Source organism: Durio zibethinus, chromosome 3, assembly GCF_047325235.1.
Source record: "Durio zibethinus cultivar Kanyao isolate XHJ-2024 chromosome 3, ASM4732523v1, whole genome shotgun sequence".
Taxonomy (NCBI): Eukaryota; Viridiplantae; Streptophyta; class Magnoliopsida; order Malvales; family Malvaceae; genus Durio; species Durio zibethinus.
Window position 1 is genome coordinate 34319314 of NC_143164.1, and position 256058 is coordinate 34575371.

The following is a 256058-nucleotide window of genomic DNA, read 5'->3' on the forward strand; positions in this document are numbered from 1 at the left end:
TGTGTCAAAAAGAAGCCTGTTAAGGTTTTACATTATTTTTCATTAATACCAAGACTTCAACAACTCTACATATCTTTCAAAACTGTAGATTTAATAAGTGACAATATGAGAAGCGGACGGAAGATGGATTATTGAGACCTCCTGCAGATTCTTTGGCATAGAATTCATTTTATTCTAGGTTTCCAGACTTTGCATCTGATCCTCAAAATGTTATGCTTGGACTGACATCAGATGGATTCAACCCGTTTCAAATGATGAGTACTTCTTATAGTACTTGACCAGTTGTATTGATTCTTTACAATTTACCATCATGGATTGTTATGAAGCAACAATCATTTATATTGTCTATGATAATTTTCATGAAAAAAAGTTCGGGTAATGATATAGACATCTACTTACAACCTCTTATTAAAGAGTTAAAGTAATTATGAGAAGGAGTTGAGACCTATGATGCATCAAAAGTAGAAAACTTTAATATGAGTGCTACTTTGTTATGGACTATCAATGATTTTCTTACATATGCGAGTTTATCTGGTTAGAGTACAAAAGGTCATTATGCTTGTCCATGTTGTGCTGCATAAGAATGTTCAACGTAGTTATGTAATGGTAAAAAGTTTTGTTATATGGGATATCATCGATGGTTAGATGATAATCATCGATTTAGATTCAAAAAATATCTCTTTGATGGAGCTGAAGAGTTAAGGAGATTGCATTTACCCATTAGTGGGTCTAATATCTTGTCAATGTTAAAAGATATCAATTTCACATATGAAAAAATGATTTCATCAAGGAAAAGAGTGAGAAACATCTTTAAAGGTGTCTGACCTTATATTATGCAAGTTGGTGATAGTCATATAGAAGTTGGTGATCTTGATGTTCAAAGTGATGAAAAGGATGATAAAGTAGCTAACCTCAACAAGTATGAGTTGTGAGAAAAAAGAAGTATATTTTTTGAGTTACCTTATTGGAAATATAATTTATTACGCCATAACCTTGATTTGATGCACGTAGAGAAGAATGTTTACAAAAATTTTATCGAGATAATTCTCAATGTGAATAGAAGATCCAATGATAACTTAAAGAGTCAGCTTGACCTAGTTGATATGGGGATTCACCCAGACCTTCATCCGATGTTACTTTCTAATGGTAAATATCGATTGTCTGCTGCTTGTTTTAAGATTTCTAAAGTCGAAAAAGATGTGTTTTGCAAGGTTTTGAAAAATGTCAAAGTTTTGAATGGCTATGCGTCAAATATATCAAGATGTGTGAATATGAAAGAGCGAAAACTTTTTTCATTGAAGTCACATGATTATCATATTTTGATGCAAGACTTACTTCCAATTGCTTTACGCTCATCAATGTCAAAACAAGTGACTTTTATGGTAATTGAATTGAATAACATATTTAAATCTCTATGTCAGAAATGTATGAATGTGGAAGAGTTTGATAAAGTTTAAGATCAAGCCACGATTACTTTATGCCATTTAAAGAAGATTTTTCCTCTAAACTTCTTCATTATTATGATGCATTTGGCTATCCACCTTCCATATGAAGCAAAGGTCGGTGGGTCAGTTTATTATCAATGGATGTATCCTATTGAAATGTATTATTTGTTAATAGACTGATTACGTTTTTTTTTATTATCAAGCCAATCTACTTAAAATAGCATATGACTAATACTTTATGCTATAGGTTTTTAAAGACGCTAAAGTCTTATTATCGCAACAAACGCTATCCGAAAGGTTCTATTACTGAAGAATATTTAGTAAAAGAGTGTATGACATTTTGTTCTCGTTATTTGAAAGATGTTGAAACGAGATTTAATAGACCTTCGAGAAATGTTGGTATACAGCATACAGACTCGACCTACAATTATCTTTTTCAAAGTTTTGGACAACTCATAGGCAAAGCTGAATTGGTGGAGTTATATGATAATTCTTGGGCACAAGCACATCGATATGTTCTTTTTCATCATAACTCAATTGAATCGTTTCACACGTAAGTTGTTTAGCAAGGAAATTATTCATTACATTAGGCAAAATTAATTAAATAAATTTTTTTAGTGTTAATACTTTGTCATGATGCTTTATATTGAGTATAGAAATAATTTGAGAGATCTTACACGTTATCGACTATCAAACCCTCGAGAGGTTGATAAGTTGTTCATTGAAAACTTTCACGAATGGTTAGGAGCAACTGTAAGTAATGCCATACTTCCCATTATTTTTTATCTACATAGAATGCTTATGGTAAAAATAACATTAATAACATATATATATTTATTCCACTTTTATAGGTTTGGAGTAGAAGGCTTGTTAGTGAAGAGGTGAAGTGTCTTTCACATGGTCCGAACCAAATTGTGAAACAATACAAAGGTTTCACCATCAATGGATTTAGATTTCACATAAAATCTCATGAGAGATTTAAAAGTACACAAAATTCAAGAGTTGTTGTGACTTCATCCACTACTTGCTATGCTAGTGCTAGGGACATAAATCCTTTAGAGGGAAATGTTAACTATTATGACATGATTAATGACATCATTGAATTGGATTATTATGGCAAGTGAAAAGTTTTCTTATTTCAGTGTGACTGGGCAGATGCAAATAGTACGAAAAGTCTTAAGAAAGATCAGTACGGATTTACACTTGTAAAATTTTCTCGATTAATTTCTACTGGACAACAACTCATCAATGAATCTTATGTATTTTCATCTCAAGTCAAACAAGTATTTTACTCTAAAAATCCGAAAGAATTGAGTTGGTTTGTTGTTCTACGAAATGTACCTAAAGACTTATTTGATATGTAGTTAGATACCAAAGATGATGTTGAACATGAAACTGAATGTTATCCTTTTACTGAACAAAGCTTGGATGAGAATATCTCCAGTACCTATGCTCAGTAGGTCCGCAAAGATGTTATTGAAGACATTTACAAACCATGATTCTGTGCACCTATAATTTGAGTGTTTAAGACATAATGTAGTAAATAATAGTATGTAAATAATGTCACATTCGCTATTGTATAATTATTGTCTTCTAAATCATACATTATATTTTGATTTAATTAAATTGAAATGTTATTTATATATCGTAGGTTATGATTTCTTAAATTGTTTATGTCTTTATATATCTTCTGAACTAACATTTTTTCTATATTCGCTTTATAATGTAGGTAAGCAACAATGCGGAGAAGTTGGTTGAAAGGAAAACATACCAGAGATATTAGTTCAGAACTGTCTGCGGCACCTGTAGATATTGGCTATGGACTAAATCTTTTTTAGGTAAATGAACGTACTATCAAATCTAACTCTGTCACTTTTAACCCTTCAACTGATATTGGATTTGGCAATACAGAAGGTCTAGGTTTAGATAGTACCCCATCAATTGATTATGCTTTAAATTTAAATGCAGGTATGATATACTCCAATTTTAGAATTCGAGTATAATAATAAAAGTATTACGATTTTACAAATATATTTTATATTTGTTGCAGTTGATAACAATGGTCAATGGATGACCAGAGGCCAAACAACTTTGAAGGAATTGTTTGCACTACCTCCTAACGAGCATATTGTAGTGCCTGCAAACTCTGATAGGCAACCAATTGGTGAATATGCTTAACTATTGGCTGGACTTTTGGGCATGCTAGCTCGTAATGGAATGAAATTGCATATTCATTATGAAACATGGCATAATATTCCAAAAAAAGTTAAGGCCAATGCATTAAACTTTATTGAGGTATTAGTATAATTAATTAGATATATTCAAAATTTTTATTTTACATTTTGTTTACTTATTGAAACTTTTTTGATTATATTATTACAATCAAGATTTGTACTTGAAATACCAACCTCATTTGTGCTTAAGTCATTGGGAAAGAAATGAAAAGATTATAAGCATAGTTTGAAGAATAAGTATTTCGATCGAAATACTATTGTAGAGGCGATGATGCAAAATCTACCTCGTAATGTGATTAGGTGGTAATATTAACAACTTGTTAGATTTTGGTTCTCAAGAAAATGAGAGGTACTAGTTTATAACTTTGTATAATAAAATTAAATGATGAAAGTGTTTGATGGTTTCAGTCTGTAATATTTGTATTTCTATCATATAAGCAAATTATTTTTTATGACAGAAAAGAGAACATATTGGGATTGGTAGCAGAAAGTAATAGAAATATAGCCACACAAGTTGATCAAAAAATTTTTGTAAGAAAGCAAAAAGAAATCATAAGTTTATGATAATTAACTTAATCCAATGAATGAACTTTTTCTGTCATTTAAAGATAAATATGGAAATTAACATTTATTGTTCTGTTTTAATAGATTTGATAGTTTTTATACATGATATTAAACTTATCGAAAGTTTTAAACTTAGTTACACAGATGATATATATGAAAAGTTAATGTTTACGTATATTTATGCCTTTATTATTTGGTTGTTGTTAGTATTGTATTTTAACACTTTCGATAGCTTCAATACTTGATATTAAGCTTATCCGATTGATTGAACTTGGTTTCTATAGTTGATATGGGAGAAAAAGTTGTCAGTTATGTCTGTTTGAGAATATTTTTGCATATTAAAACTAAATATACAAATAAATTTTGAATGCCTTTCAACATATTGAATGGCTTCAATCCTTCATATTAAACCGAGAGAAAATAATTGAATTTGATTTTCATGATCGATATGTGTGAAAGCCCAAAATATTTTTATTCTTTACGTATATTTAAAACTATTGTGTTGTTACAGAGTCAAAATATAAATAAAGTAGATTAAAGTTATTCAAAATTTTAATACTTGATTGGCAGGATTGATATGCATAAATAAGTTACAGTTGATATGTATCCTATCAAATAACGTATATTTTTGTATAGGAGAATAAGATGGGAGGTACAATTAGACATGTGAAACTTTTTCGTGTAACACACACAAAAAAAGATAGATCTTACATAAATGTCGAAACATAAGAAATTATGGTAATTTGTATCATCTATTTTAACATAAAGTAAAAATTAACTCTTTTTAACATATAATCAATTAATCATTAAACTTAATAGTTGTATATGACAAATTCATAGGAAAAAATGAAAGAGAAAATGACAGCTGAGATTGAAGTAGCATCTGAAGGTTCTCTCAACATGCAAGAAATGAAAAATCGGATATTCATAGAAGTTGCTGAAAAATAAAGGCATGGATGGGTCCGAGGCCTTGGATTAGGTCCAACACCATCTGTCTATTATGGACATAACTCTCCGTAATTTACACTCTCAGTAAGTCGGTCTTCGTGAGACATTTCAATATTGAGAAGGAAGTTGCAAACTATGCAATAAATTTTTAAGCAAATGGGAGAAGAAAGAGAAGATGAGTGTGCCAAAATTGAAGAAGAATGTGTTAGAATGAAGGTAAAGCGTGCAAAATTTCAGCAATTGCATGATCGATTCGATCATCTTATGAATTTTGTGTAACAATAATTTTCAAGAAATGATCTTGGTGCTCCATCTACTCAGGTATTATATTTAGTAAATATTAAAATTTTTAAATAAAAAATAAGCATACAATGAAGTGTTAAAAATTGTATGGTATTATTCAATAGGTTGTTGAGCACGCTAGTGACCAAGGTGAAAATTTTTTTCATCAATTGGTAGCCAGCAGAATGTATGTAGTCATCCATTTTATACATTTTAATTTTTTATTTGGTTAATGTATTTATCATATTTGAATGTTATTATACTAATTATTAAACTTTGTATTAATTAGATGTATATTTAAACATGAATGAAGTTAATATTAATTTCAATTTCTGAATTTAAGCTCTTTACTGAAAATAAAATTTATTATAAGAACTTAAAAAAATACATTTTTACATAATGACGACGTTTGCATTGGGCAATGCCGCTAAATAAATAATTTAATGACGTTTGTAGCATAAAACATCACTATAAGTAGCGGTGCTATTTCCAGCAAATGCCGCTAGTTAGGTGGTATTTTTTATAGAAACGTCATTAAAGCAACTGCGTTTTTCTCATAACAATGCAATTGAATTAGTGGCGTCCAAAAGATACAAACGTCGTAAATATTGAAGCATTTTCAAATTTAAATACCTCTAAAGTAACGGCATTTTCTATTATAAACGCCGTCAATGCAACGATATTTTTCTCGTAAAAATGTAACTGAAACAGAGGCGACTAAAAGATACAAAAGCCGCTAATATTGAGCCGTTTTCATATTCAAACGCCTCTAAAGTAGCGACGTCTCAAATATATAAAAGCTGCTAAAATGACGTCACTTCTGATATAAACGCATATAATATTGTGGCATTTTTTTGAAAACGCTGCTACCTTATAGTGACGTTAATAAACACCGCTAAATGGTAAAAAAAATGTTGCTAAAAATCAAAATCCCTATAATGTTTCGATGATGAATTCTAAAAGGTTCAAGTAATAATTTTGAAGAATATCTAAATGAAAAGATTTTTTAATGTTACCAACGTATTGGGGTATTAAGAATAATTTTTAATAAAAATTTTTGTTTATCTTTTAATTAATAAAAAAGATAATGAATTTTTATAGAAAGAAAGTATATTTGGGTTAAATTATAAGTATTATTTTTTTATATGTATTATAAATATTGATCTTGAAGATAAATGTGAACCATTAAGGATGAGATCCTTAAGAAGTTCAAACAGTAATTTTTAAGAGATCCCTAAGTAAGAAAATCCCTGTAAATATTGCCAAAGTATTGGGATATTTTTTAAAATTTCTCAGGTTTTTATTTATTTTTCAAGCAAAAAATTAAAAAAAAAAAAAAGAGATTTTGTTGCAATAAGAAAAATCAAGAAAATTATCTTTAAATATCCAAATTAAGATCTTTCTTGTCAAAATCAAAGGATAACCCATAGTTAATTAATTAGGGATACAATCATTCCTTACGGGTAATTGTACTCCCGAACTCATCTCTATTTTTTTTTTATAGACAAAAAATTATCTTATAATAAAATTTTAATTAATTTTAAGATTTTATTAAAAAAATAAATTTTAATAGGTGGACAATCACACCTAATTAAAAAAAATTGGTGGTGACTCATTTTATTTTGAGTTTTTTAAAATTTTCATCTAGTAGTCTCCAAAATTGTTATGACACCATTTAGCTATTTCATCATCAAGTTAAAAGTAAATATTATATATATATATATATAGATAGATACATGATTACTGCCATAAAAAACATTAAAAGAACTAGTAGTTTTTTAAAATAAAATCAATAAATGGAAATGAGATTGTTAAGAATAAATTTTGTTTTCTCAGAGATAGCTCCACTAAACATATTAATCTAAGATGTCGGCACTTCTTTATTGCTTTTAAAAAGATCAACAACAGCCAAACATATAACCAAGACTGACATGCATAGTCCAACCAAAAAATAAGAAAGAAAAAAAATGACTGAGAAAGAGATCCCGATGAATTAATGCTGATGATCCCTAAAAGTTCCAACTGAGAACGCCTTAATGTTTTTCCCCAAAAGTTCTAGCTCAAAAAGCAGATGTTTTTGCCGTTTTTGTTGGTTTGTCACCATTATAACTACTTGAAATGCTTTTCACATCACATGCACCAACAATGATTTCCATTATCTTGGGAACTTTAAAATTAAAGTTTTCAGGTATGTCTTTGTATTTTGGATTTTCTTGTAAGAAGCTACTACTTCCTTGAATGTTTTCAATTTATTTCTTTTTAGAGTCACGTAATAAGCATCCACTTTAGAGCAGTTAAATCTAAGTATCAAGTTTCGACTAAAACCTTTTGAGGTAATAGGAATACCAGGCTTATCAATGGTCCAAGTATGATTTGCATAATAATTAATATCAGTAGGATCATTGCAAGACACGCCAGATATTCTCTCACAATGGCTTCTCATTGCATTTGCTTATGATTTCCTCATACTCATTTTGTTTATGAATTACTCTCCAGCGATAGCAGATATCACATTAGACTGCAAATGTATCAATTAACCTATTCCTTGATTTCTGTCACAAAACTCAAAAGTTATTAATCAATCTTTCAAAAAAACCATACATATTTCTTAATCAAAGTTAAATCAGTTAATCAATAAAAAAAAAAAAAGTAAAGAGAGAGGCTGAGTAATGGTTTAATTGGAAACTTTCTAGTTTTGTCTTTATTTTACTAATCAATAAAAGGATTTTATACTGTAAACACAAGATAAAATAAATGAAAAATTTTTGTTTTTAATTTGACAAAATAAGTTATGAATCATTCTAAATGATAACATAACTTTTTATGCATAAATAATGGTTAATGATGGTTGCACTATTTTATATGTAAGATATAATGTCAAAAGTTGGATGGCTTAATAGGTTATACATTTCCATGTATGGATTGGTGGACAGATAATTGTCAAAATACCTTTAAATTTTTATCTAACTTTTTCATTTATGCTCTTTCCATATAAAGGGAGCAATGTTTGTTTTGAATTTTTATTTTGTAGGGTTTACTTATACAATATGACTCATATACACTACACGTGTTTGAGATATAATTTCACAAAAAAAAGAAGAAGACTAATTTGTAGTTATTTTTGTTATATTTAATGCGAGTATATTCAAATTGAAAAATTACTACTTAGTCGTATGGCCTGGAGTACTTTCAAGCCACTATAGGGGAAAAATTACTACTTAGTATTAAGGCAATGGAGCACTTTCAAAACCATAGCAGGGGAAACATGACTACTTAGTAGTATGGACATAGAGCAATTTCAAAGCAATTGGGAGTTGAAAATCTTAATAAACAAGAGTAATAAAAAAGCAAATTTTCAACGAATCTTGAGTCCTGATATGCAAAAGGATGTAACTTTTTATCACCATGGTTTAAACTTTAAAAAGCATACCACTTGTAAAAATATTCAAAATAATAAAACAATATTAAATAATAATAATTTTTGACAAAAAAATAATTCACCATGCAGAACGGGGGTGGCTAATAGTAGTAAATATAATTGCTTGGTTCCTAAAACAACCAATCCAATTTCCATTTCCCCCTATCTTTACTTTGTTTAGAATTGTTTTAATTAATTAGCCCAAATATCCCATGTGCAATATTCTATTTTGACAGAAAGAGATTCAACTAAGTGCTCGGAACCTGAGACTCTGCAATTATTAGCGTTGAAGTTCCATTTTGTGCATTGACCATTGTTGGATGATTATTTCACTCTAATTTATCTAGAAAATCAGGAAACTTTGCTAGTGTTTTAATCAAAGACATGATCTTCTCCTTGTGACTAATTTCAAACAACTGATAAAAAAACACAACGCTTGATTTTTTATTTCCAAAAAGAAAAAACATGCTTTTGGTTTTGGGCCAAATTAAGGGACTACAAAGCTTGCTTCAAGGTGAGAACAAATATGATAACATAGTAAGCACGCCATCTGGGCCACCATTTTCTGCAATGATGGTTTAGGTCTTTACAAAGTTCATAATAATAGAATTCCTGGACAAAAGCATCATTGTAAAGCTTATTGAAAGACTGGGTTGCATCCTCTGGACTCGACCAGTTATCAAAAATTTCCCTCTTGCACAATATTTCAATGTCGTTCGGGGTGTCGATCAGGTTATCCAAGAGCTTGGCATAGCAAGTGAAAATTGGTGAACAATGTGGCAAACATTGCTCGTAACCGATCAGGTTCCTCAAGAATGTTTCTGTCTCCTCGTGAATTAGCAGGGATGGAATTTCGAGACAACCGTCTCTAAATTTTATATCCAAGATGCTATCTGCAAGTTCATCTTTCACGACTTTTACACCTGCCTCTTTGAGTCTAGTGACAGAACGAACTGGTCGCCATTCATACCTGAAGCCGTTTCTAATTTCTTTCGATGGTAAAACCATGGATAACCTTAACAAATCAAGAATATGATTGATATCTCGGCCCTCGAAAAGTTGTGGTTTTATAGGACGTGGATGAAATGAGAAACTTGAACCAAGGTAACTAAGGGCAAGTTCAATTAAGGACTCGGTTTCAGAAAGCTTTGTTTTATCAAACAGGGTTTGAAGTACGAGCCAGGGTATTTGATTTTCTAGCAAAATCAAGTCATGACACAGAAATTGCTGCATACAGGACGTCGAGAAAATTGGGTCATTCCGCTCTTTGTTCTCATTAGCGTGCTTTCGGAGTACCTCAATAATGAAGACACCATCAAGCACCATTATTTCTACGAATTTGTCGCCTAATTCTGCTGCATAATCATGTCCTGCATAGCAATCACTGGCCGGTTGCTCAATCAACTTAACAGCTTTAACCCAATCAGTTAAAACTTTCCGTTGCTCAATCTCCGTGTCTTGTTCGGATAATGATGTTGTCTCTGGCTGATCTGTAATTACTCTGGACAGGAGACCTTTCAAGTACTCGACTTTGATTTTCTCTGAGGGCACCAAATTTTTTTTGCCATGGTGCATTGGTCCAATGGAGAAGCAGTTGGGGAGAAATGAGTTTTCTTTGTGCCTGGAGAGTATGCTTGGGGTTTTGAAGATGCAATTGCTTGGTTGCATGTATGGATGAGCATGCTTCAGAGAAGATACAAGTGATCCAACATCAATTACAACATTATTATCAGATCTTCCACTTTCTGCAGCCATTTTTCTAGTCTTCCTGTTTTCTCTTCAATTGTTTTTTTTTTTTTTCTCCAATTGGGCAAAGTTATTGAGAAATGTGCATTGAATCGAGACTGTGTTGTATTATATAATCGAAGGGACCAGTTAGTATTGCTTTCACTCCATGTAAATGCTCACGAAAAAGGTTAAAAAAAATACAAATAAAGAAACGCCAGCGTATTGTTGTTCCGTATCCTCCATAATTAATACTCCATCAATCGCATTTGACAAATTAAATCTTTATTTTATTTTCAATTCCATCATGATTGCCTTGTACTGTCCTTGCAAGAAGAAATAAGAACTAGGGTAGGCGGTTGGTTCACGTGCATGTTGTTGAATTTTGATGTCACAAACCCATCGAAAATTAAAAATCATTAGTGTCAGGGGACCCTTATTAATGCTTGTCCGAACTAATTCAATCTTAAACCAATAATTAATTGTTTGCATTAATCTTCAATCTTCAGTTCCATTCATGATTACCTTGTTATTGTCCTTGCAAGAAGAAATAAGAATTGGATTAGTGGTTGGTTCACGTGCATGTAGTTGAATTTTGGTGCTACAAACCCATTGGAAATTAAAAATCATCGGTATCAGGGGACCCCTTATTAATACTTAATTAAAAATCATCAATATCAGGGGACCCCTTACTAATGCTTGTCCGAATTGATTTAATCTTCAACCAATAATTAATTGTTTGCATTAATATTTGACCTTGCTACACAAATTTCCATGCTGTATCCAAAATTAGGTGGAACTGAAGATATTAAGGGCCTAAGGGGCTGATAAATGATAAGAACATGTGAGAAATGATATGTTCTCTTCTCAGCTTGAATTCGGAGGTCATAGCGGCGGCACATCATCATTTCAAGTTACGAGAGTCAGAATAAAATATAATTTATAATTTATAATTTTTATTTAGTATATAATATATTGTTATTTTATCAAAAATTATAAAAACGTGTGAAATATTACATTTGTCATTACAAACAACATACGTAAAAAAATTAAAGTATTAAAATAAAAAAATATAATTACTAAAAATGAAAGAAATTCAAAATTTTTTATGTAAAAATATGTATGACCATGTTTCATAAAAACTTATTTGAGACGAAAGATTCATTAAATTTTTTAATATATAAAATAAGATAATCCCCAAAGAACTCTTTTCAAATTTTGTTACAAAATTTTGTTTCAACAATTTTTATCATTGAAAAATATTTTTAAGCAATTTAGTAAATATAAAAATTATCCAAAAGATCGATTAACATAAAACAAAAAAATACACCTTAATTTAATAATTTTTCACAAGTCAATATAAAATAACAAACAAAACTTGAATTTTATTAATTAATTATTTATTTTAAATTTTAAGTAATATTTTGTACAATAATATTTATTTAAAGTATAAGACAACAATCAAATAAAATTAAGATATTTTTATAAGGCTGTAATAATCAAATAAATGTTTAACTAGTTTTTTTAATATATGTCTTAACACAAAATTTAAATCAACAATATATATAAAATAAGATTTTGTGTTAGTAGAAGCAGAATCATTGAGATTCGGAAATTCTCGAAGTTAACGAGTTTCATCTAAATTTTTTTATATTTAAAATTATGAAGAATTAAATTCTAATTATAAAATTTTAAAAATTAAGACTCTAACAAACTACATACTTTTGATATTAAGGTTTTTTTTTTTTTTATTACTTCAAAATAAATTAAGGAGAAAAAATTTATTACCTGAGTGGCTAGCTAGTCGTTACTAAATTACAAGAACTCACCAGACGTATGACTAAGGATGAAGGCTTTTTTTTTTTCCATAAAACTGAGGATGAAGTTTAAGATGGTACGCCTCAACTAGTAACAGTAAATTTTTTAAAAAATAATGTGATAAATGATTTTTAAATTAAATATTTAATATGATATTTAAAATTTTAAAATAATTAATATAATATTTAAATTATAAATTTATTAATTAATATAATATTTGTAAACATCGGTTTTGTCCGTGTCTACTGTCATTATTGCCAGTTTAATATTAATAATAATTTTAATAATAATATTAATAATAATAATAATAATTAAAAAAGGAAGAAGAAGAAAAAGATAAAAAAAAAGCAGAGGACTGGAAAATGGTAGCACCGTCGGCTCCAACAGCCCCATTTAGCCACTAGACCAGTCCCATCAGACCAGTCATGCTTATGACCTTCGCCACCCCTACAATCACATGCTATAGATACCTACAGACTCCTAGACCACCTTTCCGAACATACGTCCGATTTTATAAAGACCCTAATTTCCTCCTTTTTCGAGAAGAAGATCTATACATAAAAACCCCAACTTATTTCATAAAAAAAAGAAACCTCTCAGACACAGAAGCTAAAAAACGCAAACAATCCCAACACCAAAACAAAAAAACCAAACCAAACCCAAAAAAAAAAAAAAAAACACAATCCTCCCTGTAGGGAGAAACCCAGCGCCAAAGAAGGTACCGGCAACAAGAAAAAATAATATTAGTTTTGATTTTACAAAAAAAGAAAAGAAAAGAGAAGATCGAAAGCTTTGAGCCCCGATCTATGCCTATCGGGGCAGTTTTTGGCAAAACAGGCACCATATCTGAAAAGATCATGAGGAGGTGAACGTTTGGAAAAGTTTTGTGTTTTTTGACCACCGGTGGACGGATCTGAAAAGATTACGAGGAGGTGAACGTTTGGAAAAGTTATGTTTTTTGACTGTCGACGGTGGCCCACCGGTGGTGGTAGGTGTGGCGGATGGCTCGGCAGCACGGACGCGGAGGTCGAACGTCGACTGGGCCTCAGAGCTTCCTCTATAATTTTTTTTGGCAAAAAAAGGTAGAATGAATTACAAAAAAAATTCGGTCTTATATAGAGGGCTGAGACTCAAAACGACGTTGTTTAAGGAAAGACCCAAAACGATGCCATTTTAGCCAAGGAGGATCCGCACGTAGACTCGGATTCGACTCGAGATTCGTGCAAACCGACCCGTCAATCCGTTTCAACCAACCCTGATCAGTTCATCTGAGCCGGATCAGACCGAACTGGATCACGATTAAATCGTTAAACTATCAGACCGAACCGAACCGTCGATCCGACCGGACCTGCTTTGACAGAATCGTTGATCGGTCTGGTTCAGGTAAAAAAAAATTTTTTTTGATTTTTTTTGATATATTATTTTTGCATGTAAAAATGTTTAAATTTACCAAAATAAATTTTTATTGTTTTATAATATTAATTAATAATATAAAATTGATAAAAATATGAAAAAGAAATTTTATCCGACGATGAGATTCAAAGGTATTCTGAGTAGTGATGCCTACGAAATCTCTAGGTGAAAAGATTTTTTTAAAAATACTACCAGTGTATTGGAGTATTTATAAAAAAAATTTCAATACATAAAATTTTTTTTTTTTTTAAAGTAATAAATAAAAATTGATTAATAAATTAAAAATATAAGTAATAAAAATGAGAAGAAAAGAAATTTTATCCAATGATGAGATTCTAAAAGTATTCCGAGCATATATGCTTTAAGAAATCTCTATGTGAGAAGTTTTTTTAATATTACTAGCGTATTGAAATATTTATAAAAAATCTTCAATATAATAAAATTTTTTTTCTTCCAAATTAAAAAAATAAAAAATAATAATAAAACAATTAATAAAAAAAATTTTAAAAAAAAGAGAATAAAATGTGTGCATCAACATGTTATTATTTGCATTGCATACATGACATTTTTTTTACGAAAAAATAAATTTGAACGTCCAAATACGAGATTCTAAGGTATTCCGAGAAGTGATGCTTAAGAAATCTTTAGGTGAGAAAGAGTTCTTCTAGTGTTACCAACGTACTGAAATATTTTAAAAATAATTTTAATAAAAAAGTTCTAATTTATTTTTCTTGAATAATATTTGAATATAAAAACAATAAATCAAAAATAAAAAAAATTAATTTTCAAATACAAAAAATAAGACTGTTTTTATCAAAATCAAAGGATAACATGTAGTTAATTGGTACTGTCTTAGACAGGCGCTGTAGGGGTGCTAATCCTTCCCCACGCGTAACCAACTCCCGAACCCAGACTGTTTCATAGACCATGAAATTATTTTTTTAATAAATTTTAATTAATTTTAAAATCTTATTAGAATGATAAATTTTAATAGGTGGCTAATCGCACCTAGCCAAAAAAAGATTAGTGGCGACTCCGTTTTTCATTTTTTTTATTTCGTTTTCAAATTCATCGGACGGACATAAAACCGTTATGACAACTTGGCAACTCCACTGAGGATACATTTGTTTTTAAGAGTCAGGCCAAAATTAACTATGCGTTATCCTAAAATTTTGATTTAAATAGTCCTAATTGATTTCTTAGATTTTTATTTTTCATTTTTAACCAAAAAAATCAAAAAAATAAAAAAGTTCACACACATTTCTTTTACTATGTTTTTTTTATACTTTATTTTTCTGTATATATTACTATCAATAAATTAGGATATATTTGCACACACAATGACATGCTACATCTCATGTATAAGCTATATACCCGGGCTTCGTCCTTTATAGGAGGAAGTAAAGTACTTATGCCCTCGTGAGGTGATAACCTTCGCAATGACAAGCAAAATACTTTCACTAAAATTGAACACTTTTCGTTCATAACTTGTAATGGGTGAGGATTGGGGTCCCTTACTAGTCCAGCATGGATGACAGTGAGGAATAATTTGGGAACCTTTAGACACATGTTAACCCAAACCCAGCATGTAATAAGCCTAGGAAACCAACCTTAGGTACAACCTCATCAACCTTCTTGTAAAAAATACCTAAGAATAAAAATTGTGTGTAGTACAAAACAAAATAAAAAATCTCAAAAAAAAATTTTTCAAACCACATCCTCACACTAACTCAATTTTGTCTTTTTTTTTTTACATAAATCATATCATACAGTTCTGCATCGAGATATTTGCTCTAGCACATATTTCTCCCCAAGAAGTTTTCATGGATCTCGTAAAACTTCAGATTTGCTCATCTTCAGTCAGTGTCCTATGTGTGCCGTATAATAAAGTATGTGTTTGGTCAAAAAAAACCCAATAAAATAATGAAGATTGTTTGCCTATTGACTATGTGTCAAAGTTAACCGAGAAGGTGCATTTAGATCTCACACAGAATGATTTAGAAGATTTAGCTGCTATCTGAGAACAATTAAATGAAGAAAGAAAAGAAAGCTTTGTAAGAAGTATGGGCAGATTGCATCCATCATTTCAGTAGTGATCGATGAGCAATTGATAAGGACAGCTATACAATTTTGGGATCCATCATATAGATACTTCACTTTTAATCTAAAAGATTTGATGCCAACTATTGAAGAGTATTCGATTTTACTCGGGATAAAACTACAGTGTCCAGATAAAGTATTCACTCGAAAGCCAAAATCAGGTTATCGTAAAAAGTTAGCTAAGCTTATGGGGGTTAAAGTGGAAACCATTGATTCTTTTACGAAGCCTAAAGGTGAACATCTTGGCATTCGTTGGGACTTTCTCTGAAACTTCATTCAGGAGCATTTAAATAATGACAAAAGTATGGTTGTGTTTACTTTATCATTGTATGGCATGATAATCTTTTCAAAGACTTTGGGTTACATTGAGATAACTGTGGTGGATTTTTTTGAGCAAATTGAAACCCAAGCAATTAATCTCGCATCAATAATCTTAACAGAAATCATTCGATCATTGAATTTCTATCTACGAAATGAAAAGGGACAGTTTATAAGATGTGCACCGCTTTTATATGTGTAGATTAGAAGTCATTTTAAATGTAGGAAGAATGCATTTTCAAAGTCATATCTGTGAAACAAAGCACTAATTGAAGAGTTCTGTAATAGTCAATAGCCAACATTGAAGAGTAAGGAATAGTGGATCCTTTTCTTACGAAAGATTACCGATGATGAAATTGAATGGATGGCACCTTGGATGCCTCAAGTGCCTTTATTGTATCGTGGAGGAAATGAACTGTAGATACCATTGTTCGGGTTATGGGGTATTGTAAGTTACGCTCTGTTGATGGTGCTTAGGCAATTCGGTGTAAAACAATTTGTTCCTGCCACTCATGGCTTAGCTCAAGTGGAGTTTATTTATAGAGAACTAAATTCACTAAGAACCTCGAAGCAGTTAATCCAAGCATGAAAGAAAACACAAAGAATGAGATTAGGGCTTTTTATCGACAAAGTCACTCATTATTACCAAATTTAGAAAGTAAAGTAGCCTAAAGACATAGTACTCTCTTCTGATGATAGCTCATACCAATCAGCTAATCTTTCAACAAAAATACAATTATCAAAAATTGAGCTTGTGAAAAAAATTAAAAGTTGAAAAAAAATAAAAAGAGAAAAATTTAAGACTTCGTAAGAAGGTGGGACAAACTAAAGTATGAAGCAGAGATACAAGAGAGTAGATTAAAAAAAATCATAAAAGAACGAGATGTGACTAATAGTGATTTGAAAGATCTACACCAGAAAAATAAGAGGTTACGAATCCAATTCAAAACTGAAAAAGTCACTAAGTCTTACCTTAGTCGGCAACATGAAGTAGATGGCCTTCAAGAAGAAATAAACCAATGGAAAGGCAAAGCTTAAGAAAAGTAAGAGGAGACCACTATAATTTCTCAAGAATGTCAAAATTGGAAGGGGTTATACTCTATAACTTCAGCAAGATTGGTGGAATTCTAAAAAAAAAATGAAAGGTTGAAAGTTATGCTTGCAAAAGAGAAAAGAAAGCACTTTGAAGTACTAAATGAGAAAAAATCACTTCATCGGATAATTTGAGAGTTGGAGCTACAATTGCAAGATCATAAGAACGATATTTCAGTAATGATAAATAAGTGACACAAAAAAAAAAAGATTGAATCTTCACATGTCTTTCAAAAAGAGATGCTTGCATGATGTGGAAAGTAAAAAGTTTAAGGAGGCAACAGTACATAAAGCATGTAACCAATCAAGTTTATAAAGCAGTAAAAAAGGTATGAGAGATGGTTAAAAAGGTAGAAGCATTAAGGCAAGAAGTCAATCCTGTAAGAGAATATAAGCAGCACCTAGTCAACTTTCTAGACGAGGTAAAAGACCATTATGAGCAAGTCAAACGCTTTTATGGATATAATTCTAGGATGATAAATCTCATGTAATCAAAGTTATATGAAATCAATGAAAATTTCTAGTATTGAAATTTGTCCAAGAGCAAATATTTTTTACTTACATTCATGCATCATTTGCACCATTTTTGTTTTTGTTTTTTAAAAATTTAAAAATAAAATAAAATTTTTAACACATGGCATTCTGATTTTTCTAAAAAAATTTTATGGTAATAAAGGTTCAAGAATAGCTCGTCTTTTAAAAATTTTGACTCAACCCACTCGCCATTCATACAACACTAAGACTCAAACAAGAATTATGAAATAAGAACAGATCAGTTAATTTAAGAGAATCGAGAAAGCTCAAGAAGAATTAAAAGAGGATCTCAGTACAATAATGGATATACTCAGGAAACTTGATAAAGAAAAAATGATAGAAGAAAATCTCAGCTTTCAAGAGCAACCTCCAGACATGGTGGATCCTATTTACCCTCTAGGGTTTGAGCCACAATCAACTCAACTTTCTCAAGGAACTAGAGTACAAATTCTTATTCTCGGTGGATATCTCAATCTTTATCCAGGAATGACATCTACACCTGCTCTGGGACAATTTTAAAATTTTGTTAATCCTGTTATGATGGAAAAATCACTCGAGCCAATCCTAGTTCCTGATTTGGATGATCTCAAAGAAAAAAAAAACTAGGGATAAAGATATCTGAGAAAGTGAAAGATAATAGTGCCTAGGAAAAGATGAAGTTATTAGAAGAAAGGCTTAGAGCAGTGGAAGGAATAAATTTTTATGGTTCTATAGATGCAATCGAGCTTTGTTTAGTTTCTAATGTGGTCATTCTACCTAAAGTCAAGGTCTCTGAATTTGAAAAATATGATGGCATAAAATGCCCGATAGCCCATATCACGATATATTATCGAAAGATGGTAGCACATGCTCCTGATAAAAAGTTGTTAATGTACATATTTCAAGATAGTCTTACGAGTTCTATAGCTAAATGGTATGTTCAATTAGATAAGACTCGTATTCGTTCTTGGTAAGAGCTTACAAAGGCATTTCTTACACAATATAGACATGTCACAGATCTGGTTTCAGATCGTCTATCTTTACAAAGTATGAAAAAGAAAGCAACTAAAAATTTCAAGAAGTATGCACAAAGATGAAGAGATGTGACTGCATAAGTCCAACCTCCTCTTACCGAGAAAGAGATAATTATTTTATTTGTGAATACTCTAAAAGCACCATATTATGAGAGATTGATAGGTAATGCAACTAAAAATTTTACAGATATGATGATATCGGGTGAGATTATTGAAAGTGCCATAAAGAATGGTAAGCTCGATACAAGAAAGATAAGTGGAGTAAAAAAAAATGAAGCTCTTAAAAAAAAGAAAATGAAGCCCAAGCAGTAAACTATGTGGGGCAACAGTTTAGAGGTTTCACGTTTTACTCTGTACCAGTCTACCAAACCCATTACCTTTCTGTAAATAATGTTACATCCATCCTTCATCCATATCAACCATACCAACCACTACAACCATCAGCTTATCCATCCCATTTTTAGCCATTTTTTTGGACACCCACCTATTCCTATAACCGTTCTACTGTACCTATAAGATTAGAATGAAGACCTAATAGTGGTCTAAGAGCCCCAAGAAATACCCAAGAAAAACTCACTTTTGATCTCATTCCCATGACATACACAAATTTGTATCCCCAACTTTTTGAGAAACATTTACTTGCTCCTGTAATTGTTGAACCTTTGAAACCTCTATTTTTCAAATGGTATGACCTAAATTCATATTATGATTATCATTATAGGAATTCAGGTCATTCTATTGAGAACTGTACTACTTTGAAGCGTAAAGTGCATGGGTTAATCAATGAAGAGGTGTTAAACTTTGATATCAACCAACAAAGGACTCTGAATGTTAATAAAAATCCTCTACCGAATCATACTAGGCCATCAATAAATGCTTTGATTGATGGGGAAACAAGCTATGTGAAAAGAAGAATAGAAGAGGTCAAAACTCCTATGATTAAAGTATTTGAAGCCTTGGTCAAAGCTAACATGTTGAAGCCAATAGAACCTTAAAATTACTTTGAAACAATTAACTCAACTGAAAGCTGTAATTATCACAAAGGTGCTTTGAGGCATTCTATCAAGAATTGTCACCAATTTCGTCAAGAGGTGTAGAAGTTGATGGATATGGGTCGAATAGAGTTTTACCAAGAGAGAGAAGAGTTAGTGAAAGCTGAAGTATCTATCATTGATTCAAAGAATAAGTTTATACGTAGATCGATAACTATCTATTATGATGAGAAGCCAACATTGAAGCTAGAAAAGCCTGTCTCTCGACCAGTGCTTATAATTAAAGTTTTTAGTTTTTTTTTCATATCAGAATGATAAAACAGTACCGTGAAAGTATGATTGTGATGTCATAATCAATCTAGATACTGTAAACATAACGAACGTAAGAGGCATGACCCGAAATGGAAGATGTTATACTCCAAAAGATTTAGAGAAAGCCAAAAAAAAAAAGCAAAGGTAAAAGAAAAAGAAAAAAGTTAAAATAATCCTATCATAGCCTCAAGAAAAAAATTTTAGAAATCAGTCTCTGAGAGTGAAGCTTGTGAATTTTTAAAGCTAATAAAATATAGTGAGTATAGTATTGTAGAACTATTGAACAAGATGCCAGCTAGAATTTTGTTATTGTCATTATTGCTCGGCTCAAAGTCACATTGTAATGCTTTATTGAAAGTGCTAAAATCAGGCATATGTGTCTCACAATGCTTCTGTTGAATATGTGGAACAGCTTGTTGGTAATCTAACAATTATAAACTATAACTCTTTTAGTGATGAAGATATTCCTCTTGAAGGTCGTGAAAATACCAAAGTTTTTCACATTACTATTAAATGTAAGAGTCATATAATGGCTAAAGTTTTGATTGATAATGGTTCATCCATCAATGTTATACCTATGACTACTCTAGCAAAACTCCATGTTGATGAATCTTATATGAAACCTAGTCATATGATAGTTCGAGCTTTCGACGAGACCCGAAGAGAGGTATTGAGAGACATAGAAATACCATTACAGATTGGCCCATGCACTTTCAATGTGAAATTCCAAGTATGAATATTTCTCCTTCATACAGTTACTTATTGGGTAGACCATGGATCCATATGATAGGTGCTATTCCATCCTCATTACATTAAAAGTCAAATTCATTGTTGATGGAAAATTGATATATGTAGTAGGAGAAGAAAATTTATTGGTCATCCAACCAATAAATACTTCTTATGTAGAAGCAGTGAATGAAGCCCTAAAATGCTCATATAGATCTTTCGAGATTGCTAATATAGCATATGTGGCTGAGAGATCTAAACTATATTCGTTACACTTGTCTATGATAACTGAAATGATTGTCAAATAGCTTACCAAAATAGGATGGTAACCTGGAGCTGGACTTGAAAAGAATCTGTAAGGAATCATGAAGCCATCGATCATACATGACAAGAAAGACAGATTTGGCTTAGGGTATAAGCCAACAAGAGAGGACAAAGTGAGAATGGTGAATGAAAAAAAAAAAGAAGATGGCCAATCTTAAGGGATATGAGCCGAAATCAGAACCTATGGTCATTCCATATCTTTATGATTCTTTTCGTTCGGGAGGATATATTTATCCAGATCTACCTACAACCCTAAATGCAGGATTCGTGGAAGAGTTTTTTGAGATAGCCATTTAAATGGTGAATGACGAAAAAAAGAAGAGTCGAGATGAAGAGTTGCTTGTGCACCATTGTCCTATAAATTTTGAGCTAAATAACTGGAGAGTAGTAGAACTGCTTGTTATCTTTAAAACTTCTGAAAAGTAATGTGAAACTTTAAATCTTTAATTACTTTTATAAGCATTGGGTGATCTTTTGTGATGTGTTTATGTTTGTCGTTTTAATAAAAAACTTAAAAGATGCATCCGTATTTCTTCTATTGTTTTCATTTTCATTGTGCTTTTCATCTTTTTTTTTCATTTCATTTTTATGTGCCAATATTCTCTTCATCTTACCCTTTTACAGGGTCTCAAATAATGAACATGAAGATAATCATGGCAATAATCTTGGATTTGATTTTGAAAACTTAATTCATGTTAATGAACTTGATAATGAGGAAGATTCAGATAATTACACACTGCCTCTTGATTTGTTAAAATTAATGGAACATGAAGATAAGCTAATTGAACCCCACCAAGAAACTATCGAATCAATAAATTTGAGAGATGGTGAAAATAAAAGAGAGGTCAAAGTTGATACATCCTTTTTACCAGCTGAAAGGCAGAAGCTAGAAAAGCTTCTCCGAGAATATATGGATATATTCGCATGATCTTATCAGGATATGCTAGGACTCAGTACTGATATTATAGAACATAAGTTACCTTTGAAACCATAATTTAAACCAGTACAGCAAAAGCTAAGGTGCATAAAATAAAAAATGCTACTGAAAATTAAAAAGAAAGTGAAAAAATAATTTGATGCAAAATTTTTGGATGTGGTAAAATATCCTGAATAGGTAGCCAACATAGTACCAGTTCTCAAAAAAAATAAAAAAGTGAGAATGTGTGTCGATTATCGAAACCCAAATAAGGCAAGTCCAAAGGATAACTTTCTTTTACCCTATATCGATACTCTAGTAGATAATACTGCTAGGCACTCCACATTTTCCTTTATAGATGGTTTCTTATGCTATAATCAGATCAAGATGGCTCAAGATGATATGAAAAAAATCACATTTGTGATCATATGAGGAACATTATGTTACAAAGTCGTGCTTTTTAGGTTAAAAATATTGGTGTTACTTATCAAAAAGCAATGGTGACTCTCTTTTAGAACATGATGCATAAAGAGATAGAAATGTATGTGGATGATATGATCGTAAAATCTTATGAATGAGAGGATCATGTAGTCAATCTTAAAAAGTTATTCGACAGGTTGAGAAGATTTCAGTTGAAGTTGAATCCTGTTAAATGTACATTTGAAGCCAAATCAGGAAAACTATTGGGCTTTGTAGTCAGTGAAAAAGAAATTGAAGTTGATCCAGATAAGATACAAGCCATCCAAAACTTATCTCCTCCTCATACCTCAAAAGAAGTGCAAGGTTTCTTAGGGAGATTAAACTATATTGCTTGTTTCATCTTTCAACTCACTTATAAGTGTGATCCTATTTTCAAGCTTCTTAAAAAACATGATCCTGGAGAATGAAATGACAAATGCCAATAAGCTTTTGATAAGATCAAAGAATACTTATCAAATCCACCTATGTTGGTGCCACCAATGTCAGAAAAACTTTTGATTTTGTAATTGAAAGTGCCTGAAAATTCAATGAGATTGTGCAGGGACAAAGAGATGAAACTGATAAAAAAAACGAGCAATTTACTACTTGAGTAAAAAATTCACTGATTATGAGTCCAATTATTCACCATTAGATAAGATGTGTTGTGTATTAATCTGGACAGCTCAAAAGCTTAGATAATGCATGATTTATCACACTACTTGGCTCATAACAAAGCTGGATCCTATTAAGTATATATTCGAAAAACCTTCATTGACAGAAAGAATAGCACAGTGGCAAGTTATGCTTTCAGAATATGACATCATTTATGTGACTCAAAAGGCTATTAAAAGGAGTGCAATAGCTGAATTCTTTACTGATTGTGCAGTTGAAGATTATGAGCCAATGAAATTAGATTTTCTTGATGAGGATGTGATGACCATTGAAGAAAATGAACCTATTGAAAAATCATGGAGGATGTATTTTGATGGAGCTGCTAATGCTTTCGGTTATGGTATTGGGGTAATTTTGATATCTCCTGATGGGCATTATTACCCCATCACAGCCAGGTTAAATTTCAATTGCACAAATAATATGGCTGAATATGAGGCCTGTGTTATGAGTCTACAAGCATCAATTGAAAAGAAGATCAAAGTGTTAGATGTGTTTGGAGATTCAGCTTTAGTTATTTATCAGTTACGAGGTGAATGGGAGATAAGAGATTTTAAGTTAATTCGGTACCATAAATACATCTCTGAGTTGGTCAAGCAATTTAAAGAAGTTCAGTTTGAGCATCTACCGAGAGAGAAAAACCAAATTATTGATGCACTGGCTACTCTAACTATAATGATTAAAATAGATACAAATACTAAAATTCAACACATCAAGCTGGATATGAAGGATGTACTAGCACATTGCTTAGGTATCGAAAAAGAAGTTAATGGAAGGTCATAGTATCATGATATCATGCAATACATTAAAAGCCAGCAATACCCAGAACATACAACAAAAAATGATAAAAGGACTATCAGAAGATTGACTATGAGTTTCTTTATTGATAGAGATATCTTTTACAAAAGAGGTCGAGATCAAGTGCTCTTAAGATGTGTAAATGTAGCTGAAGCAAAAAAAATTATTGAAGAAGTGCATGATGAAATTTATGGGGCACATGCAAATGATCATATGATGGCTAGACAAATTATGAGGCTGGCTATTATTGGTTGACAATAGAAGATGACTGTATTGATTATGGTAAGAGATGTCATAAATGTCAGATTTATCCTGATAAGATTCATGCTCTGTCATTAACATTACACGTTCTGGCTCTTCCGTGGCCATTCTCTATATGAGGTATGGATGTCATTGGTCTCATCACTCCAAAAGCTTCGAATGGGCATAGATTTATTTTTGTGATGATTGATTACTTCACCAAATGGGTAGAAGCTGCATCATATGCTAGCGTAACCCGATCTGTGGTATGTAAGTTCATAAAAAGAGAGATAATATATAGATATGAGCTTCCAAAGACAATTATTTTTTATAATGCCAAAAATTTAAACAACAAAATGATGAATGAAGTATGCACTCAGTTCAAGATCTGTCATCATAATTTAACACCGTATCATTCGAAAATGAATGGGGCAGTGGAGGCTGCGAATAAGAATATCAAAAGTATCATAGAGAAAATGACTGATACTTACAAAGATTGGCATGAGAAGTTACCTTTTGCTTTGCATGCTTATAAAACATCAGTCCGAACATCTACTGAAACCATCCCGTTCTCTTTGGTATATGGAATGGAAGCTGTGCTACCGGTCGAAGTGAAAATTCTCTCACTGAGAGTCCTAATGGAGGTAGAGTTAGAGGAAGCAGAATGGGTTCAGAATCGCTACGAGCAGTTAAACCTCATTGAAGAAAAAAGACTGTCAGCACTTTGTCATAGTCAATTATATCAAAAGAGGATAATGAGAGCACATGACAAGAAAATTCATCCATGTTGCTTTAGAGAAAGAGACTTAGTGCTAAAAAGAATCCTTTCAAATCAACATGATAATTGAAAGAAATGGACACCAAATTGGGAAGGCCCGTATATGGTGAAAAAGACATTTTCTGGTGGGGCATTGATCTTGGTAGAGATGGATGGAGGTGATTTACCTACTCCAATAAATTTAAATGCTATAAAAAAATATTTTGCTTAAAAAAAATGTTAACTTATCTAAGTTGAAAACCTGAAGAGGTGGCTTGGATGTAAAGTAGAAGCATCATCAAAAGAAGATCCCATAACATAGGGGCAAGTATAGTTTGACGAACTCTGAAAAATCAAGAAAGTCATCTGATTTAGTTTTAGAGAAAGAATCTAAGAATATTTTGTTCATGATTATCTTATGATCATTCTTTGAACACCTTTGTTTCAACTCAAACACTTTGCCATCTAATAAAATATGCTATCTTTTCTTTGAAGACGATGCCTGTCCATTATTTTATTCTCATTTGATATTTTTATTCATCGTACAAATAGGTGAAATGTGTGATTGCATTTTGTTTGTCTTGAATTTAAAATGATGAAAAGGAAAACAAACATGAAAGATCTCAGCATTACTGTTTAAAGTTGACAAAGGCAAATGAAAAAGGATGAGAAAAGCATGATAAGACATTGATGTTGTAGACTTTAGAAGAAGAAAAATGAAGAATAAAATGGTCAGAAATTAAGAACAGATTGGTTATATAGCAATTGTTGAGAATTCAGATAAAAGAAGCAAAAACTAAGAGATTTCGATGACCTTTTTACTACAATGCATAATTTTGATTGCATTACATGCATTACATTTAGAGCAATCAGTACATGCATCCATGAAAAGTTGTAACAAAGATAAAAATTTTCCATTTCTTAATGAAAAACAAGATTTTGATAAAGACAATTATCAAACAAAAGAATTTAAAAGAGAAAATTTTACTTGTTCAAATATGAGAACTCAAATTTGAAAACAGATGAAAATTTTTTAAAATTGTTAAGCCTCTGCTGAGAGGAGCTTTTTTTAAGATAAAAATTTTAAAGTTGTTGAGCTTCTGCTGAGAAGAGCTTTTCCAGATGAGATTTTAAAGTTGATAAGCCTCTGTTGAGAGGAGCTTTTCCAAGATGAAATTTTAAAGTTATGGAGCCTCTACTAAGATGAGTTTTTTCAAAATGAGATTTTTTAAAAGTTGTTGAGCCTCTGCTGAGAGGAGCTTTTTCAAGAGAATTTTAAAGTTGTTGAGCGAGCCTCTACTGAGATGAGTTTTTTTAAGAGAATTTTAAAGTTGTTAAGCCTCTGCTGAGAGGAGCTTTTTCAAGAGAATTTTAAAGTTGTTGAGCCTCTACTGAGAGAAGCTTTTCTAAAAAAAAATAATAAATAAAAAAATAAAAAAACAACAAAGCAAAAAATAATAATAATAAAAAAAAAAACTTTTGAGAAATCCACGATATTGCTTCCCGGACAAAATCATTGTATTTGTCTTTACTTTATTCCTGATTCTCAGAAATAGGCAAAGAGGGGCAGCTATAGATATTGATTTTGTCGGAGTCTACTGTCTTCATTGCCAGTTTAATATTAATAATAATTTTAATAATAATATTAATAATAATAACAATTAAAAAAAAAGAAAGAGAAAGATAAAAAAAAATAGAGGGCTGGAAAATGGTGGCATCGTTGGCCCCAATAACCCCATTTAGCTACCAGACCAATCCCATCAGACCAGCCACGTTATGACCTTCGCCACCCTTACAACCACGCGCTACAGACACCTACAGTCACACCTACAGACTCCTAGATCACCTTTTCGAACATACGTTCGGTTCTATAAAAACCCTAGCTTCTTTCCTTTTCAGAAGAGGATCCATACACAAAAACCTTAGCTCATTTCGTAAAAAAGAGAAACCTCTCAGACACAGAAGCTAAAAAATGCAAACAACCTCAACATTAAAACAGAAAAACCAAACCAAACCAAAAAAAAAAAAAACACAGTCCTCCCCGTATGGAGGAACCCAGCGCTAAAGAAAGTACCTACAACAAGAAAAAATAACATCAGTTTTGATTTGACAAAAAAAAAGAGAAGAAAAGACCTAAAGCTTTGAACCTTGATCTACGTAGATCGGACAATTTCTAGCAAAACGAGCACCAAATTTGAAAAGATCACGAGGAGGTGAACGTTTGGAAAAGTTTTGTATTTTTTGACCACTAGCGGCGATAGGTGTGATGGACAGCACGGTGGCACGGACGTCGGAGGTTGAACGTCGATCGAGCCTTAGAGCTTTCTTTGTAATTTTTTTTTGGCAAACAAAGGCAGAATGAATTGAAAAAAAAAATTTCGGTCTTATATAGAAGGCTGAGACTCAAAACGACATCGTTTAAGGAAAGACCCAAAATGACATCGTTTTAGCCAAGGAAGATCCGCGCGTAGACCCGGATCTGACTCGAGAGTCTCCTAAACCGACCCGCCAACCCGCTTTAACCAACCCTGATCAGTCCATCTGAACCGGACCAGACCGAATCGGATCGCGATTGAACTGCTGAACCACTAGACCGAACCGAACCGCCCATCCGATCGAACCCGCGTTGATTGGACCGTTAACCGATCCAATTCAGGTAAAAAAAAATTTTTTTTGAATTTTTTATATATTATTTTTGCATATAAAAATGTTTAAATTTACCAAAATAAATTTTTATTGTTTTATAATATTAATTAATAATATAAAATTGATAAAAAATAAGAAAAAAAAATTTTATCCGACGATGAGATTCAAAGGTATTTCGAGTAGTAATGCCTACGAAATCTCTAAGTGAGAAGATTTCTTTAAAAATACTACTAGTGTATTGGAGTATTTATAAAAAAATTTTCAATACAATAAAAATTTTCTTTTTTTTAAAGTAATAAATAAAAATTGATTAATAAATTAAAAATATAAGTAATAAAAATGAGAAGAAAAAAATTTTTATCTAATGATGGGATTCTAAAAGTATTCCGAGTAGAGATGCTTTAAGAAATCTCTAGGTGAGAACATTTTTTTAATATTACCAGCGTATTGAAATATTTATAAAAAATCTTCAATATAATAAAATTTTTTTTCTTCAAAATTAAAAAAATTAAAAAAAAAATAAAAAAAAATTTTAAAAGGAGAATAAAATGTGTGCATTAATATGTTATTATTTGCATTGCATACATGATATTTTTTTTCGAAAAGTGAATTCGGACCTCCAAAGACGGGATTCTAAGGTAATCCGAGAAGTGATGCCTAAGAAATTTTTAAGTGAGAAAGAGTTCTTCTAATGTTACAAATGTACTAGAACATTTTAAGAATAATTTCAATAAAAAGGTTCTAATTTATTTTTCTCGAATAATATTTGAATATAAAAACAATAAATAAATAAAATTAATTTTCAAATACCAAAAATAAGACTGTTTTTATCAAAATCGAAGGATAACATATAGTTAACTGGTACCATCTTAGATGGGCGTTGTAGGGGTGCTAATCATTTCCCACATATAATCGACTTTTGAACTCAGACTGTTTTGTAGACCGTAAAATTATCTTTTTAATAAATTTTAATTAATTTTAAAATCTTATTAGAAGGATAAATTTTAATAGGTGACCAATCGCACCTAATCAAAAAAAATATTGGTGACGACTCTATTTTTCGTTATTTTTTATTTCGTTTTTAAATTCTTCGGGTGAACATAAAATCATTGCAATAATATTTTAAAAATTATTGATCGATCACATCTTATTGTTTAAAATTAATCTTTTAAAAATAATATTATATTAATTAATAAATTTATAATTTAAATATTATATTAAAAAATTTTAAATTTAAATATTACATCAAATATTTTATTATAACTTTAAAAATCATTCGTTATATTGACATTTTCTTATTAAAACAGTAACTTTGTTGCTTGTCGGGGAGTTTGACAGGTCTACATAGTTCCAACCAGGTAGTAACATTGTTTGTTTGTCTGGTTTAGACTTGCGAGTCCTAGGCTCCGACCACTCCGTACTATTTTAGATGGTTCCAAAATTATACGTTTGGTTGGTAGGACTCTTGACTATAACTAGCTCTTGACAAAAAATTATATGAAATAAGAGGCTGGCTCAATTAATAAAGAAATTATATATATATATATATATATAATATCGTTATAAACGATTTTGGGTATAATTTTATTGATGATTTTTTACGCTAATTTTTGAATGAACTGTTTTTATGAGCTACAATACATTTTTTTTTTTTACTTGAAAGATGACGATGGGGTGCCCATCAAATTTAAGAAGTTTGATAGATCACACCCTCTTCTGTTATTTTTTAGTTGTAAGCTCACAACTAAAAGCAGAATATATCAAACCATCCTTTTTCGAAAATAATCTTTTTATTATCCTTAATTCTTAAAGAGGTTTTAGGGGGAAAAATTATATTTTAAAGAAAGATTCGATTTCAAATTTTATAAGTAAAAATATATATATTAAAAAATATTTGTTTTTCATATAAAATTTAATTTAATCCGATTTTAAAAATTTAAAATAATTAACGAAAAATCTTAAATATATATATATATTAATTAATGGTCGCTGAATTTCACTTTTCTTGGTTTAATTTTGCATCTATTATTAGTATTATTATTATAATATTATTTAAGGCAATATTGTTACAGAATTTTCTGCTTCATTATGCCTACATGTGCTTTCACGTTGTTGGATTTGGGCGTTCCAAACCCATGGAAATTAAAAATCAGCAGTACCAGGGACCTTTTATTAATGCTTGTCCGAACTGATCCAATCTTCGACCAATAATTAAGATAGTGATTAGTTTCAAATAATAGAGTTATTTTTTATTTTTATTTTCTTTAAAATTAAAATCTATGAGTGAAAATATGTTTTCTAATTAAAAATAACAACAAAAATAAAAATAGATTGAAATATAAAAACAAAAAATATATATTTTTAATTGTGAAAACAAGGTATGTACATTACTCTTTTTTTTTTCTTGTGTTTTACAAATTACTATATTTGAGCACTTTTTAATATTATTAAGTAATAAATATATATTATATTTATAATTAGATGCTATTAATAATAATATCACTGAATATTTTATTTTTATTAATTTTTGCATTTTTAGAAAACAAAAAATAAAAATAAAAAATATTTTTTCAAACCCAATAGAGCCTTGTTTGCATTAATATTGACCTTTCTACACTTAAATTTCTAGGCTGCATCCAAAATTTAGGTAGAACCGAAGATATCTATGGCCAAAGGTCTGAAAACCGATAAGAACATGTGAAAAACGACAAGAAAAAATAGTGACGAGTTTATATTTTTTATCTAATAAGCAAGTTTCGAATTTAAACATTACGACATTTAATTTATTAAATTTTTTAAAAAATTTTTATTTACTTTTGATATATAAACCAATCGAAGAAATTTTATTTATATGTATTATTGGATATTAGATAAATGATATATATATATATATATATGTGTGTGTATTTTTTAAAATATTAATATTGTAATTTTAATATTTTTATTTAATGGATTTAATTATCCATTTTTGTAGATATAGATATTTTATTAAATCACGTAAATTATGTCTTTTTTATATTATAATAACAAGAATGCTCTTCCTATCAAATTAATCAAAATTATTATGATACTTTTATTAAATTACGTATTAAATTTTAACACGTTATAAAATTAATTACATATTAAATTATTAAAATATCTTCACTATTGTTTTACAAAAATGTAATATGTAGTATTTTATGAAAACTATTATAATACTCTTATTAAATTATATATTAAATTAATTACATAAGACTTAAAGTACATATTCAATTATTATAATAAAATAAATAATATAATGTCATAAATATCCATACAATATATTGGAAATTGTTTCTAATTAAAATTACTATAATGCCCCACTAATTATTTGGTCTAAGGTTGATTCGTGTCTAAAATGATTATAATACCCCTCATATCATAATTAATCAAAATTACTTAATGCTTTCTTAACCATCATAATTGATTAAAATTACTCTAATATCCTTCTATCGTAATTAAAAAAAATCTCTCATAATTGGTCAAATTACTATAAGATCTTCCAATTATAAGTACGGGAATGTCCTAATACCATTATTGATCAAAATTATTAAAATATTCTTTTTATCATAATTACAAAAATGCTTCTCTCACTTTAATTGATCAAAATTATTTTAATACCCTTATTAAATTATATATCATTTTTATATTAAAATTATTATAAATATATTCAAAATAATTTAAAAATATTAAATAATAATTTTTGACAAAAAAATAATTCACCATGCATGACGGGGGTGGCTATTTGTAGTAAATATAATTGCTTGGTTCCTAAAACAACCAATCCAATTTCCATTTCCCCCTATCTTTACATGTTTAGAATTGTTTTAATTAATTAGCCCAAACATCCCATGTGCAATATGTTCTTTTGACAAAGAGAGATTCAACTAAAGTGCTCGGAACCTGAGACTTCGCAATTATTAGCGTTGAAGTTCCATTTTGAGCATTGACCATTGTTGGATGATTATTTTGCTTTAATTTATCTAGAAAATTAGGAAACTTTGCTAGTGTTTTAATCAAAGACATGATCTTCTCATTGTGACTAATTTCAAACAACTGATAAAAAAACACAACGCTTGATTTTTTATTTCTAAAATGAAAAAACATGCTTTTGGTTTTGGGCCAAATGAAGGGACTACAAAGCTTGCTTGAAGGTGAGAACAAGTATATGATAACAGCATAAATTTGAGCAGCAATAGCCCAGGGCTTGGTAAAATAATTTTGCACATAGGAAGCACGCCATCTGGGCCAGCATTTTTTGCAATGATGGTCTAGGTCTTTACAAAGTTCATAATAATAGAATTGCTGGACAAAAGCGTCATTGTAAAGCTTATTGAAAGACTGGGTTGCATCCTCTGGACTCAACCAGTATTAAAAAATTTCCCTCTTTCATAGTATTTCCATGTCGTTCGAGGTGTCGATCAGGTTATCCAAGAGCTTGGCATAGCAAGTGAATTAGCAGGGATGGAATTTTGAGACAACTGTCAGTAAATTTTATATCCAGGATGCTATCTGCAAGTTCATCTTTCACGAATTTTACACCAGCCTCTTTGAGTCTAGTGACAGAACGAACTGCTCGCCATTCATCACTCAAGGTGTTTGTAATTTCTTTCGATGGTAAAATCATGGATAACCTTAACAAATCAAGAATATGATTGATATCTTGGCCCGCGAAAAGTTGTGGTTTTATATTAGGTGGATGAAATGAGAAAATTGAACCAAGGAAAAGAAGGGCTAGCTCAATTAATGACTTGGTTTCAGAAGGAAGCTTTGTTTTTTCAAACAGGATTTGAAGTACGAACCAGGGTATTTGATTTTCTAGCAAAATGAAGTCATGATACAGAAAATGCTGCATGTAGGAAACCGAGAAAATTGGGTCATCCCACTCCCACCCTGTAGCTTTCTTTCGGAAGAGCTCAATTATGAAGACACCATCAAGCACCATTATGTCTATGAATTTGTCGCCTAATTCTGCTGCATAATCATGTCCTGCGTAGCAAGCACTGGCCTGTTTCTCATTCAACTTAACAGCATTAAACCAATCAGTTAAAACTCTCTGTTGCTCAATCTTCTTATCTTCTTCGGATAATAATATTGTGTCTGGCCGACTTCTAATTACGCTGGACAGGACACCCTTCAAGTACTTGATTTGTTTTTCTTTGACGGTGCCAAATTTTCTTTACGTGGATTGGTCCAATGGAGAAGCAATTGGGGAGAAATGAGGCTTTTTTGTGTCTGAAGAGTACGCTTGGGGTTTTGAAGATGCAATTGCTAGGTTGCATGTATGGATGAGCATCCTCCAGAGAAGATACCTGTGATGATCCAACATTGATTACAACATTATTATCTAATCTTCCACTTTCTGCAGCCATTTTTCTAGTCTTCTTGTTTTCTCCTAAATTGTTTTTTTTTTTTTTCCAATTGGGCAAAGTTATTGAGACATGTACATTGAACTGAGATTGTTGTTGTATTATATAATCTAAGGGACCAGTTTGTAATGCTTTCACACCATGTAAAAAGCTCATTAAAAGCTTAAAAAAAAAATACAAATAAAGAAATGCTAGCGTATTGTTGTTCCATATCCTCCATAATTAATACTCCATCAATTGTACTTGTCAAACAAATTAAATCTTTATTTTATTTTCAATTCCATCATGATTGCCTTGTTATTGTCCTTGTAAGAAGAAATAAGAACTAGGGTAGGAGGTTGGTTCACGTGCATGTTGTTGAATTTTGGTGTTACAAATTCATCGAAAATTAAAAATCATCAGTATTAGGGGACCCCTTATTAATGTTTGTCCGAACTGATTCAATCTTAAACCAATAATTCATTGTTTGCATTACTCTTCAATCTTCAGTTCCATTCATGATTGCCTTGTTATTGTCTGGTTCACGTGCATGTTGTTGAATTTTGCTGTTACAAACCCATCGGAAATTAAAAATCATCAATATCAGGGTACCCCTTATTAATGCTTGTCAATCTTATTAAACCAATAATTAATTGTTTACATTACTCTTCAATCTTCAGTTCCATTCATGCTTGCCTTGTTATTTTCCGGTTCACGTGCATATTGTTGAATTTTGCTGTTACAAATCCATCGGATTAAAAATTATCAGTATCAGGAGACCCCTTATTAATGGTTGTCCAAACTGATTCAATCTTAAACCAATAATTAATTGTTTGCATTAATCTTCAATCTTCAGTTCCATTCATGATTGCCTTGTTATTGTCCTTGTAAGAAGAAATAAGAATTAGGCTAGTGGTTGGCTCTAGTGCATGTAGTTGAACTCCTTATTAATGCTCGTCCGAACTGATTTAATCTTCAACCAATGATTAATTGTTTGCATTAGTATTTGACCTTTCCACACAAATTTCCAGGCTGTATCCAAACTTTAGGTGGAACTGAAGATATCAAGGGCCAGAGTTGCTGATAACTGATAAGAACATGAGAAAAATGATACGTTTTCTTATCAGCTTGAATTCCGAGGGTCATACAAAGGCTGACAGGCCATGGTTTGGGCAGAAACAGACTTTTGCAAGTTTCACAACTTTGAATAAAAATAGAATTAATACACGTTTTGCAAAAACAAATGGTTGGAATATCTATGTTTGAAGCCTCTTGGAAAAACAAGTTGTCGGAATCATTATTGATTAATGCCTAAGGCAAACAATATAAAGATATTTATATGATCAGCTCAGGAATCTTTTCCTATAGGAAGCATTTTTGCTTGAATATTCTCCATAAAAGAACTGGAATCAGATTCTACCCTTCCCTTAAACATGCGGAAAGAAAGGCTGCTATATGTTCTACAGAATTTGGGTGGGGGACATGCAACAACTACCCCTCTGTGTATCCACCAACTCATTTCAGCTTCTAACATTAACTGCTTGAAACAATAAAATGTTAGTATTCCAGCCTTCTATTTGTATTTTGTGACCTTTGGGCCATTTTAGTGTTGTAGCACTTGGCATGAAACCATTTTTTCTCTGTTTGAAGAAATTAACGAGAATATATGCCGTCAATTTCCAGGATTGCAGTCACCATCCAATCTATAAAACTGCCCCGCTTCTCAGTTAAGGCAGAATTTTGATTATTACATGCATGTTTCTTTTAAGGGTTAATAATGATTCCTCCCATTGAAGTTCATAGTCTCCTGATAAGTGATTCCTTTGCACTGAGGCCAGGTTTCTGAATATGCTGTGAAGGAAATTTCCAGTTTATGGAAATATTGGGAGTGATTTCCTATGTGTCGATTATGGAGTCATACAGAATTATACCGTAGCTTCTAGTTATCTTCAAAATGAGAATCGGAATTGAGGACCCTTTTCATTTTTATGGAATTTTAGGTGTCTACAGACCTACAACTTCATGGTTGAGGTTGATCCAACACCCACCAAAATATCAGCAATTTTGGATGTTCTGTGTTCTGACTCGATTGATGGTGACCGCATAGAACAGTTGATAATGACAGATGTCATGACTCGATGCTGTTATAATCGAGGGGTGGAGGTGGAATGGTGGGAGTCAGGGAGGGGCTTATGAAAAGGGTAGAAGTTTTTAACTGATAAGAGAGAAAGCTCTGGGTTTGGTGGCTGACTTTAAGAAAGTTGATGTGAAGAAGATATATAGATAAAAAAATTTATTAGCAGATTTTTTGTCTAACTTGGCTTAAAAAATAACAATGGAAAGCATAGATCAAGTTTTGGTAGAAGAATTAATACATAATACTATAGAGGTTTTGGTTTTTAGCGACTTTTTTTTTACTGTTTAGTGACATTTATTAACGTTACTATAAGGTTGCAATGTTGGCAAAAAAATATCACGCAGAGTACCGTCTATTCACGCATCGCGATAAATAACGACGTTTTTAATAAAACACTGTTATTTTAACGATGTTTTTAAGTACAAATGTTATTGAATTTAGTGACGTTTGTACTTTAAAATACCGTTAAATTATGAATTTAGTGGCATTTGCATAAAAAACACCGCTAAATTTAGTGACGTTAGTGTTTAAAAACGTCACTATATTTAATGACTTTTTTTATGCAAACGTCACTAAATTCAGCATTTAATGACATTTTTAAATACAAACGTTGCTAAATAAAAAATTTTACTTTTTTTAATTTTTTAATATTTATTATTACAATTAAATAAAATTTATTAAAAGAAATAAAAATGAATTTAAATTCATAAACTAAATATTATAAATATTTAAATATCTAAATACATAATTTGTTTCAATATGCATGTAACACAGTTTAATATATGTAATAACATTCTACGTTGCATTTATTTTCCTCTTGCCCATCAACGAACTCCATAGAAGGAGTCGCATTTGCTTTGAGTAGAGCCTACAACACCTATTCCTCTTTTTGGCTTCCATTGCTAAAGAGAACATTTCTCCAAGAACCTCAAAATGTGTTGTTAGAATTGCATCATAGTACATTTCATTTATCTTCTCCACAACTTCATGTTCCATCCTGATTGAAAATGTCATTGGGTAAGCTATAAAATGTAGCATAAAATTTGTAATGCAAGATAAAATCAAGGAAGATATACAAGATCTCATTGATCTACACCTAATTGATGCTAAAACAAGTGATCATAAATTGGAATTGAAAAGATCAATTAAGGAACCAAAAGGAAAATTGATTTGAAGAACAAAAAGTGCAAGAAAATACAAGAATTAACTAGAAACAACTAAAATATAAAGTGAAATTCAACCGAAACTCATTGAGTTGATGAAAGAAAAAATTAGGTCTAAAAGCTTATAATGAAAATGAACTTGAAATGAGCTAACAAACAATTCATCAATTAAGTTTGCTACAAAATTCAATAAGAATATGGCAGCAAAATAGAGGAAAACCAACTTAATGAACTAGCAACTCAAGTGATATTGAAAATAAAGAAAAATAGAGCATTAACAATTAACTCTATCCAAACACCAAATGAATTCATGAAAATAAATGCAATAAATTAAAAAATAACAAGCAAACATGTAAAACTAAGAATGTAAAATATGAGAGAATCAAATCGAACACCTAGAAGGAGAGAGGATCATCATTCATCAAGTTCTCATGCATGGATTGTTTCTGTTTTTTGAATTCACCCTTAACTTTGAAGAATTAACTGTACTTGTACAAATGGAATTTGAGGCTGAATTTTTACTAGATTATAGCCTTATGAACTATGAATCTAGGAAAAAAATTTGAAGTAAATCAAGCCAGAATTCACTGAGTTTTGATCAAAAGGTTGAAGATAGGTCAAGTGCGCAGTTTTGAAACCAGATTTGAGTTCAATGTGAATTTTACAGAATTTGAAAAGGAAATCATGAGAATTTGTAAATTTCATTATGAAAACCTTAAAGAACATTCAAAAAGAGTGTAGAAAACCTAAAATTGTAACAAGATTCAATTAAGAAAATTGAAAATGACAGCAAATCAGGTTTTGAAAAGAAAAATGAAAGGTAAAATATCAATGTTGTGTTCTAAGTTGCACTAGCAAAGATATATGGAAAGCATAAACCTTTTATAAGACAGCAGATTAGTCATAAAATATGGTTTAAACAAGGTTCAGAAAAGTATGAACAAGCATCAACAAATATCATACAGACATTCATGTGAAACCATGGCCTCTCACCTCAAAACTCCTCAACTTTTGACAAATTATTAAAAGAAGTTCTTTTTGTAATAGAATACAAAATTCAAGTACATTATCATGAATTTATACTTTTATACAGTTCTGTTGATTCAAAAGATCTTCTTTCAAAATAATTATGTTTCTCGCTTCCTCTCACACTCACCCAAGCATATTTAACACATTAAATCAAACAGCAAGCAAAGATTTCTATATTAAACCAGTAGAGATAAAGTAAGAGTCAAGGCAAAGCATTCACATATAGATATGAGATAAGTGAGAGCAACATCAAAGAGCTTTCTAGAAGCTGAAAAGACTAGAAGAGCTATCTTAGCATCGCAAAGAGTGAAAAGCTCATGAGCTTTCTTGAAAAGTTCTTATATCCTTTTTGAGAAAGTCACATGCCTCATTGCTACGTTGTCACTCTTCTTGATTTGAATTTTTTTTCTCACCATTCTCTTCTAAGAAAAAAGTTGAGGAAAGAAAGGAAATTATAGATAAGAAAAATGGGGTTTCAATTTTGAAAAAAAATTTTAGCCGCGTTATTTCGTCATGATAGTAGCGTTTACTTAAAAAAAAATATCACTACTTGCAAAGAGAATTATTGAAGGTATTTTTTGAAAAAAAAAAAGGGCCTTCAATAATCCCTGTCAATTTTTTTGAGGGGACTATTGAAGATATTTTTTGACCAAAAATATTTTTAATAATTTCTTTCATTTTATATGAGAAGATTATTGAAGGTATTTTTTACCAAAAAACACCTTCAATAATCCTCTCTAATTTTTTGGAGGGGATTATTGGAGGTATTTTTTGTAAAAAAAAAAAGCATTTAATAATCTCTTTCAATTTTTTATAAGAAATTATTGAAGGCGTTTCAGGCAAAAAACGCCTTGGATAATCTGCTCATAAAAAATAGAGACAATTATTGAAGGGTTTTTTTTGCCAAAAACCCCTTCAATAATTTCGTTAAAAAATTATAGAGGATTATTAAAGGCGTTTTGGAACAAAAACTCCTTCAATAAACTTTCTTATCAATAAATTTGTTAAAAATAGAGTAGTGTTGTTGGTTAGAGCATATGATTGTCATTCATAAGGTTGTAGGTTCGATTCCTCATTTCAACATCTTTTAGTTTTTTTTTAGGGATTATTGAAGGCATTTCTAGCCCAGAAACGCCTTCGATAATCCTTTGAAAAATTCAAAAAATGCTAAAGAGAAAGATCAAACTTATGACCTTATGATTAACAACCGTATGCTTTAACCGTCAATGCTACTCCATTTTTCACAAATTTATTGATGAAAATATTTATTGAAGGCATTTTTCATAAAAAAAAACGCCTTCAATAATCTCTTAAAATTTTAAAAGAGATTATTGATGACGTTTTTTTGTCAAAAACACTTTCAGTAATCCATTTCAATTTTTGATAAGGGATTATTGAATGCGTTTTAGGCAAAAAAACGCATTGAATCATCTGCTTATAAAAAATAAAGACAATTATTGAAGGTGTTTTCTACTAGAAATGCTTTCAATAATTTCGTTAAAAAATTGTATAGGATTATTAAAGGCATTTTTGGTCAAAAACGCCTTCAATAAATTTTCTTGTCAATAAATTTATCAAAAATGAAGTAGTATTGTCGATTAGAGCATATGATTGTTAATCATAAGGTTGTAAGTTCGATATCTTCGTTCAACATTTTTTACATTTTTGAAGAATTATTGAAGGCATTTCTGGCTAGAAATGCCTTTAATAATCAGAAACGCCTTCAATAATACTCCTAAAAAATTAAAGTCGAATATTGAAGGCGTTTCTGGCCAGAAACGCCTTTAATAATCTCTTAAAAATTTTAAAAAATACTAAAAGAAAGGATCAAACTTATGACCTTATAATTAACAACTGTATACTCTAACTATCAATGCTATTCTATTTTTCACAAATTAATTGACAAGGAGATTTATTGAAGGCATTTTTTAGAAAAAAACGCCTTCAATAATCCTCTACAATTTTTTAGAGGAATTATTGAAGGCGTTTCTGATAGAAAACGCCTTCAATAATCACTTTTATTTTTTATGAGCAGATTATTCAAAGCGTTTTTTACCTGAGACGCCTTCAATAATCACTTCAATTTTAGCAGATCGGATTATTAAAGGTGTTTTAATTGATAAACGCCGTTAATTTTTGTCTTTAATGGCGTTTATATGTATAAACGTCGCTATTTAAATATTTAGTGGCGTTTGGATAATAAACACCTGAAGTTTTATAAAAACATGAAAACTAGCAACGTTTGTAAGTGAAATACTACTACAAAACTGCCGTTAATTCACCATTTTACTGTAGTGTAAAAGCAATGAATATAAGCTCGTAAGATAGATCACAAAGAAAGAAACTTCGATGATACCAATCAAAGTGTACTTGACCATGAGAGCACTACCAAAGGAATGTATTCGAGTTAAAGCATTGATGAAAGGCCTTTCGATACATAATGATTGAAGGGAAATTATGCAAAAGATCTTTTAGTTTGCCCTATTTAGGGAGAGGCCGATTAAGTTTTGTGAGAAATCCATGAAAAAATAAATGTAAGTCACCTTAGACATTGGCCATTGGCCTACAAAGTGCTTAGGCAAGGCTATTATTGGCCCACTATCAAGAGGGACACAACCAAACTGGTAAAGAAATACTACAAGTTTTAGAGATTTGCTCATATAAAACATCTTCTATTGATTAAGCTTACTCATATCACAATCCGTGGCCCTTCATGTAATGGGGAATGTATGTCCTTGGACTGTTCACCCTAGCCACAAGTCAAAGGAGATTTGTTTTAGTAGCAATATATTACTTCACAAAATGGCTTGAAACTGAGGTCTTGGCTACTACCATAGAGGCCTAAGTTGATAAATTTGTGTGGAAAAACATAGTTCGTAGATTCGACTTACCTTAGTCGATAATAACAGAAAATGGCAAACAATTTGAAAACTTGAGGTTTAAGAAATGATGTTCTAACCTTCACATCAACCTCAAGTTTATGTCAATTACCCATCCTCAATCTAACAGACAGATCGAAGCTACGAACAAAATAATATTAGAAGCTTTGAAGAAAAGACTCGATACATTAAAAAGAAAATGGGTCGATGAGCTAACAATAGTGCTATGGGCTGTGGTACTTGTTGAGATCGACTTTCTGAGCTTAAGAGTTGAATTGGGGTCAGAAGAGAGAAATGAAAAAGCATTTAAGGTCGACCTCAAACTCGTCAAAGAACAAAATGATATAACTTACACACGGATAGCAGTTTATCATCAAAAAGTGGTTAATTATTATAACAAAAGGGTCTGATGTAAGCATATCATAAATGGCAACTTGATATTTAAGAAAGTATAAGTTTTAAAAGTAGAGGACCGAGGTGACAAATTAGCGTCGATGTGAGAATGACCATATGTTGTTAAAGAGATCGTTCATGATGTAACTTACAAATTATAAAACCTGAATGGTGACATCATCCTAAGGATGTAGAACACAGATAATTTAAATATCTATTATTAGTAGCTTAGTCTAAATCGAGCTCATACTTGTATTTTGTAATTGAATACAAAAATCAAATTATATTTAATGAGCTCACATTGTCATAATATATAGATCTGTGGACTTATCACTAAACATGGATTAGAGGAGTTGCCATCAATATTTTTTGTTTAGATGTGATTGGTCACCTGATCAAATTTGTCCCACTTAAAAAGGAGTTTTCAAAATTAATTTAGGTATATTTAAATAGTAGATTATAATCTACGAACTAGACTTTAGATTCGAGAGTACGGTTACTTGTGAGGAAGGTTATAGCACCCCTACAATATCTATTCAAGGGATGGTACCAGTTTGATTTCAAATTATCCGAGCCTTAAATATGTTTATATTTTACTAAAATATTTAATATTAAAAATTAACCTTAAAATTATCCCAATAATTTGGTACCAATTTAAGATAATTCTCTCAATTCAGGAATATTCATGGAGACTAATATCTCACCCTAAAGAGGCTAAATCGTTAGATTTATTAATGTATTTTATTCAAAAAAGTTAGTCAAATCCTCCAATAGTTTAGTAAGATTTATATTGAGGCAGATCTCCCAATAGTTTAGTGATATTTTATTTGAAAGATATTTATAAAATTTTATTTTTTTGAGAAAATTCATTAAATTTTTGAATAGTTTGTTAAGATTTAACCTAAGATGTAATTCTCTAAAAGTTTGGTTAGATAAAAATTATTTTTCATTTTTTGAAATTTATTTATGAAATTTTTCAATAGTTTGATAGATTTCATAAAATTTAAATCCATGAAAATTCTCTAATAGTTTAGCAAGATTTATGAATTTATTGGAAAAGATTGTTTATTTTATTTTTTTATTATTTTTCAAAAATAAAAAGAATTTTTATAAAATATTTAATAAATAATAAATTGTTCAATAAAAAAGTTAGCCAAATAAAATAAATAATAAAAATAAAATAAAAAACTTAAAATATAAAATGATAAAATAAAAAAAAAATCAAAAAAGAAAAACTTGCAATCGGGTTAGGTCGAACCATTGGTGGCACGTGGATCTTATTTGGGTTCATGCAAATCCTAGGTACGTAAAAATAATGTCGTTTTGGACTTCTATAAAAGCCAAACCTTTTGTTTTTGCTTCAAAAACTTCAATCCTCTCTTTCTCTAGCTTCAAAAATGTTTGCCTTCTTTTTAAAAGGACCAAAGATCACCTACCAAAAATTGAAAAAATTCATCGATTTCTAAAAAACTGATTGGAATCTTGTCAAAAAATTCAAACCTCATTGAAAAACTCCTAAAAAAATTCAAACATTCAACCTCAAAACCCAAATTTTTTCAAAAATTTTTTAAAATCTAACCTTGATCCTAGAAATCTAAAACCTCAATCGCAACACTCCAAAACAAAAACCAGAAACCTAAACCCTTCTTAAGTATTGAAACTTCGAATCCAAAAACTCCAAAACCAAAATTTCAGAAACCCAGTACCCGAAAGAATTCTCCAGAATTTTAAACACAAAGCCCCTTTTCTCAAAAAATTAACCATCAACTGTTCTACCTTATTGTGTCCAATTTATAAGCTATCCTCAGTAGAAATTTTAGGGATCAGATAAAACCAATCCAGGCTTGAATCTTGAGATTGGATTTTGCCCAAACATGACTTTAGGCTAAGTCCTTACTGATTTGTCTGGATTGAATTAAAATTCCTAATTTGATTCTAAATACATATTGGATTTTTCTAATTTAGCTAATTCTAGATTTTGATTTCCTTGTTCAAACATAAATTAGGAAGAAAAAGAAAGAAAATAAAGATCATGATGATGATGATGATGATGATAATAATAATAATATGCCATACTATACTATACTAGTAATAATAATAATAAAATAATAATAACAAATAATACTAATACTAATAATAAAAATAATAACAGCAATAGTAATAATAAAATCAACGCTGATTGACTTCAAACACAAATGGTTGTCTACACACATCCACTGATCGAACAAAATTTGACCTACGATTTTGATGGATTCTCAGTATAATTTAATCCAAGTGATTACTTAAATCCTCAGCTTAACTAATCAAGCTCAAATTTTTTTCGATTAACTGTGCTTAAACTTGTGTAAATAAATAAAAAGTCATAATAGAATTGAGCTAAAACTTGAACTAAACTGAACAAAAAATTGTCTTTATTTCATTTCTGTTAAGTACATAAGTTGTTAGGCAAATCTTCTCTACCTAAGGTTGTTACAAAAAATTGATGTCATACATTAACAAAAATTTACAAAAAATCAAAAACAAAAAGTCAAAAATTATTCTTCAACATTGTTGACAACAACAGTGCTAAGGGCAACATCTTCATCAGTAGGAGCAATAACGATGACCTCACTCTTCCCGACCTCTTCCACTTCATGCTTGAGGCCCAAAGCTGCTTTCAGCTCAGCCTTCATGGCCTCATCCTCATCCTTCTTGAGTTAATTAAGATAAGTCCTTGATCTGATATTGTTGATATCAATATCAAAGAGGTTGAGGTTAAGAGAAAAAAATTTAAATTATACCTTGTCCTTAGCCAACTGAAAGAAACTAAGCATGTTCTTCCTAGAGAACTCCACCTTCATCTTGGAAGCCTTGAACTCCTTCACCACCTTCTTTTTTAGGTCTTCTTCTCCTTTTTTTATGGCCTTAAGCTTGAACCTAACCTTGATTATCTCAGCCTAAGCGTCATTGAGTTTGAGCTCAACTTACTTTTTCATTAAGTCAGTTGAGGCTTTGTCAATTAGAATAGCCTCTAGCTTCGCTATCAGCTTGTTAATTCTTTTCTTTTACTCAATTTTTTTTTGTGGGATGCACTGAGACTAGATCAAACATTACCCAATGCATCCAAGTTTTTCTTATATTCTTCGACCAAGGTAGCCATGTCCTTCTCGATCGTAAGTAGGTAAGTATGGTAGAGGACTTAACCAGTTTTTTTCAAGGGATGAAGGGAAATTTTTATTAGAGTACATGGAATAACCTTAAACTTAGCAAAATAAAGAATACTTATAAAATTGAGCTGAAGTCAATCAATACTTACCAAGAAAAAGGATTGCGACTTTGCTGAATCTTTTTGCCACAGCCAGATTGGTGATGGGATCATTAACATGAGTTTACTTGAAACTAGTGGAGATCCTCTCCAATTTGAGCTTTAATACCTTAGCCTCGGGTTCTTCAAGGTGGAAAAAAAAGCCTCCACACATGGTTTATTGGTAAGAAGAGGAGATAGTGTTGGTGTCAAGGTTAAGGACAAGTATTAAGCAACCTTGGCTTTTGTTTTTCCATTTGCGGAAGAGTGGTGCAGTAAGGTGTTGCCCACTTTATCTCTTTTATAAGACGGGGCCCTAGGTGAATTTTTTTTTGCCTCTCTTAGGTATAGGGGGTGCTGGTGTAACCTAAAGTTACAGTCCTCTTCACTAGTCATTTTTGCAAAATTGAGCTAATAGTTAGATAAAAATCAAATTAAAAAAAACCCTACGAGATTCCCTTAAACCTACTATAATACTTCATTTTGTTTATTACTTTTGGGGAGGTTAGCTAATAGGCATCAATGACGACCTTCTCTTACAGGTATATTTTAAAATTTTATCCCAATCTGATAAATTTAAGACATAGAGGGCTACTGGTGTATGTACAAAAAAGCTAGGTATATTTCTTATTCCCCATACCTTAACCTCAGGAGTAGACTCGACCTCAGGCTCACCATTTTTATTTATTTTTTCTTTTTGAGGCAAAAAAAGAATAGCTTGGAATTTTTTATTAAGCTTAGGCAATCAATAAGAAATTTCTTATTAAGTCGAGCTATTATGTAGTACCACCTACTATCGTTGTAGTGTTTTTTGAGAGAAAAAAATTTCTTGAATAGAAAGAAAAAAGGAAGAATGTTTAAGTGTTGGTAAAGAATAACGAAGGTAACTATGTACCATATAGAATTAAGAGTGAGCTAAGTGATAGTTAAATTGTAAGAATTAAAAATTGAAACAAATAAGGGATAAAGTGGGAACCTCAAATTGGCTACCAAGGAATCTCAATACAAGTAGAGCCAAAGTGGCCCTAATCTATCAGTGACCCAGTTTGAGGAGTTCAACATTATTATACTATACTTCTCTATGAGAAAAAAAAAAAGTTATACCTAGAGCATAAACATGATGAGTTGAACACATGTTAAGACAATTTTTAATATTTGTCCTGCCTTTTAGTTCGTTCATTATATCCTTTAAGATCATGTCAAGGTCATAAGAAGTATATATAGGGAGCTCGATGAGTTTATCCTGCGTAAGGCCTTCCTCCACATTATCACTTTCCCCAGTCAAAGTATTCCCTTAACCGCTAGAAAACTTTAACTCCTGAGTAAGTGTAAGATTTCAAAGTGGAGTAATGGTTGAGAGCAGCTCAATCTTAAAAGTAGAAAGATGAAGTGGAGACCCCACAGAAGAGGAAGAAATAGAAATAAAAATTGACTAAAGGGGAATAGAAGTGATAATGGGAGAATTGATAAAGGGGAGAGAAGAAGAAGAAGAAAGTTAATGAGATTGAACCTTAAAAAGGGGAACAACTGATGATTAAAGAAGGTTGACCATAGAAGATGGACCAACCTTAAAGATAAAAAAATATGGTGAATTTTATAGGTCAAAGTCAATTTGAGCACACAGCTCTTTTTTGCTAAAAACTCGTTCCCTTTTTGCTCGAACATTCTTTTCATTTTGTCGCTACCCCTCTTTGGATATCGAATTAAACTAGTAGGTCATCCTCTCATAATTACAGCCTCTAATAATTGGTGGGATCAGATCATCATTTTGCTACCCATGTTGACGTCACCTAGGTTCTACCCGATAATTCTCAGCCTTTCCAAAACTCATACTAGAAAACATGGTTAAGAATACATACCGAAAAAAGTATAAAAAAATTTTAAAAGATGAAAAGTTTAGGTTAGATTGAGAGCAAAGAATTAAAGCTTCAATGGCTCTTTATATAGATGTATCGCAGATCAAATAGACGAGATAGGTAACACCACGTGTTAAAGCATAGGTGAGAAAACATCTTTTTGTCTTCATGTTTCAAATTTTTTCTTTCAGACTACCTCTCTTCTCATTTAATGTTGTCAAGCCAGCCTAATTGAACAAATCCCAAGTCAGACCAACTAAATTGGATGACTTTCTGGCGAAACCGAGAGCCTGGTTCACCATCAGAGTCCAAAATAGAGGCTCAAATCTAAGTTTTTGAAATAAAATGCAAGTTTCACCATAGGCAAATGAACTATAGCACTAACTTCGAATCATTTCGAGTAATTGTCACCTCAGCAACCTTTAAGTTAGCAATGCACTCAACCCAATACACGTGCTTAAGATTAGATGACCATAAGGTTAGACCGTGGTTCAAGGCCAATCATCCCCTAAGACTGACCTCCTCTTATAATGTTGGCATCAAAGAATTGAACTTTTAGGTTATCTTCTTTTGCCAACTTATCCTACATTGGAAGTGTCGATCATACATTTTACAATCTGATACTCAGATCGCTTAGTAAAGGGATAGAGTGTTAGGTGTATTTAATGGTTAAAAAGGTATAGTGATCTTTTTCCCTCTATAAAGCCTTCAATAAACAACCATGGATATTTTCGTCAGTTATGCTCACCTGACATGTCAGGTCGGTCTGACATGCTCAGTGCTACATCAACTCGATATTATCTTTATTGTCTTTTTATCATCCCTCATAGCTTACCTATAAATATGAAAGTCTAGGCACCATGAAGATAGGTCCATTCTACTTTCATTATCTCTTTCCTACTTCCTTTTCAACTTGAATCTTTTTTACTTACATATTGGAATACAAACACAAGAAATACACCCTACCTTTGCCTCTAACCACCATTCTCTTCTACCTTTCCAAGAACATTCCCAAATCAAAGCTTGGCACAAACACTGATCATCAATAAAAAGTACCATTAATGGTCCAAATAGATAACAGTAAAAATAATTTATCGTAAAGATTCCCCTAGCAAGACAGTGGCCTTATCTTATAAAACTTTTCATGCTGCATTCAAATGCTTCTCTTCAGTCAATGGAGAACCTATGGTAAATCGTAGTATGTATTTGCCTAATAAAACCTACAATCATTGTAACTGATACTCTTAGATAATATGCTGCCACACTCACTAAGAAATAAATCCCACATTTTTTTTTATTTCTTTAATTTTTCTTTGAGAAAGAAAAAGACATAAGGCACACCACCAACACATATATCACCACTTCAAAATGGAATAAATAATGTAGACAGCAAGTTTACTGTGTGAGATGGGAAGACATTCCCTGTTGAGTTTGCAACATCTAATAGTTCATGGTTCAATTCGTTACCACGATATTCATTGTTAGGAGGCAAAAGGTGAAAACAGACTAATGAAAATAATCGAGGGGTGACAACTTGCTTAAATGAGTTATAACAAGTGAATTTATTCACATAAATTGACCATGGATATTGACTTTTAGCATGGGGAAAAAAAAACAAGGACAATAACTTTCTTGTAATAGAAAGTCTTAAGAATTATTACTTTTCTTAAGGACAAGACCCTTTTCAATCTTTTGTGTTACATTAAGCATAAAATTAGATGTTATGAAAGAGTTTCATTAAAGGCTAAACCTAAAAAAAAAAAAGCCAGCAGGGTATCATCCCAAAATTGACTCTACACTAGATCTTATTTTAGCATTTTATAGATAGTTTACAGATGACTAGATTGGCAGAGTCCGATCTTTTACATAAGGGATTGAGAAAATAGTTTGTTAGTCAGATCAACAGCATATTTAGATAGCTGATCTTACATTACTAAACCTAATAGTCATGAAATTAGTGTCTAATGAAGAGGCACTAATTTGCACCCCTCGACAAATATGAACAAAGCCATTTGTACATCCACTGCTTTAGAGTGAGTGTGACTGTGTGACATTCTAGCGTGCAACCAGATTAGCATGCAATACAGCTATACCTTAGGTTTCCATTTATCACATATTATGTCTAAGGCTAAAAAGATTAGACATCAAGAAAGATTTGCTTATTTTTTAACTAAACAGCTTAAACATACCTGCTTAACATTACTATCATGAAGATCAACTTAAAAATCAACTAGTGCACATATGAAATAGAGTCATGCTACAAGCAAACACTCTGACACTTAGGTTTAAGAAAGGCACAGCAATCAAGGGAATGTGGTTAGACTAAAAACTTTTATCCAATCAAGTTAGCAAAAGTATAATCAAACAATTAATTAATCACACAAGAGATAATAATTTAACGTGGTTCGATCTAATTGACTTACATCCATGGATGAGAAATAAGATCCACTAGTTGTAGAAAATTACAAACATATATAAAAACATATCAATCACTCAATAATCAATACCGATAGACCTTTTCAATCTCCTCTAGTCCTATAGAGTATTCTTAACCTAAACAAATACATACTCATATGCATCCTTTCAACATAACTGAATACATACTCATATGCATCCATATATTATACTTATATGGACCATCTCAATCTCTTTTAGTCCACTCATAAACAAATATATACACTAATAAGATATAAATCTTTAGTAATCTTATGGGGTATCTACCCATAAAATCCTATAACTCTCTTACATTTTTTTCTCATATGTAACTTTGTAAAGACTTTACCTATTTATAATCATACAAATTTGCCTATTAAGAATCCCTCTTCTTTTAGAATTTTTTTTTTGCAAGTTAAACTTGTCTATTAAGAATCCCTTTCCTTTTAAAATTTTTCTTCTGCAAGTCTTTTTATCCATCAAGTAATATCTAACAAATCCCAAACAAATCTCTTATGGGATTTGAGTTATTGTTCCTAACAATTTTTACCTTAACTCAAATTTCATCAATCATCTGTCTTCATGCTAGACATACTTGGCTCCACCTGTAATAGAAATCTCACAATCATCTTCTCTTATAGGTCTTCATGCTTCACGCAAACTAATCCTCAATCCTTAAAACTTAAATTAGAACTTTTCTCTTGAATTAAGCTCCTCTTGACTTACCTCTTCTCATGTCTTGAACCATACCTGATACCACTTGTTTGGTAAAAAGCCTTTATCTAATTAAGCCAGCAGAAGTATAATTAAACAATCAATCAATCAATCACATAAGAAACAATAATTTAACGTAGTTTGATCCAATTGATTTACATCCACGGATGAAAAATAGGACCCACTAGTTGTAAAAAATTACAAACATACATTAAAATATATCAACCACTCAACAATCAATACCCATAAACCATCTCAATCTCCTCTAGTCCTATGGAGTATTCTCAACTTAAACAAACATATACCTATGTGCACCCTTTTAACACAACCGAACACATACGCATATGCACCCATACATTATACTTATATGGACCCTCTCAATCTCCTCTAGTCTACTCATAAACAAGCATACACATTCATAATATGTAAATCTTCAGTAGTCTTATTGAATGTCTACCTATAAAATCCAACAACTCTCTTACATCTTTTTCTCATACCTAACCTTACAGAGACTTGATCTATTTATAACAATACAAACTTGTCTATTAAGAATCACTCTCCGTTTAGAATTTTTCTTCTGCAAGTTAAACTTACCTATTAAGAATTTTTTTCATTTTAGAATTCTTCTTCTGTAAGTCTTTTTGTCCATCAAATAATATCTAACAAATTCCAAACAAATCTCTTATGAGATTTGAGTCATTATTCCTAACAAATGTTTCATATTTTAAAATTATGTTGGATGATTCATCTAAAAGGGATATAAATGGTCAACAGTTTGATCATTTCATCTAAAATTTGCCCATCGGCTTTTTGTTTCCAGTCACAGTGACTATTTTCATGTATGCATCCCCAAGGGGTTGTGAAGATCTACATGGATACAAAACTCAATAAGTAATAACTAGTCTCGTACAGAAATTTCTTAATGGAAACACACTCATATGTTTATCAATTATTAAAAGAAAATAGAAAATTCAAGAAGTTTTAATGACTCCTATTTGTATGGAAGGACGGTAACAAAAAGCTTTCATGACATACAAGAGCTTTTATGGCCAATCAATCAACTTTGTGAAGAGCATGACTACCTCAAATCTTGCGTCTTGAGCAACCAGGTCCTCAAAATGCATGGCCGACTTGATATGGCTTCTTACATAGCACTGCAGGTTTTCCAAGCCATAAAGTCGTAACACCATCCATAGTTTCAATGATCTGGAGGCAAGAAAGGGATTTGTAAGGGAAAATTGCTAGTTGATTATAAATAAAGTTATTCTTCTGCTTTTTTATGTTAATTCAATTGATTTTATTGAGAAAAAGAAAATATAATTTGTTAACAGTTTAGAGAACTCACAGCAGAAAATATTGTCAGTTTTACATTCATCATGAAAAAAAATTACAATCTATATGACATAACTATTTCCTTCAAGTAATTTTGCACTGACACACACAAATGCTCATTTTAGAGGGCAATATAAAGGCATTCGCATGTTCAGTGCATAATGTGGAAAAGCATACCTAAATTGACGTCCAAGAGGAATTTGCCAATCTTTGTAATCTACAACCATCTTTGCTTCAGAAGCCTGAAATTAGTTACATTGTGAAACACGTAAGGAACTCAGTAGCTACATTTAATATTGATTATTATTATAATAGTCTCCTAACTTCTTAAGGTTTGATCCATTGCTCAAATAACAAGAGGAAAAACCACCAGTTTGGTTAAAGTTCTTGATACTATTATAAAAGGCTTCAAACTACTCATTTTAAAGTTTTCAGACTCCATCCATTTCTATCGTCATTGGCAGGTTGTACAGATAATGTTGCCAGCAGACTAGTTGTCCCTAAGTTGGCAGATTGAAGAGTGTACATAAGAAACCAGGTCCGGCTGGTTAGGAGTTGACCATTTTCTGAAACCTAAAACATCTATGTATCTGAAAATACAAAAATCTATATGCAAAAGGTAATTAAAAGCTTATCCAGATTTGGGTAAATCAAAATTTCCCTCAATGTAGAAGAAAACATTATTATTCAGAAACTCCGGATTTGTAGAGAGGGCCTGAGCCAATGCACCTCTATCCTGTCACAGTCAGTAATAACATAAAATGAGCATTTAACAGAAATGGAATTTGCTACAGCATGTTTATGAAATTGAGAATTACTATCACATATAGTTCACGCATTCTACATGCCCATCTGTTATTTTGTTGGTCAATGAGAAACCTCCAATTATCCTAAACCAGTAACCTATTAGGTAAACCGCATATGAGTCTTACCACTCACAAACCACACACATCAGGCAAGTTCAGATTTCAAAGTAGCAAACTCAAGCAAGCAGGTATTTGGCCTGGCAAATAAATCACTCATATTGATGTCTCCAGTTTCATGGAATTGAGATAAAATTTTGCAGTAATTTATCTTTAAGAAACTTAAAAAGCAGCAATCAAATTGATAATGTACATAAATCAGATCTTTCATCTATATGGTAGCAGAGTGCATAGAGTAATGAAGATGGACTTTATTGTTGTTGCTAGTTGCTACATGCAAACAAGTAGTGATGGCATACCTTTACCCAGAGTGCTGAAAAATCAAAATTAGTTAGAAACCACTTATGAGCATTCATGTTGAAAGAATCAGCCTCTTCAACTCCATCAATGTAATGACGAAATTCTGGACAAACGCAAGCACTTCCAGCATATGCAGCATCCATATGGAACCACATTTCATTACTCTGTCCGGAGGCAAAGCATAAAAGCATAGCTAAATTGTATTGCCTTCAAGGCTTACTGAAAAATGACACGTATCATACAATACAAACTTCATGGATAGTGTTGTGGGGTTCATTTTATAAAATTTCTGTAAACAACCTAAAATTACATTTTCCAGAAAATCATTTTTGTTAATTTTAAATGGTTGGAGTATATTTTTCAGTCCACATAGGTGGGTTTATCAAACATTCATGAATATGATTTCCATGTTACCTCTGTTGAGAGAATATCATGCATAAAAGTTAAACAATATGTGAAGGTGCTTAACGTTTATCTTTGTGCATCAACCAGTCAACTACAGAAATTTATATAGGTCCAGACTCCAGAGCATATTTCCTCATATTTCTAGATAGTTTCATTGAATACAGTACCTTAGCAATCTTTCCTAGTGCAAGCAAAGGATCAACAGTAGTTGATGAAGTAGTGCCAACCTGCAAATATAAATGCCACTCGACGATAAAAAATTTAGAACTATATATAAGACATAAAAGAAATCAATTACGTGCTGACTTATTAATATGGAGCCCAAACTTATACAAAGGGCACATGATCTAACCAGCTTCTATGCTCCATGAAGTCAAGGAAATATCCTACAAAGACAAGTATCTCACAATATCCCTATCAATTTTTATTTTGGGAAAAGTGAAAAGGAAAAGTACTTAATATGATAGAGCAAAATGTGGAAAGAAACTAACATCAAAAGCTTTTTGCTTCTTACAATGGCACATAAAAAGAAAGGAATCACCCCAGTAGCAAGGTCCTGTGAAATTGTTTCACTCAGCAACTCTGGAGAGAGTGCATGGTTAATAGAAGAGTTTGCTTTTAGCAGCCTACAATTCTCAGGTCGGATTCCTGCTATCTGTCTTTGAATGATAAATATATAATTCAATTAGCATACAAAGGTAATAGTAACATGTGCTTTAATATAGTAGCTAAGTAATATGCAAAGATCAAGTAATCAGACACAAACTTCTTTTAAGAATGATGTCAATGTTGTAAGAGACCAAATAAAAAGAAATAAACAAATAATACTAGATATGAACTCCAATATCCAAGGATACCAGGCAGGCCTTTTGCAAGGCAGAATGTGTTTTATGAGAAGCATAAACTAAAATTTTTTTGTTTATACACACACACACACACACACACACACACACACACATATATATATATATATATATATATATATTAGCTTTAGGCACGTGTGTGACGTAGTCTTATCTTTAAAAATTCATCTTAATAAATCATTTTTTTATGCTATGATAATAATAATTATAAATACTAACAATTTAATTTTCATTTTAGAGTAATATAAGTAAAATTTGATAACTTTTTATATGCTTTTGAAAATAATGATAAATAAAAAATTTTAATATATATTTTTGTATAATATAAGTAAAATTTGATAATTTTTTATATAATTTTAATTTTGATAACTTTTAATAAAATTTTGATAACATTTTATATTAGTTTGATAAGTTATGGTATAATTTTGATAACAATTGATACAATTTTGATAGTCTTTGATAAAATTTTGGTAATCTCTTAATGTAATTTTAGTAATTTTTTGATAACTTATGATATCATTTTGATAATTATTAATAAAATTTATGTCATTATATATTTAACAATAGATTTCTCACAAGAAAGCGAGAGTTCATTTCTAATATAAGACAATTTTTTTTTTGTATCATAACATTATTTTTTCATTCAAATTTAGAATTGTTTCACTAAATATTTTTATTGAATAGGTTCATGATAGATTTATCATAACTTCCCAAGATGAAATTTATAGCTTTGTTTTTGCTAATAACTAAGGTTCAAATTCCAACAACTTCAAGTATAAAAAATTTATAAATAATTAACAATTAAGTTATTATTGATTTAGTTCTATTTTATAATTAATTTACTACTAAGCTATTTATGATATACTACTAAATTAGCATTAAAATACTATTAATTTATTAATAATTTATTATTAAGTTATGATAATTTATTAATAAATTATTAATGATTTACTACTGAATTACTAATGATTTATTATAAAGTTATAACTGATTTATTATTAATTTATTAATAAAATTATCAATGATTAACTAATTTACTACAAAACATTGATTTACAATTAAATTAGTATTGATTTGCAACTAAATTATTTATTATTTACTACTAAGTTATCAATAATTTACATCTAAATTACCAACAATTTACTATTACGTTATTAGGCATTTATTACTATGCTATCATTAATTTACTACTTAATTTTTTATTATTTTTTGTAAAATCATCATAGATTTATTACTAAATTAACTATGATTCATTACCAAGTTATCACCAATTTATATTAAATTATCCATGATTTATTATTAAATAATTACTAATTAACTATTAAGTTATGGATGATTTACTAATACTAAATTATATTAATTTACTTTTAAGTTGCCAAAGATTAACTATTAAATTATCATTCGTTTACTACTAAGGTATTCATGATTTACTACGAAGTTTATCAATTATTTACTATTAAATTGAAATTGATTTATTATTTAGTTATCATTAATTTATTATTAAATTATCAATAATTAACTATTAAGTTATCACTTATTTTTTTATTAATCTATCATTGATTTACTAATATGTTGTTATGCATTTACAACTATAAAACATGAAAATTTAAAAGTCCACTAATAATATATGAGATAATTTTCCTTTATATAATAAAATTATTGTTTTATTTAGATTTAAAGTTTTTTATTTATTTTTTTATTGAATACGTTTATGGTAAGTTTATCCTAACTCCAAAATAAAAGTTTTGACTTCATTTCTACTAGTAATCAGGGTTTAGTCCCTAACAACTTTGATATTAAAAAAAGTTATTAATGATTAATAATTAAGTTATTAGTGATTTACTATTAAATTATTAATGATTTACTATTAAATTATCAATAATATACTACTAATTTATGAATAATTAGCCCTTAAGTTATGAATGATTTACTATTAAATTGTTGTTGATTTATCACTAAATTATTGATGATTTATTATAAATTTATAACTAATTTACTATTAATTTATCGATGATTTACTAAAAAGTTATTAATAATTAACTAATTTACTACTAAATTATCATTGATTTATAATTAAATTATTAGTAATTTTGCTATAAGTTATTAGTGATTTATTACTAACTTATCAATTTATTGTCAAATTATCAGTAATTTATTATTTTGTTTTTATAAATTTATTTATTTACTACTTAATTTTTTATTATTTACTATAAAATTATCATTGATTTATCGTTAAATAATCTATGGTTCGCTATCAAATTATTATTGATGTAAATACCTAATTTTGTCTGAAACAATTTGACGTCATTTTAATTTTACTTTGATTCGGGCTCGTTTTTACACATAGTCTGAATTTTTTATTTTTTGAGCCCATTATATTATTCATTTTTATGAAACCCTAAAATGAAACCTAAAATGGGTAATTTAAAATGGCCCAATTAAAAACCCAATCTGACCATCAAATTTGGCCCAAAATCACATGATAAGGCTCATAACTAATAAAAAAGAAAAGGCCTAATTAGGGATCCATTTACAAAGTGAAAGAAAACACAATTCCAAGCTTAATTCACAATCCAATTATGGTCCATTTAAAGCCTAATGGATACCTTATCTTAAGGGCCCATCTAAAACGCAACTTGGTCTAAAAACAAAATTGGTGGAAGCCCAAACCATACAAATAATAGATCAAATACAAAATGAAAAATGGGCCATTCGATTTTGAAAGGATTTTGCATGAGATTTTTTTCATGGGATTTTTGCATGGATAAGAGAAAAAAGAGGGGTTCATGTGATGATAAAAAATAATAATAATAATAATAAAATGAAAGGAAATAAGATTTTTGTAGCAAAAACAAAAAGAAGTAAAGAAAGGAAGAGCTCAGAATGCAATTTTGATCTTTCACACTGTAATGTAAGAGATAGGGAGACTCTTGGCATGAAACAAATTGAGGGTTTTGGCACCAATAACCTATAGAGAAGGAAAACATGATTTAGTGGCCAGCAATGGGCAAGAGAATGAAAACAACAAGAAATTTAGAGAGCAAACAGCCTAGGTAGTTTAAAAGGGGCTTTAGAGGGCTTCTGGTTAGGAGTTTAGAAGAAAAGGCTGCCCAGAGGAAGAAAAGAAATGAACCAAAAAAAAAAAAAAAAACCAAAAGCAAAAGAATGAGCACTGGGAATACCAAAATAAAAAAGAAAAGAAAATGATAAGAGTTTCGGGTAGCTTGAAATAGGTTTTTCTATAAGCAAACCTAAAGCAACCAAAAAGAAGGCATTCAGGCGAAGAACGACATAAAAGAGAAAGAAAGCTAATAAGCAAAAATAAAAAACAATGAAAAAAGAAGGGTTCTGGAAAGAACAGCCGAAAGCCAAGGGAAAAAATGGTTAGAAGTCAAGAGAAAAAAGGAAGGTGGGAAGCTTATTGAAAGGAGGAAGACAACCTTGTTGAAACCTAAAAAGAGGTAATGCCTTTACCTTTCTTAATTAGCCAATATGCTTTTTCCATGTTTGTTTATTCCTATACTTATTTTCTAGACCATAGTTCTCAGATTTAACATGAAAAATTGAAGAGGAAAGCAAGTTTTTCTTTGGCCAAAAATAGTATCTTAAAATAAGTGGTGATAGGTTGTGAAAGGAAAAAATATAAAGTTCAATTTTTTTTCTTTTTCTTGTTTGGTGTTTTAACGAGCTGGTGATTTACATAAGCCCTAAAATTCCTATCTTTTCATGTTGTTTTCATATATTTCTTAAGTATAAGATGTGTTGGCTAGAGCTTGAAGCTCCATTTTGTGCGGTTTTGTTGAAGAGTCTCGAAGCTCCACTAGATGAGCCTAAAATTTAGTAATTTAAAGTGAAATCTATAAATCATTACTCCTCATGTTAATCAATAAAACCAAAATCAAAACAATGCAATAACTTTTTTTTTTGTGTAATTTAAGGCTATCAAGTTTTGAACTCGAAGCACATTTCATCAGATAAGCCCAAAAATAACTCATTTTGCTAAAAACCAAGAATTGTTTCTACTTAAGTTTTGTCAAAAGAAAATTGTCTGCGGAATCTCATTTTTTTTCTTCTTTGCTTGCTCGAACAAAAGACATGACTGAACCAAACTAAAACACAATATTATTTTGTCTTAGACTTAATTACATGAAATTCATTTTTATTTTCTTTCAGCAATTTTTGGGCAACTAAACACGAATTTATATTAGATAAATTCTATTTAAAAAAAACAACCACCACAGTGTCAATAACTTATAATATTATTACATCAAAGAAAATTCTAAATTTTACACAACTTTTTTCAAAAATAAAATAAAATCTAGGTTGGTTTCTTACCTTCTGCTTCGATGCCGTTTTAGGGGTCTTTTGACTCGCAATGTTCTTCGAGTCCTCCATTCTCTCTATCTGTCTTTCTATCTCTCTCTCTTTTTCTCTGCTGAAACATCTAATTTATGGGAAATTAAAAGAAGTCTTTAATTCAAGTCTGATCGTTTGTAAAGCATAAAATGTAAGGCTCTGATTGGTTGGGTACTTTGATGAGTCAGCAATTACAAAAGTTCCACATGTGGGACATATATTGAAGATGCTCGTGCATGAATCTTACTTGTCATAGATTTTCAGATAAAGACAAATATAGATTGGGGGTAGGTGAGGCCACGCCGTATTAGGATAGTGATGTGACTTCATATTGTTTATTGAGAGCATTCAACTTTAACGTATTTTAGTTGATGGGCTTCAACTTTTTTAATTTTATAGAAAACTTATGTTACTTTTTTTTTTTTTATATATAAATGTTTTACTCTTTATTTCTATTTTAGAATTATTTTTTTTCTAATAGTTTATATAAAGGGTATATTTTAAGTATTGAATCATTGAGAAATTAATTAAATAGTTATGAAACATGTTTTCGTTCAAAATAAAATTACATTTCATTGTGAATTCATATTAAGCAAATATTTTTGTATTTTAGTATTAACATGAAAAATAAATTTTATAATTTTATTGTGTCCTTTGTATTAATTAGATATATAATATTGTATTAATATAAAATAATTAAGAGTAAAATCTCATGCATCAATTACATTATATTACATCATCTATAAAAACTCCCTTTTGTGTATATAAGATCACTCACATTCTTTTAAGAAACGCAATTCACTCTTTTTATTTGTTTGTAATTATAATTCAAAACTATGGAATCACACTTTATAAATTTTGAATCTACGACGTTAGGTTTTGAATTTCCATGTCTTACATGACTAAGAGCACTTTCTTCTCATAATATTTTTGAAATTGATTGGTGCTTTACAATTTACAATCTTTTGATATTTTCTTCTTTAACTTTGTCTCTTTTTCTTATTAAAAAAATTTACAAGCAATCTCTTAGTCTTAATTGATGTTAAATATTTTGATAAAAAATTTGATGTTAAATATCTTGTTTATTTTAATTTTTTATACCATTATTTTTAAAAATTAAAATAATATTACTAAATGTTATTTATACTAGTAATATTATTAACATACACTTTCCTCTACCAATCCTTTTGTGTAGCCACCAAAAAGAATTGTGGTTTTTCTTTTCTTTTTTTTTTTTAATTTATTTACAACACCTATCATAAATTACTCAAAATAGATTTTTTGATTATCAATAATTAATGATTAATTATTTATTTCAAATTATTTTATCTTTCAAGAAAATAAGATGGTCTTGCAAAAATATTTTTAACTTTAACTCCTTTAAAGGAATGCTAAAATAACTAGTATAAATTTCTTTCTTCACTTTTAATTTCATTATTATTATAATAATTTTTTATTCAAAATTATCAAGTCTTAACGGTCAAATTTTTATTTTTTCTCTCTTTAGAACTTCATTTATAATTAATCCAAATAGAATGTATTTCTTAATAGATTTTATTTTTTTATAAAGATAATGATTTTATCAACAAATTTCATTCAAACCCATTTTTAGATTTTTTTTTTTGGCAACTCTATCTCTTGGAATCCAGTGGTATTTTCATTTTTTGGTAAGTTCTTGTGGTTTTACCTTAATGGGGCATTCTAAATTTCCAACTATATATTTATAAATTTCCTTTTTTGCAATTCTTGTCACCAATTACGTTATTTTCAAGCCGTAATTTTGAATTTTCTTAGATTTTTTGTCTATTTTTTTGTGGGAATAGAGGGGTTTCTGACAATTTCATTTTTTGTAACTGACAGGAATCTACTTTTGTTTTTTAGTATTGATGCATCAATTATTATTCTTTTGGTCTAAAAAAATATTATTGCAAATTCACCCCTATTGAGCCTGCTATTATTGACACATTTCAAATCAATCCCTTTTCCTATATTTGAACCCTATTAAACTTGTTTAGATAATGAATATGCAATAATATTCTTCTTTTTCAAGCCAAAAAAATAATAATAGATATCACAATATCAAAAAAAAATAAAAGTCAAATTCTGATAGTTACCAAAAAAATTCTATAAAAAAACCTTTTTGTTCTCACTAAAAAAGAAAGAAAAACTAATTTAAGAAAATTCAAAATTACAGCTTGAAAACACCAGATTTGGTAATAAGAATTTAAAATAAATGAAATTTATTATATAAAATAGGAAACTTAAATTACCCCATTAAGTTAAAACCATTAGAACTTACTAAAAAATGAAAATATCACTGGATTCTAAGAGATAGAGTTGCCAAAAAAATTATAGAAATGGGTTTGAATAAAATTCATTGATAACAATCATTATCTTTATAAAAAAAAAAATATTGAAATACATTCTCTTCGGATTATTTATAAATGAAGTTCTAAAGTGAAAAAATAATGAAACTTTGAATGTTAAGACTTGATTATTTTGAATCAAAAGTTCTTTTAATAATAATGAAATTAAAAGTGAAGAAAGAAATTTTTTTTAAGGAGTTAACATGTTTAAAATACTTAAGGACCGATTCTTTTTATTTTATTTTGAAAACTTATTATTTTGTTGATATTTCGAGTATTTTTTCCTAATTATTAACATTCTTAGTTCTTTTTGTTTTTTATATGAAAAAAGTCATAATTTTGAAATAGAAAAAGAGATTATAGGTGCAATTTGAATTTAAACCGACTAAATACTATTTTTAAGAATGACTATATAAATAAACCAAATAAAATTTTAAATTCAATCTTCTTAGTTCTTACCATATAATAATTCAAACAAAATCATATTCTTATCATATAATAATTTACTCCCTATATAATTCATTCATCACATAAATTAACTAAATCACTTTGAAATCACTTTGTCCGATTGCATGTATGTATAAGGAGGAATTTTATATGTACCAAAAAGAAGGATGAACATTAATAAGCCACTTTTCTCTCGTACTAACAAAAAACAAAAACAAGTTCAACAGAAAGTACTAGAAATTTTTTTAAAGTGTTAATGGTGGGAGATGCGCTTTAGATTTCCTACATAAATTTTATAAAAGATGACTATATGCAAACTTTTCAATACTTCATAAAAGTGGTCATGGTAGCAAATGTACAGATACATTTTCATGTTTTTTTTTTTTTTTGGGATAAGATACATGTCCATATTTAAGATAATCCATGAATCATGACTTTTTTTTTTTTTTTTTGAAACCTATAAGTGGTAATTAAATATGAAATTTAAAAGGGTGTAATTTGATAAGGTTCAATGAATCCAGAAGGTTGATTGTGTTGAAAATTGCCATAATAATCAATTTCTAAAGTAAAGAGCAAAAAATTTGAGTCAAGTAATTGGTAAATGACCTCCTATATTAAAATCTCATCACCCATAGTTTATTTATAGTAAGGTCACAATTTATCAACTTTATTCTAAGGTTATGAGAAATTATGATATCTCATAAGAAGTTAAAATAATTATAAAAATAAAAAATAAAAATGACAAAACAAGTTAACTGGTCAACTAAAAAATATAAAAATAATTTTCTTTCTTTTATTCATATGACAAAAATAAATATTACAGATTTCATTATACTTGTTTTCATCTATTTTTATAAACAATAACATTAAAAAAAATTCAACTATTGTTATTTCATATTTTATTTTAATAAATAATATTTTTTTATTTATTCATTATTAACAAATAATAATAATAATAAAACAATAATTAATACAAATTTTAGTATTCATCTTAATAATTTTTATTTTTTAGTTATAAAATATCAATTATTTTATGTTGTCTTTTTTAATTTTAACATTATTTTTTTAGTTATTTGTGTTATATATTTTACTATTTTATTTGTATGAATTTTCTTTATAGTCTTAGAAATTTACTAGCATAAATCATAAAAATGAAAGCTACCATTGTACCATTTTATTTGTATGATTTTTTCATAGATACTTTGATTGCAAATATTGGTGTCTTTTAATAAAAAAAAATTCAACATATTAGAATGCCTCTTGGTTAAGATGTGACATTTTTTACTACTACTACTACATAAATATTTTTGTTATGCAGTATAAAATAAAATTACTACATAAATATTTACGTTAATAAATTTTTAAGATTAAAGATGGTATGATAATAGCTTTCAAATATGAGATAAATTTTACTATTCCTCTCACTTGTTTATGTTAATAAATTTTTTATTATTTATTACTTATTTTTCTTTTATATTTATAAAAATATAATTAATTAAAATTTTATATTATTGACTTAATTATTTACATTACAATAATATGTTCTTATAGTTGTTCTTCTTTTTTATTACGTTTAAAATTGTTATAACTTTTTCTTATTATAATTAATTAAAATTTTGCGTTACAAACTTAATTATTTATGTTATAATAATATTTTCATATGATTGTTTTATATTTTAATAAATTTAGAATTATTATAACTCTTTTTTAACATATTATGACACTCCTTATTTTTTGTCACATGATATGAATTTTACACTATTCTCACTTATTCACGTTACTTATGTATTTTTAAAGTTATCTATTTTTCTTATATATTTACAAAAATAATAATTAATTAAAATTTTACATTGCTTAATTATTTACATTGTAATAATGTCTTCTTATGGTTGTTCTTACATTCTATTAAGTTTAGAATTACTATAGCTTTTTCTTAGTGTGTGTTATGACACTTTTCACTCATTTTCCATCAAATGATACAAATTTTATGATTCTTCTCACTTATTTACATCACCTATTTGTTTTCTAATTTTTAACTATTTTGTTTATATATTTACAAAATAATAATTAATTAAAATTTTATGTTACCTACGTAATTATTTACATTACAATAATATTTTTTTTACAATTATTCTTACTTTTCAATACGTTTATAATTGTTATAGTTTTTTTATAGTGTGTTACAACAATTTTTATATATTTTATGCAAAATATTACTAATTTTACATTTTTCTCATTTGTTTACAATGCCAATTTATTTTTTAATTTTTAACTATTTTTCTTATATATATACAAAAATAATAATTAATTAAAATTTTACATTGCCACAATAATTTTTATATTATTATAATATATTTTTATAATTATTCTTGCTTTCTATTATATGTAAAATTATCATAACTTTTTTTTTTAATATTGTATGACACTTCTTAGTCATTTTACACTAAATAATGCTAATTTTAAGTTTTTCACTTGTTTATATTATCAATTTATTTTTTAATTTCTTTATATTTTCCTTAAATATTTACAAAATAATAATTAATTAAAATTTTACATTACCATTTTAATTATTTGCATTTCAATAATATCTTTTTATGGTTGTTCTTACATTTCATTAAGTTTAAAATTATCATAAGTTTTGCGACACTTCTAACATATTTTATGCTAAATAATACAAATTTCTCGATTCCTCTCACATGCTTACATTAATAAATTTTTTATTAATTTTTTTATAAAATATCATTTCTTTTACATTAATTTTTAGCCTTGAATATATTTTTAATTATTTTTTATATATTAATAAGAAAAATAATTAATTTAAATTTTACATTGTTAACTTAATTATTTACATTAAAATAATTCTTCCAACACTTTTTCTTACATTCAATTATATTTAAAAGTTTTATAACTCATTTTTTCGTGTGTTGAGATGCTTTTATCATTTTTTATATAAATTGATATAAATTTATTATTTTTCTTATTTGATTATATTAATAATTTTTTATTTTTATTTTAAAATATAAATTCTTTTAAGTTAATTTTTTCTTTCGAAGAATTTTTATGTTAATATTTTTTAATATCTTTGGAATTATTTTTATAATTTTTTTTTGCTATTTTGGAAGATACCAATTGCATTAAAATTTTTTTAAAAATGAATAATTTTAATTATTATTTTTTGTTTTTAAGTAGTTTTATAAACATGTAATAAAGTGGAAAATGAAAAACTATTACATAAATTGGAAATTATTTAAACTATGTATTGAATTTTATAAATTTTGTTTTGCAATCTTATTACCTGATAAGCAGGTTTTGCCTTTCTCTACTTTAAAATTTAATTAATGATTGATACTTAATTATATAAAACTAATGATTATTATTTACTAACCTTGTTTTATGGCTAAAAAGCTTAAACTTATTGTAGAAGCTTATTATTGCCTAACCCCAACAACAAGGGACATTAAGAAAAAACAAAGCAAAATATATAGCATTGAATCAACTAGTTTAGTGCAACCACAACAAGAGAATGGAGATAATTCCCTCCATTAACACCCTTCTTCCCCCTAAAAAATGGCTTTTCTTTTTATCCATTCATTAAAAGACAAAACTACTCATCTTGTTTTTACCTAACCCATTTTTAGGTATGAGAAACTTGTCATTTTGCTCCTTTTTTAGGTGTTGTTCTTAAACCTTTCTAATGAAAAGAATGAAAGTTTCATTTTTAGTGAATGTTAAAGGTGGTTTCTTTTTTTAGTTAAAGTTAACATTTTTACGAGTTAGTATGTTGTTTAACTATATGGGTATATGTGAAAATGGCTCTTTATAGTAGTGAGAGATTGTCTTGGAACAAGCAGAGTTTGCTTGTGTAGCTAAGTGTGTTTGTTACATTTTTTATTATGGGTTTTGATAACTATATAGCTTTATTTTTTTATTCATTTTAATCTTTTTTTTTGGTGCTATGATTCATTTTAATCTTTTTTTTTTGGGTGTTATGATTCATTTTAATCTTTTGCTTATAGGATAAAGGGCTTTTTTTTTTTTTTTGCTCATTTTCCATTTCTTATTGATACAAGTATGGCTTTTTATTGTTACTATTTGCCTATTGTAATGTAGACTGTAGGTAACTTTGTTAGTTAATGGTTTTTCATTAGAGTATTGTATGATTCAATTTTCATTGTAGTTACATTGAGTTATCAATCTATTGTTCATTTCCCTTTGTAATTATTTTGTCAAATTCAAAGTTTTTATTATGTTCTCCCATGTTTATTTATTTTCTACTTGCTTGCTTTGTTATATAAGGTTTGTTAAGAAAAAGTCGACTTGTGAGGAAATTGGAGGATTTTTTATTCTCGTTCTTACAACGAACGAAAAGACTAATAATGATATTGGTGCTAGCAAACTAGGGCCTTTTTCTATCTTACTTTAAAACAAAAGAAGTAAGAATAAGAGAAAATTATGTGATCCTTCTATAAAGAATCTAGTTAATATTCCCTTATCCATGAATGAATTCCCTTGTTATGAATTACCTCTAGAGGTATTCTGAATCCTTATGCTTAGACCATTAGAGGCGAGATTCTCTAAAGCATCTCTTAAAGAAGATTTTAAACCTATTAATTGGGATAATCTAGTTGCATGTCAATTTAAGGAATTATTGTTATTTAATTTGCACATAATTTTTTAAAATGTAATTAAAAAGATTGTAAAATATGGAAATGAAAAAGATATTGCTGAAAAGGCCATTTCAAGGTGTGACCTCTATCAAGGTGATAAAGATCTTATGTCAAATGTTGTAATTAATGCTCTGACTTTCTTAAAGAAAGGGAAAAAAAACGTGATATTTCACCTGTTTGACAATTTGCAACAATTAGTGGAGTATACAATGTTAGAGATTATTAGTGTGCTTCAAAAGGTTAAACTATCTCTTACTATCATAGAAGCAATGTGGTGTTTGTTAATGTTTGACCTGAACATTTTCAATGGCATAGAAAGTAAAAGGAGATATATTCCAAAATTTTGGTTGTAAAAAAGTTTCAAAAGAGAACTTTTCTTATTATATACCCTAGTTGAGATTAGAAACTCAAAATACTGACATCAATTTTCCAAGCCCGAAAAAGCCCAATGTTTCAAAACTTTCATTCTCTAATTCCCAAAATCATCTACCTAAAACACTTAAATTTGGAAGTTTCGCTAATTTAACTAACCCCCAAAACCCTTTTGCTTATAAAAGGTTAACACCAAAGAAAGAGTGTTTGATTTCTACAGGTGCTTCTAGGGATTATGTTCTGGTTGCTTTAATTTTTGAAGAAAAATCAAGGACTAGTTGAAAGGGGCACTCCAACAAGGAACTAGCTGCATTTCGACAAATGTCCTTCAATATAAAAAAATACAAGGCTTATGGGAAAAGTACTTTTAGAGCTGGTAAACTAGCTACAATTGGAGGTTTTGTTGTCAGAAAGAGAATAAAGTCTCCATAAATTTGAAAACATATTTGGAAAGTAAAATCTTTGACAACATATTGAAAAAGTAAAATCTTGAAAAATGACATAATATGATCAAGCTTCCTAAGCTTTTGGATTAATGGATGATTTCGGTCGACCATATTTGGGTAAGAGGTTATTACTATTGAAATTTGTATTTGGTGTAGGATTTGTAATGATGTTTTTTTAGGTTTTGCAATTGTTGAAATAGTGGTTAAGATGGTGTTAAAGAAAAAAAAATAAAAAACATTTAGGATCATTTTTTTATGTGATTTCATGTGTGTTTTTTTTTTTTTTTTTTTGGGTTTAAATTGTATTGATGTTGTTAGGTTTTAAACTAGGTAATATTTGATGGGGTTGATTTAAGTTCAATTTTGAGCTATGTCATAATGAAAGTATTTTAAGTAAAATTGTTTTTTTGTTAAATTAAGCTTAAATTACTTTTACATCATCAGTATTTATCTTTTTTAGAAAAGTGTTTTACACAAATATTTACCATTTTTAAAACCTGAAAAATTACAAATGAAAAATTAAAAATTAATTATAGATATATGTTTTGAATGATAAAATGTTAAACACGATTCTCAATATAATTTGATAATTTGATAATGGATATTTTTTATAATAGTATATAAATGTTTTGGACTTTCTTTTTTATGAGCGAGGATATTATATTTTATATCAATTATCAATATAAATGTGTAGAATGTTATATATTATGAAATATAAATGGTTTGAATTGTAAATACTAACTCAAATATTAATATTAATACAATTATATCAATAATATATGCTTTGAATCATAAAATTTGGTGATGAATCTATAAACGTGATAATGAATCATAGATTCAAAAATAAATATATTAATATAATTTTCCTATTAAATTAAATATATCTTAGCAAAGGAACAGGAAAGTATTCAAATAATAGTGTAATAATGTCATAGAGAATGAAACATTATATACATGTAAGATGCAAATGGGAAGAAAAGTATTAAAATGGTGAGAATAGAAAAAAAAAAATCAAGATTTTTATAAATGATCAGAATTAGCACATTGTTTCCCCAAAAAGGTTAATTACATGATGATAGGATTCTAATCATAGCATTTGTAACTATCCACCAAGGCTGATATTCTGTGGATCCAAACTATAGTTTATATTTTATACATCATGAGGATCAACACATGAATATATCTTTGCCTTGTTGCTAAATCAGCAATTCCACATTTTTATATCATTATTAACTAATCCGATGTAATCTGAAAAGAAAACAAAAAGAAGTGGATATCATGATGATATACCAAACAAATTAGTAGTGTGATTTTTTGGCATTCCTCAAAACACATAACCAAAAAAGTCAAAAAAAAAAAATCTAAAATGGATATGGAGTCATATTTGGATTTAAGGAATTAGTTTGGTCAACCTTTAAAAAGGAATCAATCTTTCCTTTTTTCTTTTCCCTTGCAAGTGTCAAATAACAACAAATAAATGATATTGCATCAAGATACATTATTTATCAATTAAAATAAGTTTTAAAAATATGGGTATAATAACAATTTAATATTTAAATCCTAGAATGTAGCTACTTTGATTTAAGTTTCTTCAATGGTGGATCATCACTTACAGAACCTTTTTCAGTAGATATAACAACACTTGTTTATAGTTGTTCATGTTGACTACATACCTTATTTAAAAAAAAAAAAAAAAAGAGGAATTAAGTGTGGAATTTGAAGGCCACAAAAAAATATTAACAATTAAATCACAAAAATGGTAAAAAGACAATCCATTTCAAATTGACTATACATGAGATATAGATCTAAAAGTAACTATTTTAGCAGATGCATTTTTCATTATGGCTTGGTCTAAACGTAATGTAGACACCCCAATTTGTGTAGGGTTGTAATGGTTTGGTTTCTTTCTTTCTTTTTTTTTTTTGTTATATGTTAAAAAAATGAAAAACAAATTAAGAAAGTTTGAGGGTGGTTGAATTTGTCTAAGACTGTTTTTTTGGATTATATAATTTAGGTTCAAATCAAATAGTGAAGCTTGAAGTAAAAAAATTGAAATTCTTTTTAGTCTAGGGTTATCATAATTTAAACTCTATAAATACCTTATCAGATTCAACATAAAGAAAAAATGAGCAAAGATATACATAGAGAAAAAAAAAGGCAAAGAGAAAGCATAAGAATAAAAAGAAAAAATTTCTAGTAAAACAAAAAATATTTTAGATTTAAAGTTGCTAGAGTATTTTGAAGATAGAGAGGATTGTTGGGAATTTTTATAAATTTTTTAGTTTCTAGGAATTTTCTAGAAATTTCAGAAATCATTTAAATTTCCAAGCAAAGTTTGCATTTTTTCTATAAGTTTCCGGTGAAGTTTCCTAGGTTTTGGCATTAATTCCAAAAATCGGTAAAAAAAATTATGACCGAAAATCACCTAGAGAAAGAAGTTGTCAGAAGAGAGAAAGAGGAAAAGAAATCTAAGGAAAAAAGAAAAAATTTAGGTTTTTATAAAGGCATGAAATAACATTGTTTTAACTATTTAAAAAAAAGGATCCGCATATTTTCAACTAGGTAGTTCGACCCATGCTGAGCTCGACTTGAGTACTTAAAACTGGTTTCCTACTGAGCCGATTGAGCCACCAAGTTGTGGAGCTGCGCCTTTTGTGTTTTGAGTCGCATCCTCTAAGCCAAGCCTTTTTTTTATGTTATTTTTTTTATAATAATTGATTTATTTTATTTTTAATTTGTTTTTTTATTTCTTTATTTCTTTTTTTTTTTATTTGTTTGATATGTATATATTTTATTTGTTGGTATTTCTAAAAATATTTTTTTAAAAAAATAAATTTATGAATCCTACCAAACCATTGAAAAATTTACATGGGTTTAAAAATTTTGAATTACGAATTCTACCAAATGATTAAAGAATTTCATATTAATTTTTTTTTAAAATAAATAAAATATTTTTTAATCCTACAAAATGATTGGAGGATTTTTTTTTCTAAAACTATGAATTCTACCAAACAATTAGAGAATTTTATAATAAATTTTTTTAGAATAAATAAAATATTTTGTTTTTAAATCCTATCAAACGATTGGAAGATTCTAATTTCTATTAAATTTAACCAAACTATTGGAGAATTTAATAACTTTGTTTTTTAAAAAAATGTCATAAAATGATTTTTAACAAAAATCCCACCAAATGATTGGGGGATATACATCGATATAAAATGTTACCAAATGATTGAAGGATTTTATAAGTTGATTTGAAAAAAAAATTTTCTTAGAAAATATGTTAATAAATCTAATGACAGAGTCTCTTCAAAGTAGAAGATGAGTCTTCATGAATACTTTTAAGGTGAAAAAATTATCTTAAATTGCTACCAAATAATTGAAATAGTTTTAAGCTAATTTTCAATATTAAATTTACTAGGTAAATTATAAACACATTTTAAGGCTTGGATATTATGAAATCAAATTGGTACCATCATTTGATGGGCATTGTGAAGGTACTATAACCTTCCTTATACGTAACCATACTCCCGGGTCTAGTCTTGATTTTATAGGCATAAAATATATCTTTTAAAGATATCTAAGTTAAGCTTAGAATTTCTCTTTAAAAAGGGACATATTCAATTAGATGGCTAATCGTACCTAAAAAAAAAATTAGTGATGAGTTCTTAAGTTAGGTCTAGCGATAGCTTTATGAATCTATACATTATGACAGTTTGGTGACTCCACTAGTATAAGGACAGTCAGGCCAGAAAATGACTTCGTATTATCCAAGCCTACTTTAATAAATTTACAAGCTTTTGTTTTCTTCTTTGTGTTTTATTTTCATATTATATGTTATCATTCATATAAATGTATATAGCATGAGCTTTATACCCGAGTTTCATCCTTTAGAAGAGAGTAAAATACTTATATTTTTATGAAATTTTATGTCTCTACATGGGCTAGTAAAATACTCTCACTCAGATTGAATCCTTTCTATTTATAGTCTATAATAGGTGAGGATCAGGGTGCTTTACTAGTCTGTGATAGACAATGATGTAAGAAACAATTAGAAACCTCTAGAATTAACTTTAAACATATATAGTTAACTTTATCAACTTAACCCATAGATAGAGCCATGTCTCACTTACTTTTTAGAATTGACCTGAAGTTTTGGATTATATTATTATATTATGTGCTACCATGTTTTTTTCTTATATTGCGTTAATTAACTAGTTTCTTTCTTTATTTTTTTATTTTTGCATATTCTTAAAACATATATACAGATTGCATAACATATTTGCCTCGAAGATATTTCCAATAAAAAGCTTTCATGGAACTTACAGAACGTCTAGTTTTTGCTTCATCCATGTTTGCCAAATGAGTCATCTAATAAGTTGAAAATTGAATCAGAGAATATCCAACAAAAGGAAGGAGATTGTCTACCACTTGGCTATGTTTTTACACTACCTAAAGAAGTTTGACTACTTCTTAAACAAAATGATCTGCAAGATTTGATAAACGTATGGAAAAACATGAGCTTGTCAAGACAACAAGCTTTCTGTAAAAAATTTGGCCATATTGCACACTTTTTGTCAATAAAAGTAGAGAGTTCAATTATAAAGTCAATGTTACAGTTCTAAGACCCTTCATATTGTTATTTTATTTTTAATAAAATGGATACGATGCCAACCATAGAAGAGTATTTGGTTTTGGTAGATATGTTTATCCAATATCCAAACAAAGTTTAAGTGAAGAAACAGAAGTCTGGGTATTGCAAGAAGTTAGCTCAAATCTTAGGAGTCAACAAGGAGGTTATAGATTCGTATATCTAAAAAAAAGTTGCACATAAGGGCATTCTTTAAGAGTTTCTTTATGACTTCATTACAAAACATCTAGATGATGATCGGGGATTGAATGTATTTGCATTAGCCATATATGGTATGGTGATTTTTTCTAAAGTTTTGGGTGATGTTGAGATAAAGGTGGTAGATTTATTTGAGCAAATAGAAAAAGGATGCAATCCTTCACTAGCAATCTTCATAGAAACCATTAAATCATTGAATCATTGTCGATGAAATGATAAAAAGTAATTTTTTTGTTGCACACCATTGTTGTATCTATGGATGAAGAGTCATTTCGAATGCAAAAAGAGTGTTTTCTCCAAACTTTATTTTCACAGTCAAAATCTTGTTAAGAAATTCTATGAAAGCAAATGGCCACAAACAAAGACCAAGAAGGAATGAAAGTGTTTTCCACAAAGGCTCACAAGTAGTCAAGTGAAGTGGTTAGTCCCATAAATGAGTCAAGAGCCTATATTGTATCAATGTAGAGATGAAACTAGGGTTCCACTATTATGATTGTAGAGATCAACATGTTATGCACCTTTCATGGTACAAAGACAATATGAAGCTGAATAGTTTGTCCTTATGATGTACAAGCTAAATCAATTAGACTACCTATATGGGACCCTAAAAGCTTTCAGAGAGTCAATAACATAATCAGAGCATAGAAGCAGTCTAAGAAGGTGAGTCCTAGTGCTTTAGAATGCAATCAAGAGAAGTTTGGACATGACATTGAAAGATGACACAAAAGCTTGCTAAGTTAACAAAAATGGTTGAAAAACTTAAGGAACTTATAAGTTGGTTCCTTCGTAAGCCTTACCAAATTCAGCCTGAACAAGTCCCAAAAACTTATGGAGTTACGATCAACTAATCCATCTAGGTCCAACATTTTTCTTGAGCATGCCAAAACATTCAATGGTTCAAGAAATGATCAAAATTTGGACAAGATCATGAAAGAAATGAGTCATAAAGGTTCAAGCTCAAGAATTTGATTTCCAAAACAGAGTCATCAAGTTCAATATAACCCTCACAAATTGTTTCAAACCCAAACCTACACTCAAACTCTCTTTATGTCTATTTCACCCCATTTTCAAGCACCTAGGACCAAGATCCCAAACTTTATGCAATCTTCGAGAAGTCCACATCTAAACCCAAATCTTTAGCCTACCATTCCCCAACCACCTGTTCAACCAAATTTTCAACTTTACACCTTCGCACCACCATCAAATACTTAGACTTTTAGCCAATCGATTACCCAAAAACCAATTAAGAAGAAAAAAAACACACACTATTGGATCCTATTGCCATTTCATATGTAGCATTTTTTTTCTATTTAGTTGAGAAACACCTTGTTGCCTCGTGCCTTTAGAGCCTTTAAAACATCCATACCCTAAATGGTTCAATCTAAATGCAAGATGTCAATATCATAATGGGAATATAAGGCATACTATTGAGAATTTGTAAGGCTTTCAAACACAAGGTGTAGTCACTTATAGATGTGGAATGTTTCGATCCAATGAGAATAATAGGCTAACGATCTAAGAATGATGAAAAGAGGTTGGTGTAATGCTAACATGGATGTGATTCTTTCTTTAAAATGATCTTTGAGCAATGGGTTGCTAGGGAAATGAAATGTCTTACAAAATTCTTATATTTTGTGAATGTTTTTAGAAGGATGATCTTTTGTTTTAAATGTTACAAAATATGGTGTTGTCTTTCCAAACTTGGATGTATGGATTATGATTTTGAAGTTCTCTAATTCTTACCTCTATTCTAGTTTTTACACATTTCATCGAAGTTTATTCATTCATTCATTCATTTATCTACTCAATAAAATGCAATTCATGTGTACCCTAGAGAGAAAAAGAATTTTTTTGCGAATAATCTTGATGATTTCTTTTTAGGATTGAGAGAATATCAAATTGATAGAGGACAAATGAGAAAGATTATGAAAGAATTTTTTGCTAAAAAATAATCAACCCAAAGGACCTACCTCAAGAGCCTTAGTAAAGAACTCATGGGATTTAGATACACAGGGAAGGTATAATCTTTTAGAAAAAAAGATCAAGCTATTTAAGGTGGAGATAAATATCACGATTTAAAGGAATCCAAACCAGTTCTAGATGTGGTCATTTCACCTAAGTTCAAAGTTTTGACATTTGAAAATTATGATAAAATTAGATGTACTAAGATATATTTGGCTCAATACTGTTACAAAATGGTTAGGTATACCCATAATGAAAATTTGTTTATCCATGTCTTTCAAGAAAGTTTGACTATGGTAGTGGCTAATTGTATTATAATTTGGAAAGTGACCAAATTCATGCTTGAAAATATTTATCTCAAACATTCTTTAAGTGATACAAGCACATGTTAGAGATGGCTCTAGACCAATTAACCCTTTAAAGCATGAAAAAAAGCCCTAATGAAAGCTATAAAGAATATGTTGCTAGATGAAAGGAGATAGCATTGCAAGTATGATCACTTCTTACTAATAATAAGTTGAATTCCCTATTTGTGGATACTCTTCCTTCTCTCTATTACATTAAGTTGATCGATAACACTTTTTCAGAGTTTATAAATTTACTATTTACTATAGGTAGAATTAAAGATGGGATAAAAAATAAAAGAATTATGGATACCAATGCAAAAATTCATAATGAAATAAGGGAGGTATTTTGGTAAACACGCCAAAAAAAAATAACTGTTGAAAGGCAAAATGAGATAAACTTTAGCATGAGACAAGAAGATTTGGTGAATGATTATTTTCATTGGTCATCGTACCTATCCTAACCCTCTAACGATTCGACACCTCAAGGTAGTGACTTTTCTCAACCATTTCATCATTATGTCCTTTTTTTAGACTCCTACACCACATATATTTATAAAATAAAAATTCAATTCAGGCCATTCATAGAGTCACAAAAGGAAGAGAGTTCAAACATATCACTCACTTTCAATATTCTACACAACTTTTTCCTTTGCTTGTTAATAGTTATATGATTTTCCCTATCCCTACAAAGCCTAGAAAACGTCTTTATCCAAAAAGGTACAATCTCAATACAAAATGTGAATACCATAACAAGGTCAAAAGACATTTCATAAAAAATTACACTGTTTTTAAAGATATGGTTCAGTCTTTGATTGATGCAAATCTTGTAAAGTTTAAAGAGCTAGTTGGTGGTTATGATAATTGATAGTAATAGAATGAAGGGTCAAAATTCTAAAGCTAAGGCACCAAGTAAAGGTCTTTTTTTCATTTTTAAGCTTATATATCACATTGAGAGCACTATTAAGGATATGAATTTTGGATTGGGTTGAATGTTTGCATTGAATGAATAGATACTATACATCATAGTATCTCATGAATATGTGAATATTGTCATTTGAGGTTTTTAATTTCTTTTAAGTTTTGGATTTTTAAGATTTTTTTTCTTTTAGAAGAAAAAATTAGTAAAAAAGAGATTTATTGAATTTGAATAAGTCCCTCATAATTAAGTCCTAACATCGTCCCAAAATCATAAAAAGAAAAGTGGCTTGAAAAGAAAAAAAAATGAGAAAAAAGTGAATAGAGAAAAAAAAAGTTTTCTTTTAAAAAGTGAAAAGAGTTTCGAAAAAATTGACGATCGTTATTAGAAGTAAACTCACCAAATACCCTCGTACCTTTTTCAAATCACTCAAATGATGTTACTCATCAACCATGACCCTTTAGGAGACATGAACTTGAATTCATGAATCTTGTTTTCGCTTGATAATGTTATCAAAGGGTGATAATCTTTTATTAAGCAATGAACAATGAGACAATAAAAAAAAAGAAAGGAAAAAATAAAAAAGTTAGGATTCCTATAAGATTAGGCAAAAATGACATTTTCTTAATAAATTAGATACGGTAATTTGATGTGTCAAGATTATATTATACTTTCAAAAAATTTTCAAAATCAAAGCCACCTAAATCCTTAAAAATGACCACAAACATTCCAGCTTCCTATTTTTCTACCCCAAAATGGTCATTATCCAATTTCTAGGGGCATGTTGACCAAAAAAAAAAACCTCATTATCTTTAAGACAACTGAAGTTATGATCATTTTTTTTTAGTTACATGAACAATATGACACCTTAAACAAGTTCATTCCATATGACATCTTTTTCACATTAACCTTCATTATGGGTGGTTTATCAAAATGAGGCATATTTCTCAAATTGTGGTGGGAGCATGCCAAAAAAAAAAAAAAGCAAAAATAAAAGAAAAAAAAGAGAAAATTTTTTATTGTGACATCATACACTTGAAACATTCAAATAAATCCAAAAAAAAATCTCAATAAATCTATGAAGAAACCAAGAAGGCCAAGAAAAAAAGTAAAAAAGAAAGTAAACAAAAGTAGAAAGCCTAAAAAAAAAAAAATTTGAAAAAAAAACTATCTTTGAATTCATTTTTCCTAAAGAGAATTGCTTTTCAATTTAGGTAATTATGCTTGAGATGATCAATGGTCATCTTTCATTATCCCTTCACAAATATGAAAATTATTCCCTTTCTACTTCTTTGAGCCTAATAAAAAATTTTTCAAATAAATCTTGACCAAGAATCACCCTTCACATTATGGGTCAAAAAAGGATGCATTTAAGGGTTAAGTATAGTAAAATCTAAAAAAAAACCTTGCATGTCAGGGGTAAATGTCCACTAAAAGGTTTTTGAAGTTTTGAATTTGCTTAAAGAAAAGGAAAACATAAAGTAAAAAAAATGAAAAAATAAGGAAAATGAAATAAAGAAGAAAAGAGAAAATGAAAATAATGAAAATAAAAAAAAAAAAAAGAAATGAACTATTAAGTGAAAAGCATAAAAAAGTGAAAAAACAAATACCCCAATGCCAATCATTCAAATAGAAGAATGATTCTTGGTTTAAATCACCCTTAAGCACTTATTTTGGGCCTATCTATCCCTTCTTTTGAAAACCTTGAACCTTGGCGTATGTTACATCTTTAGAAAAGTCCATATTGGATTAAGCACGGATGTTTAAAATTAAAGAGTTTTTCTTTGAAAAATGATCATAAAACTATGAACCTTTTAGTCTATTTTTATTACTTAATCACCCGTTTAGATCATTAATTCATTTTGGATAAACTTGAGTTCTTAAGTGCATGATATAATAATAATAATAATAAAAAGAGGATAAATGTAGCTCTAAGGTGAAAACCTTACAAAAAGACAATCTAGAACAAACCTTGAAGGCACCAAAGCCATTCTTGATACTAAGTAAGATAGATGCTAACCAAAAGCAACCTAGGCCTTTTGAAAGATCCAAAGATATTGAGGTCCTAAAGCTCTATATGTATAAAAATAGATTAATTTTAAAAATTTGAGCCTTCTTTCACTATCTTTAAATACCCTTCAAAAATTTTGAAATCATCACAGCTAACCCTAACATCTATCAAAATGCCACAATTTGATAATAAAGAAAGTATTTAACATGTTTGGATTTCTAAAGATTTATAACTTTTAGATAAATTTATATTTCATTTGTGAGCATACAATGAAAGGTATACACCTTTTTTATTTCCTTCATATGTTGAACCATTCAATCCATTTGAAAAGAAAATTTTCACCTCTATCATTTCTAATAAAAAACTTCAATTTTTTGGAGACTTCCAAAAGTCAATTTATTTAGAAAATTTGTTTTAAGAAATTTAATTATGTAAGGCAATTTTGTCAACTAGTTTGAAAATTTATTGAATAATTAGTCACATAGTTTTGTATAAAATAAGAAAATTATGAATTGCTAACCTTTAGATTAGTTTGGATTTAAGAAAGAAAAATGTTTTGTACTGAAAAATTAATGTTATTAAAAAGGAAAGAAAAGTATTTTCAAGAATGATGTTGCGTTTTTTTGTTTTTGCAATCGAGTCCAAAACATATGTTGCATATTATATGTTGCAAGATGTTTGTTTGAAACTGAAAATAAAAAGGAAAGCATGTTGAAAATGAAAAAAAAAATCAAAAGAGATTGGTACAAATTGGTAAAGAAACAAGATGAAATGGGTGAAGAAATAAGAGAATGGTAAGTCGATATCTTTTTGGGAAAAAAGTTGAAGATTTAATTGAATGGCAATGGAAAATAAAAAGAATTGAGAAAGAATTTAAAAAAAAAAAAGAAAGAGAGTATTTTTGGTGTTTGCATACATATTAGGGCACAAACATCATGAAGTCTTTGCATTTGTGTAGGCGTTGGCATTTTTGAAATGAATTATATAGTTGCAAGAAACATTTACATTAATAGGATAAGTATTTGTATTTGTATTCTTGTAAAAGCATTTACATTATTGCATGTACATCTTAAAAAGAACATTTGCATTTGGCAAAGGACACTTGCATTTACATCATAGTAGAGCTTATTAGCATTCCATATCTTGATGATTGATCATTTATTTTTGTGAATCTTGGAATAGGGTTTATATTTGCATTTTGGCAGTTACAAGGATCAATGCTACTTATTTGTTAATATTTGAAATTTACAAATCTTTAACCTATCTTGTGAATCTTTGAAATTTACAAATCTTTTGCTCTTGTGAATTTGTGGAATTTACGAACCATTTATTCTGTTGTGAATCTAGAGTCTTTAAACTGTGAATCATTCCCTCTATTATGAATTCACAGTCTTTCAACTGTGAACCATTTACTTTATTGTGAATCCAGAGTCTTTCAATTGTGAATTGTTTACTCTGTTGTAAATCTAGAATCCCTCTAACTATGAATCGTTCCCTCTGTTGTGAATCCAAAGTCCCTTAATTTTGAATTGTTTACTTTGTTATGAATCTAAAGTCTCTCAATTTTAAACTTTCAACTTTGTTGTGAACCTAGAGTCTCTCAGTTTTAAACCTTCAACTTTGTTATAAATCTTGTTGTAAAAAAAATTTTGAAAAATAATAAAAAGAAAAAATTGAATTAAATTTGCAAGTTTGCATTTATATCTTTAGGGTATCCATAAAAAAGAAATTTGCTAGTAAGGAAAGTTTGTCATGTATTTTCTTTGGTACCTTAATATCATAAAAAATTTTCATTTGCATCATCGTAGAGTCATCTATATGAAAAGAGCATTGGCATCTACATTAAGAAAAAAATCACTTGCATTTCCATTGGCATTGTAGACACCTTATTTTGTCCAAGGACTTTTTGAAATTCGTTGTGCTTTAAATTTAATTTTGATTGTGCAATTGGATCTTAATTGAAAAAGTGAATTTTGGCCCCAAAGATTAAGCCCTGAATTTTATTTGTATTTTAATTTTTTTAGTTTAATTTTTTATTTAATTTTTTTTAGTCAAAAAGGTCAAAGTCAATTGGTAAAAAAAAAAGAAAAAATGTGGGATTTTGCATGTAAAAGCTTGGATTCAATTCAAAACTTGGATTTTATCTCAGATTTTAACTTTAATAGTTGAATAATGTTGAAAAAGCTTGGGACTTAATCTATTGAAAAATGGAAGATTATACAGAGAAAAAAATTCGAAGAGAAATCCTAGATTTGGGTGAATTAATTTCTTTTAAATCGAAAATAATTTAATCCCTATATGAAGACCTTGAATCTAAGATCAAAAGGTGGGCCTCACAGCAATTTACTTCAAGATCAAATAGATATCATTGAAAAGAAAGAAAATTTGGACAAAGTTTTGAATCAACAAAGAAAAAACAAGCAAGCTAAAAAATTTGCAATATGATCTAGTTGGAGTTTTTGGAAAAAAAAAAAGGCTCAGATTTATAGTAGAAAGTATTAGTTTTTGAAATATGAAAAATTGTTAGAACTCATTAAGGTATTGTTTGCTTTCATTTTTTTTTTTTTTTTGTGATTTTTGCATAACTTTTATAATATTTAATTGTTTACTCTTATTTTTATATTTATTGCATGATATTTATTTTTGCATGAATATATTTGCTTGATAATTTATTTGCCTAATATATTTGTTTGCATGATTAATATATTTATATGTGTAATTTATTAATATATTTGCATGATTATTAATATATTTATTTATATGATTATATTTAATTTGATTGCATGATTATTATTATTAATATATTTATTTGCATAATTATATATTTAATTGCATATTTATTTGCATAATTATATATTTAATTGCATATTTTATATGGTTTATATATTATTATTTACATGATTGCATGATTTATATATTATTATTTGCATGATTATATGTTTAATTACATGTCTCTTTGCATGATTATATATTTAATTGTATATTTTTTTTCATGGTTTATATATTTTTATTTGCATGATTATATATTTAATTGCATGTTTATTTGCATGATTATATATTTATTACATGTCTAATTGCATGATTATTAATTTATTTATTTGTGTGATTGCATGATTATATATTTAATTATATATTTATTTGCATGATTTATATATTTAAGTGCATGTTTCTTTGCATGATTTACATTCTTAATTACATGATTATATATTTAATTGCATAATTATTAATTTATATATTTGTGTAATTGTATGATTATTAATATATTTATTAGCATAGTTATTTATTTATTTATTATTGCATGATTTTATATTTATTGCATGATATGATATTATATGTCATTGCATGATTAATATTATATTTGAATAATATTTAATTGCATGTTTCTATATTTATTGTGTGTATAATTGCATGAATATATTTAATTACATAATTATTAATATAATTGCATGGTATGATATATTTATGTGATTATTATTATTGCATGATAATTAATTTATTTGCATGACATTCTTGCATGAATATTTTAGCATGATCTAGGCATGATATTTTTACATGATATTTGATATGATTTATAATATATTTGTATGGTATGACTTAATATTTATTGCATAATTGCTTAATATTCTTGATATAATTTTTTGTATTACCATATTTTGTAAATAAATAAAAAGATTTGAATTGATTTTTTTGCAATGATAAAACTATATTTGATAAGTTTTAATTTAGATAACACATAATTAATTTAGTATCAATTTTGGGCATAAATGAGTGTTAATACTTTCCCTATACGTAACTAGCTCTTGAACCTTAGTTTTGATTATGTAGAGTATAACCTATTCTTTTTATGGACCTTTAGTTTACATTTAGGACAATCTTAAAAAGGATAGATTCATATATGTGATCAATCACACCTAGGTAAAAAAGATTGGTGATGACTCTATGATTTTTGTATCTAATTGGTAGGTTCTCTCAACCTAGACGTTAGAACAAGCATCATAAAAAAAGTTGTCATGACATGAATTCTTACATTTGCATAAAAACATATGTATTTTTTCTCAATGGTGATATCCGAGATCTCTTTGGTGGTGATCTCCAAAGATATTTGCATTCACTTATGGTGATATTCGAGTACTCATGCCTAAATTTGCATTCACTTGATGATGATATCCGAGAACCTAGATCTAAATTTGCATCTTTCTTCGGTGATGATATCGAGTTTTCTTCAATGGTGATATCCAAAATTATTGGTATTTATTTAATGGTGATATCTAAAGATATTTGCATTCACTTGGTGGTGATATCCGAGTCCTCTTTGATGGTAACATCTAAAATCATCTCATTTTTCAGTGGTAATATTCAAGTTTTCATTAAATTTTTCAAAGTTGTCAAATCTTTACCTAAATAAGCTTTTAAATTTATTTTCAAAACTTGTTAAGCCTTTACCTAAAGGAGTTCTTAAATTTATTTTTTTAAAAAATAAAAATAGAAACAAACAAAACAAAAAAAATTAAAAAAAGCAAAAAAAAAGTAACAAAAAAAAACCCAAAAAAAGAACAAAAAACAAAAATAAATAAAAAATAACTTTTGAAAAAAAATCTTCAAGTTGGCTTTGGACAAAATTGTTATCTATATCTTTATCTTATTCCTTATTCTTAGTAATATGCATAGAGGGCAGCTATAAAAACTGAATTTTTTTTTAGTCAATTCAGTTTTGCTTGATTTTTATGCTTGATTCGAATAATTTAATTTGGGCTAATTTAAGTGTTGTAATTGAAACTTGTTTGGGCTTATCTTTAATTATTTGTTTTGGATCATTTTTTTATAGGATAAAATTCAATCCAACTTTATTTTGGTTAAGGCCCAATTTAGTGTAAATTAATATAGAATTTAATTCTTTGAACTTAAAGGCCCAAAAAAATTTTAAAGCCTAAAACAAAAAAAAAAAAAAAACATGGCCTAAACATAAAAGAGCCTAAAAATAAACAGCAAAAAGAAATAAGAAGGCTCATTTCTTTTTCATGTAAATGCATGCATGAAGTTTAAGAAGGGGATAGTTTGTTAGAAAAGGGCTGATGGTCTTAAAAAAAAAAATAAAAGAAAGTGGTTTGCCAAATGATGGCGAAGCTAGTAACAAGCAGGGAAGATAAAAATAAAAGAAAAAAACTTAGGGAAGAAATAGGAGAAAGAATCTTCAGGTAGTATAAAAACAAGCAGAAAGTCAAGTGCTGGAGGGGGAGATGGTTAAAATATATATATGAGCAATTTTTACAAAAAAAAAAAAAAACCTTCATCCTTCCTATAGCTCTCAGCTGAAACAAGACATAGAAAAATTCTTCATAAAAAAAATACCATTGCCATTACCCACTATGACAACCCTAAGCTTCAAAAAGCTTTACATGAAAAGATCCAACCTCCACCATCGACCACAACCATTAACCCCATTTGGCATTCCTTCAAACAGCTATAATCTATCGAAAAAAACCATCATCACAGAAAAAAAAAGATCCATAACCATACTAACACTAAGAACAAACTCCTACCACCAAACAGCTTTCTCCCTCCATCAACCAAAGCTAAACCACCACCGAGAATAGTCCCCACATTCTTCATAAACCAACCTTGCCTCTGCTTTCCACGAGCCGACATCCATTGCCACCATTAACATTATCTATACACTTTCATTAAAAAAAAAAACAAAGATATCCGAAACACATTCTACCTACTAATCGAAAATCATAAAAAAACCTACAAAAAAATCACATGAAAAAAAAATAAAATCATAGTCCACACAAATTGTAAGAAACCCAATAACAAAAAAGGAAGTCAAAAAAATAAAAGAAAGAAGCTATTTTCTGGGTTGAAAATACCACCGATGTCAACAATAAATAAGGGTTGTCCAAGTGGCATAAGTTTTTACAAATTGATGGTAATGAAAAGGTAGATTTAAGGAAGTGTAAAAACATATTCCAATTTCAAAAAGATTGGACGATGGAGGAGAAGTTGTCAATGGTTTAAAGTCTCAAACTTGGATTTCAGATCTAGGGATTTCAATTGGATTTCAAGCAAAACAGAGGTTAGATTTGAGAAGAACGGCCTGAGGAGAAGCTAAGGAGAAATTTGGGACTAAACTGACACTAGAGTGCGATGGTCGACGGCAACCAACATAGCGAAATAGTAGCCAGAATCTGGGTTACTTTAAGGCAACCGATCTATTTGATAGGGACAAAAGAAAATTATTTTTTATAAGAAGGGATAAATGAACAAAAAAAAAAGCTTTAGTTTTTATAAAGTAAAAAAGAAAGAAGATAGTAAAAAAAAAAAAAGCTTTCGACCTAGCCTGTGATCCAACTCAACCTAAGAGCCAACCTTGTTCAATCCATAATAGCCCAACCAATCTGCATCTATCTCAGCCCATCACAAACTTGGCCTAAGTTGTAGCCCAACTTTTTAAACCATACTATTTTAACTTGATTTTGGTCCAACTTGTGGTAAATTTTATTTTAGTTTATTTGTTATTTATCTCTTTATTTTTCATGGATTTTAGTATTAAATAGATGAAATTATTTGTGAATGATTGAGGACATGGTTTAAAAAAAAAAAAAAGAAAGAGTTTTCACAAACAAATTATAATAACTTGGAATTAAAAAAATAATTGTTTTAGGAAAAGAAAAAGGGATTGAAATGAACCTAAATTTCTGATAATGAGATTTTAGAGATGTCCGAGTAATGATTTTCAAAAAATTCCTAAATGAGAAAAATTTTCTTAAATATTGTCCAAGTATTTGATTTAGGACAATTTTCAATATAAAAGTTCTTGTATACTCTTCTTAACTAAAAATTATTTTTTAAATAATACAATAATATTACAAATTGATTGAAGAGCATCATGTCTTACGCATACACACTAATTCCAAAATGAATGAAAATCTCTGAGGATGAAATCTTTAAAAAGTTTGAGCTGTGATTCTTTAAAAATCTCTAGGTGAGAGAATTTTTTCTAAAACATCGTCAAAGTATTGAGACATTTAAAATAATTTTTAATAAAGCTTTTCATTTATCTTTTAATTAACAATCTTTTAATTAACAAAAGGATAAGAAATAAATTTTTATAAAAATAAAATATTAAACATGGTTAAATTATCAGCATTTTATTAATTATTGGTTTTAAAGATAAATATGAACCATCGATGATAGAATTTTTAAAAGGTTCGAATAATAATTCTCAAAAGATTTATAAGTGAGAAAGTTCCTCATGATGATATTGTTAAAGTACTGGAATATTTTTAAAAATTTTTCAATATATAAGATTTATATTTATCTTTCAAACAAATGATTAAAAAAAGCAAAAAGATGTTTCAGTTGCAAAAAATCAAAGAAATCATTTTGAAAATATCAAACTTAAGAGCTTTTTGTTAGAATTAAAAGATAAAATATGATTAATTGGTACCATTTTTTAAAACGGATATTGTGAGAGTATTAATTTTTTTCTACGCATAGCTATACTCTTGAATCCGATTTTGATTTTTATGGACCAAAAATTATCTTTTTAATAGGTTTTAATTAATTTTAAAATTTTATTAAAAAGATACAAAAAAATGATTGGTGGTAATTTTTCTATTTTTTATATGTTTAAAATTTTTATCTAACGATCCCTAAAATCATTACAACAAATATGACCCACTTTTTATTAGACACCAACACAACACAACTTACCATTATCAGCTTCGTTTTTAATCTTGACAAATTAACAATAGTAACAATACCAAAATCCTAATCCTATCAACTTTAAAGTCGAACCCTTTGTGGTCTTAAGTTTTTCAATAAAATTGTTTTCTTAAGCGGTAACTACAATTAAGCATATAAATAAAAAAATTTTCTTAAATTATTAAGTACGGAGATGAAAAAACAAAAAGTTTAATTTTAAAATAAAAACAAAACAAAAAAATAATTAAACAAATAGATGAAAAATCCTGTTAGATTATTTTCATGGTTAGTTCTATAATGTAGGTACTTTTTTTTTTTATAAAAATGGATGTATTTGAAATAAATAAAAATTAAACATGACATAACATTGACCCAACTTAAATATATTATTAAAAGAAATAAATTTAAAACTACCTCAATTATAGAATAAATTTTAACTTACTCTTTTATGGGAAAAAATTCACGAATGTTCAATCTATATGTTCGATTAATTTTAAATCAAATTATATAAAATTAAATTAACTAAACTAGTTTATTTTATTCTTATTAACTAAATCCTTTTTTTTAGTTTCAAAAATTAAGTTGATTGATTTGATTAATTTTTTAATCAAATAATAAAATACATTCAAAATAAAATATATTTTAAAATTTTAATTTTTTATATTTAAAATAAACTAAATAAAATCATCTAATAAAATATTGAAATATCAAAATATTAAATTAAAAACTGTAATATCTTATAAAATAAAATAATTTATTTTACGTACTTTTAGCCGAGTCTTATTATATTTACACTAATTCCATTTTTGAACTTTTATAAAATTATTTTTAATACTTGATCGAAATTAATTTGATTAAACACTATTTTCACCGATAACCAAATCGCAGTCCTAGAGAAAAGTGAGAGGACCTCACTTGAAACTAAGAACACATGCCTAGTGTCACAGTCCGTGTGTTCCTTATTCTGAAACCACGCGTCCATACGACACTAAGACTACTCATAGTCGAGGTCAACCTTTCGTGAGTCCATTTTTTCTTGAATAACTCAATTTCAATCCTTCAAGCCGCATACACAGGAGCCTTTTCTTTGGCTTTGACCCCATAAGGTTACTCATTCCGAACTCTATAGGGAGGAACCTAACTCCCGTCACTCATCAGCCTACGATTCTCAAAGTGGCCCCGAGCACCCATCTCTGCCCACAGGCCTTAAGGTCTCAAGCACCAACCCTCGAATACCTGTGGGGCACGCAGCTTCAGTTCTCATGATATTATTATTTCTTGACATGGTGAGAACCCAACACCATGTCCGCCCATATCGTACGCAAACTCTCATATCAAATTTATGCAAGCGCAACACTTATGCTGGTCAGCAACCAGCTCGGAGCCTCTAAGCTCATCTCATCCCACGGGACTCAACTTTTAGGGCTTAGGCCATTAGCTTCAATGTAGACTGCCTGCACGCATGATTGACACCCAACATCATGCTAATCCCGTAAGGAGAACTTGGGTGGGCTGCCCCAGCTGCAGCACACCTCTACCGATTGGCTACAAGGGTCTAGCAACATGCCTGTCTGCTAGCCCGCACATCCCTCAAGCTCGATGGCGTCCCTCCTACGCAAACACCATATCATGATCCTTTTGGCTTAGGGAAGGGAAACCAAAGAGTATAGCAAACTCTACCGCGTAATCCCATGGCTCAATGTGAAAGTGCGATAAGAGGCCCGTCGACCCTAATCGTCTCCGAGTTTACCATGACCCGAGAAAACATCGTGCCATGCTCGTGACACTATGATGCTCACCCACCTAGACACCACTTGGTTCACTAACTTACACACTCTTGTGTTCCTTTGATCACAAGAACTCATGGTCCACTGACCAACGCAACTCATGGTCCACCGACCATCATAACTCATGGCCCACCGACCATCACAACTCATGGCTTCAATCCTCAACCAATTCATACTCCTTTGTGTAATAGCTTCATGCTTAGACCCGAATACTTCAGCTTGCACCGCCGCGGGGCACCTGCACCATATAACAAGCGCACACATTAGTAATTAATCTTGATACGCATGTCTCATATCCTTCAGGACAAAATTTACTCGACCCCACTGGCCTTACACAACACCATTTCATGGTGTAAGCCTCTTTTCGCATTTTGGTCTCACCACGGTTTCTTCCACCGTAAAGGCATCACATGCCTCAAAACATACCAACACATTTTTCTAGGTGAGGCTAGACTCCAGTGCCTTTTTGCTTGGCATCCAAGAGTTTACTCAAGAGCCTTTTCATAGGTTAAAATTTCTCACAGCACGTATCGTTGGCTCCTTTTCGAGCCCTCATAGCCATCGGACCGTATTCGCATCTTGATAGCTCTTTTGAGCTTAGTACCACTTCAATTTCATGTCATTAGGCCTACACATGGGGTCATGTTAATCTCGTCACTGAGCCCAACCTGGGCTTTGATACCACAATGTCATGGTCCATGCGTTCCTTATTCTGAAACCATGCGTTCCTTATTCTGAAACCATGCGTTCCTTATTCTGAAACCATGAGTCCATGCGGCACCAAGACTATTCATAGTTGAGGTCAGCCTTCCGTGAGTCTATTTTTCCTTAGATAGCTTAATTTCAATCCTTCAAGCTGCATACACAAGAGCCTTTTCTTTGGCTTTAATCTCGTAGGATTACTCATTTTGAATTCTATAGGGAAGAACCTAACCCCGTCACTCATCAGCCCACGATTCTCAAAGTGGCCCCGAGCACCCATCTCTGCCCACAGGGCTTAAAGTCTCGAGCACCGACCCTTGAATACCAGTGGGGCATGCAGTCCCAGTTCTCATGATATTATTACTTCTTGACATAGTGAGAACCTAACACCATGCCCGTCCGTATCATACGCAAACTCTCGTATCAAGTTTACGCAAGCGTAACACTTGTGCTGGTTAGTAGCCAGCTCGGAGCCTCTAGGCTCATCTCATCCCACGGGACTCATTTTTTAGGGCTTAGGCCCTTAGCTTCAATGTAGGCTGCCCACACGTATAATTGACACTCAACATCATGCTAGTCCCGCAAGAGGGACTTGGGTGTGCTGCCCCAACTGTAGCACACCTCTATCAATTGGCCACAATGGTCTAGCAACGTGCCTGCCTGCTAGCCCGCACATCCCTCAGGCTCGATGGCGTCCCTCCTACACAAACATCATCTCATGATCCTTCTGGCTTAGGGAAGAAAAATCAAAAGGCATAGCGAACTCTACCCTGTAACCCCATGGCTTAATGCGAAGGCGCAATAAGAGGCCCGTCGACCCCAACCGTCCCCAGGTTTACCATGACCTGAGGAAACATCGTGCCACGCTTATGACCCTATGATGCCCGCCTACCTAGACACCATTCGGTTCACTGACTTACACACTCTTGTGTTCCTCTAACCACAAGAACTCATGGTCCACCGACCAATGCAACTCATGGTCCACCAACCAACGCAACTCATGGTCCACCGATCATCACAACTCATGGCTTCAATCCTCAACCAATTCACATTCCTCTGCGTAATGGCTCCATGCTTGGATCCGAAAACTTCGACTTGCACCCCCGCTGGGGCACTTGCACCATATAACAAGTGCACACATTAGTAATCAAATTATATAAAATTAAATTAACTTAACTAGTTTATTTTATTCTTATTAACTAAATCCTTTTTTTTAGTTTCAAAAATTAATTTGATTGATTCGATTAATTTTTTAATCAAATAATAAAATACATTCAAAATAAAATATATTTTAAAATTTTTATTTTTTGTATTTAAAATAAACTAAATAAAATCATCTAATAAAATATTTAAATATCAAAATATTAAATTAAAAACTATAATATCTTATAAAAAAATAATTTATTTTATGTACTTTTAGTCGAGTCTTATTATATTTACACTAATTCCATTTTTGAACTTTTATAAAATTATTTTTAATACTTGATCGAAATTAATTTGATTAAACACTATTTTCACCGATAACCAAATCGTAGTCCTAGAGAAAAGTGAAAAGACCTCACTTGAAACTAAGAACACATGCCCAATGTCACGGCCCGCACGTTCCTTATTCTGAAACCACGCGTCCATGTGGCACCAAGACTACTCATAATCAATGTCAGCCTTCCATGAGTCCATTTTTCCTTGGATAGCTCAATTTCAATCCTTCAAGCCACATACACAGAAGCCTTTTCTTTAGCTTTGACCCTGTAGGGTTACTCATTCCAAACTCTATAGGGAGGAACCCAACTCCCGTCACTCATTAGCCCATGATTCTCAAAGTGGCCCCAAGCACCCATCTGTGCCCTCAGGGCTTAAAGTCTCGAGCACTGACCCTTGAATACCCGTGGGGCATGTAGCCCTGATTCTTATGATATTATTACTTCTTGACATAGTGAGAACCCAACACCATGCCCGCACGTATCATACGTAAACTCTCGTATCAAGTTTACGTAAGCGCAACACTTATGCTGGTTAGCAACTAGCTTAGAGCCTCTAGACTCATCTCATCCCACGGGACTCAGTTCTTAGGGCTTAGGCCCTTAGCTTCAATGTAGACTGCCCGCACACATGATTGACACCCAACATTATGCTAGTCCCGTAAGGGGGACTTAGGTGTGCTGCCCCAGCTGTAGCAGACCTCTATCGATTGGCCACAATGGTCTAGCAATGTGTCTGCCTGCTAGCTCGCACATCCTTCAGGCTCGATAGCATCCCTCCCACGCAAACACCATCTCATGATCCTTTTGGCTTAAAAAGGTCAAACCGAGGGGCATAACGAACTCTACCGTGTAACCCGATGGCTCAACGCGAAGACACGATAAAAGGCTCGTCAGCCCCAATCGTCCCCCGGTTTGCCATGACTAGAGGAAACATCGTGCCACGTTCGTGACCCTACGATGTTCGCCTACCTAGACACCACTAGTGCCTAAGAGTAGCTCACTTCAGACTAGCCAGGCCTCTGCCTGCTCGCTAGCCAAGGGGTGGTGGAAAGCTGACACCAGTCATCCTCCTATAAAAAACGTAAGAGATTTTCTCAGTCTCCTACCAGTAACCGTAAGATTGTCTGAAATTGGGACACTTTTCTCTCCAGCCATCTCAAGACTTTTCTCCGGCTAACTTAGGGCCCCATAACCTTCATCTTGGTCACCATTATTCCTTGATTCTACTTGTTGCTCCACCAACCCACTCGAAGGTGCCCGCACATGGCTTCGACTGACAGCACCTGACTGACTAGCTGGTCCCAGGGCACCGGCGCACTACCTCACACTTACCTGCGTATCTTGGGGTTTAGGGTTCAGACTATCCACGCACAATATCTCCAACATATTCCCATGCTCAGAATGCCCGCACACTACTTTCACTGATGGCTCCCACTAAACTACTTGGCTCGAGGGTGCTTAACCACTGTCTCGAACTTATCCACGTATCTTGTGGTCCAAGGCTCCCACTACCCACACAACATATTAGTAACCTGTTCTAATGCTCCAAATGCACACCCGTATCTCTTAGAACCACTTTCTTGCCGGCTTGGTCTCGACTGTTGCTCAGCTCAAGGTCAATCATGATAAGATCAAGGCACACCAAGGCCTGACCATGACACCTAGTCTCTGTCGCTAAGCCAAGTGGCAGAGGACAAACACAAACAGAGTGCTAAGCAACTCCAACTTATTCTCTCTGCGCTATTTTTTCTCATCAATCATCAACAGCTTTAGAACCCATTTTGTTCAACACCCACTTGTCCACTATGCTCAAAGCCCTTAACAAGAGAATTAAGCGCCTTTGTGCCCGCCTCGGGTGGCCGGTTCGCCGCCAGTCCAGTTCCAAAATTGTCATAAAAAGGTTGGGCAAATCAAACTCCAAGCCACAAAGTGACACGAAAGAGCACACTGTCATGAATGGGTCTTCCAACGTTCACCAAGATGGCCAACTGGATAGTTTAGAATCGATGAGGCCCATCCATATTTCTACTTTCATCGCTGCCCTGTTTTCTATGGCCCCTGCAATGCGTAAAGCAGAGAAGTCTTCAAGTTTTGACTGTGACGATGAAGGTTTTACAGATGGTAGGTGCTCCATGGATCTTAGTTAACCTGCAAAGTCGACAAATTATCGGCCAAAGAGTATACTAAAGCAATCTCCTTTGCATCCAAATTCCATGAACGACAAAGACAATCTTTCCAAGTAGAACTTTGCGAGGAAAAGCTCCGTTGAGATCAACAGTGAGTTTCCCAACAAATACGGCAAATGGAGTTGATGGTTGCGAGAGTTATAGAAGCACAAAGACAGTGCTTGAAGTCTTGAGAGAGTTAGAAGCTGAAATATTAGCTTTGCAAGATGTGAAAGCAGAGGAAGAGAAAGCCATGAAGCCTCTGTCTGATTTAGCTGTTGCTTTGGGGATGAACTATGTATTTGCAGAGAGTTGGGCACGGGAAAATGGGAACGCCGTCCTTTACAACTGGCCGTTGAAGCGGTGGAAAGTGCAGAAGATCTTTGATGAAACAGATTTCAAGTGAGTCTTATTCTTTCTAGATTTTTTTTTAGCCAATGTGCCAATTCTAAGATCTAAAGATTCTAAACTTTTGCAAAAATATAATGGTGGTACACACATTTTAGCAGGAGGCCTCAATTCCTTGGAGGAAACAGATTACTCCACAGAGAGATGGACAGATATTGTTAAGGTACATATTGGGGGGCGGGGTCGTTTCCCTGAATATAATCTGTCATACAGAATTTTGAAGCAACATCTTTTAAATGAACTTGTTTCTTATATAGTACTATGAGGAGTTGGGAAAACCAACAGAAAAGGATGAAGAATACACAGATGCTAAGGGCTTTGCAGGGGAATGTGAGCCAGCGGTGGTGATTGCCAAAGGCCAGAGTGTAAAACCATTCTAAGTTCTAACTGATGACAATTAATCGATTAATCTCCATTCATTGACATGAGATGAAAAATGCTTGGATTTGATGCAGGTGTGCAAGGCATATTGCGAGTATGGGACTAGGGTAGATTACGTACCGGCATCCCCGATTCACCGTACAAGTTTTTTGCAGGCTTGTATTCGGTTTCGTCTTCAAAAGGGGCTTCCGATCATCACATTGTAAAAGGTGATATAATAAAAGTGAATGACAATGCTCAAGAAAACGACTGCAACCAAAACAGAAACAGAAAGTTGTAAAGATTTCAAACACTTCTCCATCAAAAAGCATATGCAAAAGACATACATGAGAGATATCTGGTTTAGAATTTATTAATATAGCAACCGAAAGAAAATTGAAACAAACAGTTTAAAGAATGATTTTTTTTTTTTTGGGGGGGTTGGTGCTTGTCTTTTGTCGCTGGACTTCGGTTTCCAGATACTTTTGGCATGATGAATCAAAAATAAAATGATACTGCTAACAATCTTAAGTAAAGATGGACTTAATAAAAATTAGAGAACCATTGAACTGGCAGTGCTATAAGCGAACCCAGTCGCAATAGCCTCATTTTCAGATGATAGACCACGTATTGCTGAGGAAACTAGAGGAATCAACGAAGGATACTGTGCATCACCAGGCCGAGACTCTCCATTCCATCCTCCAACACCAGCGTGGCGTCCATTGATCCTCTGGTTTGGTTTGCTTCTTTTATAGGTAAACACACTTTATTTATTTCCTTTTCAAGTCAATAAAATTTCAATATATTTTTGTTTTTAATCTTCTTTGTTTTGAGTAGCTCTAGAACAGTTCAATAAGCCAATGAAGTGATTCTTGGATCAAATATTGAGCACCAAATGTACTGCCATCTTCTCCGTGATCTTAGGAACTCTGATTCTGTGGATGCTATTCATGCCCCAGATGCGCTAGGGTTGATTAAAAGCTCTTGGGGTTTTAGAATCCAACCAGATTTAGCAAATAGAATTTGGTTGATTTCCGAAGAGAAGGATTGGGGTGGCATTTTGCTTAAATTGGGGTGTCTGTGTGAACTGGAGTATGAAGCAGTATTATTCCAAACTTAAGTACCATGCAAGAGAGGTAACTGTGCTGGGTGGGGATTACTTTGCATCAGAGTGCTGTGCGGGCTGCGGCCATTAACTTGGATACAAATCAACCACCAAATCTGACAAGATTCGTCATGCTTCCAACTGCTGCATATTCAAGTTTCTTCCATTTGATTCAACTGACAACAAGGTTGTTGGTGAAGAAACTATGGATATTTGCGGTGTTAAGGTAGGAAAGATGTATGAAGTGGTTGTGACTACCTATAGAGGGTTTTATAGATATCGTCTTGGTAATATTATAAGATTTGTTGCCTTTTATAATTCATATCCCTTGCTGGAGTTTGTGATGCGAGCTCCTAAATCTTCACATGAGATAATATACTGAGTGAGATTTGATGGCTGCCATGGAAAGTTTTCAGCTTGTACTGAGAAATATCTGGCCACGGCAATAGAGATTGTGGAGTTTACGAGTTTCTCTGACTTTGGTTTGAGTCCCAAGAGGCTGAAGATTTTTATTGAAGTTAAAGACTGTGATATGTTTTAAAGACGGATAAAGGGGAGATACACCCTTTATCACCTTCCATTTTGAAATGTGGTAACTTTGACAGGTTATTACAAGTAGCAATCGAGAATGGAGTTCCAACTAGTCAATATAAGCAATTTAGCGCTTTCACCAAGTTTGGTAGACCCCAAAAATCATCATTCTGAAAGGAAATGGTTTTTAAATTTTTCGATGAGTGGTTTTCCACCATTAAATAACAAAATGAAACCTTGAATGTAGGGATCCATGACCAAGATTCACTAACAATGCTATTAAAATCTAACACCAAAAACAATTGCGAAGAAAATATTCCAACTTTGAGTTGTACTGCTGAGGTTCTTATGTTTAAAGAAATGATAGAGGCTCAGAAGAAACCTGCATTGGGTAATGAGCCAATGGTTGGCCCAGCACCATTGCAGAGCTGAGGGACATACAAGTTATGGTGGTGCTCTGAGGCCTGTTGAAGGTGATGCCATTGCGCAGTATGTTCAACGAGGGAAGCGTATCCCACGAAGAGGTGAAGTGGTTCTTTCTGCTGAGGAGATTCAAAAGTTTGAGAGCCTTGGTTTTGTGATGAGTGGTAGTAGACATCAGAGAATGAATGCCATTCGTATTAGGAAAGAAAACCAGGTTTACAGTGCAGAGGACAAGAGGGCATTGGCAATGTCTTAACTATGAAGAGAAAGCAAAACGTGAGCACAAGGTTATTGCTGATTTGCTACGGCTGGTGCAGCGCCATATCGGGCAGGATGTTGGTCCTACTCACAGCCCTTTTGCTGGAAAAGATGGGACCGATGCTTAATCTCATGTCATGTATGCTCAATTATGTATATCTGTTGGCTACACTAGTTTACAGTTAATTTGTTTATGTGTGTTGCAATGGAAGCCTTATTTCTAATACTAACTGCTGAGAATTGCCCATCAAAGTGCTTTTGTGTGTGTATCAGGCAGCCTTTTTCTTATAGTATATAGAATTAAGAAATAAGAAAAATTGTGGTCTGTTGGCACTAGTTGCAATTTTCATGTTCATGATTTGCTTTAGGATGTAATCAACGTTCCTTACCTTATTTGCCGCTAATTAGAGTTATACTTATAGTGAGAAAAATTATCATTAGTTGGTCCAGGTGGAGACTAATGGCTAGAAAGAGTAAAACTTAACCTGTGTAAACAGTATTCCTCTCATGTTTTCCTTAGATTTGTGGAAGGTAAGTAACCTGGAATATTTGGTGACAGAACGTTCAGTTGGTACACAATGAGTTAAAGAGTTCCAATTTCTTATTTCTTATGCTCTTACCTGGGAGTGCTTTTGTTATCGCTAGTGTTTAACTTCTCTTTGGTCTTCAAGAAACTTAAGAAACCAATTGTTCCTGATCTCTATACCTTAATTTTACCCCGTTAAGTAGGGAATAATCCTTTTTTTTAATTTTCACTTTGAACCAATCTTTCATGTGGATCATAGGCCTCAAATGACGAAAGATTGCCATGGCATGGACAAGAATATCCTAATTCATAAGCCTTGGAATGTCTTTCCTGACATTGACGCAAAGCTGGGCGAAGGTTGTTGGTTGTATAGTTAAAGTTTTAAGAGAAGTGTGTCTTATTTTCAACTTCTGGTCCTAATGTTGTATATCTTTCGAGTATCTAAGCCTTAGCGGCTAAAAACTTGGAATTTTGTTATGAAATCTTAAATTGTCTATCATGTCTTGGAAATCATTGAAGCATGTTAGGTTTTTTAGACGTTAATAGAATGATGGCGGGCCTGGATGAGTTCTCTTTTGAGATTTTTACCAGGTTTAATAAGGTTTGCTACCCCCTCTTAATTCTGGAGCTTGGTCACATTACGAGTAAACGGAGTTTTTCTTTTTTAAGATTTCTTACTTCGGATCTGACTCAGTGATTAAGTGATGATGATGTTGTGCATTCTGGAATAAGCAGTTTTTGATCTAATATCTTGCTTTTGCTCTTCTTGAGGCTATAAGATGTTTTAGAATGTGTTTGTTCTCTCTCTTTTTTCTCCCCCTTAATACATTCATACAGTGGTAATGGAATCCATAGCCCAGGCAGTCACCTTAAGAATAGTTAGGAATTTTGCAGAGAATGACAAAAAAGGGAGATTGTAGCATGATTTTACAGCCCTGTCTACGAGGTTTTGTTTAAATGAAGTAGTTTTAACTAGATTACTGCATGCTAGAGAAAATGAAATGGCATGGCTCTCATGCCATTTGAAAAAGAGATGCATAGTAAAGAGAACTGACTATCAATGTATCACAGTTATTCCCAGGAGACTTGACATTAAAAATATTGCTTATTAGTGCATATTCTAGAGATCGTTACCAGAATTGAATAAGTCATCAATATCTGAGATTTGGCGGTAGATAAGGGAGATTGTGATGGTCACAGACCAAACAAGTTGATGTCGGCATCCTTCCTTAGGTGTTTGAATCTCTGTAGTATGTGCATGTGGCTGATGAATAGCACCAACAATGAAAGCTTGACTGTTATTTCTTGGTTTATAAGATAAATGTGCTATTGCAATTATAAAAAAACAATCTATTAACCATTTTCTGTAAATTTTGGTTGAAATTGAAATCTGCTACACGTTCTCATCTTGAAATAAAATACCATCCACTTTTGTTGTAAAAAAAAAAAAAAAGATTGCATAGAACAAAAAGATGCATATAAAGTTATAAACAATCAAATAAACATCTGTTTTGTCACATATATTACCCTTTACCTGTGCTTGAAAATTTTTACAGGATAGTTTGAGAAGCTGTTGACCCCTTTCTCGTGTGATTGAGTACTTATATAACGATGCTTTAGTAGGACATTGACATTATTTGACAGTTGTACTAGTAAATAAGGAGCACGCCTGGTAACTTGTTTGTTCTTGATATCTGTTCGGTGAAATTTATTCTTTAGTCTCAATATAGTCTTTTTCAATTTTATGATTTCCTACCCTCAAAATTTTCCTTTTTCTTGAGTGGATAGATAATGCTAAGAGAAAATATACTATTGACTTGTAAATTTTTATCTGGATGTGCGACTGTGCGTTAATTTCTCTCCTCTTTTTTTTAAAAAAATTTTTGATTTGGAATACTTACGCTCAGTCATTGTAATTATAACACTTCTTAAACCCACAAGCACAATAAGATCAATCTTCTTCAAGAATTAGCAATGACAACTTTTCCCTCTTGCATCCTAATTAATGTTATTGTCATGCAATTATCTTTTACCAGATAGGAGTTGGATTAATGGTCTTTCAACAATTTGGGGGAATCTGTTTTTATACCAGCAATATTTTCAAGTCAGCAGGTAATGAACCCTTTGAGTTAGACCCTGATGAACCAAGGAGGAAAATGAGTAGAAAGAGCCTGGTACATGCACTTCATATGATAATGATGATAAAGAAAATAAACCCCAGCATTTTGACCTCTAAAACATATATCCTCGATGCCTGATTCTAGTTGGAAAAAAACAGTTTTCTCAGATAGATTCTTTTCTCTATGAAATTATTAGAAATTAAACTTCTAAAACTTAAAAAAGTCTTCTACTATTAATATTGCTGCTTTCGTAATTCAAATGTCTCAGGATTTTCTGCCACTGTTGGGACAATAATTTATGCCATTCTTCAGGTTTTATCTCTCCCTTTCATTAATATTTATGTAGTTCTTGGCAAACAACAGCTTAAAACAATCATTTGTGCAGGTTGTGATTACTGGCCTTAATGCAACTGTGAGTGATAAAGCAGGAAGAAACCCTCTATTACTGGAAAATTTAGAGCAAATAACAGTTATTAGGTCCTTAAATAGCTGAACCAACTCACTCCTATGGATAGAAGGTCAATCTCATATTTTCCTTTCTTTCTAGGTTTCTTCAAAAGGATTGGTCCTTGCCTGTTTACCATCTGGGATTTCATTCTATCTTAAGGTTAAAATATCAAACTATCATCATCTATAACTGCAGTCTCCTTTGTCGTTGTCAATTACTAATATTTTGGTCATCTTTGGCAGCCAGGATCATAATCTGGCACTTATTTAATTCAGTTCCCATTCTTGCTATAACAGGCATATTGGTAATGTCAAAAACTTTTACCGAATCAGATACCCATTCACTTTGTTCGTTAGCAAAGTATAGCTTACCATTTCTTCTATGTTATTTCTGACACAAAATCTTAATTGAGCTCAGCTATACATAGGGTCATTTTCAACTGGGATGAGTGCAGTTCCATGGTCGTAATGTCTGACGTAATAAAATAGTATGCAAGATTTACCATTCTAATTGATGTACTAATCATTCCACTCATCTAACCAATGGGATTTGTTTGCAGATATTCCCCATAAATATGAAAGGTATGGCTGGAAGCCTAGCAACGCTAGTGAACTGGTTTGGTGCATGGGCAGTTTCTTACTCTTTCAACTTCCTCATGAGCTGGAGCTCCTATGGTAAATAGAATAGATTTTCCTTTTTTTTTATTGTTAATTCGTTACAATTAAGCAGTAATTGATTCAATTGAGATTACAAAGCAAGTTAATTGACTTTACAAAGAATAAGATATGTGAAATTGTGAATTTACCTGTAACTCTTGTGGATTTCAGGTACCTTTATTCTTTATGCCGCAATCAATGCACTGGCTATATTGTTTGTGGTCACAGTGGTACCTGAAACAAAGGGCAAAACCCTGGAACACGTTCAATCAGCCATTAATGCATAGAGAATCAAGAAAATGAAGCAGCTCATTCTTCGATGCAGCAGATATTTCGAGAGATAGAAGATGCTTCCCAGCAATGAAGAACATTTACTGATGCTTTCAAAATCAAGCATGGATGGTATACTTGGGGCAATATAGTTACTTTAAAATGGAAATGAAAAGTTTTTGTAAACCCAAGGATACACAAATATAAAGGCATTAGTGTAATAAGCTAATTGGTTTAAGAGATTCTTGAATTATTTGAGATTTGATAAAGACGAGTCCAATACTTAGTGTTGGTGAATAATCAAACTGTAATCATATTCATAAAAAATCTCAAATAATCAAATATATAGATATTAAGTATAATTATGTGAGAGACATGATTGCATAAAAAAAATTAATATACAATATATTTTTATGCATAAGATGTTTACAAATCCATTTATTAAGCCTATACTTAAAGATGTGTTCAATAGTCATATGAGATCTTTAGGATTACGAAAATATTAATGTACATGTACTAATTGGACAATTCTATATGAACAATGTATGATATTTTTTCATTGTAGTTGACTTATATTGAATACAATTAATGCCATTAAAGTTGGGTACTTTATTGAGATGCATGCAAACATGTATATATATATATGTATATGTATATGTATATATACGATATAATTCGAAAGGTATGTTGGATAGATAATTGGCTTTCTCACATAAGCAATTACCTCAATAGTTTGACACTATGAAAATGAGATTTATTTTAAGCTATGGATCGAGAGCCTAATTTTAAAACAAAATTGTCTTGATAATAGATCAAGATGAGGTCATTCAATATTGATATTTGTGATTGGAAGTGAATAAGCTCATAATTCACTTTGTATGTCTTAATATACCAGATGGAAGTCTTATTCATTATATGAAATCAAGGAGAGTTGTGGAGTCAAATTAAATATTGAAAGTATATAAACTATTACCTATATGATATTGATATATAAATGATGAAAAATATACGTTATTCTAAAAAAAGAAAGAATATCCTAGCATTTATTTCATATCACGTGTATTATTCGACCAATAGGGGTAAGTGAAGAATAGATTTTTGTTTCTTGTTGTGTAAGACTCTTGAGATTAAAGGATCTTATATTTAGTATCCTCAAGGACTTTCTATTATTTCTTAAAGTTTCAGTTCAATGCTAGCTATCTTGAATTGTTGCCAATGGTCATGGATAATTTGATCTAATAAGACACATGATTCTATAAGAAGAAAAGATCATTCTAGTGTCACATTTGATTGTATTCACATATTAAACAATTATGTTTGAAACATCAAATATAATTGTGAATACATAAATGTATCATGTAATATGATAAAAAAGAGATCATGAGAAACTTGAAATGTGACTGAATGAGTTAAAATATTGTATACTTACTTTACTTGTACTTGAAAGTTACTATGCGTACTTAACAATTATATAAGTGATTGGATGTGATAATGAGCTGCTATATGCGCCTAATAGTTCTATAGCAACTGAACTGTCGAAGTATATTAGTCGCATGTCTTATTTTCTTATATGAACCTGATGCAAAGAATAGAGAAAACTTTTTTAAGATCATGAGAGTTTAACACTCGTTCTATGTGAGTGGAAAATGTTTGTAATTGCTCATAATAAGTGGGTTACACCCAATTAAAATGATTATCGTGTACTTGAGAGTTACTATATATACCTAACAATTGTATAAGTAACTTAATGTGATTAAAAGTTGCTATATGCACCTAATAATCATATAGCAAATTGAGCTCTTGAAGTAAGTTGGTCACACGACTTATTTCCTTATATGAAGCTGATGCAAAAATTAAAAAAAAGATTCTCGAGATCATATGAGTTTAGCACCCATTCTAAATGAGTGAGAGATGTTGGTAACTGCCAATAATGGGTGGGTTACACCCTATTAAAACAATTATTTTGGGCAGTTTACTTTGAATAAAAAAAAATTATCATAGGTAGTTTACAAACCAATAAAAAATACTGTATATCTTCTAACATGAAAAAGAAAAAAGATATTCGACCATTTTTACTTGAGAAAAAAAAAGTTTTTCACGAGAAAAAAATGAGAAAGGGAGAAAGAGAGATTGGCAGTCAACAAATTTTAGTGAAGGATTCTTGATTCAGTTATTAAAGGACTTTGTTATAGATGTGTACAATTTTCGTATTGTAATTTTGTTTAATGACCAGTAATTCAAGTCATGCTTTTACTTTCGCTTTCGCTTTTGCTAAACAAGTAAATATATATATGATTATATTCATATATATATTGCATATATTTTACCTTACAGAAGCTAAGACATTTGAAGATACAACACAAATAAATATTTATTAAGATTATTATACAAAGAAGTTTGAGTCAGTTTATTCTAGAAATGAGAAAAAATAGCTGAGCTGGCAAGTAATGTGATGAATTTATCAGTAAAGAATAATGCCTATAATTGGAAGCCAATAGTTAAGCTAGAAAATAGAGAAAATAATTTGAATGAAGAGAGAATTGAACCAAGAAAGAAGTTGAAAATACAAAAAAAAGTTGTCGATGAAAATATAAACAAGGAGCTAAGATTGGCAACTAATCATTAACCGGTACCTTGGATCTAATGACGTCATTTAGCAAATATTTTATAATTATTGAGTTATTATTTTGTTCATATTAACCAACATTCATAATAAAATTCTATTATTGTGTCAAGTTGGAAATATCATCACTAATGTGCTTTAATACAAAGTTTATAACAATAAGAAAAGTATGTATGAAATATCACAATATTTTTTGCTTTTTATTATTAAATTCTCTCTAATTCTCTAGTCTATTTCATTTAGCTTTTCTATGTTATTTTTCTTTATAATCCAGTTCATGACAACAAAACTAGTTTGTGACAAATTGGTATCAAAGTATAAAAAGATTTAACTATCAAACTAGGAAAACAAAAAAAAAAAAACCATAAAGCTATGATCAAAGGGATGGGACTCAACATACTACAAAAGTAGGTTTAAAATTTGCAAAATCAAATGGAGTCCTTGAAAATCTTTACAAATTCAGGTAGAGGCCTTAAAAGCTTCTGAAACACCATTCCAAAATGGTGGGAGGAACATAAAAGAGATATTGAAGTAAGATTTGTTGAGAATGAAAAAAAAAAGTTAGTAGGATCCTCAAGCTACTAAAGAAAAGAAAAGCACAAGGTCAAGTTGACTTAGTAAGAGTTGATGTCATGACCAACATCTTTAAAAAATCAGTGTCTTAATCCAAAATTAAAGATAAACAACCTATGGAAATAATAGCTATGTATTTAATGGGAAAAGTTGAAAATTAGTTCAATGGATATATTATGCAAATGACTAATGTTAACTGGCAAAATTTCACTAATAATCTTTGTTAGAGATTTTGTAATCAAACATGTTTAAATGTAGTTGACAAATTCAACAAGTTGGTCCAAATATATATTGTAAATGATTATCAAGAGAAGTTTGAGAAACTCAAACCTTATATGTTACAGTATAACCCCCATCTACTAAAGAGTTATTTCATCCCTAGCTTAATAAACAACCTTAAGGATGAAATTAAACACAAAATCAAGGCTTATGAGCCAATAACTTTGGCTGCAACTTATTGGTAGGGTTAACTTCATGAACTGACCGTTGAATTTGAAAACAAAATGCATAAATAGTTTCAAAAGATCACCCAAAACACTAATGCCTATACAAAACCCTATTATAATTCTTTAAACCAAACACTTAAGACTTCACCAAACACCTTGCCAATACTAATAGAAACTTACTCATGAAACAAGAAATAACTCATTATTTGTTATAAATGTAGAGGTGCATTCACCTTTGGACATGTTTGCAAGAATAAACAGTTGACCTACTTTACTGTGAAAGAGCAAATAAGAGATTTCAAAAAGTAGTTGGTAAAACTTATGAGATGTTAAGGGAATTGTACATGATTGTGCGAATTATGAGCAATCATAAAGTCTACAACAATTCAAACCATTGTTAAGCTCTTATTAAGATATCTTTGAAAAGCCTCAAGCTGTCACTCGAAATGCCTCAAGACCATAGTAATTCCCTAAAATTAGGATCTCAATCAATTAACTTAAGATCATAAAAGTCCATTCACTTTTTACACCTATCTCATCCTTACATCGATTTAAAAGTAGCTAAGGTGTATTTAAACTAGTATTAATTCATGAGAGTCTGTTAATGAAAAGGGTTAGAACAAAGATAATGTTTAGCATTAAGTATCCAAAGAGGAATAAAAATGTTAGCAATTAAAGTGTTTTGTTGTTGTAATTGATAATAAGAAAAATAAAGAATTCCTAATAGCGTGGGCTAATCTAAGGTCTAAAAATGTAACCTAGGAAGATCATATTGCACTGAGATTGCAATTTCCATTAGAATACTAAAATTAGTGGTGAATTGGTAATGAGATCTCATCTAGCAAAGAAAGCTAAGACATATAGGGATGCAGCACACATGAATATTTATCAAGGTTATTATACAAAGAAGTTGGAGTCAGTTTATTCTAGAAATAAGGAAATGATAGCTAAGTTAACAGGTAATGTGATGAATTTAGCAATAATAAAAAATAGCTATAGTTGGAAACTAGGAGTTGAGCTAGAAAAAGGGAGAAAGAAAGTTGAATGAAGCGAGAATTGAGCTAAAAAAAAGTTTGACAACAAGAAAGGAAGTTATTAATAAAGATATAAGCAAGAAGTTGAAATTGGCTACTAATCATTAGCTAGTACCTTAGATCTTGTGAGTTAGTAATAGATATTTCACAATTATTGGGTTAGCATTTCATCCATATTAGCCAACATTCATTATGAAATTCTATTATTGTGTCACGTTGAAAATATCACAAATAATGTACTTAAATACAATGTCTCTAAAAACTAGGAAAGTATAAATGAAATATCATAAAATTCTTTGCTTTTCTATTCTCTTTGATTTTCTCTAATTCTCTAGTCTATTTCTTCTAGCTTCTTTTATCTTCTTTTTAATTTGATTCATCACATTATAGTTATCCTATGACATTATATTTTTAAAAATTACTTGTTTAGTTTTATAATTTTGACATTGTAACGAAATAGTCTTGATGTTAATATTTTTGTTAATTCCACCTTCAAAGATTTATTAGTGACATGTCAAACATGTATAAATTTGTGTATAAAATCTTGATGATTTGGATATTTATTTATTTATTTTGTTCTCTTTTCTTTTTCTTTCTTTCTCTCATAGACCAAAAACTCATCGATGTTGGGAGCCAAATCTGGTCAAGCAAACATTGGACAATAGTTGGAGCTAGATTTGTCTTGGCAACCATTGATTCGACTTATGGAGTTTAGGCTTCATATTATTTGTGAAACTCAACATCGATTAGCTCAAATATGAGTTTTTATCATCATCGACAATTTTTAGATTAACGGGGAAAGAAGAGGAAAAAGAAAAAAAAATTGGACACTTTAAAAATTAATACTTTATTAAATATTATAAATAAAAAATAAAATAATCATTTTAAATAATTATTTTTTATATTTAAAATTATTAAAATTTGAACCCTAATAATTAAAATTTATATTTCAATATTCTATCAATAAATCACACAATTATTATACAAAATTTTTTTTTTAAATATAATATAACAGTTTAAAAATAAAATTTAATAAAAAATAAATAACATACAAATCAATGTATTAATCTTCCTTATGTGTTAAACACGGTGGTGCCAAATAATACTCACAATCATATTTAACGTAATTATTATTGGCAGAAGAATCATATTGTTATAACATCAAAACTATGAGAACTATCAAATGATTTTTGAAAATATAAAATCGAAATGATATTTAATTCAAAGTTTAAAAATCATTATGCTATTTGCTCTTATAAAGTTACAAAATTAACCAATTAATGGAGCAATTGGTTTGGTATCATGTTTCATTCAAGTACCAGCAGGATTCAAGGATATCTAGATAAGACAAATTTTGCTCTTATAACATGCGAAAATGATGCTATATACGGAAAAGAACATTGAAAATGATGCTGTAACCTTTTAAGTGTAAAAAGTGTGAAAAAAATATTCGAATTAAAATTTAATAAGTTTTTATATTTTTTACAACAAATCAAAAATTTTTTTTGTTTTAAATCAATTAAGTATTTAAATATACATTTTTATTAAATTAAATTTTTAAATATTTATTTTCACTTTAATTGATTTATTGATTAAACGTTAATAGTTAATAAATTTTTGTTTAATAAAAATTTAATTGATGAAAATAAATTTTAAATAATTAATTTATTGTAATAAAATAATAAAAATTTAAATAATTATTAAAATTTTTTTCAAAATTTTTTATCATTTAACCAAACAATTTATATTTAGCACCCAAATAATTCCGATTGGTAAAAAATAAAATTCATAAGAACATGCTATTGTTTTTTTTTTTTTTCTTTCTCACCCTCCAAATAAAATTCTGGTTTGTTTGGTTAGTGTTTTATTTTTTATTTTTTGAAAGTTTTTAATCTATTATTTTTTTATTTTTATTTGATTGGAGAAGATATTATTTGTATGAGCTTATTTGAGTTTAAATTTTTAAATATCAATAAAATTTTCATATTAATTGATCTAAACATCAGTCCTGATCATAATAATTAACTAATTAATAGGTTATCCAATTTATTTACCCTTTATTTTACAAATGGTTAAAAAAATCTAAGTAGCATCCATGCAATTTTTTAACTTTATTTCACAAGTAAATTTATTAAATTTACTAAGTAGTATTTAATATTATGTAATTTTTTAATTTTGTAAATTTATAAATGAGATTAAAAAATTGATAAATATTTTATTTTTTAATTTTTAAATATTTCATAAAAATTATGCATCATTTTATTTTTTAATTTTTAAATATATCATAAAAATTATTGAGTTCAAAAACTCCACATAAATGAAATAATTTGTCATTTATTTATTTTTCAAAATGCACTATTACAATTTACAATTCTAACCTTTGATTTTTAATAGGGAGACCAGAAAAAAATTGTGCGCAAATATGGAGGGAAATTGAAAATGAGGTACAATTTAAAAGACAAATTTACCCATCCGGGTACATTCGATAGTAGGCTGATACCTTGGTAAATACAACCACCGCCATATTATTGAAAAACAAAATCCCCAATATCGTTCTGTAATACCCAAACTTTGAAACGCCATGGCAATGATCTCCCAGCTTTCTATCTCTATATTGCAATACGACGCCGTTGGAAGTTAGGATTCCGTTCACTCTGCTGCATTGGGGTAAGGTTCGTGATCCACTTTCCGGTTTTGATGTGACACTTTGGTACGTTATTTTAAAAAAATTTTTGTTGTTATTGATTTCTTTTGGTTTTTTAGATTTCAGGGTTTTGATTTTAGAGTATTGTGAGATCCTGCTGAGTAATTTGGGCATTGAAATTTTCTGTGGCCAAAGTGAAACCAATGGGGCTTGTTTACTTGTTTTGTTTGGGTATGATTCCGGTGAAATGATTTTGTGAGCCAGAAAAGAAACCTTTTTGAAGCTAAGGTTTTGTAAGAGATGGGAAGGGGCTTAGGATCTGGCATTTTGCAGGGGAAACCTGAGGAAGATAAGGTTTTGCCAACCCAAGACATTGAGGAAAATAAAGGGGATGATTTGAAGCAAAAGGGTTTTGATTTGAATGATGACCCGTTAGTTTCTCCTTTGAAAGAGGTTGAAATTGAGGAAAAAGAGGAGAGTGAAGAATGTAAGGAAGATGGTGAGGTGGGTAATCTAAAAGTTGGTGAATTGACTGAGAATGAGAGGAAAAAGGGTAGGGCGGAGGATAATGAAGATAATAAAGAAGATGATAGTGTGAAGAAAAAGGTCAAGGAGGAAGGCTTGGATGGTAAAATGCAGTTTTCTGGTAGGGTTTTGCGGTCAAGCTCTGCAGTGAGGAGTGAGAACGAAGGTGATAAAGGTGAGAGTGGAGGTGATAAAACTGAAGATACCGATAATTGTGGGAAGAAAACAGTTGAGGTGGTTAAGGAAGAGAATGATCACTCTCATGATGAAACAAAGGAGGCGAAGAGAAAAGCCGGGAGGAGAGCTGGGATGAAGTACAGTGATGGGGATGAAAAGAAAGCTTTTAGCGTAGAAAGAGGACCCAGCAATCACTCTGGTGATGCTAAGGTGGGGAAGGAGGCAAAGCGTAAGCGCGGGAGACCACCCAAGTTTAAGGGGGATAATGGGTTTGAGAAGAAGACAGTTGAGCTGCAATTGGGAGAGAATGAGTACTCAGATGGTGAATTGACGAAGGAGTTCAAGCATAAGCGTGGGAGACCACCCAAGGTGCTGGTGAATGGTGGGTTTGAGAAGAAAGCAGTTAAGATGGAAGCAGGAGAGAGGGATCAATTTGATGGTAATGTTAGTAAGGAGTCAAAACGTAAGCGTGGGAGACCACCAAAGTTGCTAGGGAATAGGAAGACTGCAGTTAATGTGGAAATAGGAGAGTGTAGTCACTCTAATGATGGTGGCAGTAAGAAGTCAAAACATAAACGTGGCAGACCAACCAAGGTGCAGAGGAATCAGGGGTTTGAAAAAAAAGCTGATGAGGTTGAAACAAGAGAGAGTTATCACTCTGATATTGAGACAAGGAAGGAGGCAAACCATGAGAATGGGATACCAACCAGAACTCAGGACAATGATGGGTTTGAGATGAAAGCTGTTGAGGTGGAAATGAGAGTGGGTGATCACTTTGATTGTGAGTTAAGGAAGAAGGTGATGCATAAGCGTGGGAGACCACCCAAAGTGCAGGGCAGTGATGGGTTAGTGAAGAAATTTCTTGAGTTGGAAAGGGAAGGGAGTGATCAAAATAATAGCAAGGAAAGGGAGGGTATGATCCGAAAACGTGGAAGACCACCCAAGCTGCAGGGCGGTAACAAAGCTTTGAAGAGAAGGCTTATCGATGGGAGAAAAAAATTGGTTGGGTTAAGAAGGGGCAGAATGAAGTTGGGGGGGAGTTTGAAGTTTAATGTGCCACCAAATACTTTATATTCGGAGAAGAGATTGATTGGGAAAGAATCAAATGTCAAGAGGTTTATATCTGCCAATAAGGTTAGGTTTAGTGATATGGAAAAGAATGACAGCAAGGCTTTGCTAATGTTGAGACCTAAGGTTGTGAATGCGAAACGCAAGGAAAAGAGAGTGAGGAAAGCAGGGGATGAAGTGGAACATAGACGGTCAGATGCGAAACGGGCTGTCAGAGATCGAATAGTGAAGATGCTGAAAGCGGCAGGTTGGACAATCGATTACAGGCCTAGGAATAATAGACAGTACAATGATGCAGTGTATGTTAATCCTGAAGGAAGGACTCACTGGTCAGTTACCTTGGCCTACAGAGTGCTTAAAAAGTATTATGAAAGTGGTAAATGTGACTCTAAGGTTAGTCCAAATGGTTTCATATTTACTCCAATTCCAGAAAAGGAACTTAGCATCCTAACAAGAATAGTTCAGAATAAAAGGCAAGGGAAAAAGAAGCCAAAAGGGGGAGATGATGATACAGTGGATAATGGGGATGTTGAAAGGAAAATGAATAAACGAAAAAAGAAATGGAAGGGCAATAGGGACAATGAAGATGCAAAGAAAAAGAAAAAGAAAAAGCAGAAGCTGCTGAAGGAGAAGATTTTGCTTTATGAAGAGGATAATTCTGATGGTACATTACAAAAGGGAACACAAGTGTCAGGCAAGAAGCTTAAGCTACAACAGACACAAAATAGAAAGCAGTATGCTTTGTTGGTTCGCAACTCAATAAATGGATCTGAATCTAATAATGATGGCTATGTGCTATATGATGGGAAGCGAACTGTGCTTGCTTGGATGATTGATTTGAGCACTGTTCCACAGGATGGGAAAGTAGAATATTTGATCCAAAGAAGAACACGAACAGCTCGTGAGGGTAAATCTGGTAAGATAACCAGGGATGGCATTCAATGCAACTGTTGTGGTGATGTCTTCACCATTGCAGAATTTGAGACTCATGCAGGGAGCAAACTACATCAACCTTTTCAGAATATATGTTTAGAAACAGGAATTTCCCTCTTGCAATGCATGTTAGGTGCTTGGAACAAACAACAGCAGTCTGTATGTAAGGGCTTCCATTTTGTAGATTTTGGTGGTGAAGACCCAAATGATGATACCTGTGGTATCTGTGGTGATGGTGGTGACTTGATCTGTTGCGATAGTTGTCCATCAACATTCCATCAAAGCTGCTTAGATATAAAAGTAAGTATTTGTTGCCATATGTCTTTGTTACATGCATATGGAATCTAGCTCATATTAGTTCGTCCCATGCAGACCTTACTCCCTTCCCCAACTTTTACTTTCTCTGCATCTGCTTATTCTGGTTCTAGAACATATGGAAGAAAGGGAAAAGGCTTAATAATTTTGTTTTACTCATTCATATTTAGCAGACACCCTGAGATCTATGATTGATATGCTTGGACTGAGTGCATAAAGATGCCAATAAATTTCTGTATATTTGTGTTAAGACTTTATTCTTTAAGATCAAACACCCACCCAAATCTGCTACAATACCAGGTTATTCTTTTGGTTTACTGTTCACAATCTGGCTGGGGCTTTATCTTTGAATTCATGCTTTTTGTTTTCCCTGCTTTGCTTTGGGCCTTGATAGTGTAGAGCAAAGATTAACTGAAACTTAGGAGTGAGAAACATTGACTAAATCTTATGCTCGGAATTCATTGTTGAAGGCTTTTGGAAAGGCTATTCTTTGTTGAAGTCAGTTCGCCAATACAATCATTTGTGAAAAGCAGCCAGAAAGAAAAACTGTCTTAGAATTCTCCTTGCATCTTTTTTTTTTTTTGCAGTTACAAGCAAAAGTAGATTTTAATTTCAGTTTAAGTCTTCATTGTGAGTAATCTAATCTTTTCTCATTTTCTTTCTTTGCTACAGGCATTCCCTTCAGGTAACTGGAACTGTGTCTACTGTACATGCAAATACTGTGGGATGGTTGAAAATACATATCAAAGGGACAAAGATGAAGATACAGATCCTACAGTACTTACATGCCATTTATGTGAAGAAAAATGTATTTGTTCTGCCCTTGTTAAATTCCAAGTTGTTTTGTGTATATGTTGATTGTTGATTTCCCTTTGCTTTTATTTTTTAATTTTGTTGTCACTCTTGTTGTTATTGCTATTGTATGCCATTCATTTCACATGGATCTTTTTTTTTCTTGTAGATCATCAACCATGTATTCAGACAATGGATGCTTTTGATGATGATTCCTATATTGCATCCTTTTGTGGGAAGAGATGCAAAGAGGTATAATTTTAGTTGGTCATTGATGTAATTGTACTGTGGGGAATTTGTAGTGGTTTGCTAGATTTTCAAATGAAGTTTTAATTGTTATTTTTTACAGTCAATTAAGTTGTGTCTGCTGGTATGAAATGATTGTGGTTCTCAGCTTCTCAAATGTAAGAGTTGTTGTGTCTATGTCGTCAGGAATGTAACTCTTTATCTAACACAGATGTTTCTGTCATTGGAATTGAACCTCTAAGTTGATACCAAGTTATGCACAACATTTAGCAAGAATGCGAAGAGAGGCCTTTACTCCTGTTGTATGCACTCAACTGGTCACTGGCTCTCTTTGGTAGTTGTTCACATGCACACAAGTTTTGCTTTGACTTTGAATAAGGAAAATTCCATAAAATACCCCCCCTTTTGAAACAAGGAGGAATCTTTTGCTTTTTACTGTGTTTTTAAGTTGATCTTGAAGTTTCTGTTTTTCCAGTTGTTTGAGAGACTTCAGATGCTAGTTGGGGTTAAACATGAACTGCCAGAAGGCTTCTCATGGACTCTTGTTCACCGCTTTGATATCAGTTCAGATGCTTGTCTCAGTGAAGCATATCAGAAGGTTGAGTCAAATTCCAAGCTAGCTGTTGCATTATCTGTGATGGATGAGTGCTTTTTGCCTCTTGTTGACCACAGAAGTGGTGTCAATCTGATTCATAATATTGTCTATAATTTTGGGTAAGTGCACCTAAACTGTTCTGTGTGTACTTTACAATACATTAAACTCAATAGTGCATGAATTACATTCTTCAAGAAAAGTTGGCTTTTGGAATTCCTTCTATGGTAAGAGTAAGATTCGATTTTTGAGCTTGCTGCTGTATCAACTTAATTTTTTTCCTTAAATTTTTGTAATTCCTTTTGGGTTTTGGCAACAAAGATGCAAGCAAAGCTGTCTTTCTTTAGTAGTTCCTAATTTAAAGTTTGATATGTGTCTGAGGAGCATCTGCAGTTGAATAGCAGTTACCCTACTTCTTTGAAGTTATATTTTAGAAAGTTAAGAGCTGAACATTGTGCAACTTTAACCTTGCCCTATTCCGCAGATTGAGATGATGTTAAACTGAACGAAGACAATGGCTCTTAATCTGTATATAGTAAAAAGCAGAATAGCCAACATGTGTAGTGATGGTTTAATGTGAAATTTAGACATTAAGAGTTAATATAACCATATGAAATTGTTAAAAAAGCTGCCATTGAACAGATTGGCCTGGATCAGTGTTTTTTTGTTGTTGAGTGGTACTATTTTTTGCTATGGTAATATCTGAAAGACAACCTAATGCCTATTTTTATTTTATAGTGATATTGGATTTTTCTGCATAACTATTGTTGCTGTGGTTTTAAAATTGAATAAAAACAACACGTTCTTGTTCTAAGTGAATTATTTAATCTTTTATTTTTATTTCAGGTCAAACTTCACTAGGCTAAACTACAGTGGTTTTTTCACTGCAGTTCTAGAAAGAGGGGATGAGATTATCTCTGCAGCTTCCATCAGGTAAATTTACTTTCTGCTCATCTCAACTCACTCTTCATCAGTGTTTATTCTTGTCTTTGTTCGTTGCTGAATTATAGAATAGAATATTTGGAAATACTTAATTTGAACATGGAAACTTCTAGGATGTCTTTACATTCTAAGAATGATTATAAAGATAACATCCATATGTAGTGAACCAACTCACCTCTTTAAAACACTCTTGCCCATCATATGTTTGTATCTCTGCTGTTAGCTTCTAGTGTATCTTTACATCTAAAGGTAGTTTGTTAATTTATCCCCCAATCCAAAATTGCACTAGCCTACTAATGTGATATACTGAGATTGAAGATTTAACACAACACATTTTGGTTTATTTTCATAAATACAATTAAAGGTGCATGATCACCATTACCCATATGGTACCTGATTGATTGCTGTAGATTTGCTGATCATAATCAGATAAACCTGCCTACTCACCAAACTGCAACCATATTTGATTAAATGCTAACAATTATAATTATTTACTTATTGAGCTAATAGGATCCATGGAAACCAGTTAGCTGAGATGCCTTTCATTGGGACGCGGTTTACTTATAGGCGTCAAGGGATGTGTCGCCGGCTTCTTTGTGCTATTGAATCTGTATGTCTGAATCATTCTCTTTTTTTCTTCTTATATTTGCATGTCTTCCATTGCATTGCTAGATAATTAATTACATCTTAAAATGTTTTGGCTTAATTGGGCATGGCTTAAGAGAGGTGTGTAGCACTTCTCACAAAATTCAATGAAGGTTCCCTTATTGTGCTTTCTGAGAATTTTGACATTTACAAGTTGGTTTTATCTGTACGTGTAAACCCTAAATACTATGCATTATCAAACTTAGATTATTTTCTCAAATAGAAGTTATTGAGACCAGATATCAAATTTCTTTTTTCCCTCAATCTAGTGATACAGGAAGTAATTCTTAGGCGACAGGTTTTTATTCAAAGATTTGTAAGCTTGTCTGAAAAGAGTAATAGTGTGATAGCTTTATGGCTATTTTTGAATTTTAATGTATTTCACCCAGAATTTTGTCCTCATGGTTCTTTTTTCTTCTACCCCCTTGATTACAGGCTCTCAGCTCTCTGAATGTTGAGAAATTGGTCATACCTGCAATCCCAGAACTCAGGGGAACATGGACTTCAGTCTTTGGTTTCCAGCCCCTAGAAACTGCAAGCAAACAGAAGATGAGGAACATGAATATGCTGGTCTTTCCTGGTGTAGATATGCTACAGAAATCATTGATGACGCATGTTATGGAGGACCAGATCATAGGTGAAGGGTCCAATAAATCTGGAGAGAAGTGTTCAGTTGTGTTTGATTTGAATGTTTCTGCCGAAAGTCCCCCTCAAACAGATGAGAGAAGTGATGGACCTCCTGCTGTTGAATCAACATTGGTGCTTCCTAATGGCACCTTGAAATATACAACTGATGTAATGGGTCCAGAATCTGCTATTGTTTCTTGTTCCTGCAATCCAGCACCTGAAGAATGGAAACTGGAATTTGACTCTCAATTAAGCATATTTTCTGAGGAGAAATTTGATGAAAGCATTGTTAAACAGAACCTTGATTCTAAGTATGAGGGTTCTGTCAAACACTCCGAAGATATTGTCTGTGCCGAAAATGAAGTGGCTATTTTACCCTTGTCAAAGGTTGCTGGTGAGAATGTTGTTACTAATGATTTTGATGGTACAACTCAGATGTCAGAGGATGCAAATGACATCAAGCAGTATGAAAATTTAAAATTACAGGTGGTAGAATGTCTTTCTGATTCTGATAAGATGGTCCAGAAGACAGAAGTAAAAATTTGCCATGCTATTGCCAAAGATGTGGCCAACCAAACTTCTCCATCGGCTCTCCCAAGTGCTCAACATCTTGCACATGGCCATTATGATGTCTCATCCAATGGCCGTAAAAGTAGTCCTTCCTGTCAGTGTGACGGGATTGGTGCTTCTGGAGAAGTCGGGACTCCACTTGATGTAAATTTTCTTACTTGTGAGGGTTGTAATGATACCTCCAAAAACGAAAACTTACAGCTGTGCATGCACATGTCTGCGGAGGTTGTATTGGCTGGTACTGAGGTTGCTGTGACCAACATCCGTGACCAGAGAGAAATATCAACTGCAACACAGTCTGATTTCTCTGAAGGTAATGTAATTACTAATATGGCTTCGATGAATACCAAATCTCCTGGGCGCCCTGTATCTAGTTCTCAGGTTGATCACCCTCAAGCTGCACCATATGATTCTGAATCATTTTGCAACTCAAATTCTTATTCTGGAGTGGCTCTTCACTGTGCATCTGTAGGGGGTGAATCACGTGGATCTGATCTGAGGTGATAGTTTTGTCTAACCAAGCTAGCTAACCTCCATTTTGTTTATATTTCCGTTTGAGCTCAGGTGTCTTTCAGATGGCAGCTGCTGGTTAAGTTGCTAGACTTCCGCAGGCATACTAATCATGTTCATCCATTATGATCTCAGTATAGAATTTTTGGTGATATGAATTACAAGGAAGAATTACCATTTCGAGCGGGGGTGCCATGGCAAGCTTTAGTTGCGTACTCTAATTCTTTTGCTGTGTACATTATAGGCCAATAGTATTCTCGAGGGTAGCTTAACGCCATTGAGGTGTGGGGTAGAGGCATGGTTAACAAATCAAAGAAAAAAAATCAAATAGTACTCTCGAGGGTATGTTATCCTGATCTGCTGACCAACAGCAGAAAAAAATGACCTCATCAGTCATAGATCCAATGCTTTGGGTTGCTTTTATAGCTAACCAATTCTTTTGGCTTGAACAACAAGTTGATTTCATTTTTAGCAATCTTAGGACCATTACTCCCATGAATTATATTTCTGCAAGATAAAAGAACAACATCATGAACTTTAGATCGTGGTGCCAATGCCATGTATGAAAAACAAATCTACAACAACAGAAGCTTATGCCTTCCGACAACCATTGCTAGATCACCTTTAATGGTTCCAGGCTCTGATTTCTAAGGATCTGTTACTCCAATGTGTTTTCGACCATATTTGATCACACTCAATCCTTCCTAGACCTATACAAATGAGATTATTTCAGTAATTATTATTCTGACTAAAACTCAAGAAAGTTTTACCAAAAATTCACAATTAATACTGGAAAAATTGATTTTTGTTTCATGTAAGAAATGCATGCAAAGCAAGGCAAAAAGAGTATTAAAAATATGCAAAGAAAATAAAAAATGTGAAAGGAAAATTACCCATTTGCAGAGAATTTAATCTTAGAGAGGCTATTGCATAATTGGCAGTTGAATTTTGATTTTTGTCTACTTGTAATGTGAGATTATAATGGGTGGTTCCGATAAAAAAGTAGAATGTTGAGCAGAATGGATGTATTGAATTTCACTTCAGGTGGTAATTGATTGGCAAACAAAAGCCTAAATTTGATTAAAAATAAAAACTCATTAAATCACCATAACATAATCAAAGAAAAAAATCAAATCATGTAAAAACAGATCACAAAATGAATATTAGAAAAGCTTAAAACACATCCGAAACTCAAACAAATTGAATTAAATTCAATTAAAACAATCACATAAAAAAAAAAAAAGAAAACTAAATGAAACATAATTTTAAAATAATATATTAAGAAAATAAATATTTTTAGAGAAATGACTTTTTCCCTAATTTTTAAAATAATATATTTAGTGTTTACTGCTGGATGGTTTCTTCCTCAAAAAGCCCAATGATTTGGCTATTGATGGCTGCGACTCTATATCATACGCCCATTATCCCGAAATCTTTCATCATATAAATCTCTCTTTTTCCTCATTCTCTCTTTTTTTATTATAAAAAATTTTCAAAAATGAAAAAAAAGTTAGGTTAGGTGAATTAAAGACCACATCCCTAATAGCTTCCAGTATTCCTATTGCAGTATAAGAGAAACAGCATGCTTGTTTTCACCCATTGAATTGCTTTTATGGTTACTCTCCCTTTAAAAACTTTTAGATTGAGTCTGAACAGCAGATTTAAACCTTATATTCCTCAATTGCCCTTTTAATTATTTTTAAATACAATAATGATGGCTTGTTCCTTGGTTAGTTGAACACAAATTGAAAAGAAAAAAAATCATATTTGATATATGATTTTGCACATTTAATAGACTACAGTGTTTTCATTTCCCCTTGGACCTTTATTGTAACAGAAACATTAATTAAAACACAATAAATCTACAAGTAAACTTATCCCAGAACAAACCAATGCACCAACTATCAGTTTCAAATTTACAGACAGCTATAAACACAAACCTGTAAGTAGAAATAGACATGCCTCTTCGTTTTTCAAGAAGCCTTACTCTTTTAAGTAGCATAGTTCTATGAAGCCTCTCATTGAAAATCAACCGTAGCCGTCTTGAATAGCTATCAACATTTGTATTTAAAAAGATGTTCAAGGTATTTAAACAAAGAATTACCTTGCTCACACAAGCTTTTAGGTGTTTTTTGCTATTTTAATTGTTTAAAAGTTCTTGAACCTGCATCAACTAAGCAAGGAAAGTAAATGTAAAAAATTGACTATGTCCAACAAAACAAATCTTCTTTTTGCCATTACATTTCATATTCCACATATTCTATTGACTATCTTCAAGTAAATATAACCAGTTTCTTGTATGGGAAATTATTCCTTTTTGTTTCAAAAAAGCACATAAAGTTTTTTTCTTTCTACTTGTAGGTTCAAATTCAATAACAGCTTTAAACAACCTAGCATTTTGCTACTAATTTTACTAAACTCTTAACTCTGGGCACTTCACTGGATGTTCATGTTTATTAGATTGCAATATTTATGCATTACTAATCTACTTCTAATTCTAATATTAAAATCTAAAAATAAAAAAATAAAAAATACACTCCTTTTGTTTGCTAAAAAGGTTATTAATTTTGCAACTTGAACCAATTAAGTATTTTGAATGCATATCAAAAGCTCTCCAACTAAGTACCTGTTTAAGAGTTGCCTGTTTTACCTACATGGACATACCCAAAGCTTTTTGATCTGAGAAAGAGAGACAAAAGGGGCCATTCCATTAGGTAAAAACTAATATAATTGTGTATATATGTTGACACATCCATAAAATTATAAGACATGAATCTCTAGAATAGCACATACGTTTCGTCCCATTGATGTGATCTAAGTAGTTTGCAGAATCTTTTACTACACACTTGCAAACTGAGTAGCAGTATCCAACCTGAGAATAATCAGTTTAATCAATAGAATACCATATCAACATAGTAAATAAATAGTTCTTAGAAAACATAGATCCATAAAAATTGGAAAACATAAACCACTTGGCCATATCAATTTAGTATTTCAGAATGGGCATATGTTCAAGGCATCGTAATCAAAAGTCAATAGTTTCAATGACAAAACTTATGGGATACAAATGTTAAACTCAACTTCTGGAGACATTTGAGTTTGATCTGAGTAATAGTGGCTATATATTATGCAAATGTTTCAGATTTTAGAGAGTTAAAATTGATAGTATAAAGGATTTGATGGAATAAGAATAACAATTTTATATACAAACATGTAATTGGGTTACAACCCCAAAAGAAATTAAATTTTTGTCATGACATGTGTAGAGGCATGAAGGTTTGGATTTTTAAACGACTACTCTCCTTTTTCTCAGCACCCTGCTATGACATTGCTATCAGAACTGATTTGTTATTTCTTTTTAGTTCTAACAATACAATTGTAAGTCATTTGATTTTGGTTTTCTATTTAAATTAACATGTCCCACATGCATCCACGGAAGAACCTTAGTATACTTAAACATAGAGTAAAATTCTTACATAGATACAAATGCAATGTGCCATTAATGTTAAAGTTTCACCTTTTTTTTTAATAAAACGAAATTGATATCCTAGCTGCATTACCCTAATTACAAATTAATTAGAATTTCAATTACCTTTTAATTTTATTTTTTTTTATAAAATAAAAAAAAAAGATTTCATTTTTCAAGTAAGAAAGAGCTAAGAGATTATTTAGAAAGAGAATCTGACTTACAGAAGATTTTTGTCGTCGAAAATGCAATTCCTTAAAAAAAATGAATAATCAGTATGTCGAATTATTAATAGAAGAATAATGTAAAAAAGGGGGTTTTTCATTTCTTAATTGAAAAATTAATAGTTTGAAGATATCCAAATGATAGAAAAGCAAGATATCATACGGATCTAATTCGAAATTCTCATAGAAATTAACAACATTATAGAAACAAAAATGTTGGGTTTCCAAAGCAAATGTAGTAGTACGAGAAACTTATAGCACAACATTAATATCATTCATGCAATTTATAAAGTTGTTTGTTATTCTAAACCCAACAATATACATAAATCCTATTAAGAGAAAATGGAAAAGAATCACATTAGCTAGTTTCTTTCTCTCCAATTTTCCCACTTTTATAGAGATTTAAAAATTCCGTTCTCATTTTCTTCTGCACTTTCCTATCCAAAGGAGAGAAAAAATTTAATTTATTTTCATTTTTCCTCAATCCAAACACATTATAAGTTCGACATGTATTAATATTACCTTAAAAAAATCCTCGTATCCTCTTGCATTCCACTCTCAAACTAACTAATCAAAAATTCCACTTCCACTTCCACTTGCAATAAAGCAATATCTATAAATTAACACTCCGATCAAAAGAAACAATTTTTAAGATAAAAAATAAGCCAAAGGAAGAAAGTTAACTTTGGGACAAATTCCTTGAGCTCTTTTAAGAAAGTGCTAAGACCTTTCTCACGAATAGCCTGCATCACACTCTTCACCACCGTCATTGCCATCTCTACCTCTCTTTAGATCCTTACTACTCGTTTGATCCTTGACTCATGAACTCAAAAGAAAAAACTATTCAAAAAACACCACCAGATCATTGCCATTAAGAACAAAAAGCAAAACCCAGAAATTTAAAAACCAAAAAAACTTATAAGAAACCAGTAAAAGAAACCACAATAAGATCTTTTGAGTTTCTATAACATGCAAAGACAAATGCATATTTTTTAATGAATCCAAGCTAAACTATTTCACATTTCAATCAATCACGTATCGTACCGATATCGATGGACTTGCTCAAACAGAGAGGTCAAGCTTTACGGAGTCTGGTTGATTGATGGGTCCATTCCAAAAAGTGTTGTTTGTGAATGTCGACAGTTGATTCCCTTTTCCTCTATTCCCTTCCCCTTCTTTTTTGTTTTTTTTTGCTTTTTTTTTCACCCATGTCAATCTTCAAAGGCCCGACATTTGGATTCAATGGAAGCCCCGGCAGTATGAGTTAAGTGTAATCCTATTGTAATAAATTTTCTCACCAGGGTTCCTAATTCTTACCTGAGGAGTAAAGATGTGGTGATTCATCTTATCCTAAACTAAATTAAACAATTATTTTTAATTAAATGATTTTTTGTCCAATTTTATCTTTGTATTTATTGACCTTTATCTTGTGAATACTTAAAAAAAAAGTGTTAATATTTTTTAGGGATGAAAAAAAAAATTGAGAGAACCAAAAAATGATTCAAAGTTATAGTGTTTGAGTTAGTTTGGATTGATTTTTTTCTTGTTCGGTTAAAATCAAGTTCGAATATTAAATGTATATATTAAGTTTAGATAAAATTTTGGATCAAAATGTGAAAACAAAAAAAAAATTGAATTGAACAGAATTATATATTTTTATTAGTTTTTATATATTTTTTAAATTTTTATAAAATAAAAATAATTATTTTATATATAAATTTGTCTAAATATATTAAAAATCCTATTAAAATAATATATAAAAAACAAAAAATTTAAAAATTGATTAATCGAATCGAATTGATAGAATTTGATTTGGATTAGTTTCAAAGGAAGGTCGGTTCGGATTCAAATCGGATTTAAAAAATTTATAATATTATGTATTGTTCGAAAAAATCAAATTGAAACCGAATCGATTCTAACTGTTATCACCGCTAATGTTTTCTATTGAATAATTTTTTCATCATTAAAACTATAAAATAAAATATAATGTATACAAAAAATAATTTAGTAATATAATACACTTTTAAATTAATATCTTTAATTGTAAATATACTACCATTAGTTTTTTGTAAAATTATTATTTGATATAAAAATAATTGTTGTAAATTTCAATTAATTATCAACTTATAAATGTTAAAAATATAACGTTGTATTTGCATTTAAACACTTATCCCACTATTGATTTTAATCTTACTTTATTATACTAAATCTTTTCATTATAATAATTAATTTCACCATAAGTATTTAATCTAATTAGAATCAAATTCTCCTTCCATCTATATGGACCCTTAGTCTATTAGTTATATGCCTTTAGTTTACAAAAAAAATTAGGTTTAATTAAATTATTTAATGAATACTTAAAATGAAACAAAAAAAAGAAGAAGTAGAATGAAAAAAAAAAGATTTATAAATTTGGTCTTTAAAGAGTTAGGTCTCTATAGCAGTGGTTTTCATTAGCCTTGTTAGCTTTTAATTGATCATTATTTTGAAATGACAAAATATTAAGCTAAATAAGTTTAGTTGTGATTTTGCAAAAGATTAATTTAGTACATTGTTCTTTTATCATTTTTGTACCAAATACAAAATTTGTTTACCACAATGATGTTTAATTTGCTAAAACTTGAAAGTATATTTTGAACTCAAAAAGAAAATGTTTGTAAGTGTTTTATCAAGTGAAAAATGGTTTTAGATCATAAACAAGCTTTTTTTGATGATTTAAAAACATTTTATGTAAAAATAAGAGGACGAGATCGATTTCCTAAGGGACATGATCGATTACCCCTTAGATAGGATTGATCATCTTCATGAAGGGATCAATCAAGTGGTGGTTTTTAAATGTGAATTTGGCTTACCTATACATGAATTAATCAATCCTTCTTCAAGAAGGGGTTGATCAGGTCTTGCCCAGACAAGCCCAAACGGTTATATTTTTTAAAGTTTTACAAATTTTCAAAAGAAACAATGGCTAGGAATGGATAGTTTTTCAATTCCTTTATATATTTAGCATTCCAACACACCAAGAACTAAGGAGAAATAGAAGAGAAAGCACCAACAAATCATACATCAAAATCTCTCAAGAAATCAAGAGTTATAGAGCTAAAATTTTATATTTTTGTATTTATTGTATCCAAGGCATCTTTGTTGTATTAATTCATCAATTTCTTTATATTTCATTAGGCAAACACTCAACTTTAGAGAGATTTTTTAGTTTGCAAAATCATTTAAGTATTTTTGTAATCGAGTGATAATGTATCATCTTGAATTTATAAGATTAAAAGGTTGCTATTTAGCCTAAAAAAATAGGGAGTGTTAGGTTGACATCTTAAGCCTTAAAAAAAGATAGATTGTATTTTTTCAATTCAAGATTAGTGAATTAAAGCTTGGTGTAGATAACCAAAAAAGAGATGTAGGTGACTTACAGAGAAAGATTGAACATCTATGAATCTTGTGTTTGATTTCTCTATCCCTACACTTTTTATTTTCATGCTTGATTATATATACTTGAAGTTCATTTATTTATTATTGATTACATCATATTTTCTTCAAAATGCATATTGTTTTAATTTTTCATTCAATCATATTGAATCATTATTTAGGAAAATTTTTGAAAGATTCAATTCACCTCCTCTTGGATCACCATATCACCTAAAAAGCTAACAATTGGTATCAAAATTTTGGTTTCTTTTTTTAGGTTTAACCACCTTGAGTAAAGATTTTATGATTCAATTTAGGTTTTAAGATGGTGAAAAAGTCCTCTAAACTTTAATGTTCGATAAATATGAGTTTTATGAATAGAGAATAAAGATGAATGTATTCATAATGGCTAAAAACTTTAGAGCATGGAATGAATGTGATTGAAAAAGGACTTAGAACTCCTTCTAAAGATGCAATATACATGAAGCAAATACTAAATGATACAAAGGCTAAGTGCATTCTTTATAAAGCTTTAGATGCTTATAACTTCAACTTGATCTCAACTTGTTCTATTTCGAATGAGATATAGAAGAAGTTGGATGAATTACATGAAAGATAACGATTCAACCAAAATGCATTATGTCTTATGGTTCTTGAAGAGCTTAAGGTAACCTCTAACTCAATTGATTCAACTCCATATACTTTTCATGAATTACATGATGCATTTGATGATTTAGTTATGGAATTCAAATTAATGAGAATGAAATATAAGAAAATGATTTCAAAGTTAAATGTAGAGAATGAGTTTTTGATGGATGTAAAAAATGTTTTCGAAAAAGAAAATGAAAAGTTGAAAATAAATTTTGGAACCTCTCAAAATATAAATGAATTTTGAGAAAAAAATTTTAATTTACAAAAAAATTTTGATGAATTGATGAACAAAAAACAAAAGCTTTTAAAGAGTTTAGTAAGTGCTAAAATAATTAAATATAATTTTTATCATTTTCATGATTATACTACACATACTTATTTTATAAAGAGAAAAGTTTCATTTAAAATTAAGGAAGTGTGGGTTCTTAAAGGAACAAAAGATATTATGACTAACTCTTAAGGATCTAAAGCAATTTGGGTACTCAAAATCAAATGAAAATATCTTTTATAGGTGTGTTAGAGTAACGAGCTACAATCTGATATTGAAAAATAGAACTCTAGACACATAATGAAAATTGGTAACTTCTAAGTCAAACTTTTTATTTGAAGCGTATTTGAATTTGGTTACTTATTCTTGATAAAATTTAAGCGTCTAATGGTTATCGATATATGCTTTGTTGATATATTTTGGATATGCCAAATTTATTTGATATATGTTGAAAAGAATGAGCTTGAATTGAATGTGCATTTACTTTTGCTTTTAATGCATGATTGTGTGTACGCATGTTAAATATTGATGATATCATGCCTCATGAAATTGCTATTGATGCTTGATGTTATTAAGTTATGTGCTTAATTGTTTTGATATATATACACAAACTTAAAAGAAGCACTCAAAATTTAATGATTTTAAAATTTTTATATTTTGTTTTAAAAATAATTTTTGCTAGAGTTAAGTTTTAAAATGTGAAATTTTATTTTAGCAAGTTTTTAGTGTAAAATAAATTTGAATATCTTGTATTCAATGTTATAAACTTGCTTAAACAATGAACTTAATAACTTGCATTGGTTTTAATTTTTTATAGTGTTATATACAAGTTTCAAAGATTTTTGGAGCTCAAAAGATCAAAGCATGTTTTTGAACATATATGGGCATAAAAACCATTTAAACAATTTCATATTGTGATATTAAAACTTTTTTAAATGGTTTAAAGAGCTTAAAATATATTTTTAATATATTTGCCCATCTAAGTAGACTTTTTAAAGGAAATATGAGGTTTAAAAGTTGACTTTTTACTTTTCTTGTTATCAAAGCCAAATGACCACTTGAATAATTTTGTTTTATCATTTGAAATTTGTTGGCATGGTTCAAGATGGTTAAAAATGAGCTTAACTAGTTTTAAGATTTTTTAAAGGCCATTTTCAAGCAAAAAATAGCTTTAAGTTGTCAAAAAATCTTTAATATAATAAGCTTTGAATGATTTATCTAATTGTATTTTGCATAAATATATTTTTTTGAATGATTTTGACATGGTGAAAATGTTTTTGTGGCTTTTATGTATTTTGTATGATATATATAATGATATGGGATTGTTGAAAATACTTATATAACCATGATGTTTAATAATACTTGAATCTTGTAACATGCTTAATTGTTTTATCAAATCTTGTGAAATATTCTTCAAACTTGATTGTGTTATTTTATCTCTTGATTTCTTATGAAATAATCTTGAAATATATTTTATAATTGTTCTTAATTATTAATTCAAGATTTATTTTTTCTCTTATATTTGTGAAATTGATGAACCTCTTGTGCTTATATATATATATATATATATATATATATATATATATAGATTCTTGGTTCATCTATAGTTTTGGTCAAGATATGTGCTTCCATTCAACTTGACCTTTGAAAATGCTTAAATTTTTTATCTCTTAATTTTTTATTTTGTTTTTAAATTGGTGAACTTCTTGAGTTTGAAATAAATATATCCTCGGTTCATCTAGAAGCTTGGTCAAGATATATGCTTATATGATCATTGATTCAATTTGACCTTAATGCTTGTGGTTTGGAATGCAAAATTATCTATATCTTGATTTCGAAATATTTTTTAAACATACTTCTCTTGTGCTTAAGTGATTTATTAAATTTTGTGAAATGTTCTTGAAATTTGCTTCTTTGGTGCTCAATTGATATATCTCTTAATTTTTTATTTTAATTTGATGCATGATGAGTTGCTTGATTTTAAATGATATATATTGGTTTATTTATTGCTCTTGTTTAAGTGTGTGTGCTTATGTGACAAATGTTATTTAGCTTGACTTGACTTAATTGACATGACTTAAGTAAATGATTTTCTTATGATGCTTATATTTAAATTAAGTCATTGTTGATTATAACTTATGATTTGTGTAGACATATTTATGCTTTAGTGCTAAAATTTTCTTGAATATGTTTTGTTGATAAATATATCTTCTTTCAGTTTTTGAATTCTATATGGCCTAAAATTTGTTTTGACATATTCTTTTGTGATTTCTTGAATAAACTTGAATATTGAATGTCTTTTTTATGTTCATTATTTTCATAAATTGATTTTCCGCACATTACAATAAAACTTTTGTTTTAGTGCCAATATTATGATATTTGATGTTTAGAATGATACATGACCTTTAGCTTAAGTATATATCTCTTTTTCAATTGACAACTTATATTTAGTGAACAAATTTTTTTTGTATATAATGACTTAGAATATAAAATTTATTTTCTAACAATTGGTATAATTTTTATCAATTGCTATTCTTGATATTACTAATGAATATTTCTTTGTGAAGAATATTTTCTAAGTCAATGTTAAGAGAACTTGAAATGAGCATGAATGGCTGACATTTTTGAGATTTCAAGTTTAGCAAGCAAGTAAAGTATGTCATTTTCATCAATTAAGTCCAAGTACAACAAAGACTTGCTTAAATAATGTGGAGTGAAAGATTTAAAATCTCACTCAACTACAATGAGCACAACAACCTAGTTTGATAAGGATTGAGGTAAATGTGTAGCATTTAAACTTTATAGGTCTATGATTGATTCATTTTGTTATAAGTAGATCGTATGTAATGTTTAATGCATGATTTGATAAATGCTTGCTTTAATTATGTGTAAAAATGAGATATTGTGCTTGCACATATGAACACAGTATATTTTAATTAATATTCATGCCTAGTTTTTGATTGCTTTGATAAATAATTTTTATTGCATGAATTTTTGTTTGAATCTTTAGATATGAATATGAGTTAAATAGATTGATTTCTTTGAACATGTTTATATTAAGATAGCTTATACCATATTGTGTCTAATTGTTTGCATCTTTTTGGTATATTGTTATATATGATTTGACATATTTTTGCATATGCTTGATAAAATTAATCTTTCATGCTCTAAAAGAGTGTACTGTGGCGAAAGAGACATGGCAATAGCTCAACTACCCTTAGGATAAACAAATGTATAAACATGAAGAAGGATTGAGCTGGTTAAAAATGTTGATAAAGAAACTGGCCAAAGTTAGTTGTAGCAACTAGCTTTTGCATGTTAGGTAAACTAGACCAACAAAAATAGGAATTATAATGGAAAAGGGAAGAATGCATCCATCCATACTGCAAGCTTTATCAATTCATACATAATAGAGCATAATCAAGCTCAACCCAGGGTGCATAGAGGTTAGAATATGGTAAAGCAATGGTAGGAACCACCTAAGGCTAGATGTTATAAGGTGAATTTCGATGGTGCATTGGACCAAAAAAAGAGAAAAATGAGGAATATGAGTGATCATTAAAACTCGAGGGGATAATTCATGGGAGTGTGTACTATTACATTAGAATGAGTTGTTGATTCATTTGTGGTTTAAGCAAATAAGGCTATAAGAGCATTGAACTTTGCTTTTAAGATGGGATTCCAATCTATAATAATAGAAAGAGATGCGTTAAGAATTTTTAAGAAGCTACAGTTGTTTAAAGCTGACCTATCTCTTATAAGATCAATCATAAATAAGGTTAGGAGAAAGATAAAAAGATTTACCAACTGTGTTGTTATGCATATAGGTAGGAATGAAATTGTTCACAAATTAGCAAAGCATGGGCTAGGTATAAACGAGAAAATGCATTGGGTAAAAGATCTTTCAGTTGTCTCGTATAATGCTTTACAAGCTGATGCTATTTCTTGCAAATGAATAAATGAAACATCTATTTATAAAAAATAAAAAAAGAAAATTATTATTTAATGAATAAAATTTTGAATGACTGTATCCATGTAAGAAATTAAATTTAAATAAAACTTAAAAACAATCATTGCTTACGTAATAAAAAACAAAATGTAGTAAACCTGAACATTTATATTTACATGAAAAAAAAAACCCTCAAGACATTATTTAATGATTGTTTCCTTATTTTTAAAGTGAAAAGATTTGTAGACATCTCATTTAATCCATAATCTAAGTTAATTGGACCCGAACTTAATCCAAGCTCGGTTATCAAATTTTTTTTTTAATTTTTATTAATGTTTTATGTTTTACTTTTATTACATTTATTTGTATATATATTTATCTTATTTATTTTTATTTATTCTTTATTAATTTAATTTTAATTGTTATCTTTATTATTGATTTTTTTATCTTCAATTTCATTTATCTTTTTTTTAATCATAAAGAGAAAAACAATAAGCCAAAAATCATCTTCCCTTATTTCCATTAGTTGTAAAACAACCATCATCTCATTACCAAAACAACCTCTACTTTCTACCTTCCACTACTTAAACCAATTTTTAATTACCGATTCAATCGAACCCCCACCCAAACAGCAACCACTAGTTCAAGACCAAACTCAAAAGTCAAGCATTAAAATAACAACCGGTAAAACCCCAACAAATACTTAGCAATCACAGAACAATAGCCAAAGCCAACACAAACCCAAATATAGCCACAAAAGCCACATTCAAAATAATCCATAACCTAAAAACTCAGAAAACACAAGTTACAAAATCTATAAATTTTTTTTCCTGATAGTGGCAGCACCAGTGACAACCTAAGGTGGAAAAGATTATTTGGGAAATCAGGAATGGTGTAAAATGAGGGGTAAAAAAAAAGGACAACATATTAAAAGTTTGAAAAGATCAAATGGTGGAAAGAGGTTGAAACCACAGTGTAAGGCTGTAACTTTCACCTTAGATTTAGGTCGTTCAAGGTTGATTTTACAAAATCCGAGCTAAGATTTGGGATGTGGAGACCGCAAAGAGTTCGGTGTGATCTTTTAGAAAAATCCCGCGACCTAGGATAATAGTAAATGGAATGTAATGACCGAAATCTAGGAAAGCTTAAAGAATTATCCATGCTCATATGGAAACTTGAGAGAAAAAAGAGAGATTAGTTAGAGAGTGAAAAAGAAAAATGAATGAGAACAAAATTTTTTTTTTAATTAAATAAAGGAACAAATGATGTTTTTTGACTTGGGTAAAAGGGATGAGGACCTGTGCATCAACCCACGGGCTATCCAACCCGATCGTGATCCACTCCACAAATTTGACTTTGAGCCGATAAGCCATTTTCAAGCCAAAGCTGAGTCGCCAAATCTCCAAGCCATTCTTAGGTCTTGAGCTGAGCTGAGTTTATTTTGTGTTTATTTATTTATTTATTTGAGTAAATTTTTTTAAAAAACTATAACAAAATAATTTTTTTTAAATCTTAAAAAAATTAATATAAAAAGTAATTTCATGAAAATTTGTGAAAAAAGTTAAAGTATTAATTTTTCTTTAAAAAAATGATTTCAAAAAAATGAGGAAAATGTTAAAATTTTAATTTTTCCTCGAGATAAAAATAATTTCAAAATTTGAGCAAAAAGTTGAAATATCAATTTTTTCTTAAACGAAAAATAATTTCAAATTTTTTAGGAAAAAAATTGAAGTATCAATTTTCTCCTAAAATAAAAATGATTTCAAAAAGTAGAAGAAAGAATTGAAATATTAATATTTTCTTTAAAAAAAATTCAGTATTTTAGGAAAAAAAGTTGAAGTATCAATTTTTTCTTAAAATTAAAATTTTCTAAGAATTTCATAAAAAAAAAGATAAATATTAAATGATTTGATGACAGACTCTCTACAAGAGAAATAATAGTTTTCTTGTATATTTCTAAGGTAAGATAATTCTTTTAATTTTCTGTCAAACTATTGGAGTTAATTAAAAATGATTCCTAATAATTAATTATCTAGTAAAATTTTTTAAGGGTTCAATGAATAATACGAAATAGTTTGTACAATCTTTTGATAGATGTTGCGAGAGTATTATAATCATCTTTATATATAATCATACTCTTGAACTTTATTTGGTTTCATAAATTAAAATTTACCTTTTAAAAATACTAAAGTAAAGTTTGAAACTCTTTTTTAAAATGAGACAGATTTAATTAAATGATCAATTATATTTAAATAAAAAAATATTTATGATGATTCTTAAATCGTATTTAGTGATAAGTTTACAAATTTATATGTTATGATATGATCAATTAAAACAATGATTTTTATGTTATTAAAAATTTTTAAATAGAAAATGAGATTAAAAGTCGGTAAGCTCAACTCATTATTTAAAGGGGAAAAAAACATATATCAAAGTATTTCTCCATTCTCAGGTTAGGCACGTTAATCACACGTGAAATCACGTTGTAATCCAGACTGCTACGAGTGCTTCCTTCAGCCATACAGTTTGGCTGTTGTTATGCACTCGGTTAAAGGTGCGTAAATCTATGTTTTCTTTACAATTTTCTTTTATATAAATAAATAAATAAAATAAAATATAAATTTAGGTTTTACGTAAGGTGCACATGCAAATTGTATATGGTGGAAACATTCACAGAGACAGTATACTTATTTCACCGGACTAATATATGGGTTTGGTAATATATCCTGTACTGGAAAAGGCCCTTTCGGTTACGGAATGTGGTATATAGAAAGGAAGAGGAGAGGTGGGCTGCAAGTATGGTCCAACCAATGTTTAAAGTGACCACATGAAGCACATGTTGGGGGAGCCCCAAGGTCGACCAATCCAACTAACGTCTTGCTTCTGTTTCTGTCCGAAGGATCCCCCCTCCCCCCAACCACCGGTTCAGGTAAGGTTAAGCATCATATCTCCTTTGCGACGCCAACATAGATAATAACAGCTCCTAAGTCGTAATTCAGGTTGCCTTTACACTAACACTTAGCTTAGGCCCATATGCATGAGCCTAATTGTTGCATTTCCTGTTTCAATTTCTCTGCATGTCTTGTTAACACTTAGCTTAGGCCCATATGCATGAGTGTGTATACTTCTCTGGCCATTATAACCCAGCCAAAAGTGTTTAAGCAGTAAAACTTCCCCACGCGTTCTATGCTGCAAGCAGGCAAGTTCAGCAAAATTATTGGATATAGTAAAGTATATTTTATCAAAATCAAATTTATTAACATTGTCCATGGTTCTTTTATGGACGCTGTTTTGATTCCCAATGAGAGATTTCTTGCAATTGGAAAAAAGGGGAAACCATAAAAAATTGGGAAAGTTGAAATTTGGCAATTTTGATGTTGCTGTTCAGGAGGATTACTGCTACTTCAAAAATCTTAAAAATAGAAATGCATCCTCATCAAACAAAGCGATTTGGCGCTTTTCCTACAACAACAAGACTGACCTGTTTCTTTCATCCACGTGCAAGAGGACCATAACAACGTACCGTTTTGGCCTGTGATAATGTCAACTCTAAACCCCTTTTTCATCTTTGTGATGCTCCAATTACATAGCATGCAAGAGACTTGGACCTTGGACTTTTTTCTTTTTTTTTTTTAATTTTCCGTAAATATTCGAGTGCAGCAGTATGTAGCTAGGAAAAAGGACTGAGGTACATAAATGTTACTTCCGAATTTAAGCCTCCATAATATTCTGCAGTAGACTCTTTTTGGGATAATCACTCATATAATACATTTAAAAAATTAAAAAATTACACACAAATTTATTGATTTTTTGAAAAAAATTTTCTTGCAAATATTTTATTTTTCAATATCTAGAGATATCTTTTTTTTTTATTATTTTTTAAATTGTCTTTGAGATTTTTTTTTTTTTTATCTTTAGAAATGTTTTTGGAAGTATATTTTTATTTTTCGATCTTTTGAAAATGTCTTTGAATTTTTATTGTTTTATATTTAGAAATATCTTTGAGAGTCCTGCCTAAGATATATGAGGTTAAGGTGATGAATTTTACAAGACTTAAAAAGTGAATAGTACAAAATTGCTTCGTTGACTACCTATTTCTAATAGTATTTATTATTTCATTTTCATGAAGAGACATAGCTCAATATAAGAATAATAGGGCATTGAACCAAAGGTTACAAATCACTTATAATTAACACTGAGCTAAATTCAAGACTGGACTCAATTTGAAACAAGACTCTGTTCAGGAAGATCCTCCTCCTTGTAAGAAAAAGTACAAACAAATTGAAGTCACCGGACACGAATTGATCAAACAAGCATTTAGAAGGAAAAACCAAAAAATCATTCAACACATCACGAGAGGAGATTTATCGGGCCGTAAACCCAAATGGATACCGGCCTCTTTTTGGGACCAGGCTTGACATTTTCCATGAAATGTCATTCTCTTGGGCCAACCCAATTCAGTTTCGACCTAGCAGAACATCAACATCGACCATTTCACTTTCTTTTTCCATTTTTTGGTAGAACCACTTCACATTTTCCAGTGACCAATTGTGAAACCCCCATCACATTTCTACATCCGAGGCATATTATGTATTTTGGAAATAGGGACAGACAATACATCTCAACGAAGAAAGATAAGCATTTATCACAGGGAAAACGCAACAGAAAGAGCATTAAACATATGAATTTCGAAAGCAACTATTGCACATGTAACATAGTTAATTACTACACCAAGTCAAAACGTAAATTGAGCTTGTAACAAGACATAACTTTCTTTCAAAAAACCAAGTAGTGAACTTAGTATTATCATATATCCAAAGCTTTAAATTGTTGAATTTTGATTACGCCTACCTGCTGCAGCCATGGCAGCCCCCACTCCACCAGGCGTGGTAGTCATGTCAGGATTATTTCTTAGCTCCGCAGCTACCGCCTTATCAGCATCTTCGCGAGTCACCGCCTTATCCATAGGTAACATCAAAGTAGCATCCTGCCCAAAAAGTTGAAATCTTGTGAAAAAGAATATTCTTGCTTTTCAAATCCAATAAGAAATTGGGTGTCAAATTAGTACCGATAAAACGTCCGAGAAGGTGGCTTGATTTTCAAAAAGCATGGTTCGGGAATTTCGAGTGGCTGCAGACTGGGCCTCGGAGGCGATACCGCCAGGCAGTATCTGGTTACTGCGAGTAGCTCTCATTTCAGCAGCTTGAATTGCGGCTGCATCGCTCTGATCAACTGGTTTGTCAGCGGCAGAGAACGCCGCCGTCTCGAAAGCTTCTCCAATCGTAATTGGATCAGGAGCAAACAATGTAGCTGGAATAGTGATCGCTGAAACTTCTGGTTGTATGTATTGTCTGATCAGCTGTCTCAACAAAAGAACAATTTAAAGTTGTTAAAAGGCTTATTTTCAGAGCATGTCCAAGCTTAATATAGTTTTAATGATCACTCGATTTTTCATAATGCATATAAGAAGTGATGATCCAATATTTGACCTGTCCACCAACGGCTTCTGTGACCCAAACTTCGCCATCTGCGTCAGACTTAATTACGGTGACGCCCTGATCTCCTGCAACACCAGCGTCATTGTGGCTAACGACGCCTGCTCTTTCATTTGCGGTCGCTGCAGATTGCATGGCAGCCGCAGTACCTTTTTTTCGTGTTTGTCCAAGGACAAGGGTCTCAGCCGACTGCATGGCGGCGTCATCCTCTGGCTCAATAGGTTTTGAAGCCAGTTCACCAGTGACGTTAACGAAGTCACCAACTTGATAGGTTCTTGATCAAGGAATTGACCAGCCCGAGGCCTTCGTGGTTGTTGCTTGCTCATAGTTAGTTTCTTTGATTGGAGATTTGGTGTACATTTGTTCGATGGACTGAAAAGGAACGGATAGAATACTGTGGCCGCCGAGGGAGGTGCATAGGGTTCTTTAAGTACTGAGCCTGCGGTTTGGCGCACCGGAGAGCCACGTATAGTCATATTTTTGACAGCGTGGATTGAAATTACAAATGTCGGCATCAAGAAGAGACTTATGGAACCACAATGGCTTGGTCGCATGATCCAAGCAAGCAAGGGGCCGACACTTGGCAACCGGCCGCCACAATCTTTAAGATGGGCATGACTCTTGAGCAACAATGAAGCATGGAAACTAGAATGTGCTCTATCCTTCATCTTAAAACTTATCTCTTCGCAGTTTCTTCTTAATTTCTTCAGTTTAATTATAATCAACTGTATATTTGAACGTACATTTATTATGGTTAAATCTATTGAAAGAGATTTCAATTCTAAATCGTCATTTGACAATGAGTATCAGTAAGCCTTCGTTAAATCGCCCCTTTGTTTATAATTATTTATAAGTTAGTACCGTTTATTTGTGATTTAATCTATACTAATATTAAAGTATTTGATTGAGTCGTTTTTATAAATTGAAATTTAATTAATAAAATTATTTAAAAGACATAAATAAAGTAATATTATTAGAGATATTTACTGTCCAAATCCATAAGCCGATTAACTCTCCTTGCATTAAATTAGTGATTAATTAGTAACATTTAACAGGATAAGATGATAAATAAGAATGTAATTGAATCAAATATGAATGTACAAATATATATTTGCATTTTTATTATTTATTTTTAAAACTATTTGCGTTCGATTCATGTTTGATAAGAAATTTATTTATTATATTCAAGTTTAGCTCATTTAAATGATAAAATATTTGTATTCGATTTGTGTTTAGTTTGTTCAAAGTAAATAAAATCGTTCATAAACATTAAACGAACATATTTACAAATTTATAAACAAATATGTTTATGACAATAAATAAATATGTTCATAAATAATAAATATATTATAGTCAAATAAATTCAAATAAACAAATAAATATATAATTATAAAATTAATAAGAAACGAATATAAACAAATCTAAAAGAATGAATTTTGAAAGGACCTTAAACTTACTTATTTGTAAGTATAAATTAATCATATAAACCTTTGTTTGTATATGGTTTGTTTAATAAACAAATAGAAAAATGTTGTTCAAAATCTTTTTTTAAATTTAATAAATAAATAAAAATAAAAAATATTCATAAACAATTCATCAAAAACTGTATTCGTTTACACTCTAACAAGCTCTAACAACAGGAAACCCACTGGCCAAATGAAGTATTAATAACCAAGTGAAGTTAGACAAAATTGAACCATTCAAGGAGTAATTCTTATTTCCTTCAATTTCAATTTAGCAGCCTATAATTAGTATTCATAGTTTGATTACATTAGCTTACCAATGGCCAGCCCTCAGCCATGAGCTACACGAATCTTTCATTATGGAGGAAGGAAAGATTTAATTAAGCAAAATACTATTGCAAGGAAACTTGAACAGTGCTACTTAAGATATACTACTACAGATCATGATACATTAGACCAAGATGGACTCCATCGCTACAAAAACTTGCAAGATAAAGCAGGCCTGCAGCACTAGTGTGTATGTGTACATATATATATATATATATATATGTGTGTGTGTGTTTTTATCCCCACACCTAATAATAATGTTTTGTATATTAGGATAATGGGTGGACCAAGAACACAATGGTAGCTTAAAAACTATCATTTTATTTATTCAAATGAACAAGAGAGCACTCACCTATTTTGGGTATAAATAGCCGTACTATTTTGAAGAGGAACGGATGAGCGTGTGAAGAAAATATGTTAGTATTATGCTAACATGCTCTTTGGAAGCGTAAGAGAATTTGGTGCATGATTTGTTCCAAATAAGTTTCTTTGCAATACGTAAGATTTAGGCTGTGGCTGTGGAAATCGAATAATTTACGAATGCATGACTTTGTTCTTGACCTGTGAATTAAGTTCGACTTTTCAGTCCTACGCATATAAGTTAAATTCATTTTAATTCTGTAAATTTTGTTTCATATATATTTTATGTAAATGTATGTTGTTTATTTCCAATAAATACACAGTAAAGATTCATGGCGTATCATCCCGATTTATCCTAGCAGCTGTCGCCATGGTATCTGCCACTCCACCAGGCGTGGTTATCCAGCTGTCAGGCTTGTTACTCAGCTCCGCACCCCTCACCCCATCAGCATCTTCACTTGTCACTTTTTTATCATGAGGCAACTTTACAATAGCATCCTGTCCCAATGAAAAATCACATAAGACGAAATGGGAAAATTAATAATTGCACCCTAACCGAATAATTAGTGAAGCGAGAAAAGTATTATGAAGTCTTAATTGCCGATAAAATATCAGATATAGTGATCTTATTATAATCATAAGCCTCATGGGCATTGAAAACCGGCAGCAGTTTGAGCTGAGGCGCCAAGGCCGCTAGGTAATTGGGTTACATTGCGGCCAGCAGCTCTCGCCTCATCCGCTTGTACTGCAGCTGCATCACCTTGGTCAACCAGTTTGTCGCCAACTGAAATAGGTATTGCCTCCGAAACTTCTCCAATGGTGATGCCACTTTGATCAACCACAACCGTTGAAGATGAAGTTGGAGATAGAGTTGTCCATCGCAAATTCCCTCTAGTTGGAGTTGGAGATGAAGAAGGGTTTATCCCTCGCACATCAGACGGAATGTATTGCCCTACAATCTGCTTCAGAAAAACAATCATAATAAGAGTTTAAAATAATAATAATAGTAACAATTAACAACGTTATTAGTTGAAAAAGCCAGGGGAAATGTACATATTTGACCTGGTCAGCAACAACTTCAGTGACAACAGCTTTTCCTTGGACATCTCTTGATTTAGATAACGCCCTCTCTTTCGACCATCTCATTCCCCTGGTCGCGACCAACAGCACCGGACCTCATATTTAGATTAGATGCAGATTGCATGACAGAGGCAGCACTGGCATCCAGCGTCTTTCCCAGCACTTGGTTCTCGGCAGTGCGCATGGTAGCTGCATCTCTTGGTGCAACTGGTTTAGATGCCAATCCACCAGTGACATCGAAAACATCACTGTACTTGATAGCTTCAGGGTCGGAAGCTTGGTCGGCTTGGCCCTGGGGCCTTCTTGGTTGTCTCTGGTTCGTTTTCTTTTGCTTGGAACTGTGAATCATAGGCTGATATAATTCGTTGGAAAACGTATGGAGGGTTCAGGAGATGCATCAGAGTATGTAAATGCGTAGTCCACATATAATATAATGAACTTTACACGTTTCAGCTATGCAACAAGACATTTGGAGCTTGGTTAACGTAGACAGGTGGTGGCCAGTGGGGTTCACATCTAGCTCCCAAAGACTGACCTGTGCGACATATGGCATACGATAAAAGCTTCAGTTGAACCTTATTTGGTATCTGGTATACACGTTTTTTTTTTTTTCAATATTTATGCAGGTGGCTGACGACAAATGTGCGTATAGAAATGAGGTGCATCATTCTGCTGGGGAGCGCACTCAAATATTGCAGGATGTGATATCTGATCCATCTTTTCCTTGGACTAAATATGTTATTTGCGTTAGTTGTAAACATGGATAAACCGTCTTCTTCCAGGTCAACTTACTAAATACTAAGTTTTTTTTTTATTTTTTTTTTATTTTGCATACATTGGTTGTTGGATAGTTCCTAAATATATGGAAGAAATGTGATCCGTTGCTTGATCATTTTTTTGTTTTTGAAATTTGCAGAAAATCTTTGAAAGAATATAAGAACTATTTACTTATAGGACATAAGTTTGGTACGGCTAGTGTCAACTAGAAATGAGCATTTAACTAGATTTTGGATTTTATTTTAACAGGAAGTGAAAAAAGTCACATGGATTAAAAAAATTTATATTAGTCGACCAAACAAATTTATCCCGCTGTTAGCACGATCAACGTCATTTCAAATTAACGTTCAAATAAAACCAATCGAATGATAAAATAAATTTTATTATTGAAATTTGAAATCTTGAAAAATAATATAAAATTTTATTTTTATTAAATTATGGTATAAATATTAAATTCATATTTTCGCATAAACATAAAGATTAATTCTCCAATTTTATTTTTAAAATTCCATTTTAAATTATTTTTCAAACTATTTAAGCAGGAAGAATAATGTTAAATTATTAGATTTATTTAAGTTTAACAAAAGGAAAAAATAAGTGCACTTGGCAATCTATAAAAGTAGGCAGTCTGGATAGGCCTTTCGGCGTGCAGACTAAAGGCTCAATAAAAGCATTTTGCTAAGCTAGCTTTTTACTTTTTCGACCAACCTTATTTCTGTCGTATAGGATTAGAGTTGATGCGTAAAGAAAACATAGTATTCGTAAATTATTATGATTTAATTCAAATAAAATTTGAATTTAATTTAATTTTTATTGAATTAAATTTAAATTTGAATAATTTGATTTATCGATCGAATTAAATTTAAATATTTTTATATTCGATCCGAGTTATTCATCAATTTAATCAAATTTTTATATTTTATTATATTTTAATTGATAAAATATATCACACTCAAATTTAAGATTGAGTATAAATAATAGAATTTTTGTTAAATATAAAAATTAAACTTATATTTACATATTAATCGAACTTAATTGAGTGAATTTAAATAGTTCGATTTTTATCTCGAGTCGAATTAAAAAAAAATCGATCGAGTTCGAATCGAGTTTCAAACCTCAAATTTATAGTCAAACTTGAATTCAAGCTTAGTACTATTTTAATTCAAACTCGATCGATTATACCTTTAGTTTAAAAGAGTTGGGGGAGGGGGGAATGAAAATTAGAGATGTAAATGATACATTAGTACTCGTAAGTTATTTAGATTTGATTCGAATAAAACTCTAATCGATTTGTTTATTATCGAGTCGAGCTTAAGCTCAAGTAGCTCAACTTATCGATCAAATCGAGTTTGAGTATTCTTATATCTGACTCAAATAACTCGATATCCTAATCTAATTTTTATATTAAAATATATTTTTATTATTTTAATTAATAAAATATCTTTAGTTCGAATTTGAGTTCGAATACAAATAATCAAATTTTTATTGAATATAAAAATTAAATTTATTTTTATATGTTAATCGAGCCTAATCGAGTAAAGTTAAATAACTCGATTTTTATCTCGAATTAAATTTAAACAAAAAAAAAACTCGATTGAGTTTAAATAAAATTTTAAATCTTAAATTTTAAATTAAATTTTAACTCAAATTTAATATTATATCAATTTAAACTCAATTGATAACACTCTGATAAAAACTCTAATAAAAACGGCACCTATTAGTTGGTGAATACTCGTTATCAAGAACCAACCTTTTTTCTCTATCTTTTGTCTTCATACCGAGGACCAACTTCCTTGCCTCTAATTTGATGGGTCCGACATAGGATTTGGCTTCTCTTCACGCCGGTTTGAAGTTATTTTTTTCTTCCTAGTCTCCTACCTTAGGTACTCGATCAATGTCGGATTTGCATATAAAATTTTAAAGTAATTTTCTATTGGCATTTTTTTAATAAGAAAGTATAAAAGGTTTGATTTGATGGGTAAAAAATAATAGAACGGATAAGAAAAGAGTTTTTTTTATTATTTTAAGCTGTAAAAGTTTTTATTATTTTATTTAAAAATAAAAACTACATTTTTAATTAAATTTATAATTTAACAATTTTAAATTAACTGTTAAAATAATTAAAAAATAAAAATAATTTAAACAAATTTTAAATCTCACTTATAGATTTAGATTGTATTATTTATTTTTTTAAATAAAATAAAAAAAACTTCCGCTAATTTTTTCAGTGAAAAGATCCTCTTCCCGAATATCTGATACAATTTATAATTTATTGATTTTCCTTCCTCATACGTGTCAAGGAACTATAAAATGTCAAAACCGTAAATCAGGTCTAAATGAGGCCTACTTTTCTAAGAAATTACAGTAAGCGGAGGAGCAGTACATGTAAGATATTTAAGTACAACTGTGAGAAAGCCATTGAAGTTCCTTGGGATTTTACTTTCTCTCGCTTTCTGGAAAGGCCAAAAGAAAGAAAACAACGAACACCACCAAATAAAAATTTACATGAAATCACCGTTCACAAGAAGAAGAAGAACACTCACTTTCTCTTCAGATCTAACAACATCAGATAACATTTCTGAAGGGCTAACTTTTTTATGGTAATTTTCCCACTCCAAAAAAGTTTCTCCCCAGCAAATGACTGTCATTTTTCTTATTGTTCTTAATTTTGGATTCTGGGTTTTTTTGCTGCAATTTCTCATTTTTTTTCTTTTTTTTTTTCTGCAGTTTGATGATTGATGGTTGTGATCTACGAAGATCGTCTGATTCGATGCAACAGAATAGCGGGTTTTTATTATTACCATAATTTTCCTGTGAATATGCGGAGGCTTTCATCCTCTAATTTTAGACAAAGTAAATAACTTTGATTTTAACACCGTCTTGTTGAATCTATGATGGCGAAGATCTAGAAGTTCAAAGTGTTGTTTTAGGTATGATTTTAGCCTTAAAGTTGTGGCCTTGATTATATTTCAGTGGCCGGTAACGACGTTTAGTGGATATAGAAGAATTTGGGGTTTTTTTTTCTTTGTTAGACCGAGTTGAATCGTTGAATCAGTGCGTTTTGATTATCAAAATTAAGGAAAGAATGGAGACTCTTGTTGTGGTGGCGCAACATAGGAATCAGTACTGTAGCAGGGTGAAGCCACATGGGCCAGCCCGATTTGGGTCATCACCAGGTAGAAATTTTACAGGGATTAACTGTAGGACTTTTCAATCCGAAGCAGGATTACTCCCAACCCCGTGTAAGTATAGCTCTACTACTATAACCAAAGGGGCATCTACCCCTTCCTCTTCCTCATCATCATCTTCCCCAAATACAAAATCTCCTTTTGCTAATGGAACACACTCAACTACCAGGAAATGCTCTCCTTTTCCTATCAACAACAACAAAACCCCTAGAAATGGTAAGCCTTTTGGTGAGGAGATCTCTGGGGAAGTTTTTCTGTACTCTGAGCTTTGGGCTGGACCTGCTTATTCCAATTCACCACCGCCTAGCTCTTTGCCGATACCCAAGTTCTCACTTCGTCTGAAGAGGACTGTGTCACTTGATTTGCCTGCTGACCCAGTCATTGATGTTCATCCAACTGCCAAGTCTGCGCCTGCATCTCCTACCAGGGAGCTTAAACCTTCTGTAGCGGAACCTTTTGGTAGTGCTGACTCTGCGACTAAGACTTTACGTCGCATTCTCAATCTTGACAACACCGATGACTGACAAGAGTGAAGGGGCTTTTCAGCTCTTGTAAATAAGTTCACTGTTCAAATTGGAGTTAGTTTTAGATTGTATGTAGATTGAATAAGAAGACTGGTAGCATGGGTCGGTATGAGTTTGTTTAGCTTTCTCTGTGCGTTAGTATGAGAAAAAGTGATGGCAATGGTAGGTTGACAATCTGTAGAATTTGCTGTATGAATTGATGCATTGTGAGAGTTTTGTGCTGGTTATTGAAAGGTTTGATTTACAAGATGCGCACAGTATGTGATGTATGAGTTTTGTAATCTTGGATGGAAGATGACTCAAGCTGTTTTGGAAGCTGAAGGGAGCTTACATTAGAATCAAAGATTGTCTGCTCTCTTCCATGGCATGAAATTGCAGAGATGGCTGCCTTCTTATCTCTTGGGCTTGAATGAAACTATGTGCTTGTTATTTTACAACTTTACTATATAAAGTCCTTGGTGGTTAGTCTCATTCCAGTTGTTGACTTTTAGCATCTGACACAATGTATATAGTGTAGTCTGTTGAATCTCCTCTAAATTGCTTTGCCAAGTTCCTTAGGTTTCTGTTATATTCTTTTTCTTATCATCTTTATTTCCTAGGTCTCCAATCAATGTCCTTTGTTTCTAATAGTCTAACTTTGGGTTAGTCGCTTTGTTTCTTTTTTTTAACCTTGCCTCAACTAGCCTGCTTAGATGATCTTTCTTTTTCTTGCGACTCTATTCCTTTCTCCATTAATGCTTGAATTGACTGCTTAACAATCAAATATCCTAAATATACTCTTCTGTCTTTTGGTAAGGGTTTCTCTCCTCTACACTCTGTTAGGGTGTTTCTCCCATCTTTTTCTGTTTTTTAAAAGGAAAAAGTGGGAAGGGGAAGTAAAGTGGTTATTTGTCACTTCTGCTTCTGAAGCTTGTTAGGTTAATCAATGTTGCCATGTCCAGTTGCAAGTGTTGTTTGTGTCTTGTTCATCCTAATGGGTAATGCCACTCTGTAGTCAGGAGCGTTCATGGAGCCAATCTTTCTTGGAGATTGTTGACTGTGCCAAGCTACTTACAAGATATTTTCATTCCATGAAATTTAGATTAGATTATTATGTTAGTTTAACTGTTACCAATGATCTGCTCTATATTTTTCTTCAGTGAGCAAATGGGATAAGTATTTCCGGAGGGCTTTTGTTAAAGTAGATCTGTTCGCGTTGGATGTAGTATTTAATGGAAGTCATGTAGGAAAACATTATCTGCGTCTGGCACATGTTTCCGAAATATTTGTTATTGTTGTCTTTGCTTTTCGACGAGTTCTTCAAGCAGTAGCTTATGTAGCTGTGGACAATGTTTTCTTTTAAGTGCCATGTTAATTTTCGAAGTGCTGTTTGTTCTTTTGTCAACGGTGTTTTCCACTTGTATTTATGCGTTATGATGCTTAAGTAAATGTTAAATTATCATATATAGTTGGCAAGTAGCTTCTCTTCTAGCCTGGTAACTTTAGGCCTTGAAATCCCCTCTTTTTTTTTTTTTTTAAGTTTGAATTTAAGGAGCATATAATTTATTTTATTATTATTGTAATATAATTTAAATAATTATAATTTAGAATTATGTGAGGTTCTTTAAAAATCTATTTGAAATTTATACTGAATTTTTATATAATTTTTTATTATAATTGAATAATTGTAATATTATAAGAGTAAAATATGAAAATGTCATTTAAGAATTTTTTTTTTCAGAAGCAAGCAAATTAAACAATTGCCCAAATTCAAAAACCATAACTTTACCATTATTTTTTCTTCGTAGTAAAAACGTACATTAGTTATGGCAGTACATTGCGGCGAAACTCTTAACAATGGTGACTTCTTGTAGACCATTTTCGTTGATGTCATCTATACCTCACTCACTCTTTCCTCTTTATTCAAACCGAAACCTACATAATATTCTCTACGGTCGCTTATTTTAAAAAATTCAAACTCCACATAGCAAGGGGCAGAAGAATTTAAGGACAAGCCCGTGGTTCTAAATTCTGGTAATGATCAAGGACTTGTCAATAAGGAGTTGTTTACCGCCGCAGCTCCTTTCAAACCATCAACACCCATTTCATGTGCTGCACCACTCCCATTAACATCATCCTTCCTCCTGCTTCTAGACCTATTCCAGCCATTGCACCTTGACCAATGAACTTGCCTATTCACATTGCCCCTCCTACTGTCATACTAAATCCAATATGATACTCCCCCCACCATCCGTATACATAAGCTCCTCCAACTCCAAACATGATGTAGTCTCTACCCTTTATGCTCCTCCCTTCACCATCTGTATCTATCACCCAGGTTTATGGCATCTTTGTCGCCCCCCATGACCAATCCAAAGACCAGATGCCCATATCTTGCTCTTTTTGAGCAACCAGCAAACTTGCATTTGTTCGAATTGCTAGTTCGGTTATCTAAAGACGTCATAGTGATGGTTTGCTCAGAGAAAGTGTCTACTGAGAAATTTATCCGAGAGGGCTCACAACTTTGATGAAATTGATGAGAACAAAAGTTAGCTCCAAACTGAAAAAGTTCTTGTGTCTGCACCAAATCTTTGTCACTGTCCATTCTCGGAGCCAAGAGGAGTGATGGAACATAGCCACTAGATTTTTTGGTCGAAGTAGAACCCTCATCCACAACAACTATTGAAAGTCTGCTATCTTCTGCAGGAGCATGGTTTGAAAGAGGCATACTGTTGACAAGAACATTCCAATAGCCTCATACTTTCCTTAGTACCTCCAAGAAGGCTAAGTTTTATATAATCATAGAATTATATAATAGATTTAAGATTTGGAGGCAACACATCTGGTCTGGGTTACACGAAAAATAATTTAATAAATATGAAAATTAAACACTTTATTTGGGGGGAGTGGGATGATTTTTTGGGGGTGAGGATGAAAAAAAATTACATGGCATGGAGTATTCTAAAATAAGACTAAGAGTACGAATAAAAATTTTATTTTATCCCATCACAGGAAAAAAAACTCAAGAAACATAGTTGGCAAAATCTGGTGGTTCCCAGTAAAAGGTTAAAAAAAAAAATGTTAATGTTAAGAGTTGCCGGTTTTTTGGCCAAAGCATTAGCATTGAAATTGGCTCTCTGGAAATGTGGATTATCTTCACCTCTTCAAACTTCTTGAAAAGGGTCTCGTGCAATCGAAAACGAGTGGAGATACGATTTGATTACTAGTTGTATCATAGTAAAGCAGCAGCCGACACATCAAGTTCGAAGAACTTTATCCCAAGATTTACCGCCAATTGAAGACCATCCCTCGCTTATCAGCCATCACCTTACAAAAGCCCCATATCCAATGCTTTCTACTTATCACGAACAAGACCGGCTTGCCCTCGCCTTACTAGGGGCCAGGATTAGAGGAGGATGCTCCATTAGTGTAAAGTTAATCTTGGAGATTATAGACTCGTAGTACTTACCCGTCTCTTTATTTTCAAAATTAAAGGCTAGTCCTGCTGAAAGGGATAACTTATAGTATTTCCTTTCGTTCTCTTTTTTCTTTCAATTCGGATTTAGGATGCCGACTGTGAAAAGAGCTGCTCAATACCTTCAGTTTTGATCAGAGCACCGCGTGTTATTTTCATTCCATTGCAAGGCTTTTTCTTGTTAATCTTTGACAGTGAATGGAAATTTTAATTAAGGGATTTCTTCTGAAACGTCGAAGTTGTTACAACCATTCAATATGGTAGAAGTTACAAGAAAGATCTTCGCTTATCATGGGAGAAGTTGCTAGCTTAGGATAAAGTTGGATTGCTGCCAATATTGTCTCACTTCCAATTCTCTATCTTAAGCTCAAAAATAGATGATTGGTGATAGGGTATCGGTGGGGGTTATACTTGGTGTGTTGAATACAAAAACATGTTCCCAGCTTCCTTTTAAATTCAGAAACCGGATAATGTTACACTTTAGAAACATGGGTTGTAAAAATCATTGACCTTATTAGTGTCATCTCATGTCTTCAAGTGTCAACCAGCTAGACATCCCAGCCCAGAGTAATAATAGGAATTGCTGCTTGCTCGGCTCCTCAGTCCCCACCATGTTTTTCATTTGTTTTCTTTTCATTTTATTGGGCCAATCACAAGATTTTGGACGAATTTCTAGTTTCTATGTAGTCGCAAATAACATGAAAAGCAAAAGTGAGATCCGATCATTAATTAATGAAGGTTGAATGAAATTTGGGCTATAGTTCATACGCGTTGATCTAATAATTTGAGTCAAGGCATGCGTAGATTGATAGTTCCCCTTTTCTTTCACCTGGAATATTTTGAATTTTGATAGTTCAAATCAAGATGTTGAGGTAGAGTTAAACGACTGTTGAAGATGCAGTGAATCTGAGAATCGTGGCAACCCTTGGTGTTTTACGTTTAATTAGATTATTATGCGGAAATGGATTTAACACCTCTAATAATGGACTCGATCAGTCATCCTAACTTCAGGGGACAACATTGATATTAAACAGGCTTGGACTAGAACAGGTATCTTTATTTCTTTTAGGAGGTCCTGTATTCTGAACTGAACAAGTTTGAAGATGAGAAGAGACAGAAAGACAGAGAACAATTAGCCATTAGTTTGAGCTGTCGAAGCTCAGGATTTGATGTTCTGAGATATCGAAGCTCAAACAGAAAAATCTATGTTGTTTCTTGATTAGAGTGATTAAAGACGAGGGGGGAAATTTGGGAACTGGAGATACAAGAACTAGGCTGGTTGGCTCTGATGTTAAAATTAAACAAGCTAGTTGGCAATTTTCTGGGAGAAGCAAATCATTGAATGATAAAAAATGCAAATATTTCTATGATACCTTTTTCTTTTCTTGATAGTTATTTTAGAGTTTCTCAAAGCAAATGCAATTGTCATCATCAAGTTGCATTTCCACCCATTTTATTATAGTTACACAGTTGAAAAGATTCACATGTAATGTTCATCTTTTCCCAAAAACCCAAGTATACCTGCATAATTTGGTTTTAATTAAGAGCAAGTTGGTAGCTCGTTGGGTGATGGATGTTATTTATTAAGATAGTATCTGACTCCGTTGAACCATTCTTAATACAACAATCATAGGATTTTATCAAATTTTCCAACGCTTTGAGCGAGTCTAATCTGGACTGATTGATATAGGAAATGAAGGTTGCTTTCTCTTTATTTGCTTAATGCAAATTATCATTGTTATTACTCTGCTCACCATTATTATATTTGCTTGAGAAAAGATATGGCAAGAGGGGCCTGGCAATGACGTGGGTTGATAATTCAGATTGGAAAAGCATTTTTTTTTTTTACAATTTGAATATTTGGAGTTATCTCTGCACTAGGATCAAAGTTCTCAACCACTACTAATATTTAATTGATTTACTCCTGTTAGCATCGATCTAGAAAGAGGCTAGAGATTGGATCTATTTCTTGAAAAAGTCAGTTTTATATATCAAGCTTCCATGATATAATATTTCCCGAAGATGTTTCTTTCTCAACCAAGATAGACAGGTGGGCATGATCACCAGAAAGTGATAAGAAACAGAATGGTATGATATGAGAATCTTCATCAGTGAAATAATTGGCTCCCCTGTTTAAATTATCATAGGTATGATATTGATGTGAATGGGAAAAAAAATAAAAAAAAATATAATAAAGATAAGCCAATTTTCAATCATGCATCATCACCTGTTGAAAAGCCAAGGAAAAAAATTTGTAGGAAAAAACAAAAGGCCATTGGCAATCATATAAATACTTGAACAAAATTAATTTAAGTCTACATTATTTCATCCTCTCTTATCTATATCTGCAGGGGAGAGGGTTAAAAAAAAAGAAAAAAAGAACTGAGACAATATTTGGTTTATGGAATCAATCATTCGCAATTGAAAATAATTTCTTCAAGCAGTGATGAAATGAAATTCTTAATTATCCACTCCATCCAGGAGCATTTCTTGATAACGGCACTCCTGACTGCAAAAGGCTTTCTCTCCTCTGCATTACAGTGTAAAAGAATTGTCAGATTATGCATTTAAACCTAACAGAATCTAGTTTATCAGATAAAAGAAGATGGATTTCAGGAGGAAGAAAAAGGAACCGACCTGTAAATGTAAATGTCGATTTTCTGTTGAAGATTCTTCTTGCATGTGTGGCAAAAGCTCAGGAAACTCTCTGGTGGAGACTTGGGCTTATCCGATACACTGCTGTAGCTCTCAACAACGCAGTTGTCAAATATATGGGTGGTTTTGGGATCAGGTCCGTGAGATATCACGCATGTATAATCCTCAGACAGCTCCATTTCCTTGACAGGAAGACATCCAGTGAAGACCCGAGGAGAATCCTTGATATGGATACCAGAATTGGGAGAGCCAAATGCTGATGATAAATGTGAATTCCTGCTCTTGATTCCAAAATCGGTTGGAGATATTGGAGTAGTTGGATAAATTAAAGAAGGTGGGAGCGGAGGTATCTGAACTCTGAGCTCGGTCCCAAACAAAACCACTTTGTTATTACTTGTCTCCCGAGAACTCTTATTCTCAATTGGCTTTTCATTGAATGTATCGATTATAGCAAGACCAATACCTTTTGATTCTAATTTCTTAGGTGAGTGCTGTTTGTTATTGGGTGAGAAAACTTCTGGGGATTTTCGCTGGTTTATGTTAAAACCAAAGGGGTAACCAAAAGGAAAGAATGGTTTGTTGTCAAGGATTGAAGTAGGACTCTTGATAGCATCATTCTCGGGGAGACCATTTGTAGTGAAAGCTTTAAATCTTGGAGAATCAAAGAAAGATGGGATTGGTTTAGTGTGATTCTGGGCAGGGGATGATTGAGAGCTGTGATCAGCCATTAAAGCTTGCTTGCTGGTCACTGATCTGGACCTATTCCTTAGCATATCTACCTCTTATCAGATTTATATCAGCCCCCAAAAATTTTAATATGAAACGAAACCAAAAACAAATGAAAGAATCAGATTAATTAAGCAGAAGGAACACCAAACTAAAAGGACAGAGATGGAAAGTCAGAAAAGGCATGAGCTCACCTGGAAGGCTGGAAATGATTTGCGCCTGTCACAAAAATCCACCTTCAGATGTTGAAAACTCAAAAGTAGGTACCACGAAAAAAAAAAAAAAGTAAAACGGGTTCTCTGTTTTCTGCTAAAACTCTACTGGAAATCCCTCTCAAACATTACACACAAATCCATGCAAGTTTTTTTTTTCTTTTTAATTTCAACAGAAAAGAAAACGCCTACTCTGGGACATTGAAATGCTTCCTAAATCTCTGTAGCCTCCATGGCGGAACAGTAAAAAATAAACAAAAAACTTGGTTTCCCTATATTTCTTGTCTTTTACTATCTCAGTTTCTTCGATCAACTGCTTCAACAAGGACAAGAATGGATACCCATCATAATAACCCGCATGCAAAGCACATGATCAAGTCAAAAGCAGGCACGATCAACTGCTCTGCCATTTTTTTTACTGCAAAAGAACTGTATCTGTCTACAGTGCCGGGTGTTTCAGGCAAATATGGAATAAATGTTTGCTACTCCATGTGAAAAGAAAGCCATCATCAACAATCAAGTAAAAGAAATATTGAAAGATAAGCTTCAGTACTCTCTCTTTCTCTCTCAGATGTATGAACTTCTACTTTTTGTTAGTGGGCTCTCACTCTAGACATCGATTTAACCCTGCCAAACTCTTCTTTATTCAGTTTAATTCAGCCCCTGCAAAATTGCCACAAATTTGCAAAACTTTGCAAAAGAGAGAGAAAACGGAAAAAAAAAAAAGAAGAAAAAAAGCTTTGGTTTGAAAGGGTAGAGTTTTGTTGTTGGGTGTGCCTTTTAAAGGAAGAGAAAGAGAGGCGACGCAACAATGCATGAGAATGATTGGTTTTTACAGTAAAAGCCTGCAAACGTCCAACGATAATTTCCAGATTTCCTTTTTTTTCTTTTCAATTTACTTTTATTTTTTTTTCTAGTTTCTAATCTATAAAAATTGAATTGTAAGTTTTGTCCTTTAGTGGACCGAGTTTTAAGTCCGGATTTTAATGGTGTTTTGTCCTGACTTTCTTGTTCTGCTGTCAATCTCTCCCTGTACTCTTCTGAGTTTTCGAATGCAGAAATAAATAGCTTTACCTTCTTTCAAACACTTCTCTTTACGAAACCCAAACCTCCTTTTTACCTTCAATCATATTCAAACCTACGGATGCCATGTTAAAGACAAGCTAATGTCATTTTTACGGAGGAAACCAAGTCAACAATGCCTAATGTTTGCTGTGGTTTAGTCCAATTCTACCTTGCTGAAAAGGAGAAGGAAGTAATCTTTAATGAAGTGAGCGGAGAACGGTGTTAAGCCTTTTTAAGGTTAATTTAATTACTTTAAAATTGAAGAACGTCATTTCGTCGTTAAATGTTTTGATAAAAACCCAAGTACTCTCATAGCAGAAATTATTTTATCTGTAATTTTATAGCATTCTTTCTCCGCTACTCTCTCATCTATTTTTTTTTTTTAAATTCAGGTGAGTTGAGATTATTCAGGGTTAAAGTCTACCATAACATCCAGAATTTATATTAAATTTATATAGTGACTGTTGATAATAAAAATCAAATCAAATTTTACGAATGAAATATTCAATCTTTATCAACTCAATAAACAATATACTTCTCTATCTCTCGTCTATTTACTCTGCAATGATCACTTTGTCCAAACTCTCACGCCAACTAATCAGAACAGGACAGAAAATGGGACCTGCAACTTCACTTTGTTTAACCATGTAATGGAAAGGGGTTTTAAAGTCCATGTGTCTTTGTCCTCAAAGCATTCATTTGAAGGGACCAGGTCAGGTTGGATAGGAAGGGGTAACTTTATTACTCTTGCCTATAATTAATTTTCATAAATCATAATGTGCTTTATTGATTAACTCTCTTTCTAAAGAAGATTAGGCTTTGGATAAGCACGAAAGGCTAGCTTTTTTAATGCAAAGATCGGGTTATTGTTTCAGATCTAGGACTGATTCCTCATTCCTGTTTCTGCACGCAAGCTTTCAAGGCCCGGAACGAAACAAGGATTGCCTTCAATCAAACACCAATGTTTGGGCAGGGTAGGTGATTGCCATTTAAAGATATTAAATTTCCAGTTACTTAGCCAGACAAGCAACACTTGGAAACAAAACAAGATTGCTTACCTAAGTATACATGTTTACATGTCTCCTTGCAAATTGAATTCCCAGATAGAATCAAGATTGCTTTAATAATTTTTTTCCTTTATCAAGTCGTAATTTGTATATCAATAATCAATTTATTTCGTGTTAAAAATATATAAAAAATAAAAAATATTATATTATAATTTATATTAATATGTTAAATATTAAATAATATTTTAATTTTATTAAATTTATATAATTTTATTATAATTTTAAATCATATCATTTTAAAATTTTTTATATTATTTATTATATTTAAAATTATCAAATCTGTAAAATAGCACAAGATTGAAAATAGTTTTGGATTATAATTTTTTAAAAAACCTCCGTTATCGTGTTCAACTTTCAGAAAAAGAAAAATTCAATGAGTACAAGAAATCATAATATACAAGTCACTTAGATACCTTGTTATCTACGAAAGTTTTGTGCCAACGAAGCAAAGAGAAGATAGTAAGCACCTTATTGCTTGACAAACGGAAATATCCTTAAGCAAAAAAAAAATATATCTATATATATATATATATATACGAAAGTTTTGTGCCAACGAAGCAAAGAGAAGATAGTAAGCACCTTATTGCTTGACAAACGGAAATATCCTTAAGCAAAAAAAAAAAAAAAAAAAAAAATATATATATATATATATATATATATATATATATATACACACACAAACAAAAGCCATGTCATGTATCAATAACTTAATGAATTCAAAATTTATATGCAATTTATAAAGTAGTAAAAATCAATACATCAATGAATTCAATCGGAGAAAAGAATATGTGCAAAATTATTTTACACAATTTTACCAGGTTAAAAGAAAATATTTAAACTTTAACATATTAGTTTTATTACATCCAAATAATTTTTTAATTTTTTAATTTATATTCAAATAAATTCTTAATAGTTAATTTGTATTTAAATAAATTTTTAACATTTAATTTATACTTAAATAAACTCTTAACAAAAATTAATTTTTCGTTTAAAATAAATTCTTATTTGGATCTAAATCAAATAATAATGACTTATTTAGATATAATAAAAATATAAAAATTTGTTCATAAAAAGTAAAATAATTCAAAGGATTTTTTTAGTATTTTAATCATTTTATTATATTGAAAGAAAATAAAAAATAATTTTAAAATTTAATTCAATTAATTCATGTAATAAATTTTAAAAAAATATATTTAATATATCTAAAATTAAAATATCAACATTTATAACCATTTCCATTAACTTAAACCATTCCTTCATTTTCTTCCTGTAACAGTCACAGTTTTTTTTTATACTGGTGCAGTCCAAATCATAGCAAACTTTTTTGTCTTACTCAAAAATTTTTGGACAAAACAGAAAATCTTTTTCAAAACCGCTGATGAGAATGTATTTTTTACAGACTTTATCAGTAACCTTGTTACCCTTCAAATCTTCTCAGATTGTCAAATTACTCAAAAAATTTTATGATCTTCACTTCCCTAAAAAGATCTTGTTATTGGTTTTGATATTATTACCAGTCTATCAGATTTAAAATCTTAGTGGAAAAGGTATCACATACTCTTTTGGAGCTTGGTATTTAGGTTTTAAAAGAGTTTTTAAATATCTAGTAAGAGAAAGAAAGGAGTTTAAGAAAGTTGTATAAAAATTTACAAGGAAGATTGATTTTTATGGAGATATATTTTTTATTATAATAACTTACTATTAGTATGATCTTGAGTTAATATAACTTTTTTTGATGGAAGGAAAGAGATCAATAATCTATTTAATAATTTAATAAAAATTTTTGATATAAAAGATCAATAATATTATGACAATTGCATAGCATAACTACATACATTAACGGTGACAAATGGCAAGGTGTTACGAACCCCTAAACGCATGAAAAACACAAATGCAAAGCAAAAGCATGACATGCAGAGGAAAATTTAGGCCCACAATTTAATCAATCAGCATCATCGACGAAAATAACATGGGCCCACCGATTGTGTTGTTTTGTCTGATTGGGCCCTTTAGTGAAGGTGGTGGGCCCCATGAAAGTAACGGTAAATATTTCCTGTGATGCAAACGGATTGCCGTTCCAATTTAGTTAGATGTCTGACTCAGGCCTTGGGCCCATTTTCTATGGGGTCATCGAACGAATGATTATGGGTATCCATCCTCGACCTTTTTTTATTTTTATTTTTTTTTAATAATAGCTAACTTTGCGATGATAATAAATGAATAAATAAAATAAAAAGAAGAAGAGATAAAGGAAACAAAAAAACCCAATTGTTTTTTTTTTTTTTTTTTGTTAATTTGTTTCTTTCTAGAGTTTTAATTACCTACTAAAACACTTATATACTCTAGGCTCCGGCCTATAATATGTGCAATACTATTAAAATTTACCTTCCTAGTCCGTATACAATTGATTATAAATTTTTATAACATATGTTAAACTTAGATTCACATCAAGAACTATATTTGGAAGTCATAAAATTTTATAATTTAACTCAATTATTCATATAATTATTTTAAAAAAATGATATTTAACAAATTTAAATTTTAAATATCAAGATCTGTAATTTTTTTAAAAAAATTGTGATTTATTTTAAATAAAAAAAATATCATCGATCATATTTTGTATTTTATTTATGGAGATGAAACCTTTTTTTTTTAAATTTCATTAACAGATATATGAAAAGTTTGGACGAAATAATTAATTGTTTGTGGTGGATTCACTTGCAAATCAGAATTCTCCAAGTGATATTACCTTGAGAAAGGTAATTAGATGATAAGATAAAAAGGAAAAAGCATTACACTATTTTAATTATAAAAAAAAATTATAGGTAATTCTAAGGAAAAGATAAAAATTTTTATCATTTCAAATTTGTTGTGACCGGTTACATGTACCATATGAATATATATATGGATAAAGTTTCTTTTGACCGGAGATCATTTATCTTTGGTTTAAGAAGTAAAAGTTCAAGGATTTTGTCTTTTTAAAACAAAATAAAACAAATAAAAACGATTAGAGAACTATTTAATGGTAGGGTTGAAGAAATTGTGTTAGAGAAATAAATGCCATTGATGAATCTTTTGAGTGTGGTTATTTTTAATATTTTAATTTTAACTATTTCACTAATTTTGACTAGCCCTAAAGTTTGACAAAGGCATAATCTCGAAATTTTTTTTATTAAATGATTTTTGGGTTTTATTTGTGTCTAAATAAGCTTAATTATTTATGTCAAGATTAATTTGAAAAAAAAATTATTTTCTCAGTAAATTCAAACCAAATCAACAAAAATATAAATATACTCTAATTACCACTTGAGCCAAATATCTATTGCTGCTATCCCAAATTCTGTTACCCATTCAACCAACACTATGTTTTGATGGTTAAAGAGGGTTGCTACAGGAAATAACCTTTATTCCCGAGGGAAAGTTTGATAGAAATGAAGCATCTATCCTGCTAAAGGTTTCATAAAAAGGGCTTCCCATGTCCCTTCAGAGCATCAACTAAAGGTGCCTGGTTTAATTAGCCAGCATCCACAATTCATCTGTCATCTCATGCCTTCAGTCCATTGTATTTTAAAGTTGATCATTGATATTTCTGGTAGTTTTTTCAGTTTCCAAAATTTTAAACAAGAATAATGATAAAATACATGAAAGAAACGTTATCCTCTCACAAATTTTTTTTTTTTTTGATGATTAGAAAGTTACAAGTGCATGGTGCTTTCTCCTCCATGAAAACTCAAGAAAGTAACTCACATTGTATGGTTCGTGCCACCATGAAAACCTAATTTTTCTTCTATACATATCACTAGCCTTATCTACTCCATCAATTTCTTTGACAGCACATCAACTTTCAATTCAAACCCAATTATCTAAACACTTGGGTGGCATGATTCTACTTGTCGGCGGTGCCATTTGGTCATACGCAATAGGAAGGAGTGTAACCATCTTCTTCACTGAACTCCTCTAATTCTCTCTCTCCAAACTCAGTTTTAGTAAACTGTAAATGAAATGAAAGTTTTAAAACAATCTTTTTTTTTTACAAAAAAGTTTCAATCTAAAAAAATAAAGATAAAAAAAATGTTGTAAATATTAAAATTTGAACATAAATCAATATAATTTGAGTTGTCAGCAATTGGAGAAATATGATTTATTTATTGACTGTTCAATAATATGTTAGAACAGATGATGACATTGGAGCTGGCACTATTGGCCTTTCAATTGAGAGGATGTTTTTCTTTTTTTTTTTGGTCTAGCCAATGACAATTTAAAAATCTTTTTATTCAAGTGTAATCGGTGATTATTAGCATTCCCGAAATAAAGTGCTGAGAATTGAGGTTTTAGCCTTGGGATTCTCACCAAAATTATTAATATCGTATCAAATAATATTTTAATTTTTTTAAAAAATATAATATATATCAATATCAGTTATTTTGATATATTATTTTAAATTTTTTTATTTAATATAAATATGTTTATAAATATACAAAAAATTGTACATTATAATATTATTAATAAATCATAAAATAAATATGTAATATATTTAAATTACATAAATAAGTTTAAAACATAAAAAATAATATCATAAATTTTTCATAATATTTTTAAATACTTAATCTAATCATAGATATTTAAATAAATAAATATATATAAATATTAAGATAAAAATAAAAAATAAAAAAAATTAATCAAAGCTTTATGATTGTTAAAATAAAGTATAATTCATAAAGTTAAAATAAAAAATAAAAAAAATCATATTTTAAGGATTATTTTATCAATTAATTTTAGTTTTATTTGATTAAAAATAATTAAATAATAAAAGATAAATTGTAAATTATAAAATATAAAATATATTTTATATTCACATACTAATCGAAACATGTTATTCTATCAAAATTCATCGAAATAGATCGAATTTAAAAAAAATAATTTGTATTATTTAATACTTAATTTGATATAAAAAATTATTTTTAAATACATTATATTTTGATATAATTGAAACGTAACAATTAATATAATCGATATCAAAACGAAATTAAAAGTAATTGGACTTTAGCATGATCTAAAATGGACCCATATTGGAATGATGAATTTGATTATGACATTTACACTAATTACTCTAATATTAATTAAGAAAATTATGTAATACATTTTCAATATAAATTTATACATTTCATCAAAGAAATTAATTAAAAGTTATATATTTATAAAAAATAAAATAATTGAAATAATAAAAAAATACATAATAATTTTTTAATTTTACTTATAAAATTTAAAATTTTCATCATAATATACCGAAGCGAATTCCTATATTAATTGGATTTATTTTGAAATTTCTGAACAATTGCTGTCAACTTCCATTGATCTTATTGTCTTCCACTTTTAAAAAAATAAATAAACAAAATTTCAAAGCTGTTTTAGAATCAAGTTTCCACATTCATACAAATTTTTTTCAAACTATTGAACCAGCTCCTATCAACTCAAAATTTACCTTTCTTTTCTATTTTCACCGGAAAAGAAAAAAAATCTACTTCCACCACCCAATCCCTAAAACAAACACGTAGAAAAACCAAACTGCTAGCCTTATCAGCAATTTATTTTTAGAAGTGTAAACAAATCAAACTTAACATTAACAAATTAAATACACATTTTATTATATTCATAATCTATTTGTTTAATTAATAAACCTTAAAATATTATTCATAATCATTTATTATATTTAATAAATTAACATAAATGGATAAAAATCGAACTTATTTATGAACTGTTCATCGAATATTTTATTTATTATACCCTTTTTGTCCTACTAATACTACTGTTTTATTTCCTACAAATGTATACTAGCCATTCTGCACCAAACTTGAGTTGGGCAAAAGGGTGAGCTGGATATGCAAAATGCATATGGGTATGATGTCAAGCAAAACTAATGAAACGGGTCTCCGAGGCATGCAAGCTAAACCATCCATTATGAGAGTTGATAACTGTTTTTACCGCGGCTAAAGTTGCAGAAAAAAAAGTTGTAGTCCTTATCTTGGCAACAGACAGAGTCTGGGTAGAAGGTTGCAGCTCAACAACATCATTCCTTGCAAACTACATAGAAAACAATTAATGACTTCTACAATAATTAACCAAACAGAAGAACAATTGAAGGAGAAGCAAAGCACGGATATAGAATACTCGGAATTTCACCATTAAATGGCTGCTGCTATAACGATACAATCTGCGATTGTGCATATATCAGTTACAGTTGAACAGTTTCCTTCACTTGCATCAGACTTTAACAGTCCTGCCTTCGGTAAGAAAGCAAAAGTAAAACCAAGTAGGATACAAGGGCCAATAGCAGAACTGAAATAAAAGAATGGCGGCCCCCAAGTTTTCAAAATACCGACTGCATTTCCTTCTAATGAATGGCAACCCAAAACTGTGATACTAGATCACGTTCTCTTTTGTATTTTTGGGAAATGGAAAACGCTCATTTAATGCAATTAAAGATTTTTTTTTTTTTTGAGACAGAGAGAGGGAAAAAGAGAGGCCAAAGGGATTTACCAACAACAGAGGTGAATGATATTTTATTCCAAGAATAGCAAAACATGATCAGTAATCTCCAGAAATTTTCATAACAAGCGAGAGATACCGTTGCACCAATTTGACAAGTATCAAGGAGGGATCCCGATATAATATCCCACATGTGAAGCTCAAAAAGAAACACTAGTTGATTGTTCACCGAATATGCAACTTGAAGAGTTAGAGCAAAAGACAAAAACAAGAAGTGGACAATGCAAATTAATTAAACAAATTTCTTAATACTCACTGTTGAATCACCACCTTCAGAGACAAGAATACCCTGCAAGCAATCTGGAGTTCAAATGAAGGCAAGACAGGAAACAAACCTGTAAAGAGATTAAATAAATGAACATCTATGTCGATTATAGGAATAGATGTTAGATCTTCTCAGAAAAAACAACAGATACATATAAACTCTGGTAACTGAAAAGACTATATTCCACAGGTAGATAATCCACCTACCTGAGTCCTTGACTAGGAGTCATTATGGCCATGCCACTTATTAGAAAAAAATAATAAGAGAAATAAATAAAAAAAAAAAATTTGGCTTCGAGGTACGAAGGACATTTTTTTTAAAAGTAATTATATCTTTAGAATATATCGAAGCCTCAAACTCTTCAATCAGAAGTAGTAAAAATGATTATACTAAAAAATTTATTTATAATAAATGAACAGAGATAAATTTTTGTTCAAATGATTATAAACTTCTGTATAATTATGATATTTATAAATAATAATCTATTTATATTCAAATAATTATGACCATTTATTATATGATTATTATTTTTATTCAAACATAATTATTTAAAATATGAATAAAATTAATATAAAAATTAATTTTATTCATCAATAATTAAATTTTTTTATCTAATGTGCGATACGTCACATTTTAAACTACCAACAATCCCCCATTAGTTTGGAATATTGGTGCTTAATTTTTACCTTTCACACAAATAAATATTATGAATATAAGAAGATATCTTTCGATTTAAACATTCAATTAACTTATGTATCTTAGAATTTGAATGAAGTTGATGATGTTCGTAGATTAAACTTCAACTCTTATTGTTAGAATTGAAGATATAACATACATAACACTTATTTATTTTTTTGTTAGAGGTTTGTAATTGTTTTAGCACTATTATGACCATGTGCTCATCTTATTCTTAAACATTTATAAGAGAGATCTCAATTTTTTTTGTTGAAATGGCACCACTTCTATGTTTATGTAAGTAGAGTCCCCACTATGTCTTCATTGCTTTGAACATTTAAAACTTCATTAAGAGTATTCTAAAATTTGAATGGATTTTACTAGTGTTTAACAAACACTAGTGTTTAACCCATTAAACTTTGTAATTAGAAATTACTAATTCAAAGTTGGGTTCCCATTATTGGTGTCTAATTATAAGGATTTAAATCCATTCTACTAGCAATACTACTAACCAAATATCTTGAAATTCAATTTTCTTTTATGGTAATTACCTTTATTTGAGATTGAATCTCTAATATAATTATTTCAGGCTAATATGTCTAAATTTTTTATTTTGCATATCATTTATATGCTCCAAACATTATTGCCTCATTCTTATCATTTTAAGAAATAGTTAGTTTTAGTTATAGCCATAACTCTATATTTATTAATTTCAACCATTCTATTTCAACACTTTTATACATTTTTAACACAATTATACTTCTAATACAATTGGATAAACTCAATGAATAAACCAAATAATTTTTGTCCCTTTAAGATTTTTAAAGACCTTTTTATGACTTTAATAAGTGTTTAAACTTACTAGTTCGTATAATTTACACATAAAATTATACTAAAATCTTACAACACTATGGTGGTAATTTTTATTTTTTTTTTTAATTCTTTTCACCCCCACCATGTGCAAGTATGCATTCTTTTATTAAAGAATAACTTATTCAATTATCAAGATATCATATATACTTAATCAAGTTATCATTTCATTTATCTTTTCACTATTTGGTAGTTTTTTTTAAAGTAGGAGGGCCTCCAAATCCACCCTTAGTGAAAGACAATTAGCTTATATCTTAATATTTCAATAAAAGTTTTAAAACTTTTATATTTTAACTCAATATAAGAGTTTACATCAATAAATAGATTTTAAATATAATCATGCTTTTATAGTCTCTTTTTAAAACTTTTATGTCAATTCATAAATACTTATATGAATCTATTTCATCAAAGACACTATTAACAATTTTTTATTACCATGAACAAAACCATTTTCATCACCCAAATAGATCAAACAGCATTTTTTTTTTTGCTATTATAAAAGTTTTCAAATTCGCAAGATCTTTGAATCACTTATGGCTTTCAAAGTAAATATATTTTGAAATTTTCACTATATAAAACTATAAATGATAAATCATTTGTACAATCCATAAATTAAACCATATACATAACAAAAAAAAAAATTACCACAATGTGATCAAGATTGTGGTATCAATTTTGGCTTATGGCTATTCTAAACCAATCGTAATAATCCATATCATACTTATAAATTATGTAGATTTGGCTATTTAAGTTATCTCATTTATAGTGATGGCTTTTAGTGAAAACCAACTATCTCAAATGTTATCATGAGTTTTTAATGCATATAGTAATTGCCAATGGTCAATTCCAAGTTCATGATTATTGAAGCATCTAAACTTGATTTCAAAATTTTATGAGAACTTTATTTCTCCACCGTTGTGTAGCCTATATATCTCTATTATTTACCACTTTTAACTGGTCATAACATTTTTGAATATATAATAAATTCAAACTTTGCTCATAGAACCATTATGTCTATATACAATAAAAGTATATAGTATATTTAATTATAATTTTAAATACTTTCACAATCATTTTATAATTAATATGTTCATATTTAGATCACTATATCAATGCAAGTCATGAAACATAAATCCAAATAATTATTTTCATAAAATAGTATAAACAATAATTATAATATGAGTTCTACTCATATTTCATGCAAAAACTCATGATAAATTTGCATTGGTTAAATCATTGATTAGCTAACTCCAAGGTTTAAGGCTTTCACAGACCAATATTATTATCTAAGCCCATATGTTAATTTGGTGTATAACCAGCCACATCCTTGTCATTGTTATGAAACTATTGAAAACCTTAGAAACTTGTTCACTTTTCATTTTAACAGCCTATAAAAAGTCATTTTTTCAAGTACTAGAAGCAAAAACATCTTCATAGTCTTTAACTAATAATGCATTAATTGGATGATTTTATTCTATCTTCATTGTCCATATCTTTCTTATATGTATAAGAAAGAAAATTTCATCACATGTAATTCATTTTTGAAATATATGGCAAACTGCAACAATATTTTTCATGCCATCACAAAATAGAATTAAACATATGCATGTATTAGTGCCTTTGAAACATTGAATTTGCATGTTCTTTTCTAATTTATAAACATGCCTAATTAAATATTGATGAGCATCCTTCAAAATGCTAGTAATCAACAAATGTTTCAATATTTTTTAATGACATGTATTTTCTTTTAATCAATCATCTAATCAGCTTAAATTGTTGGCCAAATTTTAGATAGTGATACCAACATAAAATTTACAAAATATAGGGATGCCATAGATATACATACTTAATGTATTTTATATTACCACTAGCCACAATTCTTCATGAAATTACATATTCTTTGCATATAATAAATTTGCATGAACTTATTATATTATAAATTCAAACAATTTATAAATGCTATCATTAACGAGAATAATATTTCAAAACGTAGGCCTTTATAAACCTCATAGTTATAATAGTTATAAATCTCTTTAATCTTTTACCTTTTGTAAGCTAGTATCATTAATCATAGTAACACAACAGGAATATTTGTATTCCAAATTCTTTTGTTTATTTATCTTACTTGTTTTGGCCATCACAACTCTCAAAACTCGGGATGATCCACCCATATCCTTTGAAATTTGAATGGTTTATTCTTCCCAGTCTACCCTGTAATAGCCAGAGCTATCAAAATGAAGGCGTGATCCGATCTCACCCTCTTTAGGTGGTTTATACTTACTTCCAGGTAAAGTAATCTCCATGAGAGATTGGCTAAAGCATAGTCATTCCTCTCCTGCATCAAATGTTAGATGCTCCTTGTATTGGATCACGTCAATTTGCCCCTTTATAGCCCAAATCCATGAGGTTGCATGAATTAATGCATGTCTGAAGTTGATGTACTCTATTATCTAGCACGGGTCTGCCATCTCTTTTATCGTTTGGGGATGGTACCTCATTGTAGTCACCCGCTACCAACCAAGGCAAGTTGTGAGGGGCGGCTACATTTTGGAGATTATTCCGCAACAAGTTTCTTTCTTTATACCTAGGACTAGCATAAATAGCTGGAAAAAAAAAACTAAAAATAGTTTGATGATAATACCTTGACAGTAGTATCGATTTCCTGCTCGGTCTGGCATATTCCCTGTACTGAAACCAAGTTAGAATGCCACAGCATCCAGATTCCACCTCGATAGCCAATTGTCTCGGTATCAATCCATGCATCAAAAGGTAAGTTGTCAATGATGTTTCAGACATCCCTGCCTCTTACCCTTCTCTCCATAATCACCATAATCTAAGGTTGGTGAGCCCGCACCATGTTTTTCACAGTTCTCACAAAATTAGGGTGGCGAGCCCCTCTTTAGAAACAACTCCAATTTGTGCAGTAGTGTCTCTAGTCCTTGCACTATCTTGAGCTCACAAATAACTTGAACTGGTGTGTTATCCTTTGCACTGCTATCTTCAAGGTCGCCAATTGCATGTTCCGTAGATGAACCTCCAAGTTTTTTTCTGCTAATGGAGATATCGGGATCTCCATTACCTATTGTAGAATTCGTAGGGAGCATAGAGCTAATGGCCTAACTATGTTCACTACTAGATCGGCTGGTGTAGAGCTATGGTGCAGGAATTGTAGTACTGAGTATGGGGTAATTAATAAATGAGGGGTTGTCCACAGCCTCCTTGGGGATGGTCTCCTTACTTAGTGTTCTTACGAAGAATCTCTTATCTGGCGGAGACATAGATTTGCGTATTCTTCTTCGTACGAAATATAAATTTTTTATAATTATTTTTAAATTGTTTAGAAAAAAATAAATAAGAGAAGATAAATAATAAAAAATAATTTTGATTTTAAAGAATAAAAAATATTTTTTTAAGATAATTATAGCTTGAAGATCTAACAAAATCTCAAACTCTACAATCAGAAATAAAAAAAATAATTATGTTAAAAGATTTATTTATGATAAATGAACAGATATAAATTTTTATTCAGATGATTATGATTTTTTATGTAATCATAATTTTTATAAATAATAATTTATTTATATTCAAATAGTTATGATTATTTATCATATGATAATTATTTTTGTTCAAATATAATTATTTAAAATATTAATAAAATTAATACAAAAATTAAATTTTCATCGATAATTAAAATTTTTTATCTAATGATGAATCGTATTTTAAATTACGAACGGTTACTGCTTGTAATTTGAGACTAAAATTTTTTTAAAAGATAATGTTTTAAAACAAGTAATGGCATACAGTAACCCTTTATTAAGTACAATATCAAATCGAGGCAGAGGAAACATGTGATCATAAAAACTTACTCCGTATGACCGAGACAAAAGCTTTGAATCTCATGAGCTACATCTAATGGCTTTTTAGGAAATAGTGTAATCTGTCAATAGAAAAGTATCATGTAAAATAGGTGCTTTATCAAGCGATCAACCATCAAGGTTATAGTAATACAAAGGGTGGGGCATGATGGTTTACACGAATCTCAAAATCTCTGCCGGCACTTATAAAACTCCTGTAAATAGGACATATTAATAATTGGCAACTAACAAGTGAACCATGTTGGTAACAACATGCATGTACCAATTAAAGGGTAAAGAATCCTTCTTGCAAGTGCAAAAAAGATGAATATCACAAATGATATTGCACATTGAAAAGGGTCCAAAATAGCTAATTCATTACCAGGCTAGTAATGATGCCAAAATAATGAGCAAGCAATTGTACTGCCTTCCTGTTAAGAGGAGCTTGATTTCCGTCAACCCTAGGAAGATACACCACGCAAACCACTCCAAATGATTGGCCAAAAATAAAAGCACTCCAAATTTGTCAGCAAAACAAACGTGAGACCATCGTTGCTCACAGCAAGTGCACTCACTCTCTTCTGAGAGCACCTATCATACATCAATTTCATTCATCATTAAAATAAACTTTCTAAAAAAATATAACAGGAACTAAAACAAGAAAGAAAACCCAGTTGGGTGTTTAAGAACTTACACACTAGAAATACAGATCCAAGATTCCGAAGACCAAACCTTAACAAGCTTGTCATCACCAGCGGCAACAAAGAGCTTTCCATATGCTCCAAATTTAATATAGCTCTTATTGAATCAATATGAGAAGCCCTGCCAGATTCATCCACCAAAGTCACTGCGAAATCTTCTCGCCAACGCCCAATTTTAAAATTTGATTCATTTCTTTACGGAATTTGAGTGAGCAAAACTAAATTAAAATATAAAAGCAGGAGGAGAAGAAGAAGGAAAAAAAAATAAGAGCTTTCAATAGATTGAAGACATGAAGGTCCAACCCGACGCGACAGCAACGGGGATCTGGGTCGGGTGGACGAAAATAAGGGCGGGAGCAACCTCCACGCCTTTGTTGTTTTGTTCAATTTCTTCCATTCGAGTATCTTCCTCTTTTTTATTATTGTCGTCGTCGTCGTTCGTGGTGGTGTTCACAATCTTCAAACCGAGGATCCTCCATGCTTACTCCTTCGAAAATCGAACATAAAGGATAGAGGTTTATCGTTTTCTAGGGTGTTAGTGATTAAGGCTTTAAGCTTTTGTGCTGGGTTTCTACTTTTCAATTTATTGGGGTTAACTCATCTTCTCAGGTTTAGCGTCGCGCCTGAAATACTCGTAAAATCAAAAGGGGAAAACAAGACCAAAGATTGATGCAACGGATCATTTCTCTTCTCCAATAGGAGGAATTCAATGCCAAAACAACACTACACTTTTAACAATGAAACCAACAAACTATTGAAAAAGAAAAAAAAAGTGAGACCTAAATTCTTAATTGCGTACAACCAAAATTGTTCCTTGACACTTCGTCATCAGAGCTGCCTGACGCCATGTAGGTCTATCACCGCCGACCGTCAAGATATCAACATCAGACATCGGTTTGATATCCCAATTAAATTGATCAGGACCAATCACCCCTCCTATCAAGTAAATTTCATCTCTTAGTCCTGTCATTGCAAACCCGATTCTCCTACGAAACTCGGGAGCAGAAATCACCACCTTTCTCACTTCCTTTTCCTGCTTGAAATAAGTCCATGGCCCATCACGTAGAGGGCTCCATGTACATATGCCATTGGACCCTGGAGCCTACCACAATCCTCGACTGTCCACGCAGACCCAATGTGGTCCAAGACTTGCACTGTAGAGAACGCCTTGTGCAAGACATGTAGCTTTCCTCCAATAACTAATCCAGAGCATGCTCAATTGTGAGTGCGGTGGAGATCAGGTATTGGAATCCAGACATCCTTCTCGGCATCCTACACTTCTGCTTGAGATAAGTTGGTGAAACCACCAGCAACGATGATCTTTCCCTTAAAAACGCAGCATGCAAACATGGCACGAGGTAAGATCATAGATGCACGTTGAGCCCACCGACTCATTAAATGGTCATATGACGCGACTTCATCAGTTGCAAAACTCCCATCTTGGTCACCAGTCAAGGGGTCGATATCATCACTCCTACCACCAAGCACAAACAGCTTTCCACCAGTTGAGACCACGCCAAAGTGGGCAAAGTGCCATAAGTTCTCCGGATCAAAGGCACACTCACATAGAAGTTCCTCTGCTGAGCCAACCTCCTGTCGAGCTTTAAATAGCTCAGGGCTACAAATGGCAGCTCTCCAGGAATAAGAAACAAGCTCCAACTTAGGCTATAGTTAGAAGGGAAACCTTGCTAGGCGCCTAAGGACAACAGCATTCCGAAGACCTTCAATTAATCCAGACATACTAACCAAGGTTTCATCGATTCTGATGATTCTTCACTAACAAATTTTTGCTATGTAAATCACTGCAGTGGAAAATGCAACCTAAAAGAACAAATTTGCAACTTGTAAGGACCAAATCCATACTTGGAATTTCGGAAGTAATATATTATTAAAGTCCGGCTGGATCTTGAAGAAAATGGAATCACTTCATTTGCATTAAACAGCATTTTCAAGCGACTGAAGCAGCATAAAACACATGGTGATTTAAGACATGAAGGAAAACCAACTGATCATCAATCCAAAAAGACAAATGGGCCTTAACGGAAATCATCTACATGTATCCTAGTTACTAATATGATAAAATAGCATGTAATTTAACTTCTAAGACTTCGTTTTCAATGCTTGAGACTGAAGTTTTGGCAACAGGTCTGCAAATAAGAAACAAATAGGTAGAAACATGAGGCATTCTATTTGTCATATTGTTTCCATCAAACAAAACATAAACCTTCAGCAACAACTGCAAGATACCATCATGGAAGTTACTTTACTGGGAAAAAAGAAGCTTTATTTATCTGAAGTCAACAACTTACCAACAACATTCCATTTAGGGAAAATATATCACCAGAAGAAACAGCAAAAGGAATCTCATGTCTATCTACCATCCAACAATTAATAGAAATTGTGAGGCTGCCAGCCTACAATCTTCAGGGAAACCAATCACTTAACTGATGAACTTTCCACAATCAATGAAAATAGCCCAAAACTTTTGTCTTGGTTTCTAAAATATTAAATTTCTCTTAGAAAGAGAAGATATTTTCTTAACAAAAAGATTGAGAGATGGAAAGGGAGAAGAAGCCAGAATATTTATTAAGGACAAACAAAATAAGTGGAGTGGAAGGAAGGAAACAAACCTTTTGGAAGAGTTCAAGTATTAAATAAGAGCATTCTCATACATAAAATTTGATTCAAAACATGTTTTGCTTCCAAACCTCTAAGCAAGTTGAAAGGATATGGATCATACCTTCATATATTCACCACTGGGTACTTGGATTTACAATTTGCACATGGTTAAATGTCAAGTTTGAACTTTGAAGCTCGGCTATGATCTCAAGTTCATGGATTTCAGAGTTCCAGCTTTATCCAAATGTTTACAGTTGAAACTCTTTCCAAACAATTGTTCCTGATTGACAACCTCACTCAAAGGCCCACCATTTTAGAACACTGATATTTAAGTTTTTGTCCATCAACTCACTTTCAGAGCACTTATGAAAGCTAATCCTTAGAAATCTCTGAAAGAACGTCCAAGAAATAAAATAAGATCGAAACTGAATTACTGTCCTTACAATGCCTCCGTCAATACTTGTCTGCACAACATGCAGGTAACTATCCCTATAATGCCTCCGTCAATACTTATCTGCAAAACATGCAGGTAAGTTACCATAGCTGAGAAACTCAGACGGACCTGACTGACAAACAATCTTTTTTCTTCTCCTCAGGCAGACTATCTAACAAATGATTTACGCACTGAGCTCCACAAAAAGTAACTTACACAAATTTCATGAAATTCGGCTCAAATATAAACCCACCATATAAGATTAGAAATGATATTGCAATAAACCTCTAATAGAAGTTGACACTAATATATTATTTATATGAATACGACAACTTTAAAGATCTACGATACTATCTTTACATTGTTCAAGTATTAAAAAAATATTTAAAAGCACAAGCAATTTCAGAGAAGAAAGGCAACCATTTCCAACATTAAAATACGATCCACGCCAAAACCCTGACTTTATAGTACAATGGACACACATTTCCACAAATAACAAGCACAAGAATCAAGCAAATTTACAAACAAACGTGGCACCAAAATACATTTCATTGGCCCCAATCCATTGAATGTCATCATCACAGACAAACACACTTCCAATTCACTTTCTCAACCAGTTAATCCCAAACCCCAAAAAAATGAAATCAAAGAAACGAGTCAAATTGAGAACAAAACCCTAAAATTTCAGTCATATAAAGAAAAAGAAACTTGCTATTATAAAACGAGTACAACCAACCTTGCTTGACTTTCGGATAAAATACACTTCTAATTTAGCAAAAAGAAGAAAGATTATTCAATAATTTCACAATTAAACCCAAATTCTAAGGAATTAAGAACAAACATCGATTACAAAATGGACAACTAAAGAAAAAGGCTCTCATTTTAAAGCTTCTGAAATGAACGAAGAGAAGATGCCTTACCTGAAAGCCAAGACGCCGCAACGACGAAAAAGATTAGAGCACCGTTGTTGAGAGAGAGTGAGAGAGAGAGAGAGAGGACAGAAAAAGCGAAACGACAGTGTGTAATTTGCCTGAGAAGAGAAGATTTGCGACGGAAAGAGAAATACATAGAGAGAAAGCGAGTAAGACTTTCACGTTTCCACAGGTAAGCACACTCAAGTTACAAAAACAATGATTTTCATTTTTTTCTTCTTTACCCTAAGGCGTGTCGATATTAGGGACGATGAACTAATCTGTTTCCGACGATTTCGGTTTGATCCGATCTTATGCTTCGAGTTTTTTTTTTAAATTTAAGTTTCGAGTTAGGTCTGATTCGAATTTATTTAAAATTCGATTCGATCCGATATTATATAAAAAAATTATTTTTTAATTAATTATTTAAAATTTTATTTATATATATTTATATAATAATATTTTTAAATATTTATATTTTAAAAAATAATATTTTATATTTTAAAAAATAATATTTTATTAATTTTGGGTCGGATTCGATTTACATAGTCTTGGGGTCAAGTCGAAATTGAGTATGAAAAAATAAAAAAAAATTTAAATAGGATCGAATTCGGATTTAATAAAGTATAAAGTCGGGTTGGGTTCGGGGTGAGCAAAACTCGCTCCGAACCCAACCTGATGTCAACCTTAGTCGATATTCCACTTCAAAGGCTTTTATTTTTCTTTCTTTTTTTTTTTACAGTAACAAGAAAATTTTTTTTAATTTTTAATTTTTAAATTATTAAATTATTAAGTAACATCTCTTAAAAATAATAACCAATTTAACTAATTTTCAAATTATTTACTTCCTAATTTCATTCTTTAGTTGAAACTTGAACATTTGCTTCTTTTATTTTTGGATATATTTGCACCCAAACTTTTGGGAGAATGTATCAAGATAGCATAACTAGGTGATAATAATGTTAATGCACCAAACATGAAAAGTGCAAGTAGGAAGAAGGCTTTAAACTACGAGTTCCTAGGAGAATAATTGCCCGAGTCTGGTTAACATTGATAACAAGTCATGCGGCAAAACAGCAAAGGCGCCCGGCCTGTGACCTCACAACAATATCAACATGAAAGCAACATGTAGAGACCGGGGGGATAATGCAGCCAACTGCAACGCAAGGTGCTATTCAAATGCACATCATGGTGCAGTTAGCTCCCGATGGAATCCAAGCTAGCCCTGAATTGGCGTCCGATTAATTAATGACACCAACTCAGTAAAGGTTTTAATATTAGTATAGATAAATAACTATGATGCCAACCTGTGCGTTTTTTCGGGATCCTGTTCTCCAGGAAAACACTCCAGTCAAAAATTTTCCGTTCTTGCTTTACAAAATAATATGTTCTCCTTCATGACCAAAATACAATAGAAAAGCATGCAAGAGAAGATTGACCGGGAAGATTCTCAATTTAGCTTGACCAGGAAGATTCTCAATTTAGCTAATGCAAGTGAGACACTGTTTAGCCTATTTTTCCCTTTCATTTTCCACTCTTATATATTCAATACATACCCGATTTTAATACGCACAAGCTGCATAACTTCATGTTCTACATACGCCAGACTTGTATTAATGTTACACCCTGATCGTCGAGTCATTAACCCTTTTATCGTCAAATCAGCTACCAGTTGGTCTACCAAATCAGCTGACCTCCAGACCAAGATCTGACACCCGACCAACAGCATCCACTTACCGTGGCAGTACTTACCCACGCTATAAAAGGTAAGGATGGAACATAAGTACGTCGTTCTAATCCTGAGTCCTACCTCCGGCGCCCCTATCGCTCCCTATCTTACAAATTAGCTTCCCAATAGCCTTCCAGCAAAGCATCCTATCATCTTCATCAAAATGCCGTTACAATTAACATTGTCAATGTATGGTTGGCCATAGAGGCATACATTCTTGGATATCCAATGGAAATATCTATACTTTATTTTGAATTGCATCAGAAGGTTTCAACTAAAGTAATTATTTTTATTTTGGCTGCTTAGTCAGAAGGGACCGTTACTTGATCCAAACTTCGGAATTCAATTAGTTAAGCTAATAATTTGGAAGAAATAATAAAGAGAGTCTCTCAATAATTTCTCATTAAACAACTCAAAGAAATTAGTACAAAAACACTCGCTAACATTAGAAACAAGAATCATATTAGGAAAACAAGGGATGAAGAATCATCTTCAACTATAACAGGCAACAGTTCCCTACAGAGTTCCCTGACTTGGAATTTGGTGACGGTTCCAATGAAGACAAGGAAGAGAACCGAATGAAGAGAGGCTTTTGCTGTACTTGCATCGGATGATCGTCCCTCGACCTATGGGGCAGATTTAGATCCTGTTCCTGCATGTTTATCCAAACACTAGCATGAAAATCTGTCCCTTAGTGATGTGGTAATGCCTGAAAACTTGCCATTAGAATCGAATATATAATTTTGTTTTCTTGGTCAGCTCAGGTGACCAGAACAATTTAAATGCATACATACCTGAAAGAAAGCCTGATTCTGATGGTGTAATATCACCATCACGTATTCCATCAGAAGACTGTGATGGTGAATCAGTTGGAGACGCTGTTGGTGGAGTTGCTGGAGTCGAAGGTGTTCCAGATGTTCCAACTGGGAAAATTTAATTCAAGTTAATATATAAAACATCTTGTTAATAGACAAGTATGGTAAGCTTAAGCAGAAATGAAAAGTTAATTGATCGAGCTTACTATTACACAGGCTAATTGATGGAGTTCGCACCTGATAAGCACCAGGGAGTTGCAGGGCGAGAGTCAGGTTTATAGTAATTCCCAATGAAGGGCACTATTAAGCGCAGAGCAAAGCCATTGTGGCGATGATTGAAGAACGCTCTTTAGCTGTGAGCAGAATGTAGATGATGGGGATGATGAATTAACTGTAATGTAGTTCATGTTAGAAAGGTTTGAGAAAATAGGAATAATAAGAAAAATATATATATTGTTTTAAGATGTGAAGAATACTATTTTAAAATTAATTATGGCTATAAGATATAACAAAATTTTAAAATTCTCAAATAGGAAATAGAAATTTTGATTAGAAAGATTTATTTATAATAAATTATCAATCACAAAATTTTTATTCAAAAAATAATGAAAATTTGTTTTTAATAAAAAAATCATGATAATTTGCATAATCATATTTTTTATTTAAATAAACTTAATAAGATAGTAATATTTTCTTGTTCAATCATATTTATTCAAAATAAAAGTAATATTTTATTAATATTTTGAAAAAAATAAAAAACAAATCTATTTAAGAAAAATTCCAAATGCTTATTAATTTTTAAAATTATCTAACTCACTAGAAAAATTTTTTGTAGGTCTAAATGACTTAGCCCATAGCATTCCCATTAGGACTAGGATTAGACCCATCTCAACTCCTTCTGAGTCCATTTCCTCCTGTTAGAACTTTTGTGACCAAAACAATTCAGTAAAGGTGAATTTGGAATTTTTGTTAACCAACTTGAGGGAAAGTCACAAACAGGTTGATATATTTGGATGACCAACTCTTACTAAACTTGAGGCTTGTTTGATAACTAAACAGCTTCTGGATTTGTCTTAAAAAAACAGTACTTTAATGACTGAAATTAGTTAAAATAGTTGAACTCCAGAACCTACTTCAAAACTGCCTGCCTTTTCTCTCCAAATTGCTTGAACCCTCTCAAACGAGCATAAGTCTTTTCTTTACACTCCATTTCACTACTCGATACTCTTCCATTTCACTCAGAAGTCATGGAAGGTTACAAGGTCTTCCAACTCATTGCAATATTATCTACTATTTCAGTCATTCAAGTTAAAGGACAAACTTCTACAGCCTGCACAGCCTCGATGATCTCCAGCTTCGCCCCTTGCCTAAGTTTTATCACTGGAAGCACTAGCAATGGCTCATCGCCAACTCAAGGCTGTTGCAGTTCATTTAAGTCACTCATGAGCAGTAGCACGGATTGTGCTTGTCTTATAATTAATGCAAATGTACCTCTTCAACTGCCCATAAACAGAACCCTGGCACTTGGTCTCCCCCAAGCTTGTAACATGGGTGGCGTTCCAATGCAGTGCAAAGGTGCACCTTAATTTGTATTGGTTTTGTTAATCAGTTTGCCTCATCTAAAATCCTTCAATGTTCCTCTTAAGTAGATATGACAATTCATGTATCGTGTCTTCTTTTCTATCGTTTAAAATTATCAAGTCTACCTCAGAGTCCCAGTAACCATCTAACAGCCTATTACATGTGTTCTGCAGCTTCTGGCACTCCTCTACCAGCTCCAGGTAACATATTCAATTGAAACAGGTTTTAAAATTTTTCATTAGTTTTAACCTTGGGGAGAAACAAGGATGTAAGAGCTGCAGCTATCTCCGACTTCAGTCTTTCGATTCAGAGCGATTTCTGTATGTATCGGTCTGGAGCTTTGGATCCCCATATGAAAATTGAAATAGTGGAGTGCCCCAAAATAGAAGGGAAGCAGAAATAGCATCTTTCTTGACAACTTTTAACTAATGTTCATGGACTTTTTTGGCAGGCCCTGTCCCCTTTCTACTTCCGCCAACCCTTCCACCTACCGCCGCGTCTCCTTTAAGTCCTGGAGGTAATCTGCACCAATATTTCGATTCACATAACCAGCATTGCAGTTTGAGCAATACCGTGAAAACTGGACCCTTGTACTTAAAAATACTATTTTTTCTTGACAGCTTCCAAAGCTTCAACAGAAGGTCCAGCACCAGAATCTGATGCTCCACTGGACTTGATACCTGCATCACCAACAGAAGAACCAAAAGCTCCCTCAGCCAATGTAAATCCTGGGATTAGACCAGTATTACAGCCATCGGCCTCTAGTCCATCTTGCATTTCACCTCCCCCGATACTCGTAATATTGATCGGAATGACAATTATCAGGTTCTTTTAAGTCCAAACTGTATTCTATATTTGTTCGTTTGAGTTCTATATCTGCGAGCTTATTCGATTTCCAGTGATGCGTTCAAAGCCAAAATCATTTGTATTTTATACATCAGATTATATTTGATCCATATTGATAATACCATCTACACCGCACGCGTTGAATTGTCCCTAAAAATTGACGTGCTTCAAATCGCCAAGTGCCAGATATTTTGAAGCGAAAGGATTAAATACAAAAATATCCCTTTATTATTTTTTTTATTAATATCTAAATAAATAAAATTTTCACTTAATTATCGAAATTTTACTATTAATTAAATTATTTACTTAACATTAATATTCGATAAGAACATTAATACTCAATAAAATGATAACATGCGGCATAAATATCCAAATCACTTCGTCAGTTATTGCTACATCAACATTTAAATAAAATTTTTTTAAAAAATTAACAAAATATTTTTTTAAATCAAAATTAAAAAAAAAAAAAGGAAAGGAAAAGAATAAGGAGAGAAAGGGGACAGAGAGTGAAGAGGGGAAAAGAGAAGGCTGGGATGGTGCCGTCGGCTAGCCTATGACTAGAAGCCAACTCAGCTCGTTTAAGCCAGAGCAGCACCGATCCACTAGGTCCGAGGTAGACGACCTCGACGAGGCCCTAAGCCGAACGGCGACGTCATCCCTGCCTTCCCCTTCCCCTTCTCTCTCCTCTCTCTTCCCCTTCCCTCCTTCTCCTTCTCTCTCCTTAATCGTTTCCTTCTGTTTTTTTTATTTTTTTCTTATCCTTTTAGAAATCATATTTTAATATTTTAATTTTTTATTAATACGGCAATGACTAATGTAACGATGATTAAACATTTATTACGTGTGATATAATTTTATTAAGCATCATGCAACGTAAGTTACTTATCCTTTATCAAGTATCATGCCACGTAAGTTAGTTATCCTTACGATAATAATGCAAAATGTCAGATGAAGTGAAAATTAAAGAACCTAAATACGAATTTTTTTTTTTTAGTTACTAAAATTGAGAGAACATGTATAAAAAAAAATCATTTTGCATATTAACCCAAATTGAAAATCCTATATAGGTTCTATGCACATAATCAATTTTTTATTTATTTTAGCGTTAAGGAACTGAGTCCATACTTTATAATCTTAAGATCAAAACCACATCAATACTAAGAAAATCAGTGGACCATGCGCAACTTAACTTGAGGGGATGTGAATAGCTTCAATAACCACTTAACCAGGAAAGCATATCATTATCGTGTAACAATATCATTAACGGATAGAACCCACGGCAACTCAATCTACAAGGAACCAGACAGGGGCATCGCATCAGCAGGCAGCACAATGGTGGTGAGCACAGATTCTATAAGAAAAAATAAATAAGAAAAGAAAAATAATAAAAATAATTTTAACTTTAAGATATGAAAAATATTTTTTTAAAGACAATTATGCTTTTAAAGATACAATAAATCTCAAACTCTCTAATTAAAAGTAGTAAAAATAGTTATACTAAAAGATTTATTTATGATGAATGAACAAATATAAATTTTTATTCAAATGATTATACTTTCTATATAATCATGACTTTTATAAATAATAATTTATTGATATTCAAATAATTATGATCATTTGTTTTATAATAATTATTTTTATTCAAATATAATTATTTAAAATATGAATAGAATTAATACAAAAATTAAATTTACTCATTAATAATTAAATCTTTCTATCAAATATGAGATGCACCACATTCTAACTATCAACAGTCCATCACTAGTTTGGAATATTGGTGCTTAAACTTTAACCTTTCACTCAAATAAATATTATGATTATAAGAAGATATCTCTTAATTTAAACTTTTAATTAGCGTATATATCTTAAAATTCTAACGAAGTTGATGGTGTCCGTAGATTAAACTTCAACTTTTAATGTTAGAATTAAAGATATAATACACATAATACTTATATATTCATCTATAAGAGATTTATAACCATTTTTAGTACTATTATAGCCAATGTTTATCCTATTCATAAACATTTATAAGAGAGATCCCAATTTTTCTTGTTGAAGTAGCAACACTTCCATATTTTTATAGGTAGAGTTTCTATTATGTCTCTATTACTTTAGACATTTAAAACTTCATTAAAAGTATAAAAATTCATCCTCTTTACGCAATGAATCACATTAGTTTTTAAAATTTAAATAATTTTTACTAGTGCTTAATAGACACAAAACAATAACTTGTTTTTACCTATTAAACTTTGTAATTAGAGGTTACTAATTCAAAGTTATGTTCTCATTATTAATACATAATAGTAAGGGTTTAAATCCATTCTACTTGTAGTAATACTAACCAAATATCTTGAAATTCAATTTTCTTTTATGGTAATTACCCTCACTTAAGATTTAATCTCTAATATAATCACTTTAGGCTAATATGTCCAAAATTTTCATTTTATATATCATTTATATGCTTCAGACATTGTTGCCTTATTCTTATCATTTTAAGAAATAGTTAGTATTGGTTGTGCCCACAATTTTATACTCATAAATTTTAACCATTCTATTTTTATTCTTTTATACATCTTTAATACAATTATACTTCTAGTATAATTGAATAAACTCAATCAATAAACCAAACCATTTTAGTTCTTTTAAGATTTTTAAGTACATTTTTATGGTTTTACTTTAATAAGTATGTAAACTTATTAGCTTGTATAATTTGATAAAATTATACTAAAATCTTACAACACTATGGTGGCCATTTTTATTTCTTCTGATTTTTATCACTCCTGCCATGTATAAGTATACATTATTTTATTAAAGAATATCACATTCAATTGTTAAAATATCATATATACTTAATTAAGTTGTCATTTCATTTATCTTTTCACTATTTGGCTTCCTTTTTTTTTTTAAGTAAGAGGCTTCTAAATCCACTCTTAGTGAAAGATAATTAGCAAGTATCTTAATATTTCTATAAAAGTTTCAAAACTTTTTATATTTTAACTCAATATAAGAGTTTACATCAATAAGCAGATTTCAAATATAATCATGATTTTATAGTCTCATTTTAAGACTTTTTATGTCAATTCATAAATACTTATATGAATCGATTTCATCATGGACACTATTAATAATTTTTATTAGCACAAACAAAATCATTTCTATCACTCAAATGGATCAATAGCATTCCATTTACTATTATAAAAGTTTTCATATTTACAAGATCTTTAAATCACTCATGGCTTCCAAAGTAAATATACTTTGAATATAAAACCATACATGATAAATCATTTGTACAATCCATGAATTAGATCATATACATAACAAAAAATTCACAACATATCAAGATTGTGGCATCAATTTTAGCTTATGGCTATTCTAAGCCAATTATAATAATCTACATCGTACCTACAAATTATGTACATTTAATTATTGAAGTTATCTCATTTATAATGATTGTTTTTAGTAAAAACTAACTATTTCAAATATTATCATGAGTTTTCAATGCATATATTAATTGCCTAATAGCCAATTCAAAGTTCATGACAATTGAAACCTCAAACTTTTATTTCAAAATTTTATGAGAACTTTATTTCTCCTTCATTATATAGCTTATATATTTATGTTATTTATCACTTTTAATTAGTCATAATATTTTCAGATATATAATAAATTCAAACTGTACTCATAGGACCAATATGCCTATGTATAATAATAGTTTATAGTATATTTAACTCCAATTTCAAATACTTTCACAATCATTTTGTGATCAATATGTTCATATCTATACCACCATATCAACACGAGTAATGAAACATGAGTCCAAAGAATCATTTTCATAAGATAGTATAAATAATAATTATAATATGAGTTCTACTTATATTTCATGCAAAAATTCATGATGAATTTGCATTAGTTAAATCATTAATTGGCTAACTCCAAGGCTTATGACTTTTACAAACCAATATTATTATCTAAGTTCATATGTTGATGTAGTGTATAACTAGCCACATCTTTGCCATTGTCATTAAACTATTGAAAACCTCGGAAACTTGTTTACTTTTCATTTTAATAGCCTATAAAAGGCTATTTTTTCATATAAAAAAAGTAAAAATATCTTCATTGTTTTTAATCAATAATGTATTAATTGGATGATGGCACTCTATCTCCATAGTCCATATATTTCTTATATGTATATAAAAAATTTTTCATCCCATTCAGTTCATTTTCGTAATATATGGCAAACTGTATCAATGTTCTCCATGCCATCACAAAATGAAATTAAACATATGTATGTATTGGTGCCTTTGGAACATTGAATTTGCATATTCTTTTCTAATTTATAAGCAGGCTAATTAGATATTGATGAGCATCTTTCAAAATGCTAGTAATCGATAAATACTTCAATATTTTTAATGACATGCATTTTCTTTTAATCAATATTCAATATGCGAAAAGCAAAAATGCTTTTGTGTAACCATTGATTAACTCTTTGATGACTATTTGTGATTTTCACTTTGTGATTGTTCATAATAAAATTTTATTTTGTAAAATCACTTATAGTGTAATACACTCAGTAGGTAAAATACATGTCACACTACCTATGTTCATAATAATAACAATTATTTGGTTTATTATCCACCAATTAATCCATGAAAACACCATATCTTAATAATAATTATTCACATACATCAATTTAATTTTAAATGATTTTCATGAAAATTAAATACTATCAAAATTTGAACCAATAATAAATTAAAAAAATATATACATCAACCTTTGATTTATAAATAACCAACAAAGATAGAATCATACAAATAGTTTGACTCAACTTATTATTTCAATTTTAGTGCCATAATTTAAAAATAAAACTAAACTTGTAACCAAATCTTATTTTCTACATATATTCTTCACTTACATATAATTTTTCATAATAAATTTCTTTACCTATTGTCGATTATTTTCATAAAAATCATGGGATAATTTGTTTATTCTATATATAATCAAGACATGACAATTAAATTATCAACCATTCTATTAGAACCTAATTTAATTCGTTACGTGATAACAAATGATAATTTTTTTTGTCGTAAATCAATTCATGCCTTTTTTTTTTATGTTTTCAAGTTATTTCCCATCCCAATCTTTATAAGTATTGAATTTTCAAATAGATATAATATAATTTATTGAACCAAATTGTGCAACTAATTTTAGTATATGCATAAACTCATGCAATATAATAAATATTTTACATATTGTGTTTTGATTTTATACACTAATAAAATTAATTATTAATATGTTTATCTCATTTAGGCAATTTTCTTACCAACAATTATGCAAAAAATAAACTACATAACTCTAACGAAAATCTTTATGGAAATTAACATTTTAGTCCATGAAAACATTAATTCTTTGACACCTTGAGCCTCCTTTAATATTGATCTCCAAATTATACCAATTTCTTTACCTTGTATTTTCCTCATGCAAAATATAAATTTCTTATAATTGCTTTTAATTATTAGAAAAAAATAAATAAAAGAAGAAAAATAATAAAAAAATTTTGCTTTTGAGGCTTGAAAAACACTTTCTTAAAAACAATTATGCCTTTATTATACAATAAAACCTCAAACTCTCCAATCAAAAGTAGTGAAAATGATTATACTGAAAGATTTATTTATTATGAATGAATAGACATAAATTTCTATTCAAATGGTTATGACTTTCTATATAATCATGACTTTTATGAATAATAATTTATTTATATTCAAATAATTATGATCATTTTATCTTGTGATAATTGTTTCTATTCAAAAATAATTATTTAAAATATAAATAAAATTACTACAAAAATTAATTTTACTCATCAATAATTAAATATTTTTATTTAACGTGAGATGTACTATATTTTAAACTACCAACATATTCTACAATCTTGTTAGAGAAGATTTAAAAACAACTGAGACATGATACTGCACAAAATTATTTCAAAATTTCCAACGCTGTTCCATCCTTCAAGCATGTGCAACACTAAAGCAAACAGTGGCACAAGGAGAAAGCTATTAACTAAATGACAATAAGTATAAAACATGGAAAGTTTAGAACATCAAATTACTCTTTAGTATAGTAAATAAGTCGACAATTCTTAATCAAGGTACAATTCAAGTGTCAGTATATCTCAGAGAAACAACGAAAAGGGAAAGGATAATCTAACTAAACTCAGAAAGTTCTTAGACTGTGGGCAAACCAGTATCTTTGATTGATTCACGCCATGCATATTCTCTAGCACCATCCTTGTCAACTATCTTGATGACAAATTTTGGAGGAGCCACAACCAGCCTTGATCGAATCTCCATGATGCATTTATCTACCAAATCAACGGCTTCTTCCACTGTCATCCTACTATGGTCCAATCTTGTTAAGAGTGGCAGGAGATGGTCCAATCTCCTTATCATAACCTGCCAAAAGAATGTTGACAAAGTATGGGCTCTGCAAAACACAAAAATCCAGCCAGATGACAAGTTTGATGTAGCAAATTACAAACACATGCATATAATGTCGTAGGCTTCTTGGCCATTCAAGGAATATGTTCCCAACAGGATCCCTTATGTTAGATAAGCTACAAACTTAATGCATTGAGGAACTGACAATCTAACCCATTGCAAGATACACTGCATTATTTCCTATATACCAAATTGGATCCACCTCATAATTACTTAGAATTTTCTGTGCAAAGGGTAACAGAAATTGCAGTTTATACAATCATATACTCAAAAGAATCACCAGTTTTTACCTTCAAAGCTAAATATTCAATTCCATAGCCGGTTTCATACAACTTAATAATCCCTCAGCTACTTGTGAGAGGGAAAGACAGTCCATGGACGCACGCCAGAACACTCGGATTCTATAAATTATTACCCAACCAAAGAAAAAGTAGAATATGAAATTAATCCGATCAAATTGCTGAGATTCTAAGAATTACCACAAAATCTTATCAAAATGCAATCAACGTGCCATCAACCCAAAAAAAAAAAAAAAAAGAATGAATGAAAGAAATGGGTCAAAAAGAATAGAAACTTGCGCAAGGCAGTGGCTAGCTCTCCACGAGTAAAATTGGCAGCAACGGCAGTCGTCAACGGAATTCTATTACGGAACTAATACAAGGCCACATTCTTCTGTATTATATTCCATGAACTGATCCCTAAAAAAATTATGCAAGTTATTAACATTGGAGTCAAAGCAAAGAAAGAACGATATACAGGGAGGGAGAGACAGAGACCTGCAGCCAAGAGCTTGTGGGAATCGAGGACCATGATCTTGTCTTCGTTCGTTGGATTTGGGAACTAAAATGCTGTGCACCGCCGATGTGTCGGCCGCCAAGATTGCTAATCCTTCACCCACCATTCCAAACATGCTCTCCATCTGTCTCTCTGTTTCTTCTCCTAGAAGTGCCGACCCGAGTTTTGTAAAAGTGTCAGTTGACTTGGTATACAAGAAAAGGTCAAAAGAAACTGGGGAGGGAGCTTTCGGTTCAGTTGTGTGCCTGTGTCCTGCAACTTGGGTTTCCCTTACTAGAACACTGCTGAAACTATTGGGCAGACCCATTAACTCCGTAGATTATAGCCCATTCTATCCTTACTAGGCTGAAGTCTAAAGGCCCGTCAGCATAAAAATAGATAATTACCCAATCTTTTAAACCAAAAATATCAAGTTTGTTACTTTGTTGCAACCTAAAGCACGCAAAGATTGCTCCACCATTGATGACTTTTCTCACAAATTACACAAATTTGTTGGAAAACTCAGCATTCCAGGCATAAAACCATAAATTTAGTTACAACCTCTAATATTAATCACTATAGTTCCCCCACCTTGCGGATGACAACCTAAAATTAGCTTTCTATGCTTCTACAAATACTTTTGCCCCATCAACACATTTTTATCAGAAACCAAAGTAGCAGTGACAAAGAAGAACCCAAAAAAAGAATAAAACCAAACACAATGGCCAACAAGTTTGTTGTAGGAAGTATTCTGGTGTGCATTGTTCTTGTGGCAGCAACAATGTGCGTGCGTCCGGTGGATGCGGACGATGATCGTTTCAAGTCATGCTTCAATACCTGTGAGCAGGAATGCAAAGACGCTGGCCATGGCAGCACCTTCTGCGAGATGAAGTGTGATGCTGATTGCGGGGCTAAGGAGGCTGCAGCCAAGCTCAATATTAACATATAGTTGCCGCCTCCCCAGCAAAGATCAATCTTGTTTCGCCCCCAACGCTTCTTAATTGTATTAATTAATGCTCATTATTATGAAATAAATTTTGACCTGGGTTACCTGGTCAAATCCTTATTTTTATACAAAATAAACAGTAACTCAAATATAAAATTTTTTTTGCAGGTATTAGAATTTAAATTCTAAATTTATTAGATATAATCTATGACTACATGAATCAACATTTAGATACAAATTTCTTGTTTTAGATCTTGGAAATATTATATTTTCCCTTTTTTTTTTTCCTATTCAACGTTTAGATAAAACAATACAAGATAAAATTGAAGAGTTGAATATTTTACAATCTCTTTGCATAGCATTTTCTCCTTTATGTCATTGCCTTGCCATCATTATTTAAAAAAAAAAAAAAATTCGAAACTAACTCTTTGAATTGAAATGGACTGCAACTATGATTGAATAAACTATTAAATTTAATTTGTTAAGAAAAATTATTAGATACATTATCAAAGAAAATATTTAATTTTATAAACGAGATTAATATGATAATTATATCTCATTTCTTTTTTTAATTAAATTTTTATACTCCAAAAAATATGCGTCACCTTATTAATCTTGTTTGTAAAATTAAAAACTATTCTAACATATATTTAATAATTTATCTTTTGTTATTACAGATTCAACAAACAAGAAAATTGTCCCACATATATTAATTAATTTTGTGAATTCATCAAAAATAAAATTGTGGTATAAGATTTTGGTCGAGAAATATTTTTATTCAACTTGATGAATCTTTCATGAAACAATCAGAAAAATGATGGCAGCAAGCAATTCAACACTTGATCAATGGATCACGCCATTATTGACGGTAATTATTTGTTATTAATGAACTGTTTACCTCACATCATAGGATATATATGAAATTAACTTTGATTTTCTATCCACTTCAAATCAGACACTTCTATAAATTGCAATTTGGTTCACATTTATAAGCTCCAATTACTATATGCAATCTATTATCTAAATCCAAGCTCAATTAAATCTTGAATTCAATTTTTGAAATGAAAGTAAAACATATAAGTTTTGAGAGAATGAAACAACGTAAGCAAATATATGAAGCCTCCTCTCTAACTAAATAATCTTTAAGTCGTAGTGCAAAAGATGGGTTGAGAATTATTTGTAAATAAAAAGTTATTTGATTTTTTTTTTATAAAAAAAAATCATAACTTCATGATAAAAAAATTTTACAAATATTAAAATTTAAACCTTAAATCCATTAAATACCACCTATAATAAAATAATTACATAAACCGAATTAAACTTTAGATTCAAAATGTCATTTGATTTTATTTAACCCCTTGTAGTAATAATAATCATAATATTTTGGTGTTTTATTGTAGCAAATTAATTGCATGTAATTTGTATTCTCAAATTTTTAATATTGTTTTTTTTATGATTCATGAATTTTTTAATCTATTTATTTTGAAATAAAAAATTAGGAAAAAAAGGCCCAAATATAGATAGCATGCAAATTTAGAATAAATAAGAATAGTACAAACTTTTATTTTTTGAATGCCACATTGTTTTTGGCTTAATCTTGATGGACACTTTGTTGTCAACATTTAATGTTTAGTGATAATTTTTCAAGTAAATGCAGAGAACGAGATTATTGTAATAATATCACTATAAAATAAATAACGACCATTGCTTTAGGAAAATAATATATAATAATATAATACATTTATAGCATTTATTTCTAGAAAAGAAAATAAAATTTATAACATTTAGAAAGCAGCATATCCAACTATTAAAAAAAAAAAAAAAGAACAAATCTCTCAATAATGTTTCAAGAAAAGTAACTTGTGAATGTATGAATAGTAAAAGATGAATTGAGTTTTAGCATACAGGATGTTTCAATCCAATATCCATTCCCATGCTTAGATTTGCATGTAAACTTATCGTTAGATAAACAGGAGCTTTTTGGCCTATCAACAACATCATGAAGCTCTCGCGTCAACCGCTTCACTAGCTTCGGCAGCATCCGTGTCCTCAACCCTCCGCCAGCTGCTGCTTCTGCTTCCGGTGGAATCCACGCGTCAATCCTTCCATAATCTCTGCCTATGCGCCGCCGCCAAAGGTTTGGGAGATGGCGAGGGTAGGGATTTTGACCTTGTCGACGCTGAAATTGGCTGTGGAAAGCGGGCAGCGGCGGGGGCAAGTGAGTAATTTCCTGGACAAATGCTACTTTTGCAAGAAGGGACTGTGCCAGGATGATGAAACATTTACGTTCGGGTATGCATGTTCCTGGTTTTATGCTTTTAGTTTTAGTATAGCGCTTTTTATTATTATATAAATCTTGTAGTTTCTTCATTGTTGTATATTATCGTCTTTTTGTTTGGCTGTCGAGAAAGAACAGGAAACTCAATCTTTTTTATTAGTTGTTGCCCCGTTTGTTATCTTCATTATCTGAAAATGAAGCGTCGATATGTTTTTTTTTTCCCATTTAATGTTTCAGTTTGTTTTTTTTTTAACTCTCTTTTACTATTTGATTTGTGGGGAAAATTATGACAAGAAAAATTGCAGAAATAGCCTTTGGGTTTTGAGTTTCTTTGTTTCCCACTTGTTTTTTTATCTCTGAAAATGGTGGAATTGTCAATTATTAGACTTTAGTTTACATTTGCATTGCACCTGCTCAGTTAAGTGATATCACTGAGAATTATAAAAGTGCTTATATATAATACTTGATGTTATGACTGTAATGTATTGCATGTTTCGACTGCCCTTTTGCTCTTTCTTAATTGTGTTTGTGTTTGCTAGCCCTCCATGCAGATGTATAAGCCGCAAAATGGAGGATTATCTTCAATTTTTACCTCTTTTTGTTCCGTCTCTGGTTTCTTCCCATTTCAAAGTTTCATAGTTAAAAGTTTTGATTCTCTTCTATCCATGTCTGGTTCATGTTTTCAAGCTGGAGTTCTGTTAAGCACGTTACTGGCATTTTACTTACACCATTGCATTTTTGGATATTTGGACTCAACTCGGTTATATGATGCAGTGACTTTGGTGCATTTTGCACTCCTCAGTTCCACACTAAACAGATTGCTGAAAGAGAAAGTTTATAAACAATCAACTGGAACAAAGAGTGTAGCAGGAAGAGTGACTTGAATTATCAGTCTAGTGCTCAACTGGAAAAGCATGCAGCTTGACTGTTTCCTAAATATCCAGTTAGTTCACTAACTCTGTTAGTGCACAGCTCGTCAAAATTTTGAGATCAGCATGCACTTCTTCACAAGATGGCATCATGGCTGATACATCATCAGTCTTGCACAGCCGCACTAGTTGGTTTTTTCTAGGATTAAAAAGTCACTAGGTTTTTGGAGGATTGAACATTTTATTTCAACTTTGAAGCAGAATTTATGATGCCATTATTTGATACTTTTTATCTTTACAACTGCTGTTGCTCTGGCTGATAGTTTCTTCAGTCATAGATCATTTGGTTACAGTTACAGATGTTCTCTACTCTCTCAATGCATTTTAGTGATATTTTTTATGTCAAGAAGGCTAATTTCACTTTTTTTTTTTATTTGCTGTTACCTTTTTTATGATTTGGCCTGTATTGTTTCATGAACATGCTAACCTATCAAATATGAAGCATAATATGACTAATTCAAATATGCAATGATCTGACAATTCATCATATGTTTGAAAAGTGTACTGCATGTGCAAAAAAATATTGTCTCAAAAAGAATTAGCCTAATACTGAATAACTCTCAGTTATTAGCGTTTCTGAAGTCGTCTTAAGTTTGCTTGATATTTCTTCCATTATTGGCTGACCTTTCATTCATCTACTTGTTTTCCAAATGGATTAACAAAGTGAAGCATTGTCCTCTATAGTCATATTGCAGTCTAAGATGCTTTTTATTTTATTTTGTTGGTTCTTTGGATTTTGTGCTGCTTGTGCATGACAAATTCTATTCTGCTGAACCATTACTGTGTTCAAGAAGCTTGACATGACAGTGTTGTACTGATCTCTGAATTGGGCATTACTGTTTTTTTTTTAAAAATTTTTTTATGGTTCTTCCTCGTTTTCCTTCTGTTTCTCATCTGCTTTCCAAGATATGGTTATAATTCTTTACTATGCTCTGTATTCTATTCTTAGTTCTCATTCTCATTTGCTGGTCGATAACATATGTTGGCTGGTATCAAGCATTTGTTTCCACAATTTGGAGATTGGATCAACCTACATAGTAAGATTTCTTTAAAGCTTCTTCATGCTATGCAAAAATCAGTGTTTGGGATCAAATCTATTCTCACAGGGAACGATTTCAACCGCATCTCTGAAAGGGAGCAAAAGGAAAAGAAAAAATATGTTCTCCAACTTTTGCTCGTACACTGCATACAGGGCCAGGAATATTCTCTTCAGTTGGACGTAAATTCTAGCCATAGGTCCCATCAGAATGGGCCTAATAGCCAGCCCAAACAGTTATCCATCAAATAAAATCCTACTAGGAGAAAAAGGCCTAATATTAATAGTCCATATGTATTCATTCGATGACGTAATCTTCTCATAGATACGATACTTTTAAATAAAATACAATACAGCAAGATAATATATAAAAAGATAAGAAAGTAACATAATTTATAATTTTAATAAAAATTATATATAACTTTGATAAAAATAAAAAATATATATTTTATATTTAATATATCAATATAAATTATAATATAATAATTTTATATTTTACACATGATATATACAAAACAAATATGCAATTAAACGAATTTTTGTGTCTACGTTCTATCAACAATCTAGCCAATGAAATTACATTGGATAGAGGAGAAGAGAGAGTAACCCAGATCAGGCGCCCCATTGGTTGCTTGAAGACATTTTTCAATTCGAAGATACATTTTTTTATCTTCGATAGGCTGGGTGAATCCGAGATGCTTTTCTTGACATTCATACTAGGATAATAACTTTAGATCGAGAACTCAAATAAATGGTAGAAACCAATACTAGTTACACTTATGCTTTTGTAGAAAGAGAAAAAAAATAAAAAGTCTAAAAAAAAAAGTTCACAACTTCAAGCTCAGGGATTAATTAAACCAATTTATTCTTCAAGGGCGAGTGAAGCATTCTATGTCAATAAAAGATCAAAACAAGTCCGTGGCAAATTAAGATTGATTATCAATTACAAGCTTCTTAATGTTTTCTTTATAGATGATAAGTTTTCTTTTCCTAACAGAAAAGTATTGTTAGCAAACCTGTCTGCAAAAGTTTTCTCAAAATTTGATCTCAAGGCAGGATTTTGACAATTAAATATACATCCACATGATAAATATAAAATGGCATTTTGTATCCCACAACACCATTTCCAATGGACAGTTATGTCCTTTGGTCTAAAAATAACTCTTTCTTTGTTTCAAAAAGCAATGACAAAGTTTTTTACCACAACTCTTGAGGATGCACTAATCTACATTAATGATATTCTTTTTTTCTCTCTAAATGTCATATTTCATGCACAATTATTGGATAAATTTCATACGATTGTCCAACAGTATAAGATACTGCTCTCAGAAAAAAAGATGATCATTAGTGCCTTAAAAATTGATTTTCTATGTATGCATTTAAAATATAGTCAGTACATTGCTTAACTATCCATTGCTAAAATACTTAAAGATTTTCCTGATGAAAATCTTTCAAAGAGACAAGGGCAACAATTCCTCGATATAGTTAATTACATGAGTAAATTTCTCTCAGACCTTGCTCAAATTACCTATCCTCTCAGATAGATGTTGAAGAAAGAATCTCCCAAATGGTCTCAGAAGTAGACACAGTCAGTAAAAATGCTAAGAATAAGATTGCAGTCACTTTTAACTTTAAAGATTCACTTTAATAGAAAAAAAATATTACAGACAGACACAAGTAATAAATATTGATCCCCAATTCTTATAAAAGAAAAAAATGATAAAAAAAAATACAGATACAAAAATGGTAGATTTAAAGATTCGAAAATCTATTATCACTGTACATTAAAAGAGATTTTAGTAGTAAAATATGAAATCCAAATATTTGAATTTTACCTTATTGGATACCACTTTTTCATGGAACTACATAGATCAACTTTTGAATAGATGTTCAATTTCAAGAAAAAACAAATGCTAAATGCACAGTTATTTAGATTGTCTTAATTGTTTTTCAAGTACTCCTTCACCACTACACATATAAAAAAAATGGTAATGTTCTCCTAGATATGTTATCCAAACCTCATCAAAGTCTTTTAAAAATCATTCATGTGATAGTAATGATGAATTCATGACCTTCTTCCTCTTAAGCCTTGTTTTAAAAAAGCTTTTTCGTTTTTCCTCCAACAAAACCTCACCCTAGTGATGAATTTGATCTCCTTGATGAATCTTTTAACCTTTCAGTTGAATAACTTCCTCTAAAATTACCTAGATTGATTACAACCAAATCTCTTGACCAAAAATGCCGTTCTTGTTCAAATACTAATCCAAGACACTCCAAAAATTTGTAGATACATCCATTCAGTCCTTTGGAAAATACCCAAACTACCCTTTAATTCATCTTTTTTAAATTTTTAGCCTACTTTAGTTCTCAAAAGAAACTGTTTGTTCCATATGGTACCTTTATTACCTTTACTACATTACTATAGAATTTTCACTCTAAAAGCTTAAAAATTGTTCCAAATTTTTCACTAGTCAACCATCAATCTAAAAGAAAACCAAATGGACCATATACACCAACACTTCAAGCTTTTCTTTCAATGGTTCAGACCTGTTCCCATATGGATATAGTGGATAGAAACATATAAGAGATACACTAAAGTTTTTTTTATCCTCACATCATTTTGATCTTTCATAGATCTTGTAGTTATTTAGTAGATGAATTATAATATTTCCCTTATACGATAATTTATAGCTCATATTGTTATTTATTGTCAAATTCTCTTATTTAAACACCCTACTGAATATACAAAATTTGAGAGATAGATATGTGAGATGAACCACAAAATTTCAAGTCAAAGTTGACCAAATCTCTAAGAAGATGTTCCTTAAGGAAATTACCCTCTGGAATACAACTATCAGCTTAAGATTGATAAAAAAAATTATGAAACAAGATTTAATGGTGCATGAAAGAATTCATTCTTGAAAGAACAAGATTTGAACTTGACAATACTGGACTAATAGATTAGAACTTTTATTGGACTTCTCTTGATATCATTAAAGAAATGGAAAGGCAAGACTTATAAAATCCTTATGAAGATTTTGACTTAAACCAATAGTTAAAAAATATGAGTTATGATTTCACTCCAAGCGTAGATAATTCACATTTGAACCTTTCTCCAGAACATACCCAGCGCTCCTTCAAATGATGATGCTACAGTTAAAAATTTCCTATTCTAATCCAAAATTAAGTATGCTTAGCAGATTGCTCCAAAGACTCCCAAACAAGTTTGATGTTGACATACCAACTCAAGCTTTGCTTTTATCAACATCAACTTTATGTCTACTTTATGTGTTGTCATGTTTTAATTAAATCAAATCCACTTTATTAAAACTACTTTTGATAAAGGAAAAGAAATGTTACATTTACTTTATTAAAAATACTTTATTAAAGTTACTTTAAGTCAAGTTAGTTACTTTAAGTCAAGTCATGGACCCGTTGTAATCATTATACATCCTAATTTGATTATTTTCTTCTTATATAAATTTGTAACTCCTTCTTGGAAAAGCTGAATTCTCCTTCTTAGAGAAGCTCTATTTGTAAGAAAACCTTTTTCTAATATAAATATGTTCTTTTAAAACCTCTTCTTTCTTTTGGTAATTTCATTCTCCTTCTTCAGTTGTTAGGTTTAGAATAAGAGTTAGTTTTCTATATCTTAGTTTGTAATGATACAAGTTAGTATGCTCTACAGTTATCATAGTATTATGGATCCTCTGCATCAGAAAGCCTTATAAAATTATCAAACTGACTATTGATCCACTTAAATAAAGAAAAGTTACTATGCTAAGGAATATTGAAGTAAGTTACTATAATGAAAGATATATCTCCATAAAAGTCAGGCCATTAGCTCAACAATATGCTAGGAAAGCACTTAGTCTTGAGTACTAGTTAAAATACATTGGTTATATGTATGAACTATAAACTGCTTATGTTTGGTATTACCTTGATGTGGGCAACTGATCTATGCCACAGTATTATGGATCCTCTGTATTAAAAAATTTTATAGAATTATCAAACAGACCATTAATCTACTTAAACAAAGAAAAGTTATTGTACCAAATAATATTGAAGTAGGTTACTATAGTGAAAGATATTTCTCTATAAAATTCAGGTCACTAGCTCGACATTATATCGGAGAGCATTTAGTCTTGAGCACCAATTAGAATACCTTGATTATATGTCTGAACTATAGACTGTCTATATTTGGTAGTACCTTGATACGGGTAACTAATCCTCTCCTACAATACTGTAACAATTGTAGAGTATACTAACTTATATCACTACAAACTATGATATAGAAAACAAACTCTGATTCTAAACCTAACAATTGAATAAAGAGGAAGGAATCACTAAAAGAAAGAAAAAGTTTTAAAAGAACATATTTATATTAGAAGAGATTTTCTTACAAAGAAAGCTTATCCAAAAAGGAGTTACAAGCTTATATAAAGAGAAAAAAATGCAAATAGGACCAATAATAATTACAAAGGGTCCATGAGCTGACTTAAAGCAAATAACTCGACTTAAAGTAACTTTAATAAAGGTAAGATTTTTTTTTCTTTATCAAAGTAGCTTTAATAAAGTAAACTTGACTTAAATAAAATACAACAACACATAAAGTAGACATAAAGTTGATGTTGACAAAAACAAAGCTTAAGTTCATAAGAAAACTTTTCCCAATTTTTCATTAAAGATATCTTCCCTACCAAGTATGAAATAAATTCTCAGATAGAAAGTGCTGAGTTAGACAACTCAGATGATTCAGATGAAACACTTCCACAAATCTTCATGACAGAACCAATAGTTAAAATTCTATAAGATAACCTAAAAGTGCACAATCCCGAAGCAATGGATATTGAACAATAACCTTATTTTCATCAATTTTGGTTATTTTGTAAATTTTTTTTCGATAAAATGGTTATAGCTTAAAAAAAAGTTAAAAATATAAAAAATTGCCCCTCTAATATATATTTTGTTGGTTTGATATCTAAAAAAATAAAATTGTCAGTTTGGTATTGTAACTTTCATTCTGTCATCAATTTTAATATCTCAGATTAAAGCTGTTAGTCAATTTAGTAAGGTAGCATGAACATTTAATAAGATGTTGACACATATAAAAAAATTTGAGTTAATGCTACATTTCATTTACCATTTAAACATTAAAAGAAAATTTTTAAAAAAATTTAAATAATCTAAAATATTTTTAAAATTAGAAAAATTAAAAAGTTATCAAAATTTAGAAAATCTCAATATTTTAATAAAAAATCCAAAAAATAAAAATTTTTAAAAAATTAAAAAAATGAAAATTTTAGTAAAAATAAAATATTAGTAAAATTAAAAAAATTCACAAAAACTTAAAAACCTGAAAATTAAAAAAAAATCTAAAATTTTTAAAAAATTTAAAAATTTAAAAAATGTGAAATATTTTAAAAATTGTAAAGATTTTTTGAAAAAAAATAAAAAAATAAAATTTTAATAAAAAATCCAAAAAATTCAAAAGACTTTTAAAAAATTCAAAAAATATATAACAAATTAACATCGTAAGATTAAAAAGAAAAAAGAAAAATTTTTAGAACTTTTTAAATTTTTTTATTTTTTTTCAAAATTTTTAGATTTTTTCAAAAAAAATAACATTTTTTTATTTTCAATTTTTTAAGCTTTTGTGAATTTTTTTTTAATTTTAAGAAAAATCTATTTTTATTAAAATTTTCAATTTTTGAATCTTTCAAACATTTTTGAATTTTTTTGGATTTTTTATTAAAATTTTGAGCTTTTTTATTTTTTAAGTTTTGGGTAATTTTTTAATTTTTTAAAATATTTTAGTTTCTAAATTTATAATTTTAAAATTTTTTATTTTTTTAAAATTTTTTTAAATGCTGACATAGCAATTGATAATGTGGCATTGATTGAATTTTTTTGCACTTATCAACATCTTAGTAGATATTTATGTTATATCAGCAAGTTAACTAATGATATCAGTCTCAAGTACCAAAGTGGGATAATAAAATAAAAGCTAGAGTATCAAATTGGCAATTTCATTTCTTTAGATACCAAACTGACAAAAAATATATAATACATAGACCATTTTTATATTTAACCCTAAAGAAACTTGATTCGAAATCAAAATTTCTATATTTTCAAGCTATTTGGTCTAGTGAATTAAGAACATTATTCTATTAATTTTAAAGATGTTAAAAGTGTCCTAATGACTTATGTTCCTTACTATTTTGCTTATCATTTTGAATTTTTTTTAAAATAATGTGTGTCTTTCATTATCATTGTTGCTTACTTATCATCATTTGAATTTCATGACAATTACATTGCACATTTCCCTTTTTAAAAAAAAAAAAGACAAATGAAGGATAAACAAAAGAGGTATTTTATATTAATAAAAGGGAGAAATATTTCATGTATCACTCATAAATATGTAATAAAGAAAACAAGTAATCACATAATGAATATTTAAATCATCATGAATTAATTCATCATAGATTCTTTTTAGGAAACCTTTAATTGATGCCCCTTAACTTTTCGAAAATGTAGCAGACCAAGCTAACCCAAAACTAGTGAGATCTTCTAGCACATATTGAGAATTGTCCCATTCCATTATTACTTCTTTATCTAAGTCATCTTTTCATGTTTTCAACTTAGATATCTTTTCGGTTCATGTTGCATTTTTCACCTCTTTTTGTTTGATTTTATTTATTTTTTTTCAAGCATAGTACTTTTTTACGGCATCAACATTGATTGGATTTGGCAAATCATCCCCATATATTCTTGCCAATATCAGTGCTTCACCAACGAACTTTTTCTTTACCACACATGAAACTTTTCAATTATGAGTCTATTTTCCCTGAAGATCCTATTAATTAGAAAAAATCTTCTTCAAAGCTAATTCTCTTTCTCAAAATTTTTTATTTTCCTAAAAATTTCAGATGATTTTTTATTTTTTATTTATTTCTAAAAGAATGAATATTAATAATAACATAAAATAACAATCATATCATTAAAAAATAAAAATAAAAATAATCACAAAATAAATAAAATTAAAATCAAAACAAAAAATAAAAAGAACAAGAAAAAGAAAAAAGAAAACATGCCAAACAAGTCAGGTCACTTGGCGTGTCTCACGTTGGTCAAGTGTGGATCTGACTTCAAAATGACATTGTTTCACTCAACCTATAAAAGGCTTTTTTTTGTTTTTTTATTATTTTTTTTTCCTTTTTTCTCTCTCTAAAAAAACAAAGTCTCTCTCTCTAGAAATCCAACCCCCTCGTCAGCCGTCGTTATTCCCAGTTTTTGGCCTGTGGCCACTGTGCTATTATCGAAAACTTCAACCAGCATCAGAAAATTCAAAAAAATCCTAGACTTCAGCCTATTTCCTAGGTTTCAGTGATAAAAAAAATTCAAATGGCCACTAAAAAATTCATCTTTCTCAAATTCTGATAACATAAAAAAATTCAAAAAATTCCTTAAAACAACCTTTTTGATCTTCTAGCTCTCTTTTCTAAAGTAGTTTTACCAAAAAATTTAAAATACCCAAATCAAAAGTCTGAATTTTTTTTTTATTGGTTCCTCTTTGAATAAGAAAACTATGATGATTTTTTTTTTGCTTGCTTGTATTTTCCCTCTCTTTTTTTTGAAACCTAGTGGCTTAACCCCTTCTCTATTCGTTTTTTTCTCTTTTTTTGCAGTGTTCTTCCTTCTTCTTTTTTTCTCTAGCAATCTTCCTCTTGATTCCTAAGTTTTTTTTTTTTTTGTTTTGCTTGTTGGATGGCCCTATTTATAGAGCCTTTGATAGATCCATATTTTAAAAAAAAAATTAAGATTTTTTGCTGAAATTTGTGTACCCAGAGTTAGGCCGGTTGTTAAGGCTATTGGCGACCGACCATGTTCTTAGACTTAGATGGCTCACTAGCAAGTGGTGCATGTTGATGCATTTAATGTATCAAGACTTTTGATGCAGTTTGACTTTAGAAACGAAATGACCAGATACATAAAAAAAAAAAATAACAACAACAACAGCAATAATAATAATAATAATAATAATAATAATATTTAGATTGAAAGGCAACGGGACAAAATGAGTCCCTACAAAAAGGACACTAAATTGATGGCATAGATGTTTTTATTTTACCAAAAAAATTAAATTAAAAATACAATTTTAAAATTTCAAAATAAACCATTAATATGAAAAGGTTTAAACTTTTTAATCTCATTTTTTCGTCTTCTCTTCATTTTCTCACTCTCTCAAGATCATCAAACTTCAAACCCTAACGCAAGCAACCTTAAAATTCAATTTTTGACGATCTATCTTTGCCTTTGATGCCATTCATTATCATTCATCAATGCCAGATTTTTGTCAGAAAAGGTCTCAAACTCATTTCAATCTCTTCTATACTTTTATCAACTTAATTTTCTCTAAATTTTTTTTTAAACTAAAAAATTTAACCTTAAAAAACTAAAACCAAAATCCTTAAATAAATTACCAAAATGAAAAAAAAAATTGTTGAAACTTGTTTATATTGTAATATTTTCATAATATAATGAAAGATAATTAATTAAACATGATATTTAAGGGTTATAGGTATTTTAGGAAAAAATAATTATTTAAGGGCATAATTCAAAAAATTAAATAAATATCGTGAGTAAAATAGACATATAATTTTGAAATCTACAAAATATTCTAGTCCGTACATTTCAAAATGAAATGATAATAGGAATAAAAATATTTAATAAAAATAAAAAGCCCAATTGAAGGACCAATGATCCATGTTTTTCTTAAATAAAAAATAAGAATAATTTTTATAATAAATATTAATTATGATAAAATAAATAATCAACAAAATAAAACCTAAAAAATACATTGTTAATTTAATTTAGTGATTGACTATAAAATTAATATATATAAACAGAAGATATTAATATATACATATATTATATTTAATTATTATTTATTTTTATGTAATAAAATATAAATAAAAAATATATAATAATTATATAAACTGGATCGAATTCAAGCCTTAAACTGTATGCCTAAGGCCCGGCTTATTTTTTAAATGAGTTTAAAATTTACGCTCAAACTCATTTAATAAGTTTTAAATTCATGTTCAAAACTGGGGCTGATAACCCGAATTTTGGACATGTTTATGTGCTTCCCTATGCGTCCTGTTTTGTTTTCTAATTACTGGTAATCGATCACTGACGCCTTATTCAACAAGCAACAATCTTGTGTCGACAAACAGCTTAATATGACAACATTTCAATCTAATCAATGCGTAATTTGGCATCTTTCACGCTTATGCAATATGTAAAACCCTTAATCTCACTCTCCTTAACTGTTATCCATATCGGTTCAATTCAATTTTAAGGACCATCCCCTATCTATCCTAGAGACGTATTTCTTTTTTCTGAGGGGATCTGCTCAGCTACTGGCTTGGAGTTTCACCTTTTGCCATCTCCATGCAAGAATTTCATTTCTCTGATCTTCGAAAGCAAAAAACTTGTCTCCACGCAACTCATGCTTCATTAAAGACTTTTCTCGTGAGGTAAAGATGATAAATGGATTAAGAGAATTAATGAAAAGACGAATCTGTTTTTTTGTTATTTTTATTGTTTCAATTTTCAAAGGTGAGGATTGGAGCAATTGCATGATAGAGGAGGGTTGCTGCATTGGCGTCTGCTAGGAGTTGTACTAGGATAACAAAAAATTGAGTCTCCTGATGTTGTTAAGTTGTTTTCAACCGGCAGTTTTCCAGGTGTCAGAAAAATCAGTCATGTAGTCCATTTTCGTTCAATCTTTTATGTAAAACAACATTACCCTCCCTAGCCCTTTAATATCGAAAGACTAGTTTACTTTCAAAATGGTAAATTAATATTGCAGCATGATTGGCCAAAAGAAATATTGTAGTAAGAACTTTATTATTTTCTATCTTCAAATGTAGCTTTTGCTCCTTAAACTAGCGACCTGTTAAAACAAAAATGAATAAAATTGGTCAAGTACTCATCTCTTGGTGGTCCAATTTCTTGTACTTGAGTGGATTTTTTTAATCTAATTTAGGCTCATGTAACCCCATCATGAATCATTAGTACTGAGATTAATTCAAAGAGGTAAATAAACATTATTAAGTGGGTCTTTTTTCTGCATTTAGTAAAAGGTACTACTTTGAATTGGCAATTTCACCTTATGCCCTGCCAAATATGATCATGCAAGTTCCACATGCACCATCCGCCATGTTCTTGGTTTTCTTGCCAAAAATGTTAAAATTTTGCTATTTGTATCATCCAATATCGTAAATTCCCAAGCTGTACGGTCGAAAAAGAATTCCCCTTCTGCCTTCTCCCTCCTTTCCTCCCTCCATTTTCCTCAGTGGCTGACGTCCGCGTCCATCACATGCCACAGGGAACCCTGCCGCCCTCAGAGATATCAGCAGCGTGCGTATGCAACCGGTACGAGAGAGATGACTCAGAGGTGTGCTTTTTTCCATTGCATTTGCTCTGTGTCCCTCCAAGTTTGATGTCAGATCCATGGAAAACAGAGATAAACCAATAATATTTTGAAACGAGTATTTTGAAACAAGAGGGTACTCTCAAAGGGTGTCAAGCTTTGGGCGGTGCCATCTGTTGGCCATGTCCAGCCAAAACTTTCTTTTTTGAATTTACCTAAAAAGACTATGATATAGCAGAAAACTAAAAAAATTCAAAATAAAATTATGAATTTAATTTAATTAATTCTTATAACAATCATTAAAAAATAACAACTAATATAATTGGATTTGAAACCCCAAAATTTGTAATTCTTCGTCATAGCAGAATAATTGCTGAGAATTGGTCTCCTAAGCAGGCAGCTAGACTCTATCATTGCATGTGAATCCTCCTGAGCTGATAAAAAGGGTTAGATTATTTTATCTTTTTAATTTCTTAATTTAATCAAACTTTTCGTCTGTTAACGGGGAGCATGATTAGGCTAACATGATTACATATGATATAAGTTTAAGGAACCGTCAGAACTCTTTCCAAATGGCCCAATATTTGAGTCCAAGCCATGCTCAAGGTCGGCTATAACGTCCAGAATTTTTTTAAGCTTATCCTATTCCAAGCAATCGTTTTCATTTTGGGAGGCGTGGTGGTGAACGAAGTGGAAAAAGGAAAGCACTATTAAAGCATAAATTAGGGAAATGATGAAGTGCTTATGCACCAAATCTTGGTGTTTTCTAAGGATGATTGAAGAATTGTGATATTTTAGTAAAGTGAAAGGAACCCATTGGAACAATGGGAATTTGTTCTTTGGCTATAACCCAAAAATTGATGTAGAAGATTTGTATTCCAATTCCAAAATCATTGATATGCACTATGAGAAAGATTGCAGATCAATGAGCAAAGGTACACCTAACCTACGGGGGAACAAACAATTAGAAGTGATAATAGTTCAAATTAAATTGAATTTAATTTGGTTTTGATTTGATTTGATTGGATTTTTTTCGAATAATGCGTAATATTATAAATTTTTAAAATTTAATTTAAATCAAAAAAAGATTTTTTTAAAAATTATTTCGATTTTAATCAAATTTTATCAGTTTAATTTGATTATCAATTTTTAAATTTTAAATTTTTTATTTTTTAATATGTTATTTTAATAAGATTTTAAATATATTTAAATAAATTTATATATAAAATAATTATTTTTATTTTATAAAAATTTAAAAAATATATAAAAATTAAAATATAATATAATTTATTTCAGTTCAATTTTTTTAATTTTTTATATCTCGATTCAAAATCTAATCCAAACTTAATATATATATTAAATATTCGAACTTAATTTAAATCAAATAAAAACACTAATCCAAATTAAATCAAATATTACAATTTCAAATCGAAATTTTAATTTTCTCAATTTTTTTCTCACTCTTACAATCAATCATTGAAAGCATATTATTGTAAGTAATCCCAAATGTTGGAAAAACGAAATGCTAGGGGTAATCTCATATATTAAAGCCGCTAAAGGAAATTGAGACAGAAAGAGCTCCCCATGACACTAAATTTCAGTTACGGCCCTGTTCCTTTATAGCTACTAGGCAGGAGACAAACATGCAGGTCCATAAGGGAAGTAGATTCTTGGAATCTTTAATTTACGGTCTCTGTTTCAGATCGAACAATTCTTTCATATAGAGGACCTTGGACAATCATAATAAGGTGTTCATTTTGCCCTTACTGACCTTCTCTTCAATACCTTTTTTTTCTTTTCACTCGAGAAGCAATTGGATTCATCAATCATCAGTTTCATGTACTAGCAATAAAATAGGAAATATACAAGTTCGGCTTTGGCTATAGACTAATAACAACGAATTTTTTTCCACTGAATCAACTCATAGTGGTTTTCTCTAGTCATGTTCATCATTTTATAGATTGCAATTGAATGGAAAGAGTGATCAATTTTTTCAGGAATGGAACGTTCCCAAATCTTTGAAACTCTCTCCATGATTGTGATTTCACAAGCGACCTAAATCGCATATGACATTTGCACGAGAGAATAGATAAAAGTGAACAGGCAACGGACAACTATCCAATGCCAGCTGCCATTAATTATATGTAATATGAAAAAAGAACAGAAAATACACACTCCACTCCAATCAAATGAAACAAAATCTCCATCAAAATCTTTGCAGTATTGGCGGTAGTACCATGAACAACGGTCAAAGAGTTTGGGGTTAGGTGCTTTTGGGAAGACGAGCCCTCCCCCTTCCTTCTCTGTCTCCTCTTTTTTTTTTTTTTGGCTAATTCTTCAAATCTGCCTTGGATTGCCGCATATCCACGTCCTTTAAAGGCAGATTGTTTACTTCGTTAAACTGAAACCAAGGTGCCATGCATACCTCCCCAGTCCCCACTTAGATTTTCTGTCCCCTTCTTTGCTGCTACGTACATATAAACAAAGTTAAAAGATTCAATTAAATTTGAATAATTCTGCTTTAACTTTTGGACCAAAGGATGGTAAAAAAAGAATTGTTATTGCTTGATCCACATCAAATCTCTTGGACTAAAGCTTTAGCAATAAACAATTTTGTATCTTAACAAAATGGAGATTACTCATTTAACCAAGATGAGAAGTCTAAACAAAGATTAAAAAAAAATAAAACCATGACATAACATGGATTTAAACTTAATAATTTATGTATTCGTATCTATTTATTTTATGTTAAATACATATAAAATATAAAAATTATTTTATTACAATTTATATTAATATATCAAATATTATATTGTATTTAAAATTATAGGATATACATTGATTTGCCCGTGAGAAAAGTAGCAGATATAAGCCACCAAATTGGTCTTTGTTTATTCAATACTCTACAATGCTTAGTTGAAGTTAACATCTGCTTAAATGATAAAAGGAATGCATCATTATCTTAACAAATCTACGGAAACCAATTCTCAATGTAACTTAAGACATGAATGATTCAATGTTCCTTCGATGAAACAGCTGGAACCAGCTCACACGAAACACAATTTTAGGTCTAAATTATGCTATAAAAAACCATTAGCAACCAAACACAAGCAAAAACCATAATCATATATACTAATTTAAGCATTAATATTAAATCTTAAGATAATAACAAAGCATTGAAATTAACCTAATTCCTTAAAATTTTGGATTTCAAATCAATTTCATTGACATTATACGGCTTAAGAGACCTAGAAATTGACTTCTTCAACCTAATCAGGTTAGAAAATGAAGTAATCATGATCATATATAAAATATGGATCGAGCAGTAGTATATAAAAACAAATGTAGTTTTGACATGGAAATATAAGGATTATATATTCCCATATGCAATGGAGTATGTATATGTATAAATATTTTATGCTTTCCAACACTATTTTCTGAGCTTAGAAAAATGTAATTGCCTGGGGATTTTGATTTGTGGTAAGAAGAAAAGGGTGCATGTTCCTCGGAACAAAAAGAAGAAATTGAATTGAGGGGAGCAAGGTAGTCAAGTCTGGTCGGTGATAGTGAGTACCAAAGAGGAAACTTCTTGTCATTGAAATTAAAAAAAAAAGTGACAAGAAATTTATAAATATAGTAAATTATTATAAAATAAAAGCATATAGTATAGCAGTAACACAGTTTCTTGCTGGAAATTAAGGAACAAACAATACTGAAATAAGAAAAAAGAAGGGTTAAGCAGGGCATGCATGCGTGGTCTCCATGTCATGTCTGTCGGGTTGATCAGGCTTTATGAGATTCTCTTTTAACCTGTAAACGTCCAAACATGTCGTTTTAAATCTTAGTAATTTTTATCAAGCAAAGAGCAAGTCCCCACCATTAATTGCTTTGTGTCTGTACTGTAGCCATAAAAAGAACCCTTTAACTTACTATTCCTGGAGATTTGTGCATCCAGATCAGGTTTGAATTAAAATTAAAATTCCAATTAAGAGGACTTTGAATTACAGTTTTGACAGTGATGAAACCTAGATGTTGTCCATTTCATAAAAGCACAAATCCAGGTGTGATGAAAAAATGAAAATCTATATATCCTCAAATTCTGGGCAAGAAAAAACATTTTCTTAAAATTTTTTCCCCTCAAAACTAGGCCCCATCCATATTTTCCTCTCACACCCAATCCAAACTGGGCCCTTCCTTATCAACCTTGAAAATGATTTTCTCGATAGAACTCTTCGGTTAGACATTCCGGTTTCTGATGGCAAAAAACAGAAAAGAATATTCCTGTTTCCTGATCGAACAGCAGGCCAGCACATTCAAAGCCATAAGCCATCAAGTTCCTTTTTTTTTTTTTAATTGCAAATCCGTTGAATGTCAACTGACTGCAGCATTCAACGAGATCAGACCTTTCTAAGTTTTGAACACCTTTTAAGAGTTACTTACAACCAGTCCAATCAAGTTAAATAGCATTGAAGCTACAGTTGAATTTTCTGAAGCCATGGTTTCACATACAAAATTTCATCATGCCGTGCCATCCACATTATTTCCCAGTGATTAAATGCCATTTATACCACTTTGGTGAGCCAACTGCCTAACCTCATTCATACAACGTGCGTAGCACAAAATAAATGATGAATAAAAGGATGAAAGGAATGCCATGGTAGTCAATTTTCCTCTCCTTTTTTGCTTGGATAAAATAAATGATGAATTTCCTTCCATTATCACAAGGAATTATCTACTTATTACGGATCAGCATTCACTTATCAATGGTTTTTATTTGCATTTTGCAATATTTATACAATACAATTTATGGGATTTGTATATGCTACTCAAGAGAAACCTAAATTTAATTTTATGTGAATAAAGTTTTAGTTTAATAATAAAGAGATGGTTTTAGAATTTCGAGATTTTAAATTTAAGTTTTATTTTTTATAGGTTTTAATTTAAAATTGTGTTAAATTTATGTAATTATATTTTAATTTATTAGTTAATTAACTAATAATTTTTTATATGTAATATTTGATTATAATAGTAATTTTTTATATTTATATTTTTATAAAAAATAAATTTTATTTTTTTAAATTATTACCAAAAATTGTCAGAATTTTGTTTGACATGAGCTAAAGCGTTTTCTCATTAGAAAAATAAACCCATTTTAATTTCCCCATCCCATGAAATGAAACGAAAAAGAAAAATCCCCCTACTTTTTATTGTCCGTACAAAATGGAAACTCTGCCGTATTTCTTCACGCTCGTCAATAGCACGACCAAAACCAGCTTCCAAAGTAGACCCACGCCCACATACTGCGGTGAGGGAAAGCCACAGCAAAGACGGCATTGTGGGCTGAGAAAACAAGCGAGAGAGTGCCTGGCGCGCGCGTTGTTTTCAGTTTTTTTTTTTTTTCTTATTCTTTTCAAACTCGTGCTTTGGTTCAAAATTGCCCTTCATTTTCTTTAATCATTTGATGTAACCGTTGATTTGTAAGGTGTCTCACAGTCTGCTATCAGTGGAAAATTTACAGACTCGTTGTGTGTTTTCTTAAATTACGCAAACAAAACTGCATCCGATTTTGGCCACAGTAAATTTTCGGAGAACTAAAGGGAAAGGAGCAGTCAAATTGAATTCTTATGGGCACGTTGGAAACTGTTAATAGTAATTTTATAATTTTTACAAGGTATAAAATCCAGATGATGAATCTTTTCTTTTTTTTTTATAAGGGAAAGAGTGTTCTATTCATTTCTTCTTCTCGTCGTTCATATACTTATTTCAAGAATAAAATTTTTATTAATTAGTGTGGCTACTTTATTAATTTTCAATCCAATTGAAATAAGTATTTATGGTTTAAATCAAATGATTTATTTACAATCAGGTAAACTTTTACAAAATTGAGATTCAATTTCGATGCTTGTAATTTTTTATTATTTTTTTCAGATTTTTGACATTTTTATAAAAAAAAATTCAATTAAGATAAAAATCTTTAAAATTTTTTATCGGCAGTATAAATGAGGGAGGAGATTTGGACGTTGATGTCTTTCGTCTTACACTGCGAGATACCTAGTGTTCCATCACTAACAGAGAAGGAAAACGCGAATAGGACATAACTTGTCAAAAAATGCCTTAAAATGCAAAATCTGTATTGGACAAGAAAAAAAAAAAAAGAAAAGAAGTTATTACACGTTCCGTTTCATAAATTTCTTGCCTCTGACAGTTCTCAAAGGTTTGGTTTGGTCTATAAGTTACACTTAGACCCAACCCCTTTTGCACAAAATAATTGGCAGTAAGCAAGTAAAGCTACCGTAGCACTTTATCAGAGACCAGCACTTTATTAAAAATTCATGCTTAATTTAATTAATTCACGTAATTATTAAATTTAAACATTTTTAATATGTTTCTTTATTCTCAGACAACCTTTTTTATAAAAAGAAAAAAAGAGAGAGAAGCACTTTATTGCTTGGAGTTTGCTCCTAACTGAAATTTGCATTGACAGTTGAACAAGGCTTCAATACTCAGGTCTCCCTTCTATAACAAGAAAATAAAAGAAAATTTAACCTAAAAATTGAATTAGTGTAACAACAGCGGAAAGCAGGGCTCTTGAAATTTCAAACCATAAATTTGCCTTTTTTTTTTTTTTAATTTTTCTTGAATGAAGGAGGCTTGAGGCTTTATCGGGATTCAATCTCTTCTAAACCGATACGGTAGATCATTACCTTTTGGAAAAGGCATGAATTAGAACAGATAAACAAATAACAGTTAACCCTCCCTCAATTGTCAGTACTTTTTATTTTTTACTCCCCTTTCTTCCTTTCTTCTTTCCTTTCATGTATATGAGAAAAATTGTGCATTTTATTATGTATTATTTCATATCAAATATATATAAAATATGAAAATTATTGTATTATAATTCGTATCATAAAATGTTTTTTAGTTTTAATAAACTCGTAAATTTTTGTTACAATTTTACATCATATCACCTTTATTTTTCTTTATTATTTTCGTGTCATGTATCACATTATGCCTAAAATTCTCATATATACTTCCAGGTCACATTTTGAGATGGTAGAAGAATAACAGTAGAGATAACCAAACAAACTAGTTTCTATTTCTCAGTAAAATAATTAACAGAAACAGGAAAAAGAAGGTTCACATAAATCAAAACTTCTTTTCTTTTATCCACTAGTAATGAGTATCCATCACATCTCCAGGCTTTTATCTTCCCAGATTAATACAAAAAGGAAATGACAATTGATTCCATTGTCTCTCTCCTTGTTCTCTGTTTAAAAAATTAAAAAAAAAAAAAAACTAATTCTATTTTTTCTGTAATTTACAGACGGGATTTCAGAGAGAAGCAAACCAGTAAAAGACTTGGAACAATGGAACTTCTCCTACACTCTTCGAACTGATCCCGTCATGAAAATCTCATGTTGAGAGAGAGCTTTCACCAGATATGATGGTAAAGCAATCCATTATTACCCTGTAAATTGTTTTGAAAAAAATGTTCCAGCCGTGTCAATCAGTAAACGTTTCCAACAGAATTTGGACAAGAACAAACCAACAACTTGTCTTGTAACATAATGCTAAGTCATGGATGCCCTTTTGAAGCTGGAATTTTCAATTTGGCAGTTAGGAATTTAATTTGTAGTTAGGCAATTATTGTTTGCTGCGAACTTCTGGAGTCAGGTATATTGACAGTATACATTTTGTAGCTGTTACAATAAGGAAAGTCATGTGGAGGATTAGACAAATGAATTTAGGATAAGAAACTTCATCCAAACTGTCGAAAGGAAGTGAAGGACCGACCTTCTTTTGGATTGCGGGCAACAGTATGTCTTTATCACCACCATGGTGTAGTTTCCTTAGGGCAGTGCCCACCTGTAAAATGGGGGACCAATCAAGTAGATAAGAACTAGGAACAAGCAAGAGATTTTCTGAGGTTTAAAATGGAAAAAAACTTGAACAGGGAAAGATGACATGATTTACACCAACACTCTCAGTATTCGATCGACAGCTTCCATTTTCTACAGGAGAGTAAGACTTGACCAGAAATCCCTTTTCTTAAGCCTATAAAAGGTTTGTATGTTTACTTGGTCCATGAGATATTGATACATGGTAGGGGGAACAATTGAAAGCTATAGGTAAATTCCAAAAAAATCTACCAATGAAGTCTATTCATCATGGCATTAGTAATAGCATATACTTTTCTTCCTACTAACATGACCAATTAGGACCGAGTTACTTTATTTCTTTTATTTTGGGCACACACGAAATGAGTAAAATTACCTGCCTGATTGAGGAGAGAAAGCAGGGTTGGAATTCTGGAGGGAAATGCATTTTCTTCGTGAAACCTGTTAACAGCCCAAGGGAGCTGGCTTTAATTGTAAGTTTAGCAGTTATAAATTAGCAACAGTAAAAGTTTTATTCGCTGTGAATTACCTTATACAACCATGCACTTAATCCTGAAGTGTAGCACAGATTATGGATTGTTTAAAAGTACTGTCAAATGAAACTGAGTTCAGTATATCCATGTGGGTGTGACTGTGGCAGCAGCTCTTCAACCTCAATCCTGGAACTACTCATGCTTTTCCTCATTCGGTTGCGATTAATAGACTCAACCTCTGCTGAAAATACACTATAAACAGGCCTATGATCTGAGAACTTTGACTCCCCACGAACATAAGATAACTGATAGAGGCCTCTTCCATACCAGAGTATACGATCACACCTTCACAATTATAAGCTTGCTTATTTTCTTGTATTATGATTATCAGATCAATAGTTCTTTAAAAAAGCAAAATCATGTGACAATTTCTTCTCATAGCCATAAATTCCATAAATCTAATTTCCCCAATCACTTAAAAAAAGCAATAGGTGAATAGGGAGATTACCATGCAGGAGTTCTTCGCTTCTGCTTTGGGTGCCTATCCTCCCCAGCATATCTGTCTGAGTTATTTGAATACTTGTATGTAGGAGGGAAATATATTTTTCCTTCAGTCCATCCCTCAAAAACACGGCCTTGCCTCTGCTCTATCCGAAGCTGGAAAACCATCAATTTTTCAGATTGGGCAATTCTCATTGGAATTAAGAGTAGCACAAAGCTTCTTGAAAAATGAACATAAAAATAAATATACAGAATCAATTGAGAAAGGATAAGAACATGCCTGGTCATTCTCTAACAATGCCTTCCAATTGCGCATCTCAACCAAAGCCTTTGCACAACGATATGACAGAGCAATCCGATAATTCAAATCCCCTAGCCAAATTATACGGCTGTGCCAAGACATTCAAAACTTAGAATTTTAAGCCAAAGGCTAAGAATAAATTTCTAACAAGACTGGAATTTCTGGAAAACAATGCAGTCTCTTAATCTGACAAGCATTAATAGAGTCAAAATTTAACATATTAAGGCTTACTCATGCTCTAGAATCGTTTGGGGCGAATTCTCATCTCCCATACCATGAACCCTGGGAAACCTTGTCTTTCTGAGGATCTCCATAACATCAGAGTTTCTTCGCAGCTCATCACCCTCCTTTTGCCCAGAGGTTAAATGACTACAGACGAAGCAAAAGCTGGTTTGATGCAAAGACATGCTAATAGAAATGGAACCCTGGAAAACCCAAGAAATGAGTATGCCTCCTTATTCCTAGTTCAACAAAATCTCTCAAATCAGAGAAAATTTCATAGTTAAAAATGTACCTTATTTCCAAGATAACCCATCAACCCTCTGCCAACACAGGACACTTTCATGTTGCCAACATCATCTCTAAGATCACTCTTCACCCATACTGTTAGAAATATGCCAACCATTTGCTTGCTGGCAACCAAACAGTATCTTGAATGGCCCATCTGTGTACTGCTTTCCTCCATGGCAAAAGATCCACTATAGTCCATTGGAGAATTTTCAGCATTACCTGGTGAATCCCCAGGTCCATTATCATCATCAGAGGAACCCCATCTGAAATTAGGGTCATAATCACTTGGTCTATTACCAAAGATAACACGATCACAGACACTGAAGCGGCGATCAAGCCGGGGCTGTGGCATTGCCATTTCGTTATCCATTCTCATGCTACAATTCAAGGATTGAAATGATCGGCGGTGAAAGAAAGATGAAGCTTTCTGCCTTGTTGATCCTTCAAAGTCTGCATCCAGTTCTACAAGTGGATCAGAGATTGGTGAAGGTGTGTGGCAACCACCACTGGTGCCGGGAAGACTGTTCAGAGTCTTCTTAATGAGAGCCAGCCATTTCCTGGCCGGTCCATTGTCTTCAGTGCCCAAAATATTACCAGCATTTAAAGGAACGATTTCTTGAAACCTAAAAGGCCAAAGGGATTCAAGAGGCTTCTGTCAATATCATAAAATCTGTTTGTTTAAAAGAATCTATATGTAGAACAGTAGAAGAAAATCTGGATTAGGTTGGCATGGCATACCCGAGAACATAAATGTCAGCAGGAGGAGAGGAATGAAGCCAATCTTCAAGGTTCAAATAACTAGGAGGAGATTTTCCAGCCACATTCCATGTAGCTACAAAAACCCTGCGCCCATATGGAAGCAAAAAACGCAATGAAAACCAAATACTATTAAGGAACAACTCAACACCAGAAAGCAAATAAGAATACAATACATACCTATAATTATGCACATCTGTAACTTGCGAGCTATCAAAATCAATCTTACTTCGTCTAACTCGATCAGAATACCTCTTGCTCAATCTCTCTAGCATCCAAATCCAAGTAACTAATTAGAATTTTGTGGAGAAGAAAAATGGAACTGATTGAAACAATATTATTTTTTTTTAACATTCGTTTAATTAAAATTTGGGAGAGGGAGATGAAAGAGAGATGTGGTCCAAAGTAATCACCATAATGGCGTCTGACTTCTAACCTGTTTTACTTTTCTTGATAGCGCACGCCTCTCTCTCTGAGAAGTTGTGACTCCCATCTTCATCAACACCTGAAAAGAAAAACCATAAAATTGTTAAAGCTGCTCTATCAGCAGCACATCAATTTCGCATATTCAAACACCATAAAAAAACAAACAACATGGATTTCAGAAAGAGGAAGAAAACAAATAGCAGATCTTGAGTTGCAAATGCCAAGTATCAACCCCCTCATAAAAATTAAAAACCAAAAATACATTTTTTGTATAAAACAAAGAGTAAAATTACCGAAGTAGAATATTGCAAATGTCCAGGGTCTAGAAGAATCTAAAATCAAGACAGCTTTCACTTTCAAAAACAAAACCGTCCCTTTGTTTTTAGCCTGTAAAAGGCTAAAGATTCCAAATCCAAGAACCAAATTTATAATCTAAAACTCATGCAAGAAAACATGATAAAAAGATTTAAAAACCAATCAAATCACCTCCATAATCAACATCATCAGCATGAAAGTCCTCTGCTTTACTCTTGATATTGAACCACTTCTTGACCAATATCTTGGGCCATGAAAGCTTCATGAGGGAAATACACTTAACATAATCAGCAATCTCATACTTTACACAAAATGACACAAGAATCAAATGAGTTTCTGTCTTGTCTCAGAAAAACCTTGCTCTTCTTGGAGTTCCCATCTCTCATTGTTTCACGGCTTTCATATAGCCAAATTTATAAGCAATAATTATGCTTTTGTGCAGTTGCTTCTTTTGGCTCAACAATGACTTGATATTCTTAGGTGTTATGCCCTTGATAAAATGTAAACAAAGACAAATAGAAAAGTACAAAAAATAATCTTGGAAACAGGAATTTTCAGAAAACAAGAGGGAAAGTTCAAGTTTTGTTCTGAAAATAATGGGAGAAAAGTGGGTTAATTATGAATGATAGCAGAAGAGAAGAGAAGGGCAGTCCTGTGTTCCCTCAGGTAATGAAGAGACAACAAGTGAGGAAACAAAGGAAGTTCCTGTTTTTTATCTGCATTACTATTTTATTTTTAACAAGGTGAAAACCAAAAATACCCCGTTGGGCATTTCCCTTTTCTTCTTTGGTCTTTCACTTATAAGTCTCTTCTGCTGGAAGTCTACGAGAGAAACAGAGGGAAAAGAAAGGAAAAGAGAAAGAAAAAGAAAAAACTGAAGGAGAATTGAAACGGAAACCAATAGAGAGGGACAGCAACTGAAGCGTGGAAGTAAGAATAAGAGATTCTGAGGTTAGAACAAGACAATGTAAGAGTCATAAAAGAGAGTTTTTTTCTTTGAGTTGGCTCCCTATTGAAACAAAAACATCGTTCCGGGTACAGGGCAAAGTATCGAATTTGAAGAGAATAAAGTGCAAGAGAGCTTGGGTTTCTTCCCTCTCTCTCGTTCTATTCAACGGTGCCTTTTTTACCCCAAAATCCAATGCCTACCCAAAACAAAGAAAATCTTAAGAAAATGGAGATATCAGCCGCCCATTCACACCCAATCCTGCCCGGATCAATTATTTTATTTTGGAAATTATCAAATCAACTTAACGATTTGCAGCAGTAGTAGTATTTGTTTACTCTCTCTCCATGTAACAGTTTGCCTCCGTCCCTGGCCAGCAAAGTTAGGCCTGATCTTGGTATCTGTTTGGATTTCACTGCAATTTTTATGCGGTAGGATTAAATTTTTCTTATTATTATCTATTGAATTTAAATATTAATTTTAATAAAATTTATTAAATATAATTTTTTTATTAAAATATTTTTTAGTGATTTTTTTAATTATAATTATAATAATTTAATTATTATTTTTAATTTTATCACAATTAATCTTATCATTCATCCAAATAAAACTTTAATCTAGTCTAATAGTAATAATACCCATAAACTAAACCTAGATAATAAAATTAGACCCGATAACACGATATTAATATAATATAAAAATAAAATATAAAAATGATATAATTTAAAATTTTAATAATATTATATATAATTTTAATATAACTAAAAATATAAATTTTAGATTTTTATATTGACATAAATTATAATACATAATTTTTATATAAAATATATACGAATTTTAATATTTTACGTAATATAAATACATGAATCATTAAATCTAAATAAATGATATAAAAATTATATAAAAATATAAAATAATATAGTTTAAAATTTAAATAAAAATTATATCTTAATTTTGATAAATTAAAATATATATTTTATGTTTAATATGTAAATATGAATTATAACATGTATTTTTCATATTTTAAACGTTTTTAACGTAAAACAATCACAATATAAATACACAAATTATAAAATCAATCCCAAAACTATACCAATATCTCCATTTGGTCTCTTCCTAATGGCAAAAAAATAAATAAATATTTAAAAATAATCTTAAAAATGATACAACAAAAGAAAAGGGATATCTTTAACTTGGTTTACAATTGAATTTCCAGGTCCTATAATCAAATTTATTTCAACACTTAATCCTAAATTTACTCATTTGAACAAAGTATTACTCCACATTAAGTCAAATTGAGTTAATAATATACAAAAACATGAACATATGGGAAGTTTAAGGGGATTTTCATGAGGGTCAAGGCTGTTGCTGAAGCGTGGGTTTTAGGGCTCTCACACATCTATCCATCTATTATAGCATAGGATAGGGGTTTTGATAGAGGGAATTTTTGTGCCAAGGAAGGGCTGCATCTCCAAATGCGTGCAAATTGTTGGGGGTTTTTTTTTAACTTTAGAAGCATTGAATGTCCTCAAAACCTTCATCTTTGTTGCTTTTTAGTAGCCAATATGTTAAGCCTGCAATGAGCTATCCAATTTGGAGGCTCCTTTGGCTCAATCTAGACTTATGTCCATGAGAAACAAAGCAATTCTATTTTGGTGCTAATTTTTTAGCTACTTTATTATTTTCATGTGCCATAAAAAGCATAGACTCATGTTTCTACCATAAATTAATGCCAATTTTAGGTGCTCAAAGAGATCCCTTCTTTCCAAAATATAACTTTGTCTACTTGTAAATAAGATCCTGCTAGGAATATAAAATTTAAATCAATTAATTTATATGATTACTTTTAAAAAATAATATTCAACAAATTTTAATATTTAAATCATAACATCTGTAATTCATTTTTTTATTTCAATTGTCTAACTATCTACTGTTAAGCTTAAACAAAGTAAATTCTCTTGATTTAAACTCCACCGTGCATGATTTCTTTAATTGACTAATCTTAAAAGCACATGCTGCATGTGGGAGACTGTGTCTGGTTCCTTAAGCAAACCCCTTAAATTTCCATATTTCAAGGCTCTTAACATTCACTTTATGTGCTTTTAATTTTTTTAATGAAGTAGCTTAGGATTAAAATAATGAAGTTGACGGCTAAACGCTCTATAGGAACCCTAGCCTTGCTCTCCCAAATGGGAATCCATAACAAACAGTAGCATACAAAAAATACAGTACTAGTCTGAGCTAATAGTGAAGCTCCCACCAGCAACATTGTTGTAGCCATTCGGTCTCAATTATAAGCTGTCGAAAACTTTGTCCAAGTCGTACGTAGTTGTCGAGCCTTAAAGGCTCCTATCGACGTGGAAACCATTTAGCGATGCCGGGGTAGAGAGCGAGATAGTGTAATTTCGGTTTTCATTTTGTTCATGATTGTCCATCTAATCAAGCGGAGAATATCATGGATATTTGTTCTTTGTTTGCCTCTCTTGAAAATAGTTAATGGAAGTTAAAAGGGAAAAATTTAGATAAAATTTTTTAGGTAAAGTTCGTAAAATCTTATATTAAAAATGATTAAATTAAAATTAAAATTAATAGATTTAAAAGTATCGATACATATATCAATATACAAAATTTAAATTTTTTTTAATAAATTTTGATATATATTTTTTGATAGATATTTTTAATAAATATATTAATAAAATTTTTATTATTAAATAAATATTAATCAAATTTGAATTATAAATAATAATTTTAATAATTTTTTTATATATTATTAATTTTTACATCAAACTCCATCAATTTATCTATTTTAATTTTTTATTAAAATTTTTATTAAATTATTTCTAATAAAAAATTTTATAAACTTCACGTAAATAACTTCATATAAATTTTATCCATGGAAGCTATTAAAATTCTTGACACTCGGCTGGTCCAATCAGAGTTTTTTTGTTAAACTTAAAAGAAAATACAAGTATACATATAAGTTTATCCCTTTAAAAATGAAATAGGATAAATTTTAAAATCAAACCATAGTTTTTTTCACAAGAAAAGTAAAGATATTTTAATTAGACTTCTAAATTTATTTCAATTAATTTATATAATTATTTTTAAAAAATTATATTTGATAAATTTAAATTTTAAACTTTAATGCCTAAAATTATTTTTATTATTCTTGAATTACGATTTTCTTTATATATAAAAATTCTTTAAACTTTTCTTAATTTAGTTTTTTTAATGAATCCAAAAATAAAATTTTAATTAAATCATAGTGACAAACAATGCGTAAATTTTGGATTTTTTCTTTTAATTGCATTGACTTTATATCATCTTGTACCTATATGGTGTACTATGATATAAACGAATACCTAAAATTAATGGGTTAATTAAGAAGGAAAAAAGAAAGTACAATATTTGAGTAATGTTCCCACAATGACAAAAAAAAAAAAGACAATGCCTGGTGAGAGTAAAAACATAATATCATGAACATGACAGGTACAACTGTGCATGCGCTCCATGGCATATATCCCCACAATGGTACAGTTGTAACAGAGAAAGATCTGTATCGAAAATTAAAGAGCAATGGGCCCTATTGGTGAGTGCTGCTTCCAAATTTTCTAAATAAAGGGATTTCCCAGCAACTCTTAAGATCTTTCATTTTTTGGGTATTAGTTATTTTTCCTTTTTTTCTTTCAGAAACTCCCATTTATATGAAATGTGACCTACTGGGAATGCCCCTGGATTTAAGTTTTACAATGATATAATAATATGTTGAATTTATGGTTCGAGTTTTGATATTACAAATTTGATTTTGTTAAAATTATTACCAAATTTTGATATAATTTAATTACTATCACAAAATTTAAATTCATTTTAAATTTTTCAAATGAATAAATTTATTTACTATTAAAAATTAATTTAAAAAATTATAATTATGATTAAGTTATGTCAAAAGTTTGTAATAATTCCTATGAAATCAAGTGCACAAAATTAAAACTCTTTATGGTTCTCCCAAATCATTTTTACATGTTTTTGTACCTTATTCTCTACATGGTGCCATGTGAATTTAGGTGCTGTTTAATTTTATGTCAGATTATTCGAATTTTTTTTGGATTTTAATGACCCATCATTTGTTATTTATTTACTATATAATTGTGTCACTGTCCAATTAACGTATTTAATTATGAAAAATGAGCCAGAATCTCATCAATTCTTAAAAAAAGGAACCATAGTTCTCCATTTCTTTAATCAGCGAAAAGGCTTAGTAACTTGGTGCAGCCTCTTTAAACAAAAATATTCGCACCGCCGCTCACATGAAGCTGCAATCACCGGTCATTAAACGAATATGAATCCCTTTGTTTAATCACTTCATTAAAATAAATTATTGCATAGACCATTCTCATTAAATTAACTGTAAACCCAATTGACAACTTTGCATTTAAGGCGTCGAATAGATTGTGCTGGATAGGTACAGTTTGTTTAAATATTAGCTTATGTATTAATAGATCGTTCATTTTATTTTATATGGTTCATCCTATAACAATTTATTTTGTTAATTAAATTGTTACTTAACTTGAAGTCTTAATTTATTTTTGTTATTCTTTTTTTAATCACTAGTTAATATAATTTATCTATCAATAATTTAAATATTTAATAAATAATTTTAATATAATTTTATTTTATAAATTATCAATAAAATATCAAAAATAAATATAATTTTATTGCAATATAAAAAAATAATATAAATATACTCAAAGTTTAAGAACCTACTTATGATAATTATGGGCCAATATGACATGATTAGACTTGTGTGTCGTGTCATGCTAATCCACGTGCCATGTGCCACGTGCTAGCATTGGGCCTTAACGGGCTATGCCATGCCTATTCATGTGGGTAAAATCATTTAGTCCAGCATTGTACACACACATATATATATATATATATATATCATGTGTGGCTTAATCTAATTACTTAACACCAAATGTAGACATTTAATTTTATCTGGATTAATTTAAATTTGTTTTTTTTTTATTTGATTCGATTAAACGAATTTTTTTCAAGCTCAATTTGTACATTTTTTGAACCGATTTAAGCATTAAATTGAATTTGATTAAATTTGTTCTAAATTAGTTATTTTTATTTTTAATTTTATTATTTAGGATTAATTTAATTAGTTGAAAATTACAAAAAAATATATATGAATAAATAATTAATTAATCAAATTATTATTACTATAATTAATAAAAAATATAAGATAAAAATTAATTTACAAAAAATAAATAAATTATGAAAAGGAGGAAAAAACAACAAAAAATACAAGAAAGAATGGTCAATAGCTCTTCCAATTCTATCTAGCCATTGCATACAATAAGCCAACCTCAACACCCTACTCCACTACCCGATACTACCTTGCCAAACCATGACCCTATTAAAATAGCTTGGAAATGAGAACAAAAATTTTCTTTGATAAAGCCTAGCACCTTCAAGAGTTGAAAGGGGGCACCTTTATCTAAACCCCTAGACACCAGCATCTGAAAGAGCATTTTCATCAACCCAGAGCTGCACACCAAGCACCACATCGTCCTTATTTCAAACCTTAACCATCACTGGAACCCTTCTCTTCCACAGATGGCCAAATCTCTTATACCCCATTTAACCAAAATCCAACATTAAGCTTCGGAGAGCCCTAGACTCAGCTTTCAGTAGGAGGTCGAGTACCTTTTCCTCCAAACTTAGATAAGTCCTAACCAAGCCGTCACCATCTCAGCCTCTACAGTCATTACCTGTACCCTTGCAAACAACTCCATGCCACCATGCACCAAGCCCCATCATCAAACCACCACAGCCTAGTATACCCTTTCACCAAGCACCTATCTTCAGGAAAAAGATTCCTAGGCCACTCCACCACAACCTTCTCGTGACCAACCTCCTTGCACCCGCAAACCCAACTAGTCCTACACATAGTCCCTATGCATACCTTATCACCATGACCAACAGGCCAACTCCTCAACACCTTTAAAATATCCAAACACCAAACCCTCGCCCACACCCTTTCCCATCCACCCTCAACCACACTGAAGCACACACACCCCCAGTCAGACAATCCCAAAACCTTGACCTATGACCACCTTCAACCCCAACGAAGACACAAAAGACTAGTCCTAGAACCAACCCCAAACCGCATCAACACCAAAGACCCAAAGCTTCCACTACTAGCCAACCACCCAACACTAAAAAAAAAAAAAACCAAACCACAAGAAAAAACCAAAAAAAAAAAAAAATCAATCCTTACTAATATGATGAAGAACCTAGTGTCAAGCAAACCTTGCAAATCAAAACAAAAAAAAAAGTTAATTCCTTTAAAAAAAAGAAAAAAAAAAGAAAAAAGAACTTCAGAAGCCACTAAAGAAAGTTGACAAAGGCGGTGTGAGTATGGTAGCTTCCCTTAAGCAGTCGGTGATAGTGGAAAATGAAAGGAAAGAAAGGAGAACAACATAGTGAAACCTTGGCCAAATTGAACAGCAAAATATGATGGAAAAAGGATAAGAAACTACGAACTTTAAGTTCAAATCTAGGGAAACTCAATAAGATTCATGAAAAATAGAGGTTCGAAATAGAAAGATAAGGAGAAAAGGAATCTGTAAGCTTTTTTTTACAGCTAAAAACCATCGATCGATGGTGACAATGGTAACAGGGCATGGCGGTGACGATGATGCAATGATGCCAGAATCTTTTTTTAAAAAGAGGTTGGGTTATTAAAAAGAAAAAAAAATTTTAAACGGGTAATGAAATGGTGTTACAAAAAAAGGGAAAGCTTTTATAAGCTAAAAAAAAAGAAGAGAAAATTAGTCAAATAGGTCAAATCAACTCGTACCCACCAGTTCAACACCAACTATACCCACTAGGCCACCTCTGGACTAGGCTATACACAAAGCCCATGCCTTAACCCATGTATTTTGGAGCTTTTCTATTGAATTGGGTTTGGAACCCAAATTGTGGTAAATCCATTTTAATTTATTTAGTTTTTTGTTATTTATTTATTTATTTATTTTGTAGGCATCTATATTTAATTATTTTCATTTATTAATAATAAATTTATTTTTGATAAAACATATCACATTGCAAAGATTTTAATTTAATTATGTGCAATTATATTTATCTAATCATAATTGTAATGTAACGAAATTTTATAAAAATTTGTACGAAAACCTTTTATGAAATAATTTATTCTCGAATGTCGCCTACATGTTGGGATATTTAAGAAATTTTATTTCATTAAAAATTTTCATACATTTTCGTAACTCAAAATAAATTTATTTTGTTAAAGCAACAAATATAAAAATATAAAATAATAAAAATGATAGGGCAAGATTTTAAATACAAATAGTTGCACCCAAACCTTAACTAGATGTTGAAGAGTTCAAGTGATCTTTTTATATTTGAAAACCTGATTCTTAAATCATATTTGATCATCATTTGCATATAACTCATTAAGAATAATGTGTACATTCATAATTAATATATATGTTTGTTGGTGTTTAATATTAATTATATTAAATTTGTTTTTTTTTTACTACATAAAAAGTTCTCTTAAAAATTTTTAGTTTTAAACCAAAAAATAAAAATAGCATTCTAAAAAATAAAATTGTTGGTATGCCACCTAGAGGATAAAGAGTCATCAATAATTATCATTTACAAAGAGGGTTATTTTATTCTTTTTGAGGGAATGTTACGATAAGAATTAGATAGGAAGAATATCTTCGAATTTTGCTTTTATATCAAGGATTTTGGAGGTATTTCTTTAATTTGAAGATTGTCATAATATTCTTAAATAAATTTTTTTTCTAAAACTAATTTCATTTCTTAAAAACAAAGGGAATTATAATTAAATTTCATATAAAAAAATCATTTTTATCTAGAATTATAAATAACGTATGATTAATTGGTACTGATTTTCTTGGGCATTGTAAAGGTGTTAATTTTTTCCCATACGTGATCGATACCTGGACCCAATCTCATTTTCGTAGACTAAAATTATCTTTTTAATAAACTTTAAACTCATTTTATAGTCTTATTAAAAAGATAAATTTTTTGGTAATCAATCACATCTTAAAAAAGATTAGTGACGACCCCTTATGTTTTTTTACGATTTTTAAATTTTTTATGTGTAACGATCGAGTCTCTAGACTGATACGTTATGACAATAGGTTGTACCAAGCACGATTCATACCATGCTGAATTATGTTGTACCATAAACTGCCAAACCCATTTGGCACATGTAATTTCATGTCATATTTACATTTCAACATAATTCCTTTTTGTCATAACTGTAAACTTATACAACTTTACATTTCATGTCATAACATTAAATACTCTACATCATTATTTTTTATTTAGTAAGGGGTTCTTCGATTTTATCCCATAATCTCTTTTTTGAGTCTATTCAAGCAGGTTTATTTATATTAGGTTTAGCTAATTTATCAAAAATTATTTTTCCATAATCATTCAGTTAATTCGAATCCAAACAATAAAAACAAGGAATACACATTTTTTGCCACATGAGTCAACCATTCGTTGGTTTCATCTACATCATTTATCTAATTGCTAAAAAAATCAGAGTTAATTTGCATAAGCAAGAAACAATTGCAACTTTATTTAGCAACAAGTAAGGTTGAGAAAAAACTGAGAAAACTAAAAATGGATTTGAAATCATTATGTTCGATTTAGATTGGATCTTTTTTTTTTCTTATTCAATTCAGATTTAATTCACATAATAAATGTATATATTAAATTCATATTGAATTTTATATCAGGAAAAAAAATCAAATCAAATCGAATTATATATTTTTATTAGCTATTATATATTTTAAATCATTATAAAACTAATATAATTATTTTATATCTAAATCAATTTAAATATATTAGAAATCATATTAAAATAATATATAAAAAATAAAAAATTAAATTTTAAAACTTGATGAACCAAACGGAATCGAATTGATAAAATTCGATTCAAATTAGTTTTAAGGAAAAAATCAACTCGAATTTGAACGAATTTTAATATTCATAATATTATGTATTATAGATACCCAATTTTGTCTAGGATCTTTTTATATTATTGGGTCTTGAATTGCATTGAGTTTTAAAAGTCATTTTTTAAGTCCAAATTTAAGGGACCAAAAGTATTTTTATTTTTATTTATGGTAAAAAAATAACGTAAATTTTAATTTTTTTTAAAGATTGTGATTTTATTTAGATGTGAAATTTAAGGTTGAGTTTGATTTTGGCAATTTTTGGAATCAAGTTTTTATAAATAAAGAAAATAAATTTTGATAGAATCTTGATAGATTCAATTGACATTAAACTTTATCAAATTGAAAAAAGATTTAATCCCTATATAAAGAGCTTAATTGCAAAGAAAAAACAAGAAACAACACAATCAACAATAATCATCAAGCAACACAAAACTTTGAGTTTTGAGGAAGAACGTTTTGGGTAGAAGGAGAAGGAAAACCAATAAGTAATTGGAGAGGGAGATCACAAGAATAATCGACAATTCAGCAAGGCAACAATCAATTAAGCAATCAACAACATTCAAGAAAAATCATAAAGTAAAAAAAAGATTTTTTTTCAATAGTAAATATTGAAATTAACAAAATGTAAGAATAAAAACCATTTGAATTAAGGTTTAAACAAGATAAAATAAGACTAATTTGATACCAATTTTGGGCGTTGTGGGGTGCTAAAACATTTTCTATATTTAATCGACCTCTCAAATTTAGTTATATTCATGTAGATTAGAATATACTCTTTTTAGAAACCTTTAGTATTGGCTTAGGATAACATTAAAAAGAATAGATTTACATAGGTGACCAATCACATCTAGATAAAAAGATTGGTAGCAACTCCATATTTTTGTATCTAATAGGCAGATTCTCGAATTTGAATGTTATGATAACTTAACGACTTCATTAGGGACACAATAAAGAATCAAGCCATCAGTTAGTTATATGTTATCTTAAACCTTATTTTGATAATTTTTTATTATATGATTATTTATGATTTTCATGTGTACTAATCTATTTGTTTTGTATTTTTGTAGCATTTGATTTTTTGTGTACTAATTTATTTGTTTGATTTCTATTTTGTACAATACTTGATTTGGGATATTGGATTTGTGAATAAAAAGGATTGGTATGTGCCTTCACACACACTAAACATGCACATTCATGAATAAACTCTAGACCTGAGCTTTGTCATTTCTTTGAAGAGAGCAAATACCTATACTTTCGTGAGGTGATAACTTCTGCGTGAGCTAGTAAAAACTTCTATTTAAATTGAACTCTTTTTGTTTGAGCCTATAATAGGTGAGGATTAGGTGCTTTACTAGTCTATAATGGATGATAATATGAGGAATAATTTGAAAATCATTAGATTATCAAGGCCTTTAAACCCATCATGTAAATAAATCTTAAAAATCCAACCCTAAGCTAGAGCCATATCATTCCCTTTTGTATAGAAAACACTAAAATAAGACACATGAAGGGACACATTTTGTCATTCCTTTTATATTTCTTTATATTTATATTTTTTCAAGATAAATTTGAACTTGTACAAAAATAAAAAAGCTTTTTATAATTTTTTTCTTACTCAAAAAAGAAAAAAATAGGTGAGATTTTGAAATGTATTTTCTTGTTACATGATCTAGGATCATATCCATTACAAACATGCATTTGTACATATTATTGTTGTCCATTCATTCATGCAATTTTCCATTTCACTTTTTCTTATATAAAAAGATGTAAATGCCTAATTGTAAATTAAAGAGTAATTTTTTTACTTTTTTTCAATTTTGTATATAGATGGGTATATGGATTCTTGTTGTTACTATGTATTGCATATATGTATTTGTTTAAACATTTTTATCCATGTAAACATTTTTATGTGTACATTATTTTATTTGTTTAGGGGTAATCTTTACCTTTTCAGTTTTGTAAATAGTTTTGAATATGAATTCTTATATTTATTATGCATTACATATATGTATTTACATATACATTTTTATCTATGTAAACATTTTTTAATGTACATTATTTATTTTGTTTGGGAGAATCTTTACTTTTTTTAGTTTTGTACATAGTTTTAAATATGAATTCTTATTTTTACTATATATTGCATGTGCATTTTTTATGTATGTAAATATTTTTGTATGTACATTATTTCATTTGTTTAGGATAATTTTTGTTTTTTTCAATTTTGGTACATAATTTTGAATATGAATTCTTGTTTTTTGTTATGTTTTGAATACAGGTACTTGTATATTTTTTTTTCATCTTTTTGAATTTAAGATTGTTTGACAATAAAAGCCCACATGATTTCTTTCCATGATTGAAAAATATTCTTTGTAAAGAAAAAACTTTTGTGGAAACAATCCTAAGACATTTAATGATTATTGTCCAGAATGACCATACCCAGTTGTTTCACTTACCATTTCATACTCCAATTCAATTGAGCACCACACCATTCAAAGCCTAATTTCTCAAGTTTCACAATCCTAATTTTCACTTGACCAAGAAGGTTTTTAATGTTAATGATTTTCGTTAAGGTTATAAGCAATAAAATTTATAAAATCTTTTTTGAAAAAATATTTTTAAGTAAATACATGAGGCACTCTCTTAAAAATTCTAGATTTTGTTAATTTAATAAGACTATTTCAAACATATCATTATCCAAGTTTCTTTACAAAGCTCAAATTTTTAATTTTTTCATTAAGGCATAATTACTGAAAAAGGCCATATCCCATCAATATCCTTGTTCGACATCTAAATTTGGGCAACATTTCTTTTCTCTTTCATTCATTGCCCTAAAATTTTTCTTTACCCATATCTTGGGGCAAATTTACCAAAAAGCTAAATTATCCAATTTTCTCAATTTTTTTTATTTGGATGGCATTCATTTCGTCCTTTATTGAATGGAGATTATATGAAAATTTGCTATAATGAAAATTGTTAGGTTGGAACTTCATTTTATGTAGTAAGATAATACATATTGAGCTTGAATTGTAAAGAATAAAAAAAAAGCAAAAGAAAAATGAAAAGAAAAGAATTGATTGCAACATCATGCATATGAGATATTCAAATGATTTCAAAATCAAAAAGAAAAAAATCTTCTCTCAAGAATTGCTTTTTAATAAAGGTATCCATATTTGGTATGATACATGACCACATTTTATATTCCTTTCACAAAAAAAAAAAAAATCAATTTGCTATCCTTTTGAGTCTATTGAATTTTTTTTTGAAAAAACCTATAATCAAAGATCATCCTCCCTACTAGGGGCAAGTATGAGTGACAATCTATTTAGAAAATATTAAATCCAAAGTTAAGGACAATGAAAGAATGCCTATAGTTTCCAAAATTTTGAACTTAATTTGTCGAAAGTGAAAGTATACAAGAAAAAATGAAAAAAAAAATGAAGATGAAAAAAAATGAAAACATATGAAAAAAATGAAAATGCATATTCTAAAAAGTGGAAATGAAAAATGTTCTTAGGAAAAGAAATGATCATTGGTTTGATTACCTTTAAGAACATTTTAGGTCTATTTATCATTTCTTTCAAAACCCTAAATCCTAGCCTATATTACATAATTTGAAAAGTTCATTTTGATCAAGTGTGAATATCTAAATTGAAGAACTTTTCTTTAAGAAATCACCATCACTTTTTTATTTGAATAAATTTTGAGTTTTCAAATGCATGATGGAAAGGTCAAAAGTAAAAAAGGAAAGAATGAAGCTCTAAAGTGAAAACCCGAAAAAATAGTCTAGAGCAAGATTAGAATTTTGAAAACAACTCATGCAATTTCATACAAAGCATGAGGCATTAGAGGAAAACATTTTGGATGAACCAAAGAACATTGGAAATCTTTCAAAAGCCCAAGAAGATCAACCCCAGTTTGACAATTTGTTTTAAAATTTTAGCTTTTCTTTCTTTCCTAGAAAGAAATGAAAGTTCAAATATATGGCATTTTAAAGAAAGAAAGGCTCAAATTTGGGAACCTTTTTAGCCTTTGTTAAAAAACAAACCATGCATATAGTGAACCTTAAGAAACAACCTTATATAGAGCCATACAACTTTTGTAGAGCATACCTTAAATTAGGACACATGAGAGAATATTCATTTTAATACGATTACTAACCTTAATTTGTTATGCTTTTTTTTTTGTTTCATGATCATGCATCATCATAAAGACTTGCACATGTGATGTACTAGTCAATGTACCAATATTAATTAAAAAATTTTCAATCTTGCTTCGAAAACACCATTATGATGTCTCAGCTTCGAAACCCATCGTGTGTGAAGAAACTAATGTGGTGAAAATCTATCATTGAAACCCAAAACAAAATGAAAAATTGTATGAAAGAATCTAAACAAGAAACTTTGCTTGAAGAAATCAAATTAGGACTTCAACAAAATGACATCTCTGAGTTGGTCAAGATCTGGCGCCGTATAACAACTCCTAAGAAAATGGTTTTCAAGAAAAAATATGGTCATATTGCTTTACCCCTTAAAGTGCCTACGAAAAATCTTGATAAGAGTCTTAGTTCAATTTTGGGACCCTATAGATGTTTCATATTCAACAAGATAGATATGAGCCCAACAATCGAAGAGTATACTATATTGTTGTGGTTGCATCTCTTTAATCCAGATAAAATCTATTGTCAAGGTTAAAAACTTGGATCTTGAAAAAAGCTTGCCTACATGATGGAGGTCACCACTCAGAATGTGAATTCTTATATCCAAACAAAAGGCAAAAATGATTGCATCCTGTAAAAAATCTTGTGTGATTACATCATCAAACACTTAAAGGATGAACGAGGCATCAGAATGATAGCTTTGGTAATTTATGGCTTGGTCATTTTTTCAAAGGTTTTGGGGCACATTGAGTTATCAGTAATTGACTTTCTCAAGCAAGTGGACAACAAAATTTATCCTATTCCTTTTATATTGGTAGAAACTTTTAGATCATTGAATCATTGTCAAAGAAGAGGAGAACACTTCATAAAGTGTGCAGAGTTACTATATATTTGGACAAAAAGTCATATTCAACATCTTGTGGGTAAATTTCATCCTACTTATAATAATAAAAATAGGCCAATTGAAGAATTTTATAATGTTGAGTGGTCAAAATCAAAGTCCAAGAAAAAATAGGTATTGATCTTGTAAAATCTCGATAGTACTTAAGTTATATGAAGGGCTCCATAGATGCCACAAAAAGCCATGTTGTATAAGTATAATGACAAGCCATGGGTTTCACTCTTAAGATTGTGGGGAGGTATAAGCTATGCTCTGGGAATGGTTCGTTGATACTTGGGATCAAAGTAATTCGTTCATATGACTCATGGCCTTCAGGAATTAGAATTCTCTATCGAGAAACCAAAAGTTCTGGGAAAGGTGAAAAATATTATCAAAGAATGGAAGCAGACTTGAAGAGTAGATTATGGGGGGGAAACAGACAAAACCATGCCTAAATATCTAATATAGAAAAGGCAAGGCTTCAAAAGCAAAAGTAGTCTCAAAAAAGAAAAATCATGCCACCAAGAAGATACCCATCCCATCATGAAGAGGTCCTTGATGACATGAAGTGTAAATTTAAAGAAAAGAAAAAAATATAGGAGCTTGAAAAGAAAAGACTTCAGCATAAGATTAATAAGTGGAAATATAAGATTAAAAAAAGTGAAGGAAATTTTCAAAGGCTTGAAAGAGAACAAGAAAAGATTTTTGAAAGCTTGCATAAATCTATTATTTTAATGATCACTGAGCTTAAAGAATTCAAAAATAATGCAAAATAGCTTCAGTCTAATTTGTTATCTAAAGAAAAAGAGCTTAGCTAGTCTATGAAAGAAAATGAGATACTGTAAGGTCTCATGGATGACTTGAAATAACAATTATACTATCAACGTAAAGCCATTCAAGTCTTGAGAGAAAAACATGATCAATTCAAACTTAAAGAAAAATGTCTGCTGAAGGAATCTCAAGTCACTCACTTGGTAGAACAAATAAAAGAAGTTAGCTTTAAAGCAAAAGATATGACCCAAAAAGCTAAACAAATAAAGAAAAAAGTCTACCTATGATAGCATAGTCAATGTTTGACCAGTTTCTAGATAGTGTTTATGAATAGTATAAGCATCTAGGGTGCTTTTTTTGAAAATTCTAATATTGTAATTTGAATGTGAGAAGTTTTTAGTAAGATAGTATGGTGAGCTCAAGGTTGTAATGTTATAATTTGAATAATGTGATGTTATGATGTGATGGTTCAAGTTTAGACTTAAAATATTTTATAAATATTAGATACATAACAAGCACATCTTTTGCATTCATCCATTCATGCATCATACGTGTGTTCTATTCAATGTTAAATTTTTTTATAAAAAAAATGCATAATGACTAAAAAAAAAGGCCTTGAAATAACAAATCTCAAAAAGTTTTTCTTAATTTGATCAGGTGTAAGGATAATTAGCTCATCAAGAAATATAGATCAAAGTATTCATCATTGTTACAACACTTGTTCACAAGTCAAAATCATGAAAAATGAACAAGCATCTAGAAATAAAGAAAACTCAATTTGAGATGCAAAAGTAGATGATTAGGTTTTAACAGGAGTTGATAGAATAAATGACTAGATCTCAAGAAAAGACTCAAAAAGAAATGGCTACAATGATGGATATGATAAGAAAAATGACCCAAAAAAATGGGTAGCTAAAAAACATACCACTAAGAAAAAGCCTTAAGCTTAAGAAAATATTAGTGACAGGAAAAAGCCATTATATCCATCAAGGTTTACTCCACCTTATGCTCAAACCTCTTATTAAATACATCTATAAATAACTCAGCTTAAAAGATAACCACATGCTCAGTTTAATTTACCTTCTTCACGATTCAACTAGGAAGTCAATGATACATTTGTCTAAACATTAGGGTAAGTCATATTGATCCCATTATGGTCCCAGATTTAGATTATCCGAAAGAAAAGAAGAAACTAAAAAAGGGCACATTTGAACAATTTGAAAATATAAAGGCACAACAAAAATTAGATTTCTTAAAAGAAAGGTTATGAGCTATTGAATGTGTGAATATTTTCGACATAATTGATGCAAGTGAACTCAGTTTGGTTTCAAATCTTGTCATCATTCCAAAGTTTAAGGTACTAAAATTTAAAAAATATGATGAAACAAAATGCCTCATGGCACATCTCATCATGTTTTGCTAAAAAATGATCAAGCATTCAAACAACGACAAGTTGCTCATCCATTGTTTTCAAGATAATCTTATCGGATCATTTGCTATATGGTATATTCAATTAGACAAGAGTCATATTCATTCATGAAAAGATTTGGTTTACCACTCAAAACAACCATGTTACAAATATGACTCCAAATAGATTTTTTTTGTAAAACATGGAAAAGAAGGCTAGCAAAAACTTCAAAGAATATGCCTAGATATGGCTAAATGTTGCTACCCAAGTTCAGTATCTTCTCATCAAAAAAGAAATAATTATTCTATTTATCAATACCCTGCGAACCTTATACTAAGACAGGCTCATTGGTCATGCCATAAAAAAATTTTGTTGATATAATGATTACGAGTGAAATAATAGAAAATGCATTTAAAAATAAAAAGATCGAAGAGGGTGATGTTTTTAGATCAAAGAAAGGAAGACCACCCAAGAAGAAAGAAGCAAAAGTGCAAACTATCACCATTGAAAAATAAAACCAAGATATTCTACTCCATACCACTCATATCCTGTATACCAACCCTTTTACCCAACCATTTTCAACATTTCCTAAAATTCATACCATTACCGACCAGTGCAAACCTAGATACCTACCTTTCAACCAATTTTTATCCCCAAGCACCTCCACCATGCCTTTTTTCTTAATCAAATGCAATAGATTTTAATTGAAGAAAACTTCGAAATAATCGAGAGCAACAACAATTTGATTGAATTCCTATGAGTTACACAGAACTATTCCCTTAGTTATTTCAAAAACACTTTGTGGCCTTACTACCCATAAAACCTTTTAAAACTTCATATTTGAAGTGATATGATCATGAAACTTACTGTGACTATCATTATGAGATTCAGGGCTATTCTCTGAAAAATTATACAGCTTTTAAACACAACATGCATAACTTGATTGATAACAAGATTTTGAATTTCACAACAAAGGCCAGACCAGATGTTGATGCCAATCCATTACCCAATCATGGTGGGGGATTAGTAAATGTTTTAAGTAGTGAGAGAACTCAAAATATCAAAAAAGAAATAAACAAGATTATAACCCTATGGATCAAATATTTGTTGCCTTAGTGAAAGCCAATATGATTCACCTAATACTTGAAAACAAAAAAAAAAAAAATTTCACATATAATCTTGATCAAACTTGTGAATTTCATGTGGGGATAGTTGGTAATTCGTTTCAAGATTATGAAAAGCCTTTAGATAAGAATTGCAAAAGATAATGGATTCTTTCCTAGGTGAATTTTACGAAGAATATGAAAACAATTCAGTGAATGTTGTAACTAGAGATTTATTCAAAAGTAAGCCTTACCGAATGAGTTTCAAGCCCGTTACCATCATTTATGAAGAACAATCGAGTGTTAAGGTTAATAAGGTAGTTCATATGAATTTTGAGTCTATCACCATTTTTTATAATGAGAAATCGAGTATTAAAATTGATAAACCAATTTATACAACTATGCCAAAGGTTACAATTGAGGTCTCTAGCCCATTCCCATATAAAAATGATAAAGCAATCCCTTGAAAATGTGATTGTAATATCATATCACAAGGTTTGGACAATAGATCTCTTTAATCTGGCTTATGTGATGCAAATGCAACAAATATAACTAGTGTAGATGGCATAACTCAAAATAGGCAACGCTATACCCTAAAAGCATTGGAGAGAGCACGAAAAGGAAAAGCAAATGAATGGGAGACGAGATTAGAAAAAAAAGATAGGCCACCTAACGATCAAGAGACTCACCCAACCTTAATCCTAGATTGAGAACATAAAAATCAGCTCATAAAAAAGAAGCTTGTGAGTTCTTAAAACTTATTAATCATGATGAATATAGTGTAGTGAAACAATTGAATCACTTACCAACCCAAATCTCTATGCTTTCATTGTTGCTAAATTTTAGGCCTCATAAAAATACCTTACTTAAAGTACTCAATACGACTTATATAGCTCACAATATATCTGTAAAAAAACTTGATCACATAGTGAAAAATATCACAGTGAGAAATTTTATATCGTTTAACAATGATGAAATTTCACCTGATGGTAGAGATGATGCTAAGGCCTTACATATCTCTACAAGATTAAAAATCACACACTAGCCAAAGTGCTCATTGATAATAGATCTTCTTTTAATGTCATGCCTATGAGTATACTATCTAAATTGCAGTCGACATGTCTTACATAAAGATGAGTTACATGATATTAAAAGCTTTTGACGAGACTCACCGTGAAGTGACAGGTGATATCAAGCTACCAATTTAAATTGGCCTATTTACTTTTGATATAGCTTTCTAAGTCATGGATATCGTTCCCTCTTATAGTTGTCTATTAGGACGACCATGGATTCACATGATAAAAGCTGCTCCTTTCACTTTGCATTAGATTTTAAAATTCATAATTGATGAAAAGGTGATCATTGTTATCGATGAAGAAGATTTACTAGTAACTAACCATCAACTGTGTTATATATTAAAGTAGCTGAAGAAGCCTTAGAATGTTTCCTTAGATCCTTTAAATTCGTTAACGCAACTAATATGGGTGAAAGATCAAATGTGCCTACTTAATATCTATCTATAGCTTTTAAGATAACCCTTAATGAAATGGCAAAAAAAAGGCAACAAGTGTGGAAAGACAATGAATGATACCTAAGAAACATAATCAGTTTGGTTTGGGATACAAGCCTACTAAAAAAAAAAAATAAAGTTCATAGAGGAGAAAAAAAAAAAAGATGGCTTGTTTTCTAGGGCAAAAGTTAAAAACTGAAAGCTTATCTTTTTCTCCTCTTTACAAGACTTTTATCTCAACTGGCTAGATCCATCTAAATACAGTAGAAAACATAAAAAATAGACTTACACCATTATTGGAGAATATCTTTATTGAATTTTCAATATAGATGGTGGGTGAAAAAAAGGTGAACGAAGATTCAGGAAGTCCATAGGTGTATCTTACTCCTCTTAGTGGAAAATTGAAGAAGTGGTATGTTGAGGAGCTTCATGTTGCTTTTAAATTTTCTTTAAAGTAATGTGTTGAACTTTATATAAATGCTTTTATTAAAAGCATTAATTCTTTTGTATGTGTGTTTGTTTCCTTATTTTTATAAATGACAAGCATAGCGCATTAGTTATATTTCTTTTACCTCTTTCATTTCAATTCCTCACATGGCTATTCATCCCTCTATATTTCATCCATTTCACTTATTTTCAGGTACTCAAATAATGAATGTGAATATCATCATGATAATATTCCAAGATTTGATTTTGAAAATTCTGTTTATATTGGTAAACTTGATGATAAAAATAATGTGAAAGACCATGCAATATCTCTAAAATTATTGAAATTAATGGAATAAAAAGAAAAGCAAATCATGCCCCATCAAGAAGCCACTAAAATCATGAACTTATGGGACAAAAAAACTAAAAAGTAGGTTAAGATTGGTACTTCAATGTCATCACTAATAAAGTAAGAGTTGATAAAGTTATTACATGAATATCTGGATATATTTGCTTGGTCATATTGAGATATGCCAAGGCTGGATACTAAAATTATAGTACATAAACTACCTTTAAAGCTTTAATGTAAACCAATTAAACAGAAGTTATAGAAAATGAAACTTAAAATGTTGTTGAAAATAAAAGAAAAAGTGAAAAAGTAATTTGATATGAGACTTTTAGAAATGGTCAAATATCTCGAATGGGTGAAAAATATAGTTTTCGTACCCAAGAAAGATGGCAAAGTGATGATGTGTGTTGATTATCGAGATATGAATAGATTAACTCTAAAAGACAACTTTCCATTGCCCCACATTGATACCTTAATGGATAATACCGCTAGGCACTCTTTGTTTTCATTAATGGATGGATTTTCAGGCTATAATCAAATTAAGATAGCATAAAAAGATATGAAAAAGACTATTTTTGTGACATTATGAGGAACATTCTGCTATAAAGTCATGCTCTTTGAGTTGAAAAATGTTATAGAAATTTTTCAAATAGTTATGATAACTCTTTTTCATGATATGATGCACAAAGAAATAGAAGTATATGTAGATGATATGATTCTCAAATTCTGTGAAAAAAAATCATGTGGCTAACCTTGTAAAGTTATTTGAAAGATTAAAACAGTTTCAACTTAAGCTTAATCTGGCTAAATACACTTTTGGTGTAACTTCAAAAAAATTACTAAGATTTATCGTCAGTAAAAAAAGAATTAAGATGGATTCAGATAAGATATGCGCCATCCAAGAACTATCATCTCTACGCATGTAAAAAGAGGTAAATAGATTTTTAGGGAGGTTAAATTATATTACTTGATTCATTTCTCAACTTACAACCAAACATGACCTACCATTCAAGATTCTTCAAAAACATGAGGCAATGGAATGGGATGAAGATTGTCAAATGATGTTTGAAAAAGTTAAAGAATGCTTATCAAACCTATCAGTATTAATGTCATCTATCCCTGAAAGACCCTTCATCTTGTATTTGATGGTACATGAAAAATTAATAGGATGTATGTTAGGGCAAGATGTTAAAACAGGAAAGAAAAAATAAGTCATTTACTACCTTAGCAAAAAGTTTATCAACTACAAGTCTAAGTATTCACTATTGAAAAAGATGTGTTGTGCACTAACGTGGACAGCTTGCCAACTCGGACAGTACATATTATATCATATCAGTTGGCTCATTGCGAAGTTAGATCTAATCAAGTATATTTTTGAAAACCTTCGTTATCAAAAAGAATAGTAAGATGTTAAATGCTACTTTTTGAATATGACATTGTATATGTGTCTTAAAAGGCAATCAAATGAAGCATTATTATCGAATTTCTTACAAAACACACTCACAAAGATTATGTGCCTATGACATTTGATTTTTTTGATGAAAGCTTAATGTCTGTATTACATATAAATGAAGTAGAGCCTAATGAAAATGCAAGGAAAATGTATTTTGATGGTGCATCAAATGCTTTAAGGTATGGTATAGGAATATTTTTTATATCTTCAAAAGAAGACTATCACCCGATCACTGCAAAACTAAGTTTCGATTGCACTGACAATGTGGTAGAATATGAAGTATGTGTTATAGGTCTTCAAGCTATTATTAAAATAAAGGCTCATACATTAAAAGTTTATGAAGATTTTGCCTTTGTCATATATCAGTTGCGAGAAGAATGAGAAATCAAAGATTCAAAGTTGGTTTTATACCAAAAGTACATATCAAAATTGATCAAAAAATTTAAAAATATTTGATTTCATCATTTACCCTGAGAAAAGAAACAAATGATTGATGTTTTAACTACATTGGCAGCAATGTTCAAGATAAATGGAAATCCTAAATTTCAATCCATTAAGTTGAGTTTGCAAAAAAATTAGCTCACTGTTTAAATGTGGAAGAAGAAGTTGATGAGAAACCATGGTATTATGACATATTACAATATGTCAAGTATCAACAATACCTAAAACACATATTAGAGAATTATAAGAGAATTTTAAAAAGATTGGTGATGGGTTTCTTTTTGGGTGAGGAAATTATATAAAAAAAAATTGAGACCAAACATTATTAAGATGTATGAATGTTGTTAAAGTCAAAAAGTTGCTAGAAGAAATCCACAGAGGTGTCTGTGAAATTTATGCAAATGATCACATGATGACTTCGCAGATCATTAGAGTAAGATATTATTGATTGACGATAAAAAAGGATCGCACTGACTATATGCCATAAATGTCAAATTTATGCAGACAAAATGAAGTTCCTCTAACATATTTGCATGTTATGTCAACACCTCAGCCTTTTCTATGTAGGGAATGATGTAATAGGGCCCATTAGATTGAAAGTTTCAAATGGACATCGATTTATTTTGGTAGTGATTGATTACTTCACAAAGTGGGTAAAGGTAGCTTTATATGCTAATGTCACCAAAATTGTGGTTTGCAAGTTCATTAAGAAATAGATCATATGTCAATATGAACTTCCAAAAAAGATTATTTTAGATAATACTCTTAATTTGAATAATAAAATAATAAATGAGGTATGTGCTCAATTCAAAATCAAATACCACAAATCGATGCCTTATCGTCTGAGATGAATGAGGTAATTGAAGCAGCTAATAAGAACATAAAAAAATTGTTGAAAAAATGATAGATGTGTATGAAGATTGACATGAAAAACTATCATTTGCATTACATGCTTATCGAACTTTGATTCGCACATCTACAAAAGCCACACCATTTTTATCGGTATATAAGATGGAGGCAATGTTGCCCATTAAAGTTGAAATTTCTTCTTTACGTATTCTTATGAAAGTTGAGTTGGAAAAAATCGAGTGGGATCATGCTTATTATGAATAGTTAAATCTCATTAAAGAAAAAAAAACTAGTTGTACTTTACCATGATTAACTGTATAAAAAAAATGATCCAAGCTCATGACAAGAAAATTTCCCCTCGATGATTTTTAAAAGAAGAATTAGTTTTGAAAAAGATTATTCCCAATTAATAAGATCCTCAGGGAAAATGAACTTATAATTGAAAAATCCCATATATGGTAAAGAAAGCATTCTCTGGTAGGGCATTGCTCTTGTAAAAAATGAATGGAGATGATTTGACAAATATAATCAATGCCGATACAATAAATAAGTATTATGCCTAAAAAAAATAATAATAAAAAGGTGACATGAATATAAGAGACATCTAAATTGAAAACCTAAAAGGATGACTTAGATAAAGAAGCATTGAATGGAGTGAGCCAATTCTTAATATGTGCGAAAAGATCTTATTGGTATTGGGCTAGCTTGGCCTGTTGTGTTTTCAAAAAGTCAAGGGACATTAATCGAAGGTTTTCAGACAAAAATCCATGATAAATTAGTTCATGATGATTTGAATATTTGTTATGTGATTACTTGTTTTCCTTATTATATCTTTTTGGATAATGCATGAAATACTTATTCCTTCTACTAAAATAAAATACACTTTTGTTTATCCTTCATTAGTCTCTTTTATTAAAAAGAGAAATTTGTAATGTGTTATAATTGTCATGAATTTCAAAAAATGATGAAAGAGTGACAATGATCATAAAAGACACACACATTATTTTGAAAAAAAAATTAAAATGATAAACAAAATAGTAAGGAACAATCAGTTGTTAAATTGCATGGGATTCAAAAAGAAAATGAAAACAGACAATGAGAAATTTCGAGGATAAAAAAAAACATAAAATGAAAAAGAAAAAAAATGGTATCTTCATTTGTATCATGATCATCATTCATTGCATGACATTACAAAAGCATGAAAATATCATTCATACACGCATATAGCATTTATGGGTCTAGGACAATCCAAGGCCAACAAAAAGAAAAGTCAAAATTAGAAAAAATGTAAACCTTTTGTTTAGATGAATCATTCAAACATCATGGCTTCTGTTTTAAAAAATCGTTCAAATATCGTAGCCTCTATTTAGAGAAATCGTTCAAATACTGTAGCCTCTGTTTAGAGAAATCATTCAAACTTTATGGCTTCTATTTAAAAAAATCTTTCAAATAGCATTGTCTCTCATATTTTTAATTTAAAATTTCATTATCTCTAGTCAAATGAGTTTTCCTTAAAGTGTTATAGCTTCTGGTTAGAGAAGCTTTTTTCAAAGTTTCATAGCCTCTAGTCAGAGGAGATTTTAATTTTAAAAGCCTCTGGTTAGAGGACTCTTTCAAACTTAGGTATGATTTGTAAGACCAAAGGGTATAATCTATAAGTCCTCTCAAATTTTTAATTTAAAGTTTCATTGCCTTTGGTTAGAAGAGCCATTTAAAGTTTTACTACCTCTGGTCAGAAGAGCTTTTTTAATTTAAAGTTTCACTATCTCTAGTCAAATGAGCTTTTTTTAAAATGCCATAGCCTCTAATTAGATAAGCTCTTTTCAAAGTTTCATAGCTTCTAGTCAAAGGAGCTTTTAATTTTAGAAGCCTCTGGTTAGAAGACTATTCCAAACTTAGGCATGATTTGTAAAACCAAAGGGCATAATTTATAAGTCCTCTCAAAATTTTAATTTAAAGTTTCATTGTCTTTGGTCAAATGAGCCATTTCAAGTTTCATTATTTGGTCAGATGAGTCTTTTAAATTTAAAGTTTCATTGCCTCTGATCAGAGGAGCCTTTTAAATTTAAAGTTTTATAGCCTCTGGTTAGAAGAGTCTTTTAAATTCTAAAGTTTCATTGCATCTCGTCAGAGGAGCCATTTAAAGTTTCATAGCTTTTAATCAGAGGAGCCTTTTAAATTTTAAAATTTCACAGTCTCTAGTCAGAAAAGCCTTTTTAAATTTTCAAGAGTTATCGAGCCTCTACTTAAACAAGCTTTTAAAATTTTAAAAATTATCAAACCTCTGCTTAGAGAAACCTTCCATATTTTCTTTTCAAAAAAAAAATGTTGTTTATATTTATAACATCATCCGGAGAAAATAGTCATCTTTCTATTTTCGTCTTATTTCTAATTCTCAACAATGTATAAAGAAAGACAATTGTAAACACATATTTGTCCAATCTCTTTTCAATCTATATATAATAATAATAATAATAATAATAATAATAATAATAATAATAATAATAATAATAATAATAATAATAGATTTAATTTTTAAATTTTTATTATTTTTTATTTATTTCGAAATATTACTAATTCTGAATAAATATGTTTGAACAGTAAAAAACATAACTATTTAAATAAAGTTTATTTAAAGAATAAAATATGATTATACAAAATGTCATGATTTTTTGAATTGGCTTAATTGATGAATGTTCATTTATTATAAATAGATATTTTTGCTTGACTAATTTCACTACTTCTAATTTAAAGAGTTTTAAGATTTTGTTATATTCTATAGGCATAATTACCTTTAAAATAGTATTATTCACGCTTCAAAACCATATTTTCTTTTTTCTTACTACTTATACTGTTCTTAAATTTACTAACAATTCGTTAGGTTTCTGGTCGTAAAATGAGATCATACAGAGGATTTCAGCGCATGGGTTCCGAGTAGAGTGCCGTTGCGGTGGAAGGCAAAGGATGAAAGAGTCGGAGAAAAGGAGATTGAAACCTAGGTGCTTCACGTGCGTGTTCTAAGGCAATTGTTGATCCAATCAGTGAGAGGAAGATTGGTTGGCCGTTACTACTTGGCTTGGTTAACAACTTGGCGGGAAAAGATTCTTTTTAGTGATTTTAATTTTACATTTAGTATATATAATATAGTTTTTTTATTACAAATGAGAATATGAAATTTGTTAGTTCTATTATACTCAAAACTCATAATTTTTTTAAATTTCTAGTTAATAATTTTTTAAAAATATTTTATATAATATATTTACTATTTTTAATATAAATTCATTTCCTTGAATAAAAAATATTTTTGAAAATATATTTCCTACAATTATTGTATTACAATCATAAATTATGTAAAATTAACCAAGACCTTCACAATTCTGAAATTCATAATTATATAAATAGTAAATTCTTACATAATTTTTTATTGTAATTAAATAATTATAGAATTATAATTTAAAAAAATTACGAGTGAAATACACGCTTGCCTGTCCTTGCCAAGAGTTAAGATCCATTCTTTTGGTATCTTCTTCATGAATTTCTTCAATTGTAATCTAAATCAAGTTTTACAAATTCCATATACTAGGGCTGGACCGATAGTAGGAATTGAGTCCAAGGCACCAAATAGTCAACTACCACTTTTCCTTTTCCCATAATAGGAGCTAAACAATTCAAGTGCAAGACCTGGACTTAATGGATAGAAAATGGTCCAAGTCAACACAAAGCTGGCCCAGAAAATTTTCTTTCTAAGAACATTTCTAGTACCATCTTGCTGAAATATGTATAAAGCCAATGGCGCTCTGGTTGAAATTGAACCAGAAAGATCCACCATTTTACAAATTCAGCCTTGCATCTTTGCCAACCCTGACAATTATCAAAATTGACTACAATGACTGTGTTTTTAGTAACTTGAATGTGGTAAAAGTTATCCAACAGTAAGACAAGCTAACAGAATTGAAAGCCGGGGGGGGGGGGGGGGGGGAGCCTACATGATCCCAAGTAGAAATAAATCATGTATATGTACACCATGCACATTACAATAGCAACATATAGAAAATACCTTTCTTTCCATTGCATTAATCAGTCTTAACAGATTTCTCGTACTTTATAACCCATCTATGAAGGTAGCTCATCCAACCATGGTGCGTTTTCAGCCCATTTGTCGCACTGCGGTTCATTGTGAAACAAGAACACAAGAAATGAGATCAGAGATGGTATACAGTAGGGGGGGTAAACAGTAAAGGCCCTTCTAAACTTAAAAATAGAGAGAAGAAAGGAGGGCTCATGGAATGGATCAGAGACCCTAGCACCTTAAGCTAGCTTGTTAAAAGTGGAAGACCACTGCTTTGATGATTTCTTGTATGCATCAAGTATATGGTTTATCTGTGAATCAAGTTTAAGCACCCATAAGATGATAAGATTCTGGTCTCATTTGAATTTAAAAAGGACTGAGACAACATGCTATTTCACTTCCTAGCAAAGCAGGCCAACTTGACACATTTTTCACTCAAAATGACCCTCTTAGAATCTGCATTAAATTCCACAACCGCTCAGTGAAACTATTTGTAAATCCAGTATTTCGCTGGGATTTCAAATTCATCATGGTAAGCAAGCCGCAACAAAATTGACGGACTCTTGTTACAAGTGAACGCTAATGTTCTAAAACACTCCTTGTTTTGCATTTGATGATTTCAAATATAATGTCTTCAGTATCAAAGAGAGCTGCTAATTTTAAATATGACAAGATGATACGGTACGAAATTTAATATTTTAGCAAAAACCTTTGAATAAAAAAAAAAAAAATTTTCATGTTTAGCATGTCTACTAGAATTATAATTTATTAATTTTTATGTTTTATATGTATTTGATAAAAAACAATCACGATTCACTAAATCTATGTGACAGCACAAGAAAATGACAATTTGACTTCTGACACTATCATCAAAACTAAAAATAAATAAATGTTGTTTCTTACCACATTCGAAGAATGCATTGAAATCAAGGCTCGTTCCAGGACATATAAGTCCACAGCTTTGTCTTTTAGAAGCGTTGATGTAAAGCTCAGACCAAAATCGATAAGGACCTAAAAAGAAGAAAAAGCATTTGAGCCGTTAAACTACAAAGACTAAAAGCTAATTAACGATAAAATAACCACTGACAAGCTGATTAGTTACATTTCTGATTAACATGTTTGAGGTGGTGAGGTCACCGTGAACAAGTCCAACGTCGTGCAGTTTGCCAATTGCGACGCCAATCTGAGAGGCGATATCATCTAAACGTTCTTGAACGACGCCGCTAAGCCCGAATTCAAGGAAAATATCTTTAACAGAAGGACCTTCCACGTACTCAAAAGTCAGTGTATGGAGCACAGGGTCCACGCCGTGAAGAACTGGAGTCGAAACGCCAAGTCGTCGAGCCTTTTTCATGCACCTAGCTTGCAGCTCCAAACAAAACAAACCTCAAATTCATTGATTTTTTTTAATAGAAAAAGGCGAAAAAAGGAGGGAAAATTGGTTTGGAAAAAAGGAAAAACGAACCGCGTTTAAACGCTTGAGATTGATTTTAGAATCAAGAGAAGGATGCCTGTATATCTTGGAGAAACGTTCTTTGATGAATGATCTTTTCCCCACGAATACTGACTCGAAAACTCTCTGAAAAGCGAAACAATGATTTTACAACGAAATCGGTTTATCAGAGCAAAAAGAGTGCAATTTTTAACTTACAGCTTCAGCTCCTTGCTTAACCAGAATGAGGGAGGGAACCATTTTCAGTATCAGTCTTCAAGTCAAGCTCCATCGGGAAGGTACATGGTGACGGGAATGAACACAACACATACTTCACTTTCCTGAAAAGTTGGAGCTTTAGCGGGCGGATGTCAGGAGGGAGCAAGGAATTTGAGGTTTTTTAGGGTTCTAAGCACCAATCTGACGCGAAGAATCGGTTTATTGGGCCTCCAACTGATGAATAATTTCCATAGTTTCGATTAACCAATAAATTTGGGTTGGGCTCTTAGAAACCGAAAGAGGAGAAAAAGCAAACATCTTCGTTGTGTTAAAAGGGTTTTTTTTTTTTCAGTTAATTCATCTAACCTTTTATAAATTGACAGCCAGCAGATTTATACTGCAAATCTGAACACTTAATAAAACTTTTTTTTATCTCAAGATCTCCTTTATAAAAAATTCCTTTCTCTTACGTTTTCTAATTTTATTGATGAATTCTACAAAAGGAAAACCCCCAAAAAAATGTTGTTTATGGAACAAATACTAATATTTTCTTTTTAACATAAAAATCACAAAAATCCAAATTTCTACATATAAATTTCCTCAAGTGAAAGCATGTTATCTATAATTAATCAATCACAATTCAAAATAATATAAAATCCATCATAATTTTATATAAATCCCACACAAATAATAAACCCCTAAAATAATTTTTATTATGATTCGATAATTATAAAATTAGAGTCCTTTAATTTAGTTCTTTGCTTATATTGGAGTGAAGTTGATGAACAAGGGCGCTTACCTTCTTGTTCAATTTATACCCTTTTCTTTCAGTTTATTCTTGGCTAAACCTAATCATACTATGTAAGATAAAAATAGGAATAATCAGCTTGCAAAATAAAAAGCAGGTTCTCGGAGTGATAAAAACCAACAAACTTATTTTAGGCTAAGCACTGCTTTGCTTTGTTTGAACAAAAATTTAACCTTTAACGAACTTTAGTTAGAACAAAGAGAAACTCAGGAAACAAGACTCTATCCCTCAGATTTGTTATCACTTCTAATGCCCAAAACTGACAAGCCGCATGCCCGTCACGAAACGAAAATCTCAGCAGCTACAACAGCAATTCACCAACAGATGTTAGGCAAAGCTGGTGGGAGGTATTCTCTTCAGACTAAAATCGGAAAGAAGTTAGAAACTTTAAGTTAAGACACCTCAGCATCCCGGTTGCATATATAATCAAGCTGTTGGTTATAATTACTGCATGGGTGCAGCGGGAGATCTGTGGGAAAGTGTCCTGTATATGGCTCTTATAGTATCTGGAGTAGTTCTACAACAACCTCCTACAAAGGAAGCCCCAACTTCGCACCATTTGTTTACGTAGGAGACAAAATCTTCATCTGACACCCCGGTGTTTACCTATCACAGAAACAATGATGCAGATAAGTCTGGTATGGCATGTCCCAGAAACAATGATGCAGACCATGAAGGCTCCACTTGGACACAGGAACAACCGAATTGAAGAAAATCAACATAATTCAGCTTTCCTTTTTTCTCAATATTTTGCAATTTCCTTTATCATTCCTTTATTTTCTTCAAAGCAAAATGAAAATTGAAGTTTGTTAACTGTAGTTTAAAGTTGCAGAAGAGATCAGGACCCAAGTCGGGATCAAAATTTGAGATTTCACCTATCCTGCTATCACAACCAAACAACTTAAAGTGGTTATCACTCAGAGTCTACAACTTAGAAACAACAGTATCAGGAATCAAGTAAGTGATACCACTTGATTTAATGTTGTTAAGTTTAGACTTAGCAATCAAGAGATGCTTCCTGATATCATTTTTGCAACAACATAAAACTCTAGTTATTATTCTTTAATCAGACCTTTTTTATTCAAATAAATTGTTGCTTCAGAGTTTAGACCCTTTTTTTTTAAAGCAGGGGATGTTTCATGCAGAGAAAGAAAAAGAACACAAACTCACCACCCATTCCTTCCGATCTGCATCATAACTCTCACCACTATTGGGATATATAACTATAGGTTTGGTAGTGACCTGCACAAATTATTAACCACATAAGTTTGCACAATTCATCAAAATCTCTTGCTTACAAAGTTACAGGAACAAATTCCTAAAACATATAAAAAGAAATAAAAAAGGAGAGACCCAGTCTGAGCAGCTTCAAAATGTCTCACAAAAGTTTGTCTGCATTAGTATCCATCAATATACGATATGTACATTCTAATAATATGATCATGAAACATATCACTGTAACTGTCTAGTATTATGAAAAAACAGATACAAATATTGTAAAAGAAGATTACACAATGGAATTTCTCAGCATTAGACAAGAGTATAGTACCAAACAATAAATAAATAGAAAGCAAAGCAAAGCAAAGTGCAGCACATCCAACTAAAGGTGGAAAAAAAAGAGTATAATAATTCAACTAGAACGATTGTTAACTTAATAGCTAAAATCAAAACCTTCTTAATAGCTAAAATCAGATCATGGATAAATCTAGGAGGCGTGCAGTTGATTCCAACAGCAACAACTTGCTTGCATGATTCAGCAATTGATGCACATTCTAGCAAAGAATCACCACTAACTACGTTGATGCCATCTTTTGAGTTGAAAGAAAACCAAGCAGGAATCTTTATGTCTTCTTCCTCTAATAGTTCAGCATAAGCCTGCATTAACCCCCCCCCCCCCCCCCAAAAAAAAAAATAAAATAAAAATCTTAACATTATGATGGAACAAATCAAACAACAAAGTAGAAATTGAGCATTGAATCAAAAGGCAGACACCATACTAGCCAATTTGGGAAACCTTAGGGCATGGAAGGCATGAAGCAATTAGCAACTTGGGTTTGTCCCATACACTCTTCTTAAAGAAAAAGCTTTTATTTAGAACCAATAAATGTTCAGCAATACCTGAGCTTCTATCTTGTTCGGAACTGTTTCAAATGCTATTAGGTCAGGTCCTGCCTCTAACAGGACCTGAACCCTTCTACGATGAAACTCTTTCAAAGCTTCTAGCGTCATTGCATCACCATAGTCCCCACTGGTATAAAGAATATAACAACACAGAAAGAAGGAAACATGTTAGTATTTACTCCAAATATAATGATTTTCATTTACACAAAAGGATAACAGATCATGGCAGAGAGTCTAGGAGCAACAAAGTTGGATTGGATTAAATATTACTTAATAATATTTGCATAGATGGTTGACACACCTGTACTCAGACCCATCAGCCAAATAAGCCCCATAGCTGCCTACAGATGCTGCAACTAAGATGGGACGAATTTTGAGTATTGTACCATCTCCTACTCCATCACAAGATCTTTTACATCTTTCATAATACATATCCCTAGCCTCAAAGGCGATTTCCACACTTTTTTTAAGCAAGGCTTCACTTTGTTCTCTAGAAAAGCCTTTTGCTTCGAACCCCTGAATGGTGGCCTGTTAAAGATATGTAAACTCAGATTAGTTGTGGAGAGAGAGAGAGAGAGAGAGAGAGTTTTTAATACCTGATAGGATGCTGTGATAACAATATCGGCACCAGCTTCAAGGTAGTTAAGGTGTACCTGCTCAAACTAGTTTGGTAAATGATCTAGAGAAGCAACTAACATCACATATGATCTATTTCAAAACCACTACACTTTTAGGAGATATTGAAAAGTTACAGAAACACTAGAAATTCAATGATTGGAGCTGTTCACTATGAACAACTTGAAATAACAAAATTTTCAATCAAATGATGTTACGTTGACATAAATATATACATAAAATTATGGATCTTCTGATCTGACCAGATGAATCCTAGTCTACTGAACAAGTGCAAAACAGAAAAGGAATAATAAGGCTTGCTTTTTCAACACCTCAACTTTTAGCAATCCAAAAGTTTTCACATTATTCTTGTTTTTTTGGACTTGCATAATTGTCTGACAGTATTCTACTTTCAGTCTCGTAACTCCTAATACATTTAATAATTAGAATGGTATAATTAATCTTGAAATTGTGTTGACTAATGCAAACCCACATCTCATTTTTTTTAAAGACAACTGGCAAGCACTTTTTGGTCATTGAAACTTACTACGTGGGTTTTCACTTTTCAAAGCCTACAGCAGAACTAAAATCTCCTAGATAAGCTTTTAAAACATCCGAACCCCAATATCGTCATCACTCGTTTTCCCTTTTCATATTATCTGAGAGAAAGAGATAGAGCAAGTACAGATATAAAGACAAGGACTACAAACTAAAAAAGGTCAAATTCTTTCAAGTTTCACCACAATATTAAATACCCAAGATGGTGGTCCAAACTCAAGCATTCATTCATAACATTAGCTTATTCGTAGCAGTAAAATGATAATCAAAACAATAGAAACAAAAACTGACTCAGTGACAAGGTCCAGTAATAAGTCGTTAGAGTCCGCCCATACCTCGCTCCAATTTCCAAAATCAAATCTACGGTATCTTGTATCCAAACAACTTTCATAACCCTTAAATGCCACTTACCTGACTCACCAGAGACCACCTCTACACTGTGGTCTATGAAATCAATGATTAAAGAAATGTGTATATACTGCCTCCATACCAAAATCAAAACACTTTTTTTTTTGTTTATAAATTATAAATAATCAGAGTATAATTCAGTTCCATGTGAATAAATAAATTATAGAGCCAGTTGCATAACAGTTGAAATTTCCAAAAAGACCTATTTCAACCACTTCTTTTCCACTGCTATGCCAATCCTCTTACCTTCCATCCAAATTGAAAACTTCCTTACATTAACGTAAAATTAATTCCATATTATTACCCCCATTGAATTTAAAAAAAAAAAAAAGAGAACTAAAATAAAATAAAATCAAGGTTCAGAAAAATAATCTTGAGGGCGAGAGGGAATTTTACGGAGCGAATAAGGTGAGGAGAAGTGAGAAGGCATTTGGCACTCCAGAGGGGATCGTTCAGGTCAGCGCCGTGGCGTTCCAGCTCCGTAGCCAATCCACCGTCGATAATGGCGACTCCTCCCACCTGGCGAAGGAATTCCCTCATCAATGACGGCGTCTTTGGGATGTTACGAGCTTCCATCTGATAAAGGGCGAGTTTATAACCGTTTAGTAGGGACCATATGTTTTTCTGGTCGAAGTGGAATAACTGGAGTCTAGAGGAGTTCCAACACCAATTTATGGAGAAAATCAGTTTTACCCTTTGGCCCCGGGAAGTTGTCGATATTACGATAATGACCATTTCAATTTGCGGAACACAAATGTACTGAGCTTTGTAACTAATTTTAGAGTTTATTTTTTTATACATTAACAGTTAAATTTTTTTTTTATTTTATAAATGAGTTAAAAAATTATTAAATATTTTGTTATTTTTATTTTATATATCTTCCTATTAATTTTGATAATAAAATTTAAAATTTTCACTATGATATAATGTTATAAAGATGTGTTTAGTACATAAAATATGATAAAATAAAATAAAATAATATTATAAATAGAATTAAATTAAATAATATCATTTTATTTTATGTTTGATGTATGTAAAAATTAAGATAAGATAATTTATTTATTGATTAAAATTATCTTTTTTTAAAATTATACAATTTAAATTATTTATATAATTTTTTTTAAAAAATAAGATACATAAGTTTAATCTTATATATTAAAAATAATCATTTCTACTTTAAAAGAATTAAATTATCTTATATCAAGAGAATAATTAATTATTTTTATAATCTTATTTTTTTTAGATATAAAATAAAATTAATATAAAATAATTATCATCCTATTATATCCATTATCTTATGCACCAAACATAATTATCTTATTTATCTCCATCAAAACTCTAATATTGTTATATATGCTTGATAAACAGCCAAGCTTTTGACTGAAAAAATAAAAAGAAAAATAATTAAAGCAAATTGAAAATATTAAATATTATCATTCTTTAATACGTAATTTGGTTTTTGAATTATACTACTTTTTATAGCTTTTAAAAAAATTCACAATGTGGTACTCACTTTTATTTTATTATTTCATTTATCACATACATCAATTCCTTTAATAATATGCTGACATAACAAGCAATTAACAAATAAAATCATGGCACGTGTTATATTTTCATTAATTAAAATCAATTACGTTATCATATTATTTAATACCGATAATTACATAAAATATTGATAGAAGCAAAATTAAAGTATCAAATTAAAAATTTTATTCATAAATATGAAAAGTAATATAACATGCATTACTCTTCTAAAAATTGAGAGTAAATAAGGCTTAATCAAAAGCAGTGTGATGTTAAATTAAGCCATTGGCTACTGAAAGCATGTTCACAGTTAAAAAGTATTGCAAACCACTCTCAATTATTTTGTGCTCTTCATTCATGAACAGAACACCATTGGCTACCGTAAGCACGCAGTTAAACTGTATATAATTATTTGTATTAAGCAAATATGAGTCAGCATTGTCTCATCCAAACTTGTGTCATCATTATCCTACGTTTGGCGGGAAATGAGAATCACTCTCACCGATGGTAATTTTTAGTTCAGTAGTTGCAAGGTCCAGAGATAATTGAAGAAAGCTTGAAAGAGTCATCATACTAACCAATAGACCACAAATTGCTAAAATGATCATTGATTCAATTTTGAGTGTCTTTGAAGTTTAGCTTCAAATCTCCCAACAGCAACTTGAACAGGACCACTGGTTTTGAACAGCAAAAATATGAAGTTAAAGAAGTGGTGAGAACCTGCATTGGAATTAGATTCTCTATCGTTCATAATCCTCCCAAGTGCAGCACAAACAACAAAAGCATTTGTTCCTTATCATTCTAGTTGCTATCCAACTACACCACCAATCTATATTGCACTTTAAAGATCACTAAAATCTTCTAGGAACAATTGAAAAGTTTCTTGGCACTCAGGTTTTAGTGAAACATCTGTATCTGAATATCAGAAAGTTTTGATTCGGTTTCATTCATCTTATCTTTTACACTGACCCAGAGGGCCGTTATTCCTGGCGTTTTTTGTCCTCCAATGACACCCAATTTAGCAATGATTTTATTTCAATCTTCTCTTCTTTTATCTTTAAACAAAAACCTCTCAATGACCCTGTAAAATTCAGCTTTAACTTCCATTCTCACTGTCGTACTACAAAGCTACTGGGAAGAAACGTAACCATTTGAGCCCCTAGTCTAGGCATTCATGCCAGTAAAAGAATTAAATACGAAATATTGACCTTTGCATACTACTCTGTAATAAACAATGCATTGAATTGAAAGATCGAACCACGGCTTCTACATGGTCTTTAATTGATTAGATTCATGACTTCATGTGCAACATAGGAAACAATGATCTCGTTATTGAAAGACCAGCTAGAGCTGAACAATGAACCAACCACTTCACGTTCTCTCTCAAGTAAAAATACGTACCATAAATTAAATGAATGAGCTAAAAGTTATCAGGGGCCACGGGGGACGAAACAGAAACAGCCAGGAGCTTGGTCATCAGGTATCATGCCACCTCCCTTGCTTGTATCTACTGCTTCTAGCAATCTCACCACCTCATCCATGTCGGGACGTCTTTCAGGGTGTGCATCCCAACATTTTCGCATGATGCTTGCCAATGAACTTGGGCAACATCTAGGAATTTCTGGTCGTAAATTCTGCAGACAGCAATCTCCAATATCATTAACATATATACCACCAGACATTACAACCAAAATTCTCAGAGGTAGGAGTACAGATTCAAGTGCAAAAATCCACCGATTTAAAGGATGTAAAAGTTACGTATGTGATGTTTCAATGATGTATCCATAATGCAGGTGCAGCAAGGATAATTATGATGTAAAGGATGTAAAAGTTTATTGAAAGAAAGCAAAGGATGTAAAAGCTCGGCATAAATTTTGATCATTTGCAAAGATAAGAAAGAAAATCAGGTAACTTCTAAAGCAGCGGTTGATGCTAATATACTCAAAAAGAAGAACTGGACTATTTAAGCTAACCAGATGACCACGAGGTATGCAAGAGTTAAAAAAATGGAATTTGGAAATATCATAAATATCACTTATGTAAAGGCCATGCCAAAAGATTGATGCTTCAAGTTAGATTAGCAAATCATATAAGATTTGAATTTTTAACTCATACCTGTCGTACCACTGCTGATGAAACTTCAGCAAAACTAAGATTAGCATAAGGCATGTCACAGCAGTATATTTCCCATAAGCATATGCCAAAGCTGTAGACATCACATTTCCTATTGTAAGGCTTCCCATCAAGGACCTACAAAGGTCATTGCATTAGATTCTCATTTTTTGGAGAAAACAGAACTGATAGCCAGGAAAAAAAAAAGAGCAAGCTTCAGTCATTTATTTGATCCAATTTTAGTTGCACTTGAGCAGAAAAGTTTGCATTGTTATAATAATTATTGGAGAAACAAATAATGTAATCGACGGATCTCCAAGGAGTAAATACCTCAGGAGCCATGTAACCAAGAGTTCCTGTTTCCCCAGTCATGTCTCTAGGATTCTGAGCTTCAACTCGAGCAACACCAAAATCAGCAATTTTCAACGTTCTACGAGCATCTAGCAACATATTTTCTGTCTTGACATCACGGTGTACAATCTTTTTGGAGTGAAGATAGCTCAAACTGCAAAACTTGAACAAAATATATCCATTATTTTTCCAAATAGTAAACATTGGAAATCCTAATTACCTGAAAAATTACTCACCCCCTAGAGAGGTCCAAAGCAATTTGAATCACAGCCTTAAAGGCAAGTTTCTTCCTCCTGTTTCTGATCAAAAAATTCTTTAATGCTCCTCCTGGAAGGTACTCAACAACAACACAACATGCTCTGGAAGGAAAAGAATTATTATTCTCACTTGTTGCATCTTTGGTTGGGATCTTAAGGTTGGAAGTTCCCATTGAAGCTCCAATAAACTGCAAGAGGCAGCTTATTCTTGATTTGAACATCGAAATCCAAAATATTTAAAGAAGTATGCCATGGTGTTGCAAGTACAACAACAGTATAACATTAAAAGAAGCTCAGAAAAAAGGAAAACAAAAAAGCAGAGTCATCTTCCCATACTTAACTGCAGCCGATACAAAATGTATAAATTGGTTTTACCTTCGTAACATTTGGATGGTCAAGCTTATGCCAAACAGCAACCTCTTGTCGGAATGATGCCCGAAGAGCAGCAGCTTCAGCAGCTGTGGCAATCCCATCCTCCCCCCAATCCAGTACCTTCACTAAAAAATTAAGAACTCTTTGCAGTTAGGATATCAGCAAGGTGGAGCATGATTTTGTTTACCATGTTGCAACGAAGATGTTTTACTGGGAATTGAATAGGGCCAGAATGTAGGCAGCAAGTCATGTAGAGACAATCATTTGACATTACTGCCCCTAGACACATGTAAGAATCAAGCATCCCAAAGTAAACATGACTTACTGAAGTCTTGGCACTAATAGTATAGCTACTCCCCCATCAGACTACAGATTAAAGATACCATTTAAAACAAATATTTGGCATTCAGAACAACTAAAATTCTGATGGCCTAAAGTTAATTCAAAATTTTAGTAATGCCATCTAAAGAACTCTGTAAGGAAAAATATAAAGCAATTTTGGAGCCTCATGGCAACTCTGCATAAGCTGTCTACACCAAGCAGATGTAAGGGACAAGAGGTAAGGGTCATAAGTTGTTCTTGACCTAAAGTTTTGTCGCAGAAGCAAATGTCATTGAAATCAGGATTATTTTCTAATTTCACAGTGAAAAGAAAGAGGTCCTATGGCTCTATAAATTGCACAGAAAATGAGCAAGTTGTAATGTAAAGCTTCATTCAGACAGTTATAGCAAGCATTCAGCACTGATTTGTTGCATCTAGACAGAATGAAAATTTCCTAGTATGTCAAAGCTTTTTCTTTGCTAATAGTGAATTTGCCAAAACATACACCTTTCACTACACCATCATTTAAAGAACAAAACGCTGGAGGATATCTTTTTATAAGAGTTATACCTCAAAGCGATATAAACTTATGGTCAAGTTAGTAGAACTGATGCTAGTCATGAGACATCCTGTGACTCACCTCAAGCTTCATGCATGAACCTCTTATTACACAACGTATCCTGTCTTATACATATGATCCTAGGCTTAAAATCAGAACTCAGAACCTCAAGATATGAATCAGTTGTTACATTATCATCTGCTACTCCTAGAAAATTCACTTTCCAGGGTACATTTAAACAACACAGAAATCATAATTGAACAAATCAAAGCGAGTCAAAAGTAATAAAAACTACATCTTTATATCAGTATAAAGGTTGCATACAGAAAAATACTCTCATCTTGGGGCAAATAGCAGTCGATGGTGAACAAGATAAAAAGATGGATTCAGAATTTTGGCAATATAAGTATATAAATGTGATACCTGCAACATCTTGGCTATCATAAACGCCACGGTACACGGTGCCATAAGTCCCATGAGCTAAAACATGCCTTATATCAAGTTTAGCCAAATCAATTTCCCACTCTTCCTTCTTTGTCATAGTTGAAATATGTTTGTCCCTAGACCAAGCCCTGCTCAAGTGCTTATCCAGTTGCAAATCCCAGCTCTTGAAATCTACCTTATCTGCTCTTAGAAACATGTCCTTATTGTTGCTAAGGTTTCCTATAGTCCCCAAGCCCCTTTCCCCTGTTTGGGATGTCTCTGTTTTTGCAACAGCTTCAGCTCCCTCATCATTGCTTGTTGCCATTTTTTTCTTTTTACGAAAAACAAATAAAAACAACCCAAAAAAAAAAAAAAAACAATGGAATTCTCAAGCGAAAGAAAATGGATCCAGAAAACAATGTTTTTCAGCTGGAAAATGTGAAAAGAAAGGGAGGTTTCTTATAAATGGATGATTATTTGGGAGAGTAAAAAAAAAAAAAGTAGGGTTTAATGGAGAAGGAAAGCAGAAAGAATTTTATTTATAAAAAATTTAAAAGGGAAAAGGAAAAAAAAATTGGGAGGAGGGTTCGGTTGTGGCCTGAATTGGATTTAAGAGGGCATGACTGTTTCAAAATAAGAAATTAAAAAGAACAAGGATACACTGGTATTTACCTGTCCCTTTTAACGGATTTGCCGGTATTTTAAGATCTTCCATGGATGGGAATATCGATTCCTCTGATTTTTTACCATAATGCCCCCACCACTCTTTTCCATAAGCACATGTTTCATACCTTTCTACTTGTGTTTTAACTTTCTGTTACATCCACTTGTTTTTATTTAGTCATTGTACGCTTAGGATTTTTTAAAGGAAGTTATAATCTGGAAACATGAGATATGATTGCAAAAGTAAATATTTGAATTTCAAATTTATTAAATATTTTTTATGATTAATTAATTACATCAAGCAATTAATTTAAATCTCCGATTTACTTATGATATGTTGTCATTTAATTTTAATCACTCTACACAAAATGGAAGTTTACTTTATTAAGTAACAACCTGAAACTCAACTTTTTGCCTTTTCCATGTTTTACAAAAAAATATGTATTAAGGTCTTAATCCTCTTTATCCAGCTCAAATGAATCAAATCCAATATTTTGAAAGGGTATTTTATCAGATATAATTGATAATAATAAGATCTAAAAACACAACTTTTTTTTTTTTAATTTTTGAAAACAGAAGATTTGAACTCATTTGTTAGAAATAGTTGCACTTGAATGTTCATATTAAAGGAAAAAAGCACAAAACTTGAACTACGAAGATGGCCAAGGGGTGTTTTTGGTAAAGCAGGTGCAGGCACAGCACTAAATCCCAAATTAGATATTAGAACAAACAAAACAACCTTTACAAACTCCTTGGATGGCTTCAAAGAAGAGTATTTGGGAGCATTATTAATTTTTTTTCCGAAATTTATTTATAAAAAAATAAAAATTGAAAAAGTGTAGCACCTTTAACTTTCTAATTTCATTAACTATATATTATAGAAATGTGGTGCCGTAGTCCTTTGGAGTGTCCTTTGGATGTAAAAATGAATGATGCGTGACATTGCCATGTCCCATACGGAATATTAAACAAATCTGTGTCGACCAAAGCCAGTTGTGGTTTATAGAAGAACAACATTACTCCATATGTAAGATGATGTTTATGGTCATAAAAGTATTCAACAACTCTCACAGTATGATGTGGTAATCAGATTAGCATGAGTGCAGCAAATCACTCTTTATGTAGCAGAGGATTATGCAATCCCACATTGCATTTATGCTTACAGATTGGCTCAAATTAGATACTACAATATCCAATTATCAAAGATAAAAGGAACAGGGCTTACCAATTATACATTATATTTTGGGTGGTTTAGAACAAAAATGAAGACACCAGCAGCTGCATAAATTTGCTTGGCCAAGAAAACCCAACTTCAAGATGAATTCTACTCATTCCTGGCCAAGTAAAGACAATTTTCATTTTAGTCATGTTCTATTAAACAAGCCTATATTTGAATCTTTTTCAACTCTATTTTAAACACTGTAACCGCACGCGTAAATAAAATTATCAATCAATTGACTATGGCAGTTTGATGACTAATAAAGAACTGACTAAATATTTCCCTAACTTGTGCAGCCAAGTTACAAATCTTCAGATGGTGTTGAACTAGCAGAAACAAAATTTAGCGAGTGATACCCTAAAAATTACGTTTTTACATGGGGGATTAATAATTTAACAAATAACCACAGGTTAGTTCAAGTTTTCACACATATACTCGCCATTGGAAATGCATTAAAACAGTAGAATAAAGAGTACAACCGTTTAGTATAAATTTTTTTTAAAAAAAGAAAAAAATTTTGATGGATTAGCAATGTAGACCACTTAAAATAAGTTCCAAGGATGAAGCAAGAATAATAGAGAGAGCCAAAAACAAGACTTCATCAGATACTACGTAAGATGGTCGGTACATGAAAATCAAAGGAAATTGAATGTATATATACCAATTTAACTTATAATGCATATTCAAGCTCAAGAGGCAAGCTAATTCGATACAGATAACCAAACAGACAGGTCACAACCTCGTATGAAGAATTAAATGCTGTGGAGCTAAAACTATCCATGTCAAGTGCAAAATTAAAAAAAACTAACCTTCACTCTGAAGAGAACACAACCATCTGAAACCTGTTGCCCACCTTTGACTTTAAGTCCTTGAACATAACCACCAGTTGTTGCCTTTACCACATGCTGTCAAATAAAGAAACTCTCAGTATAAGTGAAAAGCAAAAATGACATAATGTTGGAGCTACTGTTGTACAAACCTCCATCTTCATTGCTTCTAGAACCAACACAGGTTGCTCTTCTTCCACCTTTGCCCCATCCTCCACCAGAACCTTTACCACTAAACCAGCCATGGGTGCCACCACAGTCCCAGGAGGGTGGTTTGTGGTATCGAAACTTGTCTTATGCTGCATTTCATCTTCATCAGACAACTCAAGGCCCAGTTTCTGTCTAAAATGATGGTGGTGTGGTCCATGCCATATATGTATGTGTTTCATCTGATCCTGTAACCCAACATTATAAGATTTTACATCATTTTACCACAGAGAAAGAGTGAAGTAAGAATTTTCTGCTCTCACTTTAGTTATGCTAGATCATACCTAAGCATGTCTACTACACCTAATAAACCATGTTGCCTGGACTTGGGTATATCATATAGGTCAGACATGGTCTATCTGAAAATGGTACATTTACCTTACAAAATTACCTTACAAAATGATGGGCATACTCTTATACCCTGTACACTTTGAGGTGGTGAATAAGTATCCAACACAGATACTTTAAGATAAATGAAAAGTCAGAGAAACATATCCAATAACTACTGATTATAATATCATTATCTATTAGAAAGATGATAACCATATAAAAATCTATTCGTCCTATACCCAATTCTCTAGTCATAGATGTATTGTTGTGAATGCACCTAAGTCTCCAGTCTTTTAGGAAGTGAGAAAAGTTCCCGGAATAATTTCTTTCGCCTGGCGGCTTTATGAGAGCCACAAGGTATTTCCAAAGTTAAATGAATCCTTCACATGGTCATAAGATTGGCCACAGGTAGGTTTGAAAAACCAAGGATTCATCACTGTCAAAGACCAAGGCCCTCATGCCCAACCAAATATCAACACTTCAAATTCTGATAGAAGGGGCATGTAGAAGAAAACAGTGACAACCTAAAATGTACAAATCAGATGATTGCTTAAAGATGGCTGCAGAAAATGGATTCACCTTGATATAAATGGCTAGACTAACATCCATGGTTACACCATCAGCCTTCACTCTAAAACTATTGTTGCCCAGATGTGATGCTTTGACTTCTGAACTGTGGGCACTGTTTTCCACAATCTGTATATGGTGGTACAAAATCATGAATCACATCAAAAGAAAATGGAACATTTGGCAGGCAGTGTAAGTGTGTAACACAATTAAAATAAAAGGAGCAAACCAAAGAGAGAGAGAGAGAGAGAAGAAATGCACTCTGAAACAAGAAACTTCAAATACTGGCTACTGAAATCATCCTTTAACATGTAGCTTGCACTTTAGGTTGGTAAAAACCTGAATAAAATATTTCCCATCTGGCTGATAAGTGATAGAAAGCATTAATCGCTTTGAACTACTGCTATCATATTCATTTTCCCACTCAAGTTCCATGGTACTCTGAGCACGATGATTGACTCTGAATGGAGGATGTGCACACCATATGGGAAGTAATCTTGGGCCCCCTAAACACAATTCAAGATGTAAATATTACATGATGATAAGCAACAAGTACTATTGATTCCAAGACCAAAACTGAAGCATCAACTTACCAGAGTGACCTTCTTGCAAAGCAGATCGTTCCTTTTCACAAAGACATGCAGCTACCAGGTTTGCACCGAGTCTAGCTGCATCATAAGCATCCTTAGAAATTACTTTATTATTAGGATCAACAAAGAGGTCATCTTTATGGTGTTCAATAAAATGTGTTTCTACATTGCCCTCTTCAAATGCCCTATGGTTAGCAAGTCTCTGTAAGAAATTGATATTAGTTGGCACCCCTGCAACCTGCCAAAGAACAAATGATGAGAACAATTGAAACAAGCTTAACAAACATCTTAAAGACAACATTGGCTAGAGAATATGCTGACTAAATTAATAGTAAATTCACCAACATGTAGAAACTGTCACATAAGAGGCAACAAATATCTACAAAGAAACCAGCAAATTAATCCAGAAAAGACAAAAGGTGCCAATGAAACAGCATAATTTCGGCAGCATTACATCCAAAAAAAAATTCAACATGAAGAACTATCAAGCATCTCCAAACTGTTCATTATACAATTTTCGTCTACAATTAGAGGTATTTAAAAGAACATTCCTTGGTATTATGCTTCCATGTTAAACTACGACCATGCAGAGGTGAGAAGATCATCTAAGTACTCACTATAACCAGAGACAAGTTCATAAGTGGGCATATCTCAGAGAAATAAATATAAATTCTTTTGCACTAAGTACTCACTATAACTGGGGACAAGTTCATAAGTGGGAATATCTCAGAGAGATAAATATGAATTCTTTTGCACTAAGTTTAGAACAGAAATTCTTAAAAAGGATTTTATACCTGAAACTTTGACAAGCAATCCTTCAATTTGACTAGTGCTGCAGCACGGTTTTCTCCCCATACTACAAGCTTTGCAATCATAGGATCATAATGCATGCTAACAACATCTCCTTGTTCAACACCAGTCTCAACCCGAACTGTTAAATAGAAAAAGCTCAAAACAAGCAGCAAGTGGGAGAACAATAAAAGGGGAATTATCCTATTTTCTCTACTCTTTCCAAGTGCAAAAATGGATGGACACTTAGACAGGTTATCAAATTGAAGAATGGTTAGCATTGCCTGATGGAAACAACCATGACTTACAATCCTTCAAAGGAGAATCAGCAAAAAGAGACTACCTAACAATCTGACACAACTCCTTCAATGTGGCCTTTTACTATTAAGACCATTCTCCAATATGTGGATTAAGGTAATTGTTTTCTACATCCAAGAGTCTTGACCTTGCATACTGTATAGGAACTTCACCTGTTGACGAAACTGGTAGAGGATGATAATGATGAAGAACTCCAGTTGCTGGAAGAAATCCTTTGGGAACATTTTCAGCGTAGATTCGGGCTTCAAAAGCGTGACCTGTAAAATGATGAGAAATCATAAAATTTTCAAGTTGTTAACCCTAATAGACTTTATAAATATAAGAAACGAAAAATTAAAATTATAGCATAACAAATGATATTTTCTTTAGATTAGAGGTCCACGCATGTCATGACACTAGAGGATGTTTCAGCATTGGAAACTCTTCAAAACAATTAACGTCCTGGCCAAGTAAAGAAGACAAAAACTGAGATAGCCATTAACCTATTTGTTGGATCTAGGTCACCTTTTTAACATCCACAAACAGCTCAGTCACAATTTTTTAAAAAAAAGAGGGGGGGGGGGATATGACACAATGATCTTTCCACATTACTATTTCCAAAATTAATAAATTTGAAGATATTAATAGCAACAACTTTCTTTTAAGCATACTTAATTCGAATAACATTTGCAACATCATATATGATCAAATAAGTTTTTACGCCTAAAGTTATAATGATATTGAAGAATAATAACAATTATTACTATCCCATTAGCAAACAGGATCCTAATTCTAACCCTACAGTATTTCCCCAGTCAATTCCTCAATGATTATGAAAAGGGACAGATAAAAACATAAAAAAGGCACATGCACATGCAACCTTCTTCACAATTTCAAGTAGAAAAAACACAAATGACAATTTCAAAACTCAAAGATAGAACAGGAAGGACCAGCAACAGCAAAATCATACAAGTAGATCTATTCAAAGGGTGAAAGATTGACCTGATAAGGGCACCTGCACCTGACTTATAGGAAGAGGCTCCCCATTTGCAACACGAATTTGCCACTCCACAAGATCTTGACCAACAATCATCTCAGTCACAGGATGTTCAACCTGTAAATAAACATGGATGCTCTCTGTTAGTGTCTTGTCAAGGCTTGAGCCTTGAGGAATCAAAGATAGAAAGAAAAAGAGTGATTCAAGCACCTGAAGTCGGGTGTTCATCTCCATAAAGTAAAATTGACCTGTTACAGTATCAACTATAAACTCCACAGTGCCAGCATTGTGATAACCAACTGCCTTTTAAATATCACATGCACCAGAGATCAGTCTATCATTTATAGCAGTTAAAACTTAATACTTAAACTAAGCAGGATGCCCAAAATCTTTTGCATCATGAAAAGCAATACAAAATAAGCAAGAATTAAAGAAAAGTAATAAATATGAGAAGTAAATTCATGAGAGAAGCAATCAACACTTAGGGTTTCTCTAACTCCAATTAGCCACAAAAACAACAGCAAGAATCATTAGTTGTCACACTGGCAGCTAAAGGATTAGCTAATCAAACAACCTTGAAAGTAGTTAACTGCATGTTCTTTTATATTACAATTACAGTAACAGGATAAGTTTCAATCAAAAGATAGTTCATTGTGATAAAGTTCAACGTTTTAACCTTTTCTTTCTTAAAAAATCTTGGAGGCAATAGGGCCTCCTTGGCCCAGCCTTGCCATTGGTGATCCTTTTAAATTTTAACAACATAAAACTTTCATTACATTCAGAAATATTTGCATTACTAAAAAAAAAATCAAGCAAACAGAAATAATAGTCATCTATAACAACATTTGCAACTGCAGATCGACAATTATCAGCAAAATGATTTTGAAAGACATCACCTTAGCAGCAGATACAGCAGCCTGACCCAAGTGTGAGCGAAATTCATCTGTAACACATGGCTGCATTGATGGAGTTTCAATCAAAATTTTTGTAGATCTACAACAAGAGACTTGAACTGAAAAATATAGAAAGCGGCGTTACAGCTGGAGCTTCTTCAATTATCTTCTGATGTCTCCTTTGCACACTGCAATCTCTCTCATATAAATGCAGTACATTGCCATATTTGTCACCAAATATCTACTGACATCAAGCAGGAGACAAGCTTTTGATCAATACAAAAAACCAATAGATGATGAAATTTATCACAGGCATCTTCTCTATGCAGCTTATTACATTTGCCAACATGTCGTAAAGCTTCCAGAATACTTGACATTATCTTGTAACTAATTTTTCCAAATATGGAGCTTTAATAATCAAGTACAACCAAATGAAAAGCCAAAAGTTAATAAGGGCATTACTAGCCCTAATGGTACCTGAACTTCTATGTGTCTTGGTTGTGTTATGTATTTCTCCAGCAAAATTGTGTTTATGCCAAAAGATGCAGCAGCTTCGCGTTGTGCTCCCAAAAAGGAGTCAACAAAATCATTCTGACTTTGTACAATTCTCATGCCCTAAAATATAAACATGGTAAGAACCTCATCTGGATAAAACTATATTTCAACAATTCTAATGACATCCTTTATATCACAAATTCAATGACTAATGACATCCTTTATATCATAAATTCAATGATTCCAAACAAAGCATATGGAACATAATCAATGATAAAAAATTGAGCTCACAATTCACACCATTCTTCAAAAAGAAACAAAAAATCCAACAACAATGAAATGAACAACAAAGGGAAACAAAATGGGTACACCTTTCCTCCACCTCCATGAGTCGGCTTTATCAAGATCGGATATCCAATTTTATCTGCCTCCAACCTCATAATTTCGATATCTTGTTCATTGCCATGATATCCAGGCACCAATGGCACCCCTGCCGCACCCATTATTCTCTTCGAGGCACTAATAAACACAATCGAAACATCATTAACAACTAATAAGCACAAATGCTTCTAAATAATGGCGGATCGTAATAGTAACAGTACCTTTTATCACCCATGTCTCGGATTGCAGACGCAGGAGGACCAATAAATGTAAGGCCCTTATCTTCAACAAGTTTAGCAAACTCAGAGCTCTCCGATAAAAAACCATAACCAGGATGGATAGCCTAAAATGCTTAAACTCATCAAACTAAACATCCCTTATTGAGATTATATTTTAAAAAATTTAAGATAGTAATTTAGATGATCGTGGCATATCAAAATAATTGGAGTTCGAGCTGCTTACCTGTGCACCGGTGCGAATCGCCGCCTCGACAATGGACGAGCCGTTTAAGTAACTAAGCCGAGCGGGGGATGGACCTATGTGAACCGCCTCGTCGGCCGATTTCACGTGGAGAGAATCTTTATCGGCGTCGCTGTAAATCGCGACGGTCCGAATGCCTAGACGCTTCGCTGTCCTCATGATCCTGCATGCTATCTCGCCTCGGTTCGCCACAAGTATTTTCTCAATGCGCTGCTGCCGCGACATCGTTTCGAAGTAAGAAGTGGAAGAAGAGAGTATCCTTATTTGGAAAAGGACGGCCGAGCGGCCGTGATGAAGCTTTCGACGGAGAATTGCTGCCATTAATGACATGCTTCAAAGGTACGAACTTGGGCAAAAGCAATGATAGCGGGCTGGAAGTAGAGAGCGATAAGTAAAAGTAGGATTTGCGGATAAGCATTGGTTACTATTATATATATATAGTTTTCATATTATATATATATAGTTTTCATATTCTGGATTTCCATAATCGTCATTTTTAAACGACTTTTCAATAAAAAAAACCTGCTCCAGTACAAAGGAGTCGGAGTTGCGTGTTTATCGCGAACGTGACAGGGCGCTTGCCTGGCAAACTTCTTCGGCGTTCTCATCTTCTAGCTTGGGCCTCTTGATGAATTGTTCTTTTCGTCCTGTTTTCTTCTTTATGATTGGATTGGGTTTGATTGATTTTATAATAATCTTTGAAATGGTTATTGGATGGATCGAATTTGGGCTTTACTAAAGCCCATAAAAATTTTTTTTTTTTTCACATTTGTGATTGCTTACTTGTACATTTATTAATTTTAAACATGAACAGTATTATAATATGAAAAAATTAAAAAATAAAAATAATATATTTAAAATTTTAATAATTATCATATGTGAGTTTGAAAAAATTAAAAAATATATTTTATATTTAATATATTGATATAAAATATAATATAATAATTTTATATTTTATTTATATTTAATATAAAATAAATAAATATGGATACATAATTTTTAAATAATAAAAAAATGATGAAAGAGTAAAACCTAAAGGAAATTCCAAACCTATGTCAGTTTGTTGAGAGACAATTTTATTAGCCTTTAGTTAGCCCTGCAAATAATAAAAGTGGCCAGAATTGATGCCAGGAGGCGTGTGTTTTAGACAAGCATTACGTGCCATTGGAAAACTCTTGATAGCAGTTTCGGAGAGAGAGGTGGGCCATCTTGCTTCAAACTTGCTTAAACTTTAACTAAACCTTACATAATAGCAATCATTTCATATAGGCATGGCAATCCAAACGTCTCCGACGGATTTCGATCGATCTGATTTTATGAGATCAAATTTTTTTTAATTTAGATTTTTAGATCAGGATAAAATTAAAAAATAATTATGATCAAATTCAAATTTTAAATAAATTCGATTTGATATTATATAAAAAAATTATTTTTTAATTTTATATATTTATATAATGATATTTTTAAAATTTATATTAAAAAAATAATATTTTATATTTTAAAAATAATATTTTATTAATTTCAAATCAGATCGAATCAATATAATTTATATAATATCGATTTGAAATCGAATTCGAAAATAACAAAATAAAAAAAATTTTAAATAAAATTAAATTTAAATTTATTAAAATATTAAATCAGATCAGATTCGTGATGAGCAAAACTCGTCTCAAATCTGATCTAATGCCAATCTTAATTTCATACACAATCCAAGCTTTTAGAAATCATTGATGCTGTGGGTGGGGTCAAGTCATGTGCCGCTATGTTGCTTGTTGCCTTGCTCTCCATTCCAAATTCAACAATTCGATTTTGCATTTTTCAGCCTTCCCTAGCAGGTTTGAAGGGCCCATGGCCATCAGCTTTCTTTCTTTCACTTCTTTCCCTACAATTTGTATGGATTTATTACACCTTATGATTAGTGTATTTATATAATATAAAATATTAATAATTTATATAATTATATTATATTTATATGAAAATTATGTTATAATTTATATTAATACAAAAATATATAATATATTTTTAATTTTATTAAATTTACTTATTATTTTTATTAAAATTTTAACATATATCATTTTCATATATTTTATTTATATTATTTTTATATCGCATCATTATATAATATTTCGTGAGTTTAACGGGATCCTAAATAAAAGAGGGGTAGCCGGGAATGCGTTGGATTGGTGGGTGCATCATTGATTCATGACAGAGTTTTTGGAAATGGCTGGAAATTCCAAGCAGGAAGAGGTTCGTGGCTGGCTTTTTGGTCTTTTGTTTTGCCTATTGTCTCCATAATTCATCATTGTTTGTTTATCCAGAACAAAGACATCTTTTCTAAAATCATGCCGGCACAGAAAGTAGATAACAAATAATACATTGGCCACTGTTCTATTAACTAGTTAAACACTATCATGAATTGCCTACCAACCCCTTTATTTTTGGGCTTAAATCCTAGACTTTGATAATGCAAAAGTCTTTGTAATTAAGAGATCCTACTAAGTGTCGTATTTTTTCTTTTAAAAGTAATGAATTAATGATCCACTGACAAGTTAATTAGGTAAGTGATCTGAAATATAAATATCGCCAAAAACTAGAACAAGAAATCTAACATCACCCGGTAATTTATTTAATGTTAGGTTGTGGTTCTATTTACCTTTTGGTGATGGGGATACTTGGAAAGGGGAATTTGCCAAAGCTTCGTATATTCATCGAACTCAACTTGATGATTATTAAAAGCATGATGTACTTTTTGTAAGATCATAGGAAGTAAGATTAAGCAAACCCTGCAATTGAAGATTGCCCATATTAATGGTTATAGTAGAATATTTTCCATTTTTGTTATCAAAATTTTATATTATATCTATCTTTATACTCAATTCAAAAGATATTTTAAATTTATTTTTATTCTAAGTACGACAGATATTTAATGGGTGTAAGTAATCCTCATACCCATACTTTTTTAAAAAATAAAAACTAAATTTTATTTTTATTTTATATATTTAAATAATTTTTTATAAATATATATTAATATATATTTTAATAAAAATATATTAATTCTAATTAATTAAAATAATAACTTATATTATTTAATAAAAAAAATTATTTACTTAATATATATAAATATATACAAGTACGGGGTGAATATTATATTATCCATTCTCATCCTTATACTTAATAAAAATTTAAAATCATATACATCTTGTTATCATCTTTATCTCTATATCTACAATATAATATTCATCTTTATCTCTATTTGAATAAAAAAAATATAATTTTTTATTGAGTATGAATAAGAATTACATCTCTACCCATTTTATCATTATGTTATAGAATCTTGAATTTTTTTAAAGATGTTTATTTGTAACATATATTAAAAAAATTATTAATTTTATTGAAAAAAAAAAAACGTGTTCAAAAATTTTTTTTGAAGATGTTTAAAATTTTTTTTTTTTTTAATTTTTAAAGATATCCATAAATATCTTACCTTTGAAGCATGAATCCGTCACTTGATGTTATCTCGAGGCAAAACTTATGGCCAAATGGTCAAAAAGTCTAAGAACTCATAGCAAAGTTGAAAGCACCACAACAATGTGAAATTGGCAATCCACAACCTTAGAAAGAGTTTGGTTCGCTTTAAGTTTAGTGATTTTATTTCTTGTAAGGCCATACATATATAAGCAACAGATACTGCTGCAGCCACGGGTAAAGTTAACTCTATCAGAAGCTAAATTCTGTCTCCCTCGCTAATGCTTGTCCAAGTAAGCCATTCGAGTGATCCACTCATGTGAAAGAAGCTTCCTCCTGCCGTATAGTTCAAACAACCCATCTACACGTTTCTTTTTCATCTTCACATCTGCCATATGCTTTTTTTTTTAATAATTTATTTACTTTTTCTTTTTGTTATATATTTTTTTCTATGTGATTTTTTATTTGTATGTAATAAGTATTTTTTATTTATTTTTTAAGGATAATGAAAAAAACTCAACTCTTTTTCTTTTTTTCTTTTTTTTTTTGCTTTTGTCTTTTTTATTAGATCTAATTTTTGAAAAAAAAAAAGATGTGTACATATAGCATTTTTTTCTTTTTTGCCTTTCGTCTCTTTTTGTTTTTGCTTTTTGATTAAATGAATTTTGTAATAAAAGACACCTATAAATGATTTTTTTTTTAAATGTCAATGGAAGTATTGATAATAAAATAATTTATATGTGATAGATTTTGATTTGCTCGAATCCGATAGATATTTTTTAAAAATTTGAGATCAAATAAATTTTTTTAAAAAATTATAATCAAATCAGATGCGAGTTTTGGTTGCTTTGCCTTGCTGTAATATATAAAAATATATTTTTTATTATTTATTTAATTTTATATTTATATATTATATTAATAAAAGTATTATTTAACATTTTTAATTTAATAAATTCACATAGTATCTTCATTTTGCTCTTTTTTCCGTCATTTCTTTTTTTTCACATTTTTACTTTTTTTAATTAGATAAATTTGTAAACAAGAATTAATAGATTTATAGATGACAAAACAATCAATATCTCTTAAATTTCAATTAATCCCGATCTAATATGTGCGAATTCTTTAAAAAATCCAAGACCAAATCGAGATTTTTTCATTTTTAAAATTAGTATCTAGTTGGAGGTAATTTAGGATATTTTATCTTGCTCCAAGTATATATATAAAATTATATTTTAAATTATTTATTTAATTTTATATTTATATTAATAATAATATTATTTAATATCTTAATTTAATAAAAATAATATATTTATACATAATTAAGATATGATTTATTCATTCATCCATTAAATAAATTTTACTCATTTTGATTTGTTTTACTCTCAATCAAAATGTCAATATGTCACTCTATGCTTCTTTCTTCCCCTTTTTTTTTTTGTCTTTTATAAACTTTTTTGGTTTTTTATTTTTTTTGTCTTTAATTTAGATAAATTATGTGAAAAAAAAAACTAATGGGAGTATTTACTTAGCACCCTTAATTTTTTTTTCCTTTCACCATTTTTAAATTATATAATTTTACAACAAAAAAAGTCGATAAATACGGATGACAAAACCATTCGTATCCTATAAATTTTGACTCAACTCAATCAAATAGTAGGTGATTTTTTTTTCATTTTTCATTTTATGCTTTTTGTTTTTTTTTTGTTTATTATTTTTTAAAATTAGATAAATTTTGTAATAGAAAATGTTAATTGAGGTGTCTACATCACACCCTCATTTATTTATTTCTTTTAGTATTTTTGTTTGTTTGTTGTGTTTTTTTAATTATATAAATTTTATAACAAATAAACCGATTAGTAGGGATAACAAAATAATCTATATTTAATGAGTTTTAATATGATTCAATATGAACATTTTTGTAAAATATTATTGAGTCAAGTAGGATCATCTTTTGAAAAAGTTGATGCAGATCAAAAACACATTAAGTTGGTACTCAACCTTAAGTCACCTCGTGGTATAAATAAAAATATATATTAATTATTTATTAAATTTATATTAATAAAGTTATTATTTTATATATTATTTTAAGATATTAATATTTTAAATTCAATTTTGATATTTATATGACCCCTAAATAAACCTCTCTATTTGTTTTTCTTTTCTTTTTGTTTATTTTTCTTTTGTTTCTTTTTTTTTATTAATAAAGTTATTATGATACCTTAATTTAAGATACTAAGATTTTAAACTCAACTCGTAATGCCCTAATGAGCTTCATTTTTTTATTTTTTTCAATTTTATCCTTCTCTTTTTTTTGGTTTTTTTGTTTTATATTTTTT

General features: G+C 30.8%; 12 protein-coding genes, 3 long non-coding RNA genes and 9 pseudogenes across 47 annotated transcripts; 8 read left to right on the forward strand and 16 right to left on the reverse strand.

The window, feature by feature from the left end:
• The first annotated feature begins 1322 nt into the window (after positions 1-1322).
• LOC149519776 (uncharacterized) lies at positions 1323-3623 on the forward strand (annotated as a pseudogene).
• Positions 3624-9299: 5676 nt separating this feature from the next.
• On the reverse strand, positions 9300-10685 carry LOC149519777 (UPF0481 protein At3g47200-like). Its single transcript, XM_089757967.1, has one exon. It carries the CDS (start codon positions 10644-10646, stop codon positions 9387-9389), a length of 1260 nt encoding a protein of 419 aa, XP_089614093.1. The 5' UTR covers positions 10647-10685; the 3' UTR covers positions 9300-9386.
• Positions 10686-32187: 21502 nt separating this feature from the next.
• On the reverse strand, positions 32188-33133 carry LOC149519778 (UPF0481 protein At3g47200-like). The gene is made up of 2 exons (XM_089757839.1): positions 33074-33133; positions 32188-32769 (listed from the first exon to the last, which is right to left on the reverse strand). Exons 1-2 carry the CDS (start codon positions 33131-33133, stop codon positions 32188-32190), a joined length of 642 nt encoding a protein of 213 aa, XP_089613965.1.
• A 17826-nt stretch (positions 33134-50959) lies between these two features.
• On the reverse strand, positions 50960-81204 carry LOC149519779 (phenylacetaldehyde synthase-like). Its single transcript, XM_089757841.1, has 5 exons — positions 81080-81204; positions 52471-52615; positions 52124-52183; positions 51551-51715; positions 50960-51064 (listed from the first exon to the last, which is right to left on the reverse strand). Exons 1-5 carry the CDS (start codon positions 81202-81204, stop codon positions 50960-50962), a joined length of 600 nt encoding a protein of 199 aa, XP_089613967.1.
• Positions 81205-88089: 6885 nt separating this feature from the next.
• On the forward strand, positions 88090-91043 carry LOC111283551 (uncharacterized; annotated as a pseudogene).
• Positions 90781-92304, forward strand: LOC111283552 (putative indole-3-acetic acid-amido synthetase GH3.6; annotated as a pseudogene).
• LOC149519780 (uncharacterized) lies at positions 92162-92646 on the forward strand (annotated as a pseudogene).
• A 912-nt stretch (positions 92647-93558) lies between these two features.
• On the forward strand, positions 93559-96650 carry LOC149519781 (sugar transporter ERD6-like 7; annotated as a pseudogene).
• A 7012-nt stretch (positions 96651-103662) lies between these two features.
• LOC111283918 (uncharacterized) lies at positions 103663-111701 on the forward strand. Its single transcript, XM_089758592.1, is given in 9 exon segments — positions 103663-103850; positions 103942-106825; positions 107513-107648; positions 107802-107884; positions 108354-108592; positions 109317-109403; positions 109923-110022; positions 110493-111527; positions 111530-111701. Coding segments are annotated over 8 exon segments (4410 nt in total). The 5' UTR covers positions 103663-103850; positions 103942-104122; the 3' UTR covers positions 111557-111701.
• A 228-nt stretch (positions 111702-111929) lies between these two features.
• LOC149519782 (uncharacterized) lies at positions 111930-116718 on the reverse strand. Of its 4 annotated transcripts, none has more exons than XR_016341026.1 (5): positions 116499-116718; positions 115455-115484; positions 114558-114636; positions 112387-114443; positions 111930-112271 (listed from the first exon to the last, which is right to left on the reverse strand). It is a non-coding gene; the product is annotated as an uncharacterized LOC149519782 (long non-coding RNA). The 4 variants fall into 4 exon arrangements; XR_016341027.1 differs by lacking the exon at positions 115455-115484 and having other exon boundaries at positions 112387-113928; positions 114391-114443; positions 116499-116684; XR_016341025.1 differs by lacking the exon at positions 115455-115484 and having other exon boundaries at positions 112387-113937; positions 114391-114443; positions 116499-116684.
• Positions 116719-128222: 11504 nt separating this feature from the next.
• LOC111283553 (late embryogenesis abundant protein D-34-like) lies at positions 128223-129989 on the reverse strand (annotated as a pseudogene). The gene is made up of 3 exons (XR_016339618.1): positions 129226-129989; positions 128805-129095; positions 128223-128723 (listed from the first exon to the last, which is right to left on the reverse strand). The product of XR_016339618.1 is annotated as a late embryogenesis abundant protein D-34-like (transcript).
• A 1463-nt stretch (positions 129990-131452) lies between these two features.
• Positions 131453-132850, reverse strand: LOC111283803 (late embryogenesis abundant protein D-34 pseudogene; annotated as a pseudogene).
• Positions 132851-135668: 2818 nt separating this feature from the next.
• LOC111283780 (uncharacterized) lies at positions 135669-138403 on the forward strand. 2 transcript variants are annotated; one of them, XR_016341028.1, is made up of 3 exons: positions 135669-135838; positions 135966-137411; positions 138090-138403. XR_016341028.1 is itself a non-coding variant. In XM_022872398.2 (2 exons), the coding sequence occupies exon 2, from the start codon at positions 136324-136326 to the stop codon at positions 136948-136950; it is 627 nt and encodes a 208-aa protein (XP_022728133.2). In that variant the 5' UTR covers positions 135669-135838; positions 135966-136323; the 3' UTR covers positions 136951-138352. The 2 variants fall into 2 exon arrangements, 1 of the variants encoding a protein (XP_022728133.2); XM_022872398.2 differs by having other exon boundaries at positions 135966-138352.
• A 4252-nt stretch (positions 138404-142655) lies between these two features.
• On the reverse strand, positions 142656-144752 carry LOC111284022 (FCS-Like Zinc finger 8-like). 10 transcript variants are annotated; one of them, XM_022872761.2, is made up of 4 exons: positions 144551-144752; positions 143980-144004; positions 143042-143834; positions 142656-142934 (listed from the first exon to the last, which is right to left on the reverse strand). In XM_022872761.2, the coding sequence occupies exons 3-4, from the start codon at positions 143830-143832 to the stop codon at positions 142865-142867; spliced, it is 861 nt and encodes a 286-aa protein (XP_022728496.1). In that variant the 5' UTR covers positions 143833-143834; positions 143980-144004; positions 144551-144752; the 3' UTR covers positions 142656-142864. The 10 variants fall into 10 exon arrangements, with proteins under 10 accessions (XP_022728496.1, XP_022728495.1, XP_022728494.1 ...); XM_022872760.2 differs by having other exon boundaries at positions 143042-143840; XM_022872759.2 differs by having other exon boundaries at positions 144339-144752.
• A 7559-nt stretch (positions 144753-152311) lies between these two features.
• Positions 152312-159513, reverse strand: LOC111283554 (uncharacterized; annotated as a pseudogene).
• Positions 159514-159819: 306 nt separating this feature from the next.
• Positions 159820-163263, reverse strand: LOC111283712 (F-box/kelch-repeat protein SKIP30 pseudogene; annotated as a pseudogene). The gene is made up of 3 exons (XR_016341029.1): positions 163013-163263; positions 161781-162173; positions 159820-160861 (listed from the first exon to the last, which is right to left on the reverse strand). The product of XR_016341029.1 is annotated as an F-box/kelch-repeat protein SKIP30 pseudogene (transcript).
• A 1859-nt stretch (positions 163264-165122) lies between these two features.
• LOC111283555 (uncharacterized) lies at positions 165123-166107 on the reverse strand. The gene is made up of 3 exons (XR_016339634.1): positions 165754-166107; positions 165527-165655; positions 165123-165384 (listed from the first exon to the last, which is right to left on the reverse strand). It is a non-coding gene; the product is annotated as an uncharacterized LOC111283555 (long non-coding RNA).
• Positions 166108-166705: 598 nt separating this feature from the next.
• On the forward strand, positions 166706-168132 carry LOC111284018 (non-specific lipid transfer protein GPI-anchored 16-like). Its single transcript, XM_022872745.2, has 4 exons — positions 166706-167122; positions 167302-167328; positions 167580-167645; positions 167749-168132. Exons 1-4 carry the CDS (start codon positions 166795-166797, stop codon positions 167961-167963), a joined length of 636 nt encoding a protein of 211 aa, XP_022728480.2. The 5' UTR covers positions 166706-166794; the 3' UTR covers positions 167964-168132.
• A 5806-nt stretch (positions 168133-173938) lies between these two features.
• LOC111283839 (uncharacterized) lies at positions 173939-175527 on the reverse strand. The gene is made up of 2 exons (XR_016339660.1): positions 175245-175527; positions 173939-175166 (listed from the first exon to the last, which is right to left on the reverse strand). It is a non-coding gene; the product is annotated as an uncharacterized LOC111283839 (long non-coding RNA).
• A 22469-nt stretch (positions 175528-197996) lies between these two features.
• Positions 197997-203250, reverse strand: LOC111283524 (type IV inositol polyphosphate 5-phosphatase 7-like). Of its 5 annotated transcripts, XM_089758597.1 has the most exons (13): positions 202409-203250; positions 202224-202311; positions 201748-201816; positions 201492-201579; positions 201294-201398; positions 200560-201178; positions 200277-200470; positions 200025-200133; positions 199752-199900; positions 199300-199588; positions 199147-199211; positions 198667-198738; positions 197997-198572 (listed from the first exon to the last, which is right to left on the reverse strand). In XM_089758597.1, exons 1-10 carry the CDS (start codon positions 202436-202438, stop codon positions 199363-199365), a joined length of 1677 nt encoding a protein of 558 aa, XP_089614723.1. In that variant the 5' UTR covers positions 202439-203250; the 3' UTR covers positions 197997-198572; positions 198667-198738; positions 199147-199211; positions 199300-199362. The 5 variants fall into 5 exon arrangements, with proteins under 5 accessions (XP_089614723.1, XP_089614720.1, XP_089614722.1 ...); XM_089758594.1 differs by lacking the exon at positions 202409-203250 and having other exon boundaries at positions 199151-199211; positions 202224-202332; XM_089758596.1 differs by lacking the exon at positions 202409-203250 and having other exon boundaries at positions 199151-199231; positions 202224-202332.
• Positions 203251-228827: 25577 nt separating this feature from the next.
• On the reverse strand, positions 228828-231659 carry LOC111283470 (uncharacterized). Of its 6 annotated transcripts, XR_016341031.1 has the most exons (7): positions 231094-231416; positions 230908-231021; positions 230545-230811; positions 230346-230453; positions 229681-229753; positions 229431-229537; positions 228828-229234 (listed from the first exon to the last, which is right to left on the reverse strand). XR_016341031.1 is itself a non-coding variant. In XM_022872048.2 (6 exons), the coding sequence occupies exons 1-5, from the start codon at positions 231133-231135 to the stop codon at positions 229682-229684; spliced, it is 603 nt and encodes a 200-aa protein (XP_022727783.2). In that variant the 5' UTR covers positions 231136-231416; the 3' UTR covers positions 229211-229537; position 229681. The 6 variants fall into 6 exon arrangements, 4 of the variants coding, with proteins under 4 accessions (XP_022727783.2, XP_022727784.2, XP_022727786.2 ...); XR_002689393.2 differs by lacking the exon at positions 229681-229753 and having other exon boundaries at positions 231094-231422; XM_022872048.2 differs by having other exon boundaries at positions 229211-229537.
• Positions 231660-232008: 349 nt separating this feature from the next.
• On the reverse strand, positions 232009-238666 carry LOC111283426 (homocysteine S-methyltransferase 2-like). 4 transcript variants are annotated; one of them, XM_089758604.1, is made up of 9 exons: positions 238529-238567; positions 237706-237801; positions 236000-236179; positions 234619-234675; positions 234324-234550; positions 234020-234149; positions 233573-233776; positions 233072-233143; positions 232009-232507 (listed from the first exon to the last, which is right to left on the reverse strand). In XM_089758604.1, exons 2-9 carry the CDS (start codon positions 237733-237735, stop codon positions 232346-232348), a joined length of 1062 nt encoding a protein of 353 aa, XP_089614730.1. In that variant the 5' UTR covers positions 237736-237801; positions 238529-238567; the 3' UTR covers positions 232009-232345. The 4 variants fall into 4 exon arrangements, with proteins under 4 accessions (XP_089614730.1, XP_022727716.2, XP_089614732.1 ...); XM_022871981.2 differs by lacking the exon at positions 238529-238567 and having other exon boundaries at positions 232009-232202; positions 232303-232507; positions 237706-237802; XM_089758606.1 differs by lacking the exon at positions 237706-237801 and having other exon boundaries at positions 238529-238665.
• LOC149519783 (serine/threonine-protein kinase 52-like) lies at positions 237291-243073 on the reverse strand. Of its 5 annotated transcripts, none has more exons than XM_089758601.1 (7): positions 241523-243073; positions 240223-240344; positions 239827-240035; positions 239570-239744; positions 239243-239377; positions 238529-238761; positions 237291-237801 (listed from the first exon to the last, which is right to left on the reverse strand). In XM_089758601.1, exons 1-6 carry the CDS (start codon positions 241845-241847, stop codon positions 238558-238560), a joined length of 1170 nt encoding a protein of 389 aa, XP_089614727.1. In that variant the 5' UTR covers positions 241848-243073; the 3' UTR covers positions 237291-237801; positions 238529-238557. The 5 variants fall into 5 exon arrangements, with proteins under 5 accessions (XP_089614727.1, XP_089614726.1, XP_089614728.1 ...); XM_089758600.1 differs by having other exon boundaries at positions 237291-237847; XM_089758602.1 differs by lacking the exon at positions 237291-237801 and having other exon boundaries at positions 238353-238761; positions 241523-241801; positions 242195-243073.
• Positions 243074-243213: 140 nt separating this feature from the next.
• Positions 243214-250686, reverse strand: MCCA (methylcrotonyl-CoA carboxylase alpha chain). 2 transcript variants are annotated; one of them, XR_016341030.1, is made up of 16 exons: positions 250240-250686; positions 249999-250120; positions 249768-249915; positions 249379-249516; positions 249047-249142; positions 248905-248964; positions 248219-248311; positions 248014-248125; positions 247185-247289; positions 246720-246856; positions 245929-246163; positions 245597-245841; positions 245348-245464; positions 244384-244626; positions 244214-244309; positions 243214-243519 (listed from the first exon to the last, which is right to left on the reverse strand). XR_016341030.1 is itself a non-coding variant. In XM_022871977.2 (16 exons), the coding sequence occupies exons 1-16, from the start codon at positions 250585-250587 to the stop codon at positions 243514-243516; spliced, it is 2223 nt and encodes a 740-aa protein (XP_022727712.2). In that variant the 5' UTR covers positions 250588-250686; the 3' UTR covers positions 243214-243513. The 2 variants fall into 2 exon arrangements, 1 of the variants encoding a protein (XP_022727712.2); XM_022871977.2 differs by having other exon boundaries at positions 245675-245841.
• Between the last annotated feature and the right edge of the window lie 5372 nt (positions 250687-256058).

Coding starts and splice junctions, on each gene's coding strand:
- MCCA (XM_022871977.2), bottom strand. CDS start 250,587: ATGTCATTAATGGCAGCAATTCTCCGTCGAAAGCTTCATCACGGCCGC. Junction 247,290..248,013: donor GGTGCAGGTGCCCTTATCAG/GTCAATCTTTCA, acceptor ATCATTTTACAG/GTCACGCTTTTGAAGCCCGA. Junction 246,164..246,719: donor ATTGCTTGTCAAAGTTTCAG/GTATAAAATCCT, acceptor GTTCTTTGGCAG/GTTGCAGGGGTGCCAACTAA.
- LOC149519779 (XM_089757841.1), bottom strand. CDS start 81,204: ATGTCGGCTCGTGGAAAGCAGAGGCAAGGTTGGTTTATGAAGAATGTG. Junction 52,184..52,470: donor CTTTCTTTTTATGTGCCATT/GTAAGAAGCAAA, acceptor TTATATTTGCAG/GTTGGCACTACTTCATCAAC. Junction 51,065..51,550: donor TTTCAGCACTCTGGGTAAAG/GTATGCCATCAC, acceptor TGACTGTGACAG/GATAGAGGTGCATTGGCTCA.
- LOC111284022 (XM_022872761.2), bottom strand. CDS start 143,832: ATGCTAAGGAATAGGTCCAGATCAGTGACCAGCAAGCAAGCTTTAATG. Junction 142,935..143,041: donor ATCGACATTTACATTTACAG/GTCGGTTCCTTT, acceptor ACTGTAATGCAG/AGGAGAGAAAGCCTTTTGCA.
- LOC111283426 (XM_089758604.1), bottom strand. CDS start 237,735: ATGATCATTTTAGCAATTTGTGGTCTATTG. Junction 236,180..237,705: donor TAGCAATTTGTGGTCTATTG/GTTAGTATGATG, acceptor GCCCTTTATCAG/ATGGAAGCTCGTAACATCCC. Junction 234,150..234,323: donor GCTGATGGGTCTGAGTACAG/GTGTGTCAACCA, acceptor TCTTTATACCAG/TGGGGACTATGGTGATGCAA.
- LOC111283470 (XM_022872048.2), bottom strand. CDS start 231,135: ATGGTTCCCTCCCTCATTCTGGTTAAGCAAGGAGCTGAAGCT. Junction 230,812..230,907: donor ATCTCAAGCGTTTAAACGCG/GTTCGTTTTTCC, acceptor TTTTGTTTGGAG/CTGCAAGCTAGGTGCATGAA. Junction 229,754..230,345: donor CAATGCATTCTTCGAATGTG/GTAAGAAACAAC, acceptor CTTGATTCACAG/ATAAACCATATACTTGATGC.
- LOC111283780 (XM_022872398.2), top strand. CDS start 136,324: ATGGAGACTCTTGTTGTGGTGGCGCAACATAGGAATCAGTACTGTAGC.
- LOC111283524 (XM_089758597.1), bottom strand. CDS start 202,438: ATGAGAGATGGGAACTCCAAGAAGAGCAAG. Junction 202,312..202,408: donor GGAACTCCAAGAAGAGCAAG/GTTTTTCTGAGA, acceptor TCCCTCATGAAG/CTTTCATGGCCCAAGATATT. Junction 200,134..200,276: donor CAAACGATTCTAGAGCATGA/GTAAGCCTTAAT, acceptor GTCTTGGCACAG/CCGTATAATTTGGCTAGGGG.
- LOC149519777 (XM_089757967.1), bottom strand. CDS start 10,646: ATGGCTGCAGAAAGTGGAAGATCTGATAATAATGTTGTAATTGATGTT.
- LOC149519783 (XM_089758601.1), bottom strand. CDS start 241,847: ATGGCAACAAGCAATGATGAGGGAGCTGAAGCTGTTGCAAAAACAGAG. Junction 239,378..239,569: donor TTGGTTACATGGCTCCTGAG/GTATTTACTCCT, acceptor TGACCTTTGTAG/GTCCTTGATGGGAAGCCTTA. Junction 238,762..239,242: donor CATCAGCAGTGGTACGACAG/GTATGAGTTAAA, acceptor TGCTGTCTGCAG/AATTTACGACCAGAAATTCC.
- LOC149519778 (XM_089757839.1), bottom strand. CDS start 33,133: ATGGCTGCAGAAAGTGGAAGATTAGATAATAATGTTGTAATCAATGTT. Junction 32,770..33,073: donor TCAATGTTGGATCATCACAG/GTATCTTCTCTG, acceptor AATGAGAAACAG/GCCAGTGCTTGCTACGCAGG.
- LOC111284018 (XM_022872745.2), top strand. CDS start 166,795: ATGGAAGGTTACAAGGTCTTCCAACTCATTGCAATATTATCTACTATT. Junction 167,123..167,301: donor CGTTCCAATGCAGTGCAAAG/GTGCACCTTAAT, acceptor TGTGTTCTGCAG/CTTCTGGCACTCCTCTACCA. Junction 167,646..167,748: donor GTCTCCTTTAAGTCCTGGAG/GTAATCTGCACC, acceptor TTTTCTTGACAG/CTTCCAAAGCTTCAACAGAA.